Here is a 278,433-nt window from a genome sequence, read left to right as displayed (position 1 = left end):
CCGGCAGCTGCAGGGAGCCTGACATGGAAAGTCTCAATTTTCTAGTTACATTTGGAATTTATTGGTTGTATACAAGACAGAGAGGACTTGATTGATGTAAACATGCTTACTAAGCAGATTGTAACTGATTAACAAGAGACATTTAAATTACTTACTACATAATGAATGAATAACCTCTTGATCAAGGATGCTAACATAGCAACTTGTGTTAAACAACAAGATGCCGAGCAACAACAGAATGCAGAGCCTTATAGATGATAGCCTTGAAATGATAGAAATAATATATACTGTTTAGAAAGACTGTCATGCAGATGCCTCCAAACAGGTGTACTGCATTATACAATTAAGCAATTAACATGCTCTGTGGCATGTATAAAAATGCTGAGCAGGCCCAGTTGACCTTGATTTTGGATCAAGATGGCAGGAGGAAAGGATTTAAGTGACTTTGGAAAAGGGGGGTTATTATTGGGGCACGAATGGCAGGAGCTTCAGTCACAAAAACGCTCAACTGGCTAGTGTTTAAATAGGAACAGTGACTAAAGTTACATCTGCATTTAGATCTATGGGAAAGACATCAGTAAATATGGTTGGAAATTGTGATCGAAAGTGGGTAAAGGTGTTATATAACAAACCCAAATGTAATATTATTAATAATAGACACTTTTCAGAACATTTTTATTTAGATAGAGGAATAAATCATGTGTAGCATTAAGAGGGGGGGGGTGTATTGTCATAAGAGCATTCTAACCCTGAGCTGGAGCTCTGATCTGAAGAAGACTTCTCCCCCAAAGTTACCAGAATTCCTGAGCTCATTGACCCATGAACTGTTCTACGTCAAAGTGACAATTTTGGGAGTCGGCTCACCTAGAACAGGCCAAATGGCTTGGAATCCCTGCTGTGAAAATGTCTGGGGAATAGGGCGTGGAGGTAATAAAACCCTTTGAAGCGGGCGAGACCGGCATTTCCAAAAGATGGTATGGATTGGCATCATGGCATGAATCGAGCCTCCCCCAATAGGATACTGAGGGCTGGCACAAATCCAATCTTGCAAACTCAAGAACCAATCACCTATTATCTATCAGGCATAAAAAGTAGCACACAGCACTTTCTCTTTCTCTCTCATCTGATCAATAACTCGCTGCCTCAATTCAACTTAGCTCTGTTGCCAGAACCGGAACCGGAAACCAACCAAGTCTTTGCCGGCAACAGAAGAGTTTAACTGGGAGAAGGAGATTGAGCCGTATGAAGAATTCTTTAAAGAACTTTATTAAGTAAAGAACTTTAGAACCTGCGCCTGCCCGCTTGTACCCATCTGATCAGTGGAGTTCATACAGCTGGACAATTGACTAAGTTGACTGTAATACAGAAGTGTTCAGTCATTTAAATAGCTATTGAGTCTTAAGAACTTGACCCTTGGAAACTAACAGGGCCCTGCTTTCCTCAAAGACTTTGTCTTCAAGTAACTACAGTGGAAATCCCTGCTTGCCAAGAAGACATCCTGTGCACACCCTTGGAGCCTTCAAACCATTGGAAAATCTGTTTGGAAAAGACTCAAAACCCCAACTATTGAACAGTTAGTTATTGGACAAAGCCGAACCGAACTGCCTTTGTTCCAAACCACACAGACCTCATCCCACCCCATGGAACTTCGTGCCGTGTGCTTTTATTTGAGCCCGAAGGCAGAGAGGCCTCTCTGTGACGAAGTTTAGATAAGTTTAACAGTTTGGAGTTTATTATTCATGACATTTGAGAAATCAATTAGAAATATTATTCTGTGAGGCATAAACTTTAGAATGTGTAATATCATTTCGTATTTTCTTAAATATAAATGAGTGCTGCATTAAACTGTTTTGTTGATAATTTTAGAAAGAAAACCTGTCAACGCCGAGAAATATCTTCTCATTCCAGTTTAACTGTTTAGTCTGAAACTGACACACGTTAATAGATACTAGATTATAGGTGGCCCTGCCTATCCTTAATCATTGAACAGTAATCAATTAGGGAGAATTGTGGTAACAAGAAATGATAGGATCTTTCTCGGCACCCAAATGTAACTGAGACTGATATATATATAACGAGAAGTTATTTGACATAAATACTAACCTGCATAGTTATTTAATGTCCGAATAACAATACTAATGAGAGACTCACCTTTGTCTTACTAACCGGTATTGTAGTCAATGTGTTTGTAATTTTGTGTAACGTTTTGTGTTATCATATGCGATTCCATATTCTTTGATTTGGTCACGGAAGTGATTTGTCTTTGATTTGTTGATCTTGAGTGAATTTTAATTAGTTTTCCCTTTTTGTATAACTAGTGAAGTGCTATATTTTATCTTTGTTTTTAATACGTTTGAGAATTTATATCTTTGGAATTGGTGTCTGTGTCCAATTAATTGCAGAAATTGAGTTCTACAAGATTCTAGGATTCTTGATAAGGTGAAACTTAAATTCACTTCTTTAGCTGAAATTTATAAGTGTACCTTATGCTACACAAGGTTGTCCTCTCTCCCCATATTTATGTATTATAGCTATTGAAATGTTGGCAGTTAAGATTAGATCGAACAATAATATCAAAGGATTAAATATCTATGGTTTAACAGCTAAAGTTTCAATGTATGCAGATGTCTGCAGTTTCTTTCTGCACCCTGGTGAAAATTCCTTGAATGATCTAATTCAAGATCTTGATCAATTCTCCTGCCTTTCTGGACTAAAGCCCAGTTATGATAAATGCAGTATATTACCTATAGGGTCACTTACAGATACAAACTTTACATGACCTTGTAGTTTGCCAATAAAATGGACTGATGGCCCAGTGGACATACTAGGAATTCATATAGATTCATATATAAGGCATTAATAACAGTGAATTACAATTAGAAAACTGAACTCAATAAGATTTTGCAGCCATAGTAAGATTCAAATGTTACTGCCTATGGAAAAGTTACTATTATAAATTGACTTATTGTATCACGATTTACATATTTATTTATGTCATTACCTTCGATGGTAGAATCAGTCTTAGAAGAATATGAATATGAATACTGTTTTTATGGAATGGAAAACTAGATAAAACTAATTGTGCCGTTTTCAGTAAGTACGAACTTAGTGGATTACAGTTATTTTAAAAGCATTTAATATTTCTCTTAAAGCTACATTAATAAAATAAAAAAAGTATTATAACCCCAACTGGTTCTTGAGTAATGTTTTGAGAGAAGCAGATCCCATGTTCAAAAGTAGTCTTTCCTTTTATACAAATGAAAACCAAACACTACAGTCTCATAGACAATGGATCACTATTCAATCATCTCCCATCCTAAATCAGGCTATTCAGAGTTGGTTACAAGTTTAATTTTATCCTCCAGAAGATAGAGAAGAAAGGCATCAACAGATTATGGGTAATTGCATGTCATCTGAACAATTAACATGTGTCTATGGTAAGGTATGTCCCATTCAAACATAACCAAATAATGGCAGCTTTACCAAACAAATGGAAGCAAAATATTTCTAAAAGTATAGATACAGAATTAGTCTGTATCCCACATATAAGAAACATGAAATGGCTTTAATAATAATAATAATAATAATAATAATAATAATAATAATAATAATAATAATAATAATAAAGACATATACTCATAGTATTTAATAGCTTCAATACCATATGGAGTTCAAAATAGTTGGTAGGAGATATTTAATATCCCCATTCCTTGGAATCAGGCCTTTAACCTAATGTACAAAGTAATATTAGGCTCTTCATTATTTCAATACAAATGACTACACAGTATTCTAGCAACACAAAAAGCACTTACTATATGGGGCCTTCCACAATCACCAGAGTGTAGACTATGCAGGGAGGAGGACGAATCAATAGAGCATTTATGTTGGTACTGTCATAAAGTGGATAGTTTTGGGGGTCAGATTCAGGAGTGGTTTGTAGAGAATGACATCAACATTTTATTTACATGGCAAAATGTTCTGTTAGTGTCACGGGAGGTGCCTTATATGTACACTAATTATATTCCTTATATTGATTTGTTTCTTTGTTTTGGTTTTGATTGCACTATTGTGTTGATTATTCACTTATTTTCTTGATTTGTTTAAGTTACTTTCTTGTTCCTCATTTCACTGATTTATTTAATATTCATGGGTGCTTTAGTTGAACATTTTCACAAGTTTTCTTTAGCACCTAACGAGACGCAGCTGCTTTGACTTTAACGGCATCCAGCTGCCTACCTGAAGCGCTATTTCACCTGCTCTCACTCAGATTGATTAGAGCTCCCAGACTGTGAGAACCTTGGCTGTGTGGTGAAGGGAGTGACAGGAAGGCAGCAGACATTGGGAGACAGAGACAGAGACAGAGACAGAGACAAAGAGAGAGACTGCCGACTGCAAACTGCACGGGACAAGGAAGCAGAGCGGCCAGATTGGAACTGCGAGTGCTGGCGGTCCAGTGTTGGTGAGACAAGGTTTACCCGACTGTGGTCTGGAGCCTGGAGCTGGTCAGCCTGAGGGGGGAGACACACTTTAACAATTGTGAGAAAAGGGACGTACAAATGAAGAGCTCAGAGTACAGTACCAGGTCACTGAACAACTCGGTAGCAGAGATTGAGTTTCAATTACACCAGCACTAGAACTGGAAAAGTATAGTAAATTAAAGACAGTGTTTCATAACCGCATGGGTGAAGAGATTCATTTACAACATGCACACAAGGGAGAAAAAAATGGAGAGAGCTATCTACAGAAGAACTGTTAGAAGCTGAAAGATATTGGGTTCAGGTAACCCAACACCAGGGTGTCAGCAGAGAGCTAAAGCTTCTGAAAGCAGGGCAGTCTGTGAACAAGGACTCCAAGATCAGAGAGTTGAGGCCATTCGTGGATGAACACAGACTACTGAGTGTGGGAGGACGACTGCAGAAGTCAGATTTCAGTGCCAGACAACAACACCCCTGGCTATTATCCCACAGATTTTCAGAAATTTTAGTGCAACACCAACATGAAAGAGTAATGCATTCCGGCCTGCGAGACACTATAGTGCAGCTGAGAGAGAGATTCTGGGTCATAAGAGCAAGACAGCTGACTAAGTCCATCATCTCCAAATGCTTGATCTACAGAAGACTCAGTGTAAAAGCTGGACAGCAGGAGACAGCTACCTTACCAAGGGACAGAGTCACAGAAGCTCCACCCTTTGAGGTTACAGGCGTGGACTTTGCTGGGCCGCTTTATGTTAAGGTGAATGCAAGCACAAGAAAGTCATGCATTGCTTTATTCACCTGTGCTGTGACTAGGGCCATACATCTGGAGCTTGTGTCTGACCAGACAAGTGACAATGTCCTGTTAGCCTTGAGAAGATTTATAGCTAGACGGGGACACTGTAAGACGATATATTCTGACAACGCAAAGACCTTTAAGAGAGCTAATCTAGATCTGAAACAGCTATGGAAATCAATGAAGGAATTTCATTTCTGAGGGCAGTGCTTGGAAATTCATTGTGGAGCGTGCAGCATGGTGGGGTGGATTCTGGGAGAGACGAGTCAGATCAGTCAAGACGTGTCTGAAGAAGATTCTGGGGAAGGCCTCCCTGAACTTCGAAGAGCTGAGCACAATTCTGAATTCCAGACCATTGACCTTTTTCACAATGAGGTTGACGAACCACAACGACTCCTGCACATTTCCTCACTGGGCAGCGACTCACCTCATTACCATCTCAGAGTCTCCCAGCAGCCAATCAACTACCCAACCCCAACAGGGAAGAGATGTGGCGGAGATGGAAAGTACCGACACAGACTTGTGAACAGCTTCTGGACCCGCTGGAGATAGGAGTATTTTCTGGATCTAAAGTCAGCGCGCAGTAGCAGCACAGCAAAACCTAGCATACTGAATGTGGGAGATGTACCTCTCATCACTGAGGACAAACTGCCGAGGCAGATGTGGAAAACTGGAAGAGTCGTGGACCTGTTTCATGGACGCGATGGCCAAGTCAGATCCAGCTCCCTTCGTTTACCCTCGGGTACCTTGTCCCGATTCAGCTTTTGTACTGTCTGGAAATTAACTAGGGATGAACTAAGTTCATCAGGCTGGAGCTTGTTGTAACTTTATTTTAGTACTGCAAGACTACAGTTCTCAGGAGTCTTTGTTGTAACAGAAAGGAGATATGAGAGACTGGAAGAACAATAGAAATAATAAGAAAGAAATCAACGAGACACGTGTTTACTGATCCAGCTCTGATTTCAATTACCAAATTTCATTTCTTTGTTTTCCCTTAAATGTATTACAGTTTGTAATAAAATCTAAGTTTTTCATGTTTTGTTCAGAACTTAAAAGTTGCGATCGACTATTTTTGGTCTGTAGCTACGCTACACCCACAATAACACAAACAGCCCCACAGCGTCCACACTGACACTCAGGAACACACACTGAAACTCAGTAAAACACACTGACCCACAGTGTCCACCCTGACACACAGTAACACACACTGACACACACTGACCCACTGCATCCACAATGACCCACAGTAACACACACTGACACACAGCGTCCACACTGACACTCAGGAACACACACTGACCCACTATGTCCACAATGACACAGTAATTCGAACTGACTCACAGTACCACACACTGACCCACAGTAACACATACTGACCCAGAGCATCCACACTGACCCACAGTAACACACACTGACACACAGTAACACTCAGTGCAACACAGTGTTCCACTGTAAGACACTGACAGGAGTGAGGAGTACAATCCCCCAATAATACGTTTATTTATTAAAATCTGATGTTTCGGCACTTGCGTGTTTTCATCAGGAATATGGAAACACAACACATGCTTTAAAGATATACAAATGAGTTACAGATGGAAAGCAATCATGTGAGAATGTATCTTTAACACCAATTAGACAATTGCAATACATTGAGAATGTTTGAGCTTCATTCATATTCATTTGTGATAGTAATTCCTAAAAACAAACACTAAATGACATGGTTGTGATTACAATAAAATTACAATTGCACAGAGGTATAGAGTTCAGACAAAAGACATCTGTTCAATTACAAAACACACTTCAGTGAAACACACTAACAGGTTGCTAATTGTATATTTATATTCACCTCTGACATCATCTCTACTCGCTGTGTCAGTGTTTTCATTGGTCAGTAATAACTCCTCTGGGAGGACACTGCAGCTGCGCAGGTGACTGTTACAACACAGTGTCACTCACTGTACTGAGGAGCGCAGAGGACAGACAGGCTGCAGACAGAGGCTCTTACAGGACACAGCAGCTACTCCAGCTGACACAGGGACACACTGGAGCCAGAGTCATAAACCCCAAACCCTGGATAGAGGGGCTCCGTGAATGTGCTGTGGAAGGTGTGCAGGAGGGTCAGTGTGTCAGAGGAGACGCTGTAAAATGACAGAGTGCCGGCTGGCCAGTCCAGATACACTCCTACTCTGGGGGGGGCGGGGGCAAGTATGGCAATGCGATTGTTATTGTGCCGGGCTGAGCAACTGGAACCCCTGCAGCACAAACTCCAGGACTTGTCACTGTGTCCAAGGCGACAGTCAGCACTGCCTCCTTTCCTGCTGATTCCTTTATATGTGATGCCTATATAACCCTACTCCCCACTCCACTCAGCCTCCCAGTAACAGCGACCAGTCAGACCCTCTCTGCACAGCACTTGGATATAGTAGTCAAATCTCTCTGGGTGATCAGGGTGTGGCTGCACTGTCCCCCGTGTGGCCTTTCTGTTCCCCTCAGACAGAGACAGGCGACTGTGCGCTGTGTTGGGGTCCAGTGTGAGTCGACAGGCATCTGCAGACAAGAGGGAGGAGAGAAGAGAGAACATCAGCACTGGAATCAACTGGAGCACAACTGGAGTCCAGTAACAATGATAATAATAATAATAATAATAATAATAATAATAATAATAATAATTAAAAAAGAAGATGGAGAATAGGAACTGAGTGAGGATAGAGGAAATGGAGTGGGGGGTGAAGAAGGGAAAGGTAGGGGGAGAACACGAAAGGTGAGGTGAAGGTGGTGAAGATAGGAAAAGCAGGAGCAAAACATGAGAGGAAGGAGAAGTGATAAGGGAAAATGCAAGGAAGAGAGGAGAGGCAGGGAGGAGGAGAGATCAAGTGAGGAGGTAGACGGAGATGATGCAGGCCGGCAGGGTGGGTAGAGAGAGAGGCAGGGGAGGGAAGTGGAGAGGAAAGGCAGGGTGAAGAGAGAGATGGAGAGATTCAGGAAAAGGAGGGGAAGTGAGATGGAGGGATGAAAGATAGGACAGGATGGATGGGGAAAAGGTTAAGGTAGATGTAGGGGGTGAGGAAGAGAGGGAGAGAAGGTAGATGGGGAGGAGGAAGGGAGAGAAGGTTGATAGGTGAGAAGGGGAGGTAGATGGAGAGGAAGGAGGGATAGAGGAGAGGTTGATGGAGGGGTGAGGCTTGTGAAGACTCTGGAAAATGAGTGTAACATTAATAAAGGAAACTATGAGCTAAAGAAATGTTGAATAACGTCTCTCTCCAGCTCTATTGCCGACAGACACACGGACACAGGATCGATCCTGGACATTCACCCTCCTGTAACGTGGGCTTTGCAAGCAGATGGACAGTTCAATGTGCTGACAGTGAGGAGAACACGTGCAGAAGGATGCTGTTCTGTGGAGGATGTGGACAGTGCTGACTCAGGGGGAGGATTGAGGGAGGACAGTGGTGGGTAATAGCATTTGGGAGAAATATGAACATACGATATGTTCCATGAAGCCTGTACAGTATATTAGATGCAGCTTCACTCTGTGGAGTCAGTGTGCTTGTGACTCAGAGCTCTGTGTGGAATAAACCAGCTCAACTGAAGACCTCCGGCCTCTTGACATTTCCGAGCCTGTATTCTGATTAGTGTTTTGACTAATAGTGTTTACTGACCCTTGCCTGTTTTTTGAGACCACATTTTCCAGATTCCCTTTGTTATTCCTTCTGCCTGATCGACTAACCCTATGCCTGATATAACGACAACCCTTTGTTGTTTTGCCTTCATTGCCCTGTTCACCAGTGGTCAACCCACACCTGTTATTGACCTGCCTTTTGCCCGCACCTGAGTCCTCCAGTCCCCCGGCTGTTCCTGTGACCCGAGTCATTACAGTTAGAAACAAGAAAACAGAGAGTTGAGAATAATTTGAGTCTGAGAGGAGAGGGATAATGGGGAATAATTACAATTTTTTATCTTAAAAATTAAACATATGTAAAACACCTGTCAAACACTGGTGAAGAGAAGAACAGGAGAGACAGAAAGGACAAAGGGAGAGAGGATAGGAAGGGACAGAAGAAAAAAATAGTGGGTTTGGGAGGAGGGAAAGAAGAGCACAGATGTAGGGAGAGGGAAAGCGAGGAAAGAGGGAGAATGAGGCAGAGAGGGTAATATTAATAAAACTAATAATAATGTCAGTGTGACAGATGGCTCCTGTCAGGGCTGGGAGTCTGTGGTTGGATTGTATATACAGACCAGTGACAAATTAAAGGAAAAACCTGAATAAATGAGTGGAGGAACATAATGAATGCAGATGCCTCCAAACAGGTGTACTGCATGATACAATTAAGCAATTAACATCATATCATGCTCTGTGGCATGTATAAAATGCTGAGGAGGCCCAGTTGACCTCGATTGTGGATCAAGACGGCAAGAGGAAAGAATCTACTTTCATTATTGGGGCACGAATGGCAGGTGATTCAGTCACACAAACGCTCAACTGGCTAGTGTTCTCGACAAGTGGGCGAGTGCATGTGTGGTGACACCAAGAAAACGGTACAGACTGTGATGCTGTGGGGGGGCATTTTCCTGGCATGGTTTGGGTCCACTTGTCCCCTTAGAGGAAAGGGTCACTGCAAATCATTACAAAGTCATTCTGAGTGATCACCTTTATCCTATGGTGAAATATTTCTATCCTGATGGGAGTGGTCTCTTCCAGGATGACAATGCCCCCATCCACAGGGCACAAAGGGCCACTGAATGGTTTGATGAGTTTGAAAATGATGTGAATCATATGCTATGGCCTTCACAGAGTCACCAGATCTCAACCCAATTTGGGAAGAACGGGGAAATGTTTCAAATATGCATGTATGTATTTCTTTATTTGATGCTGTAGTTGCCGGTTTAAATGATTTTAACAAAAGGAGCGCTTGTTATCTTAATTACTGGGTGCATACAAGCATTAAAATAACATTGATAGCTGCTAAGGGTTAAAACAAAAAGGTTTGAAAACGTACTTTGTGTAACAAAGCCTGGACACGCAGTCAGCCAGCTGATGCAGCTGTTTGCAGTGGGAAAATGCACACATAGTAACCAGCATTAAAGGGCCAGCAGGGAGGGCGCATGACCAAGCCAACAGAGGAGTCAACCTATATTATATATTTGAATATATATGTTTGCTTGAAAGGATATTGTGTTGCCCAGAAACGTTTTATATGTATTTTACTATATTTGAATGCAGTATAAGGGGGTGTAATTGTTATTACTTATTAATTTATTTGTTTAGCTATGACATGTAGTAATGGTAGAGCTCATGGGAGGGGCTACAGAACCTAAAATGGATATAAACTCGGCACAGAGCTCATTCAAGGAGAGAGTGGGGAAACGACAAGATCCTTAAATTAATTTGCAAAAATAGTGGATTATGTAGTTTAAAAGAATTGTTTATTGATTGTTTTTGTTTTGTTAATTTCTTTTTTTTGTCATCACCACCTGTTGTTTGAGTTACTTTTACACTGACCACCTGGACATCCTTGCACAGAAGTAAGACACTTCTCTAATTACTGGTCTTGCACAGAAGGCATCTACAAGAGCTGGAGTTCAGACAGGAGTCTGAATTACAGACCTACATCATTAGTCAAACACTCTGCTGTGGTTAATATTGTTAATATCAATCAGTTAGAATACAGTATCTGACAAACAACAATGCAGTGACACAGTCCTAGTACATGGTTCCTGCCGGTTAAGGATGTGGAAAAATAATGACTTTTAATTACTTTTCATAGTCATAATTACTGACTTTATGACCTGGATCAAAGTGTTCTAGGATTATAATAGTTACATTGACAAAGTCCATATATGCACAATTGGTGGAATTCTGCAGATCTGCGCATATCTGCAGAAATCTGTGCTACAAGAATGTGACCAATGGCTTCCTCACAGAGAAGTTCTACATGGAAATACTTTGACAAAGTAAATGAAAACACTGTTAAGTGTATAATATATGCAGTGCAATTAAACTACCACAAATCTACAGCTGTATATTAACCCACCTGAAAGCCAAACACCCTTCTGCGACACTAGCAATGACAGAAAAGAGGAGTGCAACAGGTTAAGGTTATCAATGGTTTGGTCCCTGCATGTTTGTATACTTTGGTGATAAAGAATAGCAACACATATCATTTACAGTCTAGTGATACTGATAGTCTGGTTGTCCTGAGGTTGCGTACATGCAAGGGAGAACTGTCTTTTGCACATCGGCTATCAAAGATTTCTCAAAGGAATTATTTTCCCAACACTCTGAAGAGAGAATCTGATGGACTATCCTTATCTGGTTTTAAACATGTCATCAAGCAATTACTTAACACGACATTCTTCTGCATTGTAAAAAGGGCAAGTTAACTGATTTAATGATAATTTTATTGTTTTATTATTTGGACTGTTGTACCACACATTCATTAATGTGTTGACTGTTTGTTTGTATCCCAGGACCCCCTTGTAAATGCGGCCTTGGTCTCAATGTGTACATTTCCTGAAATAAAATAAATAAATAAATAAATAAAACAAACACATTAATATTAGGCTACACACACAGCCAGCTATTGCTATTTATTTTGTATTCACTGAAACTTGAACACACAGGTATGTTTCTGAACGCAGACCAGCAGTCAGTATGTTGAGTGTGGTTTGGAAATGTGGAAAAGTAAATCATTTAGTTAAGTAGATTGTATAAATTAGCTAGATAGATGGGTCTAATACATTTTGTATACCGGAAAACATTGCCACAAAGATGCAAATATTAAGGCATTCTAGTTCACATTGCTAAGCTATTATTGAATTAAAATGTAATTAATACAAATTAAAAAAGAAAAAACACATTGGTCAGTCAGTTACAGCTGTAATTGATAAATATTCCTTTATAAACAAATAGTCCTTTATAGTTAATTTGAAGATGTGACAATATCGGGAAACAATAATAATGTGAGAGTTCGTGAGAGTTGACAGGTCTGCTTATTGCTGCTGTTATTATGTCATTTCCATACATCTTCTAATAGGAAGGTATTTTTACATCGACTAATGTTTATTTAACAAAGTTGTTGTGTTAGATAAGGAATAATCAATTACACACTATTAATTTATGGAGAAATGATTTGTGATAGAGACATGCTCTGTTTTAGCTGCATAGCTGAGATTCTGCTGAAAAGAACCGTGTGCGCTTTGTTTACATTGCGTAGAACATAGGCATGGTATTGACCATTGGAAAGGACATTACTGTGGTCTGTGATCAACCTTAGAGATATTTTGTTACCCAATCACAGACCATGACTCTATCACTTTCTAGCCAATCCAAATGACCTCTGTCAGTTCTGGGACTCTGAGCTGATAAGACTTTTACATTGTAACTTATAAACAATTACTTTTAATGACAACAGCATTAATTTTAATGACTTTTAAGGCCTTTAAAAAATAATTTGAAATGTAATGATGTTTAATTGTGTGCGGGAACCCAGTGGTAAACACCATAGTGGACTGTATGTGTTCAGCCATGGAGACAGAGATGAAGGAGAGGAATGGTAGTGGAGACAAGGAGCTGAGAGAGGAGGACAGAGGGAGAGACAGGGAAGAGAAGAGGGCAGATGGTGAGAGAGAAAGTTCAAAGTTACCCACTCTTTTCCCATCCTCTCTGCCCTTTTCTCATTCTCTCTCTCTTTCTGTTAGTCAATTTTTCCCTTCTGAATGAGTATTTTAGGATGAATTTGATTCCTGAATCCAAACAGACTTACATTTCTGAGGCCCTGGTTTGATCCTGTTCTCTCCACTGTGATCGATGCTGTAAGAAACCAAAATGTTTAATATGATTACATTACATTTTCTGGTCGTTTTTAATCCAGCATCATAAACTGAGCACAGAGAACCCTGACGTGATGAAACACAGGACAAAGGAATGAATTACAGACTATGATGCACACTTTCCATTTCTACAGTGTGACAGTTTTCATTTTGCCAGTATGATAGATTTATCAAGACTAAACCACAGAGCAGCTCTGGGACTCCCACTTCCAGTCTGTCTGTTAAGAGACAGTAGATGATATTACACAAGCACAGAGCTGTGACAGACAATAGGTGTGAGGAGGACTAATGAGAGGAGAGGGAGAGACAGGGTGAGAGCAGGGGAGAGGAGCATAGCTGAGAAACCACAGTCAGAGGATGACTATTCACACAATCACACAGCCTCTACTTACAGCAGTTTCTCTAGTTTACAGTTGGGATCCTCCAGTCCAGCAGAGAGCAGCATCACTCCTGAATCCCCTGGGTGATTGTAGCTCAGATCCAGCTCTCTCAGAGTTGAGGGGTTTGAGCGCAGAGCTGAGGCCACGGCTGCACAGCCTTCCTCTGAGACTTGACAACCTGACAGCCTGTGGGGAGAAGGAGACACTCTCTCAGCTCTGCAGTCACCACACATCACTCAGACAGGAAAGACTGTTATGGAGATTTATCTCTGATCATGAGATTATTTTGAACATGTTTACTGACTATTTACTGATGACTCTTCTGGTCTCTGTCTTCACTCTCAGCCTGGTTTGTTTGGATTGTGTCTTTGCTGGCCTGCGGTATTGACCAATGGATAGGACGTTACTGTCTGTCATCATCCCTATAGATTATATTTTTTATCCAGTCCAAAGGACCTCTCTCTGGCACTCTCAACTGATAAAACTGGTGTTCAGGTTGTGTGCTGCTGTGAGAGCAGTGGTCAGAGTGCAGATGAGAGAGAGAAATAGACTTTTACATTGTAGCTTATAAACAATAACTTTTAATGATAAAATGAATTTTAATGACTTTTAAGGGCCTTAAGAAGACTTCGAAATGTAATGACTTTTAATGACTGTGCGGAAACCCAGAGAAGGGAGTAGCAGTGAAGAGGAAGAGGAGTATGAAGAGCGACAGTGTGTGACCATATAACATCCCTTCTCATGTGTTAGTTTAGTGTGTTTATACAGATCCCCATTAGCTGCCATGTTATTTCATATGTGATTGATTAATTTAAAAAAGATGCTCCTGTACAGTCTCTACTAGCAAATGTTATAAATCAATAGAATGCAGTGTTTTGGTCAAAGACCTCATAACACTTGCAAGTAGAAACAGTGTGTGGGAGCATGTTTTTTCTATCCAGATCCCTTTCCCTCATACACACCTGTCTAAGAGTCTATACAGGTGTGGGATTAGCTTTTGTTATTGTGATTGATTAATTACCTGAATAAATGTCATGTTCACCACACATTTATACACCCCGTGTATTTCTGGTGATGTTTGCCTTTGGCTGGTAAAAATACCAAGTAGCTGGTAAGTTTTTTCCTTCTACCAGACACAGTGGCTAGTTGCCAAGAAAGTTAATTTTATCCCCTGCTCCCAACCCTGTTTGTATTTGTATTTATTTTTCTCTTACTGTATGTATGATTTTGAATGTCCTTTTCTCCTTATTTCCCTTATATGAGGTAATGGTTTGGTCTAAGGCAGGGGCCATTGAAGGAAAGGGTATATAAGGAAGATGAATGTGGTCAATAGAACAGAGTTGTTGAGGGAGCTGGCTGTCATGACTACTGGTGCCCCAGCGTTGATCCTGTTTCAGGGTTTTTTAGTTCCATTAATGATTATAATACTTAACACCTAACACATGGTCTACCACAGCTAGTAACACAACTACCACAATACTTCATCAATGCCATGTAGATCCCATCCAACTTTCAATAACTTTGCCTTCAACAATAAAAGTGACATGATTCAGACAAACCTACAGTCGTTCCGATAAACGTCAAGAATGGAGTGTATTTATGTGGGGGAAAATATAGAAATCCTATCCTGCCTTTGTCCTTGGTGTGCTGTCCTAACTTGGTTATCAGCAGCTCACATTCCTTTCTTGCAACGTATTATCTGCAAATTACCTTCCAATGGAACTGGCAATTCAGAGGTTAATGATTATTATTCATGAGTGTTGATTATAATATTGATGATATGGGAAGGCTTAGTTTAGGATGCCAATGAAATCACTGCTAGTTATTAGAAATGACCATTCAGACACTGATTATAATATGTTAAGGCCCCTTGGGCGTATGTCCCAGAGGGGGTATTAAAGCTTTGTTCTATCTTAAAACTTTTGGGGAACAGTGTCATGCTAGCCTAAAATCCTTTGAGTTCTGTGTTGCGCTGTTCCTCCCGTGCACGTAATAAATTCTGATTAGAACTCCCGACTCCAAAACTTTTTCCCACCACAATTAATAACATCCAACATTATTACAGGTTCAGGGCCCCTGATCAGTTGAGCCAAGGTTGATCCAAAAATATATTCAATATTGCACCTTACACTTTCCTATAATGAGTCTGTTACATCACTTTCTGTGGAAACTCAAAGTAATTTCTTCAGTGTAGAGAGACACCCAGGGCAGAACGTATTGTCTGACCTCATATATAATACTTAATTGAAGGGTAATTGATAACATTTCAAAAGGTGTTTTAGATGAATGACTAAATATGAATAGAAATGAATTCCATGTAAATATGAATAGTCTTGAGGACATATTGGTCATTTCAGCTGTCTAGCGGTGTCTGTAGGAGAGTACAGCACAACAGAGAGGTCTGGATTGAACATATGTTCAACATGTGTCTGTTTCCAAGGCAGAAATGTACACAGACTCAAGATTATATTATACTGAAGAAAATAAAAACTGCACCGAGTGGTCTCTATGAATGACATATTGAGTTTCTTTACTTGCTCCTCAGTGCACAGCGCAGTGTTCCTCACCCCAGTCTCTGTAGTTTACAGTTGGGATCCTGCAGCCCAGCAGAGAGCAGCTTCACTCCTGAATCCCCCAGGTCGTTGTCTCTCAGCTCCAGCTCTCTCAGCTGGGAGTGGTCTGCCCTGAGAGCTGAGGCCAGAGCTGCACACGATCGCTCTGTGAGATTACAGCTGCCCAGTCTGTGGAGAGAGAGAACATAGGGACATCTGCTTACGAAAACTATATTGGTCATTTAAAATGCAGTAAATTACATGAAGAACATGTTTGTTCTCCTATGTGTAATGATTCTTAAAATTAATTAGAATTCAGATTTAGATCAGTTAGGGTCTGTGGAAACAAAAATGAATGCTGACCCAGAATACAGTATAAAATGATTGTAAGGAATGAGATGATCTCAGTTCCTCCTCCACCTCTATCTGAATGCTCCTCTGTCTCTTCTCTGCCTCTGACTCCACAGCCAGTAAGAGCACTGCGCTGAGTGCCAGCTGTGTCCAATAGGCTGGATGAGCCGATGCCTTTGTCAGCTGTTACCGGGAGCCCTCGGGGGAGAGGGGCGAGCAGTCAGCTGTGGAGAAATTGTGTCTCTGGACACAAGCGACTGTGGCAGCTCAGGTGCTGCAGGTTCAGGGTGTGAGCTGCTCTATCTGGATTAAATCCTCCTATTAGTGTGACAGAGACACTGTGGGGAGTCTGGGCTGGCTGTGCTAAACAGTGTGTCTTTGGCAGCATATGTAGGATTTATCTATTGTCCCTTTGTCCCTCCTGAAGGAACACAGAGGGCAATGCAGTGATCTGGGCCCGTATGCATAAAACATCTCAGTATTACTCCTAGGAATCACGCTAAAAGTTAGTTTAGGAGTAAAATTAGAAGTGAGTCATAAAGTCTCTTACACCTACTTTTAGCTGGGAGTAGGATCCAAAATCATAGGAAAAACTTCAGTTTTATTTGTTATTCATTTCACACAAAATAATAATTGTTTCCCCCTCATTCCTTCATTACGAGGACGTAATGGACTTAAAATGCTAGATTTATTTCACATTCATAATCAAAATCATAAAAAAAATCATAAAACATCTTAAATTGAACACTATTTATCCTTGAGTTCCTTCCTTACATAGGAAATTGTCCACAGGTGGAAACACTGGGGTATATTCATGAAGAGATTTACACTTTCACAATTTCAAAAGTTCTAGAACACCTACATTTTTCCAGAGTTTAATGTCTCAATGTACTCTATCTACAATGGAAATCAATTATTGTTCAGAAAGTTCTTCCCAACACTGTTGCAGAAGTTCCCACAAATGTGTTGCACTTGTAGGTTACTTTTTCTTTCACCCTTCTGTCCAGTTCATCCCATGTTTTGGGTCATTATCTTGCTGTAGGATGAACCCCTGACCAACTAGGCATATACCAGAGGGTATTGCGTGGCGCTGCAAAATGCTGTGGTAGCCGTTTTGGTTCAGAGTGCCACTCACTCTGCGCAAGTTGCCGACTCTGGATCCAGCAAAAGAGCCCCAGACCATCACGCTTCCTCCTCCATGTTTGACAGTTGGTGTCACACACTGAGGAACCATCCTATCGCCTACTCGATGACGTACAAAAACCCTGTGTGATGAACCAAAGATTTCAAATTTTGATTAAGTGGTCCATAAGACCTTCTTCCAGTCTTCAGTAGTCCACTGGTTGTGTTTCATGACCCAGGCAAGCCTCTTTTTCTTATTTGGCCATCTTAGCAATGGCATTCTTACTACCACTTGAACTGTCAAACTTGCAGCTCGAAGTCTTCTCTTCACAGTTGAAACTGATATTGCTTACTTTGACCAGTGTTAAGCTGTACTTGAAGCTGTTGTCCTGTGAGCCGCCTATCACGCAAGCTGTTGAATCTCAGAAATGTGTCTTCTGATTCTGTTGTGGCTTTGGGTCTGCCAGACCTTCCTCCAGATTCCAAGCGCTTATTGATGGTGTAGGAAACTGTACTTAAAAACAGTGTTTAAATTTCAATAAAAACTTGAAAAATGAGGGTGTTCTAAAACTTTTGACCGGTAGTGTATATCGCCGCAATAACTCATCATCAGCACACCGCTGTATGCCGTCTTCTCATTGCTGCCGTCTCCCAACTTTGAACTAGTTAGTGGACCTCATGAGGTCTCCTAAATATTAGTTAGGAGTACTTTTAATTCCAAAGAATCTTTATGAATACCTCTTACTCTTAAGAGTAAAAGTAGGATCAAATTGACGTCACTCTCAGATATTCCAGGCACTTTGGACTGATTTCTCACTCTCAGATGCTTTATGAATACGAGCACAGAGTTCAGTAATTTGTCAAGCCCAAGTTGGGATGTAAGAAGGAGAAAAAGAAGAAATGTAATTGAGCATTTCCTCTAGGTCTCTCTTCTGGGTAGTTCAGCTTCATCCATCATTGTGCTCATCAGCAGCCTGACCCTGACTGTGTAACACAATTAGTCTGGAGATTGTCAGTTATTCTAAGGTACAGCATATTTCTCTACTATGGAGTATTCTCTCTAGGGGTGTAACAATTCACTGATTCAAATCAATGCGCCGGTCCAGCTGCTTGAGATACGACAGCACCGATTCAAATTCCCCAATCCGGTCCATATTTATTAGCAAACCGGTCAAATATCGATCCGCTCGTCACAAACTGGCCAACAAACCGATACAGCAATTGCACATCAGATCATAATGTGTATTATTTTATCGCTCACAAGTCCTTGGCTTCTCCTATAATGATACTTTGGACCCGGCAGCAATACTGTGTGGGGGTGGATTAAGCCATTTGATTTGTGCAGATCAAAGATCAGAGACACCTGTCTGTCTTGCATTGCATGTGTACGATTGGCTGGTGAACAAGTACAAGGTGGGTTTACAAAGAAATGGGATGGTGTTGCTGAAAACTAATCCATACTAGTCTATGGATCTTCATACGGATGTATTGAGGAATAAATAACGAATTACAACATAGAGCAACTTTACCAATTTGCATTTAGTAAGTTTATATCTATGCAAAATAACAATCTGAGACATCTCCATTTTAATTGTAAAATGTTGGTAACTGGGAATAAAACACACAAAAATCCCATATAAATCACACGCACAGAATGGCTGCTCGGCTCTGTGCTGTGAGTCCCCGGCTCACGCTGCGTCTCTGCACTGGAATCACTGGAAACAGACTGACTGACAACTCGGGCAAAAAGACTGGGAAATGGACAGGCGCGTCTCCTATTATCACGCTTATAGCAAAAATACCACAGTGATTTTGCGATCATTCCTATCTGTTTTGCTTTGATTTCAACTTTGTTTTTTAAAACCGTCTACTATTCACCCCAAAAAATTAAAATATATCCCTACAGCCCTTACACACACACACAATCACACATGCACACACTTACCTCAATTGAATGTACAGTTTGATACACTGCGGTTTTATTTAAAACACAATTGTGTTCAATACAATAATAATCGAAAAAAATACTAATACCGATCTGAGAAGAAACAAAGACAATTCATTCAGATTAAGCCAAAACGTTGATTGCAACGTCAATTAAAAATGAAATCTTCAGGGTTGAAATCTTCTAGTCCTACAGCTATTCAATCTTTTTCTCCCTTTGAGAAGCTCAAAATGTACTTTTGTAGAGTCGTACTTTGCTATCTGTTAAATTGGCTGCCATGATGATTCCATGAGAATTAGACAGTTTGTATGTTTCTATCCCTTAGTTGGATGATGTGAATTTAATTATTTAAAATTAATTTCTAAATCCAACCATATTGAACCAAATTGCATTGTATCGAAACGAAACCTAGTGTATTGAATCAAATTGACCCAAAGCTAAATCGAATCGTATCAAATCATTCATTTGTCTAAACGTATCTTTCCTGTATCGTAAAGATACAGTGTATCTAAGTGCACTAGATGCGTATCGAATCGTCAGAGAGGAAATGTAACACACCCCTAATTCTCTCCATGGGAGCCTATCACCCCCAACAGCCTGTAGTTGAACCATCACACAATCACACAGCCTCTACTTACAGCAGTTTCTCTAGTTTCCAGTTGGGATCCCTCAGTCCGGCAGAGAGCTTTGTCACTCCTGAGTCCCCTGGGCGATTGGAGCTCAGATCCAGCTCTCTCAGAGTTGAGGGGTTTGAACAGAGAGCTGAGGTCAGGGCTGCACAGCCTTGCTCTGTGATCCCACAGCCTGACAGCCTGGAGAGGAAAGGAGACACGTTGTTTATGTGGTATTTTTCCTAGACCTTTAGAAACATTCATGGAGTTTGTTTGTACTAACAGAACTGGAGGCTCCAACAGAAGAGCAGCAGCTGAGCGTCACACTGTTTTCTTTTAATACACATGTTTTTTATTGTTTATAGAAACAGACATTAACAGTACAAACCATACTTTTTATTTAACCTCCCTCCCCAATGCCCCTCCCTCTCAGCGGTTTTAAAATCATTAAAATAAACTTCAGATAGCTGTGTAACACTGTCAACAGCAGAGTCCCATGCAGCCAAAGTCCCTGCAGAGGCTGAGTGTAGTCAAGCTGTGGATCTTTCTAAAATAATAATATCACAAAAGCAATCAAGCCATATAGAAGAGAATGAAATAGACGGTTCACCCATCCCTTCAGAATAGTTTTCTTGGCCGGCGTCATCCCTGTCAAGGGCAGCTTTCTAGAATGTGATGTTAAGACTAATTTGGAATCATCAGCCAGTAGGAGGACTTCAGCAGAGAGAGGCACCTCCACACCCACTCCCAGAACAAATGGAAATAAGTAACCTGTCACTGCCAGACACAAGCCTGGCTTAGAGGGTCTGCACTCATTTTCATCTGAAACTTCCTCAGAGGAGTAGCTTTGAATTTGTGAGCCAATTTGAAGTGAATGAGCTGATGAGCCACATTCTTGGATGAAGTAAAGATATTTTCCCAAATAGTGCTCCAGTCAGGCATAACAGCAATCGTACTTAACTCCCTGTCCCAAATGGACATATTTGGAAGGGTCTTAATATTGTAGACTAACAATTTGTAAAATATGTGAGAGACAAGCCCTGATCCAGGAGAGCTACAAAATAAATCTGCCAAAGGATGAGAACGCAAAGGAGCATCCCAGGGAAGCCCATGTGCCCACAGGGATGAGCGAAGCCTGAAGTACAAAAAGAAAGAGAAGCCTGGAGGAGAGTTGTACTCTTTTAAGTCCTGAGAGGAGCGGAGGCCATTATCAGCAAAGATATCCCCCAATATATGATAATTGCATGTAGACCAAGGAGAATAGACAAAAGGTTGTAATCCAGTTAGCAGAGAGACATTCTGCCAAATAGGAGACAGTGTATGCAGACCAGTGGGTGTGTGACAAAATCAATCAACTTTATTCCAAATTTGTAATGTATTGCTAATAATAGTGCCCATGCGCAGACAGACATATTAGTGCATTAGACCAGTGAAAGGGAGATCCTGTAAAGGACAGGGTTTGACTAAAGTCTCTTCAATGGAACACCAAGAGGCTGGTGTTTCTGGATGCAACCACATCATCCCAGCCCTGAGCTGGAAAGCCCAATAATGAAGTTGAAAAGTTGGTAACGCAAGACCCCCAGCGGATTTAGGGCGTTGCAAAGTCGCTAGACGAATTCTAGGTTTTTTATTGTTCCAGATACATTTGGAAAACACTGAATTAACCTCAGCAATACATTTGGGGGAGGGGGGATCATGCTGACAAATCAAATGCTGATAGTGTTGCATTTCTGACAGTGGCGGAAGAAACTGCATTGCTGACTCGTTCAGTAACAAACAATATCAATTTCTGTTCAGTCTATATCGCCGCAATAACTCTTCATCATCACACCGCTATAACATGTCTCTCTCCTTTCACGGAAGCTGCGCTGATGCCGTCTTCTCATTGCTGCCGTCTCCCAACTTTGAACTAGTTAGTGGACCTCATGAGGTCTCCTAAATATCAGTTGAGTTAGGAGTACTTTTAATTATAACGAATCTTTATGAATAGCTCTTACTCCTAAGAGTAAAAGTAGGATCACATTGACGTCACTCTCAGATATTCCAGGCACTTTGGACTGATTTCTCACTCTCAGATGCTTTATGAATACGAGCACAGAGTTCAGTAATTTGTCAAGCCCAAGTTGGGATGTAAGAAGGAGAAAAAGAAGAAATGTAATTGAGCATTTCCTCTAGGTCTCTCCTCTGGGTAGTTCAGCTTCATCCATCATTGTGCTCATCAGCAGCCTGACCCTGACTGTGTAACACAATTAGTCTGGAGATTGTCAGTTATTCTAAGGTACAGCATATTTCTCTACTATGGAGTATTCTCTCTAGGGGTGTAACGATTCACTGATTCAAATCAATGCGCCGGTCCAGCTGCTTGAGATACGACAGCACCGATTCAAATTCCCCAATCCGGTCCATATTTATTATCAAACCGGTCAAATATCGATCCGCTCGTCACAAACTGGCCAACAAACCGATACAGCAATTGCACATCAGATCATAATGTGTATTATTTTATCGCTCACAAGTCCTTGGCTTCTCCTATAATGATACTTTGGACCCGGCAGCAATACAGTGTGGGGGTGGAATAAGCCATTTGATTTGTGCAGATCAAAGATCAGAGACACCTGTCTGTCTTGCATTGCATGTGTACGATTGGCCGGTGAACAAGTACAAGGTGGGTTTACAAAGAAATGGGATGGTGTTGCTGAAAACTAATCCATACTAGTCTATGGATCTTCATACGGATGTATTGAGGAATAAATAACGAATTACAACATAGAGCAACTTTACCAATTTGCATTTAGTAAGTTTATATCTATGCAAAATAACAATCTGAGACATCTCCATTTTAATTGTAAAATGTTGGTAACTGGGAATAAAACACACAAAAATCCCATATAAATCACACGCACAGAATGGCTGCTCGGCTCTGTGCTGTGAGTCCCCGGCTCACGCTGCGTCTCTGCACTGGAATCACTGGAAACAGACTGACTGACAACTCGGGCAAAAAGACTGGGAAATGGACAGGCGCGTCTCCTATTATCACGCTTATAGCAAAAATACCACAGTGATTTTGCGTTCATTCCTATCTGTTTTGCTTTGATTTCAACTTTGTTTTTTAAAACCGTCTACTATTCACCCCAAAAAATTAAAATATATCCCTACAGCCCTTACACACACACACAATCACACATGCACACACTTACCTCAATTAAATGTACAGTTTGATACACTGCGGTTTTATTTAAAACACAATTGTGTTCAATACAATAATAATCGAAAAAAATACTAATACCGATCTGAGAAGAAACAAAGACAATTCATTCAGATTAAGCCAAAACGTTGATTGCAACGTCAATTAAAAATGAAATCTTCAGGGTTGAAATCTTCTAGTCCTACAGCTATTCAATCTTTTCCTCCCTTTGAGAAGCTCAAAATGTACTTTTGTAGAGTCGTACTTTGCTATCTGTTAAATTGGCTGCCATGATGATTGCATGGGAATTAGCCAGTTTGTACGTTTCTATCCCTTAGTTGGATAATGTGACTTTTAATTTTAAATGTATATCTAAATCCAACCATTTTGAACCAAATCGCATTGTATTGAAACGAAACCTACTGTATCGCATCAAACTGACCCAAAGCTGAATCGAATCGTATCAAATCATTCATTTGTCTAAACGTATCTTTCCTGTATCGTAAAGATACAGTCTATCTAGATGCACTAGATGCTTATCGATTCGTCAGAGAGGAAATGTAACACACCCCTAATTCTCTCCATGGGAGCCTATCACCCCCAACAGCCTGTAGTTGAACCATCACACAATCACACAGCCTCTACTTACAGCAGTTTCTCTAGTTTCCAGTTGGGATCCCTCAGTCCGGCAGAGAGCATTGTCACTCCTGAGTCCCCTGGGCGATTGGAGCTCAGATCCAGCTCTCTCAGAGTTGAGGGGTTTGAACAGAGAGCTGAGGTCAGGGCTGCACAGCCTCGCTCTGCGATCCCACAGCCTGACAGCCTGGAGAGGAAAGGAGACACGTTGTTTATGTGGTATTTTTCCTAGACCTTTAGAAACATTCATGGAGTTTGTTTGTACTAACAGAACTGGAGGCTCCAACAGAAGAGCAGCAGCTGAGCGTAACACTGTTTTCTTTTAATACACATGTTTTTTATTGTTGATAGAAACAAACATTAACAATACAAACAATACTTTTTATTTAACCTCCCTCCCCAATGCCCCTCCCTCTCAGAGGTTTTAAAATCATTAAAATAAACTTCAAATAGCTGTGTAACACTGTCAACAGCAGAGTCCCATGCAGCCACAGTCCATGCAGAGGCTGAGTGTAGTCAAGCTGTGGATCTTTCTAAAATAATAATATCACAAAAGGAATCAAGCCATATAGAAGAGAATGAAATAGACGGTTCACCCATCCCTTCAGAATAGTTTTCTTAGCCGGCGTCATCCCTGTCAAGGGCAGCTTTCTAGAATGTGATGTTAAGACTAATTTGGAATCATCAGCCAGTAGGAGGACTTCAGCAGAGAGAGGCACCTCCACACCCACTCCCAGAACAAATGGAAATAAGTAACCTGTCACTGCCAGACACAAGCCTGGCTTAGAGGGTCTGCACTCATTTTCATCTGAAACTTCCTCAGAGGAGTAGCTTTGAATTTGTGAGCCAATTTGAAGTGAATGAGCTGATGAGCCACATTCTTGGATGAAGTAAAGATATTTTCCCAAATAGTGCTCCAGTCAGGCATAACAGCAATCGTACTTAACTCCCTGTCCCAAATGGACATAATTGGAAGGGTCTTAATATTGTAGACTAACAATTTGTAAAATATATGAGAGACAAGCTCTGATCCAGGAGAGCTACAAAATAAATCTGCCAAAGGATGAGAACGCAAAGGAGCATCCCAGGGAAGCCCATGCACCCACAGGGATGAGCGAAGCCTGAAGTACAAAAAGAAAGAGAAGCCTGGAGGAGAGTAGTACTCTTTTAAGTCCTGAGAGGAGCGGAGGCCATTATCAGCAAAGATATCCCCCAATATATGATAATTGCATGTAGACCAAGGAGAATAGACAAAAGGTTGTGATCCAGTTAGCAGAGAGACATTCTGCCAAATAGGAGACAGTGTATGCAGACCAGTGGGTGTGTGACAAAATCAATCAACTTTATTCCAAATTTGTAATGTATTGCTAATAATAGTGCCCATGCGCAGACAGACATATTAGTGCATTAGACCAGTGAAAGGGAGATCCTGTAAAGGACAGGGTTTGACTAAAGTCTCTTCAATGGAACGCCAAGAGGCTGGTGTTTCTGGATGCAACCACATCATCCCAGCCCTGAGCTGGAAAGCCCAATAATGAAGTTGAAAAGTTGGTAACGCAAGACCCCCAGCGGATTTAGGGCGTTGCAAAGTCGCTAGACGAATTCTAGGTTTTTTATTGTTCCAGATACATTTGGAAAACACTGAATTAACCTCAGCAATACATTTGGGGGAGGGGGGATCATGCTGACAGTGTTGCATTTCTGACAGTGGCGGAAGAAACTGCATTGCTGACTCGTTCAGTAACAAACAATATCAATTTCTGTTCAGTCTATATCGCCGCAATAACTCTTCATCATCACACCGCTATAACATGTCTCTCTCCTTTCACGGAAGCTGCGCTGATGCCGTCTTCTCATTGCTGCCGTCTCCCAACTTTGAACTAGTTAGTGGACCTCATGAGGTCTCCTAAATATCAGTTGAGTTAGGAGTACTTTTAATTCTAACGAATCTTTATGAATAGCTCTTACTCCTAAGAGTAAAAGTAGGATCACATTGACGTCACTCTCAGATATTCCAGGCACTTTGGACTGATTTCTCACTCTCAGATGCTTTATGAATACGAGCACAGAGTTCAGTAATTTGTCAAGCCCAAGTTGGGATGTAAGAAGGAGAAAAAGAAGAAATGTAATTGAGCATTTCCTCTAGGTCTCTCCTCTGGGTAGTTCAGCTTCATCATCATTGTGCTCATCAGCAGCCTGACCCTGACTGTGTAACACAATTAGTCTGGAGATTGTCAGTTATTCTAAGGTACAGCATATTTCTCTACTATGGAGTATGTAACTGCCTCTCAGCTTTAGTTAAGTTTGTGACTATTTTTTTGGTTCCTACCTAAAATTAATAGGATATCGTAGAGGCGGAACTAATTAGCGCCATCCTTGTGTTCCGCACGTAATTAAAGGGGGCACAACATCTGAAGTGTAGAGCTAAAACATAGCATCGCAAGAGCTCTCCGAGCTAAGTAAATATTAAGAATATAAAGATATCTAAATGTATATTATCCGAGTAAAAGAAGACAAGGAAGAAGGCTTTTGAGATTTAGCCCCTCCTAAGTAGGAAGCAGCCTACGAGGTATGTTTCTTTTGTATCCAGTTGTCTGTGATATATTTCATGTGCATAGCTTGTGTTAACTAGTGTGTAACTATAACGGCACAAACTGTATTCAAGACATACATACATGCATTGTATTTATAATTTCCTTTTATTTTTTTTCTCTCTTTCAACCCAGTTCTCACGGGTTGACATGATATGTTGTTGAAATAAAACCCCGTTTTTTAACCAAGACCTCGTGCTTCGTGTTGACTACTGGAGGGAGCTACAGTGAGAACTCGACTGCTCCGCATGAGTAGGCGAGGAAGACGGCAACGGAGAGCGCGAATCGTGGTCGGGCCAAGACATCTGCACATGACAGCGCGTGCGCGCCTTCATTCCAGCGCGAGAAGAGGCAGTGCCCACGGAAGAATCAGGTTTCATAACGCAAATTAAGCTGTAATTCAGAGACATTAAGCGTTCTGGGCAAGAGAATGAGACATTTCTTTGCATTTCCCATTAGTTAATGTTTTGTTTACTTACCTTTTCTCAAATTGAAGTGGATTGATATTGCTACTGTGTTGATATTGTGTCTACTGATGAGTAGGATGTGAATATTAAGAACTATTAGTACCGAGAGTAAGGCAGAATTGGTCATATTTAGACTTAAAAGTGAATGGTTATTACTTAATGTGGTATATGTACAAGTTTAACTAAGAGTTAATATTTTTGGTTTGTTTAATTTCATTTGTGGTAATTTAAGATTTAAATAAGGCCATATATAACTATAACAAGTTATCAGGCAAGAAGACCATAGCTCCATAGATCACAAAGTGAGTGTTACTAGTCTTTGAGTACAGTTAGTACAGTTTTTATTTTGGAAAAAGCAAGTTAATTTAGCTGCAGAGAGTAATTTTTCTCCAAAGTAGTGTCAGTAGCTGCAAGTAATTAAAGGCTGACTATTCACATATCAGAGATTAAAAACAACTACTCAATTGAGCTTAAGCTAAGTTAAACATAACTTAGATTATTGTGAACAAGGTAATTTACTCAACTAAAAAACAAGTTTAGATTTAAACCAAACTAAAGCAAAATGTCAGAGTTTGAGCTTTTCTTTGAGAGTGACAAAGAGGGTGCAGGTGAAGACGCGCAGCAGCACTGCGCAGACATGCAACCACAAGCTGCTGAAGGCACAGGAGATAACCACACTTCCTCACAAGAGCCACATAGAAGCCAAAGGGTCCGCAGGTTTACGGAAAAGGGCCAAGAACTGCACGATCAGCAAGTAAGAAGATTTGCACACCGTTTCAGTGTGAGCTACGAGAAGTGGAAAGCTATCGCTAAGGATGCCAAACAAGCGCTGAGTGGACAATGCTCAAACAACCTGCTGCGTGACCACATCACTAAGATAAGCAATGCCTCAGATAATCTGAACGTTGTTTATGAAGATTTAAGGCACATTGACATTCCCGACCAAGACACACGTCGCAGAGCAGACACCTGCGAAGCAGTAAAAAGAAACAAACAGTACTACAAAGACTACAAGACCTTCATGGATGAGATCATAACACGTGGAGATGCAGAAAGGGTCCCAGAAGAAGACCTCAATAAAGCTCCAGCATGGTACATCCCACACCATGGGGTGTATCATCCCCAAAAGCCTGGGAAGATACGTGTTGTCTTCGATTGTTCGGCGAGATTTCAAGAGACATCCTTAAACGACCATCTCCTGACCGGTCCAGAGCTGACAAACACCTTGGTGGGAGTTCTGTGTCGTTTCCGGAAAGGTCCAGTGGCAATCATGTGTGACATTGAACGCATGTTCCACCAGTTCCACGTTAAAGCAGAAGACCAAGATTACCTAAGATTCCTGTGGTGGGAGAATGGAAATCTTGAAGCCAAACCATCCATCTACCGGATGAAGGTCCACTTGTTTGGCGCTGCTTCATCACCTGGCTGCGCTAACTATGGACTCAAGCACCTCGCAGCCGAAGGACACGGACACTTCAGTGAAGCCACCATCAAGTTCATTCAGAAGAACTTTTACGTTGATGACGGCTTGTCAAGCTTAGCGTCTGAAAGCCAAGCTATTCAGTTAGTGAAGGAGGCAAGAGAGCTCTGCAACAAAGGCAAACTCAGGCTGCACAAGTTCATTTCCAACAGCAAGAAAGTCCTAGCCTCAATCCCCAAAGAAGAATGTGCAAAAGCCGCCCAAGACCTGGACATGGCCCTGGGAGAGCTACACGTGGAAAGAGCACTTGGCATACAGTGGTGCGTGGCTTCTGACGAGTTCCAGTTCAGAGTGATTGTGAAAGAAAATCCACTTACCCGAAGAGGAGTTTTATCCACTGTCGCTTCAGTATACGATCCACTCGGATTTGTGGCACCGTTCATCCTGGTGGGAAAACAGATTCTGCAGCAGATGTGTCATAACAAGCTCAGTTGGGATGACATCTTACCTGATGATCTTCGACCCCTGTGGGAGTTTTGGCTCCAAGACCTGCAAAACCTGGCTGGTGTAAAGATTCAGAGATGCTACATTCCATTAAACTTTAAGGTTCAGAGCTACGAGCTCCATCATTTCTCTGATGCCAGCGTGTCAGGTTATGGCGAGTGTTCGTACCTCAGAGCAGTCAGTGCATCAGGTGAAGTCCACTGCTCTTTGGTAATGGGGAAGTCAAGAGTAGCCCCTGCTAAGGTTACCACCATACCAAGACTTGAGCTGTCAGCAGCAGTCGTAGCCGTCCGCACCAGTGACATGCTCAAAAGGGAACTGGAGATAGATTGCCTACAAGAATTCTTCTGGACCGATTCAAAGGTTGTCCTCGGATACATCAGTAACGAGGCCAGGAGATTTCATGTGTTCGTGGCAAACCGTGTGGAACGCATCAAGCAAAGTACGGAGTCTGCGCAATGGAGGTATGTGGCTTCCGAAGAGAATCCAGCAGATCATGCCTCAAGAGGTCTTGCAGCAAAACAACTTGTAGCTTCCAACTGGTTCACGGGTCCAAGCTTTCTTTGGCAGAAAGAGCTGACCAGCGAAGTAGTCAAGGTGGGAGAGATTGCAAGTAGTGATCCAGAGATCAAGAAGGCCCAGGCTCATGACACCCTGGCAAAGGAAATAAGGTCACTGTTAGATTGTCTACGAAAGTTCTCTGACTGGTCAAGAATGGTGAAAGCTATAGCCAGACTAAAGCGGCGTGCAAGGGAAGCGAAAGGCCTCAGGCCAAGGTCCTGGGAAAGCACCAGTTTAGAGGAAAGGAGAGATGCAGAGCTCAGCATAATCAAGATGGTCCAACAAGCAACCCTCTCTCAAGAAATACAGGGCATCCAGTGTCATAAGAACTCACAAATCAAAGACAAGGCCAACAAGTTACACAAGTTGGGTCCATTCCTGGATGACCAAGGTATCCTCAGAGTCGGAGGCCGCTTAACTCATGCTGCTCTTCATCCACATGTGAAGCATCCAGCTGTTCTCCCTAGAGACAGTCACGTGTCGGCATTACTCGTCAAGCACTATCACGAGAGAGTGCACCATCAGGGACGGGGAATGACCATAAATGAGATCCGATCCAATGGTATATGGATCCTGGGATGCAGCAGGGCAGTGTCATCCCATATTTACAAATGCACAACGTGCAGGAAGTTCAGAAGATGCACAGAACAACAAAGGATGGCAAATCTCCCGGAAGATCGAATGGAAACAACCCCTCCATTTACTTACTGCGGGATGGACTGCTTCGGGCCATTCCACATCAAGGAAGGAAGAAAAGAGTTAAAGCGTTATGGACTCTTACTTACCTGCATGTGTTCCAGAGCAGTGCATATTGAAATGCTCGACGACTTGACCACAGATGCCTTCATTAACGCTCTGCGTTCATGCATCGCTATTCGTGGAACAGTACGGCAAATAAGGTGTGATCAAGGGACAAACTTTGTTGGTGCCAGGCGTGAGTTCATTCAAGCATTAAAGGAGATGGATCAAGAGGAACTCAAAGAACTGAGATGTGAGTTCATCATGAACACCCCAGCTTCAAGTCATATGGGTGGCGTCTGGGAAAGACAAATTCGCACTATCAGAAGTGTCTTGACGTCCATTCTAGAACAGTCAGCCAGACAACTTGACTGCTCCTCACTACGAACGTTCCTATATGAAGTTATGGCGGTTGTAAATAGCAGACCTCTGACCACTGATCATCTGAACGATCCATCCTGTCCAGAGCCCTTGACACCAAATCACATCCTGACCATGAAATCCACGATCATCTCTCCACCTCCTGGAAAGTTCATCAGGGAAGATCTGTACCTCCGTAAAAGATGGCGCAGAGTTCAACTCTTAGCCAACAACTTTTGGACACGGTGGAAAAAGGAATACCTCCTCAATCTCCAACAGAGACAGAAGTGGACCAAAGACCGCAGAAACGCTAAGGTCAATGATATTGTCATTTTGCAAGATGATGCTACACCACGAAACCAGTGGAAGTTAGCAAAGGTTATTGAAGTGTACCCAGGAAAGGACGGAAGAGTGAGAAGGCTCAAGTTGCTTATCGGCGATTCAACTCTGGATGGAAGAGGAAAGCGCATCTCTAAACCTGTTCATTTGGAGAGGCCCATCCATAAGACAGTTACATTGTTGGAAGCAGACTGAAGACTCCAGCATCCTCCAGTCACTCTTTCAACTAGTTCTTAAGTTAAGATAATAAGTAAATAGTTAGAACTTAGAAATTAATATTATGTGCAGTTTATATGCAGTATGTGTGTCTCCAAGCTGTTCTGAGAAATCACTTGTGATTTGGTGGGAGTGTAACTGCCTCTCAGCTTTAGTTAAGTTTGTGACTATTTTTTTGGTTCCTACCTAAAATTAATAGGATATCGTAGAGGCGGAACTAATTAGCGCCATCCTTGTGTTCCGCACGTAATTAAAGGGGGCACAACATCTGAAGTGTAGAGCTAAAACATAGCATCGCAAGAGCTCTCCGAGCTAAGTAAATATTAAGAATATAAAGATATCTAAATGTATATTATCCGAGTAAAAGAAGACAAGGAAGAAGGCTTTTGAGATTTAGCCCCTCCTAAGTAGGAAGCAGCCTACGAGGTATGTTTCTTTTGTATCCAGTTGTCTGTGATATATTTCATGTGCATAGCTTGTGTTAACTAGTGTGTAACTATAACGGCACAAACTGTATTCAAGACATACATACATGCATTGTATTTATAATTTCCTTTTATTTTTTTTCTCTCTTTCAACCCAGTTCTCACGGGTTGACATGATATGTTGTTGAAATAAAACCCCGTTTTTTAACCAAGACCTCGTGCTTCGTGTTGACTACTGGAGGGAGCTACAGAGTATTCTCTCTAGGGGTGTAACAATTCACTGATTCAAATCAATGCGCCGGTCCAGCTGCTTGAGATACGACAGCACCGATTCAAATTCCCCAATCCGGTCCATATTTATTAGCAAACCGGTCAAATATCGATCCGCTCGTCACAAACTGGCCAACAAACCGATACAGCAATTGCACATCAGATCATAATGTGTATTATTTTATCGCTCACAAGTCCTTGGCTTCTCCTATAATGATACTTTGGACCCGGCAGCAATACAGTGTGGGGGTGGATTAAGCCATTTGATTTGTGCAGATCAAAGATCAGAGACACCTGTCTGTCTTGCATTGCATGTGTACGATTGGCCGGTGAACAAGTACAAGGTGGGTTTACAAAGAAATGGGATGGTGTTGCTGAAAACTAATCCATACTAGTCTATGGATCTTCATACGGATGTATTGAGGAATAAATAACGAATTACAACATAGAGCAACTTTACCAATTTGCATTTAGTAAGTTTATATCTATGCAAAATAACAATCTGAGACATCTCCATTTTAATTGTAAAATGTTGGTAACTGGGAATAAAACACACAAAAATCCCATATAAATCACACGCACAGAATGGCTGCTCGGCTCTGTGCTGTGAGTCCCCGGCTCACGCTGCGTCTCTGCACTGGAATCACTGGAAACAGACTGACTGACAACTCGGGCAAAAAGACTGGGAAATGGACAGGCGCGTCTCCTATTATCACGCTTATAGCAAAAATACCACAGTGATTTTGCGTTCATTCCTATCTGTTTTGCTTTGATTTCAACTTTGTTTTTTAAAACCGTCTACTATTCACCCCAAAACATTAAAATATATCCCTACAGCCCTTACACACACACACAATCACACATGCACACACTTACCTCAATTAAATGTACAGTTTGATACACTGCGGTTTTATTTAAAACACAATTGTGTTCAATACAATAATAATCGAAAAAAATACTAATACCGATCTGAGAAGAAACAAAGACAATTCATTCAGATTAAGCCAAAACGTTGATTGCAATGTCAATTAAAAATGAAATCTTCAGGGTTGAAATCTTCTAGTCCTACAGCTATTCAATCTTTTCCTCCCTTTGAGAAGCGCAAAATGTACTTTTGTAGAGTCATACTTTGCTATCTGTTAAATTGGCTGCCATGATGATTGCATGGGAATTAGCCAGTTTGTACGTTTCTATCCCTTAGTTGGATAATGTGACTTTTAATTTTAAATGTATATCTAAATCCAACCATTTTGAACCAAATCGCATTGTATTGAAACGAAACCTACTGTATCGCATCAAACTGACCCAAAGCTGAATCGAATCGTATCAAATCATTCATTTGTCTAAACGTATCTTTCCTGTATCGTAAAGATACAGTCTATCTAGATGCACTAGATGCTTATCGATTCGTCAGAGAGGAAATGTAACACACCCCTAATTCTCTCCATGGGAGCCTATCACCCCCAACAGCCTGTAGTTGAACCATCACACAATCACACAGCCTCTACTTACAGCAGTTTCTCTAGTTTACAGTTGGGATCCCTCAGTCCAGCAGAGAGCTTTGTAACTCCTGAGTCCCCTGGGCGATTGGAGCTCAGATCCAGCTCTCTCAGAGTTGAGGGGTTTGAACAGAGAGCTGAGGTCAGGGCTGCACAGCCTTGCTCTGCGATCCCACAGCCTGACAGCCTGGAGAGGAAAGGAGACATGTTGGTTATCTTGTATTTTTCCTAGACCTTTAGAAACATTCATGGAGTTTGTTTGTACTAACAGAACTGGAGGCTCCAACAGAAGAGCAGCAGCTGAGCGTAACACTGTTTTCTTTTTATACACATGTTTTTTATTGTTGATAGAAACAAACATTAACAATACAAACAATACTTTTTATTTAACCTCCCTCCCCAATGCCCCTCCCTCTCAGCGGTTTTAAAATCATTAAAATAAACTTCAAATAGCTGTGTAACACTGTCAACAGCAGAGTCCCATGCAGCCAAAGTCCCTGCAGAGGCTGAGTGTAGTCAAGCTGTGTCTCTTTCTAAAATAATAATATCACAAAAGCAATCAAGCCATATAGAAGAGAATGAAACAGACGGTTCACCCATCCGTTCAGAATAGTTTTCTTGGCCACCGTCATCCCAATAGGTACCTGTCTCTCCCAGACATAAGCCCGGCTTAGAGGGTCTGCACTCATTTTCATGTGAAACTTCATGAGAGGAGTAGCTTTGAATTTGTGAGCCAATTTGAAGTGAATGAGCTGATGAGCCACATTCTTGGATGAAGTAAAGATATTTTCCCAAATAGTGCTCCAGTCAGGCATAACAGCAATCGTACTTAACTCCCTGTCCCAAATGGACATAATTGGAAGGGTCTTAATATTGTAGACTAACAATTTGTAAAATATGTGAGAGACAAGCTCTGATCCAGGAGAGCTACAAAATAAATCTGCCAAAGGATGAGAACGCAAAGGAGCATCCCAGAGAAGCCCATGTGCCCACAGGGATGAGCGAAGCCTGAAGTACAAAAAGAAAGAGAAGCCTGGAGGAGAGTAGTACTCTTTTAAGTCCTGAGAGGAGCGGAGGCCAATATCAGCAAAGATATCCCCCAATATATGATAATTGCATGTAGACCAAGGAGAATAGACAAAAGGTTGTGATCCAGTTAGCAGAGAGACATTCTGCCAAATAGGAGACAGTGTATGCAGACCAGTGGGTGTGTGACAAAATCAATCAACTTTATTCCAAATTTGTAATGTATTGCTAATAATAGTGCCCATGCGCAGACAGACATATTAGTGCATTAGACCAGTGAAAGGGAGATCCTGTAAAGGACAGGGTTTGACTAAAGTCTCTTCAATGGAACGCCAAGAGGCTGGTGTTTCTGGATGCAACCACATCATCCCAGCCCTGAGCTGGAAAGCCCAATAATGAAGTTGAAAAGTTGGTAACGCAAGACCCCCAGCGGATTTAGGGCGTTGCAAAGTCGCTAGACGAATTCTAGGTTTTTTATTGTTCCAGATACATTTGGAAAACACTGAATTAACCTCAGCAATACATTTGGGGGAGGGGGGATCATGCTGACAAATCAAATGCTGACAGTGTTGCATTTCTGACAGTGGCGGAAGAAACTGCATTGCTGACTCGTTCAGTAACAAACAATATCAATTTCTGTTCAGTCTATATCGCTGCAATAACTCTTCATCATCACACCGCTATAACATGTCTCTCTCCTTTCACGGAAGCTGCGCTGATGCCGTCTTCTCATTGCTGCCGTCTCCCAACTTTGAACTAGTTAGTGGACCTCATGAGGTCTCCTAAATATCAGTTGAGTTAGGAGTACTTTTAATTCTAACGAATCTTTATGAATAGCTCTTACTCCTAAGAGTAAAAGTAGGATCACATTGACGTCACTCTCAGATATTCCAGGCACTTTGGACTGATTTCTCACTCTCAGATGCTTTATGAATACGAGCACAGAGTTCAGTAATTTGTCAAGCCCAAGTTGTGATGTAAGAAGGAGAAAAAGAAGAAATGTAATTGAGCATTTCCTCTAGGTCTCTCCTCTGGGTAGTTCAGCTTCATCATCATTGTGCTCATCAGCAGCCTGACCCTGACTGTGTAACACAATTAGTCTGGAGATTGTCAGTTATTCTAAGGTACAGCATATTTCTCTACTATGGAGTATTCTCTCTAGGGGTGTAACAATTCACTGATTCAAATCAATGCGCCGGTCCAGCTGCTTGAGATACGACAGCACCGATTCAAATTCCCCAATCCGGTCCATATTTATTAGCAAACCGGTCAAATATCGATCCGCTCGTCACAAACTGGCCAACAAACCGATACAGCAATTGCACATCAGATCATAATGTGTATTATTTTATCGCTCACAAGTCCTTGGCTTCTCCTATAATGATACTTTGGACCCGGCAGCAATACAGTGTGGGGGTGGATTAAGCCATTTGATTTGTGCAGATCAAAGATCAGAGACACCTGTCTGTCTTGCATTGCATGTGTATGATTGGCCGGTGAACAAGTACAAGGTGGGTTTACAAAGAAATGGGATGGTGTTGCTGAAAACTAATCCATACTAGTCTATGGATCTTCATACGGATGTATTGAGGAATAAATAACGAATTACAACATAGAGCAACTTTACCAATTTGCATTTAGTAAGTTTATATCTATGCAAAATAACAATCTGAGACATCTCCATTTTAATTGTAAAATGTTGGTAACTGGGAATAAAACACACAAAAATCCCATATAAATCACACGCACAGAATGGCTGCTCAGCTCTGTGCTGTGAGTCCCCGGCTCACGCTGCGTCTCTGCACTGGAATCACTGGAAACAGACTGACTGACAACTCGGGCAAAAAGACTGGGAAATGGACAGGCGCGTCTCCTATTATCACGCTTATAGCAAAAATACCACAGTGATTTGCGTTCATTCCTATCTGTTTTGCTTTGATTTCAACTTTGTTTTTTAAAACCGTCTACTATTCACCCCAAAACATTAAAATATATCCCTACAGCCCTTACACACACACACAATCACACATGCACACACTTACCTCAATTAAATGTACAGTTTGATACACTGCGGTTTTATTTAAAACACAATTGTGTTCAATACAATAATAATCGAAAAAAATACTAATACCGATCTGAGAAGAAACAAAGACAATTCATTCAGATTAAGCCAAAACGTTGATTGCAACGTCAATTAAAAATGAAATCTTCAGGGTTGAAATCTTCTAGTCCTACAGCTATTCAATCTTTTCCTCCCTTTGAGAAGCTCAAAATGTACTTTTGTAGAGTCGTACTTTGCTATCTGTTAAATTGGCTGCCATGATGATTGCATAGGAATTAGCCAGTTTGTACGTTTCTATCCCTTAGTTGGATAATGTGACTTTTAATTTTAAATGTATATCTAAATCCAACCATTTTGAACCAAATCACATTGTATTGAAACGAAACCTACTGTATCGCATCAAACTGACCCAAAGCTGAATCGAATCGTATCAAATCATTCATTTGTCTAAACGTATCTTTCCTGTATCGTAAAGATACAGTCTATCTAGATGCACTAGATGCTTATCGATTCGTCAGAGAGGAAATGTAACACACCCCTAATTCTCTCCATGGGAGCCTATCACCCCCAACAGTCTGTAGTTGAACCATCACACAATCACACAGCCTCTACTTACAGCAGTTTCTCTAGTTTACAGTTGGGATCCCTCAGTCCAGCAGAGAGCTCTGTCACTCCTGAGTCCCCTGGGCGATTGTAGCTCAGATCCAGCTCTCTCAGAGTTGAGGGGTTTGAACAGAGAGCTGAGGTCAGGGCTGCACAGCCTTCCTCTGCGATCCCACAGCCTGACAGCCTGGAGAGGAAAGGAGACACGTTGGTTATCTTGTATTTTTCCTAGACCTTTAGAAACATTCATGGAGTTTGTTTGTACTAACAGAACTGGAGGCTCCAACAGAAGAGCAGCAGCTGAGCGTAACACTGTTTTCTTTTTATACACATGTTTTTTATTGTTGATAGAAACAAACATTAACAATACAAACAATACTTTTTATTTAACCTCCCTCCCCAATGCCCCTCCCTCTCAGCGGTTTTAAAATCATTAAAATAAACTTCAAATAGCTGTGTAACACTGTCAACAGCAGAGTCCCATGCAGCCAAAGTCCCTGCAGAGGCTGAGTGTAGTCAAGCTGTGTCTCTTTCTAAAATAATAATATCACAAAAGCAATCAAGCCATATAGAAGAGAATGAAACAGACGGTTCACCCATCCGTTCAGAATAGTTTTCTTGGCCACCGTCATCCCAATAGGTACCTGTCTCTCCCAGACATAAGCCCGGCTTAGAGGGTCTGCACTCATTTTCATGTGAAACTTCATGAGAGGAGTAGCTTTGAATTTGTGAGCCAATTTGAAGTGAATGAGTTGATGAGCCACATTCTTGGATGAAGTAAAGATATTTTCCCAAATAGTGCTCCAGTCAGGCATAACAGCAATCGTACTTAACTCCCTGTCCCAAATGGACATAATTGGAAGGGTCTTAATATTGTAGACTAACAATTTGTAAAATATGTGAGAGACAAGCCCTGATCCAGGAGAGCTACAAAATAAATCTGCCAAAGGATGAGAACGCAAAGGAGCATCCCAGGGAAGCCCATGTGCCCACAGGGATGAGCGAAGCCTGAAGTACAAAAAGAAAGAGAAGCCTGGAGGAGAGTAGTACTCTTTTAAGTCCTGAGAGGAGCGGAGGCCATTATCAGCAAAGATATCCCCCAATATATGATAATTGCATGTAGACCAAGGAGAATAGACAAAAGGTTGTAATCCAGTTAGCAGAGAGACATTCTGCCAAATAGGAGACAGTGTATGCAGACCAGTGGGTGTGTGACAAAATCAATCAACTTTATTCCAAATTTGTAATGTATTGCTAATAATAGTGCCCATGCGCAGACAGACATATTAGTGCATTAGACCAGTGAAAGGGAGATCCTGTAAAGGACAGGGTTTGACTAAAGTCTCTTCAATGGAACGCCAAGAGGCTGGTGTTTCTGGATGCAACCACATCATCCCAGCCCTGAGCTGGAAAGCCCAATAATGAAGTTGAAAAGTTGGTAACGCAAGACCCCCAGCGGATTTAGGGCGTTGCAAAGTCGCTAGACGAATTCTAGGTTTTTTATTGTTCCAGATACATTTGGAAAACACTGAATTAACCTCAGCAATACATTTGGGGGAGGGGGGATCATGCTGACAGTGTTGCATTTCTGACAGTGGCGGAAGAAACTGCATTGCTGACTCGTTCAGTAACAAACAATATCAATTTCTGTTCAGTCTATATCGCCGCAATAACTCTTCATCATCACACCGCTATAACATGTCTCTCTCCTTTCACGGAAGCTGCGCTGATGCCGTCTTCTCATTGTTGCCGTCTCCCAACTTTGAACTAGTTAGTGGACCTCATGAGGTCTCCTAAATATCAGTTGAGTTAGGAGTACTTTTAATTCTAACGAATCTTTATGAATAGCTCTTACTCCTAAGAGTAAAAGTAGGATCACATTGACGTCACTCTCAGATATTCCAGGCACTTTGGACTGATTTCTCACTCTCAGATGCTTTATGAATACGAGCACAGAGTTCAGTACTTTGTCAAGCCCAAGTTGGGGTGTAAGAAGGAGAAGAAGAAGAAATGTAATTGAGCATTTCCTCTAGGTCTCTCCTCTGGGTAGTTCAGCTTCATCATCATTGTGCTCATCAGCAGCCTGACCCTGACTGTGTAACACAATTAGTCTGGAGATTGTCAGTTATTCTAAGGTACAGCATATTTCTCTACTATGGAGTATTCTCTCTAGGGGTGTAACGATTCACTGATTCAAATCAATGCGCCGGTCCAGCTGCTTGAGATACGACAGCACCGATTCAAATTCCCCAATCCGGTCCATATTTATTAGCAAACCGGTCAAATATCGATCCGCTCGTCACAAACTGGCCAACAAACCGATACAGCAATTGCACATCAGATCATAATGTGTATTATTTTATCGCTCACAAGTCCTTGGCTTCTCCTATAATGATACTTTGGACCCGGCAGCAATACAGTGTGGGGGTGGATTAAGCCATGTGATTTGTGCAGATCAAAGATCAGAGACACCTGTCTGTCTTGCATTGCATGTGTACGATTGGCCGGTGAACAAGTACAAGGTGGGTTTACAAAGAAATGGGATGGTGTTGCTGAAAACTAATCCATACTAGTCTATGGATCTTCATACGGATGTATTGAGGAATAAATAACGAATTACAACATAGAGCAACTTTACCAATTTGCATTTAGTAAGTTTATATCTATGCAAAATAACAATCTGAGACATCTCCATTTTAATTGTAAAATGTTGGTAACTGGGAATAAAACACACAAAAATCCCATATAAATCACACGCACAGAATGGCTGCTCGGCTCTGTGCTGTGAGTCCCCGGCTCACGCTGCGTCTCTGCACTGGAATCACTGGAAACAGACTGACTGACAACTCGGGCAAAAAGACTGGGAAATGGACAGGCGCGTCTCCTATTATCACGCTTATAGCAAAAATACCACAGTGATTTTGCGTTCATTCCTATCTGTTTTGCTTTGATTTCAACTTTGTTTTTTAAAACCGTCTACTATTCACCCCAAAACATTAAAATATATCCCTACAGCCCTTACACACACACACACAATCACACATGCACACACTTACCTCAATTAAATGTACAGTTTGATACACTGCGGTTTTATTTAAAACACAATTGTGTTCAATACAATAATAATCGAAAAAAATACTAATACCGATCTGAGAAGAAACAAAGACAATTCATTCAGATTAAGCCAAAACGTTGATTGCAACGTCAATTAAAAATGAAATCTTCAGGGTTGAAATCTTCTAGTCCTACAGCTATTCAATCTTTTCCTCCCTTTGAGAACCTCAAAATGTACTTTTGTAGAGTCGTACTTTGCTATCTGTTAAATTGGCTGCCATGATGATTGCATGGGAATTAGCCAGTTTGTACGTTTCTATCCCTTAGTTGGATAATGTGACTTTTAATTTTAAATGTATATCTAAATCCAACCATTTTGAACCAAATCGCATTGTATTGAAACGAAACCTACTGTATCGCATCAAACTGACCCAAAGATGAATTGAATCGTATCAAATCATTCATTTGTCTAAACGTATCATTCCTGTATCGTAAAGATACAGTCTATCTAGATGCACTAGATGCTTATCGATTCGTCAGAGAGGAAATGTAACACACCCCTAATTCTCTCCATGGGAGCCTATCACCCCCAACAGCCTGTAGTTGAACCATCACACAATCACACAGCCTCTACTTACAGCAGTTTCTCTAGTTTACAGTTGGGATCCCTCAGTCCAGCAGAGAGCTTTGTCACTCCTGAGTCCCCTGGGCGATTGTAGCTCAGATCCAGCTCTCTCAGAGTTGAGGGGTTTGAACAGAGAGCTGAGGTCAGGGCTGCACAGCCTTCCTCTGTGATCCCACAGCCTGACAGCCTGGAGAGGAAAGGAGACACGTTGGTTATCTTGTATTTTTCCTAGACCTTTAGAAACATTCATGGAGTTTGTTTGTACTAACAGAACTGGAGGCTCCAACAGAAGAGCAGCAGCTGAGCGTAACACTGTTTTCTTTTTATACACATGTTTTTTATTGTTGATAGAAACAAACATTAACAATACAAACAATACTTTTTATTTAACCTCCCTCCCCAATGCCCCTCCCTCTCAGCGGTTTTAAAATCATTAAAATAAACTTCAAATAGCTGTGTAACACTGTCAACAGCAGAGTCCCATGCAGCCAAAGTCCCTGCAGAGGCTGAGTGTAGTCAAGCTGTGTCTCTTTCTAAAATAATAATATCACAAAAGCAATCAAGCCATATAGAAGAGAATGAAACAGACGGTTCACCCATCCGTTCAGAATAGTTTTCTTGGCCACCGTCATCCCAATAGGTACCTGTCTCTCCCAGACATAAGCCCGGCTTAGAGGGTCTGCACTCATTTTCATGTGAAACTTCATGAGAGGAGTAGCTTTGAATTTGTGAGCCAATTTGAAGTGAATGAGCTGATGAGCCACATTCTTGGATGAAGTAAAGATATTTTCCCAAATAGTGCTCCAGTCAGGCATAACAGCAATCGTACTTAACTCCCTGTCCCAAATGGACATAATTGGAAGGGTCTTAATATTGTAGACTAACAATTTGTTAAATATATGAGAGACAAGCCCTGATCCAGGAGAGCTACAAAATAAATCTGCCAAAGGATGAGAACGCAAAGGAGCATCCCAGGGAAGCCCATGTGCCCACAGGGATGAGCGAAGCCTGAAGTACAAAAAGAAAGAGAAGCCTGGAGGAGAGTAGTACTCTTTTAAGTCCTGAGAGGAGCGGAGGCCATTATCAGCAAAGATATCCCCCAATATATGATAATTACATGTAGACCAAGGAGAATAGACAAAAGGTTGTAATCCAGTTAGCAGAGAGACATTCTGCCAAATAGGAGACAGTGTATGCAGACCAGTGGGTGTGTGACAAAATCAATCAACTTTATTCCAAATTTGTAATGTATTGCTAATAATAGTGCCCATGCGCAGACAGACATATTAGTGCATTAGACCAGTGAAAGGGAGATCCTGTAAAGGACAGGGTTTGACTAAAGTCTCTTCAATGGAACGCCAAGAGGCTGGTGTTTCTGGATGCAACCACATCATCCCAGCCCTGAGCTGGAAAGCCCAATAATGAAGTTGAAAAGTTGGTAACGCAAGACCCCCAGCGGATTTAGGGCGTTGCAAAGTCGCTAGACGAATTCTAGGTTTTTTATTGTTCCAGATACATTTGGAAAACACTGAATTAACCTCAGCAATACATTTGGGGGAGGGGGGATCATGCTGACAAATCAAATGCTGACAGTGTTGCATTTCTGACAGTGGCGGAAGAAACTGCATTGCTGACTCGTTCAGTAACAAACAATATCAATTTCTGTTCAGTCTATATCGCCGCAATAACTCTTCATCATCACACCGCTATGACATGTCTCTCTCCTTTCACGGAAGCTGCGCTGATGCCGTCTTCTCATTGCTGCCGTCTCCCAACTTTGAACTAGTTAGTGGACCTCATGAGGTCTCCTAAATATCAGTTGAGTTAGGAGTACTTTTAATTCTAACGAATCTTTATGAATAGCTCTTACTCCTAAGAGTAAAAGTAGGATCACATTGACGTCACTCTCAGATATTCCAGGCACTTTGGACTGATTTCTCACTCTCAGATGCTTTATGAATACGAGCACAGAGTTCAGTAATTTGTCAAGCCCAAGTTGTGATGTAAGAAGGAGAAAAAGAAGAAATGTAATTGAGTATTTCCTCTAGGTCTCTCCTCTGGGTAGTTCAGCTTCATCATCATTGTGCTCATCAGCAGCCTGACCCTGACTGTGTAACACAATTAGTCTGGAGATTGTCAGTTATTCTAAGGTACAGCATATTTCTCTACTATGGAGTATTCTCTCTAGGGGTGTAACGATTCACTGATTCAAATCAATGCGCCGGTCCAGCTGCTTGAGATACGACAGCACCGATTCAAATTCCCCAATCCGGTCCATATTTATTAGCGAACCGGTCAAATATCGATCCGCTCGTCACAAACTGGCCAACAAGCCAATACAGCAATTGCAGATCAGATCATAATGTGTATTATTTTATCGCTCACAAGTCCTTGGCTTCTCCTATAATGATACTTTGTACCCGGCAGCAATACTGTGTTGGGGTGGGTTAAGCCATTTGATTTGTGCAGATCAAAGATCTGAGCGGAGGCTGTTATCGTCATATATATATCCCCAAAATGTGATAATTGCATGTAGACATCAGAGGAGCCCTTAGACTGCATTTCCCACAATTGCATAATCATGTTCCATTTACACACGTATTATTATTCATTTCCATATACTAGTACGCAGGATACAGTGCTATAACAGGTCAAAGATGGACTGAAGCAGCTATAGAATAAAATCTAAGAGATGGAAAAAGACCAAGAGGGACTCATAGAATATGGGAAGATGAAATCAGAAGTTTTGCAGGCCTGCATGCCCAGACCAAAGGAGATAGGAACAGGGGCCGCAGTGCAAAGCTCTACTGAATGAAATTGACAAAAGAAGGGGGGCAGGAGCGACAGGGACCTGCACAGCCCCACACATACAGCGGGTCACTCTCTACTGGAACACAGTTACTTGGGGGGCAGGGGCCAACAGGTGCCTGCACAGCATCAATCAAATCCAACAGGAGCAGTGACTTTGTTTACTTGTATGAGAACACCTGAGGTGGGAGATGGCTATTTTTTTGTTGTTGTCTAGGCTGAGAGACAGGACAGTGTATGGGAAAGCCACTGCAGATCCTCTGGGGTTTTGTGAGTAGGTTGCGGTTGTGAGCAGCTGCTGTGCACTAGGATTACCGCTTGGTGATTCATGTTTTGTTAAGACTGAAATACAATGTCGATGAGCTGTTGCTTCAATCATTACTTCAACTTCAGTCGCTCTCCCATCTCAGGTGCTTTCCTTATGTGTAAATATGCAAGTGCATTTGCTTATCTGTTTCTAAATCAAATGTAGCCCAAGTATAGAATGGTTTCTTACAATTTGATTCTTAGGCCATAAACTGTAATTCAGAATGTGCCTTGAAATATGGTTCCATTCCACCAACATGGGGACTACTTTCTCTCAATGGTTTCTTGATCTCATATTATTTCAGTAATACAACATCAAACGTCGTACTTTTGGTTAAAATATATACACTCACCTAAAGGATTATTAGGAACACCTGTTCAATTTCTCATTAATGCAATTATTAATGCAATGGGCCGACTGATTCAAGCTGATAGAAGAGCAACTTTGACTGAAATAACCACTCGTTACAACCGAGGTATGCAGCAATGCATTTGTGAAGCCACAACACGTACAACCTTGAGGCGGATGGGCTACAACAGCAGAAGACCCCACCGGGTACCACTCATCTCCACTACAAATAGGAAAAAGAGGCTAAAATTTGCACAAGTTCACCAAAATTGGACAGTTGAAGACCGGAAAAATGTTGCCTGGTCTGATGAGTCTCGATTTCTGTTGAGACATTCAGATGTTAGAGTCAGAATTTGGCGTAAACAGAATGAGAACATGGATCCATCATGTCTTGTTACCACTGTACAGGCTGGTGGTGGTGGTGTAATGGTGTGGGGGATGTTTTCTTGGCACACTTTAGGCCCCTTAGTGCCAATTGGGCATCGTTTAAATGCCACGGCCTACCTGAGCATTGTTTCTGACCATGTCCATCCCTTTATGACCACCATGTACCCATCCTCTGATGGCTACTTCCAGCAGGATAATGCACCATGTCACAAAGGTCGAATTATTTCAAATTGGTTTCTTGAACATGACAATGAGTTCACTGTACTAAACTGGCCCCCACAGTCACCAGATCTCAACCCAATAGAGCATCTTTGGGATGTGGTGGAACGGGAGCTTCGTGCCCTGGATGTGCATCCCACAAATCTCCATCAACTGCAAGATGCTATCCTATCAATATGGGCCAACATTTCTAAAGAAGGCTTTCAACACCTTGTTGAATCAATGCCACGTAGAATTAAGGCAGTTCTGAAGGCGAAAGGGGGTCAAACACAGTATTAGTATGGTGTTCCTAATAATCCTTTAGGTGAGTGTATATATAAATTTAACCGCTTTTCATGAACCCATAACTTTACTATCTCTTCAGTTCACAAGATGATTTTTGAAGGTCCTATAGACCTTAGTATTTTCTATCAAATGCCAAAATGCCAGGGAGGCTTATCTTTTACTTACAATATAAACCAAACGTAAAAGTACACTTTGTGTAATATCTCAAAGGCAGAATTGAAACTTCATCATACTTTGCCGTCTTCTACCTATATTTGTTTAAAGCTTTAAATAAACTGCCTGCTAATCTATTAATCATTCTAACTATCTTTATAAATCCACACTATCAATTATCTTAATCATGAGTTCAATACAATTCAGATTTAGACTTCCAATCCACATATTGACAAAGTGGAGAGCATGAAACCTTTGCCTTTGGGCATGAACACCTCCCCTCCTGGCATTATTTGTATTGCAGTACTTGTGGTCTTTAAAAAGTAAAAGATGCATTTCAAATTTAGAGTTTAATAAAACATAATGTATAAACTGTTTTATGTTGTAAAATATAACATGTCAATAATTGTGCTATAGCCCTATTTTAAACACACCCCCTGCTCCCCATCTCTCTCTGAAACACTTTGTTCCCTACCTGTAAACAGTTTTCCTTCACACTGACTGCGGACAGTCTGAGCCTTCATCGAATAAATGGTCATATTCTGTGCAGAATGAGGATAGTCTGTGCGAGGTAACGCAACCCATGTACACAAGCTGACAAGAGTGATGCACTAGTGACTAGTCTTTACATTCCACTTCAGCTAATGTCCGGTCAACTCCATCCAATTCTATCCATGTCAGTGTGCTTTTGAGTACTTTACTCCACCGTACTGCTGTAAGAGGCTGTACTCCTTCATTAACCACTCTGTTGACATGTATGATACACGTATAATCAAAGTGTTTCTTGTGTTCCGGGTTGTCAGATGCTACTCTGAAATTCCCCCCAGTGGGGAGCCAATTTCCCCTATTTCCAAAAATGTCCCCCCTAATACCCTTATTAGAGAGGAATTGCCTATACAGTATTGCCATACTAATGTATATGGGCCATAAATGCCCCATTCATGAATATTAACTTGATATAATACTGCAAATCTTAACTAATGTAACTGTAATAAAAGGCTGTCTTAACGATTCAGGTTTCTGTCCCAGGAAATGTAACAATAACAGGCTGCTGACCAGGTGAATTTAATAGTCTTTTTATGTCATCTTGAGAAGGTATGCATTTAAGTATGAATTTAAATTGACATGCAGTATGAAAGGTTGTTAAGTCATGATGCTTAAAGCCAAAGGTGGATTGCACATACAGTGAGGGAAAAAAGTATTTGATCCCCTGCTGATTTTGTACGTTTGCCCACTGGAAAAGAAATGATCAGTCTATAATTTTAATGGTAGGTGTATTTTAACAGTGAGAGACAGAATAACAACAAAAAAATCCAGAAAAACGCATTTCAAAAAAGTGATACATTGATTTGCATGTTAATGAGGGAAATAAGTATTTGACCCCCTATCAATCAGCAAGATTTCTGGCTCCCAGGTGTCTTTTATACAGGTAACGAGCTGAGATTAGGAGCACTCTCTTAAAGGGAGTGCTCCTAATCTCAGCTCGCTACCTGTATAAAAGACACCTGTCCACAGAAGCAATCAATCAATCAGATTCCAAACTCTCCACCATGGCCAAGACCAAAGAGCTGTCCAAGGATGTCAGGGACAAGATTGTAGACCTACACAAGGCTGGAATGGGCTACAAGACCATCGCCAAACAGCTTGGTGAGAAGGTGACAACAGTTGGTGCGATTATTCACAAATGGATGAAACACAAAATAACTGTCAGTCTCCCTCGGTCTGGGGCTCCATGCAAGATCTCATCTCATGGAGTTTCAATGATCATGAGAACAGTGAGGAATCAGCCCAGAACTACACGGGAGGATCTTGTTAATGATCTCAAGGCAGCTGGGACCATAGTCACCAAGAAAACAATTGGTAACACACTACGCCGTGAAGGACTGAAATCCTGCAGCGCCCGCAAGGTCCCCCTGCTCAAGAAAGCACATGTACAGGCCTGTCTGAAGTTTGCCAACATCTGAATGATTCAGAGGAGAACTGGGGAAAGTGTTGTGGTCAGATGAGACCAAAATCGAGCTCTTTAGCATCAACTCAACTTGCCGTCTTTGGAGGAGGAGGAATGACCCCAAGAACACCATCCCCACCGTCAAACATGGAGTTGGAAACATTATGTTTTGGGGGTGTTTTTCTGCTAAGGGGACAGGACAACTGCAACGCATCAAAGGGACGATGGACAGGGCCATGTACCGTCAAATCGTGGGTGAGAACCTCCTTCATTCAGCCAGGTCATTGAAAATGGGTCGTGGATGGGTATTCCAGCATGACAATGACCCAAAACACACAGCCAAGGCAACAAAGGAGTGGCTCAAGAAGAAGCACATTAGGTCCTGGAGTGGCCTAGCCAGTCTCCAGACCTTAATCCCATAGAAAATCTGTGGAGGGAGCTGAAGGTTCGAGTTGCCAAACATCAGCCTCGAAACCTTAATGACTTGGAGCGGATCTCCAAAGATGAGTGGGACAAAATACGTCTGACCTCTGTGATTGCCAACAAGGATTTTGCCACCAAGTACTAAGTCGAAGGGGTCAAATACTTATTTCCCTCATTAACATGCAAATCAATTTATAACTTTTTTGAAATGCGTTTTTCTGGATTTTTTTGTTGTTATTCTGTCTCTCACTGTTAAAATACACCTACCATTAAAATTATAGACTGATAATTTATTTGTCAGTGGGCAAACGTACAAAATCAGCAGGGGATCAAATACTTTTTTCCCTCACTGTATATTGTATTTTAAAGTGTGTGCATTTATCCTGTTCAAATTTTATTTTGAAAGTAGAAGATTGATTCAACAGGTGTTTTATTTAATACAGCCACTTGCTGAGAAAAAATTGAAACAGTAAAATGTATGAAGAAAAACAAAACTTGAATATAATAAGTTCACTTGAGTGAATACAATTATTTTTTTTGTAATTACTGTTTTATTATTTAAATGTCTGTTTGCCCTATAAATGTATATTTTTTTAATGTATGGTGATTACTATTAAATATACATATAGTGGAAGAATGATTTGGTGAATCAAGAGACAAATTCTGCAAATAGCATCTACTGTATGTGATACAGTAAAGTTGTGTTTATTTGTGGATGTAGGCAAATACTATTTGTTATGGTTAAATAACTGACTTATACAGTGTTTTATAATGCAAACTCAGGAATTGTTTTATTTTGCTGTTTAGTGTATACTACAACAAAGCGTAACTGTTGAAATACACACAAATTCGTTGCCTAGCAACTTGCACAACACACAACTGAAGAGAACGCAGTCAGGCTGTTGCTTAACTACAGAACCCAATATAATTGGCAAGTGGAGCAGTCCATCATCACTGTTTGATGGCAGGCTTAATATTTTAAAATGTCATGAGCGCACTGTGGGAAAATTTTAATGAGCAAAAGAACCCTCCAGTTTTTTACTTTTTGCCCCTTTTGATATCATTTTCCCCCATGGCTTTGGTTTCCACGCATAAATGTGGGGAATCCCCCCAATCTGGCAACCCTGCTAGTGTTTTCCTTGTTGTTTAGGAGAGTCACGCTCTCCCATGCAGGCAGCCATCTTTGCTCTGATGCCGCCCCTATACGCGAAAATTTGATCAATACAGCTCTCTGATTGGCTAGTGTGCAGGCACAGTGATTCTACCCATATGTTTTGAGTGTGATGAGTCAATAAATATAGTTAAACATTGTAGTCGGAATTTAAAAACAAACTGGCATAAATCATGCAGAGAACTTTGAGATTCTCTATTAAATAGTATGATTAGAATATTTTACAAGAGTTAGTTTTTGGACCCTAGGTTACAGGAACGAACCTAACGATACAGCTTAAAGCCAATGGACTATCTGTAATGTCCACTGATTCTGGCACTATTTTAAATCAAGTTAGGCTGTGAATCAGTGTTTATTGCCTCTTGAACTCTTTTTAGTTACTTTGAATGGAAATTATTGAATATGTTCTGAATAGTCATAAAGGAATATTGCTTTTGTTTCCTTATTTATTTATTTACATCAGCCTGACATTTTGAATGTGAACAAATGTTTACAAGCTTTATTATCTTTTATTTGTTTGTAAAGAGCTAATGTAAGTAAATTTTCACTATTTATGTTTGTCTAATTTAGTTCTGTACCTTAATTGTACAGAATAAGAAAATTTCTGTTTATGAAGTATATGATTCAGCTGAATCAAAGCACTCTGTGAGATAACGACAGGTTAACACCAACACTTACATAGCTCTTCTAGATCTCCTGATGACTGGCAGCAGCTTCAGACAGCCTTCTTCTGTTCTACTGAACTTCTTTAAGTCAAACTCATCTAACGACTCTTCTGACGTCAGCAGCACAAACACCAGTGCTGACCACTGTTCAGATGAGAGCTTTCTTCCTGAATCACTTCCTGAGCTCAGGAAGCTCTTGATTTCTTCCACTAGAGAATTATCATTCAGTTCATTTAAACAGTGGAATAGATTGATGCATCTCTCTGGAGATGGATTCTTCTTAATCATCTTCTTAATGTAATCAGCTGTGTCCTGGATGCTCTGGGAAACACTCTCTGGCTCTGTCAATGATCTTCTCCTCCAGCTTCTGATTGTCCTTGACAGCCGTCCTCCTCTTGTGGTGCTGTGTGTCAGGAGGCCTTGTAAGAGAGTCTGATTGGAGTCCATTGAGATGCCGAGAAGGAAACGGAGGAAAACATCCAGGTGTCCATTCTTACTCTGTAAAGCCTGACCCACTGCACTCTTGTACATGTCTGACAATTTCACTCTTTTTAAATATTTATGCATTTTGTTAAGTACATTTCGATTTTCATTTTTATGTGCAAAAAAGACATGTACAGCAGCAAGATATTCCTGAATGCTCAGATGCACAAAGCAATACACCTTTTGTGTGAATATTGCTGATTCCTCTTTAAATATCTCTGTGCAAACCCCCGAGTACACTGAAGCTTCACTTACATCAATGTCACACTCTCTTAAGTCTTCTTTATAAAAAATCAGGTTGCCATTTTGAAGGTGTTTAAAGGCCAACTTGCACAGTTTCAGGAAATTGTCCTTCTCTGACTCTAACAGGATCTGTGTGCTTTCCTCATTTCCACAAAGATACTTCTTATTCTTGATACTGATCAGAAGGAGCAGGAAGTGTGTGTACATTCCAGTCAGAGTAGTTGGGATGACTCCACCGTTCGCCTCTCCCAACATTCGCTCCAGAACAGTGGCTGAGATCCAGCAGAAGACTGGTATGTGGCACATGATGTGGAGGCTCCTTGATGACTTGATGTGTGTGATAATGGCCCTGGCCAGGTTCTGATCACTGACTCTCTTCCTAAAGTACTCCTCTTTCTGCTCATCATTGAACCCTCGTACCTCCGTCACCTGGTGGATGCACTCGGCAGGGATCCGACTGGCCGCTGCTGGCCGGGAGGTGATCCAGAGGAGAGCAGAGGGAAGCAGATTTCCCCTGATGAGGTTTGTCAGCAACACATCCACAGACATTGACTGAGTCACATCATGGCACATCTGATTGTTCTGGAAATCCAAGGAAAGACGGCTCTCATCCAGGCCATCAAAGATGATCAAAACTGTGTATTTACCAGACTCGAGATCTCCAGCCTCTCTCAGTTCAGGGTGGTAGTAGCAAAGAAGTTCCATCAGATTATATCTTTCTTTCCTCATCAAATTCAGGCCACGAAAAGGCAGAAAGATTATGAAGTGAATATCCTGATTAGCTTCTCCATTTGCCCAGTCAAGGATGAACTTTTGCACAGACACTGTTTTTCCAATGCCAGCAATCCCCTTCGTCAGCACAGTTCTGACAGATGTGTTCTGGTCAGGTAAGGGTTTAAAAATGTCATTGCATTTGATTGGAGTCTCCTGTGTATGTTTCTTCTTGGTTGCCATCTCAATCTGCCTCACCTCGTGTTCATTATTGACCTCTCCATTGTCGCCCTCTGTGATGTAGAGCTCTGTGTAAATACTATTGAGGAGGGTGCGCTTCCCTGGCTCAGCTACACCTTCAAAGATGCATTCAAACCTCTTCTTCAGGATGGATTTATGCTTCACTTGTACTGTTTTCAGTGATCCATCTGTAAAACAACAAGGAAAGAATATACATTACACTCAAACTATGTGATTGTTTTAATACATTGAATTATAAATTTGTTATAGCTTTCAGTAATTTAATAGCATTTATTTTAAATAAAAAGTCTAATTAAAACTGAAAAACAGAATAATTGAGAGTTTAAATGCACATTGTCGGTGTTCTGTACAGAAACACATACACAATCAATGAACAATCATATAGACACTGGATATTCACTGAGCATAGGATACTTTTTTCTATGTTTTAAGGTCTGAAATAATAAACAGTCTGAATGTGTAAGAGATGACAACAGATATGAAGCACCAAATAACCAATGTTGAATTAAAGCCGATAAGCCTCAGATGTTTCTTGTCAAGATAAGTACAGCAGACGGGTAGGAGAGGGGTTGACAGATGAGTGATACAGTTTAGGGGAAACATATCTGCCTAATTGCACAGTGCCAGTAAACATGTCCTTCAGCCTGCAGCTGTAAGCTTCCATTGTCTTCTGCAACAATAAAGGAATGTCTTTGAATTGTGTTTGTGTGAGTGACTGTCTGTATAAACTCTGTCAGACTGCCTTCTGATTTCTCTCCCTGCAATTGCTGGAATAATAAAGTGTTTTGGTTAACTCCGAACCCAAATTTCAACAGGAGTCTTTATTCTGTGACACCAAATACCTAAAAATACTTGGATACTATAGTCCACATGAACAGAACATCTGTCTGTATTGTTTAGAAAAATAATAATCAGTAATACCTGCATAATCCAATTTCTCTGTGCATACATACACCAATCATGCTTTTGGCAGTGGACAGGGGTCAGCATGGGCACCCTGACTGGTCTGTGGCTACGCAGCCCCATACGCAACAAACTGCGATGCACTGTGTGTTCTGACACCTTTCTATCAGAACCAGCATGAACTTTTTCAGCAATTTGAGCTACAGTAGCTCGTCTGTTGGATCGGACCACACGGGCCAGCCTTCGCTCCCCACGTGCATCAATGAGCCTTGGCCACCCATGACCCTGTTGCGGGTTCACCGCTTTTCCTTCCTTGGACCACTTTTGATAGGTACTGACCACTGCAGACCGGGAACACCCCACAAGAGCTGCAGTTTTGGAGATGCTCTGACCCAGTCGTCTAGCCATCACAATTTGACCCTTGTCAAAGTTGCTCAGATCCTTACGCTTGCCCTTTTTTTCTGCTTCTAACACATCAACTTTGAGGACAAAATGTTCACTTGCTGCCTAATATATCCCACCCACTGACAGGTGCCATGATAGCGAGATTATCAGTGTTATTCACTGTCAGCGGGCATAATGGCTGATTGGTGTATGTATCTTGTTTCAAACTAATGTATCCTATTGTATTGATATTTATAAGATAAGATGATAACAGCTGATGAGGACGATGTGTATGCTGATGTCGTCACAGAAGCCGACAAGTAATTTGGTGACACTGATGATGAACATTCAGAGTTTGAAGGATTTTAAAGTTAACTTTTTATTGCCTTCAGAATCTTGTCATCTGGATCAATAAAACATGTTTTTGTAATGATCCAAATTCTAGTAATCAGTCAGTATTTCAGCAGCTTCACTGAAGGCTTAAACAGTTTCTTTATCATGATGTCTGTGTTTGGTATGCATTCATTCATTCCTCAACTTTATTACATTTGGTGGATTCTAAATGTAGCACTTTCAAACCACTGTTTCAGATGCACCAGTCCCTTAACATACATCGCAATCAGACAGAGCTCAGAACAGAATCCTTGCATATTTTTCAGCAATTTCTGGAGCACCATCGTATTTTAGTGAAATGTCCTTTTCCACAAGCCCTGGGACAAAAGTGATCAATCTGGAATGGTACTCGTCAGCAGAATGTCCCCTCATTTTGTACGTGACACTTTAACCATTTGTGGTATTTCAATCATTAAACTATGTTGTTAGCTGGTTATTAGCTGCTCACTTAACACAACTAGTGAAACTGACTGATATTTTACCTCCAAGCGTGTTCCGAAAGCTTGAGGTATTAATGAACATATTGGTTTAAAGAAAAAAGAAAACAAAAACATTAAACAGAAAAATAAATAGATAAAGACAGAATTACAGCTATTAAGTCTACTGAACCAGACCACACACCTGCATGACCTGAATCAGTTAATTCAGTTCACTACAGGAACAAAGCTGTATGATCTCTGAGACGCTCACCTGTTCTGGGCGTCTCTGTGTTCAGGAATCCTGCTGGGTGGAAATCCTCAGGATGATCTGACAGCACAGTCACAGCTTTCCTCACAGCCTGGACAGAGACAGCAGAGACAGGGTCTACTATTAATGATTCAAGAGGACTAACAGCAAAACAGTACAACAGTGGTACTTAAGTAAAATTACACAGTTCATATTTATAATCTCATTAAACTCCTGCATTAAATAAACTGGGTAGTATCTTTATTGATTATATCACTGATAAACTTATGTGAGCATAGTTTATGCTCATGTCTGTAGTTCATCTAATAAACTGACAGCTTGGGTGGGGGGGTCTTTATACCATCTCAAATCACATGATTTATAAAAAATCTCTTTAGAGTAAGGTGTCACATCTGTCACAGTAAGACAGACTTGGGAAGGATAGGACCCAAGTGCGGGGAAAAGGCAAAAACCGAAGTCGGGCAGCTTGGGTTTCTGGGGAGAAACCTGGGGCGCTTGCCCAGCCAGTCCACTCTGAATTTTGCCTTCGCCTCTGGTTTCTGCCTGAATTCGCATTAAAGAGCCTTGAAAATAGGTGCGTTTACACTACCATTTCTGATCTGGATCAAATGCATCAGTAGCATTTGATCCTGCTCAGAAATGGCAGTGTAAACGCTCAGCAATCGGATAAAATGTACCTCTCGGGGAGATGGTAAAGATCCGGATCAAATGCATTGCTAGGATTTGATCCTGGCAGTGTGGACGCTCAAATGTCAAATCTGTCTCGCGTTGTCATGATCAAGAGAATGAAGTCAGTCTAGTAATTTCTCAGAATCAGTGAGAGTTTTTTTTCAGGCGCTTATCTGTTCTCCGCGTATTATTATTAATATTTCAGACATTAAGTGTTTAGCATTTCTACAAGCATATACATGTAAAATATAATAACTGTGCTTATATGTATTTAAATGATCACTATTTTATTTTTACAAATATTTATCCATTTATTAATTGATTGACAATTAAATTACTAGTGAAGAGCCGTTATTAAAGTTTTATATAAACTGTATTATGTTTTATATTAATAATAATATGCAGACCAAGCAAAGTAAATGTATTAAGCTAGCAACAACCATTTTGCAAGTTGTTCAGGGCATACCCTCTGGACATTCCTGTCAATAATAGAAAAGATCAAACTGCAGAGAGAGCGGGCCCACAGTTGTTTGTTAAAAGTCTGTGGACTTAATCTTTTCTCCAGATAGGCAGGAAATGTTTTTGTTAATGAGCGATTGACAGTTGTTAAATAAGATCCGTGGGATCGGACCTTTCCTAGTATATCAAAGGAAGACATCTGTTCTTTGGATGCCACACCTCTTCCCATGAACATTACAAGGGTCAGAAATCTGACCTCAAGATAACACTCTGGCAAACCCCCAGTTACAGACCCTGGTCACAGAACCACATGTCCTGCAATTTATATAAGGCTGTCCACTTGTGCTGTTCAATAAGTCTCTGCTGAGGTAGAGTGCTTCCATGTCGGGCCCCTCCCAGGCCTGGCATGTTAAATAAATACATTTACCATCTATGCATCCAGACTGGGTTCTTCACTAGAAAGACAGATTGATAGAATAAGCTTTTTCAGACTCACACAGCAATGAACATACCAGCAGAACAACCACAAACAAGAGACTGATTCCTTCGTAGGGGCCGAGTTTAATTCAGCACAAAGCAAAACAAAAGCACGAACCAAAAAACAAAAACAAATACACAGAGGCTCTGAAATCTAATCTTCATCTAACCCCAACAAAACAAAACAAATAATCTGTCCATTACAAAGTATTTACAAAATGTAATTTGGGTTGGGCAGGGGGCAAAAGGAGTGACAGTTTTCAGTGATGCTGCAGTGTGTGGAATTCCTTCAAGCATGGAATTTAAAAATTATTTATTTTTCACTCAATACTTTCTGCCGGTATGTGGACATGCTGAAGGTTGTGATTCATATTCATTTATTATAATGTGTAATTCCTTGAAATAATGATGCTGCTGTTCTGTAACATATTACCGGCTTGCCAGAAAATTTGAAATGGGGTGGGAGGGGTCCAGTAGTTATTCTGGGGGTGGCACAGTGTTGACAAAGTGCTCAAGGGGGGGTGGGGGGTGGGATTGGTGCTGACGAGATACCGACGCAGAGTTTGCCAGGTGTGCTGCTTATTCAGCTGCTTGACAGTGAAGCTAGTCCGTCCCCTAAAGCGTCATAATTTAGCTGCAAAAATATATTGTTGTGGCCCGCCCCCCCTGCCTTGGTCCTGCCCTGGTCCTGCCCTTGGTGCGACAAATCATCTGCTGGTGCAACCAACTGAAAATGTTAACAGCACCATCACCTTAATAAACCCTGCAATGGCAGTCAGAGAGAAGCTCCAAACCAGCAGAATTACAATGTCAGTCACACAGAAACACTACATATATAGAGGAGTTCTGATGTCCTATTGCAGGTGAGTGACTGGAGCTGCCTACCTGATCCACATCAATATTATGGCTCCTGTGCTCCTGCACTGCACACAGGCTGCAGATCCAGCTCTGGTCAGTGAGACAGAACACCTCCAGAGCTCTGCGGTGCTGCTGGCACAGTCTGGGCTCCAGGTCTGCAGTCGTGTCCTCCAGTCTGTGTGTCTGCAGGGCTGGCGCTGTGTAGTGCTGCCGCACGTGTGTCTCACAGTAGGAGGCAGTGCAGGTCAGACAGGATTTCACAGCTCTGCTCTTCCTCTCAGTGCACAGATCACAGGTCACGTGTCCAGGCCTGGCATAGCTGTGAGCCGGCGTTTCCACATCACTGCTCTCCAGCCACCGTTGTGTAAATGCGCTGAGTGAATTGAAGAGATCAGGTCAGTCAGTCATTTGTCAGTAATAGAACTGTATTATTCCCATGCAAGTTCATCTGTCTGCATGGAATTATTTGTGATGACAGTTCTGCATTTTACTACATGATGATTTGTATTTCGTTTCTACTTCACATAACCAGGTGTTAGATAAATCCTCTCCAAGTTATTAATTTAGTATATAATTTAATACAGAAATCAGAATTTGTTTTTAATATCCAGTTCTGATCAATAATAAAATAAATCCATAGAGTTTATAAAACATACTACTATACTATATTTGGTATTCTTTTTCTTTATCTATCTATTTATTAATTAGCAGAAGCTCTTACCCAGGGAAACTAACAGATTTCACAAAGTGTTTTTTAAAGTGTTACGAAAACCTCGTAAAGGTCATATACCATGAATCTATATGTACATTGTCAGTGTCTTACAATAAAATTGAAATTGAAATTGGATTTGTTACTAATATACCTTTGTATCTTACATGCAGGCTTGAAATTCCAATGGGTTGTCAAATAAAGTTGTCAAACCAAACCTGGTTGCTTCGAGCCACACACCACAGGCGCCACTCCGAGAACTCTACAGCGGCTCCACCCAGCAGAGTGTTAAATCCGCTACACCAAAAACCCAGGTCTCCCACTGATTTTTCGGAGGAGTAAAGCCACTTTTTAACGTGTTCTTATACATAATGAGCCCTGTTACATGTGCCCATGCTCATTTGCAGGAGGAGGCATGGCTGGGGGCAGGCATGGGGAGGAGGGGGGCTTGGTAAATTGACAGCATGCCCACTACTTCATACTAGACTACACCACTGCACATACTATTCAATACATCAGTCTCATTGTTTCCCCTACCATTATGTTGGCGGGGTGAGCCGCCCCACTAAGGTAACCTACCGCCCCGCCAAGGGAAATGGAAAAAATGAAAAAAAACGAGTTCACCTTAAGTTTTCAACATCTGTCCTTGCGCCGCGTATGGCGACAGAATCAATGGGCGAGTTCAATGAGCAGATTCTGTGCAGAATATGTGATCTGTACGTCATCACACATCAGGTGGTAGGGAATTATTTGTACATTACTCGAAATGCTCTGAATTGACACAGCACCTTGACAGAAGAGCTCACCCATTCTTCATGAGTATTGGGGATTCTCAACTTGTGAGCAGAGGTAACTTTAACGAGAGCTAAATCATGAAAGATCCATTTTTTCCAGAGCCTCTCTATTCAACCTGTACAGAAGCAACCAAAATGTTCCTTAATTTATGAAAAACAACAACAACAACTATGTAGTTTCTTGTGCACTGAAGAGGGCCATGCAAATGACAACAGAAAGACAAAATGCAAAAAATGTCTAAAAGATATTCAGGCAAAACAAGGCAATACATCCAATTTGTTTAAACATTTATCAGATCGACTTTTGGACCTGGTTGCAGAAGTCAAACTGCAGGATTGTAAAATTATGAAGCTTTTTCCTTTATGTACATAACAATAAGAACTAAAACATGATTTCCATTGATTTTATTTGTATAGATGATGCTAGTGAATTATATTGTTTTGTTATTTATATTACATACAGTACCACTAGCAGGATCTGTGAATAACACAGAATTTCATGAAGCAAACTGCCCGATTATTATTGAAAGAACAGTGGCAACAGCGAGGGCAAGATTGCACATTAAAACAGTAACTACTGCACTAGTTTTCTGTAGTTCAATTCTGAGCACATTATTAAATCAGCTACTAAAGAGCATGGAGTTCAGTTATACAGCACTGTAGCAGTTGCAGGACAGAAATACTAAAGAAACAGTGTTTAGGTTGAGTATACCTGAAAATTATGCAGTTGGAAAGTAAAGGAAAGGATTTAAATCCACCAAAACGACAATAAAGAAAACATCTCAAAATCTCACACACAGCTAGCTTTAACAAACAAACACAAATGTGGACATTGTGTTTCTTTCAATAAACATAACAAAAAACTACCAATAGTGAAACAACTAGAGCCTATTTGATAACTTTTGATTGATAAAAGTATTTCAAAGTTACGAGGAACTCAATTTGTTTTATTTCTGTTTTGTTTGTAATCTTTTCTGGTGGTATCCTGGCAGTGTCGTGATACTAAAATTAGTATTGGTATCTTCAAACAAATATTGGTATCACTCTGGCTCAAGGAATTCGATAATTTGCTTGAAACCTTCACAGCTGACAATGATGATTGGTCTCATGTCAAGTGCAATAATATCTGCTATTTTGTCTGTAATATCTCTCTTTCTTATCTCGGTTAAAGAGGGTCTCATAACTAATGTTTTATGAGTCAATGCCGGCTTTAAATATGAAGTTGAGGCTGACTTGTCATCTCCACAGTATAGTGAATGCGCCTATAGACAGAAATGCATATTAAGTTAAACATGCAGTAAGCGAGGTACTAATTTAACTTCCCCACAAACACTTGGATAAGCCTAATAGTGCGTATTTATCTAGGTTATCTAAAGTTAGAATGAGAGACCATTCAAAGTAGCTACTTACATGTTTCAAATGATAAGCCATGTTTGAGGTCGATGAATGATAGGCGAACGTTTGCATGCAGAGTTTGCATGTCACCTTATTGGAGTCATCCTTTACCCTCTCAAAATAATCCCAAACTTTGGAATTCCTGCCTGACATAATTAATTACTGCATGGACCAGATGTGTCACATGTCTGTCACTGCCCGCTTGACTTCGCCACTTCCTTTGGAGTTTATTTTTCTGCAACCAACCAATCAAAACTTGGACGACCAAGACTTTCCTGATCGACTAACGTTTGATCAACTATTAGGGGGCAGCCCTGTTAAATATGCCATAAATGTGATACATTATTAGAAAAGAACAATGTAGTGTTGGAGAGTTGAATATCGGCCCAATGTTCAATCTTCAAAGGGGATATGGTCAGATCATCATGATGGCCACTCTTTCAGAAAGTGCCACAGGATCATCAGTGACAACACTGTTATTCTGAGTCTTTTACACAGATCCTGAAGCCACATACACAGTACCCACTGATATGTTCATGTCTAAACAATGAGCAACAGTGCACCACGGGGCGCCCAGAACACTCTCCCATTGCTCAGTACTGGAAGATACAGATGTACAATATAAACTCAAACCTCACCTTGCGTCAGGGGGGCAGGGGTCTTGACTGAATCTAACCGGACGATTCATTGAGTTCTCACTCTTCAAGGACATACAGCTGGGCACCGGTGAGTCTGCTCTCTCCAGTGGGAAACTGTGAACACACATGGACACAGGCCTTAATGTAACCTCCCTCTACACAGCTGGTCAATCGGGTCAAATTAGACGATAACAATGCAGTGCCTCAATAATACAGCAAGCCCACCGTGATGACAATGTGAAGGACTGCTGCTGTAAACCCGCCTGACCGTTTCAATCTGTCACTTAAAGCACAACATTTGGCACTGCTGAAACTCTCATACCAACACAGACAGACAGGATCACTTGCATTAATGTTATTGCTAAAAACACAAACCCTGAACAACAGGTTAGCTAGAAATACACTCACATTTACCTAAATACACAGCAAATTAAAACAGTTTCAAAAGTATTTTTTTCTAACCATATGAAAGAAAATCAGACTCACATGTTTAGCATTCTGGTATGTTTTTGAAATTGAAAAGATGTGTTATTGCACACGCACATGTGACAGGGCTCACAGTACAGACATGACATCCTTCCTAGGCCTCATAAGGGCATTCACCCCCCCATAGCATAGGACCAGTACTTTGGCACAGCAGATCTGTAGCTCTGTTTGGGACTGTGTGGATGAGACACTCAGCGCTGTCCCGGGACTCTGGTTTCAGTCCAAGCGAGAGTCTGACTGCACACACTATACGCATTACATTTTAATTGCTCTGTTTCAATCCCATGTTTCTGCCATCCTCCTCTACTGAAATCCAGCACTAGTATGAAGATGACACACAGACATAACCACACACCCGTAGGTCAAACAGTGTCATGTCTACATTGATTCGATGTGTTAAGGATCCCGGACAATTGTAGAGTCCCTAAATACCGGGACTGAAAACATGAAATGCCAGAGATCACGGGACTGGTTAATGAAAAATGTGACGGCACAGTAATTCTTGGACTCCGTCTTGAAAGCTATTTATAAAAAAAGAGAAGTACATAAATTAATACAGAGGCTCCTCATCTGCTCAAAATTTGAAGCTGAAGTAAAACCACCCGCAGATTGCAGCCCAAGTTCAGCTGATCAGCAGCAGAAGGACGGCGCTACTGAGAGGCATCGCTGCCTCTAACTTTAAAGGAGCAGCTAAAGTTGGCTGGAGTGCATGAGCGACGCAGCAGCAGCTCCTACAGCAGCAGCATCGTCACATTTGATGAACTGCATCAAAACAGAATTGATCCTCTTTGAAAGCGGTGGGGGACGGGCACTGTACCTGCAATTAATATATAACTTTCTGATGTCCACTCCACCAAACCAACGCGGAGTCCGAAAGCACATTTTAGCTACAGGCGTTCTGTGCACAAAGCCACGCACTCATCTAAAACACGAGACAATTGACTCCTTGACCTCTCTTCGTTTTTCTTCTTCTTTTCCCCTAATTGCTATATTAAGAAACAAATAATAAACAAAGCAAAACAACACAGGCCTGTTGTACATAATGTTTAACTGCTCAGTGTGTTTTAGTGTAGTAGTATTAGTAGTAGTGTAGTGCTTGTGGCTGTATTGAATACAAATACGCATTTGTCTAAACTGATGCCTTAAACTTTATTTTTTTCTTGATTGTTACATAAAAAGCATGTCATATTCCAGTACATATGTTTTATGGCTCAATATATATATATTATAGGGTAGGTTATAGCCTACATTATACTTAGTATAATAATTTGTTCCTCTTTAATAAAAACGTTAATGTATTCAAGAAAACAGTAGGCTAATACTTTTGATCTTTTCATTGTTGCTATTGGTCGTCTTATAATTATGACTAAACTAACACACAACATTGTAGTAACGTAATACTATGTGTGTGTTAGCTGTGGAGCTCTTTTAATCCCGGGTTCCCGAGACCCCGGGATTAAGAAAACAACAACGCCAAAATCCTGGGACAAAAAAACATCCAGGGTAGGATTCCCTAGACCTGCAGTACTGTGGTTTTAGTTCCTATATTGAGCCTATGCCTTCCAAAATCTATGAAGCTGAGTGGACACCATTCTACACATTGTGGATCCTACATTTTTGAGCAACTTAGTTCCTTGCAACATTATAAAACTACTTTTGATGTTGTAGAAGCAAATCTACGTATTATAATTATATTATCAATCCTAGTTGGTAAACATCTGACAAGGTGAATTGTTGCGGAATTAGTTTAGTTTAATATGTAATTGGTAATAATATCATTGTCTAATGTCTACCCATAAACATTCGATCTACACTCTCTAAAAAATGTCAAATTCTGTCCTCTGAAAGCAGAAGCAAAAATGTACAGTAGAAGCAACACGTTTCATTCCACGTTTTCTAGCAAATTGTACACTGGTGTGCCCTCGGCTTAAGATGCAGAGCAGATTTTCATTGAACTTTACTCACTTTTTCAGTTTAGTTAAATGAATCTGATGATCTAATTGCATTTACAGGGGACCTTATTCAATTCATTTATATGAAGCAAAACATGACTAGATTGTTGGAATTGTTTTTAAAACAAGATTGGATTTAAGTATTTCCTTGGGATTATTTTACACCCATTCTGTATGAAGTGAAAGTTTTGTCATTTTAACATGCGATTAAATATGCCATAAATCGTGATTCAGTATTGAAACATTTTGATTAATTACAATTAAAATAATTAATCGTTTGACAGCCCTAATTTTTAATTATATCACCAGTCAAGACAAGAACAATGTAGTGTTGGAGAGTTGAATATCGGCCCACTGTTCAATCTTCAAAGGGGATATGGTCAGATCATCATGATGGCCACTCTTTCAGAAAGTGCCACAGGATCATCAGTGACAACACTGTTATTCTGAGTCTTTTACACAGATCCTGAAGCCACATACACAGTACCCACTGATATGTTCATGTCTAAACAATGAGCAACAGTGCACCACGGGGCGCCTAGAACACTCTCCCATTGCTCAGTACTGGAAGATACAGATGTACAATATAAACTCAAAACTCACCTTGCGTCAGGGGGGCAGGGGTCTTGACTGAATCTAACCGGACGATTCATTGAGTTCTCACTCTTCAAGGACATACAGCTGGGCACCGGTGAGTCTGCTCTCTCCAGTGGGAAACTGTGAACACACATGGACACAGGCCTTAATGTAACCTCCCTCTACACAGCTGGTCAATCGGGTCAAATTAGACGATAACAATGCAGTGCCTCAATAATACAGCAAGCCCACCGTGATGACAATGTGAAGGACTGCTGCTGTAAACCCGCCTGACCGTTTCAATCTGTCACTTAAAGCACAACATTTGGCACTGCTGAAACTCTCATACCAACACAGACAGACAGGATCACTTGCATTAATGTTATTGCTAAAAACACAAACCCTGAACAACAGGTTAGCTAGAAATACACTCACATTTACCTAAATACACAGCAAATTAAAACAGTTTCAAAAGTATTTTTTTCTAACCATATGAAAGAAAATCAGACTCACATGTTTAGCATTCTGGTATGTTTTTGAAATTGAAAAGATGTGTTATTGCACACGCACATGTGACAGGGCTCACAGTACAGACATGACATCCTTCCTAGGCCTCATAAGGGCATTCACCCCCCCATAGCATAGGACCAGTACTTTGGCACAGCAGATCTGTAGCTCTGTTTGGGACTGTGTGGATGAGACACTCAGCGCTGTCCCGGGACTCTGGTTTCAGTCCAAGCGAGAGTCTGACTGCACACACTATACGCATTACATTTTAATTGCTCTGTTTCAATCCCATGTTTCTGCCATCCTCCTCTACTGAAATCCAGCACTAGTATGAAGATGACACACAGATATAACCACACACCCGTAGGTCAAACAGTGTCATGTCTACATTGATTCGATGTGTTAAGGATCCCGGACAATTGTAGAGTCCCTAAATACCGGGATTGAAAACATGAAATGCCAGAGATCACGGGACTGGTTAATGAAAAATGTGACGGCACAGTAATTCTTGGACTCCGTCTTGAAAGCTATTTATAAAAAAAGAGAAGTACATAAATTAATACAGAGGCTCCTCATCTGCTCAAAATTTGAAGCTGAAGTAAAACCACCCGCAGATTGCAGCCCAAGTTCAGCTGATCAGCAGCAGAAGGACGGCGCTACTGAGAGGCATCGCTGCCTCTAACTTTAAAGGAGCAGCTAAAGTTGGCTGGAGTGCATGAGCGACGCAGCAGCAGCTCCTACAGCAGCAGCATCGTCACATTTGATGAACTGCATCAAAACAGAATTGATCCTGTTTGAAAGCGGTGGGGGACGGGCACTGTACCTGCAATTAATATATAACTTTCTGATGTCCACTCCACCAAACCAACGCGGAGTCCGAAAGCACATTTTAGCTACAGGCGTTCTGTGCACAAAGCCACGCACTCATCTAAAACACGAGACAATTGACTCCTTGACCTCTCTTCGTTTTTCTTCTTCTTTTCCCCTAATTGCTATATTAAGAAACAAATAATAAACAAAGCAAAACAACACAGGCCTGTTGTACATAATGTTTAACTGCTCAGTGTGTTTTAGTGTAGTAGTATTAGTAGTAGTGTAGTGCTTGTGGCTGTATTGAATACAAATATGCATTTGTCTAAACTGATGCCTTAAACTTTATTTTTTTCTTGATTGTTACATAAAAAGCATGTCATATTCCAGTACATATGTTTTATGGCTCAATATATATATTATAGGGTAGGTTATAGCCTACATTATACTTAGTATAATAATTTGTTCCTCTTTAATAAAAACGTTAATGTATTCAAGAAAACAGTAGGCTAATACTTTTGATCTTTTCATTGTTGCTATTGGTCGTCTTATAATTATGACTAAACTAACACACAACATTGTAGTAACGTAATACTATGTGTGTGTTAGCTGTGGAGCTCTTTTAATCCCGGGTTCCCGAGACCCCGGGATTAAGAAAACAACAACGCCAAAATCCTGGGACAAAAAAACATCCAGGGTAGGATTCCCTAGACCTGCAGTACTGTGGTTTTAGTTCCTATATTGAGCCTATGCCTTCCAAAATCTATGAAGCTGAGTGGACACCATTCTACACATTGTGGATCCTACATTTTTGAGCAACTTAGTTCCTTGCAACATTATAAAACTACTTTTGATGTTGTAGAAGCAAATCTACGTATTATAATTATATTATCAATCCTAGTTGGTAAACATCTGACAAGGTGAATTGTTGCGGAATTAGTTTAGTTTAATATGTAATTGGTAATAATATCATTGTCTAATGTCTACCCATAAACATTCGATCTACACTCTCTAAAAAATGTCAAATTCTGTCCTCTGAAAGCAGAAGCAAAAATGTACAGTAGAAGCAACACGTTTCATTCCACGTTTTCTAGCAAATTGTACACTGGTGTGCCCTCGGCTTAAGATGCAGAGCAGATTTTCATTGAACTTTACTCACTTTTTCAGTTTAGTTAAATGAATCTGATGATCTAATTGCATTTACAGGGGACCTTATTCAATTCATTTATATGAAGCAAAACATGACTAGATTGTTGGAATTGTTTTTAAAACAAGATTGGATTTAAGTATTTCCTTGGGATTATTTTACACCCATTCTGTATGAAGTGAAAGTTTTGTCATTTTAACATGCGATTAAATATGCCATAAATCGTGATTCAGTATTGAAACATTTTGATTAATTACAATTAAAATAATTAATCGTTTGACAGCCCTAATTTTTAATTATATCACCAGTCAAGACAAGAACAATGTAGTGTTGGAGAGTTGAATATCGGCCCACTGTTCAATCTTCAAAGGGGATATGGTCAGATCATCATGATGGCCACTCTTTCAGAAAGTGCCACAGGATCATCAGTGACAACACTGTTATTCTGAGTCTTTTACACAGATCCTGAAGCCACATACACAGTACCCACTGATATGTTCATGTCTAAACAATGAGCAACAGTGCACCACGGGGCGCCCAGAACACTCTCCCATTGCTCAGTACTGGAAGATACAGATTTACAATATAAACTCAAACCTCACCTTGCGTCAGGGGGGCAGGGGTCTTGACTGAATCTAACCGGACGATTCATTGAGTTCTCACTCTTCAAGGACATACAGCTGGGCACCGGTGAGTCTGCTCTCTCCAGTGGGAAACTGTGAACACACATGGACACAGGCCTTAATGTAACCTCCCTCTACACAGCTGGTCAATCGGGTCAAATTAGACGATAACAATGCAGTGCCTCAATAATACAGCAAGCCCACCGTGATGACAATGTGAAGGACTGCTGCTGTAAACCCGCCTGACCGTTTCAATCTGTCACTTAAAGCACAACATTTGGCACTGCTGAAACTCTCATACCAACACAGACAGACAGGATCACTTGCATTAATGTTATTGCTAAAAACACAAACCCTGAACAACAGGTTAGCTAGAAATACACTCACATTTACCTAAATACACAGCAAATTAAAACAGTTTCAAAAGTATTTTTTTCTAACCATATGAAAGAAAATCAGACTCACATGTTTAGCATTCTGGTATGTTTTTGAAATTGAAAAGATGTGTTATTGCACACGCACATGTGACAGGGCTCACAGTACAGACATGACATCCTTCCTAGGCCTCATAAGGGCATTCACCCCCCCATAGCATAGGACCAGTACTTTGGCACAGCAGATCTGTAGCTCTGTTTGGGACTGTGTGGATGAGACACTCAGCGCTGTCCCGGGACTCTGGTTTCAGTCCAAGCGAGAGTCTGACTGCACACACTATACGCATTACATTTTAATTGCTTTGTTTCAATCCCATGTTTCTGCCATCCTCCTCTACTGAAATCCAGCACTAGTATGAAGATGACACACAGACATAACCACACACCCGTAGGTCAAACAGTGTCATGTCTACATTGATTCGATGTGTTAAGGATCCCGGACAATTGTAGAGTCCCTAAATACCGGGATTGAAAACATGAAATGCCAGAGATCACGGGACTGGTTAATGAAAAATGTGACGGCACAGTAATTCTTGGACTCCGTCTTGAAAGCTATTTATAAAAAAAGAGAAGTACATAAATTAATACAGAGGCTCCTCATCTGCTCAAAATTTGAAGCTGAAGTAAAACCACCCGCAGATTGCAGCCCAAGTTCAGCTGATCAGCAGCAGAAGGACGGCGCTACTGAGAGGCATCGCTGCCTCTAACTTTAAAGGAGCAGCTAAAGTTGGCTGGAGTGCATGAGCGACGCAGCAGCAGCTCCTACAGCAGCAGCATCGTCACATTTGATGAACTGCATCAAAACAGAATTGATCCTCTTTGAAAGCGGTGGGGGACGGGCACTGTACCTGCAATTAATATATAACTTTCTGATGTCCACTCCACCAAACCAACGCGGAGTCCGAAAGCACATTTTAGCTACAGGCGTTCTGTGCACAAAGCCACGCACTCATCTAAAACACGAGACAATTGACTCCTTGACCTCTCTTCGTTTTTCTTCTTCTTTTCCCCTAATTGCTATATTACGAAACAAATAATAAACAAAGCAAAACAACACAGGCCTGTTGTACATAATGTTTAACTGCTCAGTGTGTTTTAGTGTAGTAGTATTAGTAGTAGTGTAGTGCTTGTGGCTGTATTGAATACAAATACGCATTTGTCTAAACTGATGCCTTAAACTTTATTTTTTTCTTGATTGTTACATAAAAAGCATGTCATATTCCAGTACATATGTTTTATGGCTCAATATATATATATTATAGGGTAGGTTATAGCCTACATTATACTTAGTATAATAATTTGTTCCTCTTTAATAAAAACGTTAATGTATTCAAGAAAACAGTAGGCTAATACTTTTGATCTTTTCATTGTTGCTATTGGTCGTCTTATAATTATGACTAAACTAACACACAACATTGTAGTAACGTAATACTATGTGTGTGTTAGCTGTGGAGCTCTTTTAATCCCGGGTTCCCGAGACCCCGGGATTAAGAAAACAACAACGCCAAAATCCTGGGACAAAAAAACATCCAGGGTAGGATTCCCTAGACCTGCAGTACTGTGGTTTTAGTTCCTATATTGAGCCTATGCCTTCCAAAATCTATGAAGCTGAGTGGACACCATTCTACACATTGTGGATCCTACATTTTTGAGCAACTTAGTTCCTTGCAACATTATAAAACTACTTTTGATGTTGTAGAAGCAAATCTACGTATTATAATTATATTATCAATCCTAGTTGGTAAACATCTGACAAGGTGAATTGTTGCGGAATTAGTTTAGTTTAATATGTAATTGGTAATGATATCATTGTCTAATGTCTACCCATAAACATTCGATCTACACTCTCTAAAAAATGTCAAATTCTGTCCTCTGAAAGCAGAAGCAAAAATGTACAGTAGAAGCAACACGTTTCATTCCACGTTTTCTAGCAAATTGTACACTGGTGTGCCCTCGGCTTAAGATGCAGAGCAGATTTTCATTGAACTTTACTCACTTTTTCAGTTTAGTTAAATGAATCTGATGATCTAATTGCATTTACAGGGGACCTTATTCAATTCATTTATATGAAGCAAAACATGACTAGATTGTTGGAATTGTTTTTAAAACAAGATTGGATTTAAGTATTTCCTTGGGATTATTTTACACCCATTCTGTATGAAGTGAAAGTTTTGTCATTTTAACATGCGATTAAATATGCCATAAATCGTGATTCAGTATTGAAACATTTTGATTAATTACAATTAAAATAATTAATCGTTTGACAGCCCTAATTTTTAATTATATCACCAGTCAAGACAAGAACAATGTAGTGTTGGAGAGTTGAATATCGGCCCACTGTTCAATCTTCAAAGGGGATATGGTCAGATCATCATGATGGCCACTCTTTCAGAAAGTGCCACAGGATCATCAGTGACAACACTGTTATTCTGAGTCTTTTACACAGATCCTGAAGCCACATACACAGTACCCACTGATATGTTCATGTCTAAACAATGAGCAACAGTGCACCACGGGGCGCCCAGTACACTCTCCCATTGCTCAGTACTGGAAGATACAGATTTACAATATAAACTCAAACCTCACCTTGTGTCAGGGGGGCAGGGGTCTTGACTGAATCTAACAGGGCGACTCATTGACTTCTCACTCTTCAAGGACATACAGCTGGGCACCGGTGAGTCTGCTCTCTCCAGTGGGAAACTGTGAACACACATGGACACAGGCCTTAATGTAACCTCCCTCTACACAGCTGGTCAATCGGGTCAAATTAGAGGATAACAATGCAGTGCCTCAATAATACAGCAAGCCCACCGTGATGACAATGTGAAGGACTGCTGCTGTAAACCCGCCTGACCGTTTCAATCTGTCACTTAAAGCACAACATTTGGCACTGCTGAAACTCTCATACCAACACAGACAGACAGGATCACTTGCATTACTGTTATTGCTAAAAAACAAAAGCTGTACAACAGGTTAGCTAGAAATACACTCACATTAAACTAAATACACAGCAAATGAAAGCAGTTTTAAAACAATGTTTAATCTATCTACATAAAAGAAACTCAGACTCACATGTTAAGCAATCTGGTGTGTTTTTGAATTAGAAGAGTTGTGTTATTGCACACGCACATGTGACAGGGCTCACAGTACAGAAACAAGTCTGATACAGACATGACATCCTCTTTAGGCCTCATAAGGGCATTCACCCCCCATGGCATAGGACCAGTCCTTTGACACAGCAGATCTGTAGCTCTGTTTGGGACTGTGTGGATGAGACACTCAGCGCTGTCCTGGGATTCTGGTTTCAATCCAAGCGAGAGTCTGACTGCACACACTATACACATTACATTTTAATTTCTCTGTTTAAATCCCATGTTTCTGCCATCCTCCTCTACTGAAATCCAGCACTAGTAGTATGTAGCTGACACACACACATAACCACACACTCGTAGGTCAAATAGTGTCATGTAAGTTTTAAGGGGCTTTCACACCGGACGCTTCCTATAGTGTCACACCGTGGTCATCACAGACCAATTTCAGGATAACTTGGTATAAACTCTGGATTTTCCGTTCTCCTAAGCAAGATCAAAGTTCAGCCAGCTCTGTTAACAGGGCATCATGTACAGCATCTTAAACCTGCTCCCAGACAGGTTAACTTGAAGTTAGCTGGTTTAGAGTCTGAATATATTTAATCTGCCAATGACATGACAGCGGACATGCCCCCAACAATGACGGCGCTGTTCACAGCAGACCTAGTAGGGGTGGGAGCGATCTTAATAAGTCAAGCTTTTTGGCGAGAATGAATTAATAGAAATTAACAATTCTTTAAATCAAACAGATGATTATTAATTTGAGCGTTACAGGTTCTGTTGGCAAGGGTTGATTAATTAGGACTGCACATCAGTTATGCATTGACAGACAGTGCACCGCAGACCCTCTGTGTGGCTCTGCTACTGAGCCAGGTGTATGTTCCTCAAACATTTTGTTTACAAAATACAAAACAACACTGGTTTTGATTATTGCAGTTATAGCATTTATTCAGCAGCACCCACCTACCCCCTGCCCTTTTTCCCTTCATTTAGTTGAATTGAATCCCCTTTGAGTTTTTGATAATATGTGTTACTGTGGAAATAGCATTAAAACATTGTGGGGGGGATATTTTCCTTTCATAAATAAGTTTATTGCACCAAAGGCATCAGGGATCAGCCTGTGAATTGAAATTAATAATCAGATCCAGTTTAACAATATATGCTTGAAAACCAGAGGTGGAAAGAGTACTGAAAAATCCTACTCAAAGAAGTACTCTTACTTTGATGAAATTTTACTGAAATAGAAGTAAAAGTACTGGTATAAAAAGAGGAGAGCGCTGTCTAACACGTCGGTCCAAAATCTCCCATAGGTGTTCAATTGGGTTGAGATATGGTGACTGAGAAGCCAATAGCATATGAGTCACATCATTTTCATCCTCATCAAACCATTCAGTGAGCCCTCGTACCCTGTGGATGGGGGCATTGTCATCCTGGAAGAGACCACTACCACTAGGATAGAAATGTTTCACCATAGGATAAAGGTGAATACTCAGAATAGCTTCGTAATGATTTGCAGTGGCCCTTCCCTCTAAGGGGACAAGTGGACCCAAACCATGCCACAAAAATGCCCCCCACAGACTGGCACCTGGTAGAGAAAATGCCCATCGTCAACAATCAGCAGAGACATCAGTGGCCCAACGTGAATTAACCCGTTAATCTCATTGCTAAATATGCAATAAAGAAATGTGTGCCATAGGAAGTTGCGCGAATAAGAAGCCGCGAATAAGAAGCCAACTTCAGTCTCGTCTTTTACGGAAGGTTTCGAACTTTGTTATATCCAACAACTTTTATTTAAGTCAGGGGTTTTCAAACCGGTCCTGGAGTACCCCCTGCCCATTCTGGTTTTTGTTCCAACCTAGGTCTTAATTACTTAATTGAATGGTATATTGCTATGTTAGGTCAATTAAGGCAAGCCAAATTATCATTTAGAGATATCTCTAAATGCATTTAAAGATATCTTCAAATATTTAAAGATATCTCTAAATTATTTAAAGATATCTATAAATGATTTAGAGATATCTGCAAACGATGTAGAGATATCTAAATAAGGTGCTTTTTAAAGATATCTCTAAATGATTTGCAGATATCTCTAAATCATTTAAAGATATCTGCAAATCATTTAGATATATCTACAAATCATTTAAAGATATCATCTTTAAATCATTTAGCGATATCTTCAAATAACATCCTGTTCATTTAGAGATATCTGCAAATCATTTAGCGATATCGTCAAATGACTTCCTGCATTTTGGCTGAGATTATCACTTCCTGTTTCCTTATTCAGTTACATAGAAATGAATGAACAAGTTAACAGGAAGTGATCATCTTGGGCTACATACAGGAAGTCATTTGCAGATATCGCTAAATGATTTGCAGATATCTCTAAATGATTTAAATGAGATATGTTTAAATGATTTGCATATATTTAATCGCCCTGTATTATTTTTAACTTTATTTTACGTATTTAAATGAACGAAAACGACCCGTTTATGAATCAGGTCTCCCCAGTGTTACACATACATAAACATGCATTGTCTTATTATAAATATATTATAATAATTATTATATATAAATTAATATACTGTTGTTACCATAATGCAATGTCAATTCTGCATTAAATCATTCGCCAGCGTGAAGTAACTTTCACAAAACAAAATCTGAATATCCATATTTGCTATAGTCTTCAGATGTGTCCAGCAAATGTATAAGTCGAAGTTAAAACTTGAATAGTTCACTTTTATATTCGCGTTCACTCTCATGCATTACAACAGATCTTGAGAGATATGGCATCAAAGTCGCATGTTCCGTCACTATATGAAAATATAGCTTTACCCCTCACATTAGCAATCTCGGGTGCACAAAATGTAATAATGTATGTTTAATCCTAATTGTAAACTACTGAAAATACATTAATAAACGTATCCAGTTTGGGGGGATCAACCCTTGAAATGATCCAAATTCCAATCAAAGGAGGTTCATATAAATACAACACGTATAGCCAAATGTGTTTATTCAATAATGAAAACTTTATCATATTAAACGTGATTCTGATCATATTGACCAGTGTAGATCCAAACAAGTTATAATCATCCAAATTCAAGGTAAGTTGCAGACAAGCTAAAATAAAAACAAAATGAGTCGACACTTATTTTAATTAAAGATTACTTAAAGAATACCAGTTGTGAAAACGAAAATCCCTATCATGTTATATTGTTACTGTTTCGTCTTAATTATGTACATATTTAAATTTCATTCTTAATAAACTGTAAACCTGATATAACATTACGATTGTTTAATACAATGATTCAGTTCGATAAAAAAAAAAATCACCATTACTTTAATTTCATAGTAGTTAAATGACTTAGTCCGATTATCACTTATCATGATTATGGTACTTTTGTCTTAGCATTGGTCACAGATTTAGACGCGCTTTTTCTTTTGAAGCGCTATAACTGAATGCACTCAGGGCAGGACTGGGCTACCAAGTATGTCACGTGACGGGTTCGCTTTATTGCAGCCAACCACGCTTTTATTCTTCACAATAGTCTACTGATTGCACGGACATCTTGATTTTATTATTTTAGAAACGTGCAGGCAATAACTAGAAAAGACCCTACTGCAAAAAGCCAAACTGAACAGAAGGAAAGTGCCAGCTGTACTGTTTGCGGTTTTGTGATCTGTACAACTATATGAAGAATCAATTTAGTCTTGTTACTTTATAAAACTGTAAGGGCTTTTAAATCTAGACTATTCACTTTACCGGTCCAGCTCACGGATCACCAGTTTGAGAAGCCCTGCTCTATGTATCAGACTGACAGGTACCCTATACACTCAGAGACCCTCTGCCCCCCCCTCGCATCTCCTCTCACCTCTTGGTCTCGGGGCCCATGGCTCCATCCTGAGCCTCAGGCTCCCCAGAGAGACTCATCTCAGAGGCAGCTCCCCTCCTCAGCAGCTGACAGAGGAGTCCAGATGCGGATCAGTGGACCTGGACACACACAGCACAGACACAGTGAGACACACACTGATCACACAGCAACAAGCAGCATACACCGATCACTGTGGTTCACTGTGTTTTATTAGATTAAGCCAATGCATCCATAATTATGAACATTATTGTCACACTATTTTAATGGGTGGGAATAGCAGAGAAAAGAATGCAATGGAGCAGCTAATATGATACATTGAATATCGTTACTAATGTTAGACACTCGTGAAATAATGAAGATTATAATGTGACGCAGTAATGTGGCTCCAGTTGCGGAAATGGTGTCTGTCATGGTGAACTTCACTCGAGATCTGATGTTGTTTATTAAACCATTGTTACATACTTGAAACCTTCAACTTACAAAATAAAAATCACATTTATGATATAGGCAGACAATGTGGTTTAATCGGTCAATTTAGTCGTTCGATTTCTAATTTTAAGTTTTATGCCGGACATTTTCAAAACAAAATGTCTTTAAAAATAAAAGTAAGCAACTTTCTATTGTTGATTTAAACCTACATATTGTATTTAAAATTAAGTGTCTTACGTTGAGCAGGCACCTAACTCCATCAACATTTATCGTACTTAAATAAATTAAAAAAATGGCGACTATACACATATTTCTAATTTCATTTTTACTTTCGGTTTTACTCAGAAAACAGGACGTCTGTATTTGTTCAGTTCGTGTCTGTTTGGGGTCGGGAGGTGCTGTGGAGTCAAGGGTTTAAATAAACAGTGAGACATTACACGGCTTTTATAGTAAGTATTTAACTCAAACATTGTAAAACGTTATATATTGAACACATAAAAATAATGGAATTGCAGTATATTATTTCTCATGTGGTTAATTTAATCAAAACTATATGCATTTCACCCAAATTATAGACCTACGATACTGCAGTTTACTGTATTATTATATAGTATATTATTAAGTATCTGTAAATTGTATAATACTGTAACCTGGCCAGATTTACAGAAGACAACTAAGTATTAAATAAGTAATTAATATGATCAATATTTAATGATAATGAAATCTGGGGACATTATCATACTGCCAAATTGGTAGTGCCAATATCTCAAAATAGTCCAATTATGTATAAGTACATTTTTGGTTTTGGAATATTTACTGTAGGTTTATTGAAATATGATCCTCAGTGTATGCACAAAATTACATTAACAGCAATGTTTGATCATCAATTTCTATTTTTTTTTTCTAAAAATGTTTAGGAAAACTGGCAGATGTTGAAGAAACAACTAATATAACAATGAAGCATATCTACTGTACTGTGCAAAATCACATTGAGAAATTATGAAAGCATCAATGTTTGATGAATTTCTCAATCTAAATCTAATCTCAATCTGCGGAATTTTTAACATTATGCCTCAAAGTCAGCAAAAGTGGCAAAATGACATTGATGACACCAGGAATACAAACATTACATAATCAATATCTCAAAATACTGTATGTGAAAACTAAAATCATACAAGTATTCTGACTGCATGCTTTGCGCTCTGGGACAGTAATCAAAACTACAGGGAAGGTAGTAATCATCATCTTTGCAATATGATTGGTTCAACGTTTCCGAGGATGTTTAGTGAGCTGCAGACATCAACAGGGTATAGAGCGAACCCGTTACATGCACTGATGACATTGTTGTACAGTGTCCATATTAGGACATACTCACTCCTCAGCGTCAGTTGTCATGCATCACTTAGTTTTGCGATCAGGCCTCAGTAAGTTTAGTGTTCAGCCCTCAGTTATCACTCATATTTGATATCACCCATCGGCTGTCAGTCTTATTTGGCATCAAGCTTCATGCTTATTTTATGTCAGTTCTCATGCATCATTCCAATTTAATGTCAGGTGTCACTCGAATTTAATATCAGGAGTCACTCGAATTTAATATCAGGTATCAGGAGTCACTCGGTTCTTGTATCAGGTGATCACTCGATATCGGGTTCAGGTATCAGAGTGTGTTTTTTCTGGGACTTTATAGCCAATCAAATGGTTAAACTGTCTTTACTCTTATTTCATTGGTTACAGGGAATGTGACTTTCATGAAAAGGCAGCGTTTTCATGTTTATAAAACTGTTCTTCCTATCATTACTTTTACGCACTTCTTCAGGGTTCGAAAGACAGATGTGTGCACCCCAGTGGTTGTGCGCATTGCTGTGTATAGAGGGCACATCGGGGATGGATTCATAGAGGCATCTGCTCTGGCCTGTGCTGTTACTGAGTGCTCATACATGGCACCAGCCGTCCGCAGGACTGACATCAGGCAGGGTGGAGTACGAGGAACTCTCTTTGTGCCACCAGGTAATGAATAATAATTACAATAATTAATCTGCTATTGGCATGTTTATTTTATTATTTGAACATTTGGTCACAGAGTGATAGAAATGTCCTGGCAGGTCCTGGCCCGTTTCCTGTGGTTCTGGACTTGTGGGGTGGCGGAGGGCTGGTTGAGTACCACTCTGCTCTCCTTGCATCTCATGGCTACATGTCTCTGGCTTTGGACTATTATTCTACGTAAAGTCATAGCAAAATCTCCTGACAACGACCCCTCTCTTGAATATGAGTATTTTGAGGTAAATATTTTTTTAAGATATAAAATGGCAATTGTTCTGTAAGGACAGGGACCACTCTGTCCCATGTTGAGCTTGGGTTCTCCATGAGGAGGGCAGGATTTCTTCGAACACAGCAAAGCTAATTGAGCATCATGGTACAAAGACCCAGTGATTGATAAGTGATGTCACATACAAGGGAATTGGAGTACATTTATTTTTCAGGGATCAAAGTTTATGATAATTATGTGATATATTGTAACTGTTTCACTTGTTTTTGCATCAGACAGCCTTCACCATCCTTCAGGACCATCCACAGGTAGCCAGTGATCGAGTGGCTTTGCTAGGTACATCTTTCGGGACATCAGTTGCTCTACGGGTGGCTGTATATTCAGCTGTAATACATGTAAGATGACAGCAAATCTTTCTAAAGAATCATTACAATCCAGTAGGGGTGAATCATGTGTGTGTGTACAGTGGAAGTGGTCTTTTATTCATGTTGACCACTCTGACTTGAGATGACTTAATCATTTTACACATGTCAGTGTTATTACAGTACATAATATGTATTAATGTGATTTTGCTTCACTGAATCTCTGCTCTCCCTCAGCCCAGATGTGTGGTGTGCATCAGTGCCAGCCATGTTCAACCTGTAAAGAAATCAATTTCCAATATCTATGTAGAGATGAAGAAGTAAGTCACTTTATAGCTTAGTTGTAGTACTTTGGTTTTGATTGTTTAGTGTCTAGTCAATCATGTTGACTGAAGCTCGTAATAACATGATATTTAAAAAACAAAACCATAAAGCTTTTCGTTGAATATTTCAGTATACAAATAGGTAATTATTCCTCACTTTCTTTCTTCACCCAAAAACAAATGCCAGTAGATTTTGAATTGTGTACAATAAGTTCTTGCTTTATTAATCAGTATTTGTGTAAACTGAAATTAGACTAATTAAACTGAAGTAAAGTTAATAATTTAAGGAAAACATGTTATGGCTGCTGAAATTAATCAGCTCAACCTGCATTCAATATGTATGGAATTCTAATAGTAAAATGTCACTTAGGCCTAGACCAGTCAAACAAATCAAATCGCAAGTTCTAAGCCTGTGTCATGTGCCATTTTAATGTATATGTAGTAGTGGCTTCTATTATATATGCAGAATTAGTTTATTTGTACTTTGCGGTCAAGATTTTGATATTGTCTAGTCTAGAACTTAGTTTCTTTAAGTTTCATACATACATGTAGTGTACAAATTACACATTTCATGAGTACTGTATATCTCACACCTTATTTTTCAGAAATCACCATAGGGTACACTATGATGAGAATAATTATGATTAGAATCTTCTTTTGCCAATCCCTACAGATCCAAACAAAAAAGTGGATTTAAGTAAAATATTTCTGACCCCCTGCATGCTTGTTATATGTAAAGTCGAGAATAACAGCCAAAGGGATCTATGGGTAAATAATGCTTACATTGGATTTTATGAAAGCCTCATATCAAAGCTGCTGATAGGCCCCTCAGTGCTGTCACTCAGGTAAGCCCTCCCCCTTGCCTGCTTTAGCTCACACAGCAGTCAAACAGTTGTTTTCCTCCTGGATTTCAAATCAATATCCGTGTCTTACCATCAGCATCTCTCAATCTGGTGTGTCTGTGTTAGTTATATAACACTTTTTCACAGAATTATAACAATAATACTAAATATTCAGAATATGTAAAATAAATTAGTAGCACAATAAAATATAGGTTGATAAAAGCCTTAATAAATAATTTGACAACAGTGTGGAGGAAAATACTGTTTAGTTTGTATTTCTCTTTCCTCCACACCTTCACTCCTAGTCATTTAATGTGTAGGTGGGGAGGATAAAATGTCTTCTGTTACTGATTGTTGGAGAATGAGACTGTCATGGTTCCTAGTCTATACCCTCTATCACCTCTAGAGGCCACTGTTTCCCTGTCTTTCTTTACCTCTCACTGTTCTCTAATATCTAGCATTCCATTCACATTCTTCTCACTCATGTGCACGCTTGTTTCTTACCTCTGCTTCCTTTGGCCCTGCACCTGCCTTCCCAGTTCTTGCTTCCCTTTATAATCCCCTCAGTTCCCTCAGTCGGGGTGAAGTTTTGTCAGTTCCAACTGCAATCCCTAGCCTTGTCCCAGTGCCTCTTCTAGTCTTGTTCCCTCAAGGCCTTTACCTGCCTTGTTCCCTTGACTTCCTGCCTGTTTTCCTGACCACGACTCCGTCTGTTACTCGATTGTCTGTTTGCCGTTTTCCAGTCTGATGATCCCACGACCAGCACTGCACTTGGGACCCCTGTTCCCGGGCTCCCAGAGGGTAATCGTGACAGAAAACTTTGCCACCTTCAACATGGACCCAGAAGTTCTCCTCTTCAACATATGCCAGGGAAACCGGTCTATAGAGGAAGTAAACTTCGATGATGTCGCTCTTGAGGACCTTTTTCGTTGCGGACTGGACGAGACCATATCACTCTTGCTACCTAGTGGCAAATGTGACTGGACCCTGGAAACTTTTATTAATTTTGGTCTCATGTTGAGTGGCTCGGCTTTCATTGTGGGAACAGATGAAGCTGTCCAGATGCCGGCCGCGCCCACCGCCGAACCAGAGGTCCAGATCCCGGCCATGCCCGCATATTTCGTTAATATAATTCACATTTCGTGAACATAATTCACATTTTATCCCACAAAATGCACACGTATTTCATGCTCAGCAATTTTGGACGAAAGGTAAAATGTACTTTGCTTTCTGTGGATGGAATGAACAATTAGCATTAATGATCAAGCAGGTAACTGATCATGGCATTTATCCAGAGATGTGATCCTGCCACCGGGCCTGGAATGAGATTAGCTACAGTCTCCTGAATTTGGTTCATGTCTCTGACCTTAACAGTTTCATGAAATTAGTAAGAATCGCATCCTTCTAAAGCACTTGTCCTGCGTCAGAAATTATTATAAAGTCTGTTGGTGCTTCACACTGGATGAGCGGAAATGGTAGCACTGCCTGTATTTCAATGGGAGCCTCCACACTGCTTTAAAGAAAATTAGCATCGCTCAGATTTAAATGGTTTACTTTCTTGATTATTTTGCTGCGACTGGAAAGAATCTGACCAATCAGAAGTGATGTAAACCCATGTGGAAACTCGCACAGTATACGCATGTGCCCCATAACAAACAGCGCGAGGAGAAGTTCATTTATGAGGCACAGCAATATCCAATACTGTATCATTGTAAATTAAAAGACAAATAAATACATTAAAAAGACAATGCGTGGGTGAACCTCACAGCAGTTTTGAATTAATATGCGTAATTAAATGTGATTTTATTTTACATATTAACTTTATTATTCACTTTATGATATAAATAATTGTATATTCAAAAAGGTCCCGAAATCATGTCCATGGTGATGTTTACACTTTATATAAAACACAAGTTTTTAAGATGGCGTGCGTAAGGACAACATCACATTTTATAATTATGTAATGAAAAAATGATTTTGTAGCCACACTCTCACTTATTAGGTATTTATAGCCCAGATGAAGATACAGTAGTATATATATTTTGCTTTATTTGTGCCAGCACCTCATGGGAGTGAAGACGCTGCAGTACACGGATGCTTTTAAGATACTCCGATCAGCCATAACAACATGCCTAATATTGTGTAGGTCCCCCTTTTTGCTGCCAAAACAGCCCTGACCCGTTGAGGCATGGACTCCACTAGACCTCTGAAGGTGTGCTGTGGTATCTGGCACAAAGACGTTAGCAGCAGATCCTTTAAGTCCTGTAAGTTGCGAGGTGGGGCCTCCATGGATCGGACTTGTTTGTCCAGCACATCCCACAGATGGTGGATTGGATTGAGATCTGGGGACAACACCTTGAACTCGTGATTCATCAGACCAGGCCACCTTCTTCCATTGCTCCGTGGTCCAGTTCTGATACTCACATGCCCATTGTAGGCGCTTTCAGCAGTGGACAGGGCATGGGCACCCTGTCTGGTGTGCGTCTACGCAGCCCCATACGCAACAAACTGCGATGCACTGTGTGTTCTGACACATTTCTATCAGAACTAGCATGAACTTCAGCAATTTGAGCTACAGTAGCTCGTCTGTTGAATCGGACCACACGGGCCAGCCTTCGCTTCCCACGTGCATCAATGAGCCTTGGCCGCCCATGACCCTGTCGCCGGTTCACCGCTTTTCCTTCCTTGGACCACTTCTGATGGGTACTGACCACTGCAGAACGGGGGAACACCCCACAAGAGCTGCAGTTTTGGCGATGCTCTGACCCAGTCATCTGGCCATCACAATTTGGCCCTTGTCAAAGTCACTCAGATCCTTATGCTTGCCCATTTTCCCTGCTTATAACACATCAACTTTCAGGACAAAATGTTCACTTGCTGCCTAATATATCCCACCCACTGACAGGTGCCATGATAACGAGATTATCAGTGTTATTCACTTCACCTGTCAGTGGTCATAATGTTATGGCTGATCAGTGTATATATAATATTTAAACAAACCAAATAGTGCAGGAAATAATAATCAATCCACTCAAAATAGATAAATAAGCATTAGCAAGTGATTGTACAATAATACAAATGAAGCCGTGCAAAATTCGTGATAAAGATCATTTATGAGTTGGAAATTATCCAGATAATAAGTCTTAATATTAAGAAAATTACATCTTATACAGATAACATTTAGAATTTTGTTTGTCAATATCTCCGCAGACTGCAGTTAAAAAAGGGAAACTCACCATGCCATGGTAAGATACTATACAATTCTAAAATTTAAACCTACATTCTTTACAACCGACTATATCTGCTGGGGTGTGATGTCAGTGGTGTTCAACTGAGATAAATAGGAGTTGATAGGAGGGGTTTTGCACACCCTGATTTTGCTGTGTAGCAGTTGTTCCTGGAACAAATAACCTGGACCTAGCCTTAACCTTGGTCTAGGCCTAACAGCAAAATCTTTATGCTGTGGGTTTCAATGTTTAAAACTTTGTAAAGCAGGAATAACCACTAGAGAAAACCTGGAAAGACAGAATGTGATCCTACATGAAATTTGCTTTAAAAAAGTTGCTTTATTGATGTTTGAATACTGCAGCTTTCAGGCCATCCAAAGCATCTTGCTTCCCATGGAAATCCCATCAGATGCATTCTGGTTGCATAATTCATACAGGTACACCAATACAGCACTGTTGTGGATGCCAGCAAGTGATTTATGCCTTAATTCATGTTAGATTTGATTTTATGTACAAGGATGATTTTTAAATGAATGCAGAAAAAAATATATGTTTTGTATATTTACAGTATAAAAATCAAATGCCAAAACTTACATGCAGATTTAGTGAAGGCATTTAATGCAATGAGATGTATATGACATTGATGTCAATGACTGCATGTTCATGTCACGTTTAAACGGTGTGAAACTGATTTACAAACATTGATACATAGACCTCTGTCTGGCAAAGGAGCAGAGATCAAATTTATTGGACTTTGAGTTTTCAAAAATACTTTTACACTGAAGATGAATAGTTCTGTCCACAAGGCAGTTTTTTGGTTTACCTCCCAAAATTGTTTCAGTATACTTTTTATTTACTCAAATTGACAAGCTTCTTTTCAGTGAACAAAGTTAAGTCTTCATAACCATTCAACAATGGCTTATCTGAATCATCTTTTATGTAACAAACAGAACAATTATAGTTGTTCTAATACTCAATGAATGTCATACAATTCAGCTAATAACATAACAAGCATATAAAAGAGCTCAATAAAAGTTAATTTAGGTATCAATGATTACTATAATACTGATGCATATTTATTTCTTTGCCTATCAGCTACTGATTTAAAATGATTATATTAATTTTTCTGAATCCCCTCTAATAAATATAACACATTTGTAATAATCTTAATCATAATCCTATAATGTGAATGAAATAATGAGATTAAATAATTTCAATAATCTATTCCCAAATTTCCCATTCCCTCTCAACTCTCATTTTACACTCAGCTCTCATAATTTCAAGTCAATTTCTCCTTCAGTATTGTGGGTGTATGGCAACTTTGAGAAGCAATTAATTATCCTTTTTAAGTATTTTTTGAATTTTAAACAATCTGGAACTACAAAATATGTTGTCTCTGAAATTAAATCCTCCTTGATACTATTATAAATGTTTGTGTCTATGTATTGGGTGCACATTTCATGTCTTTTTTCACAGATTTAACTTAAATTTGTTTTTCCAGATTTAGTAAATAATAATAATAATAATAATAATAATAATAATAATAATAATAATAATAATAAGCTTTTTTCTCCACGTTTAGTAAAATAAAAACTTAAATGCTAAATCTTTCTTTGAAAATTAATATTAATAGTTTCTGTTAGAATAAATATTTATCTAAATCCTAAATATGGGCTTTGCAAACAAAACATTTAAATTTTAAATAAATACTTCACTTCAATCTTAAATTTCTGAATTATTTTAATTATATATAGTGATTGGTTACATAACAATTTTGTATTGTTTGATATACAGTCAATAAATGTTGACATTGCCCCTGAGCTTTATTAGGAGACATGCAGTTAGGTCCATAAATATTTGGACAGTGACACAATTGTCATCATTTTGGCTCTGTATGGCACCACAATGGATTTGAAAGGAAACAAGATGTGCTTTAACTGTAGACTTTCATCTTTAATTTGAAGGTAGTTACATTCAAATTGGGTGAACGATGTAGGAATTACATATATGTGGTCCCCCCAAGTTTAGGGGCTCAAAAGTAATTGGACCCTAATTGGCTGCTCAGCTGTGTCAGCTGTTCCATGGCCAGGTGTGTGTTACTCCCTCATTAGCTCAATTACAGGTAAGCAGATAAAAGGTCTAGATTTGATTTGAAGTGTGGCTTTTGCATTTGGAATCTGTTGCTGTTAATCCTCAATATGAAATCCAAAGAGCTGCCACTGCGAGTGAAACAAGCCATCAAGAAATCTGAGAAATCAAAACAAACCAATCAGAGACATGGCAAAACTCACAATTTAATTCATGATTATGTTAGTTTGTCCAAATACTTTTGAGCCCCTAATATTGGGGGGACCACATATAAAAATGGGTGTAATTCCTACACCATTAACCCAATTTGGATGTAAAGTCTGCACTTAAAGGACATCTTGTTTCCTTTCAAATCCATTGTGGTGGTGTACAGAGCCAAAATGATGACAATTGTGTCACTGTCCAAATATTTATGGACCTAACTGCATGTCTCCTAATAAAGCTCAGGGGCAATGTCAACATTCATGAATTTCTAAGTCCCGGATAATAGTAGCCTTTTATTGGAGGTCTGCTGAAAGCAAAATTATATTTTATTGATTTTACTTCTAGTTTTCCAGAGTTAATAACATTAAAGGGTTATATACATACATACATACATACATACATACATACATACATACATCAAATCAATATTCTGAATTTATATTCAGTTAAAAATAATCCATAGCCTGCCACAATTTATGTGACCTGTTTATTTTGCAATTTAGCATTTTTAATAATTTGGTAAAGTCTGTTCTGAAATTGTACTCTGTTTAGTCTGAGCCCTCATGTGGTGCTGTGCAGCCATTACAACTTTTCTTCTATAATTCATTTTCAGAATCTTTCTGACACTTTGTGCAGAACTTCTTTGGTTGTACAAACCCACAGTTTCATCAGCTGTCCAGGACTGGCCTGGTAACACATGGTCTGTGGTTGTGAGGCCTGTTGGCCAAATTATCTAGAACTATGTTGTAGGCGGCTTATGATTAACATTAAATTATCTGTCAACAGCTCAGGTGGATGTTCTTGCAGTCAGCATTGCTCCCTCAAAACTTGAGACATTTGTTGCATTGTGTTGTGTGACATTTCAGAGTGGCCTTTTATTGTCCCCAGCACAATTTGCACCTGTGCAATGATCATGCTGTTTTATCAGCTTCTTGATCTGCCACACCGGTCAGGTTAATGGATTATCTTGGCAAAGAAGAAATGCTCACTGACAGGGATGTAAACAAATTTGTGTACAAAATTGAAGAGAAATAAACTTTTTGTGTGAATGGAAAATTTCTGGGATCTTTCATTTCAGCTCTTGAAACATGGCACCAACACTTTCCATTTTGCATTTATATTTTTGTTCAGTGTGTGTGTGTGTGTGTATATATATTTTATTTTCAAACACTGAAAGACAAAATCAATTATTGTAAGGTGACATTGGTTTTATGTTGGGAAATATTCGTAAGAAAATTTTAAAACTGAAATATGGTGAACTGAAAAATGAAATCAACCCATGCTGTGGAAGCTCCCAGATTACACAGATGAAAGAAATTTCCCTAATGAGGACACAATTACCTCACCGTTGGCCTCCACCTGTTAACCATTACAATTTCTTTCACATTTTCTGAATAAAACCCCCACTTTTGAAGGATCACTGGTGCGAATGTGAATCTGAAGGAAAATAAAGATGAATGACCATTCTACAGGTGTTTAAGATAAAGTAATAGAAATGCATAGATTAGAAAAAGGGTACAAAATAATATCCAATTGATTGGATATCCCAGTGAGCACAGTTGGATCAATAATCACGAAGTGGAAGCTACATCTCACCACCCAGGCACTGCCAAGAAAAGACCGTCCCTCAAAACTCAGAGCTCAAACAAGGAGACTTGAGAGAGGAGCCACAAAGAGGCCAACAATCACTATGAAGGAGCTGGAGTTCAGTGGCCAGGAGTGGAGTAATGGTGCACTTGTCAGCTATATCAAGAAAGAAGCCATCCATCCATTTTCGAAACCGCTTATCCTGGTGAGGGTCGCGGGAAGCCAGAGCCGAACCCGGCAAGCATAGGGCGCAAGGCAGGAATACACCCAGGATGGGTTGCCAGGAAGAAGAAGCCGTTACTCAAAAAGTACCATCTGAAGCATGTCAGGAGTATGCCAGGAAGCATGGGAGTGACGTGGTAGATGAAAAGGTGCTTGAAGAAGTCAAAGGTTATGTCTACCTTGGACCATAAATCAACAAACATGGAGATCTTCTGGAAGAAATTAAATGAGCGAAAATGGGATGGAGTACACTTAGAAGAAACTGCATGCTATTGAAAGGAAAATCAACCCATTTGCCTGAGAAAAGTAATCAATCAATGCATACTACCAATGCTCACTTATGGCTCTGAAACTGAATGTAAAAACCACACGAAGTATGGACAGATCCATGCTTGGACTAACAAGAAGAGATAAAATGAAATGAAGGGATTTGAGATTAAACTAAAATATGTGATATCATCGAAAACGTGAACATGTTAAAATGGCAATGGACTGGACACATTGCAGGAAGGACAGAACAAAGATGGACAAAGGAAGCTATACAATGGCGCCCAACAAATGACAATTGACCTAGAAGATGAACAGATAACAGATGGGAAGATTAAATAAGAAACTGTCAAAATGTTTCACAATTTATTTTCCCCATGATAAAATGGAGTCACATTGAAGAGTTTAAGGAGAACGCAGTGGTGCTTTGTTCTAATAAGTCTGTCGAGTTCTAGACATTAGTATTGGCACCCCATGTTTTACAATAATAAGTAAATTAACAAACAGATTACAGGATTAATAAGTAAACTTTATTTGACTAAATATATTTACATGTAGTTAAACTGTTTAATTTAAACAAATATTAAATATAATGGTCTAATGTGCTGGATGTGCATACTTCCGTCTGTACATTTGCAGATTTTTTATTCCTTAATGTACTGTACAGTACAATACAAAATTATTCTACCCCAGCATCCTGTCTTTGGTCTGGCACAGGCCAGAGAATCTCATCAACATCACAGGGTATATTGGCCCTAGCCAGGCAGCAGGGGAAAAATCCTCGTTTGCCTGATCCACGCCTGGCACACATCAACTGAAATGTCTAGGCAGGCTTCCCCCATGGCCTGGAGGAGGTGAACACTTGATGCGAGGTTCTCAGTCATACACTTTCCACCGCCATGCCAAAAAAAACTCCTCCATCAGGTTTAGAATGGGAGAGTATGCAGGCAGAAAGATGTTGTAAAACCTTGGGTTATTGGTAAACCAGTCACAAACCAGAGCAGAGCGATGGAAACGGACGTTATCCCAAACAACAACGTAGCGAGGCTGCTCTGGTTCTGCTGGCTCCCTCTGGTCAAGCTGGAATACACACTCTTAGACCATCAAGGAAACCAAGGAGGAGCATAGTGTTATAGGGTCCAAGAATGGCATGGCGGTGGAGTACCCCTCGCTGGCTGATGGCCGTGCACATAGTGATGTTCCCTCCTCGCTGGCCAGGGACATTCACAACAATTATGGCCAATTATGTTCCTTCTCCTTCTTTTGGTAAAGTTATAAGGTCCAGCCTCATCAACAAAATCTCATGGGGAACAGGCTGGCCTTCTCAAAGATTCTCTGCAAAACACATGAAACAGTAGAGTAAATGACTACCCTGAAACACAGTTCAAGAGGGCACAAATGGCAGACCACCATATGTACTTTGTGCTACAGTATAAACTGCTGTACTGCTATACTGCGATGGTACAAAACACTTCATACAATATAAAAACTCATACCTGAACATATTCCAGACGTTGGTCTTTCACTTGGACAGTTTCGTTTGAAAGGGACGCGGAAGGCCCGTTTCATCCGGATCCTGTGCTTTCGGATGATTCAATCAATTGTGGAGACGCTGATGGCATTTATCCCTCGAAATTGGGGATTGTCTTCAATCACACTCCTTTGAATCTCTCGCAGGTGGATTACATTGTTGGCAATGACCATATTTACCAGCTCCCTCTCTTGCTCCTCTGACAAAAGCCTTAGCCTGCCTCCACCAGGTGGTCGTCTCTGTGTCCTACAAAAATTGAAGTACTGATTACTGTATCTGTATGGGAGGCAATTTGATGCATTTCTTTTTATTAGTATAGCGCAAAAGCTACAGTACATGTGTTGTAATGGCACAGCACTCAAAAGGTACAGTAGAGAGCAGTCTGAAGTACACCTACCCGTTTTCCTCCCTGAAGGTTCTTATGATCGAGGCAATGGTGAAGCGACTCAAGTTTGGCTCGTTGCCCAGCCTCCCTCATAGTCATACCATGGACAAGGACATGGTCAACTAGAGTGGCACGAATTTCATTCAAGACTGCTTGTCTCCTTGCCCTTCCCCTTCCTCTTCCTCTTGCTTGTCGTCGTTGTCCTCCTCCTCCACCTCATACTCTTCCTTCACCTCTTCTTCCACTCCCTAATGCTCTTCTTCTTCCCTGCTGCCTCCTCCTCCTCCTCCTCCTCCTTCTTCTCCTCCTCCTCCTCATACTCTTCCTTCACCTCTTCCTCCACTCCCTAATGTTGTTCTTCCGCCGCCGCCGCCGTGTCCTCGACCTCTTCCTTCACGTCTCTCTGGATCCAATGTTCCAAAACTGAATGAACTGGCTTGGGCCCTTTTATCTATCTATTGAAGGTTCTGATTGGTGTGTGATCAATTTTGATTACTTGTTTCCACCTAAGTAATTGTGTGCTAATTGTGTTCAAGCTGTGCTGACTTATTGAATGCTGAATGCTAGTGCTTTCTAAATGACCACATGGTATTGGCAATGAGAAATGAAGGGATTGTGTGTAGTGTTTTGCAGTGACAGTTCAACAAATCTGACTCATGTGTCAAAACAGGGGAATAGTGTTTATAGTTTAGGGATATGGGTGGGCTTTTTGATAAATGACATTCTTGTTTTGAAATTTTAGTTCAAAAGCCTGGTTATAATGTTCAAACAATCAAGAAAAACTGTTAAAAGAAGAACAACTACTAAACACCAAGCACAACATGGAGCACACTCAAACCTCGTGCAGCAGATCAATTATCAAAATTGTGTGTCTTCACATTGATACAGCCATGGCCCTATGTTTACATTCACATTAATATTCTCTCATAGAGCATGAGAAACACATTACAGAGACGTACACATTTGAGAACTGAGGTGAATGTTTGGGTGTCAGTTCCTTGGAGGGAATAGTTATTGTGTGACCATCACTGTTGTTTAAGACTGTGCGAAGCGGAGGGAGAGAGAGACAGCAAGTACTAATAAATAAACACATCATAAAATTAATGAATATATACATACATTAATAAATAACCAATGTCTTCTTTTGAACTCTGACAGACAGGTTCATTAAGTACATTAGCACGTGTTAGAGCAACATGTCACTGCTTATGGCACACCACCCTGAAACAGCCTGATCTTGGAAGCTCATCCTAGTCAGTACTTGGTTGGGAGGCGTCTGGGAATACCAGGTGCTGTTCACGGTTTTTCTGCTGTGCTGACGGCAGGGGGCGCCAGTTATCCAAATATTGCTGTGTATCCTGTGTCTGCAGCTGCTTGATGAGCCTGCAGCCAAAACAGTGAATACACTGGAGCTCGACTTTATAAATAAAGAGTTCAAATTATAGTTAGTCACAGATTAGTTTATAGTATATAAGGTGTATTATATTTCATCCAATTGGCTTAGTTCTATTTATATATCTCCCAATAGTCCAATTACTCATCCCTTCCCATTCCCTCACACATCAATGTATTGCCCATTAAGATGTTTGCTTTGACTTTGTTTCACATTATTGGAGCAATGAAATGCAAGTCATTTAAAATGCCATCTACTTTAGACATCTTCACTGAAAATATGCAGGACTTCTTTTGTTGTCATGTTCTTTATTTTTTATATTGTCTCAACACTTTCTACCTGGTTAGAATTTATGATGAAGAGAAAATCAAAAATCATTCAAATATTAACAAGATTTAATATTCTAAATTGACTGCTAGCTTTGAACATTTGAACATTATTTCTGACATATGGTTTAAGTTTTCCTCAATGTCAGACTCTTTTTGCAACATCCTTTTTAAAACTTTTGTTTAAAGGTTAGTTGTATTTTGCTGGCCAATTCCCTGATTTTATGACTTAGTCACTTCAGTATTTTTGTTTAGCTTTTTCACTTTAGTGAGTTAGTAAAGTTGTGCAATTTTCTTCTTGAACAGGAGTCAGGATTTTGCCTGACAGACTAATGTGGAACTTGTAAGAAACTCACCATTCCTTCAGAGATTACAATTGAATGATTCTGGAAACCCTGCACTCCAGTCTGGGCAGTTTTCATGATCAATGGTCACACAGAGCAAAGCATGTATATGTATATAAGCAGGTCTGCAGTGCAGATATAAGATCTTCAGGCTGTACGGTGTGCTGGTCTGTCTAGAAGTTCTGCTGACCCACAGTGCATATTAATGTGTGATGTGTCCACAAAGGGCTCGGCTGGTAGATCAATACTTTGATTGTGAAGATATGACAGTTTGTGGCCAGCAAGATCAGAACATGCTCAAGATTTTCCACAGAGCCATCAGCCACCTCCAAGACCCTACCAGTCCAAGTTGCATTTCAGAATTATGTCATGCTCATAGTTTCCTGAAGAAAAAAATAAAAACAATCGGAAATGTGTGTGTGTGTGTGCATAAATAACAGAAGACAAATAGTTTTTTTATTCCTTACATTCACATTACATTTCACACCAGTGTGCAAGTGCATTTATATTATTCAGACAAGATAACGATCTGCCAAAGAACAAAACTGGTTTTATGAAGTTCTTAGAAGAAATTGAGAATTGGATGAAAGGAGTTGCTATTTGGTGAATGGCAGGGTTTTTAATACAGTTTAATATGAAGGAATCCTCTGCATTAACCAGTGTATGCAGATAGGGTCAAATCTCAATACACTGCTTCTCAGAGCACACCCCCCCATACTTAAAAATATGAGCACAAACTTTCCATGAAAATAAAGGAATAAAACCAGGTTCCAAGATAAATATAGGCTTCATGAAAAGAACTTGAAATGATCCAGTTTTCAGGAAATAAGACCACTGATCCAGACAATTCCCAGGTTACAATAATTTATTTCTTCTTACTATACATCACTATTACATCGTAGTCCATTTCAGGATTGTTTTATTATTTTTGACTCCACAAGGACAATAATACTGTTGTGGAAGACCAAAAGGAGGGGAGGGGGAGGAAAGCTGCTGTTAGATTGTATTTACAACTGCAAGAGCTCTATCAGTCTGTAAACACCCGTCTACACACTAACAAAGTCACAGGACTAGACGCAAAACATTAAGAGGAAAAGATGATGCCCTGTATTTTTCTTCAACATTCAGCATTTTATTTATTTATTTTCTGAGTGTTTTATTTTTGGAATACAGAACATTACATTTGCCCTTTTTATACCATAGCAGCAAGCTTTCTATAAACAGTTAACATCTGTATGAACTAACCAAAGAAAAGAACTGTACAGCTACTTTTAATTATGCCTAAGAACCTGGCCTTCTGCTTTTAAACTTCTAGATTAAAGTGCTATTAGCAAATCACCAATCCACACTTCATATATATATATATATATATATATATATATATATATATATATATATATATAGGAACAAATCTACTATTTTAACATTAATTTACAGGGTAATATACATTATATATTTGTAACAGCTGAAATATCAGCACAAATAAAGGTCACTGTCACACGTAGAACAGCAATATATATATATATATATATATATATATATATATGTATTCTTGTAAAACAATCCTCAACTCTGGCTTTTCTATTCATACCTAGAACAAACTTTTGCATTTCACATCACTCCTCTGCAGCTCTCTCTCGTCAGCGTGCCTGTCGGTTTGGATTTCTGAGGTCACCTGACAGTAATTTGCATATTCACAAATCTACTGCAAACACACTACTCTTGTGTAGAGTTGGTGTTTGCTGAACTCACACATACACCCACTTGACAGAACATCACACATATGGGTATCCAGATACTAGCTATGTGTTTGGAGATGGTGTGCTATGACAGTGAACGCAGGAGGACTATTATACAGTATTCTATACTTCTTCCCAGTTGAATTGTGGTATGGAAACTTCACTCAAGGGTCGGGTACTTCATGGTAATGGGTCACAGTCCTTCTTGACAAGTGCAGTTGATTCCTCAGGAAATCAGTTCATCCTTCCAGACTGCCTTTGAGGCCAGAAGTGGATTTGATCGGAGATTATCTGTACACACAGATTCTCTGTCCTGAATTGTATCTTTTGACATCTGGAGCAGTCCAGTTCCCTGGCCTAACAAGGTCACCCATTTCAGTCCCAAACCTGAACTATCAAAACCACCTACACTAGTGTTCTTCATTCTTAATCCAACCAGACCCAAATCAGCAAATTACATGTTATTTACCATTTCACATGTTTATAAGCAGGGTAAAACAAAAAGTGTTTCATTTATTTTTTTGGACAACGTAGCTTGTAGCAATGGAGGCATTAGGTATCAATTAAAAGCACAGAGATATGCTTTAATATCTGGCTTCCTAGGAGCTGAGGTGATGCATAGTCAGGTTTGGGACACCACTGCTTTAGGGATGACCGATTTCTTCATTAGAATCTAGTTTGGTTATTCAAAACACCAGATTTCAATGTCTTGTACGTAGAAGTCTTCCTTCTTGGAAAGCGTATGGTTGCCAAAGGTTTTGCACGAGTGACTTCTTCCATGATACAGATCTCCATCTAACCATAATCCAAATTCTCCCCTAAACACAGGAACACAAAAGAGACATTTAGCACAGTCCTCTGCACATGCATCCACAGAACACATGTCCAGGCACATACAAGCTTGGTCACCTACAGACAACCCTGACACATCTGCTACCAAAACAGAAACTTGAACAGTCACTTTTATTATCACTGTACCACTTCAATGAGTTTATTAACTTAGGTCTAGCGGAAATCATAGCAGAAGGGTTATATAGTTATGAATCACACATGGACTCTGAACTCCACATAAACTCACTAATGCAATGCCTTGTGGTATTTTGTATTTGACACATATGTACTAACAAAACAAACAGACAAAACAAAAGCCATGAAACATTCATATTTAGGGTGGGTCTGGGATTCATTACCCACTATATACATTTGAAGAAACAATCACATGCTAATAAATTACTCTAGATTACCACACAGGTGCAATAATACCAGAACAAATATAAATCCAATGAAAAGGAAACCTCTCAAATACATCAGTAACTTACCCTCCTCCACCAAAAGCTAAAGAGTCCATATCTCCTTTTATAAAGAACATGTTGTCTCCTGTCCATTTAAATACCTGGAAAAACAAAACCTCTCCTTTCATAATATGAACAGTGATAGAAAGGCATCATCCTGGAGTTTCTCCAGCTTGTTTTGGGTCACACACACACTTTGTTTGCCTGTTGAAATTTATTGCAATAATAGCTTTGACAAATTCCTAGTTGGTTGTAACACGAGTCAAACAGAGTTAAAAAATAACATGTTCTAAATCAGGGGTTCCCAAAGTGCAGCCCGGGGGCCAAATGCGGCCCTCTAGAATGTTTGGTGCGGCCCCCCAAAGCCAACCTTCAACCCCCCCTTTACTGAAGATTTACTATATTTATACACTTCATGAACATTTTCTGTTACAAACTGCACATGTAACTTGCGTGAAAATAATAAAACAAAGTTAATAAATGTTCCCTAACAGAAATGTATAGGAAATAAAATCGGTGGTTCATTTTGTACTGCGGCCCCCCCATCTCCTGCAACCTTGGGAAATTGGCCCTCCATCACAAAACATTGGGAACCCATGTTCTAAATGAAAACCTATATGATTCAAAATGATTGATTTAAGAAATGGAATCAACAAATTAACATTTTGCTCCTTTGTTTCAGCCAGAGAACATCTCGGTATAGTCACCTCAAATTCCGGACAGAAAGTGAAAAGAAATGTTTCTCCGGTGCCATAGAATCCATCACTAACTTTGAAAGGATCTGATGCTAATGCACCAAAGATCTGCGGAAATAACAGAAAACAAAAACTAATAAACACGCAACAGCACTGAGTAAATGACAAATGCATTTATTGTTTCCTCTCGTTTACCGATTTATATTAATTTCAAAAGTGCATGACGGGTGGCTCCCCTCTACTACCTTTACAGAACTTAGTAAAAAGCACTTGAAGCCATTAAAATATCAATACCCCCCAGTACATTAAGCCATTTGAAAATCTAGCTAGGTTTCAATGGGTAAGATTTGCTTGTGTTTGTCTTAGTAGTTGTGCATACTTGTTTTCTGTCTATCCATACATGCATCTCAGATTATCCCTGGATCATTCACTTAACTCTCTGGGAATGATATCCTTACCTGCCCATCACTATCTTTTATGACCATCAATACAGGCGTGTCTTGGCCTGCCATTGCTCTATATAGTGACTTTATGCTCATGCCATGTTTGGCAGTGCTGAAAGCCAGTGTCCACGGATATCCAATAGTTCTGGGTGGAAGATGCTTAGCCAGCTGTGTAGGAAAGAAAAAAGATTGTAATAAATAAGGCCTGATAACAGACATCCCCTTGTACATGTGCCTTCACAAACCAATCCAAGCTTTGAGATTCCTGTACAAAACATCAACAGTTGCTTTGAAGTAATTATGCCCTGTACTTATTTCACAGAGCGCATCCCTGGGATCACACAAAACTGAATTCATCCACAGCAAAAAATGATCTTCAGACGGTCTAATTTTGTAAAGGTTTTCAAATAGACAGAACCCAAATAGAAGATGCAGACTAAGTAGCTTAATTATGTCATTCATTTATTCCCATGGTTGAATGATATTAAATCAAATAAAATGTAACACAAGCTACCTAGTTGCACATCTAAAGGAGTTCAAATGTATCAAGGTATTAGTCGACCAACACATTTGCACAGTCCTCGTAGTGCTTGGTTTATAGCTGCTGTCTAGCCATATTCAGGTAAACATCCCTTTTCGTTTAAGTATAGTGGGATATTTTGGTTTTTAGCAAAAATGTATTGAGACTTCCCAAGTGAAAAAAGAGATACATCAGAATAACCCAGGCATATAATAAACATCCCAAACAGACTACTTTGGGCTCAAATGTTAATGTAATAATATGGGTGTGTGTATATGTACACACACAGCCATTATACACACACACCCATCATACACACACAAAAAGCAGGGAAGTACAATTCTGGTAAACCCTCTAAGTTGCCTTATATACAAACAGCAGCCAAATACAGACATTTTAATAATAATGACCTACGCAAATATATATTTATCCTCACATTGTCACCAGGTAATCTGAATAAGTTTCATCATGTTTTTCATCATTGAATAACATTTTGTCCACAAAGACGATTGAGCACAAAAATGCTCTGCCAAAATACACAAGAAACAACCACAACACAGTTAGATGTGAAAAGCGTTCTTGATACATGCCTTCATCACATTTTGTAAACCATTATCTTTGTTGCATTGAAATAAACAGAAATGTTACTTTATTTACATGTTTGTGAAAAGAAATTGAAGTCTTTTTAACAGCAACCTAGATTTTAAGGTGTGCAGAAACAAGATGCTCTTCTGTTAATGGTTGATTGACCAACTTTTTGTAGTTTTTTCTGTTGATTTGAAATCATTTAACCATACATTTGATTTATTAAGCTGTACACCATCATTCTTTTCACTGTAATAATGAAATTGTCCTCAACTAAACATTTTAACAGCAACTGCTATTTGTTCAAAAAAACAAATCAAAAACTTTAAAGCCAGCTGTTTATTTATCTCAGCCCATCACTTATTTCTTATGTCTTGATTTTCAGAATAAACAAATGTGAAAATGGCACCAGTCAAATACACAATACAGTCAAATTATTTTTCTCACACATAATGTGTCTGACTTGAGTTTGTCTAATGCAGCACTTCCATTACAGAACAGTAATTAAGTGCCAGATTGTGTATGGAACAGCATAATCATTCATCAAATACTTTTCCCAACCTGGTATTTACTATAGAATAGGAAACAATAGCCAACCTCCATTTCCTGCCTAGAACATAATCCTTTGAAAACCAACCCTGATAATCACAATCAGAGATGTATTATACGCTGGACAAAATAATCAGTAAGTGCTTGGAAACTACAAGTCAAACTGCTGTGTGAAATAGGTAACTGATTGCTACTTGATGTCAAAATGTTACAGCACAGAATTTTTTTTATTTATTTACAAAAGCCTAAACTTCAAAAGCATCTGTAACTGGAATTTGGACAATTACATTTATTTTGATAATCAGTTTAAAAGAATTAAATACAACTGAATAAAACCATAACATAAATGTCCTGAAATGTAGATATAGCAGCCCTAATGCATTGATGTACAATTCGAGTGAACCTGGGTTTTGTCTCATTTCCCCTCCCCCACTGTGCTGAAATACACAAAACGGCACAGAGAAAGGGAACATGGTGTAGGGGGTGAGAAAAAGGTTACCTTTTCGATCTGTTCTGGTTGAAGGAGGTCACTGGACTCACTGAGATTCGGTCTAAATGTGTCCGGTTCCAAATCAGTCTTCATAGAAGTACCATGTTTGGAATTGACTTCCTCCTTTGTAGTGATCTAGTAAGATAAAGTGCAGCATTAGTACATCATTGCAAAGGTAGGAGAATGGGCAAAAGGGCAGGACTGAAACACACAAAGTTAGCTTGCTTGAAAATGGACAGAAATTAAAGGTGATTCCTTACGTTTAAGCAATGTGTTCTAAACATCACTTTAATCTTCAGAACTAATGAGATCTGGGGTGAGCAATGTCCCCAACTTTTAACTTTGTAGCTCACAACGTAATCCCGATGAATGCCATGACTTCAATACAAGGGTTTTCATACACAGAGCAGGATGGTGCTACCAGGGACACTAAATCATGGGCCCAGGATTGGTCTACACTCAGCATCAATTAACTAGAAAACCGCTAATATATAACAGCTCTACACCATTGGAAGCACTCAGATTTGTTTAACTAAACCAGGGAAGGTGAAATGGTTCTGAAAACAAAACCAAATATCCAAGATGTTTGTATTTGATTTGAAAATATTAAGTCATTCAAATGAACCAAGACTGCTAATATTTCTAACACAAACAAATCCAAATTAGTTTATTTCTTCACATCTTTTAAAATACCTAGTTTTATTAGTCAGACTTGGATATTTGCATTACTTCCATGGTTAAATCCTTTTGTCTACAATTAGCCTACAGTAATCAAGAGCATTCTGGAAATTCACACTGTTAGTAGGAAGAGGATATTAGCTGAAGAAAAAGCAGAAATGTGATTGAATCCATTCTGTTCTTTTGTAATTTGGTCTATTAAGAAATCAGCAACCATTTGTGACACCGTAAAGTGTGGCCTAAATAAAATGCATTTGTGTGGTAGGCATGATAGCCTTAATGCACTCGAGTTACTTCATCCTTGTCGAATTACCTGCATTGTCTTCAGCAAACAATCCCACAACAGGTCAAAACAAAACACTTCCACTTCCCCCCTCCCACTTCCAAAATGAACAGGAAATGTGAAAGGCGCTCCTCATCACGACAGAAGCTGGTGTAATGTGAGCACAGTTTGTGGGGCGTCACTAAGATGACTAACAGAAAATTCCTCATTTGTGGTTTGATGCGAGACATTAAGAAAAAGAAAAATCACCCAGGTACACCCAGATTTTCGATTTTAACCCTACCAGTGCCAGTAGATTGGATTCAATATCAAGGGGTCCAAAATTAAAAACCTGATCAAGTAGAGTGAACTAACTGACTGGAGATCCCTAAAAATAATGTGTTGTGTATTGTGCATTGCTAGGGTTAAATGTTTTCCGAACATTGCAGGGGGGAAAAACAAAAACAGCAAAATCACAGCAAGTTCACCACCTCTTCAGAAAATGATGGAATTTTCTGCAAAATGTTTTTTTTCTTCTTTTTTTTTTTGTGTGTGTAATGAGGCACCTATAGACAAGCCCACTGGGTGTGGGACTTGCCCCAGACAGAAACACTACAGTGTACTGGAAGCGAACATCAGTCTCGGGTGAATGGGTTTTAACTACTGAAGGGGGCACCTTGAGACGTCTGCAGAGAGAGCGCAGATCTTCAGTGTTAAGAGCATCGATCCTGCGGTGATACTCAGCCACTGACACTACCTGAATACAGAGACAGGAAGAGAATAATGCTGCTTGATCACGGAGGAAAGCGAGGGTAGTACAGCAGTGGAGAAACAGGATGAAGAGCAGGGGATGGGAAGAGCACAGTGCAGAGGGAGGGAGGGAGTGATGTGTCTGACTCACTGACACTCAGTTCTGCAGCTCCTATTAGGAAATAGGATTTCTTCAATGAAAACTAAAAGATGAGATCTCATTTACAAACCGATAACTAATTTAATGTAGATTCCAGTGCTAGCATTCCCCCTTCGGTCACAGCATGTATAATTTGTGTAGAGCACTGTCAACATCGATTCGGAGAGGATACTGTATGGTAAGTCGTCTGCCATGCGTAAGAGCTGAAAACTGCCAACTGATCTTAACAGCCAGGACTGGGGTCAAACAAAGGTATGATGTGTTAAGCTTGGTTCTTCATTCAAAGACCAGGGGCATCGATTTGTATCAATTACCATAATCATAAGGTTCTCTCAGTTTTCAATTAATTTTGTAATCACGTGAAAATTGTTACATTAGTGGAAAATCGCTTTGAGTTTCTGGATGGACATAAGCTCAGGCATCCATGCCACTGCTGGAACACGTTGCCTCCATTTAATTGAACAACATGCAGGCGACTATTTGAAAATGTCCTGATTAACTCTTCTTTATCAGTCCGAGAGACCTGTAGAAAACAGGTCATGCAGTGAGCTGTCCAGATGCCTTGCAGGAATGTGATGCAACAACTGGACTTTATAAGTAGCCATATAATGCGATGTAAGTGACATAGGTTTAGTGTAAAAAGAACTGTGTCAAATTCACAACACTCTCAATATAAGCTAGCACACTTGAGGCAAGCCCACCATGGCAGGACAAAAGAAACAAAGATATTGCTCCCATGTAACCCACTGTAATAAATCACAAATCCAATACAATCTTAGTTACCACAGAACAAATTTGTTTTTGGATTTCCTGTAGCTGGCATACAAACGCAACATTGCAAGAATTATGATTGTGCTTTCATTAGCAAGTACATTCATAATATGCAAATGCAACGGACACAGTAACTATCTATTTTACAAGTAATGCATAAGCAAGGTAAACTTTGCATGATTCAGCATAGGCTGAGAACATTTGTGAAGGATGGTAAGTTTATTGCATATCTTGTATTCAGTAAACAATGTTCTCTAAATTTGCATCTCCAAGACTAGGGGAAGAAACCAATTACTTGCTGCCCTTGTCCAAATCCTTTTTGGACACATACTTAATGGTATTGATTTGGCTTGTTCAAATATTAGACCTATGTGTACAGCAGATAACTAAGCCAAACCAAGTGTTAAATAAGTAAGATACATGTATTAAATATGCAGAGGTTAACATGAAGGTAAAAGTGAACAGTTTCTATGTTGACAACTTATGAGCATTTGTGGGCAGCTTAATTGAACAAGATTGAGGACATTACATGTTTGTCATTCTTGATTGACGGTGTGTCAAATGTTGCAAACCCCCCATTATTTTATCATTATGAATTCACAAACTAAAATGTGTACCAAAATGTATGCACATTGTTGAAACTGACCAACTGATGAACCAAACCTCACAATAAAGAACAGCTCCCCCACTCGAAGACCTCGGATACCACAAAAAACAGAAACTGCCATCTTAAGACTGACAAATCATGGATCTTGATTAACAGCCTATCATAACTCATTCATTTCCCAACTTTTTTCCATATAATTTGATCTGCGCAAGTAAATGTTTTGAATGGTTTGCCATGGCTGACTTCAGCATGCTGTCCTCATAAACAGCTTTTCTATTGTCCAGACTGACTCACAGTTAGGACCAAGTGCTAGGCAAACAAAAACTGTACTGACTATAGGAAATCATCTGAATCAAGACTACTGTAGCCTATATCGTTACATTTAAGTAGTGGTCAATATTATTAGCTAGTTGGAGTAGACAGGCTATATGTCTGTGACCCTCAAATAAAATAGTAACTGCTGACATACAAGTAAAAAGAAGGCAGCATAGGGCAAACAATGCACTTTCAACAATGTGTAAGTCTGATTTTAATCACAAGGACATCATGGTGTATGAAGTGTATTTAAACAGATAAACAACTGTATTGTACATTACTTATTTGACCACGTATGCTTTACATTTTTGGTGGTACAGCATAACTGATGCTAAAAGCAATCAAAAGCGGTGGGATTATAGATTTTTGGCTATAGACTTTGAAAGGGCGATTATTGTGGGTTTTATTAGACATCCAGCATGTGGTGATGTCTTGAGCAGCAAAGCCTGAGCCGGCAGATGAGACGTGCATTAAAGACCCATTTAAACTGCAGAAACTGATGCACAAATGCAAGACCAAATCGACAGACACTGGATCAACGCAGGTGTAGGTATTAATACAGTTTATCATCAGTAACACCTGGGCTACAACTTTGAGGTATAATTGACTTACATTATACTGCACTGATGTACATCTGATCGTCAGTTGTGTCTTGAAAACAGATGAACTATTGGCATTGTGGAAGAATACGGTGTTTGTCCTTATTCATCTGTAAAGAGCTTGCTATACATTTAAATACATACTCTGTGTTTACGGAAATATGGAATTGAGCTCAATCTTATTTTAAGGATAAAGATGTTATTTTTAATTGAACTGATCCATCATACATTCATTATTATAAACCCAATAACTTGTCAATGTTTGTGCTACCCTAGGCTTTTATATGTAGGCTACATTTCATCTACATTTTCTGCCTGTGCATCTTGAATGATAGATCTTGTATTTGTGGTACCTTGAGAACAATAAGCACTATTCATACATGTAGGCTATATAACTGTGTTTAACAAGTTGGAAGATTAATTGGTTTACGTTTTTGTGGTTTTTATATTTTACAGCAAAAAAAAAAAAAGGGAATTGGAAAAAAATAAAAACGAACAAAAACGAAAAAGAAAGGGATTCATTCTGCTTCCTCTTGGAGGTATTTAGGTGTTGCAGGCACCTAGATTGTCTAAACCAGACGAACCGGACTGCTATATTGCAGGGAACATTACACCCAGCATCAGGCAGCGCCAGCTGACTTCAGTGCTGCCACACAAACTGTGAATGGAGCCAATATTGACACAGCGCCGCGGCGACAAGGCAAACTTTCCCAAACTGGAACCCTTCCGTCAGCACGCAACACCGCAGCTACTGGAACTAGCCAAGCAAATGCACATTACCACAGCATAGGTGTATTTAGCCGTCAGCTGCTTTCCTTCCTTCATGCCTCTGGAAAAAAACATGTCTCATTCGGGTTCAAATGTATCCGTGACAGTTACATTTCAGCTTCGCCAGGTCCGTCCACACACACCGACACACGAAGACAAAAACACCCGCACCGGCCACCCCAAATAACAAGCTCTCTCAGGTTTCCAGCAAATCATTCTACGACACGGCAAGCGGCCAATCGGAAGGCGCAGTGTGAATGATCTCTATTCTGATTGGTCTACCATGTTCCTTAAGGCGGGACATCCTCTTATCAAGAGCGACCAGGACGGAGATGTCTGGGATTTAAAGAGACAGTGTCTGTTATTGTTCCTCTTACCAAGCTTTAGCGTGTAACTTCTTTAGTATCATAATCGCGTGAATCGCAAGCAAATTTACGATAATAATCTTCAATGTCACTACATTACATATTATGTAACATTAATTTGAAATATTTAAAAGAACGAGTTAAACACTAGCCACATCAATACTGTGTTGAAGGTTAAGGATGTCACTCCCGAAGCATCGCAATCAATAGCGTGAAAATTGCACCCGGCCAGGTCTCAATCTGTTGGTCTGCATTCCGCCGCAATTAAGGGAAAAAACCCTCTGCGTTTTGTGGTAGATTTTAATTAATTAAAACTGAAGATAAAATCAAAGTGTTTATAAATAGGAATATTATATCTATATATGTATATATTCCATAATGTATTTAAAATAAATGTACACTACAAATTAAGTTTTTTAATTCTGTATCTCATCTTCACATCTCATGTGAAGCAAAACAAATGTATTATTCGAGACATGCAGCTACAATTGTATTCAAATATTAACCCTATAGTATATCCCATGATTAATTAATTAAGTAAGTAAACAAATAACTAAATAGCTGTTATTTTAAAATAACTATTAATACTTTCTTTAGAACATCTAATGGGGAAAACAGGTCCAAACACGTTTGACCTCCTAAAACACATACATATTCTGACTGTTTACAATACCAGACAGTAAAACACATTCAGTACAGCCTTCACTCCATGAATATGTTACACATTCCTCTATATATACCCTAATGGCCTGTATAACAGGATGACATTATAATTAGATAAGGATAAATACAGGATTCCCTATTCACTTCAATATGACACTTAAGTATTTTTTTCTTAGGGGGAAAAAAATCTCAAAGCATCACATTGTTAATTTAAAATGAAGTGTTGTTTAAAAGTCATGTTTACTCCTAGGACCATGGGATATCGAACAGCAGCTTTACTTATTCAAATCACAAGATCATGTGGCTTTTCCAGGTCTGTGAGCCCTATGAGAACAAATCAGTCCACTTTGTTTCCTACATCATTTATTTGCATTAATATTTAAATTCAAGCCACAGCTCACATATCAAATCCTTCATGTCCTGTATCAATTTCATACCCCTGGTCCTGAGAGAGTCTCTAATGTCCAGCTATTTGCTGCCTTTCAGTCTATCATGGCTACAGATGCACTCTGTTATCCCTATTAAATACACAACTCACAAGCTGTTCCCAGATGGGTAAGACTGTTTTGGTACTTTCACTGGATCTGAGAAGAGTACATTGTAGGGGGATACAAATGATGATTTGGCTCAAATTTCAGTAAAAACTTGGTATACAGAACCCTGTAGTATTAAAACGACCAGCTTCACTTAGAGACACAACACCAAGCACAAAACAAAACAGACAAAAACACGGCAGTACCTGCCAGGCTTAATATTTATACTGAAGGCTGCTGAGAACCTTGCAAGGACTGTGGGGGCATTAATGGGGTAAACTGGAACATTCTGGTATTTTTGGGTTTGCTGATTTGAAAACGTATGATTTTAATAAGATACATATCGTATTATGTCTGGAAATATACAAATCCTACTATTTAATACAATTTATGTGGACCAAATATTTAAGACAACACATTTTTCTTGCTCGTGTTCAAAGTTTTAAGCAGTTCTGTATTTTAGCACGTCTTGAGTTTTCACTGCTCAAAATGGCAGATTTTCAATCTTACATGGGAAAAGAATGTGATATTGGAAAACAAAGTATTATAAAGATTGTAAAATAAAGATTACAGATCACCAACACAAACAGCTTAATCCAGGGTTGCCAAAACCACAGCCTGGGGATACAAATGTTCCCTCTTATGGTGCAAATGTGACCTCAAGACCTCTTTATTAATCAGTTCCAAATAAAATCCACAACTGCACTGTAGGTCAAAAGTTTGGAAGCAAAAAATTATGTGGCGGAGAGTAAAGAATTGTTTGTTTTTCTTGATCCCTGGATTACCAATATCTTATTTTCCCCAAACTTAGAGATACCTTGTAAGGGTTGGAATGCTTTTTTTTTTTTCCTTCTTCTTTCATGACATAATTTGTCAGACATTTATTTATTGTAGTAAAAAGAAGGCAGAGTGTATAGTATTTTGTGGTAAAACTATTCAGTATGCTGTTACATCAGGGGGATAAACTGTTAATTAAAAAATAGTTTAAATAATAAATTGCAAGCGACATATGTCGATTTTCCAGCATGAGTGGAAGTGGAATTCTGAGACAGATGATTTAGCAGTGTGGCTAGTGTATTTTTAAAAAGGTTATGTGTTCAGGAACAAAAAGATTTTGGTAAAGCAGGGAATTGAGACATTAAGAACCTGTTGAAGTCCCCCCGGGAAAAATATTAGTTCTGGCAGTCCTGTTTTAAACTGATCTTTAGTACTTGCCTCATATGAATGAAATCTTCACATTCCACATACCTTTTAAGAGCATACCATATAGACTGGTAAGTAACAGGACTTTATTACATACCGTTTAGTGAATCCTTGCATTTGATATAATGCCCTTATGGATTTAGGAAACAAAAAACACTTAAACAAGAGATTTAATGAACACTGACAAACATAAAAAGCGTTCATGCATGCCACAAAATATATCTATTTAGAGCAAAAGAAGATATATACATGTATACAGATATAATGCTTTCTTTATGTAACAGAAAACAGTTGAGATACATGCAAAAATATACTAGCTCTTGTATTAGTGAAAGCACTGACAAAGTTGAATCTGACAAAGAAAGCATTTGCTACATAGAAACGACAATTTACTTTATCTTCCTGCATGCAAAAAGTTATAGTTCGAAGGTAGAGTAAAATAAATAAAACATTTAAAAGACAGAATTACACGCACACACTCATACATTTGCGACAAAGACACCGATCTGTCACTCACAGCCTTATAAAACTGACAAAAAAACACTTTAAACTCACAGTGGAAGACTCTTTTTACTGACACAGGACAGAGGCTGACGAATCAATATCATACTGTTAAATACGTATGATACCTTAACTACACCAATAAGTGACATTAAATATCAAAACAGGAGGAGAAAAAGTGAATGTTAAAATGAAAATCTCAATCTCCCAGCACCTACCTCCCATTCTTTAGCTGTTGCTTCATTTGCTAGTGCTTCCTCTCCTGCTTCCGATTCCTCATTCTTTTTAACAACCATGAACCCCGGCTCTCTGCCCAAGCCTCCAGCTCCTTCCCCATACATATCTGGGCTCCACTGTATGAAGAACACATACAAATGGTCCGTCCTAGGGGAAAAGAGACAAAAAAGCAGACAAAATGGTCACAGAGCAGGGTATCAGTCATCGAACTGACCTTTATGCAAAATGCAAGAGTGGCAGCACAGAGAACGTGTCAAACTTGGCCTTCTAGAAAGTCTTTTGATTCATTGCTTTGCTACCGATTTTTGTTTCTTTTTTTATTTTCAGGAAATTCAACTTGTCAGGGGACTGAGTCACTTGGCAGTTACACATAAAAACATATATACTAATATGAATACAATAATATAACAAAAGCTGAATTAAAAAAAAGCCTGATACTGTGTTTGATATTGACATTTTTGTTGGTGGGTTTAGATTTGGTCAGGGCCTTTATTCTGACAAAATCAAAATGCTTTCCCTTCTATAAACATTACATTTCAGGTCATCAACCTCTCAGTTATAAACAATGTCAAACACAGGTGCATGTACCTGCACGGTGATATTTTCATCACAGTACATTCAATATCTTTGCAAACATTACATTTAAATCTCTGTGACAAAACTACATGTTAAGGCCAGATCTCTGCTGAAAGGTAATGTTACATTGGTTTAAACTACAATTAAGTAAATGTTTTATACTGGTGTGTATGGTCAAATGAAACAACACACACAAAGATACACATTGTACTATGTCATTAACTTAAACATTAAATTAACCACAAAATACATACCAGTTTTATTGTTATCTTTTTCTTGAAGTATTTATTATTTAGTATATATATATATTAGTGTAGTGTAGACATACACTCACCTAAAGGATTATTAGGAACACCATACTAATACTGTGTTTGACCCCCTTTCGCCTTCAGAACTGCCTTAATTCTACGTGGCATTGATTCAACAAGGTGCTGAAAGCATTCTTTAGAAATGTTGGCCCATATTGATAGGATAGCATCTTGCAGTTGATGGAGATTTGTGGGATGCACATCCAGGGCACAAAGCTCCCGTTCCACCACATCCCAAAGATGCTCTATTGGGTTGAGATCTGGTGACTGTGGGGGCCAGTTTAGTACAGTGAACTCATTGTCATGTTCAAGAAACCAATTTGAAATGATTCGACCTTTGTGACATGGTGCATTATCCTGCTGGAAGTAGCCATCAGAGGATGGGTACATGGTGGTCATAAAGGGATGGACATGGTCAGAAACAATGCTCAGGTAGGCTGTGGCATTTAAACGATGCCCAATTGGCACTAAGGGGCCTAAAGTGTGCCAAGAAAACATCCCCCACACCATTACACCACCACCACCAGCCTGTACAGTGGTAACAAGGCATGATGGATCCATGTTCTCATTCTGTTTACGCCAAATTCTGACTCTACCATCTGAATGTCTCAACAGAAATCGAGACTCATCAGACCAGGCAACATTTTTCCAGTCTTCAACTGTCCAATTTTGGTGAGCTTGTGCAAATTGTAGCCTCTTTTTCCTATTTGTAGCGGAGATGAGTGGTACCCGGTGGGGTCTTCTGCTGTTGTAGCCCATCCGCCTCAAGGTTGTACGTGTTGTGGCTTCACAAATGCTTTGCTGCATACCTCGGTTGTAACGAGTGGTTATGTCAGTCAAAGTTGCTCTTCTATCAGCTTGAATCAGTCGGCCCATTCTCCTCTGACCTCTAGCATCAACAAGGCATTTTCGCCCACAGGACTGCCGCATACTGGATGTTTTTCCCTTTTCACACCATTCTTTGTAAACCCTAGAAATGGTTGTGCGTGAAAATCCCAGTAACTGAGCAGATTGTGAAATACTCAGACCGGCCCGTCTGGCACCAACAACCATGCCACGCTCAAAATTGCTTAAATCACCTTTCTTTCCCATTCTGACATTCAGTTTGGAGTTCAGGAGATTGTCTTGACCAGGACCACACCCCTAAATGCATTGAAGCAACTGCCATGTGATTGGTTGGTTAGATAATTGCATTAATGACAAATTGAACAGGTGTTCCTAATAATCCTTTAGGTGAGTGTATAATTAAAGGTACGTTTAACCAAAAAAAAATAATAATAATAAATACCCCATATAATCTACATGAGAAACTATTTTATAAACGCCACATAATAAAACAGACCATGTGAGAGCAGTGGGGTTCTGTCTGAAAGCCAATCTGTGACTTCAGTTTCATGTCTGTTGCACTACAGATTCACTAAAACATCTTTTTCCTTTTACTAGTCCAACCCCTCCCTCCCGCACACTCACTATTGTGTAGAAATTTCATGCACATCTTCTAGGTCATCAGTCAACTCGGGCATACAGCAGAAAGCATTCGCCATGAGTTCCTATACACATCAAGGAAAGAGAGACCGCCCGCAGCGCCTCTAATTCCCATTCTTAAATAAAAGCTCCCTGCGCTGCCCAGGATGCCACTACTCTGTAAGATGATGGGGCAGTGTACAAAAACCAGCCTGACAGGGAAGGGGAGCTTTTAAGGTGAATGCCCACACCAGGGACACCATTTTTCATTTGAATTTGTTTCTGGTTTCCTGTAAACAAAATAAAAAGTATGTATTCAAGAGCCTCAGGTAGCTAATGACCCAGAATATAAATTGTAAAAATAAATGAATATGAAAACACAAGCAGGAAAATGTGTTATTTTTGTTATCATTAGGCCACACAGGACATGGCTTTATGTATGAGGTCTTACAATTGTGGGTACACTACTCATTTGTAAATCTCTCTGATTACTGTATTAATGGATTCTGTATAGGACAGAAAACAAGCTGTAATGAAGAAGTGTATTTTCCCAGGACAACACCAATAGCAGGAAAGGCCACAGAACATAGGAAGTTGGGGAATTAATACGATTTAAACTACTTCAAAATATTCAAATATTTTTAAGCAAATAAGGGACATTCGTGAGCTTTTCGTTTTCTGGTTTCGCTTTCAATTTAAAGCAACAATAGCAGCACTGTGTGCAGAACAGACCATAGTTACAATGTCATGTTCATTTACTCGGATTTCGGTAAATAAAATTAAGAAAATAATTAAATAAAACAACGATGTGGGCCGAATCCTAATTTGATAAAGTTGTTTGAACAAGGTAGACTAAACTGCTGGGATAGAATTTCAATAGATTTTCTAAATGTGATTTTATTTCCTGGTAACATCTTTCTGAATAAGCTGATTGATACAAACCTCATTTGAAAACAGACCTACTCACAACAAGCAAAACACCACTTACAAGACAAACCAATGTGACATTCATCATTTCATGTATGCTATATTCAGTTACATAATCACTGCATCTTCCAGTTGTGTTGTGCTATACTGTAATTAAACACTTCAAACCCAACTAATAGTTTTGACATTGAGCCTGAAGAGTCAGGATTAAATAAAACCAAAACTAGAAATGGAACATGGACCAGAGATGGCTTCTTCATTGTACTGTTTCATATGCATTCGTATTGCTATATATATATATATATATATATATATATATATATATATTCAATATATCATTAACCTAAAGGCATATTAAATAACACTGGTGGTCACGCTATTATAGAAATAAGACACCCTTCGTTACCTTCTATTAAAAAGTAAAAATAATGTATTTACATTTCGGCCATAGGTAATACATTCATTGTTTTAATCCAGGGCAAAAACAGTCAAATACACTAATTTATTACAAATGTAGTCAACATGTATATCATTGGGCTGATGGCACAGACCCAGATTGGCATTCGTCTTGGACTATTTCAGGTAGGGCAGGGTTGTTCAGGATTAGTTTATGAAACCAACAAAAATAAAAATGGGTACTGGTACTGGATACTGTAGTATTACTTGTTGTCTGCAGTCATCCATAACAATCATTTATCATCACTTTAAAATCCAGAAGGAATGAATCATATTGTTTAAAAGAACGCACTTGTGGTGGTTTATGGGAATAACCTATTGAGGAGTAAGAGCTGTTTTTATGACACAGTTCAGCCGTACCTTTCCTGAGGGACTGCAAACCAGTACTCGTGCTTCCTGTCCCTCTGTGCATACTGCTGCATGGTCGCGCTTGCATGGGAGACGAAGGTTTTCCGCATGGGTCTCCCGACCCGCAGACACAGGAACTTGTGAGATCTATGCCTCCTCTTCTCTTTGCAGACAATGGAACCTAAGGTAGGCAGGAAACATTACCATTGACTTCATGAATACCAGATTAGAATGACTTTCCCGCACCTAGCTGTCAAGTCCTATCAAAATCATTACTTGCCGTTCACTTGAATGTATGTCTGGCATAAGAACAAGACATTCGGCAGTAGCATGAGCGTGAACTTCACTGTCATTTAGAAATACTAGAAAATTGCCCAATTACCCGCCACCACCTGTGTGTAATTGCATTACTTGGTATAGTAATGCTGAGAGGTAAATGTAAGGATATCTTTAAAGAAATTTTATGAAGGAAATAATATAGACAGCAGAGTCAGAAACAACAGTTTCATTTGGTAGTTTATAGAATACATAGCAGCAGTGTGGAGTGGTCAGGGCTCTGTACTCCTGAGTGGAGGGTCGTGGGTTCAATCCCAGGTGGGGGACACTGCTGTTGAAACCTTGAGCAAGGGAGTGTACCTAGATTGCTGCAGTATAAATGGGTAATTACATGTAAAAATAATGTGATATATTGTGCCCTGAGTAAGAAAAAATATATAATAATATACTGAGGCCTGCATTAAACGCACATTTGTTGACAGAAAATGTAAAAGCAGACAATCAAACGTAGTCAAAACCAAGGTGATTTGTTATTTCACATATATAAATACTGTGACAGTTAGTGCCTTCACAAATAACATTTCAATAAAAATCCCATTCAGTTTTGTAATACTTGGTAAATTGAATCCCTAGTGTGAAGGGAATTGTTCTGAAATGCCAGGTCTCATTGTTTCTATTAACTTAAAGGGGAACTCTACCAAAAATCCATAATTTCTTAGGTTGTTCTATATTAGAATGAATAGATTGTGGATTATGGATTTTCGGTGGAGTTCCCCTTTAATTAATACAAATCTTTGAAACAAGCAATGACTTGGAAAACAAGAAGGTGTGCTTCTTGTTTTCTATGTTGTAAGCTAAATTGTCAGTACACCAAAGACACCCCCTTGCACAGATAATCCTCACTGCTGGTTTCAGTTAAAGATTAGTGCAGTGGTATATATATGCACTTCTGCCTACACCCTGTTTAAGAGAAAGCTCATTTAATTGTGTAAAATGGAGTTAAAAAAAAAAGAAAAAACATATCTCCAGTCAGGCAGGTTTGAAGCCAAATTCTAAAAACTGTTCTCTGATGGGAAAGACAACAGTCCCGCAGGCCACAGTGCTTCATTTTCATTGTTACAAGGGAAGCAGTTGAAGGAGCTGTCAAATAATGATAAGGGTGACTAACTTGGCCCAAAGCCATTGTGATTTCCATATAGATGGTCCCAGAATTGCTTGGTACGTGGTCACAATGAGTCACGGCCCTAAGTCTGAAAACTGAGCTGAAACCACTACAGCATTTTGTTTAGGGTCATTGTCTTTTGGGAAGGCGCAGTGGCACTGAAGTATTTCTTCGGCAGCTGTTTAGCATGATTTCTCTTGGGGGTGTGATCAATATGGGTGATATTCATGATGTCCGCTAATAAGCACATTTGGTCCATGTCCGGCACAGAAAACAAAACAAGAAAGCAATACAGAGGATATTATTAAGGTTTTTCCACATTTAATGATTTTGATTATTTCCAATGGAACCAATTCTTACCCCTGACGAAGGCTAAACAGCCACTGAGTATCATCTCCAACACAACCAATCTTGAATCATTCATCCACCTACAGAGCTGTAGCCCAGTGCAGAAATGGCTACCCCTGCATGCCTCTGCCCGTGAGAATTCAAATTGGATGTCGTCTGTGTTTTGCAATGCAACCACCCAACTTGTTTTGCACTTCTTCAGATCTCATTGGTGTTACCATCTGTCTTAATATCCCAGAATTCTTCATGGCTATTTCAATGCTTGTATGTCTGGTTCCAAAGTACATTGGTTCTCCAGTCCTGCAGATAGGATTTTGAATGGCTGTGTTTGAATCGCTTAGCTTTTTAGCTTTGGGACCCCCATTCTATACTAAGGAATCAGTTCTTGAAGACCATCCGTTACGCTATTTAAGAACAGTGTTGTCAGGGCTAACTCTTTGCCCCAAAAATTACAATAAGGATACATGAATGTTACTACATGAAGACTGAATTAAATAAGCCTCTGTTATCACATCCCGGCTGCCAGCGTTTACTGTGATTTTTGGATGTTTAGTGGACAGGAATAAGATTACTAAGATCACAATGACCTTGTTTGCTTAAAGTGTGGTGGAAATAGTACATTTTCAAACATGTTCAATAATAATGGAATTGAAATCTCATTCTCTCTGAAGAAACAACAACATAGGTTTTCTTTTGTACTGCAGATGTTTCACATGATTTATCTTATACCGGGAGGCAAAAGCAGAACAGGCCGATAGGAGATAGGCACGGGTCAAAGATCTCTCTTATAAGTCCGAAAGTATCCTCCCTTTGAAAAATAAAGTATTGTTTGTATTTTCTTTGTGATAATCTTCAGATAAAAAAATAAACGAATGCAACAAGAAACAAAATGAATACCGCAAGACAAAGGTTATCACTACTGTGTGACTTTCAAAGCTCCAACCTGTGCATCAAAAACCAAATAAAAACAAGCACAAGGTCTTTACACTCTTCACAGGATGAAAAAGGAGCTTATTTAAAAGAGGGTTGTTGATATGCTAAGGTTCTTCTCCTGAAATATAAGTAATCCTTTTATAAAAAGAGCTTCTGGATAACAATTTAAAAATATTGTACAAAGACTGTAAACTGAACGAATTCACTGGCATTTTATTTTTCTGCAAAGAGAAGAGAAAGGGGACCTGCCTGACCTGTTTAAGGGAATGTGAGAGTCATTCAATAGAAACCAAAGCTTTTAAGGCAATCAGGTCAGCTGGGTTATTGCTCTGGGTTATCGGTTTGAGGAGCAACACTTCAAAAATATACAAATGAGAAAACAAATAATTGGGGAGAGGATTAAAAGAAATCCAGAAAACAAAATCTCCAGTAGACACTTTTGACACACCTTTAAATTCATACTACAGCTTCTGTTACCAATCAATATACAGACGGGTGACAAATTAAAGGAAAAACAACATAAAGTGTCTCAGTAAGGTATTGGGCTGAGCCGCCAGAACAGCTTCAATGCGCCTTGGCACAGATTCTACGAGTCTCTGGACTCTACTGGAACTCTCCGGACATCACTGTAGGGGTCCAGCAGTCAGGCCTGTACCGCTCTCTTGGTGTCTACACACATGCACTCGATCACTTGTCAAGAATACTAGCCAGTTCAGCAAGTCTTTGTGACTGAAGCTCCTGCCATTCACACCCCAATAATGACCCCTCTTTCAAAGTCATGTAGATTATTTCCTCTTGCCGTCCTGATCCAAAATCAAGGTCAACTGGGTCTTCTCAGCATTTTTATACATGCCACAGAGCATGATAGGATGTTAATTGCTTAATTGTATCATGCAGTACACCTGTTTGGAGGCATCTGCATTTGTTATGTTCCTCCACTTATTTACGCATCATATTGATTATTCATTTATTTCATTTGTCACCCATCTCTATGTTCATAGTGAAAACTAAAACATTCAAAAAGGGATATTTGATGATCTGCGAGTGGATGTCCCCTGAAATTCACAGACTTGTGAAACTACAATCTGGTACTTTAACTTTATGACAGTTATTTCATTATGTTGCAGTTTCAGTTCAATCTTGCATTAAACACACTTCTAACATTTGTATATATATATATAGAGATTTTTTCCTTTCACATGCAAAATGCAAAACAGTACACAATACACTGTGGGCACAGACCACTCCAAGTTCAGAAATCAATGTTAAGTGGTCTCTTAATTTTTTCCAGAGCTGTATATGAACATACAGGGAGTATGAAATATTGGACTATCTCTGAATTGATGGAAATGGTGTGACATGTTTATAACATGTTTACATGATTACACTCCCCTTCTTAACTGAGTTGAATCACCTGGAATCTATACAGCCTTCACTCGGCTATATCAGTTCTCAACAAACATATCGCAGATAAATAAGTACAGTGCATTTGCTAGGATCTGGATCTTGCTTATGTTGGCATTTACCATTGTTACAGGAACGTACTGTAATTAATTTATTGGTAAATTGGCTGTGCAGAATTATGTGAATGATGATCTGATAGCCAAGACACCCTGTTGCCACTGTTTGCGTTTATATCCTTAAAAGTTGAACCAAGGGGGTGAAAAGTAAAATTTGAATATGGTAGTGTGCAATTATTGGACTGCATTACATATTTTTTTTTTATTCTCAAGCCTTGGCTTTTTACTAAAAATGACTGACAAAGTAACAGAGTAAAGAAACGCCTACATCTCAGTTAAGCATCTGTGCTGTGACTACAGCATATTGTTAGCTTTTCCTACAAAGCTCTAACGAAATTGCTTAAAAGGAGAAGAAAAAAAAATTAAAAAGAAAAAAACTATTCCCCCAAATTACTTCATAATGACAAAACTTGAAAATGGATGCCAGCACATGCATTTTGAGGGTGGAAAATGGCAGTTAAACAAAGTGGCTGAGTCAAAAACAAGAAAAATAATAAAGTATAAATGGTTTGCCTGAACACTGAGTTTAAAAATGTTAATCATCATTGTTTCTATTTTAATTCTACATGAAATCTCTCCGTATCAAAGGAAAGGGGAATGGAACCGAAATGAGAAAAAGGCCATAGACAAATGAAATCATGGTAAAAAGTATGTGAGAAGAAAACTAGCTGATCGTTTGTCAAAATGTTGTATAGTGCATACAGCACAATACGGAGGCAGTAACGTTAAGGTTTGGGATTGTTTTGGTGGTGCTGAGAGAAAGGCACTAAAATGATTCAGTTCCTCAGCATCATTCAATACCCTCAGTCACTTGTGTGTGAATGGTTTGTTTTCTCAATAAGACATTGAGCCAACCACAGACAGATTATATTTAAGAATGAAAAATAGCAAGAAGGGAAAAGAGTTGTTCAAATTGGTGCACTGGTCTCCCTAGTCACCTGACTTCACCTGAAAACCTCTGTTGTGTTTCCTTTTGTAAAGATGAATATATTTTAATCGAATTTGAATTAACTTTTTTATGTATAATGCAATTCACTGCCTTTACTTAGAATATGTTTATTGCAATAGCAATGTACAAATAGCGTGTATAGCACAAAGAAGAATGTCTGTTTTTACATTTTACGCAAATGAGAATAGCTCAAACTGGTAGAATGTCTAAGATATTATTTTTCTTGCAAATCAGGAGCAATGAGACAAATATCAAACTAACTCATTATTAGCTCAGTATAAACTATGGCCATTTTTAACAAAAAAATATACTTATTTTTAAATCATTAGAAGTTCCAAGGAGGACAGTACAGAACTTGAGTCCTCTTGACAGTGGACTTGTCTTTTAGGGACAGAAGCATACTGAGATGAGTCTCTGTAGTGCAAGGTGTTCAATATACAGCTCCCACAATGAATTTGAAATCTGAGTGAAACATTTGAGTGACAGGCATGCTCCACCCCATTTGACTCCTTTAGCTTCCCAAGCAAAACCAGGGCCACTTTCTCTAACCAGGAAGATATTAAGATAATGAAAGCTGAATATTTCCAGATGAAGTACAATAGTCTGAGCGCTGTAGCATGCATCTGAGGGCATATAGCAAGAAGAAAGATATGCATCTTGGAAAAGCTTTTCATCACACAGAGAGAGGGGTGTAAGGAAGAGCCAGAGAGGAGATGATTTCCGGCTGGGTCCTCTGATAATTAACGCTGGGGAGATCTACCTCTGACAGAAATTCTGCTAAAGGGGTAACTCTCCACTGGGAATTGCGGCTTTGATCAGGAGAGTTCGGGAAACTCCTGATGTCAGATCCTAAGATTTATTTCCTGAGGTTCAAGGGAAAGGCAGGGGAGTCTTTGCAGGGCTTACAAAGGACTTACAAAGCACATAATCATTACTACTGTGCTGCTGTGTGCGGTTGTGCACTTCAGCAATTCTTGCTCTCCTTGGGGAGCAAAACAAGGAATCAGTCTGTGCTTCTTCTTATACTTTCAGTTAAGGTAGTGGTACTTTTTATTTTATTATAATAAAATATAGCAAGTGGGACACCATAAGACCTTTGTGTATGCATAGTATTAATTTCATTTGAACCTTTATCTATATTTCTTTATTCACAGTGGTCTTAAAAGAACTGGTGGGTCTTTGGTCAAGAGTTTGTTGCTTTCCTATTGCAGTTCAGATAAACAAGTGACTATCTAAGGGAAAACACAATTTGTTCACTGTACACTTGTAATGTGCAGCGTTCATGCCATTTCTGAGCATGCGATGAAGAGAGCAGGTATGAAACTTCTCTCAAGGGAAGTGTTCTATTAAGAGTACCACAAGACAAAACATGTGCATACCTTCAGCTGGCACCTGTCCTTCTAGGTCTTTCCCTGGCTTCTGCTTGATATCTTTGTGTGTCTGCTGTACATTCTCCCGCTGCTCCTTGGCTTGTTGCATAGTATGACTCTTCCACAGCTTCCGCAGCTCCTCCACCTCGGTCTCCGAGTCACGGGGTCGCTCCTGGACAACACTGCCCTTCTCAGGTTCCTCTTTGTTAGATGGGTCCCCAGCAGCCGTCTCTAAACACTGAGAGTCTGATGCGTTACGCGACTTGGCCGCGTCATTCTCACATGCCGAATCCTGCTCTTTGCTGGGTGGTGTGCTTGGTTCCTTATCCATGCTGTGTTGTTTGGAACCCAGGGGAGACTGTTCCTTCTTTTGGCTCTGAGGAGGGTTTTCCTCAGGCTTGGTTTCCGATTCGGATCTCTTGACTTGGGCTGCGTGGCTTGGAGATCCGCTGTCTTTGACGGACACATCTTCTGTTTGAGTTTTGGTAGGTTCTCCACTCTCGGACGTGAGGCAGCATTCTGCCCCAGACTGGTTGATGGTTTGAACGGATTCTGAAGATGCCCCTGAAGACTTGTCTTGCCGGAGCTCGTCTGAAGACACCAGCTCCTCCCGGATTGGCGAGAGCTCGGATTCTGTAAACACGTCCTCAGAGAGGGACTCCTCTGTGCTCCGCGGCGCTGTACTGGTGCTGTCGTTCCCTGTATCCCGAAGTCTCAGCTCCGTCTCGTCCGTATTGCTCCGGGGTATTCTTTTCATGTGGCAGAGGTCTCTCCCTGAAGCCAGGTGCTCCAGATCTCTGTGAAGAAACCAACATATGAAAATACAGGTTTCAGATGAGAGTCAATCAAGCTTCTTCCTAATTGCCCATCTTCCATACACACAGGATGTTTTGGAGGAGCCTCCTGTTCACAGCTCTGAATTTGGTCAACTTAATGTCTTTACAGTTATGTCAAGTTAAGACAGTTATGGTTTAAATGGAATTGGAAGAGGCCCCTAGGCTGGCTTTGTCAGTACATTCAAATTTTAAACTCCCTAATCATATCTCTCCCAAGACTTTCTGTTGCACGCTACAAAAAAAGATTATAACAATTTGAATCTATCCCTGTATAGAATATGTTTATATTATATGCTTTTGTAACGTGGTGATCAAGGCCAAGCAAAAGTATTCTGCATGAGGTTTTTAATGCATTCTATAGATTAAGCTTGAGCTCCCCTGATTTGAATTAACCAAAATTCCCAATAGATTAAATAGTTCTGCTGACCATTTTCATCTCTTTTATTTAACAATTTATATTTAGAGATACTAATATTAATGACTAATTAATTAATAATAATATCTAATTTGATGTTTCATCCCAGTTTGCGGTTCTGTCCAAATCATTTTGCATCTCCTTACTTGCCAAAATAGTGTTAGCTATTTAAATCCATTTCTATCATCTGATTACTTATTGATTCATACTGAGCCATGTATTCATTCCATCCTTCCCTGCCTTGCCTTGCCGGTCTGTACAATAACTGTCATTGTACCCACAATGTGTATACAACTTTGTATTCATACTGCCTGAAGCTTATGAATCAATATTTTGATAAGGTGTGGTAACATGTCAAAACCTTTCAGTATATTTGGGTATTTGATCATATGCCTCATTGTTACCCTGCTTTAACTTCAAATATGTCTAGCTGGTTGGTAAGAAAGACCATCCTTCTTAATCCTTCTTTCCATTCTTTTTTAATACACTGTTAGCTTTGAAAACTGCAGATTGCCTGTATCGATTTTAATCGAACACCCTACATTATTTTAATAAAACACCATCAGACTCATGTAATTAATTTATTGAAAGCGCCTCATGCCCCACTAATCCTTCACTTTCACTGAAATCACCAATAATAGTGCTGGAAACACCTTTAACGTGGCTCTTATTATCAGCATCCTTTTCCTATAAACATCTTTATTAAGTAAAAGTAAATTAAATGAGCCGTTTCTTCAGATTAGGGATACAAATGCTGATTTGTTTTACCCATAGGAGTCTGCACTGTAAAATGTTCATCACAGCAGCAATAACGTTTTGAAGTGAATACACATTCTTAATACATTATAACAAAACTACTGAATATAAATAGGTTCTTTATATTTGGAAATCAAAATCTTCCAGATATAGATTTAAACAACAACTACATAATTAATATTCAATGTGTATTCCACAAATTTCTGTCCATTATGGTTGCTGTTGTCATCTGATCATTTGATAAGATTTTGTAGCAGCCTGTTATTCAAAACAACAACAGGTTTAAAAAGTTACTTTTATCCAGAAAATAAACTACCTTGTAATAATGCATATTGCTGGAAATATTCTCGTTCATTACCTGGGTGTGTCCAAAATATGTTTGGGTTTTATGGCTCTAGCTCCTGTATTTTTACATGGTCTCAAATTAGCATTACAGACAAAAAAAGCTTCATTTTATCACACTTCTACCATCTGTCACAACTGCTTCACAGTTTCTTATTCTTAGTGTATGTATGGGTGTGCAGCCTGGGAAAAATAAAAAGTCTGCACAATATTGGTTTCTGCACAATATTGTTGGTAAAAAAAAAACACAAATACAAATAAAATATGCAAAACTTAGACCTGAAACTAAATCAACTCAGAAAGTAAGTACATTGCATTGTTTTAATTAAAATAATGAGACAAGCGTAGATTTTCCACTCTTATTTTTCTCGTCATGGTTTGCATGCTTGGTCAGTCTTATATTAATAATGTTTTGCTATAAGAGTATTCCAAATGTTTCTCTGTAGTCCCAGTGGAATATAAACAGTCTGCGTCAGAAGTCTACCCCCCCAAATGCTGTCTCATGGTCAGCATTTGTCTGACTGGCTAAACTGGACTGAAAGAACTGCTCCGTTTCCAGCTCTGTAACCTTAATCTGTTAATTAAGACCAGTACTCAGGAGCTCTGTTGAGGCTTTATCGTTTGTTTGATATTTGAACCTGCACTCACGTTTTTGTCGTTACAAATTATGTAAATACTCACATGTAGTATTGGGCTGGGTTACATATATGGAGCACTAACGTGTAAGAATAATATCTCGGAATTGGGATGTGTCTAACAGTAAGAGAGGAAACTCCTTAACCTACCCTTTATATCAGTTTAGAAATCTGTAATGGTTTTTGTTTTTCATTATACTGATTTTGAGCCCTGTACCACAGATTGTCTTGCAGTGTGGTTGGGTGAACAGATTGCATGCATAACAGCTCACAAAACAGCTGGCCAGGGAAGGGACAATGGCAGTCATTCGGGAATATTATTTCTTTATGACAGACGAAGAGCACACAAAATGAAAGAAAAGTGGAAGTGGTATACACCGGTGAACAAGAGGTGCGGGATGTTCATTTAGCTAATCTGCTGTGCTTTTTCTCAAGAGGAACCAAAGGTATTCAAGTCCTTCTCCAGAAAGACTACCAAAATGTAGCTACCCTTGATTTAATTTATGTTTTGCTCTCAGAGGAACCTAGCTTGGCAACTCCCACCTGCGCTCTGTGAAGGTGCAAAAAGCAGAAGCTCTTACGGGGGCAGGGACTCTTTGATTTTGCTGTCCACAATCTCCTTATACATGGTGGCTGACATGACCTCCTCCAGGGGGCACATGATCCCGTACTCCTCACAGCCGTGTTCCTGGACAAGGGGGTCTGTCTTGTGTGGGTCGAACATGATGTTGTTGGGCGTCACCAGCAGCACCCCGCTGACCGCCCCCTGAGAAAACATCACAATCAGATTCTGACTTTGCTGCTACTGTGAGGGGACAGGGCTGAACATCTGAAATCACACAGTCGGCAACTCCAGGATTTGGCAGTTGATGTAGGGATCTCTCTCGAATATCTGGATGTAGCTTTGAAGCAGTTTAAAACACTTAAGGACCCCCCAAACATACATTAAAGAAACAAGTGTAGTCCAAACTGTATGATTTAGAGAGCTTAACTTGTTTCTACAACATAGCACAGTGAAACTGATGCAGCTCACAGCAGCAATCTGCCCTGGGGCGGCTGTGTTGGCTGTGATTGATGGTTAAAAAATGGTTCGAGTGTCCCCTGTAGTCCCCGTTTGTGTACAATACTTGCAAATTAGACCGAGAAAAAGCAACAACAGGAGGAGCACCTTGCCATCCGTGATGTACTTGCAGTTAATTTTGAGAAACTTCTCCGTCAGGGCTTCTTCCTCCTCGGAGGTGGATGACACCACTCTGGCAGGTCGGGGGCAGGCGTGTGCTGGGGAGGCAGTGGCCTCTTTCCTAGGGGCCCCATCAGAGTCCTGCACAGAAAACACATAGACAGACTGAATACAGCAGAAAATAAAAACCTCTACTAACAATTAGCTTACAGATCGCTGAATATTGACACACCATTGTACCACAAGTAATAAATTAAGTACATTGCTTATAATAAAGTGTAGATTTACTTATACGTATAAATATTCATAAGTAACCTGCAAGAGCTTGAACAAAAAATGCATAGCCCATCTTCTACATCTACAAGAGCGCTGATAACAAACAATTCATTATAATTACGAACAAAGGGAGAGTGAGGCTGGGAGATTTAATTTAATTGAATTTCACCTAATTGCAATTGACCTTAACCCCTTTAACTTTCCATTGCATTAAAAACAGACCAGAGAGTAGTATAAGGACAATACGCTGGGCTAAACACCAATGAGGGGGAGCTTTAATGTCTGCTTGAATTATCCATAGAATAACTTAAAGTGGCCTCTCACATATCTCTCATATGCTGTATATATAGGTACTTGTAGACAGTTACAATTAAATGTGAAGCTGTCACTGACCTTCCAAAGGCTCCGACACTACTACACTCAAAGGATGCATTTTCAGCAGGATTATTATTGACAGTGAACACGAAAACCTTCAAGTCCCCAGAGAAAGCGGGGAGTGCAGGTCAAAAATGTAAAAACAATGGTAATGGCTGCTGAAGGTTTTAGACAAGAGATCTGCTGTGAGGTTTCTTCCTTGACCTTGACATGGGATCACAAAACCACCACTGACTACTGGTACCCATTAGAGTTTATGACAAATAACATATCCTGCTATATCTCACATGAGGATTTCGTTTTTGTCTCATGGAACGTCATTTCATCCATAGTTAATAGCCTATGATATTTGATTCATTTGTTGTTGTTATTTCCCATGTAAGGAACTGCTTAGTGTTACATAAGGCTCTGCACTGATTTATAACGCTTCCTGACCTGAAGCCCACTCACTCAACTATATCCTACCTCACTGACTTTAATTCACCATTAATTATCTCAGTCCAAAAGGGAATAATCATCTAAGAAGAAACAACAACAAAGAATCCCTACAGGCACTCAGTGTAGCAGAGAACTCACTAAAGTTGATAAAATGAAAACTTCTATTTAAAGTCCCGGCAAATGTAACCCCCCACAAAACAGTATTCTCCAGGCTAATGGACAGTGTAAAGAGTATTTGCTTTTGATGCACTTTTATTCTGCTCTCTTTGACAAATATTTTGTTGTGTGCATAGCATTAAAGGCTTCATTCTTCACATGTATGATATTTTCATTAAGGCCCAGCAAAATTTGAAAAGGCAACTATGTCCCTGTTGTTTCAGATTAAATAAAACAGCACTAAAGTGGGGTGGGGGGGGGGATGTATTAAACCAAACCTCTCTGGATTTTCTTCACTCAGCATTACCTGCTGTGAGGCATTGCAAGACTGCTCCTTCCATAGCAAAATAAGCCTGAAACATTAACTTAAACATAGAAACACGATAATAACCCCACTAGTCCAGTTAACAATTGCAAGAGCATTCAATTTGCTGCTATAAATGACATTTAAAGTAGATTAATGGAAGTAGTATATGCATACACAGATTGATATGAATACCATCATTGTCACATTTGACCTAATTGGTGGCTAAAGGACACTAGGACAGATCAATGCTTTAATAAGTGGTTTAACAATGTATTAAGCCCAAACATATAAAAATAAGAATGACAGTTTTCTAACATAGCTCCCACAACAGTGATACCCTTCTTTAGAACTGTCTGCTGCATAAAAGTAACAAAACATCGATTTATTTTTCTGCTGCATATTGTACTCAGGGTCTATTTGTAGTTATATTATCTCTACATCAAGGCTGCTCCTTTTAATAGGGCACCTTTTAGGATGTACTTCTCATTTAAATCCTGCATTTAACATCAACAGTGACAGAATTGGAAAGCTGTATTGATTGGGTCTCTTTTCCATTAGCAAGCTAAGCTTATGTGTTTCATTCAAAATCAGAAAAGGTCCTGGCCTTGTTGCTTTTAATAGATTAATAAATGAACAGGGGGCAGATACTTAATTACACATTGAAATGATCATGACAGCTCTTACATTTGAGTGAGATATTAACAAAACTGCAACGTCATACAACAAAATTTAATATCAGACAAACTGCTTAATATAAATATCCTGTCCACAATAATTGTGTCTGACTGACCACTAGGCAGCTGCCACAAAGATGTAGATATGTAAATATATGTCTGTTCTCCCAGGAGAAGTAGGAGCAATCTGATTTCAACCCAAAACTTCAGAAAGACAAATGATTACCCTAACGTAACTGTGGGATGCAAACAGATGTGCTGATGTTTGAGTTTTTGTTGTAGTGTTTGCTTTATGTGATATGGAATACTATCGATCCCACAAATAAGTATTTTTCCCCCTCCATGGTTGGTTAAATAACAACAAAATGTGAACTGCTTTTTTATGAGTGTGTAAGTAGGCATCATATAAGAGGGTATGGGAAGTGTGCTCAAGCATAGACTGAAGGAGCAAAGCCATCCACATTCTCTGGAGTCCAAGAAACCAAGTGTACAGGCACACAGCTGGTGTATATTCATAGTTGGTCATTAGCTACTAATGGTCCTTCTTCTGACAACCCACGAATCTCAAAGACTGGTGGGTGGTTCCACCATGAAAAACATGTCAACAGCTGGAATAGGCCAGAGCGTCCCACTTCTCAAGACAAGCTGTAGAAACCTGCCACTTAACTGGGGCATTAAATGCATTCCTTTCAATTAACCGATTTACTAACTATAGACAGAAAACTCACCGGTGTTTCAAAAAGTGTGTGAAAGTCAGTCTGTTCTGCCATTTGACACAACTCACTCTGTAGGACCACTAAAACACATCACAAAACTTTACATCCACAGCTGAACTTCCCCAAATGCTGTGAGAAGGGCCACACATGTAATTCATCAGAAGAGATTTATGTGACTACATAAGAAAAGCTGAATTTATCAAACTCTGGTTTGCCCCTAATAATAAAGATGTCATTGGTTTTCCTTAAAAAACTGCCTTTCACTACAATTTGCCATTTTAGCACACATTTTAACTATTAAATGGAGTATGGAATGTACTATTTTTTTTATTATTACAAGAAGTACTTCTGACTAATGTTTTGTCATAATTTTTGCATTACAGTGTATTCATATTCGTGCCACCCAGAGTGAAGCACATACTAGTGTCTGCTGACAGTCACATGGGCTTCATATAATCCTGCAGCTTCTCTCTCTCGTGCTCTCTCTCTTGAAAACAAACATGCCAATATTTTTAGCCAAATAATTTAGAAGTCAAAGCTTCCTTTAGACATCAACAGTAATTATTGCATTAGGCCTCCTACACTTGCTTGACTTGCGCTTCACAAACTCCAATTAAACCTGACATCGCATTCTGTACTTGAGCAGTAATGCTAAACAAATTAAATGGGGAAAGAGAAACAAGGGCTGGATTCTCCAGAATAATAACATTTGATACGGTGATCATAACTTGACTGGGAATCAAGGATTGCTGTCTAAACATTACCACAGTGAGTTATGCTTAATAAAATAATAAGGGTCTTAAGTAGTTTCTTATTTTGAGTTATTGCAAATGCCTGCATGATATTATTTCAGTGTCTGGCCCAAATCGAGTTATCTAATCTGCAAGATGTGTGCAGTCCTTAAAGGCTCAATCTCAATTTTCACTGTGGTTTGAGACCTGATAACAAGATAGGCCTACAAGGACAACAGTTAAAAAATGCCCCTGCATTATTTTTTGGGGGGTATGTAGGGCCAGTGCTAGTTAGGATTGCATATGGAAATGATAAATGGAAAGTGAATCTTAAAACTTATGTTAATCACTGTCAAAAATATTTGTATGCATGCAAAATACATCTGTATGTGTCATAAGACTACAACTCCAAAAAAGAATGTTTCGTAAGACATTATAATCATACAATAACACGCACTCATAAAAACTCACTTGTAAACTGAAGCATATCAACACGAACCGTTGAAGTGGTTTTACGATGACTGTGACTTGCAAAGACTGTGAAATTACTGTCAGAAATATGGCACAGAGGTCACAGGCATTAGCTGCAGGATGGAAGGGAAATCGAATGCCGCTCTTTCATGGGGTTTCACACAAAGAAAATGAGTGAGAATTAGATTGAATACACAAACTTTCCAGAGAGGTTGGTTAGCAGTGTTTAACACTCAAAGGTACTCAGAGTGGGGTACAAGCACGTTACACCAACCAAACATAGGACATGTCGTTATTAGATGAACAGATATATAAACAAATTTAGTGAGATTGTATTTATTTATTTATTTGACAATACACACACATGCACTGAATGCAGCCAGAATATATATATATATATATATACACACACTCAGCAAAAAAAAAAAACGTCCCTTTTCCAGGACACTGTATTTTGAAGATAATTTTGCAAAAATCCAAATAACTTTACAGATCTTTATTGTAAAGGGTTTAACCCTGCTGTGATACCATGGGGTCTCTGTGACCCCACCCCAATGGTACTGTCAATGTAACTTTTTTCATGGTACCAGAGCAGGGTTAAACAATGTTTTCCATGCTTGTTCAATGAACCATAAACAAATAATAAATATGCACCTGTGGAACGGCCGTTAAGACACTAACAGTTTACAGACGGTAGGCAATTAAGGTCACAATTATAAAAACTTAGGACACTAAAGAGACTTTTCTACTGACTCTGAAAAACACCAAAAGAAAGATGCCCAGGGTCCCTGCTCATCTGCGTGAACGTGCCTTAGGCATGCTGCAAGGAGGCATGAGGACTGCAGGGCAATAAATTGCAATGTCCGTACTGTGAGATGCCTAAGACGCTACAGGGAGACGGGAAGGACAGCTGATCGTCCTCACAGTGGCAGACAACGTGTAACACCTGCACAGGATCGGGACATCACACATGTGGGACAGGTACAGGATGGCAACAACAACTGCCTGAGTTATACCAGGAACGCACAGTCCCTCCATCAGTGTCCGCAATTGGCTGAGAGAGGCTGGACTGAGGGCTTGTAGGCCTCCTGTAAGGCAGGTCCTGACCAGACATCACCGGCAACAATGTCGCCTATGGGCACAAACCCACATTTGCTGGACGTGATTTCCTGCAAAACAGGAATGTCAGTGTTCTGCCATGGCCAGCAATGAGCCCGGATCTCAATCCCAAATGTCTGGGAACTTGCAAGTGCCTTGATGGAAGAGTGGGGTAACATCTCACAGCAAGAATTGGCCAATCTGGTGCAGTCCATGAGGAGGAGATGCGCTGCAGTACTTAATGCAGCTGATGGCCACACCAGATACTGACTGTTACTTATGATTTTGATCCCCCTTTGTTCAGGGACACATTATTCCATTTCTGTTAGTCACGTCTGTGAAACTTTCAGTTTATGTCTTAGTTGTTGAATCTTTTTGTGTTTATACAAAAATGTACACGTTAAGTTTGCTGAAAATAAAAGCAGTTGAAAGTGAGAGGACGTTTCTTTTTTTGCTGAGTATAGGACTCCTTTTTGTCCAGTTACTTTTAAAGCAGAAGTCTTGCTTATTGAAAGTGTATTTACTGCCAACCACTATTCAGTCATAAATAAGTATTTTCAGTATCTGCAACCGTCTGTAACAGTGTGAGAATCAAGGAGGCAGCAGCTATAACTGCAAGCCACAGATGAGCGGTGCTTGCAAAATGACATGTTGTAAAGTAACAATAAAATAAAACATTATTACACTGTAAAACATATTTAATAATAATACTCCCCCAAAAATATCACCACACACTGCAACTGGCACAGAAAATGAACTACAGCCTAGATCATACTATACTCAAATTGTCATGCCTGTGAAAAGTTGCCCCTATGTAAAAACACCAACAACACTACATTAGTGTATGATTTACTGAACTGCAAATATGAGCTTAAAAAAAAAAGAGAGAAGACTAATAATATATAAAAAACCAAGGTCACCTCAACAGTTAATATTATAGCTGCTCAGACTAGGTCAGTGTTAACTTATTAATTGTAAGGTATACCAACCAAGTGCCATAATTGGTCCAAGTGTGTATTTTAACCTTGATAACAGTTCCTTTATAGCTTTGATGATTAATCCTGAGTATCCTGACTTCACATGCTTTATCAGTCCCACTGTGCTCCATAACACATCCATTGCAAAATCTATAGCACCACATTGTGGAGCAAAACAAGTACTACAGTCCTGAATCTCTTTCCCAAAAGCATCTCGTTCCAAAACAGTTTCCACTTCTTCATGAGACTAAACTAATAGCAAATATGACGTTAAGCATTAGACACTTAAATACTTGATGATTACTGATCGATATATATTTATATAAAGCTAGATATCTTAAAAACGACTTTCTCTACTAAAGTAACTCACCTGTGACAAATATAAACAGCCCTCTCAGATTGCAGTTAGGTAGGCACGTTTTAATGAATCTCCTGCTATTTCAACCCTAGGCAGGGGATAACAACTGACTTCCTGTCTCAGTCGCCCGGTTCTAGTTCCTAATTTTAGAACGACACAGCAGGAAATCTGAGCACATGCAAATAAGGGGTCAGTGAATCAGCACAGACGTCAACGAGCACAGGAGGCGCACAGAACAGAATCGGGCTTGTTTTTCCGCGGAAACACCAGACATCCACAATGCTGCCAGATATTATAATGAGTGAACACATATCCTTCTGCAAGATGTCTGGATTCTTCAAGCCAGGGAACAAGAAGTTTCATTGACGAGTGACATTTGAGCGAGGCAGATCTTTAAACTACAACCTCCTTTTGGGAAAGAACTGAGCTTTTTTCTCATTTGCATAAATCTATGGACAACTTCTCAAGACTAAAGAGGATATTGTCATCTGCTGCATGTTAAAGGCCTTGACTCAAAAGACTGCATATACTAAGATTACAGAAATCAGGAACAAGTGAACTCCACAGCTGGATATTGTATTAATTAAATCAAATGCTAAATTTTGCTGCGGTTAAAAAAGATAACTGGACCAAGAATGTGCATCTCTCTCTTTCAAAATGAAGACCTCTGATTAAAACGATACATTTTAAAAGAGTATATCCACTAGTCTGGGTTATTAAATGTAATACAACTAATACAGTTGCAGACTATGTAGAAACACAAAGCACCACATAGCTGGCAATTTGCAGGCTAATGGAAGTACAATGCTGATCTGGCTACAAAATAATTAGTCTCCCGCCTGCGATATTTTGCAAACCTCTCTCCTCAGAGTCTTATGTAAGTCATGATGAACACTTTTACGGCTATTAGACCAGGGCTTTGAGGTTCATTACAACACATTCAGGCATCCCCCATTTTTAAACGGAAAATTCAACTTTAAGGACTGTATAGCTTAGGAATTTCAGAAGCATTTGTTCAAAGATTCTCTTCAGCGTAAGAGACAATAGATGCGTGTGTGTGTGTGTCTTTGCATGCATCTGTAAAAATATAATAATTTTATCCTTCTAGAATCAGAAAATAGAAATAATGTGTCTGCAAATATGTATGAATGTGTATGTGGTGCATTGCAAAGTAGTAATTTAATCACAAACCCCTTTGTCAATAGTCTCCGTGAATGTGAGTCACCCTGGAGAAAATAAATAGTTACAAAATTAACCATTTGATGGAGGTTTTGTTATATTTCCGACTGACTGACAGACCAACGCACTATTCAATCAAAGTCCTTTATTTATATTTGTTTTAAGAAGACAACAATGACTCAACATCTAGGATGCCATTAAGGACAAATAATTTTGCTGACTAGATCTGACTTTCCATACTGTCAGTGTCAGAGTTGCTCCTTGGCCCTTGGTAACCTGGCGTGGAAATCGATAGCATAGCTAAACAAAACTAAACACTGTATGCAGTGGAGTGCCACCCTGAGGACTGCGAGAGCAAAGGCAAACATCCCCTACGCACACAGACACAGCTATGGGGAGAGGCTTACCGTCACTTTCTCTAGCTCTGCTTCAGACGAGGTTGGCGACAGAGGGCTGATGGGACTGAGAGAGGGAGAGCTCTCCACACTAGAGATATACTCTGGGTCAGGGACGTACAGGACCTGCAGAGACAGGATGGAGGCTTTTCTTAGTAAAGAATTGATATCAGCGAAGCAAAACATACATGCAAAACATTTTCTTTGTTCTTTTTAAATTCACATTAAACATTTTTACTTGATACCCTTATCCATTTAAAATCTTTCCATTATTATTAAGGCCATTCTAAGACACTGAACTTTCAATCAACTGAGACCTAACACTGCTGCCTATAATCTTATCTGGAAAACGAAATCATAAAAAACTGAATCAGAAAGGCCATGGAGATAGTGAGAACAATTATGTTACAGTGAGAAGGTTATTTGCCAGGCAGATACAGATAAATCTCCTCCACTCCTGTGCTGAGGCAGTTTTTGACGAATGCCAATATATTTCATCTGGGGTCGAGATTGCTCAGATGTGGTCCTTTGCAGTAAGAAACAAAGTTTACAAACGAGAGGAGGCCATTGGACCCATCGTGCTTGTTTGGTGTCCATTAATATATAAGTGGTCCAAGGATAATGTACAGACAATATAAGAAACAAAATAAAGTTTACAAAATACAATTTAAAACTCCCATGAGCAAGTAATACTAAAAACCTGAGCCTTATATGAAATTGTGACAGGGCCCAATTTAAACAATATTTAATTAAACCAACAGTTTGATTCATTTTCCATTTAATTGCAACAGGGATCAAATTCATATCCACTCTGGAAGAAGTAGTCTTTCGATGTGATTGCTGTAGAGCATAATAATCATCAAATGACTAATCAGGCACTAGCCCTGAAATGTGCATTTGCTACACTCCTGTTGTGGCTGGAGGGCTCTGTAGGACCCCAGGAGCAGCCCACCAGTCCCACTTCAGACGTCGAGTGGAGGTTCAAGCGCAGGGGGCAGTGGCAGTGCAGTCTATCTCAGCTATGCTAATGAAGACATATAAAAAAAATAAAAATCCAGCCATGTCAAGTGCACTTTAGATGTAGAATGTGGCTCCTTATTTCTTAAGTGTGGCATTATTAACACAGAGCATTACGGGACTCACTGCCCCACAGCAGTCGCACTTGAAATCATGGAAAGTAACAAAACTGCAATTCAGGCCTAGCTGAAAAATAATCATCATTGGAAACACGGTTGGGTACTTCCTAGAAGAGGCAGCAGTGTGGAGTAGTGGTTAGCGCTCTGGACTCTGGAGTGGAGGGTCATGGGCTCAATCCCAAGTGTACCCTTGAGCCAGGTACTGTACCTAGATTACTCCAGTAAAAACCCAGCTGTAGAGATGGGTAATTGTATGTAAAAATAAGGTGGTATTTTGTAACAATTTTGAGTTGCTCTGGATGAGGGTGTCTGCTAAGAAACATAATGATACTACTTCTAATAATAGAACCTTAACCTGATTATTTATTTTGCTAGGGTGTTTTTTGGTTCATTCTTTCTTGCATTTTAAATTTGTATCGATGGCTGTATTGTTTTGCAAATAGAAAATAAGGAATGAGCAGTCAACATTTCTCACACTACACAACACAGAAATAATGAACAATTCCATACCTGGCCAGGAACAACAGCACGGGAGAAAAGTTTGTTCAGCTGAACGAGCTCATTGGGAGTGGTGTCAAACTTCAGAGAAATGCTATTCAATGTGTCTCTGGATTCCACCTGTGCAAGAAAAAATAAAAACTTAATTCAGTGGTCTGTTGCTTTTTATGAAGAAACGACAAACAAAACAAAATTTAAAGGCCATGGACTTTTATATTCCCCTGCTAAAACTTACTACGAGTCTACCTACTCGTCTAAAGGGGGGAAAAAGTTAAATCATGTGGAAAAAGCATACAAAAAAGATTAAGTGTGGTAGGTGAGAATTTAGTGATCATTTGTTGTATTTCAGTCAGTCTCTCTAAAGTCAACTAATATGCCATGTACGCATTTTGTTTATGATGAATTCACTTTCTGATCAAAATTTGCCACCAAAATCAACATAGAAAACAGAACTCCAAATATCTGTGCAGGAAAACTCCAAACTGACTCTAAACTACAACATCTGAGAGTCTATAAATGCCACAATATATTTATGGACTTGAAGGATGCTACATGGATGAATTAAAATCAAGCAAATAGTTAAACTAACACTGACTATCAACTATTGTTCTCAGTAACTGAATCAAAATAAATAAATACTTTGACTAGAAGTTAATAAATAAAACTTTCCTTATCTCAATTGCTTTTGACTAAAGTACTGCCTTTTCAGCACTGATTCATACCTAATTTCACCACATTAATTAAATTAGTCTTTCAAACTACACAATATTTTACACATCATTATCTTTGGACTATTAAAAAAGACTTGACTTGAAAGCTGTACACTTTCTAATGGATGACACTGAAGTTTCCTTTTTCCTCTTGTGAAACAGAAATACACACTCAGTTGCCTTTCTGAGGAGCTTTATCCCTGGAAGAAACATCTCAGCAAATTAAAGCACTGACAAGCCTTCTGGGTTTTAGAAAGCCATACTACCCAAGATTAATAATCTGTCAGACTTGGGCAAAAATGAATAGAGCAATACTGCCACACTCATTTAGATTAATTGCAACACATATATTACAATTTTCCTAACCAATCAAATGCTTTAGAGTGGATTCATAAACACTGTATGTTACACAATGCAGCAGCCTATCCTAAGCCATTAATGATTAAAGCAATAACTTAATGTCTCACGTACAATGTGTAATTTAGAAACCTGTTCCGGGCAGTTAATTACCGTTTTTAAAGAGTTTACTTGATGCTTCTCTTCTTATGAAATTATTTTAGTATGATAGGTCAAATGGATTTGGCATTTACTTCATCCCAGTTAGGTGCTGCGAGATCAACTGTAGTTTACATAAAGATGTTTTTGCAATCACCAAAATCATTGGGGATGAAAGGGCGACAAAATATAGCCCATCTATTCCCCAAACGACTTTAACTCCGCTCTTAAAGAGTCTCCGGACACTGCGGGGGTCCCTTGTGGAACAGCTTGCTGAGGCGCCATGTCTAATTGTGGCTAAGGTGAGCCGGGCCCTGGAGACATTGATGCCAGCCACAAGGGCAGCGCTAATCTGAGCTGGGGACTCAAGGGGAGCATCACACTGGCGTGGACTATCCCAGAGGAATAGAAGAGGAAGGCAGAGCGGAAACGATTCACTGCATCGGTCTGCGGCAGAAACACTTAATTACGCTAATGGGCAAAGTGTATTTACCTTGTAAGCTTTAGGAATCTGTGAGACTGCTCTTCACATCGGCATAAGGTAGCTCACTCCCCAGTGTATCGTACAAAGCCTCGGCATCGTGGTTCACCAGGTTGGTTATCATGGTGAATGGTGCCAAAAACAACGTTTCTCCTGTTCGTTTGTCTAAGGTCCAATCAAGATGCCAAAGCTGAACACCATTCTGCTATAATCAATTGCTCTTGGCCATGGAGCATCCTAATTACCGATGACTTCATGGACTGGGGACTGGAAAAAGTGCAAGTCTCCAGCGCCACTCATGTTTTCAAATTCAGAATCTAGAATGTTTTTTTTATGAATCAATCAATAAATCAATTAAGAATTGCATTTAGAACAGGAACATTGATTAATGCTTGCAAATAACTTTTGGACAGGCCTGCATTTAATTTCAGGCACAAACCAACATGGTCTTTGAATGTTTTTAATGTTTACATAATTCCATTAAAGCCATTAGCACTCATGTATACCTCCAACTGGCACAGAAACCCAGTGACACTGAAGAGGAATTTTCCATCTCTAACCCCCCCCACCCCCCTGCCCAAAAATATTTCCAGAGGGGACAGGATTCAAATATGACAGAGATCTATAACGGTAATATTCTGAATAAAAAAGAAACCAAATGTTACATTTAAACTGCAACATTACTGTATTGAGTAAGTTTAAATTTAGGTTTTCATATACACTCACCTAAAGGATTATTAGGAACACCATACTAATACTGTGTTTGACCCCCTTTCGCCTTCAGAACTGCCTTAATTCTATGTGGCATTGATTCAACAAGGTGCTGAAAGCATTCTTTAGAAATGTTGGCCCATATTGATAGGATAGCATCTTGCAGTTGATGGAGATTTGTGGGATGCACATCCAGGGCACGAAGCTCCCGTTCCACCACATCCCAAAGATGCTCTATTGGGTTGAGATCTGGTGACTGTGGGGGCCAGTTTAGTACAGTGAACTCATTGTCATGTTCAAGAAACCAATTTGAAATGATTCGACCTTTGTGACATGGTGCATTATCCTGCTGGAAGTAGCCATCAGAGGATGGGTACATGGTGGTCATAAAGGGATGGACATAGTCAGAAACAATGCTCAGGTAGGCCGTGGCATTTAAACGATGCCCAATTGGCACGAAGGGGCCTAAAGTGTGCCAAGAAAACATCCCCCACACCATTACACCACCACCACCAGCCTGCACAGTGGTAACAAGGCATGATGGATCCATGTTCTCATTCTGTTTACGCCAAATTCTGACTCTACCATCTGAATGTCTCAACAGAAATCGAGACTCATCAGACCAGGCAACATTTTTCCAGTCTTCAACTGTCCAATTTTGGTGAGCTTGTGCAAATTGTAGCCTCTTTTTCCTATTTGTAGTGGAGATGAGTGGTACCCGGTGAGGTCTTCTGCTGTTGTAGCCCATCCGCCTCAAGGTTGTACGTGTTGTGGCTTCACAAATGCTTTGCTGCATACCTCGGTTGTAATGAGTGGTTATTTCAGTCAAAGTTGCTCTTCTATCAGCTTGAAGCAGTCGGCCCATTCTCCTCTGACCTCTAGCATCAACAAGGCATTTTCGCCCACAGGACTGCCGCATACTGGATGTTTTTCCCTTTTCACACCATTCTTTGTAAACCCTAGAAATGGTTGTGCGTGAAAATCCCAGTAACTGAGCAGATTGTGAAATACTCAAACCGGCCCGTCTGACACCAACAACCATGCCACGCTCAAAATTGCTTAAATCACCTTTCTTTCCCATTCAGACATTCAGTTTGGAGTTCAGGAGATTGTCTTGACCAGGACCACACCCCTAAATGCATTGAAGCAACTGCCATGTGATTGGTTGGTTAGATAATTGCATTAATGAGAAATTGAACAGGTGTTCCTAATAATCCTTTAGGTGAGTGTATATGGCCCTATTTATATATATGGTAAATTATACACCTGCAACCCATCATTTAATATCCGTTATTAAATGTTCCTGACCTAGTTTGTCTTAGCTTATAATATTAAAAAAGAAGTTTGAAGTCCAGGAAGTAAAATTAATTCCCATATTGTTCAGGTCAGCAAGATACAATAAGGTTTTAGGTCCAATTTGAAACAATCCATAAGGGTCCCACAGGAGAACAGCAAGAGGCAGGTATTGGCTTCCTATTACTCAGACACAGCATGTCACCCAAGCCTGCAGGTACTGCCTTATAATCACCTCGATGGTTGCTCCTGCTGCTTAATTAAATCCAGCTATTAAGCACTTATTAGTTTGTGTCTGCAAGGACCTGCTGGCTTGTTCTACCTGCAAAGTGCTGACACTGGGTTTATAATGGGCAGTGATTAACTTCAGTGCATGTAAGCTCGCCTCCAATAAGCCCAGAAACAGCATTTCCCCTTACGGACTAATTGATTTATAGGAAACGAGATAGCTGGCATTTGGAGAAATGAAAAGAAACTGGAGCTGGGTATTGATTCATTTTGCTTTAGATGTAAGGACGCAAACTACACGACACCAGGAGAAACAGTACTGTATGCTGCGGATGAGAATAACGACAAAAAGAGATGTCCCAAAAGCACTGGAATAAATACATTAACAATAGCCACGAGGATGGCTCATGTAACAGAAAGAACAACTAAAACAATATTAAAAGAAAGGAAAGATCCGTTTACAGCAGATATCTGAAATAAACAGCAGAGATCACCCGAGGATTCCTACTTCAATCTTCCCACTCCCACCATCCTAGCATTTCCAGCTTACTGATCAATAACAGGCAGCCCACCTTGCCGAGTAAAAACCTCCCTATCTCCTGAAACAGCACACACGGGGAAAAAAAACCCGATTAGAGAGACAGCTGTTTGAAGTTTTCACTGACAGGTAAAGGGATTGGTGCCAGAGATATGAAGCGGTTCATTTCAGATTCACCACACTGATGAGCTCTTGTGATCTCACTCATCCATGTAAGTGAAGTTTCCTCACAATGTTTACAGCTGGCAGATAATATTAATCACAAATTTTATCGGGAAAGGTCATAGAAAGCTATACTATGTTGTGTTCAAGGTGGTGCAGACATTAACTGGACATGGTGGGGATGGTGTCTGGAAGAAACCATGATCATAGGCAAAAAGATGTTGTCCCCAAGTGTCTTGGTTTGAATTGGTTCTGATTCTTTAATTGAGCATTTTAATTATGCAATACTCTGTGGCTGTCAGTTGAAATCCTGAATTAAAATATTCCAGGTATTCCAGCCAGTTCAGAAACGGTAACTGTGAGACTATATTACCAGTGCACAATAGTCTGCAACCTATTGGTTAAGCACTATGGACTGAAGCATGTTTGACATTGATGCATTTCCTATTTCACTGCCAAGCATTTGGCCTTGAGGGATATTTCCTCAGTGAATATTTTCTGCTGGATGATGCTATAGCTTTGAAAGTAACTATTAATGAAAAAAAAACCTAGAATACACAAAATGGAATATAATGCATCCATCCATCTAGTATCAAATAACTGCTTTATTCAGTACAGGGTCGCAATGGGCTGGAGCCTAATCCGGGGGACACAGGGAGAAAGGTGAGGTACACGGTGGACGGGATGCCATGCCATCACAGGGTAACACTAAGGGCATTCAACCTTAGTAGTGTCTCTTTGGGATGTGGGAGGAAACACCCAAAGTAAAGCCAGTGCCAACCACTACACCGTCATGCCACCCACCATGGGATATAATATAAAAATATTACACCAGCTGTGTCTTTAATTGCCTGCTGTAAACAACACAAGTGGTTGAACTTGACAGGAGGGTAGAACTGAACCTACACGACCTCTATCTGACCTCACGATGTGGATTGAAGATGGAGCAAGAAAGAAAAAACAAGCCCCCCACCAATGCAGGAATGGAAAACCCTACTACAGCATTCATTTAGTTTGGTCTTGTACTGCATTGTTGAAATCCCAAGGAAGAAATGGATAAAGCTGGATATCTTTGTGTGAAAATTTTTATTACAATGTCATTACACAGTAACTAAACTATAGCCAAAGTTAGTGTTTTAATATTACCAGGGTATCGTAGTTAAAACTGTCACTTAAACACTTCTTTTTTTTTCTTCTTTGCTTTAATATTATTCAGACCCTATACTACTTCGATGAAAGTTGTAACAAGAAAAAGAATGCCTCGATTAAACCGAGCACTCAAAAACATTGTCTTACACAATCAATAATATCCATTATTTACTGGACCCCAGTACTGTAATATTAATGTGTTTGGATCATTAATAATTGGTGGCCATCCTCTCTTACTGGAAAAACATAACATAACATGAAAAACGACCATATTTTATCAGCGTGGATGGATTTTATGCAAAGTATTGCATCTGTACCAAAATGACCACCATCATTTTACATAATTATACTGTTTATGAATGTTATAATTTAACAATCTTCCATGTTGTTTAGCTATGGACGCCAGATTCTTGCAGCTGGTGTCGAATCGTAGTAGGTAGGAAGAGTAGGAGAGAGTGTGTTAAATGATGAGACCAGTTTCTTGAAATCAATCAATAACCTTTTAACTGTGACACTTGGACACATCTCATTCTCCCTGTGATGGCTAATCTACACCCTCCTAAAAACAGCAGCAAGCAAATGACCCACAAAACCAAGTTCCAGAGGTTTTTACTTATTTTACCAAATAAGGGATGTAGGGTTAAATTGGCTTTGATATCATTAAAACTAATAATAAAACAAAGCCCACCACTTAAAATAATTCACGTGCAAATAGCTTCATCATATTGAAATGTCAAAATTGACAACACTGACACGGTTCACAAACACAACTTACACCGATTACTCTTGTGTGTCAGTTGCTATAGCAATTTGACTGTTACCTCCCAGACGATGAATGGTAGGGAAACCAGTCAGGGCTATTCATCCACACTGGGCTATTGGAAAGTGGTATTTGGTTACCATGACAGCATCTTGAAATAAGTAATTTGGAAGAGCCATTTCTGATAATGGTGACATTTCAGTTATGTCTTTTTGTAAAGTAACAGCTCCGATATCCCCTTAGGAATTGTGTCATATAAAAATGTTTTACCTGTTCATTCAGTCTGTTCTGGATTACTTCGAATGACTCTCGGTCTACTTTGGTGTGAAGCCAAATGACTCTTAATTCAGAAATTAACTTCTGCAACACGAATCTAATGTCTCAGATTATTTGACCACAAAATGTACATGTCAATTTGAGTAAGGTTATTGAAAGTGGATATAAAATTGGTCTTTCACAACCACCAGGTTTTAAAGAAAACAAATTGATAGCAATTCAGGCATATAACAAATAAGGATCAATTTCTTTATCATTAAAATAAGTCATACAGCCACATTTCCAATAAGAGTAGCAGTACTCTCAAGTGTATACTATATTTTATATTACACCTCATGGCATGGATAGTCATGGGCTGAAAAGTTTGGGGTGGGATTTCTATCACAGTTACATTGCTATATTCCAGGTCTTGGCAGAACAGCCAAATAAAGTCAGGTGTATTTCTCTTATACAAAGCGAGAACATCGCGGTTGTCTTTCCAACTGCAGTTATTTCACCAGTTTTTGTATATTGTAATTTGTACATGGCAACTGAAAGACCTGTGGTGATAGTACTAACTCTTAGCAAAGCTTTAACTGCAATATATTAGTGAGGACATTTATACAAGAAAACCTTTAAATGGATAAAGCAGAAAACACCACCGGTAAACAACAGAAGCAAATGAGGAATTGTCAGGTGTGGAGTTAGATTACAGTCCCCCGTGCAGCATCTGTTTTCATTATTCTTAATACCGAAGCACTCGGCACACAATTGAAAAGTAAGCAATTGAACATGTTGACAATGTGATATGTGTTTAGCTAATTTGAAACGATGACCTTTTGGCTGCGATCTGAAATTGTTGCAATGTTTTTATTGGGATTTACTGCATGGCAGCAATAACCCTACATGATTCAATTCATTCCCTTCAATTACCCTTAATATTAATGAAAACTGTTATCAAAGGATACCTAAATATGAACCTGACTATTAAGAAACAGTCCTTTTTGCTCTTTATATAACTATGCTGTGTTAACAGGGGCATGGTGTCCCACGTTTGGTGTTTATTCCAGTTTATTAACTGCTTAACAGGTTAAATAATGGGACTTAATTAGTCAAAATGACCATGCGTTCAAGACTGATTGAGGAGAGGTCTATATAACCTACAGGATTAAATCTACTCATCTGCGGGTAGCAGTTGTGGAAAAGCAGAGTAATATCTGCCGTGTAATCTGTTCCACCAAGAACAGACTTTAAAAAGACTTATTAAAGCCACCGAGTGGAAAGTTAGCCTGGGATAAAATTGTCACAGATCGCAGTGCAGCCCACCGGCCAATCATTGCACTCAAAACACTGGAAGACTACACTACAGTTTTCTCATATTAGGTCAGAATTGCAATTAGCAGGAAACTCTACTGGGGAGAACAAAAAATCCACCTGAAAATGTTAAACAAAGCTATCAAAAGAAAAAGCAGTCGATACAAACAACCTCAAGTAAAACCGAGCATAACAATACTTGGCAGACCAAACTTTTCCCAGCCCCCAGAGATTTGGTTCATTTCAGGGACCTCGGTCAGAAATTCATTAAACTAATTTCTAAATCCCTTCTGTTTTTTTTTTTTTTTTTTTTTTTTTACCATTGTCATCTTTCATTCTCTCCTCTCTCGGAGTTCAAACGCTTTTTAATTAGCTGCAGGTCATTGAATAGGAGGACCTCATTGAGCTTTATCAGTGCCAAAGCAGATGGTGTTTCTAGCAGTTTTTTGAAAGAAGATTCTCTTGATAAAAAGGCTTTCCTGTTCTCTGGGCTGCTTGAGATTAGAAACTTATCTGGCCAAAAAGAAATACGTGAAAAAATAGAGTAAAACAAATTATAAGTTTAGGGATTACCAAAGACGGGTGGGGATAACAACGTAATCACCATAATGACTTTTGAATTTTAGTATAAATATGCGACAAAGGACTAAAATCATACCCATGTCAGTCACAGTGCCTTAAACACACCCTGGGGGGCATCGTTGCTGCATGTCAACCAACTTTACACATTCTGTGGCACCACATCTCCAATCTATCACTACATCTCCAGTTTTTTGACAGCACAACAACTATCCTGGCAAAGTCATGGGCAACACCACGTATAATGGATGAGTGAGAAATGAGAATCTTCACAAGAGATCTAATGGCGATCTATCTTTCCTGCATCTGACAGACGCCACTTCACCCGTGAATATCCCGTCTTGCTATCAAGCCCTTTTAATGGTCTGCTGATGAAAACAATTGTGTCGTCGATCTCCTACAACACTGTCAGCGACACGCTTTGCAGGAGAGTCATTTATCAACACCTGCTCAGCCGCAAACGTGTCTCCGGACTCTGAATGCACAGGGCTGCTGCACAAAAATAAACGCTCAGCGTGTTCAAATGATATAATTACATCTGTAGAGCAAAGAACAGAACCAGCTGCTGAAATGTGCTATTAAGTCGAGCAGAAATCAATTCGCTTCTCAAATAATACGTCTGGACACTTGCTATTTTCAACACAATGCTCCCTGCTTGTGACTATTCTCCAATAACAATTCAGCCTCCCATTCGGCTGCCTGTCGTTTCTAGGGAGTGTAAGAACCTGACTGCAGCTGGATTTGAGGGTCATTTGAAGAACATACAACAGACAGAGCCAGGCTCCATTTTCAGTGAATGCCTGGGAATAGGAGCTTCTCTCTCCAGGCACCAAATCAATGGAAATGATAACACAGTTGGAAGGTCATTTGGAAACAGTGCTGGAATGCACGCTGATAACAAGCTCACAGAAAAGAATAGGGGAAAAAAAGGACCGAGACGCTTTTCATTGCCAAAAGATTTTAAAGAGTTTTGCTATACACAGGTATTAATTCTTATCTTTATTCCAATCCTAAGCTGCACTTATCGTTAATCATTTTGATTAGCTACACTTTAGAAATGAAATGCCTACTGTTTTGATACAAATTCAAGTCAATACAGTTGAACAGTTGTCTCTGACTTCACTTAATGTTAATGAGAATGATCAAGGTGTTTGTGTGTGTGTTTTTAATTACTTGAATTCCTTTTGGATAAACAGAACAACAAACATACTACTCATGCAAACAGGCAGACAGGAATGAAGAAAAGGAAAAGCTACACAGCTTCTGAAAACATGTATGATGGTTACAGTTTCCAAAACCCAGCACTGAAAGAAAGGCATCTGTTGAAGCTAAAACAGGAAAGCATCCTAGGTGCTAACATGCTCCTTGTGCAGAAAAGAAAAGAAAAGTACCTTTGACTAAATGAGCATTTACTTACGGAATATTCAATGGTCCCTTTAGGCTTTTGGAAAGACATCCGACGCCCATCTTTCTTTTCTGGAGTCTTCTTCTGGCCGGTATCTGAAAGCAAACGAGGCAAGGTGCGCATTACATTCATGTTCCTCTCTCCCCAGCTTGTCACAAGCTGCTGATTCCAGCCCTGTGGGCAGACAGCTCATTCGTCAGCTAAAAACAGTTTGCGCTGCGAGAGACTCTACCCCTTTGCTTCTCTAAGCCAGGCAGCCAACTGACAGGCACAGATTTCTCTTCACCTCGCTGTTCTCAAGCTTCATCTTCCAGACAGACAAAGACCACCATGACCTCTATGAGGCTGGGAACAACAGCAATACCTGCTAGCTTTCAGTGGGGTCATTAGTATGGGGAAGGCTGAGCAGCTGACTTCTCACAACAGGCAAGGTTACCCCCTATTATACACGCACTGTTTAAAGCTAACAGGCTTTACTTATGTTGCTATGACAGAGAAGCATGGTTACACATGAGTCACTGTTAGCAAAATAGCTATTTGTGGGACATCACATTAAGAAGAAGGGAAAAAAAATCTGTCAAACAAAAGATAAGCAAGTAAGTGCACTCTCTCAAGGTAAAACCCATCTTAGAACACATAACATGCACTCATACTAAGGCAGTTAATGTAATCTATTTAAGGTGTTAAACTACAATAAATGTTTACTTTGTAATAGTGCAAATGGTTTACTGAGGAATTCACTGCACTGTTGTCAGACCCATTGCTACTGTCTATCTTATGCATGCATTGTCATGTTGTTGATTTGTAATTTGGATGTACTCTTTTTTTATCCATTCTTGTTTTTTTCTAAACTGAAACTGGAGTTGATTAAAATGTAAAATGTAATACATTGCATTTCCCCCATTTTACAGCACAAATACACAAACTGAATATTGTAAGGTGAAATGCCAGGACTAAAGAAAAGTACATGTTCTGTTTCCTCTGGTACCCAAAGGTATGAAAACACACACACACACACTAAATCAAATGAATCATTGAATTAATATGACTCATTGGTTAACATGAGATTATATATATATATTTTTTAAACCATCCAAAAATTCTCTAGTTGTTTTATAGGTTCTGTAAAATTATATGAACCAAACACAAAATGCCAGTTTGACAGGAAGAGGAAATATACACAAGAAGGTCCCACTTGAAAAGATATTGCCAAACAGTCCCATGACAAGTCGATTTTGCCAGACGTGGAACTTAATCTTGCCCCTGATAAACACCTCTTCCTTCTTTCTTAAAGGCAAGCTAATGACATTGTAAAAATAAAATATTAAAAGTACATGGCAAAATGGTGATTCGATAATCAGCACAACTGTAATGATTTCCTTAGTTCTTCCCCAAGAGAGACAAAAATGAAGTAAAAATGTTCCAGTACTGTAGAAAAATTATAAATGTTAATTAGAAAGAGTGTGAGCAAGACACAATCTAGAATCTAAATCTAATCTAAAATGATATTACGGAGATAAGATTGAGGCTTTTCTTAAATAACATTGTACAGACTGAAATGAGCTACAGGGGTCTTGCTGTCATATATGGAGAACAATCATCAATTATGTGAAACTTCACGTCTCTGAGACAAAAGACAGAAATGACAATGAGGAACTAAAAAAAAAAAAAAAAGGTATCTGCAACCACGAAGACTGCAGCCTGGAGAAGTCACAGAATTGCTGCACAGAAGGGGGGGGTGCAACTTTCTAAAATTAAACCGTTGTCCACAGTGCCAAAAAACAGGGTAGCTCTTCAGCAGCACAATATATTTCCAGACACAGACCCAGATCAGTACAGAAATGAGATCCTGTAACCTCAAACTACAGCATGAAAATACGGAAGCTCTCCCCAACTCTGTCCTTATTGTGGTCAGAGAAATGTAGGGCAGTGAACCTTCTATGCACATTATTGTCATCCTTCCATTTTCTGCCTTCAAGTCGATCAAGGAAATATAAACAGCAATTTAAAATCGGCAGTTTCCAAAGGACATTTGCATGCAATCCGGCGATACTTCAGTTAATAAAATGCATCCAGTGAAAGCGTTCATTTACAGTGCATGGCAAATGCTGTTGGTAAATACAGCTGAAGCACTCCTTTCACATAAACCTCCTGGTATAATAAAATTGAATCAATACATGGAACAAAAACAACAACATTACTCACACAGTCCCTAATGTTCTCCACAATTATCCTTACTTAACCCACCAGAACATCTGACCCAGAGATAAAGCAAGACTACTGTGGTGCACACCTGTAGGTGTATTTTGGCATAGAATATAATCTGCAATTCTGACATCCAGTGCATTTGTGATGTGCACTGAGTTGGTGATACAAGAATATATCTGCAGCACTTGAAAAAAGATCTTAAGAGCTTGAATAAAATATATTACTTTTATTCCCCTGAAGAGACAAAGGCTAGCAGTTAAAAATAGTAGGAAGGAAACTGTTGCCAATACAAACCCTATTGCTTAATAACTCTCATTTCTCACTTGATTCCCTTTTTCAGTATTACTTAATCAGACCTCACTCTCGTAAATCATTCAACAGATATTAGAAGTTTGTTTTAAAGTTCTGTCCATCAGAGTTATTTAACTCTAAAGCAAGCATGACTGTTTTTTTTTTTTAACCCTTCTGAATTGGTGCTCTGTTGTGACAATACAATAGAAATATTTCACAATGTGTCTGGAAAACAGAATACATGGTTTTGAATTGTTTTGGTATAGGAATAAAACAATGCATGTCTTAAGTTGAATCCTCCTTCACAGTTTAGCCAGGTTAGACTACAACCGATAATGCTTTTGTTGACTTAGTTACAAGCCTTCTTTATTAATCAGCTTGGGTTTTGTTTTCCATCACAAATATTCAGGTTTATGGAAGCTCCTGTGGAACTGTATGCTATTCTATCAAAGAATAACCTTATGGCAATATGTTACACATTTATATAGCTGGCTTGATTGGAGGGATAAAACATGAGCCACCACAATTGTGACTTCAATCAATGGCTAGAAAGTGCGACATTGTATTTGATCTAATTTACACGAGGCCCATATCAAATAATTTTAGTCCTAACCACAACCCCACACTACGTTATTTCGTCATATTACTAAACAAATTTGGAATGCTAATTGTAAATCAAATTGTGGAAGTTATTTTTAGACCTCCTTGCTTCCAACAGTGAGTGGAGCAATGCAGTAAAGCTGTATTTGGCGAGTTTGTTAAAGACATGGGAAATGCGGTTTTGCAGAGATTGTCACACAGGTAAAGTGTGGTTATTTCTTTAAGATACCACAAAGACTGCATTTCACACAACGCACAACACAGTTCACAGTCTATGTCACACTTTTTTGTGAAATAGAAAGCGTCTACTAAGACCACTCACATTGCAGCTTAGAAAGCACAGGTATTTATTCATATCTCCTGAGATGGAAATCGACATCAAGATTTACAGTCACAGTCATGTGTGTTTTTCTTTATTATCACACAGCAGAAAAGAGGCAGGAAAAGCTTCCATGTTGCTGGTTAACTATAACTACAGACACATCTATTAGACAGTGTGAAACCAGCCTTAACCACTGAGCATCATATGGACCGCTGGGTGCAGTACTGAGAATCTCAACACCTGGGACACCTGCAGGTGAGATATTCTTATCTTAATTTCATGAATAAACCAGATTCACAAGTGTACTTGTCCAATTGTGCTTTTCAACCATGTTTTTTCATCTCTCCAACCTTGCACCTGCTTTTCTGTGGTTACCCATATTTAAGTTTTAGGTTTCTGTTTCTGATCATGTGATGTTCCTCTAATGCTCTTCATAGCTAATTCGCTATCTTATTTAAACCTGGGAAAAGCTGGTAATAACCAAACCCAGATGCTTTGTTTTACATAGGTTCACAGCTGCTGTCTGCTTTTCACCTTTTTAGTCATTCAAACGTAGCAGTTACCCCGGTGTCATGAATCGGCTGTTTTAACTGGCATTGCCTTCTAGCGCATTGTGAGTTAGCTTCCGACGTGTCATTTTTCTCAGTGTGTTTTCAAATTAAAGAGAATTGTTTCAAAACTGGGGTGCAGATGCGTCTTAACCACAAGGCAAGGAGTAATAATAGAATTTAAAATAAACAATTCAATCTCTACCCACACAGCATGTTGCACAACTTTAGGTTTATGCTGTATCCTGCAGTTTGTTAAATACCTTTACCTAAATTACGTAATTTTTACAGGAACCTGTGAGTGAGGAACCAAAATACACCTACAGGAGCCAAATTTATGAATAGGTAAATAATAATAATAAAACCTCAAAACCTATGTGTCCTTTAGTGCAGACATTGTACTGACAACTCCGCCCTTAGAGCGCTGTGACTAATTGACCAAGATTAATTGCTACATTAGCAGATAAGCAGAGTTAAACAGCAGCAATGCAGTCATAATATCCAGTATAAAATCACATTAAGACCTGACAGGAAACACAATATGGTTCATGCATCATTGTAATATTAATGCTCCATAAAGTGACCTTTTTTGGAAAGGCAGCATTTAATTTTTTATTTTTACAAAACAATGATGTAACATAGTTGAGGAAATGATTGCTGGCTCCAAATCACAAACGCATGTAATCTAATGAAAATCACAGTTTTGAGCATCACAAGAATCTGCCTCCAGAGCCTTTGGGATTGTTAAATAAGCAAATCTTGGCATCACACAGGGCTTGTATTTTGCAATAGTCTGACATTTTATGACATTTTAACCTTAGTCTTATGAGTGGCCAGTGCTTGTTAGACCTTGTTGTTTTGTGCCCCTCACCCTGAAGGTGTTTTTTTTTGCAGAAACCGTGGTTTCTCATGTAAAAACCATGAACCTAAAAGAGGAATGTATTCAGCCTCAAGTTAAATCTCAATTTCAGCTTTTACCCAAAATGACATCACCCCCACCCCCTATGAACTATTTTAACACAGACAAACAAAAATATAGTTCTGCTACTAAGAAACTAAAACTCTATTTAATTATATGCCTTTGGGGGTGTTGTCAAATGATTATTCTAATTAATACATAATGTACTAATACTGAAAAACAAATAAAAAACAAGCAAACAGTAGCTCACTGTGCAGAGCTGAGCCAAATCCAAATCAACCAGCATATTACTTTATTTTGCATATAATGAACGAACAATACTTGTGCGTAACTAAAATGACTACAAAACGTTTCCTTCGGTTTCAATTGTAAGCTTTATTTACATAAACTTAAAAAATAAAAATCATAAGGATAGAGCTGAAGCATTTTTATACAACTTAATACAGGTGTCTTTAGTGATACCTTTATTAGGATGATGATCAAGATTGTTATTCATAATATTTGCAGCAGAAAAGTACTTCAACAGGCAAAAACAATAATTAACAAGTATAGTGTTAAGATCATTCTCTTGCGATTTCATTTGGGAAGTGGTTCTGCATTTACTTGTTACTTGAATTAAAAAAGGAGGAACAGGAGAAAACAGATGTTGAATTATTATTCTGACGACTGGGATGCCAAATGTTTTTTGAAAAGCAATGAAATCAGGACAACGGCAGTCTGAAAAGCCTCCATTCCAGACGAACCCGCAATCCTCGCTGTCGCTGTCGGCCTGGGCGGTTCAGAAGACCCAGGATGTCCACTTAATGACAGCAGCAGTTTCCTTGATGTGTCAGGGGAGCAATTTGGCTCTGGAGCTTCTTCTGATTAAGGGGTGAAGAATCAGTAGGTGCTGATTAATCAAACTGTGGCACAGCAATCATGCCTGTGCGCACCACTAAGGGTCCTGGCTTCTGAAGCCAGCTGGAGTGTGGGACTCAAGCATCTTATTGCTACTTAGGATCATTAATTCAAGTCTAGATTTAAATATCTTCACAAACACTCATATATATACTCATACTTCCCTATTTGGATTTTGTCATAACTGGGAGCTATAAAAACTGTACCATGGGTGATTTATTCATCTTAAATGTAATAATAAAGAAGACCTAGCACTTCCCAGTTCTTGAGACTGAACTGAAGTTTAAAGGGAAAGCCACAATTATTTTCATGCTTGATTACATTTAGATACATGCAGATTTTCTATATCACCACTATCCATGTCTCGATATTGTTTAAGTCTAGGAACTGACAAACACATTTTTCATCTCCGATTGCATTTACTGAATATAAAACATGCTTTTTACTTCCAGCCTTTACCGGCATCTGTAAAAAACATTCTACCTTCTATCAAATCTGTATCTAAAACAAATTCTATACCTGCCAAGTGATTCTGAAAATGTATCCCAGTACTGTAAAAGTTTAATTGTGCTATAAACAAATTTGAAAGGAAGGCCCACTGGGATCCTTCAGAAAATGATGGGATCAAATGTTAGGATTGATCAAGCAAAGAGGAAAATGATCCAAAAGGAATGGTTGCTTTTGTAACATTTTCATTCATCCCAAAAAGATCTAATCCCTTCTCCCAACTTTCTATTCACTCCTGGTAATGTGGGACACATCTTTGTTTCAGGTTTTCATTTCATGGTTGACCTTCCAACAGGTTCCAAAAGTAAACTGAAAACTTTGTTTATGTTACTGGGAAAAAAGGTTATATTTAAAGTGAAAGGGGTTTGTTAATTATTTTCTGATCTATATTTTCTATCTATAAGACCCACATTTAGCACACACTTTTTATGTCCTGTAAGCCTGTATGCCTATGCATAACCCTAAGCCTTTGTAGTGAATGTAGGTTAATGTACATTTAAATTGTACTAATAACATACAGCCCTTTTCTTTTCCTTTTCTTGTTATAGTTTCTTTGTTCTCTTTTTCACAGTTGTAATTCAAAATGTAACAACTCAAAGAGGAACTTAAGTACAGCTTATCTTGTGTAGATTAATGTTACAGATACCCCTGAAATACGATCCAAGTTAAATGGAGTCATGATTTTAAAATGGGTTCCTACAAAAAGGACCTTTCTGATGCAACTAGAGCCCAAATTTGCATCCTTGGTTAAGAAAGGGTGACAGTTCCCATTGCTGTTTTCAAGGCTGCAGAACTAAAGACGTTTGGAAGCAGGAGACATTCTGATTGGAAAATTACTGAAAGAACTTGTGAGAAATCAAATCGCTCTGAAGGATGTCAAGAATCTGTCAAGTTACATGTGCAGCAAATCACAATGTCCCACAAAAACAAAACTAATATGAGAAAACCACAGGGATCAAATTACAATTTTAAGCTGTAGCGAGTTTTAAATCCTACATTGTTTTAATACATTTCATTGTTACATTGTCTTCTACAAAATGAAATAAACAATAACCCTCCTTTGCTCAGCATTTTATCATTAAGGTTCGGCAGGCAGAAGAACATTTCTGCTGTCACTACACTCACCCACAATCGATTGTGGCACAAAACAATGATCATTTTCATTCAAGTGGGTGGTCTACACTGCTACAATAACTACTACAGGTACCCAACCCAGTACAGGGACCTGGATGATATATTTCTACAATGGATTCTACTAAACCTTGGTGATCGACACAAAAAACTTTGACCCCACATTTATATACTTTATAACCATTGTATTTGTTTTAGAGATCACCTGCCTTCTCTTGGACCCAGTTATTTGCATACAGCAAATTGAGGCATCATTCCCAATTCCCACACCTATCGCTTCCCTGACCTGAAACATAAAAAACCCTAATTAAAGGTTCAATATTAGCTGTTCCCAAGCTCATTTATCATGCTTTGAACTTCTGTGCCTAACAGGATTAAACCTCTCCCAAGGCCTCACTTACTTTTCTGCGAACATGGGGGTATTTTAAAGACACTGTTGTCTGTGACACAACATGACTGGCTGTCTATGACAGTGCCCGACTACAAATATAATTAGTTTTGAGGAGCGCTGTTCTATGTGCAACACATTAGTCATTCCCCTGGAAAAAAAACACACACTGCATTAATCTACAGCAATATAGTTGTTGGAATTAATAAGGATGATCACGAAAACTCAAATCTTTCCTTTGTGGTGAAGGGTGTTTTTTTTCTCCTTTTCTTACTCAAACACATTGCCCAAGCTTCTGCTGCAAGGCAACTTTGGAACAGGATACAGGTTCCTATTTTGTGGTTGCAAATAAATGATATGCAGAATTATTATTTTTCTAATCATTGTTTCTTGGGAGACGCCTTCACTTTATACAGTCCACCCATGTATTGTCATGATAGCTTACTTAAGTGAATAAAATTACTTTCCACACTTTGCGTGGCAAGAACAGAAGCACCACTAGCGAAGAAATGACAAGGCCTTTCTTCCCAATTTAGACACGGCATGCTTTTGTGCAGCAAACAACAGGCTGACCCAGGTCAAACGGAGCAGTCTGCAACACACTTCATGTGGGCAGACATCTTTCAGGCTGGGTGGAGACCAGCGAAATATGCCAACAACATTCCACACATAACAACAATATGCAAGTTCGCTCAGTTTGATTTCCAAAATTTTACAAGTCATTTACCTACGTGAACTGGGCATCTAGAAGTATGCTTGTATGAACTTGAAGACTCCAAAATGAAAGAAACCTTCTGTTTATTGCTCAAGCTGTATATGTTTCCCAAAAAAGAAGAGGACACGTCTGTACAGGAGTTGAAACTTTGATTTACTTGGCCCTCTGCATGAATTACATTCAATACACATACCAGGCGTAGGGTGGTGGTTTTACTGGTTTAACCCCCCCTCAAGGAAATTGTTTCTGATTTAATGATAATTTAGCTTGCATACAGGTGTACATATGTTTTAAAGTCATTATAATGCTAAACTGACTCATGCAATCAGATTGTTTTTACGCTGTTGAAAGACATGCTTTGCTGTAATGTTTTGTGCAATCAGAGGTGTTCCAGATTAAGATGAAGGCATTTCTTAAACATAACTAAGAATTAAACGATTATTTGATATTAATATATATTTAGACATATTGGTTTTGCTTTTCAGTATATTGTGTGCGAAATACACATAATTAGAGACTTGTTTGCTTGTTCCCATTTAAAAAATGTTACCCCCCCCCCCCAAAAAAAAAAAAAAAAAAAAAAACGAAACCTGGCTATGCAATTGCTGGCTTGTACAATATACACTTTTATATTATATTCTAAATATGTCAACATCAATTCAAACAGTGTAGTTGATAAGACATTATTATTATTCTATTAATAAATATGAATGGAAATTTACACACTTTAAAATCTTTGGAGAAAGTCATTTTCTTTTCTGTTTTTTACAATTAAAGTTTTCTTCTGACCCTTTAATCATTAAACCACTATAAATAAAGTTATTTAAGAATGCAACATTGTGTGATTAGTGGTCTGGCCTATTTTCAAACTGCAGAGTGGGTCAGTGAAACTCAAAAATATGAGCACCCTGCTGACAGATACAGAAAAACCTGTAAAATCTTGCTTTTAAATTTTAGATATCACAATTAATTTCAAATGAAAACTGCACAATAAATCAATGTTCTTTTCTTGGAAAAAGGAAAAGTGTGGCATTATGCACTTTACCCACCTTTCGTCCCCCCAATATATCTGACATTTGTATGTATTTTGCATGAAATATAGTGATTTTTGAAATTATCCATAACCAGATGCTTGACTTTATGGAATGTCTTCCCACAGTACCTAGCAACTCGCACCCACCCACCCAACACACACAACTGCAGTAATGACTCTGACATGGACAGGGCTTGTTGTTGACACACCATGTAGGCACCTTAACAGTGACAGTGAGAAAATCAAATTTTCCAGGGTGTCAATATTTAAAATTTAGCCTGTCAATATTTAAAAAAGAGGAGCAGCAGTTTACTGTAGAACTTGGTTCAACACAAGACAGTGTAATGCAGATCATCGGCATAAGTTACCAGAACAAGGGCGTTTCAGACAGAGCTTGTTCTTCTGAGACTAAAGCCAAGTTAAAGTATGCCCAAGATGTCAGAAATAGTTATGGCACAATTGCCAGACTTGTGTTTACTTCAGTGTAGAAGGCCTGTAATCATAGTTGCATAGTTATACACAGTAGCTGATCCTGTACTGTGATATCACAAAGACACAGGGAGGCAAGACTGGATTGTTGTCAGGCCATAGGCGCTGGACATCTGGGTTAATAAGGAAAAAGGCAGGGTTTTTCAATCTGCAATGCATGATGCATATAATGCCACAACTGTATTGACTGCAATACCAAATAATAGAGCTATTTACCATAATCTGTTTTGAACTGGCACAAATCCCTTTCAGCCCAGTTCAGTTATTTTAATTTGCATATGAGACATGTGTTTATTTTGTTAATTTTACACAACAACTCACCTCCAGACACAGTTATAAAGTCTATGCGGTCAGAGAGCCCTCATATTTCGAGCCATTGTGATCTGTGTCCAGCCATTCTCTAACCTGGCTATAGCATACGAACTAGTAGCATTCATCACGTCTGGATGTATGCCAGCCTGCTAGTGCTGCTCTCAGTATCAGAAAAGGTCATTCTTCGCTTTAAAAGACTGGTGCCACAGCGAAGTAGTTGCAAAGTCCACAAGTGAAAAGCAAACAAAGCAGATGCCAGCTTGCCTTCATATACAGAGGCTGCTTTGCACCGGTAAGAAACGGGCCAAAATAAATAAATAAAGATGTGCATGGGGGTCTGATATGGCTCACAGAGGGGTCGTGTTTTCTGCGGCTCGTACAGCCAGAGCCAGACAAACTATATAAATCATGCCACACACGGAGCCCCCTCCCCTCATCCCCAAATTGCAGTCCTGCTGTAAAACTCAAGTCAGCATTAGTCTGAAGGCTGTCTGCTCCACCCAGAACTGAAGCAAACAGTAACCGAGACGTGTATTTTGTAAACAGCACTTTCTGCTTTCACTATTTACCCAATGCACTCATGTTTCTATTGAAAGCAATGCAATGTAACGCATGCAGCTCAGCAGAACAGCGCGCTGCGTATCCCCAGAAACTGAAAGCAATTTCCAAAGTGCAGGAGGCTAAACGTGAAGTTTGCAGAAGCTGAGAAAGTTGCGATCGGGGCAGACGTGGATAGAGCCGTTCAAACCTGTTTGTTTCTGCGCAGGGCTGCTTTTCACCGCGTCTGCGAAGTGATCCGCAAAGGCATCTTTAAACTGGACCTCACGACCGATCAGCCCGGAGACCGAGTCCCTCACAGAGCGCGCCGTTCTGCCCGTAATCGTCAATATATAATCCATGGCAAAGTCGTCACACGCATCCTTCTTACAAAACTTTCATTCTCGCCAGCAGTTCAATCAGTCGCCATATTTAATATTCACGGCAGCAGGAGCGTCCAGTACTGTCATGCAACAAGTTCAAACAGGAACTGAAGTGAAACGGGCTACCGCAGAAAACTTTTTTTTTTTTTTTTGGTGTCAGGCAGGAGGGAAAGCGCCTGTGCTGCTTGGCATGCTTTCAAATGTTATGACAAACAAAACGCAATGTAAATAGGCCAGCAGATTCATCTACAGCTTTCTGGGACGTCTGTGGAGGTATCTATTTCTGTACAATTTCCCAAAATAAAGTATAAGCAGCTGTTAATGGACGTGTGTTCACTACCTTAATAGCAATGTGATGAATACATATATGTAGTAGAAGTAAAGCAAACCTTCATGGCATCAAATAGTTTCTCATTCTTTCGCAATAATTATAATAATATACATCTGCATGTGTTTTCCCCTTCAGGTGATCTCTTCAATAGATGAGTGATGGGATATGATGTACAATATTGAAAGAAAGTAACATTATTAGCCTTTGCTTTGGGATGCTTTATTTCCTGCTCAACCTGCCAAAAGCAGAACAGGCCCACCCATCAGAATTAAAATAACTAATCCTAAATCAATAATTAAAGGCTGTCCAGGCAAAGCAATCAAGTATTAATAGGCATCTAATTAAACACCTCTGTTTTACCAGAAGCACAGCTGATAACATCTTGTAACTCTTCCTTCACTTTAGAACTTGCAGTACCCAGCAAATACAGCAGTCTTCGGATTCAACTGGACACAATACATGTTGGTTCGGTTAAGTATTCATGATGCAAAATGAATAACGTTTGAATGGAAAAAAACAAAAACGCATAATGAGTCAACCACATGGAAAAAATAAACTAACCTTCAGAATTGCAGCAGGATGAGGTTTCAGAATAATCTGGCAAATCAATAGTTGTTGGAAACGGTATTATAATGAGTCATCTAATGCACAGATACTGAGGCACAATTTTCACACTCTGATTGCTTTATGTATATATAGCTTGTTAGTTCATTCAAGGTGTGGTGTAATGATTTATTGCTAAAGACAAGCTTTTAGCTCAAATTCACAATTCATGCTTCTTAATCATATTAAATGGTTATATACAAGATGTTATCAAACAATACGTAGCCATGGAAAATAATATATTGCATATGAGTTTGGTCTCAAAATTTGACTTTTACAATGGTACAAACAACATAGCTCATAGTCTGATGATGTAGTCTGAGATGAGTATAGGCAATGAAATGACTCGGGAATAAAGTTAAGCAATTTCTGGCATGGATTTGAGGTGAATACTGAATAGAAAATTTGATGTAAGAGTTTGTGTCACAGATACAAAATGCTTAATTATATTATTTCATGTAGGCCAAGGTATGGTAGAAGTAATAAGGCTGTACAGCAATTTTTACACTTTCAAAATAGCAACAATTAATGAAATGTATGTTAAAAAAAGTCTGAACTTCTCTGTGTTTGTTCCACCTGATTCATAATGTAATGCTCATGTTAAATTTAGACTGAAACTCAAAGAATAACCCACACTAGTTGCAAACAACTGTTCTTGTTCTGTATTGGTAAATGTGGATTTGACAGAAAAGATAATATTCAAACAAGTGCTCAAATTTTATAGATAGGATAGAACGGAAATGGAGAACATTTTTTGCGGAACTAGAAAAACAAAAACAAAAAAATACAATAAAAAACAATGGCCAAAACTCTAATAATTGACTGTGACATGGTTATTTTTAATATTGACTATTTACAGGGCTTTTTACTTAATTTTAAATGGTGTTAATGTCATCTCACAGTTTTAACACCAGAGTCATAAGAAAGCCTGACACTTTATTTAACAGGTAAATTAAAATGGACTATTTGGGTACATACATTTCGAAATGCTCCCTGCTTGCCTGAAGACAACTGGCTGTCTTTCTCTGCTTCTTGCATCCAGGGTGGGTTGGAATCATTCACTTTCATCTGAGCATGTTGCCTCTGTCACTCTTGTACCATTTCCTCCTATGGCCATGTGCATATGGCCTCCAATGGGCATATAGGATCAATATTCTGAAGTAGAGATTTGTTTGTTGTTTGTTTTTACTGAAAAAAACATTCACTTTTAAACACATGCAGTCACACGGTCCTGTGGTTCACCCCAACACCTAAGAAGATGCTCTTGGTGGAAGTGGATAGGATATGTCAGTACAGGCTTTGCCATAATAGCGTTAAAACTCAACACAGTTTGTACATTTGTACCTCACATCCTTTTCAACTTTCTGACAGGACCATTTAGAACAATCCTCCATCCCGATGGCTGCGAGCATTAGAGGATCTTCTCCCGGACTTAATTTGGGGAGTTGTCTGCATTTCGACAATGAGTCATAAATGTCAAACAACACGGAGGACGTTTCATTTGAGCAGATGGTACGAAGGCAAAGAAATCAGAAAAAGCGACTGGGATTGTGCCAGCATCTACATAACTGGGAAACAGATAAAATCCAGTAGACCAGAACAGCATTTAATAATCGGGAAGCACAATAAGGTACTGAACTGGAAAGAGATCATGCATAATTCAGAAGGTGTGACCAGGCTATGGTTTGGTATTCGGTCCTGCAATATTCTTAGAGGAAGATAAAATGATTGGGGGGATAATATATACACTCACCTAAAGGATTATTAGGAACACCATACTAATACTGTGTTTGACCCCCTTTTGCCTTCAGAACTGCCTTAATTCTACGTGGCATTGATTCAACAAGGTGCTGAAAGCATTCTTTAGAAATGTTGGCCCATATTGATAGGATAGCATCTTGCAGTTGATGGAGATTTGTGGGATGCACATCCAGGGCACGAAGCTCCCGTTCCACCACATCCCAAAGATGCTCTATTGGGTTGAGATCTGGTGACTGTGGGGGCCAGTTTAGTACAGTGAACTCATTGTCATGTTCAAGAAACCAATTTGAAATGATTCGACCTTTGTGACATGGTGCATTATCCTGCTGGAAGTAGCCATCAGAGGATGGGCACATGGTGGTCATAAAGGGATGGACATGGTCAGAAACAATGCTCAGGTAGGCCGTGGCATTTAAACGATGCCCAATTGGCACTAAGGGGCCTAAAGTGTGCCAAGAAAACATCCCCCACACCATTACACCACCACCACCAGCCTGCACAGTGGTAACAAGGCATGATGGATCCATGTTCTCATTCTGTTTACGCCAAATTCTGACTCTACCATCTGAATGTCTCAACAGAAATCGAGACTCATCAGACCAGGCAACATTTTGAACAGGTGTTCCTAATAATCCTTTAGGTGAGTGTATATACATATATATATACGCATATATATATACATATATATATATATATATATATATATATATATATATATATATATATATATATATATGAAGCCCATATGTAGAATAAACAACTCTAAAATACATGTATATCTCCTCTGATAATACATCTAATACATAAATGTACTTAATTGGCAGTTTATTAAGAAGGCAGATCACAATTAATTCATCAGAGGTTTGCAGAACTTTTAAATATACACAGTTGCTTTAATTGTTATAGAGAGGTGTATTTGATGGACCTTAATCAGTTTCCCCAAGCAAATTACAGCAAAAAGACACAACTTCATTGAGCCAATAATTAATACGACGGACAATACATTTGCTTTTCCTTCAGTCCATTTTGATGCTGAGATTAGCACTAAGCTGCATGCTAATGTCAAACCTTACATTGCCCTCGACTGCAAGGCTGACAAACTGTGGAAATAACATGTCTCTGAGGAACCCATATTTATATAAATATATATATGCTCTCCCGCACACAGGTTCTGCAGCAAAGCAAAGCTCGGGTATTTGAAATGTTAATAGCTCACAGACACTATTTACTGTCAAGTCTCCCACGATGGACTGGTCAGGACACTCCGGTGACTCTCATGCCAGTTTCCTTCCTTAAAGCACATGCCCGCGCCCCCTGCTGCTGGCCTGTAGTAATGCTTTACTCAGTCTTTGCCTGCAACCATTTGTAGCCATGGATATACAAGATCTGGGGGAGCTCAGGATCCCATAATGGGACCCACCTCCGGGGACGGTTAGTTCCCCCTGCTGGAGCCCGAGTCCAAGATCTTTTAAAGATTTTACGGCTGATTGTTTTTAAAAAGATTTTAAAAAAACGAATCTTAATTGTTTTTAAAGATTTAGTTGTTTTTAAATCACATTGTTCAGGGTTTTTTTGGTATAGTTTTGTTATATTTTGTTGTCAAATACATTGACCGTTTTGGGTTTAATTTAAAATGCATTAGACCTTTTTTGTTTGTTTTTTATTTTTTCCTTTTAATTGTTTCTTTATTTTGTTTAATGCATTTTCAGTTATTTTCAATGTATTTGACCCTTTTGTTGGTGTGCAGTTTTTGCTTTTATCACGTTTGTTTTGTTGATTTGAGCACGTTTATTTTAAAGTTAATTGTTTTAGTTTTTGTTAAAATCACAGATTTTAAATTTTTTTAAGTGATTTTAAGGATTGATATTTTAATGTTTTTAATCACAAGTATTAAAAATTGAATTGTTTTTATTGATGAAAAGAAAATACTAAATTCAATAAAATAGTATTTGTAGCCATGGACAACAGCACAGACACACAATGTTATTTGTATTGAACCCTACACGTAACCATGTCTATGTATACACTATAATATGTACAGATTTTTTACAATCCTTAATCATAAATACCTAAGTTAAAGTGTTACAGTACTGAACTGATAGAATGCTTGTAAAATGAATGTTATCACTTTTCTATATATCTAAATTGTTACTCTGCAAAACAGTTAGCTGGCTTGCTTCTCTCTAGTGACATCAAAAACAATTTAAATGATCACTTTTTGCTTCTATGAGTCCAAAAGCCGTTGGAATGAGTTTTTAGTTCCATTATGAAAGAGGCCGTTTTTGCCTCTCATTTATGCACGAGGAAAGATTTATAAAATGCAATTGCAGGTGGGGTTTGTATGTAATGTAAAGCAGGTAAACAATCTAGCTGTTCATTCCATGTAAAATGGTGGTGTTTTTTACTGAAATCACTCTTTCAGCATTCAGCATTTAGAATATCTTATATACACTCACCTAAAGGATTATTAGGAACACCATACTAATACTGTGTTTGACCCCCTTTTGCCTTCAGAACTGCCTTAATTCTACGTGGCATTGATTCAACAAGGTGCTGAAAGCATTCTTTAGAAATGTTGGCCCATATTGATAGGATAGCATCTTGCAGTTGATGGAGATTTGTGGGATGCACATCCAGGGCACGAAGCTCCCATTCCACCACATCCCAAAGATGCTCTATTGGGTTGAGATCTGGTGACTGTGGGGGCCAGTTTAGTACAGTGAACTCTTGTCATGTTCAAGAAACCAATTTGAAATGATTCAACCTTTGTGACATGGTGCATTATCCTGCTGGAAGTAGCCATCAGAGGATGGGTACATGGTGGTCATAAAGGGATGGACATGGTCAGAAACAATGCTCAGGTAGGCCGTGGCATTTAAACGATGCCCAATTGGAACTAAGGGGCCTAAAGTGTGCCAAGAAAACATCCCCCACACCATTACACCACCACCACCAGCCTGCACAGTGGTAACAAGGCATGATGGATCCATGTTCTCATTCTGTTTACGCCAAATTCTGACTCTACCATCTGAATGTCTCAACAGACATCGAGACTCATCAGACCAGGCAACATTTTTCCAGTCTTCAACTGTCCAATTTTGGTGAGCTTGTGCAAATTGTAGCCTCTTTTTCCTATTTGTAGTGGAGATGAGTGGTACCCGGTGGGGTCTTCTGCTGTTGTAGCCCATCCGCCTCAAGGTTGTACGTGTTGTGGCTTCACAAATGCTTTGCTGCATACCTCGGTTGTAACGAGTGGTTATTTCAGTCAAAGTTGCTCTTCTATCAGCTTGAATCAGTCGGCCCATTCTCCTCTGACCTCTAGCATCAACAAGGCATTTTCGCCCACAGGACTGCCGCATACTGGATGTTTTTCCCTTTTCACACCATTCTTTGTAAACCCTAGAAATGGTTGTGCGTGAAAATCCCAGTAACTGAGCAGATTGTGAAATACTCAGACCGGCCCGTCTGGCACCAACAACCATGCCACGCTCAAAATTGCTTAAATCACCTTTCTTTCCCATTCAGACATTCAGTTTGGAGTTCAGGAGATTGTCTTGACCAGGACCACACCCCTAAATGCATTGAAGCAACTGCCATGTGATTGGTTGGTTAGATAATTGCATTAATGAGAAATTGAACAGGTGTTCCTAATAATCCTTTAGGTGAGTGTATATATATAGGTGCATTTCAGAATATTGATCCGCTGTGAATGTTGCTAGGAGAAAGACAGTAATCTTAAGGGAATCGGACAAAATCTTCAGTGTGACACCAGACTTAGCAGAACAATAATTTGCAACCCAGGTACTGGAAGAAAGATTTGGTTTTAGTTTCCAGACAAGCTCTGAATAACTGAATAAGACCTGGTCTTCAATTAATTAGCACCATATAACATGCTTTTCATCTCTGTTCATTGATAATTTAAAGCTACCTATAAAGCCAGCAAGGCCATCTCTCCAGGGTTGAAGACTTCTGATATAGGAATGTTCTCGCTGCCACATAGAACTGCCGGTATTTTAATGTGTTTTAGATGGGTATGAAGCTGCCACCTGAGGCTCATTCTACTGTTAATCTATTGTAAGGTGTAAAAATGCAACCCATTGCTGTCACCAAATCATTAATTAAATGCTTAACAGGAGCTTCCATTTATCCAGGCTCAGATTGAACTATGATTTTCCTGTGTTCAAAAACACAGCCTGCCCAAAATGATTCAGGTTCAGGTGCAAGCACTGAAGTAATGTGGCTTCACATGAGACAGACTGAGTGCCTGTTTCTATATTAGCAGATTTTGCTGAGTCAATGCCCACATTTCAGCCGTCAGCCTCCCCAACAAGAGTCAGAATAAAAATCCAAATCTAGAGATGACTTTTCATGATTTCTTGCAATTCTTCTGGATCAAGATGTACTCCTCAGCTCGAGTGTTGTGGTAAATTACCCACGAGTCCAATATTAAGGTGCTTAAAGAAAAATGTTTTGTTTGCTTGGTACCCAGCAGGCTCAAAAGCATATTGATGCCAGGTATTGACTAGGGACCCTGCAACCCTGTGCACATCAAACATTTGAAGGTTCAACATGCAAAAACAAACAAAACTATAAACACCTAATACAGAAACATGAAATTGAAATAACTTTTTATTTCGTTCATGCTGTGTAATGCTTCTCAACTAGACTGCTTCCTCTGATCAGATGTCTTTCATATAACATGATACAAACAGAATCCGTATCATATTCAAGAAGTTAAACAAACACAATGGTGTAAGGATAACACAGAGAGAGGAAAAAAACAAATTGATTATTTGATTCTATTTTTAGATTACAATTCAAGAGATTTAGTAATCCACTGAAAGTGAAATTGGTAAGAAATGCTCATACCCTCTTTCCACAAGAATTTTCTCTCAGTTTCCAGTAAGGGTAGATGTGTAATCTCCAAAATGGAAGAGGGCTTGCCAAAATCTGTGTGCATCCGTTACAAAGCAAGCACATTTACATGACTTGGAAGGGCGAAAGAAACAAAGCATCTGCAAATGTCTCCCGACAATCTTGTATTGACGGTTGAAACGAGTCTAAAATAAACGCTGAAAAAGCTTCACTCGGGCAGCACTTATATAGCTAATGGCTAAAGCAGTCAAGCATTTCATCGTGTAATAATTTCTTGTTTCGTTGCATTCAGCCTTAGCATCAATTAATTGCAAGAATTGAATTGGAAGTATTTTCAGAGTCAAAAAAAACTATCTAAAGCACATACAGAAAATCTGCGGCGTGCCGGAATGTGAAAAGGGAAGCATTCCAGAACTTTAGGCCTGTCACAACGCTCCGATATTTGTAGTAACTAGACGTCTCTGTTAAATGACCATATTCATATAATGAGGTGATTAAATTCTTCATGAATGAATATCCACTTTGCCTAGGCATATGAGCTAACCTCACACAAAAAAAAAAAAACATCTCCCTGTTTGAAGTGGCAATGCAGTGTAATACTGTATTGTCAAGCAACAAATATAATATTTTAAAAAGCACTATTGACTATTTTCTTATTAGATGTATGGAGGAAAGCAATTTTAACACTATTTAATTGGCAGAGACAAGAAAACCTGTATTTCCGTGAGAAATATCTTTCGATGGTTATGTAACACACACATTTTAATTTAATGTTTTGTACACTGTAAAAATGCAACCAATTTCTGTAGCCAAATCAACAATTATAATTAATTAAATAGTTAACAAGAGTTTCAATGTAAATATTTCTGAGATTTATTGTCTTTATAATATATCATAAATGCCAATATGGTTAACCATTTACACCACATATGGCACAGTGTATGCATATTAAAGCCAAAAAAAAAGTTACATATTTCAGGGTAAATTAAACCAAAATATGCTTGACATTACCAGGAAAAAATATCATATTTGCTAAATAATTCATAATTATCTGTACTGTTTTATATGCAATATTCATGCAGTCACACAAAACGACTGGGTCTCAACGGATGCTGACTAAGGTGGTATGACTACCGAAATGCACTAATGAAAGAAAAATGACCCTATTTGCATGGAAAAACATAAGTCGACACATGGTATGAATTCAAATCTATGTGCATGTTCTCATGGGAAAGTTTTGCTGTGCAAGAGTATGGTGGCTATTATATGTAGTCCATGGGACAGACGACATTTTAAATGAGTCATAAAGTGCCCTGTAATTTCCTTATTAATAATTTAACAATAATTGTCTGGTCTAACATCTGGTCTGAGGATGCCTCTGATGATCCTTTTCATTTAGTGACTTAATGTTCTATTAAAAATATGCTGAGAACTTTCTCTGCTACTACTACAACTGCATTGGGATTGCATTTTTGGGATCATTTTAAAAAAAAAAGTTTTGAATTAAAAACATAGAAACTTAAAAGGTATCTTACTGTATTGTTGGCAGACCTGGTGTTGCATGCTGGGATTTTTGTTGTTGCTTATAATAGCTTATATTTCAGAATTACCTTTTGTTTCTTAGATTTGTTTCAAAAGCAAAACAATACAATGCCTGAAAACCTTGCCACTGCCATATTGAATATTAGAGCCAATCAGATGTGACCGTAGTCTTTCCTGATTGGTTGATCCAGGCCTTCAGTATTTGAGCAAGGCCAGGTATTCCAGCCCACAACACCAGCACCAATATTCAAATCTACAATTTGTTTGGGGCCCGACTGTGGGCCCCCCAACAGACTCCAGGCCCTGGTTGTGATTGCCACACTTTCAACCCCTCCAGATTGTGGCTATAGTGATACCCCTCAGGGATTTCACTTTAAGACCTGTTAATACGGTGTTAAACAGAAAAATACACCAATATGAGCAGAGGGAGGAGGTAGCTGTAACAAGTGTATACACTCTTGTCAGAGTCTGTGACATCTCTGGCAGCTTCAGTGGAAAAACAAACCTTTCACTTTCGGCAATTTCGGCATCAGTTATTAAATATTTTCATAAAGCCAGGAGTGCACAAAAAAAGAAATCCTTTCATTATTAAAATAAATATGTGTAAAGAAGCATAAAGCATGCACATCCCTTGCCAGAGTGAGACAATACATAGCTGAATCATCTAGTCATCTGAATTAATTTAATTCTATACTTATTCTTGATTTCGAAGGCAGTTGTTCCATCATCACTATATTTCAAAGTCAATTTAACTATATTTATGGTTATCAATGTACTCCAAGTAGCCAATTCATATGCAGATGTTTAGGTTAGAGAATAGAATCTGTGTGTGGTTTATCGGTGTCTAGTCTGTAGCTGCTACTAAAGTCACTCAGCCACATTTTCACTCCCAAATCTGAGGGAACTTATTATTAGGCTTTAGCCATTATCAGCATCTTGAGTGTCAACCACAAATACTCCATAGTCTCGTCGAGACACAATTATGAATATGGTTACTGGGGGAAAGGTGCATCTTTTTCCACAGATTGTTATAGTCTTGAAACCGTTCAACTTTACACAGCTCGTACAATAGAGCAGGTGCAAGATGACATGTCCCACTGATGAGCTTTGCTTTTTGCTTGGCAGTAGGTTCATAACTTGTCCAAGAAGGACACCTATACAATACATTCACATGTGAACTGTGCCTGCTTTTAATTTAAGCCTCCAGGGCAGAAAGGGTTGAGAGATTGATTGTCCTCTCACATCACCTGACCGTGAAAAACAAATTGCCACTTATTTTCTTAAAGCAGGGTTCCAGAAAGAATTTCTCTGTATACGTTCTAGTTATGTATTCTCAGTAGATGTTGTTCAAGTAAAACACTGGCCTGAAAAGATTGGTTCTTCTAGCTAGCCAGCATTTTATTTCCTCTTCTGTGGCACTTAATATTAAGATGGGAAACTAAGAGATCTGGCTATGTGTTTTCCCCCTTGTTTTGCAGTATCAAATGTCTGTTCGCAGACGGCTCTTTATAATCCAAGGGCAAGATGTAAGTGGCGGGAAACAAATGGGCGCAAGAATACAGAGGTTTGTTTTAAAATGGATGCAGAAACGGATCAAGCATGTGTTGTTGTGCTTGATATCGGAAAAGTATTAAAAGCAAAGCGTGGCCCCGCCATGAAGGTTGGGTTTAGATCTCTGAGATGTAGCTGACATGAAAGAACGGAGAAGAAAACGAGCAGCAACGGCTTGGTTTATGAATGCAAATGAGGTAAGCTCCTGAACTGAAGCTGTGGCAAGGCATCCAGCATGAAAACTAGCAGTCAAAACTACAGGCTCACCGCATGAAAGAATGCAAACATTTACTATCTATTGGAAAGAAAACAGGATGGGATACATTTAATTTGTAACCGTACCTCAGATATTCTTAGAAACTATTACCGTTCCCATTTAAAACTGATACGAGAGACACTGCAATAGATGTCAATGTTAATGTATGTTAAATAATATGTCAAGTACAGTAAAATAGGTATGTTTTCACCCTCAAGGGTCACTTCAATGCAGTTTCAAAAACTACGATATAATCCCTAATCATTGCACACCTACACGCACATACTTTGAGTTTTTCCAATACCTTACAGTCTAAAGCCATGTGTCTTCTCACAAACACGACAGCTTGATACATCTCACAAAAAGTTTTTCTTTGCCTCTCGTGGAGAACTCTGATCAGCGAAACATTTATTTTAGATTTGTTTTTCATTGCAGAAACACACAATGGCCTTCAATGAAAATTATTGCAGTCACCGTGCTTCCAATGATGAAAACTGCCCTGGAGAACAGCAAAATACATGAAAACAAAAGCGTTCAGTAAAGCATAGTTCACCCCAAGGTACTACTTAGAACCATAATGCTAGTGTCTAACTAAAATGGCTCATGATAAATAAAATAAAATAAAACACAGCTGGTTGGCTGCCTGTGGACAGGGACACTTTCTCCAGTGCTTGCAGAGCATTTACAAACATTTATCATTGGTGTTTTAATCTGATAATGTGTTTCTGCCTTTTGACATGGTTACAAAAGTCTACCTTGCTATAAATTGACCCAAGTTACTGTATTGTATGAAATGGGGTACTAGGACAAACGGAAAAAAAGAAGCACCTCTTGAGGAGTCAGATCAGGTTCCAGGTTGTGGGTGGAGGTGGAAGACACATAGTGAGAGGAAATCATGACCTGAGCAGTCAACAACTTTGAATAAGTGTCTCATCAAAAACCTGAGGCCTTCGGCACGAATGCTGCAATCAGTCTTGTTGAATGTCTCCAAGAGGTCAAGGAACCGCAAGAGCAAAGAGAGAGCCAAGAAGGCGGCACAAGACCGTATTGAACTCCGCGATAAACCGTGGAGTGCTTATCAATCATCTTCCAGCAAACCTAGCCCTTCAGTGCGTTTTACAACCAAGATTCAGACCAATCGAGAATTGCTTGCCAAGTGGACAACACAGTAGCCAGTTTACAGAGAACACGAAAGAACCGCTGCCGGGACAGAGATATTGGAGCTGACGTGATTTGTAACGCACCGGAATGATGTGGGAAATGTAATGTGAAATGGGAAATGTGGAAAATGTTGATCATTCTTATAGTTTTTGTGACGTGTATAGGGGTTGACCTTAAATCTCTCTAAAATAGTAAAAACACATTGGCATGTGGTGGTGTGGTCCTTCCATAGACTTAGATAAATTATATGGTTTACAAAGTTCAAACACAAGGCGTATTCTTGACTGACAAATATTTCCATCTCACACAGAATAATTTGTTCTGTCTATCATCCAACTGCAGAAATGCCTCATAGTGCTGAAATCACAGATTCATTCTGGAATTTTCCATTATATTCAACGAGATTTATTTTAGTTTTGTGCCAAACATGGATGTATATGGTACTTTGAGAACCACATTCACTCATAATGTAATCCCTGCTTTCTAAGGCTAACACCTACTGACATTTGCTAAAGGCATCATTCATACTTTGGCATTATTGAGGTGGGTTTATATTCATTTCATGCCTGTGGGATTTACAGCGCTTCTACTTCAATCATCAAACTTGACCTCATTCTAATCAATCCAAACAAATGTCAACAGTAAGAAAATATGCTTCGTGCCATGTTGTTTACATGCATCAAATTGTATTTGCAGATCTTTATGCAAGGTTTTCAATTTTTTTTATAACTCAATGCCTCAGAAAGTACTTCAAAAATCACCAAGTTAATCTACAAATATATTTACACAAAACTCACATTCTCCTACAGTGGAGAGAAAATGAAAATACCCAAGAGAGAGAACTTGTTCAATACAAATGATTATTCTATATTAACCATGGTGAATGTTTCTTTGGAGGGTAATTTGACTGGGCTATTTTGTATAATGGAATACAACACAACACAGATCTGTATATCTTGTGTATTTCTATATTGCATTTTTTAGAACTCAGTAGCTCTAATTTCCAATGCAATGCAATGTAAAATCTGCACTTTAGCTTGAGGTATTTTTGTACAAATCCTTTTAAAAACAAAAACAACATTATCTCTAGTAAAATGGGATACATGCATCAGAGTGTATCTCTAGTAAAATGGGATACATGCATCAGAGTGTGGGACCCAGTAGGTCTGAGATTGACAGCTGTAAATGGGTATTAGCAGTAACTTATTCTTTTGATTTGACTAATGCAGGTTGCAGTAATTGTTAATTGCAGTAACTGGTTAATGTAACTAAACATCACTTTACACGTTTATACAGCAGACAAACACTGTGTTAGGTCTCCAATGGCACATTTTCAGATCTACTTGACATGTATGTTTTTTTGAAGGATTCAATATAAAATCTTGCCATATAAACAACATTACCAACATAATAAACGATACATTAAAATGCAAATTTTACTGTAATCAATGGTATATAGTCTGGAACCATGCTAAGATCTAGAGCAAAAACAACAACAACAACAAAAATTGCAATAAAAATGGGTGTAATTGAACACAGACTTATTTGTTGCATATCGTAAATGTGCGTCTCTGACAACTCTTTTGTATCCTCCCCCCTCCAATGAGACCTGTGCATTAGGCCCCTGGACACTGGAGGTAAAAGCAATACCTGTGTGTCAGAAAAGCCTTGATGGACCACTGCTTGCCCATGGGGCTAGTAGTCATTAACAACTAAAGCTAAAGCCTGGAACTACCTAACCGTCTTTGATTTTCTTCAGCTGTTGTCTTAACATACACTGTTGCCTTTCCTTGCATGGTTCCCGCAAAGACAGGAAGCCTTACATTCTTCTATTCCTACTCTAACAGCAGACTTGGGATTTAGTAATAATAATAAACAGCCCACTTTAATCACTTATAGCCTTGAAATCTTAAACAGTTTCATCAGAACCGTTTTGTGGAAAAAAGCCATGTGAAATAAATCCTGTTAAAGGTCTTGTATTGGTCTTTGTGGGGGTAATTAAGAGAGCTTTCTCAGACAAATCGTTTTTTATTGCTGTAAAAGTCATAATGTTCTGCATCCCTTCATAGTTAATAATACAGATTTACCTCCCTGCTGCCACCAACAACCAGGTTTCCCTCCTTTTGTAATATAGAACACCAAATAAAGACATATCCCCTGGAAAACAAAACATTTGAAGAGTCATATTCATAAAACTATTCGCAGTGCTCTAATTTCACACTGGTTTTCCCTGAAGAAGAAAAAAAAAAGCACAAGGAAGTAGGTAAGTGTTACTAAAAACTTTCAGAGTACTAATTTCAGTTAACAAAAGTAAAGTAAATGTATTGATTTTAGAATTGGTTCCAAGGAGTATTTGGTTAACACCTTTTTAAAAAGGTAAATATAATAAGACATTAAAGTTTTATGAATGTAGGCTGAAAGAGCCAGACATTTTAACATTGGATTTAAAAGGAAAAAGTACAAGGTTTTTCTCATGAACTCTTAAGAAACTGAATCTTAACCCCCCCCCTCTATTTTAATTAAGTTGCAATGGAGCAACAAAATTACATATATTGATCATAAACTTAAATCAATATCAATAGTGATGAAAAGAGGCAGATCTTAATTTCTCATGTTGTAAAAATGAATCAATATTGCTTGCCTAGCCATCATGCAAAACTGCTTACTCTTCAAACCTTATATAGTCAATTCATAGCACTTAATGGCTATAGGGCTTTTATAAATGTAGGTCCAGATTAAATCAAAACTTTGACCCACCCGCCAAAACAAATTACACACCCAGCAGTAGATCACAGATATTTGTTTGTCAGAGAATTCTTGCTTCAAGGCTCCCTACTTCTACCCAATGGAAACCCACCCATCGTGTAAAGGGATTGGAATTGGTGGGTGAGCTGAAGTTTGGATATCGCTTGAATTTAGGCAGGGAAATATGTGGATTATTCCTCCAGCTGTATTTACTGTATTAGCTGTATTAACTGTGGATCTCCTTTGTTAACGTGGTGGTGTCACCTGACAGTTTAATCTGGGACATGGACTAATTTCGAATTGCTACAGAAGATAGATACCCTTCAGAAATGTACCATCAAGTTCTCCACAGAGATTTGACTATATTTGCTGTAGAATGAGGAAGTAAAAAAAAAAAAGTGGATGAATACAATTCAAAGACAGTTAGTGCACAGTTTAACAATCCAGCTGTTCAAGGGTGATGTCCTACAAAAGATGCATATAATTACAATGTCAAACACTAATAGTAATATTATCCTGTAATTATTTTTGTACGATATAATAATACAAATCAAAGAAAACATCACAATTTTCTTAAAATCGACGTGCTTTACAATTACACTTTTTACATTTTGGATTTTTGTGAGAGAATGAGTGTCTCTCCTGTGAATGGTTTGGAAGTGTAGTAGCCACATTTTCAGTGACATGAAAGGAATACTTTATTTTGACTTCTGCATGACAACCTTGAATACCAGCCACCTTTCCTTGCACGATACTGTTAGATAAAGATGGAGTACAGGGTGAATGTATATTTGACACTGATCTCAAAGAAATCATGAAGACAAAATAAAACACACATTATGAAGACATTGATGATACAGTGTGGCATTTTGGAGCTCATGTGATTAGGGAGCAGATAGAAGTTGAAAATAGTCATCTACTCAGAATCATCCACAAATTAAGGTAATTGATCAGCAAAGTTATTTAAGAGTGTTTATCAATTTATCATGTCTTTGGGTTTATGTGCCCTTTTTAACGATCAATAAATCAAGTGTCTAACCAGATTCACATGCAGAAGCCTTCTATGTGCAAACTTTGAAATGCTCTTTTAATCTATGCATACTTTATATCACTCAATCTATGTCTGACTGAGACGATTAGAATCCCCCCCACACAAGGAAGGGTGGCTAGCTTTAACCTTATTACGTCTCTGGCAGCACAAGCGACTCAATTCAAGGGTTCCATCCCCTTAAAGGGGTAGATATCTGAATTTGAGGTGTTCCCCCTGATTTGTTTGATTGCTATCTGCCACCCCATCAAACTACTCCACCAGGAATTAGCCGAGGCCAAAGCTACCCTTTACTTTATTAATGCACACAGACTTCACCAAACTGACTTCATAATTAGCTAAATATGCATCTCCATCTCATAACACATCGTTGAGTCATATTTTCAGAAATGTATTTATTCTGGAGTCATTATGTAGTCTGGAGAGTGGAAATTAAGCATATATAACTACAGAGGAGTGGCACAAAAGACAAGCAGTACAAAAACAATAAACAGGAAATTTAATAAGAGGAAAATTAAAGATCAAGTTAAATGGGGTAATTTGCATTAAATAAAAAAGTGATACATATTCAGATTAAAGTAAACAGAAGAACACCACTGTTCTGGATAACTAAACAATAAAATAAAATTGTGCACAGCCAGCCTATACACACACCTTTGTGTAGAGAAGTGGAGTTCTGGTACATATTTAATGATTTTCAGTTTGGGATTCAAACTCCATGTTATAATGGATCAACACAATAATCAAAGCTGGAGGAATGACAGCACCTTACAGGTATAATAGATAACGTTTGCTTGTATACTAGTAACTATTTAACTTTTCATTCACATTGTACTTCTAATAAGTTATACTTCGTTTCTGTACGGTAGTAAGATTTTTTACAAATATTTGGGTCATATAGCCGTCTGTTATATACCCCCTATGTATTATTGCTCCTGCTTGCACCCTGCAAAATTAATATTTGTAATATCCATTAAATGTTAACAACAGATATCCTCAATTACTGATGATGTATAATTACATGGTAAACCAAAGGAACGTATTATGTATGAACACTATTGCATAAATAGTAGGATTAATAGCAAGCTTTCAGCCAAAGTCAAAAGATGAATATGCATATTCACTACATTTAAAGTGATCACAAGCTTACACATTAATAAATACGATGTTATCTGAAAACTTGCATCTGTCACTTGCAGAAATGAATTTCACTGAAACACATACGCCTGATTTAATGGAATTCCAAAAATATTGTTTTTCTTTTTTCTTTCTAGAACTGACACAGAACCGGCGGATAATTTTTGCATCCAGACTAGCCTACAATATCAACAATCACTTGTTTCTATAGGGACATCTTGACAGAGTTTTGAATGTTGTTCTCACCAAGACATCTGACAGTTGAAAGTCCTGTATTTTATAATATCAATATAGCCGGGTTGGAGAGGCTTTGACTCCTGACGTTTAAAGATCAGGGTCATATATTCCTGGTATTAATCCTAGTTTTCCATTAAGGTGGCACATTGTGCTCCTTTACAAAAGTAAAGTGTAGAACTGACCCCTGAGAAATCAAACTAAAATACTGATATTGATACTAAAATAGGTGGCTCGGCAGATACAATCTCGGCAGCACAGGCTATTCAAAGGGACTTAGATAGTATTCAGTTGTGGGCGACACCTGGCAGATGAAATTCAATGTGGACAAGTGCAAGGTATTACATGCAGGTAACAAAAATGTCCACTATGGGAGGAATAGAACTAGAGGAAGTAACGCATGAGAAAGACCTAGGAGTCTATGTGGACTCGTCACTTTCTCTATCCAAACAATGTGGGGAAGCAATAAAAAAGGCAAAACGTTAGGGTATATTGTGAAAAGTGTAGAATTGAGAACAAGGGCAGTAATGTTCAGACTGTACAATGCACTAGTTAGAGCTCATCTGGATACTGTGTACAGTTCTGGGCTCCACACTTCAAGAGAGATATCACTGCTCTAGAGGCAGTTCAGAGGAGAGCAACCAGACTTATTCCAGGTCTGAAAGGAAAGTCCTACTGAGAGAATGAGGAACTGAACCTTTTCACCCTGTAACAGAGGAGACTATGTGGGGACTTGATCCAAGTCTTCAAACCACATCAAACCAGAGGAGCTTTTCCAGATCAGCAGGGACACACGCACCCGGGGACACAAATGGAAATTGGGTTTCAAGGCATTCAAGAGGGAAAACAGGAGACGCTTCTTTACACAGAGAGTCGTCACAATCTGGAACAAACTCCCCAGCAATGTGGTAGAAGCTGAAAATTTGGGAACATTCAAAAATAGACTTGATAGTATCCTTGGATCACTTAGTAATCAATGGACACTAAACGAGCACGATGGGTCAAATGGCCTCCTCTTGTTTGTAAACTTTCTTATGTTCTTATGTTCTTATAGGAATGGGTTTAATCATAATGCTGTGGGTATGTCTGTATATGAAAAATAGGTACACAAATAAGTAAAAATAATCAAATCTACCCCCTGTCACTGACACACTGTGTTCCTCTCCTGCTGAGCTCCATAATCAAAATGGAGAAATACTCAGAAGGATGACTGCAGGGTGAGACAGGAAACAGAAGAGGAGGAGAGGACAGATGCTAATCAGGAACCCAACATGGTTTGTCAAAATCCAGATTAACTCCTAGTTCTGTTTAAGGAAGGGCACAATCTTCAGTTTGTTGTTCATATTATAGTCTATAGGGCTATGGCTACTTTACTGAGATTTTCTAGTTGGCACTGGCTTTGGGAGATAGTTTCTTTGCCTGATACAGGTGAGCAAGAGATACTGCAAAGCAAATTGATGTACCATTCAAAACCCCTCGAAGTTGACAAGCCTCCCTCGTTGCTTTATTCCCCACTGCTTATTAAAGCACCCTCAACCATCAGACAGATGTTCTGGCATCTGCTGTGACGGGCGTCCTCGATCACGGCAAGTCCTGCGCAGGCGGAGGATGCTGCGGCTTCACAGTGCTGTGCAGCAGGGAAAGGAATTCTCAGATTGTATGTCACAACAAACGGACATTATTTTAGATTCGAACAGAACAGGCCACAATCAGCGCCAGTGTTTTCCAAAAGCATTGCTAAGTCTCAACCAGTTTTCTCCTTGTTGTTTTCATTTCAGTGAGGTGAAAGATTTACCATAGACAAACTCAAATCAGAGGTAGGTGAAATACTTAATGTATGCAGTAAAGCTGTGAAAATTTGGACGGAAGTGTCAGTGAGGATATAGTTGAAGTATAACGTCTGTTTGTAGTGTATGTCTCTGCAACTGGGCGCCTATAAATACATGAGACAGGCTATTACATGGGAGATCCATATACTGTGAATTACAGCCACACGTTGGGTACCGATTTGTTTTGCAGTGAATGGGCAACTTTTACTGTACGCTCTGTCCAAGCCAGAGGATTTTCATAAGAAAATCAAAATAAGCCCTTATTTTAAAGAGAGAAAATCTTCACCTGATCCTTTATGGGTTTTTTTGTCCGTTTGTGTCACATTAAACACTTTGATTATACACATATTGCTGTACTGTACTGCTCCAGTTATACATCAGCACTCAAACATTACATTTTAACACCTGGTTCATTTTATGTCAGTAAAGAAAATTAGTCAAATTAACTTCATCCAGTATATAGTTCATGCAAGACCAACTGAATTAATAATGTCAGCAGTTAAAAAAAACATACTTCCTGAAATCTGCTTTATTCTCTTGACAACTCCCTCCTTTAATTTTAGCCTGCTTTAATGGAGAAAATCCTAATTAGCCCCCAGATCATCTGCACCATTATTAGGCAATGACACGACGTATCTGGGCTTCCAAATCTAGACTCCAGCACTAAAAATAATCAGAGGCACTGGTGCTGGAGAAACGATTAAGAGGCAAAGTAATGGACATGTTTTGCCAGGAGCACCAGCAATAACAGTCATCTAGTGTTATGTTTAGATCCCCATCCACCAGGATTCACAGATGAGACTTTAAAAGGAAAGAGGGGAAAAAACAACATGGTTTTGCTCCAGCACAATATATGCACTTCCTGTGAAGAAACCAATAGCATTTTAGGTCTGAACTGACAATTGCTCAATCTATTGAACTGCTGCTAATTTAAACTCAGCCAGCCAGCAACCTCTGTGGAAGAATCCATGTAACAAACAAGCAGGCTTCTGTAACCCCCCTCCAAACTTGAAAGCTGTAAATCGTGGGCAGACAAGACCATAAGGACTATGAAGCTCATTACCAGCACATAGAAATATTTTTGATCCTATCCTTTTTTTTCTGGACAAATAGTTGATGAATAATAATTAAACTACTATATGAATCTATAAGATTAGTAGCAGTACAATCTGCTATTGTAGTTTTACCTGTTAAACATATCAATAAAATAAACATTTCCTCTGTAATAGCTGAAAAATTACTACATGGAATTACAACACAGGAAAAAAAAACTGACATATAAGAGGAGTTCAGACCATTTCGGTCAACTGGTTCTTAGTACAGTAACTTTAATGTTTATTCAACAGATTGTGAAATGTCACATGCACAGAACATTATTCCTAAAATGATGCATCTTTTCAAACATATGGTACAAATCTGAATCAATATAATGTGGATTAACCTTGAAAAATTTCAATCGTCCGAACTTCACACCCAAAAGGTATTACAATTACATCAATGTCCTTAACACTGAATGAGGCGATATAGCCTGAAAAACAGCCCGTAACAGGCATCCTATGGTATATATCACAACCCTATCAAATTTGACATCTTGCCACGTTTTGCTGCCATGGCTTTCAAACATAGTTGACCGATGACCACACTTTGCTCAATAGGTGTTGTTTTGAATCCCATAAAAACTCTTTTGCAAGGCACTATATGTGAATATGATTGCAAGAATGTCTGAACTGAAGGGACGAGAGAGAGACAGAAAAGTGTGGCAAAGAACCCGTCCTTTATGGTATCTTAATTGTACAGCCTGAACATAAAACAAAGTAGAACCTGGGCAACCATTCAAACCATATTTGTATGAGCAAACCGTAGACACCCCCAACGTGAACCAGACACAAACAAACCCACTCACAGTGCTGATAATAACCTCCATCAGGGAAACACTGGCTTAGAATTTCTTCTTCTAATGAGTTCTTAACTACCTTCGCCTTCTGCATTCAACAATTAATTATACCACCAGTCGATTCTTTGGCAGTTGAGGCATCCTACGGTGGTTGTTTATGTTTTATAAGCCTGCAGAAGATCTGACTGCTCCAAAGTCTGTGCTCCAACACAGTGGCAAAGAAATCCATATAGTGTATTTTTATTGGCATACTGAAGTAAAACATTACCCATACAACACTTAAGAGTATGACCCAGTATGCCTTCACACGCATGTGCTTTACTTAACCTTGGAAGAGATATTTATCTTTGTGAAGGAGCTTTATGAAGATCAATAATAAAATAATCAGGTCTCATTTATCTAGATTGCTGAACAGCAATTCAACTTGAAGTACTCCGTCTTTCTTTAAAGACTAGGGGAAATACATACATTCATTAAAAAAAGATGAGAGGCCAATTGTCATGTATATAAATGCTTCAAAATCCCAATTATAAAGCAGGTCTAGCAAGCATTCATTTTCAGCTTGGTTGTAAAGTATAGAATTTCACCAGAAACGTTTTATAGGCAACAGAAAAGAAAAATCATTCTATGGGCCCAAATCAAAAGGTACATGCAGGTATGCGAACACTGCCTCATTTCAAAACATGCTGTTATGACTCTAATCTGATTCCATTTATTTATATTGTCTTAATTGTATTATGTCTGTATGAATGCAGTTCTGTCCAGATGATTGATTTGATCTATTTGTTTTCCTTGCATATACAAACGTCTTGTGACTATAGGCATACATAATCATATTTATATTCAACTTATTCTGTTTGTACAAGGACTGTTTAATCACAGTATACCAATATTGACACATTTATCCCTAGTTATTGTTTATCTATTTCATTATTGTACAGTACAGGCCTTTGGTGTGTGTGGGGGTATCTTGCCTTGTGCCCTGTGTCCGCAATGTGACCCTGTACTGCATGAAACCGTTATTTAAAATAGATGGATGGGTATATAAACACATTTATTTTAAATTTTGTGACGCTTATTGACAGAGTTTTGGTGGTATGGTATTAAATATATAAGTATATACACGCCTTTCTGTTAAATATTTGCATACTTTTTGGCTATGTATTATGTCTATATACACTAATTGCTGTTCAAATGCCTTTTTTAATGTATATTATCATGCTTCATGTCACAGTGCTGGATAAAAGTACAACTGAAATGGCATTGTTTACCCTTTCATTTTCATATTGATGTTCCTCTTAATTATGCAGCCAAAGTAACGGCTACTGGCGGTTCTAGTTACGCCTATAACCTTGACAGTTCTAGCGCTGGAAATGTAAGTAAATGTGACACTGCCTGGAATTTCAAGGAGATTTCTCCTTAACAGCACCATGACTTGTATTTGGCACTCTGCATGCCTAATTTAAAATGAATTAAGTTCCATTGCCTTTATTGTCATGATGTTATGACAATAAATGGGTGTCCCCATGGGGTAAACACTCTTGCCATGGAAACACAACAGTGCCCAAAGTAATTTTTGTATTTGACCACTGACTGGCACAAGCAAACTAACCCAACATTTCCTGGAATTACAGCAGCGTTATGAAAACTGGGGTCTCATATGACTTGCAGAAATGTCTCGGGAAAAACAAGTGACATATTATCGATACTAGGGCTGTAACGATACGCAAACCGCAACCGAAATCGCGATACAAACATCCACGATCCCGTGTCGCGGTTCGAGAACTTTTTATATATATATGTTTCACATATAATGCTCTATAGAATTGCATAGCTTGAACCGTGACACACGCCCCTTTCCAACCCCAGCAGCCTGCCATCAGTTACAGATGCAGCCCCTTGAGCTCTTTACACACACTACAATAAAATTCCACTACAACAAAATTCATTTTCTCATTTCACAGTACACATTACATGTAAATCATTAAATTATTATTCTATTTAGTTAGTAAGTTAAGGCAAGTATGACTTTACACTTGTTTTAGCATCTTCCAAATACGTGTCATGTGACCACTTATCCAATCACGTGTCCACGCCTGCAAAGTTGAGCTATTCAGTTATCTCAAAATGGCTAATAACCCTGAAATTGCAGACCCTCCCGGCACATACAACTCAGTAGTATGGGAATATTTTGGTTATCCAGTGACAGGCAACACATCAAATATGCACACGCATATCAGAAGACATCATCCTGACATTGATCTAAGTGGAACACAGAAGAAACCTCAACATCAGCAGGTTACTCTTCCTAATGCCTTTCAAATTAAGTTACCAACCAACTCCGACCGTGCTCAAAATATTACCAACACAATCGGCGCTTTCATGGTCCTTAATATGTGCCCCTTTTTAGTGGTTGAAAACAACGGATTCAAAAATTTGCTCCGCGTGCTGGAACCCAGATATGTAGTGCCAAGCTGACCGCATTTCACCCAAAATGTGTTGCCTAAACTTTATGATGAAGTAAATAAGAAAAAAAGTTTCGTTATTAAATCACCAATAGGTTCAATAATTATTCACCGCCCCCCCAAAAAAGTAAAAAAACATATCGAGGTATGAACCGAACTGTGGCTCAAAAATCGAGGTGTGAACCGAACCGTGGATTTTGTGTATCATTACAGCCCTAATCGATACCTATAAAATAAATATAATGTAGTGCTTCGCAGTAATCAGGAACAGTTCAGACATTCCTTCTACAGGTTGTGGCCTTCACCTTTCGTCCTCTGATTTATCTGGACAGTCCCAGAATGCCTCACACTGTAGCCTCAGGAAATAAATATTCACAGAGAGAATGTCTCCACCATTTACCTCCTCAGACAGCATCAATCTGCAAGGGTGAAATCCTTGAAGAGATATTCGATCTGCAAGAATAAATGTCCTGGATTCTTATGGGGCCATAACTTGAGATGGACATTCAAGTTCCAGTCAGTGCTGCTCACATTCACCAGCATAAACACTGACCTGTGTGTGCTGCCCCCCCCCCCCCCATGTGATATCCCATCGAGCATCTAATTGAGAAATGTAAATGAGGTACATAAGACCTGGAGAAAACAATGGGATACTCCACCTCTAAAATGTGGTTCTTTGTTCTTCAATGGCTAAATACACTATGCCCCTTTTGGAATCTTTCCTAATATTCAGAAATCTTGATCTATTGACGCAGCTTCCTCCAAAGGGAAGTAACAGACACAAGCCTTACCTCACACAGACTGCCCATGGACATTTAGAAAAGGTCAAATGACATGTGATCCATGGAGGAATCTACCAGATTTTGCAGAACAGGCAGAATGTTTTATTTAAAAACATAATGAAGCTTCGAAAAGCAGTCCTGCATTAAACCAAAAGTTCATATTCCAATTTCAACAGACACAAGATCGTGAATGAAGGAATGATTGAGTGAATTGTCCAAAACATGATCAACAATACACATTTCTATTTTAAATCTCCCCAGTTTGAAAATAATAACTATTATTCACAGAAGAGATAACCTAGCACAGTGTAGTTTTAAAAAGGTAGTGTTATGCCTCAGTTCCACTGGCTTAAGCGTCGGTGTCGTGCCATGCCGTGCCGGAGTCCCAGAGTCCCAGAGTCCCAGAGTCCCAGAGCTGTTTCTGTAAAACCAGGCCGCTGTGAATCCGTCCCTCTGATGGAGGAGCAGCGACTGTGGGTTTGGTTTGTGAGACAGAGATCAACACTACGAGCGATACAGCCTGACGTGGAAAGGACTTGTGTGTCTGTTTTATTATTTGTGTTTTACATGATTGTTAACAGCGTAATACATACACGTTTCTGTTCAGAGATATTAGGAAGAGCTAAACTTGTAGAGACAACATCATATTCAGACAAGCATGTTCACATAAGAATACGGTTCCATGTGCAACAATAATACTTAATAGCGAATATGTATTGGTATTATTATCATCATCATTTGTGCTAGTATATATGTATTTTAAACAGCACAGTGTGACTCCCTTAAATTATTACTCTGACCACAGATTTGCTGCAAACAATACTTTTTGCCGTATTATTTATAATGTACTTATCAGACGTCCTTAACCCGGGCAAGTTACAGTTGAAACAAAATACACACGTTTCACGATTAATCATACAGATACAATATAGCAGGTTATAATTTAACTAAAGTGTGCACGTTTCAGTCATGGCGTTTATGGACGCATTTATTAAACCAGTCCTTAATGTTTTAGAGGGAACCCCACATCTGCTGTATTAATTTATTCATTAATTTAACTTGTAAATGGACACATTAACTAAATTGTGTTCGCCTTCACACTGACTGTCTCTGTGGATTGTCCTGCACACCATTCACACAACACAGCCTGAACACCGGCCAGTTATTCATACAATATTAATAACATCAGCTGCTACCATCCGGTTATTATCCTTCAGTTTATTGTAACTAGTCAGGCACTGCACCGGTGCTGTTAAATCCAAGTATTTAATGCACTCGGCTATTAAGTGTAAGCAGTCATTGTTTCTGTACATGGATTTCACTCCATGCTGCTAATAAAACTGCAATTTCTTTGTGATCGCACATGGCACTTACAATGCATCTGATCTCTTCCCTGTGTCTCAAGTCAAGTACACACCTCCAATTCTGAAAGTGAATCATGTCCTCAGTGGGGACGGACGCTTACAGACACGTCTAGCACAAGCAAGTTTACCGTCCACAAAACATGGACACGTAAAGACGCTTAGCCAGTGGAAACACCCGTTTAAGCGTCCGGGGCCGGACTTGTCCGCCAGTGGAAACGTGGCATTAGTGTGAAAGCAAGAAACAAGCTAAAAAATTGGTCCAGAAAGGGAAATGTATCCCTGTATTAGTAGTTAATTTAAAACTCTGAGGTGCTAAGGAGAAGCTTCCTGGTAAAACTACCCGATTAAATGTAAAAGAATAACTTGCCCAGAACTGGCATGTTTGATGCTTCCAGATTCTAACATTTAATAAATAAATATGATGGATGGCTAGCTCAGTCTATATTTCCATGCTGGAGGTTATATGGGGTAAGATATTTAATATGATCTTCACTCAGGAGTTGATGCAGTTGTCCGATAGGTCAATTTGGTCTAGGTGTTGACATTGCCAACACAAGGGAAGCACTAGTCAAAGAACCACACTAAGACAAGATGTTTATAATATAGTATATCCTTGATTTACTGTATCTGTATCTTTTATCAAGGGGAATTTTCTCAAATACTATTTAATATATTCTATCAGCATTATTGCACAACTTAAGGGAGGTACTGGACTGGAAGCCTTAATCAAAAATAAAAATAAATTGCATAAAGTGAAAGACAGCAGTTTTAATGAATGTCCAGAGATGGTCAGACCTTGTTTTTACTATACAGATCTTCAAAAAAAGAAACACAAATTAACTGTCAGTCTCCCTTGGTCTGGGGCTCCATGCAAGATCTCACCTCGTGGAGTTTCAATGATCATGAGAACGGTGAGGAATCAGCCCAGAACTACACGGGAGGATCTTGTTAATGATCTCAAGGCAGCTGGGACCATAGTCACCAAGAAAACAATTGGTAACACACTATGCCATGAAGGACTGAAATCCTGCAGCGCCCGCAAGGCCCCCCTGCTCAAGAAAGCACATGTACAGGCCCGTCTGAAGTTTGCTAATGAACATCTGAATGATTCAGAGGAGAACTGGGTGAAAGTGTTGTGGTCAGATGAGATCAAAATCGAGCTCTTTGGCATCAACTCAACTCGCCATGTTTGGAGGAGGAGGAATGACCCCAAGAACACCATCCCCACCATCAAACATGGAGGTGGAAACATTATGCTTTGGGGGTGTTTTTCTGCTAAGGGGACAGGACAACTGCACAGTATCAAAGGGACGATGGACGGGGCCATGTACCGTCAAATCTTGGGTGAGAACCTCCTTCCCTCAGCCAGGGCATTGAAAATGGGTCGTGGATGGGTATTCCAGCATGACAATGACCCAAAACACACAGCCAAGGCAACAAAGGAGTGGCTCAAGAAGAAGCACATTAAGGTCCTGGAGTGGCCTAGCCAGTCTCCAGACCTTAATCCCATAGAAAATCTGTGGAGGGAGCTGAAGGTACAAGTTGCCAAACGTCAGCCTCAAAACCTTAATGACTTGGAGAGGATCTGCAAAGAGGAGTGGGACAAAATCCCTCCCGAGACGTGTGCAAACCTTGTGGTGAACTACAAGAAACGTCTGACCTCTGTGATTGCCAACAAGGGTTTTGCCACCAAGTACTAAGTCGAAGGGGTCAAATACTTATTTCCCTCATTAACATGCAAATCAATTTATAACTTTTTTGAAATGCGTTTTTCTGGATTTGTTTGTTGTTATTCTGTCTCTCACTGTTAAAATACACCTACCATTAAAATTATAGACTGATCATTTCTTTGTCAGTGGGCAAACGTACAAAATCAGCAGGGGATCAAATACTTTTTTCCCCCACTGTATATAGATACCTTCTTGGCCTCTCTGGACTGTAGATTAGAAACAGTAGCTGCAGCTCAGCTCATACAGGTCAGCTTCACATGATATTACCTATGTAGTCAAAAGGACAGACACTTTCACTTTGACATTTCTGTCCTCAAAAGACCTGCATTTACTGATTACTCAACCGTCTCCGCTGGGCTTATGGAGGCAGATCGGGGCAAGGCAGTGCTGTAGTAACATTAAAACAGCTTCAGTTTGCACTCGTTCTGTGCCGAAGATCTCAAGTAAAATCCAGTCCTACAATCAAGTGAATGTAAGCCTGCAGAAAACATGATTACATTTAAATGGCGAAACACCCAAAACCACGAAGTCTAGGTTTCTTCCCAGCTAACACACAACATTGTGACTATGTTGTCCAACGTTGTGGCAATGTTAGGTGTTAGCAGGGTTTGCAGGAATTGTTTATCATTAACCAGGAAGTGTTTGGTTTGTGTTTTGAGTTTTCACATTCAGTAGCTTGTCTTTGAACACAATTTCCAAATGAGCCTCTCCTTTAGAACATGCAAAACAAAGAGCTTTTAACTCTTACTTCTGCCCGCCTTGTCATGATTACAATATAGCAACAGAAAAGACTCTACCTACCAACCAACCTGCTCTTTAACTATTGGGTGGATCCAAAACATAAAACTGAAGAGCTGGCTGTAGAAAATATCTGAAATGGAATTTGGCTGACTAAACCTGCATTAGTACATGCAAGCAACTTTTCATCAGCAAGGAACAAAATCAGCCAAATCTGCAGAATTCCTGCTCTTTTTGACTGATTGATGGGTCAATACAGTTAAAATCCTAGAAATACAATTTATACCTATACAGTGTCAGTAACCAGTGTTTATAAAGGTTCATTTTCACAAACAAACCATAAGTGTGCAGTAAAATTTAAGACACTACGTATAACAGTAAGGTCTGGGTGGGGATTCTTTGCAGCATTTTAGTTTTTACCTAATATAGATAGCTTCCTTCATGCAGTACAAGAAAAACAAATTGTTTGAAGTTACCTTTCCCCTAAAAACATTTACTGACTCGGTTTAAAAATCAATAAAAAGGGCAATTAAAATGCTGATTTGATATTTCAGCCACATTTATATACAAAAGCACCAATATTGTACATCACAGAATGGAGAATGACAATAAAACAGAAGCAGTTTCTGTTCTCATTGCCATCTATTGTCATTTCAAGATATCACCATAGCCATTAATCTTTCCATCAATAACAGCTTGTACACAGTCAAATGAGTAATTAGTTGCATGAGGCAGAATATTATTATCCCAAAACACTATTTTGTTTATAAATGATAAATCATAGCTTAGAAAGGTTTATTGCTAATTTAGAAATGGAATTATTAATGGTTCCTAACTGTTTTATAAACAATTTACCAATCATGTATTTATTAATGACATTTTAAAGTGTTATCATATTTAATTTTTCTTTTTTGCAAGACAACACTCTACCACTAACACTTTGTATTGGAACTTACTCTCAAGAACAATATTTCAGCAATGTCAATACTGAAACCCAAGGCAGACTACTCCGAGTACAATATCTGACTGTTCTTACTTCTCAATACCAGGCTACCTCTCTTCATCTTATAGCTGTAAGACGGGGGTGGCCAACCTTATTCTTGGAGGAAATCCTAGAGGTTTTACAGGTATCTTTGATCTATCAATCCCTAGTACCTGGAACATATCCCTGGTAGATGCAGTTGATGGGATCCAGAATTCTTTGAATGTCACAGAACAAGTTTAGCACAGGCAGATAATAGTGAGGAAACGGAAACTGACAAAAGCATATAGCCACAGTGAATCTTAGTGATGGAACGTAAAATTAATCTTGAATGACTTACAAAGTATAGGTAGACACACAAAATACACACAGACACACACACACCTACACAAAAAGTGAATGATGTCTTTTATGTAATGGAAAAACAAAATGTATCCCCACAAGAGGATAGAAAGAAAGGTTATTAGGAGTCAACTTAGTGCTTTCCCATTTCCTTATCAATTAATTTACCTATGGTATAATATCTCTTGAGCTCACTGCGTCGGGTGTTGCGTCTTTGGGAATTGGTTGCATTGTTTTCCTCTTCTTCAGAAGTGGTTGTCTTGGCAACAGGTGGTGCTGACTTGTTGATCTGTGATGTGTGAGCATCTGCGACCATTGAACTAGAGTAGCCTGGCGCACTAATATCCACTGACTGGGACTTTTTCTTCAACCTAAATGTAAAAATAAAACATGAAAGGAAAAAGAAAAGTGAATTAGACCATGATAGGAACAATTTGTATTAAGTTCAGCCATTCTGGAAAAAAATTATGAACATAATACACCTTGATATTGCAAAGATCAAATACATATTGCAGAAATACATTTGAGGTGTTCAGGGTTCCTCAAAAAAATACTTGATTTGTTATTGAGTCTAATTTAATTATATGCATCCATTTTAAAATGCAGTTGAAATAAGTTAAATGAATATTTAAATAAATGACTGCATAAATCAAATTCACTCCTGGACTTTTAAATAGTTTTGGTGCTACGCATTTGTGTCTCGCTCCAGTTCAGTTCAGGTGAAGCAGAGTTGTTCTGCTATGTTGATTTTCAGCATTATTATGCATCTGTGCCATGTTGATATAGGCCTAACAAGTATGCAAACTACAGAGGATGTTTTTTCCATTTCGAAAATGAATTAATTAAAATATATATCCACAGGCAATCAATAAAGCTCACAAAGCCTTAATCATGGTAGCTTTCAAAAATTGTAGAATTGTAAAATTGTATTTGCAAATCTGAATAGGACAATGGCTGCACAAGTCATTTAAAATGTTCATCAACACTGATATTTGAAAACAAAGTCCACTTTACACCTCAGAAATATTTTTACAAGGTATTCTGAATTTCATTATTGAAGTTTTGGTTACGCTTTAGATTGTGGCCCAATTTAATATGAAACAGATATTTGATTGATGATCTATTAACAAAAGTATTTATACAAACTGACAATCATGAATGAAATTGTGAGTTTCAATACTTGGTTGCAAATCCTTTGCAGTCAATGACTGTCTGAAGTCTGGAACCCATAGACATCACCAGATGCTGGGTTTCTTCCCTGGTGATGCTCTGCCAGGCCTGCACTGCAGCTGTCTTCAGTTCCTGCTTGTTCTTGGGGTGTTCTTCAGTTATGCCTTCAGCAAGTGAAATGCATTCCTTTCAAATCCAATGTACAGACCCAAAATGATGACAATTGTTTCACTGTCCAAATATGTATGGACCTAACTGTAAGCCAAGTGGGGGCAAACGTAGATATCTCCACTTTAGATGGCTGAGCCATTGTTTTGTCCACGTCCACAACATTTTTGGTATAGAGAGATATTACCTTCACATTCTATTGAACTTTAATTATCAAGTAGTTGAATGTTAATAGATTTTCAAATTGAATATCTATTTAATATTAAATTTGGCCACGCAATCTAAAGTGTTACCCAACTTGTTAAGGAGGGTTAATGACAATCTACATTAGGTTATACATTTCAAACATGCTATTCAATGTCACTGATTTGATTGGAGGAACTCTGTAGCTCCAGTGGCTTAGATTAGAATGCATTAAAGATGGAGAAGGCTGATCGATATTTTTCACTCAGAATATATTCTGCATATATATATATATATATATATAGAGAGAGAGAGAGAGAGAGAGAGAGAGAGAGGCACTGCTGCAAGATAGTACGGGCCGAATGCACAGATTTAGAAGGATCTGGAAACTCACAGTTTGCTAGAGGGTGTGCATGCACAAACCAGTCCCATTAGCCTGTGACCACTAGAGACATTGATCATAGGTATAGAATCTGCCTACATGGACCATACATAGCGATTTTCTCTTTCAAAGGAGATCTTGCCTAACATGGAATGAATGTTTGTGATGAAACATTGTAATATATTAGTGATCTCTAACCCTGGTCCCTGAGAGCATCTATCTGTCAAAAGTTATAGGCATCTTCAGTCAGTGACAAAAGGTCAAGTAAATCTTAACTAATTAAAAACAATAATGAGTTAAATTAGGCTATCAAGAAGTGAGCTGGAATTAAAAAGCACTCTCCAGGATTAGGCTTAGAGAGATGGCTGGTCTAGGGTTTATAATGAAGAAAATCCTTTTGGGAAAACAACTTTCTGGACAATCTAATATTTTTGTTTAGAAACTGGGTTGTTTCATTTTCTGAGCTGGGTGCCGGGATTGGAGTGCCACAAGAGCAAGACTCAAGCTGTGCCATTAACAATATCATAAATTACATCTGTCCAATTAAGTAATGGAATTGGTCCCTTATGATTCACAACCAGCTGAACTTTACTTTCACTAAACATTTACCTCATGTTTAATGTACTGGCCATAAAATACAAGGCAATTGTGTCAATCACAGATATTAGTCTTTTCAATTTTAATCAGGGCTTTACCAGAAATATATATATAATGAATTAACCATTTCATTTTTTATTTTTAATAGTGTGACAACTAGTACTGATCATTCATAGCCTACTAACTTATCAAATGGGATCTGCTTTTAGCCAAACTGAAACATCAGTCAATGTTCAATGCAATTCCACTAATAATCTGCCATAAAGACTACAGAAAACAATAGCATTTCAACAGCTCACTATACCAAAGATGGGTTCCACAGAATAAAGCACTTAAAAGTAGTAGTAGTAATGTATTTGTTAATGTCTACTAATAAAATAATAGTAATTATACAAACATAAAACTAAATATACACATAAAAACACACAAACATAGAGCATATAAGTTAGGTGGGCATAAACCAGGCGCACCTACAATAATAGACAGGAGGATCTTATTAGATTCACCTTATGGAAATGTTTGCTGCAAGGAGTCTGCCATGGAGACAACTCTCAGAATACAGCAGCAAATTCCCTCATCGGGAGTCAAATGAATTGCCTTTTGAACAACTGCATTTATTAGCAATTTCAGTCATTGCGACATGTTCTTTGACAAAGACTGACTCCCAATGCATTGAAATCCGAGGCATGGAGTCCTTTCCTGCTTTACTCTGACTGTATACACAACAGTGATTTCTGAAGAATGAATGACCCAAGAAACAATAAACTGTTGGTAGTTAAAATATTATGCTATATAATATCCCAAGCTTGGTATGTACAGCTTTCTCATAAATTATGAAGGTATGGAGTTTCATTGAAGCACACAGATGGAACATGAAGCTTGGAAGCTTGCATGTGGTGGGAAGTTATTTTAAACTTGCTAAAGATATCAGCAGCAATCAAGGGAAAAGGTTTTGTTTTCTTGTTATTCCATTATTCTATTATATGTCTCCTGTGTAGTTCCCTTTTTGTTGTTTCTGCTTTGATGGTTAATTGGAACAATGACTAAGTTAATGACCAATTTAAAAATAAAAAATACTTGTTGCACTGCAAATCACTGGCAGAAGCATTAGCGGCATTATTGCAAATGGATCTCTGCTAAACTTTCGTGGATTCAAATCTAAAATTATTTGTGGTACGAAACTACCTTCTCTCAGATCTTGTTTCATGCAGAAATGGCGTGGGAGTGGTCACAGTCTAGCAGGTATTAAATCAAGAAAATACCTACAAGAAAACCTCTCACAGCTAGTCTTGCTGTAGATGACTTTGCAGTGGTCTAAAAACCGCTCATGGTTATGCCAACTTGTATACAAAGCAAGTGTTCCACAGGCATTTATGCACATTCCTCCTTGTGTTTACAGTGAAAATATGGCTTGCTTACAGTAACTGAAGTAAAGGTTTCCCATATGTGTTACAAATGAGACATGGCTAATATAGTTTAAATAAAAAAGATGTGATTGGCTTGCAGTGGCTTTTGAAAGCCACACCGGCAAAGCTGGTCTCCTCCCTGTTCGCAGAGCTATAAAGCCAGAAGTGGCACTGCGATACTCAGAGCTGTGACTCTCCCAAAACGTCTCACGTTAGGGGGATGTGAACATTTGTTATTTAAGGGGGTTCTAAATGTTCCAGAAAATTTAAGATTTCTAAAACTGTACTTTAAAAAAGCTCTACTGATGCTGTGTAGATTAAGCAAATTGAGTTATTTAAAAGAATCCAAAGCTCATTGGTGAGTACTCATATTTACAAGACAATATCACTAATACACTTCCTTTTTGTGATGTCCTCTTGTTCAGATCTTAAAAGTGTTTTTAGACTCAACAATATGGAAAAACAATTAAATAACCCAAAGGAAATAAGTGAATAACATTGAATACAAAAACAAGATAATGTGGAACATACACTAAAGGATTATTAGGAACACCATACTAATACTGTGTTTGACCCCCTTTCGCCTTCAGAACTGCCTTAATTCTACGTGGCATTGATTCAACAAGGTGCTGAAAGCATTCTTTAGAAATGTTGGCCCATATTGATAGGATAGCATCTTGCAGTTGATGGAGATTTGTGGGATGCACATCCAGGGCACGAAGCTCCCGTTCCACCACATCCCAAAGATGCTCTATTGGGTTGAGATCTGGTGACTGTGGGGGCCAGTTTAGTACAGTGAACTCATTGTCATGTTCAAGAAACCAATTTGAAATGATTCGACCTTTGTGACATGGTGCATTATCCTGCTGGAAGTAGCCATCAGAGGATGGGTACATGGTGGTCATAAAGGGATGAACATGGTCAGAAACAATGCTCAGGTAGGCCGTAGCATTTAAACGATGCCCAATTGGCACTAAGGGGCCTAAAGTGTGCCAAGAAAACATCCCCCACACCATTACACCACCACCACCAGCCTGCACAGTGGTAACAAGGCATGATGGATCCATGTTCTCATTCTGTTTACGCCAAATTCTGACTCTACCATCTGAATGTCTCAACAGAAATCGAGGCTCATCAGACCAGGCAACATTTTTCCAGTCTTCAACTGTCCAATTTTGGTGAGCTTGTGCAAATTGTAGCCTCTTTTTCCTATTTGTAGTGGAGATGAGTGGTACCCGGTGGGGTCTTCTGCTGTTGTAGCCCATCCGCCTCAAGGTTGTACGTGTTGTGGCTTCATAAATGCTTTGCTGCATACCTCGGTTGTAACGAGTGGTTATTTCAGTCAAAGTTGCTCTTCTATCAGCTTGAATCAGTCGGCCCATTCTCCTCTGACCTCTAGCATCAACAAGGAAAAGGAAAGTTTTGAGTGCAAAAAAGAAGGGTTCAATTCAGGCTTTAGTGTCGGGTTGCTTCCATCCTTAAAATTTCAAAGATGGTGGTTCATAAGAACAAGGTCAAGCAGCAGACACTGGGGACAACAAAGCTACAGGCCAGCAGAGGGTGAAAACAACTCTCCACTGACCGGGATGACCGCCAACTCATTCGAATGTCACTCAACAACTGTAGGATGACATCAAGTGACCTACAGAAAGAATGGCAAATGGCAGCTGGGGTGAAGTGCACGGCGAGGAAGGTTTGAAACAGGCTCCTAGGGGCAGGACTGAAGTCATGCAAAGCTAGAAAAAAGCCCTTCATCAATGAGAAGCAAAGAAGAGGCAGGCTAAGGTTTGCAAAAGACCATAAGGATTGGACCATAGAGGACTGGAGTAAGGTCATCTTCTCTGATGAGTTCAATTTTCAGCTTTGCCCAACACCTGGTTGTCTAATGGTTAGACGGAGACCTGGAGAGGCCTACAAGCCACAGTGTCTCGCACCCACTGTGAAATTTTGTGGAGGATCGTGATGATCTGGGGGTTCTTCAGCAAGGCTGGAATCAGGCAATTTGTCTTTGTGAAGGACGCATGAATCAAGCCATGTACAAGGTTGTCCTGGAAGAAAACTTGCTTCCTTCTGCTCTGACAAGGTTCCCCAACTCTGAGGATTGGTTTTCCCAGCAGGACAATGCTCCATACCACACAGCCAGGTGTATCAAGTTGTGGATGGAGGACCACCAGATCAAGACCCTGTCATGGCCAGCCCAATCTCCAGACCTGAACCCCACTGAAAACCTCTGGAATGTGATCAAGAGGAAGATGGATGGTCAACATGCCATCAAACAAAGCCGAGCTGCTTGAATTATTTCGCCTGCAGTGACAAAGTCACCCAACATCAATGTGAAAGACTGGTGGAGAGCACGCCAAGACGCATGAAAGCTGTGATTTGAAAATCAGGGTTATTCCACCAAATATTGATTTCTGAACTCTTCCTAAGTTAAAACATTAGTATTGTGTTGTTTAAAAATTAATATGAACTTATTTTCTTTGCATTATTTGAGGTCTGACAACACTGCATCTTTTTTGTTATTTTGACCAGTTGACATTTTCTGCAAATGAATGCTCTAAATGACAATATTTGTATTTGGAATTTGGGAGAAATGTTGTCAGTAGTTTATAGAATAAAACAAAAATGTTCATTTTACCCTATTTTTTTTCAGAGCTTAAACACAATCTGCAGATCATTTTAAATGCAGACAACAGAGATGATTCACAGCATGATTCACAGCAGCTTTCACTAATCAACCTTAAAATTCCTCAGTGATTTTCATTTATATTTTCTGTTCAAGAACTCAGAAGCTTTGTGGAATTCATTTAATAGCAGAGTTCCCTGTACTGATCTGAAGCCATAAGCTACCAATACTTTTTCCAGTGCTCAGCTCCACTCCTATGGCTGTTTTTTTCCCCCTATTAAAACACACACACAAAAAAGCCCTGACAAGAAAATGCACGGAACAGAAGATAAAGAATCACACCATTTAATTTAATTTCCAGTTTTTCAAGAAAATGCTGATAGATGCAGGTTTTTAAAAAACTGCATCAAACTACAGAATTGAAGACCTTAAATAGGCCACATGAAATTAGGCGGAAATAATACTTTAGAGCAGGATCAACAATAAATCAACTCTTATGTCCAGACACACATTTACATCCATTTCATCCTCAAAACAGAACTATTCATATGACAAAATAAAGATAAAGGCTATGCATACTGATATCTATGGTACCAGGTTCCATGTTTCTTCAGGAGTATGTATCACACATTACAATCTGTCCGGGAACAAGTGATTGGTGACATTAGTCCGGTAAACAATGGTTCCTCGGTGTTGTGTCAGTACTTCCAAAAAAATTTTAACAACAAAAAAGTTAGTTAGTTTGTTTTAATTTCTTTCAGATGAACAAAACTAGTTACATTGGAAACAAAATGTGTGAATGACAGATCCACAATCTGAGATAAAACAGAGTTCAGTCATCTGAAGTGACCACATCAGACACAGACATACTATCTATCAGTTTCTCAGTCTGTCTGTCCCACTATGGAAATGGCTTATTGGTTTCTATAAAAAAAAATATATATATATATATGTATGTATGTATGTATGTATATATGTTTATATTAATATTTAAGTTCCAAATACTCGTTGAATAATCCTATAACTACTAAATGTTGTATGTTCAAAACTAACATACTAAGATGTGAGCTTGTGTGTGAACTACGCAGCCATCCCATAATAATAATAAAAAAAAAATCATAATGTTCCTGGATACTGCTTGCACACGGTACGACACAATTTCATACGTGTTTCTACATGAAACAGGAGTGTGTTGAAATAGGTAAGTGTTGATTATCATATTTGGTTTTGCACGGTGCAAGCTCTAACATTCGTGGCAACGCAGACACTGTGTTGGGATAGCACATGATGCTCAAACCAAAACACATTTAATTAAATACAGCACCAAAACTTGTTAAAATGGAAATAAAATCTTACACGTCCACAGAAACCAATTGTGACATAATTATTAGAGATGATTCAAAATCAAACCGTAAATAGGCTACATGTAAGCTACAGTATGTGCGTTTGTCAGTATGTGGCCCAAATAAGTCAGATATAATTTATGCTAAACAGCACAATATCTCCTACAAATAAAGGATGAAGCAGTAATTATATTATATGTATATGCACATCCATTTTGTAAATAAATAAAAAATCGTATGCATGTACAGTGAGGGAAAAAAGTATTTGATCCCCTGCTGATTTTGTATGTTTGCCCACTGACAAAGAAATGATCAGTCTATAATTTTAATGGTAGGTGTATTTTAACAGTGAGAGACAGAATAACAACAAAAAATCCAGAAAAACGCATTTCAAAAAAGTTATAAATTGATTTGCATGTTAATGAGGGAAATAAATATTTGACCCCTTCGACTTAGTACTTGGTGGCAAAACCCTTGTTGGCAATCACAGAGGTCAGACGTTTCTTGTAGTTGGCCACCAGGTTTGCACACATCTCAGGAGGGATTTTGTCCCACTCCTCTTTGCAGATCCTCTCCAAGTCATTAAGGTTTCGAGGCTGACGTTTGGCAACTCGAACCTTCAGCTCCCTCCACAGATTTTCTATGGGTTTAAGGTCTGGAGACTGGCTAGGCCACTCCAGGACCTTAATGTGCTTCTTCTTGAGCCACTCCTTTGTTGCCTTGGCTGTGTATTTTGGGTCATTGTCATGCTGGAATACCCATCCACAACCCATTTTCAATGCCCTGGCTGAGGGAAGGAGGTTCTCACCCAAGATTTGACGGTACATGGCCCCGTCCATCGTCCCTTTGATGCGGTGCAGTTGTCCTGTCCCCTTAGCAGAAAAATACCCCCAAAGCATAATGTTTCCACCTCCATGTTTGACGGTGGGGATAGTGTTCTTGGGGTCATTCCTCCTCCTCCAAACACGGCGAGTTGAGTTGATGCCAAAGAGCTCGATTTTGGTCTCATCTGACCACAACACTTTCACCCAGTTCTCCTCTGAATCATTCAGATGTTCATTGGCAAACTTCAGACGGGCCTGTACATGTGCTTTCTTGAGCAGGGGGACCTTGCGGGCGCTGCAGGATTTCAGTCCTTAACGGCGTAGTGTGTTACCAATTGTTTTCTTGGTGACTATGGTCCCAGCTGCCATGAGATCATTAACAAGATCCTCCCGTGTAGTTCTGGGCTGATTCCTCACCGTTCTCATGATCATTGAAACTCCACGAGGTGAGATCTTGCATGGAGCCCCAGACCGAGGGAGACTGACAGTTATTTTGTGTTTCTTCCATTTGCGAATAATCGCACCAACTGTTGTCACCTTCTCACCAAGCTGCTTGGCGATGGTCTTGTAGCCCATTCCAGCCTTGTGTAGGTCTACAATCTTGTCCCTGACATCCTTGGACAGCTCTTTGGTCTTGGCCATGGTGGAGAGTTTGGAATCTGATTGATTGATTGCTTCTGTGGACAGGTGTCTTTTAACGAGCTCAGCTCGTTACCTGTATTAAAGACACCTGGGAGCCAGAAATCTTGCTGATTGATAGGGGATCAAATACTTATTTCTCTCATTAACATGCAAATCAATTTATAACTTTTTTGAAATGCATTTTTCTGGATTTTTTTGTTGTTATTCTGTCTCTCACTGTTAAAATACACCTACCATTAAAATTATAGACTGATCATTTCTTTGTCAATGGACAAACGTACAAAATCAGCAGGGGATCAAATACTTTTTTCCCCCACTGTATACACTGTGTTGGCATTGAGGACATGGCTTTTTAATGAAAAAAGGCAGAGGCACAAACAGCAGGAGACCCCAAATTCAGGATTCACTTTCCAAAATACATAAAGGGATGGTCTTCTGTGAAGAAGCTATTACAAGAGCCAACATTTCATAAGCTATCTTATTTACCCACTACTGGATGTATGTGGTAAATGGGTGAATTCATATTTGAAAACTGAAAACATGAATGTGGCATTCTCAATTCAAATAGTCAATGCTGTTTGCTTGACAATAAATAAATATCCTAAAAGATAACGTGGAGGATCTCCTCGAAGAGCCCAAGCACCAGAGTTTCCCTCTGTGCCAGCTCCCCACTGTTCCTCTTTCATAAAGCCAGGGAAAGCTTGTACAGTTGAACAACATGTTATGAAGTTTGGCTTAAATATCATATCAGACAGGCGATGATGACCCCTGACCCCACAATCACCGCATTTGAAATGAGATTATTAAGGGTTGTTATGATGAGCGACAAATATTACAGCTGTGTCAGGCCAAGCTTCAGCATGTAGCATATTAAGATGTACCTCTGGGAATGTTTTTTTTTTAATATAACAAAATTACAATAACTACCTAATTTAAAAGAACCCCACATGCATAATTGAGCCTTCTCCTACAGCAATAATTATTAACGGTTATGAAATCACAAATACACAAGCACTGTGATCCTAACTAGTAGCATTCAATATCCAGCTCCTTGCTGCTATTTTGGCATGAAAATATGACATTAATATGACATTCAATCATGTTACCCAATGAGGATACAAAATTTGTAATATAAAAGTAATACAAAAAGTAAAGACATAAGGAGGGAAAGAGTCACCCTTGAGGTGTATCTAACAGAAAGTAGCACAAGGTTTCATAACAAATGTAGGGTTGAAAATATTGTCAACTCTTATGATGTCTATAAGTGCAACCCCCTCCCTGTGTGTTCAGTGTAATCATTCTTCCCCAGAGGTTACTTTACTTATAAAAAGTTATATTTTTTCACTAAGGAATAATTTGGGAGCATGACTCATGAGGTGAAGGGAAGTCATATATAAATATGCAACTTTTATGGCACAACAGACAGCCTATTTCCAGTAAAACGAATACAGATTCATTGGCAGTAAATCTGAGAAAAGGTCAGCACAGTCAGAGAGGCTCTGTCCATCCCTGCCATCAAGTTCAAGCACTTGGTATGACACTGAAAATGTAGAAAGAATTGATTCTTTATTGAAGCATATGCAATTCAAAACCCCAAACCTGACATTCCCTATCAATTACAGCACAGCACTGTAGAAAGGGCGAGTTCTTCCTTTCCTTCCCCCTCCCTGCCAAATGCTACAGGAATGAATCTTTTAAATAATGATCTGGAAAGATCTGTATGCAAGGAAGTAGGCCAACTGATTGTTTAGAAAAGGTATTGGCACACAAAGTATACAAAGCAATTAAACACCTTGATGTGCCTAAGGTTACACAAACAGAGACTGATAACAATTTGATATAAATGTGCAGTCACTCAGAAACAAAACAATGATGGCTGCTATCCGAGTGGTTTCTCAAGCTCGCAGTCGACCCCAGGTGCACTATGACACGCACCCAAACACCAGCAGTGTCTTGCTTTGCTTGAATAGAGGGCTCAGGCTGGGACCAACTGGTAATAAAAGATGATTAAATAACCCTGCCATAAAACTCAAGGATTCACAATTTCCTCCTGAAGTTTGTCCAAAAAAGGGCAGACAAATCTCACTGCAACACCAAGGTTGGTCTAATTCAATTTCAGAACAGATGTGGGCTTCTAAAGTTGAAGAGATGCTTAGTTAGCCATGGCCACTTTATAATTACCAATGCCTGTCTCTCCTGGTAACAATGCATAGAGGTAGCATTTGTTCTCTGTTGCTAGGGACTTATTTACATGTAGACTACGCACTCAAAAATACCACACTGGTCCGCTTGGAAGCTGTTGACCTCGTTGTAGGAGTGATCTTTTAAATCCAGTGATGTAGCATTGTGCAGATCCATGAAGTGTTTTGACCTTGCTCATTCTGTGCAGCTTCCATCTCTTGCACTGAGCATTGAAGCACAACACAATGGTTTTCAATTTTAAGGCAATGTCCTCTATGAAATCCATTGGGAGAAAATGAAGACAAGATAGATGGTAAAATGGGGGGGGAAGCAGGAGCAGATTGAAGGAAGATAGCAAAGACAGATGTTCTGGGATCTTTATCATATTTTACTCCATATATACATGAACATTGAAGGTAACCTGTTCTTGCAAATGGATATGTTCATTTTAGTTGTTTCATTGTCACATCGCCAAGAATGTGGCATCCTTGGAAACCATATTACTATCTAACCTGAGCCTGGAAAGAAATCGGAAAGACTATGGCAGGTTCCTGTAAACAAGTTCCAAAGAGCCACATCTGCAGTATAACACTTACCCTAAGACGTACACAAAACCTAAGATTTTAAGAGGAACTCGGCCTTTCATATTTGCAGCACAACTGTGGTTTATAGGTTGTTGTTTTGGAATCATTTATCATAGCTTTTCAAAGCCAACAGAATATGGTCAAAATGGCTATGCTTTCGAAGCATGATGTGCTAAGGAGGACTACAGGGAAAAAAAGCTTGTCAGCACAGCAGACAGCTTTGACAGATATAGATTTGATCCACAAGCAAACATTTAAAAAATGAAATGAAAAGTCAGATTTTCATTCTCCCCAGTTCTGTTTTTGTGCCTACAAGGGAGCAGAGCAGTGCCAAAGTGGCATAGCGAAGATTAAACAGCTCAACAGGGATTCATTTGGCTTGGCATACAAAGCATAAACAAAGGCAATTTGGGATGAGTCACAACATGCTTATCATTCTCAGTAAGATGGATTAGACTTGTGGAAAAAGGGGCCCACTGCAGCACCACAATTCTTCCTTCAAACATCTTTTGGGTTATTTATAGACACCAATACAAGTTCACCGAGCTTGATGTCATGATGGATAAAGGCTTTCATACACTTCACTTCTTCAAACCAACTGCAATTACAAAGGATAATGGCTTTTCATAATTCCATTGCTATGACCAAAAATATATCAATGGGGAACTGAGGTTAAAAAAGAAAAAGAAAGGTACAAAAGACAGGGCTTATATATACTTATCTTTATTTAAATAATACAAAAATAAAATAATGAAGCGATTATGCAAATTATTATTTGGAATTGTGCAGTGAAACTGTGGCACTTCTCCTTTTAAATACCGAGTTGCAAACAGAAAACATTTTGCATCGCTGATCGGGTATTCGTAAGTCCTCCAACACTATGGGTTCTTTCTTTATATATATTTGAGAAATCATCCAATATGAACAACCGAATAGGGTCATGGAGAGCCAGAGCCCAACCTAGCATGGTACACCCTTGATGGTTTGCCTACTAGCCAGTCAACCTAAGCAGCATGTCTTTGACAAGTGGGAGGAAACCAGAGCACCCAGAAAAAAATTCACATGGACATGAGGACATGCAGAACGTGCCACCTCCACACAGACCCATGGTGGGGAAGGGACCCAGGTGACCACAGCACAAACCACAGCACCAGCATGCTGCCGGGAACAATACAGACTGGAAAATAACAAACTGATCTACAGTATCTCCCCATTGGTATAACTGCAGTTGAAATGTCTGTCACTGTAACCTTGTGGGGCATTCATTTTCAGATCTCTCTTTTCAAACCAAACCATTGAGAAATAGAAGAAAAAACAAATATTAAATGTGAAGACTTGAAGAAGTGAATACCAAAGATAGTGTTTAAATAAGGTATGACACAGACGTGAATTAAGGTTTATACTCAACAGCCTTGAACTGTGCAACTTCAGAACTGCCTACAGTGCTACTGCTGAGCTTTATTACATAAGCTAATATACAGGTGCTTGCAGTCAGAGATGGAATTGACAGCTGCCAGATAAGATTTACATCTACAGCTGAGGTTTAAATCACTGAAAGGGAATGTCAAGGTTTACCTTAATTAATGGGTAAGTCACCTTCCTCCAAGAGCAGTGCTTTCACAGAAGCGCTCAGAAATGCACGTCATTCGATAACCTTCCCACACAGATGCACATTTTTCTGCCGCATCTTATGTTTGGTTCTATTTTTGTCAAGCCAATGGCAACGTACATCAATTAGATGCAAAAACCTCATCTTCATTTAAGAGCTGATGTTGTTTACTGATGAAAACACTGTTGCCTAGTGCTCTGAAGTGCATTTCTACGTGCCCATAGACATCACGTTCCCAATAGGTGTGGGTTTACAGACTGATATGCCAACATCGGGACTGTGTACAATTCCCGTTCCATCACTGCTGAGACAATCAGTCGATTAGCCTGCGGGAGATCCATCCTCAGTCAGGGCCATTCTGTTTGAAATTCAGTCCAGGTCACACCTCTAATTTTTGACGCATATCATTAACCACCCCCGACACTTCTTGGTTTGCATTTTATTAACGTAGTATATTCTGAGAGAGTCTGCCTTCAATCCTTCTTTGTTTCCCCTATCAATGATTGTCATTCCTTTCCTGCTAAAGTTGAAATTCAAATCATGCAGTTTTTCCCTCGGTCCTCCCTTTCGCAGGCTGTAGAGAGCCAAAGACAGCAAAATAAAAATCTGACCATGGAGGGAGTAGGATTTTCAAAATATCCAGGAAGTAAACAAGGTCCTCCTGTCTCTTCCATTGAGCTTACAAACCACTAATATGTTACAATTTTTCATCATACGGTGCCTCTTCAATCGTATCTCAACCTCCATTACTCCAGGGTGGCTGTGACATTTACAAAAGGTCTTGGAGTAATAATTAACGCTATCCAGCACTGCCATAAAAACCATTAACATCTGCTTCAAATTGTTGATTGTAGGTTCTTTTTTTGGGCCTGATGTCACTGACTGTCTCTGCTTAAAAGTGGAATTAAGCCACAATTATGTTTCTTAAAAAAAAAAATCAGTTTTAAAAATATACGAATGACAAGGTGGTGCCCAGGAAGGTTAAAGGTGATGTTTTTGAAGACTATTGAGGCAAAAATTAAGGTTAATCTTTTGATGACTCCTGCATACCAAATGATGAAGGTAAATAATTGGACTGCCATTAAAGCCATGCATAATAGAGCAATCGACCTAGAAAACAAGGATAAAAATAGCCCTGCTCCTTAATGTGAAAGCCATAACCTGATCTAGCAATGCATCTTAATGAAGCTTCCCCCTGCATACAGTAAAATAAACCATTGCAGCAGGTCTCTGTCACAAACAACTCTGCATAATTATGTACATAAATGGAGACACCTGCTTACATCTGTTCTCTCGAAACCCTGAATGCGAGATTTCCGGTGTCAAATGACCCTGAGAGATTCTGCCCAGTGAACCATCGATAGCAATGGATTTGATATCAAAGATCGGGAATGAACCGAGTTCTTGCTCAATTAAAAATAAAGCAAGTGGCAATGTCAATCACACACGGATTCACCTCTCATTAACCAGTAACACTGATGATTAATTGGAGCAACGGAGGAATCTAATATCGTTGCGTAAGACTGTACAATTGAGGAAGGAGGAAATGTTATGGTTGGTACATACCATGATGTATTTTTTTGTGAAATATGGAAACTGACTTAAGCAGAGAATTAAAGAGCAGCCCAGATTAACGCTAAAGGAGACACTGAATGCCACTGAATAATTGAATGCTAGTGGTGGTCTTGAAATGGCATTGATTTGACCTTCCGTCCCTGCCACTGAATCGCACATTACCAGCAGGCAAGCTCAGTACTGTTCTGTATCGTTGCCCAGTCCAACTCTGCAGAAAACAGACATGGTACAGAGGGCAGGGCTCCACACCAGATAGTAGCGTACATGCAGATGAAGGAAAGGGGCAAATTCACTGACATCACCATACCCTCGGCATCAGATATCACAACACACATGACATGAGACAACTCCATCTACAACAGATATACCAATACCAAGGCACTGCTAGGCTCTAGGCTCAGCACGTCATTTAGCTAAGCCTGAACAAATCTGTGATACAAGCAGTCCAATTCCTTCCTTCCTCCCAGCACTGCAGACAAATGAAATAGATACCTGCAGAATCAATGTGACTAGTGAATTTTTTGGTCAGATGTTCCTTTAATAAGGATCCAATTTAAAATAAAAATGAAAGCAAATGATACTCAACCTGACCTGCAGTTGAAACCACGCACACTAAAGCGCTCTGAGTGTATGGCGCGGTTGCCCAGCGTTAACATTTTAGAAAGTGGGTTAGCCTCTGTGCTTTGGCTTCCTGTCTGCATTCAGATTGATTTTAAAGTATTTGTTTCAACGGTTTCAACTGACCCACACATGTGCAACATATTAATATCTTTACTGTATAACGCCTTATTCTTATATCCCTCTGATTTCATTTTCTTGTACTTTTCAGTCTGGTTGGTTTAGGAAAACAACTAAATGTGTGGGGGGAAGCAATGGAAAAAAAAAAAACACATAAAAAACGAATGACTAATAAGCATGTAAACGGCCAGACTCCCCTTTTAATTTAAATGATCTTTAAGGCCCATTAGTATGTAGCCGTGTGCTTAGAATGCCAGGATCATTTGTATTCCAAGGATTGAGGAAACGACAGGTGGTACAGCATGCCAATGTAGGGCCTCCAAGATACAGAACAATCTGCTTCGAGTTGGTAGGGGAGCACCCCCTGCTGCTGTTTTTTTTTCAAACAACGTTACAAATATATTAATCTTATACACAAATCCTTCATAATGTTCTTCATTGAAAGATGCTCTGTTGTGGACTTTTAAGAGTTTACCGTTTAAAGGTCCTGTTTTCATCTGTGGGTTGTTTAAGTGTTTTAAAATTATTTATCTCGATAGGCGCCACATACAAAATAAAAATACAATCAATAAGACAATATCGACTGATGGTTTCCACACACCCTAAGCTTTAGAGACAAGTTGAGACCGGCCATAGCTCTGACTAATACGAGCCGCTGCTGCCAGTGCCCAGCCAACAGCAGTGAATGCTGACTAAACCATCCTCAGCAGGGGAATGAATCACTTATTCAAAGCTAAGGTGTTCTGTTCCAACTGTAAAAAAAAAAATCAAAAAATGAAAAAGAGAACAAACTTTGAGGATTGCTGTATAGGCTCGGGCTGACAATACAAATCTATGTGCACTCTATCTTCACCAAAACGAAGAGACAGGACGTCAGATGTATTGGGATCTATTGCTGTGTTGGCTTAGCAGATTGTGTCGTGCAATAGCCTGGGCTGGATTCACTGCTGGCAAGGGCATGATCTGACTGCTTCACAATCTCCACTATTCGATGCGTACTCTTAACTGACTTAGGATCTAATCTTATCACGTTAAATGTACCGAGGAACTCAAGACGCTTCGCAAAAAGGGCTTTGTGTTACATCATAGGAGCGGCTTGGCGTACTCTATCAGAATAACCTGGTCTTCTACAAACAACTGAAGTCATTTATACGGTCCAACATTAATACTGCAGAAAGAATGAATATCAGTACCCAAAATATGGACCTAAATTTAAACTGACACTATCAGTAACACATTTGATCTCTCTCTCTGCCCCACCTCTCTCTATCCCTTCCCTCCCCCCCCTCTCCCTTTCCCTCTCCCCCTCCCCCTCTCCCTTTTCCTCTCCCCCTCCCCCTCTCTCTTTCCCTTTCCCTTTCCCACTCCCCCTTTCCCTCTCCCTTTCCCTCTCCCCCATCTCTCTCTCTCTCTCCCCCATCTCTGTCTCCATCTCTCCCCCCCTCTCTCTCTCCCTCTTCCTCTCCCCATCTATTTCTCTCTCCCTCTCTCCCCCATCTCTCTCTCTCTCCCCCATCTCTCTCTCTCTCTCTCTCTCTCTCTCTCTCTCTCCCCCATCTCTCTCTCTCAAGCCACTGTGATTTTAGTAAATGCTGAATTTACATCTGATTATTATTTATTTTCCGAACAGCTCTGGTCTGACATTTCTTGATCCTCTAAGAAAATCACCGGAAGAGATCAGCAAGCTATGTGTTTAATTCCCTAGTTTCCTTGGATGAAATTCCTATAGCTTCCCACAGTTCATAGCTGGTATTTGTAGAAATACTCTCCTGTAAGTCCTTCAATTAATCTCTACTTTGCACACTCTCACCTGCCATCACTGTGCAACTCGTCGCAAACAAATGCAAAATCACAATCAAAATAAAAAATAAGATAATTGCAAAGAAGATACAATTCTGAAAGAAACTGAAAATACAGCAGATAACATTAGCTAGGGACTGCCACATAATTACAAAAGTACTAGAAGAATTAATCAGAGCTGAGAGTTTAGGTAGGACTTAGGTTGAACTCTATTAAAGCCACCAGCTATGAAGTAGAAAATAAAAATATTTGTATTATTATTACTTAAATAAACCTTTACAAACCTCTCAATACAACATGCAATTCCTTGGCTTGCTTGTCAGGAGAATTTGAATCGATAGTTTTTCCAGAAATATATATCCAGTTTTAAATTATTCATGAATTGAAACACGTGCCTGTCATTTTAGAGGCTATCAAAACCTTATTTTCTTGAAAGCACCAAAAGCATCTTATACTAAATGCTGCAATATGGTTTTCTTCAATTAATTAATACCTCAAGGCTCTTTCTTCTGTATAGATTAACATCGTAAAACATAAATAATTGGGCACAAGTTTACAACGATTTACCTACAAAAGACTTTTACTGCAGTTATGCCATCAATTTCATGGAACACAACAACAAAAAACCTGTTCAATTCATTATCTGACAGTTTTTCTTGCTTTGTGGCTTGTTTGCCTTCATCTAGGATTGTTGTGCATTTTTCAAATGTCCACATAAACTAAGATGTTATTAATTGTGAATTTTCTTCCCTTTCATCTTATATAATATGTGATACAATCTTCTAAATATAAAAAATAATGAGAACAAAAACAAAAACCTTTGGTGCTAGGCCACCTCACAAACGGGGAAAAAAACAACCATATCTTCTTAATGACTAAACCTTAAAGGACCTATGCAAAACTTAACTGTAAACAGTGGTTTAATTGCTAGTCCTTATTAATCGTGAATATTTGTTCATTCAGCTCACCTCTGCCAACACCACATTCATTTAATGACAGTAAATGGGAAAATCTGCCTAGTTATGTAAGACACAAGCCCAAGATCATTGGCCCTTTTATAATGCTCATTCTTAAATTAACCTTAAGATCTACAGCTTTCTTTAATGTACCTCTAGCATGCCCCTCTGTGTAGGAACTGCACACCAGTGTAACGCCCTCGAATTGCTAATCCTAAACTCTTCTTCAGACGAGCCCAGTGTTTCCTCTCTCAGTGCATGCTAAATATTTCACAGCCTCTTCCACTGCAGTTTCTCAAATTCTTGCTGTCCTTGCAGGGCATCTGTTCAGTCGGGGAGATGCTCAAAAACAGGCCATGTCCAAATCTGTCAGCATTCACATCACTGACAAGAGACTGGACCTGGCCTGGCCTATGCTTCCATGTTGTGAAACATTTGAGATAACCTTTCCGAAGCCAAAGGCCGAAACATATAACTTACAGCCACCGCCGACCCTTCTTCCAAATAGATGCTAGTTTACAGTTGCAAGGTGGGAATGACATTTTAAGCTGCAAACTTTTTTCCCCTTTGTATTATTCTTTGCCTGATGTAAGACTGTATAATGCGTTTCCTGGCATGACCTGTATTCCTCAAGTTTCTGCTTTCCCCTGCAGCGCTGGCAGCCAGATTGGCCAAGGCACATCAAGTCTGACATCGCAGCAGCAGCCTCTTTTGGCATTATTTAGTGCAATCTGCAGCAAAGCAAAATGGGACATCTTCCTCTCCAAGTGCAAGTGAAGGCAGAAAGAAGAAGCTGACTGCAATAAGTTTGCCTTTTTTGAGAAACTAAATATAGACTGACAGGGTGGCTAAAAAACTGCTTTGGAAGTAGAATATTATAAATACATTTCTTCTTCTATAGTCAGTCATTGGAATACTAATATAAAAGTCTCAGTCTTGAAGCTTTTTGATCCATGGTCATACTTATTAATCTGCCGTCAAGGATCTGCTTACCCTTTCAACTTCACCGAATGTGCAATCTATAGTATTAGTCCTCAAAGACATTCCAGGAGGGCATAAACATGGTATATACACGTCGAATTACCTGTAGAGCAAAGTATGACAGGTATTACAGAACCGACTACATTGCACAGTTACACATCTACCGTGCCAGTCCTGTGATATTGTTATGCCGAGCATCACATCAGAACTCAAAAATCAAACAAGACATCTGTTTGCCTGTGCTCTCTAGAATGGAGATTTGACAAGTTCATCCCCAACATAAGACACCATTGAGAGAGATTAGGTGTGAACTGCAAGGTTTGTTCACCATACTAATTAGTTACACAAACATTCCTGCCAAAATGGAAGAAAGAGCAAACTTTTTATACTTTAAAAAACCATGGATCACAAAATGGTTTGATATCCCTTGAGGAAAGCACAAAGGTGTCTTTAAATATCCTCAGCTTGCAGAGTACTTTAAAATGTCCTTCCTCAATACAGTGAGGGAAAAAAGTATTTAATCCCCTGCTGATTTTGGACGTTTGCCCACTGACAATGAAATGATCAGTCTATAATTTTAATGGTAGGTGTATTTTAACAGTGAGAGACAGAATAACAACAAAACAATCCAGAAAAACGCATTTCAAAAAAGTTATACATTGATTTGCATGTTAATGAGGGAAATAAGTATTTGATCCCCTATCAATCAGCAAGATTTCTGGCTCCCAGGTGTCTTTTATACAGGTAACGAGCTGAGATTAGGAGCACTCTCTTAAAGGGAGTGCTCCTAATCTCAGCTCATTACCTGTATAAAAGACACCTGTCCACAGAAGCAATCAATCAATCAGATTCCAAACTCTCCACCATGGCCAAGACCAAAGAGCTGTCCAAGGATGTCAGGGACAAGATTGTAGACCTACACAAGGCTGGAATGGGCTACAAGACCATCGCCAAGCAGCTTGATGAGAAGGTGACAACAGTTGGTGCGATTATTCGCAAATGGGAGAAACACAAAATAACTGTCAGTCTCCCTCAGTCTGGGGCTCCATGCAAGATCTCACCTTGTGGAGTTTCAATGATCATGAGAACAGTGAGGAATCAGCACAGAACTACACGGGAGGATCTTGTTAATGATCTCAAGGCAGCTGGGACCATAGTCACCAAGAAAACAATTGGTAACACACTATGCCGTGAAGGACTGAAATCCTGCAGCGCCCGCAAGGTCCCCCTGCTCAAGAAAGCACATGTACAGGCCCGTCTGAAGTTTGCCAATGAACATCTGAATGATTCAGAGGAGAACTGGGTGAAAGTGTTGTGGTCAGATGAGACCAAAATCGAGCAGTTTGGCATCAACTCAACTCGCCGTGTTTGGAGGAGGAGGAATGACCCCAAGAACACCATCCCCACCGTCAAACATGGAGATGGAAACATTATGCTTTGGGGGTGTTTTTCTGCTAAGGGGACAGGACAACTGCACCGCATCAAAATGACGATGGACGGGGCCATGTACCGTCAAATCTTGGGTGAGAACCTCCTTCCCTCAGCCAGGGCATTGAAAATGGGTCGTGGATGGGTATTCCAGCATGACAATGACCCAAAACACACAGCCAAGGCAACAAAGGAGTGGCTCAAGAAGAAGCACATTAAGGTCCTGGAGTGGCCTAGCCAGTCTCCAGACCTTAATCCCATAGAAAATCAGTGGAGGGAGCTGAAGGTTCGAGTTGCCAATCGTCAGCCTCGAAATCTTAATGACTTGGGAGAGGATCTGCAAAGAGGAGTGGGACAAAATCCCTCCTGAGACGTGTGCAAACCTGGTGGCCAACTACAAGAAACGTCTGACCTCTGTGATTGTCAACAAGGGTTTTGCCACCAAGTACTAAGTCGAAGGGGTCAAATACTTACTTCCCTCATTAACATGCAAATCAATTTATAACTTTTTTGAAATGCGTTTTTCTGGATTTTTTTGTTGTTATTCTGTCTCTCACTGTTAAAATACACCTACCATTAAAGTTATAGACTGATCATTTCTTTGTCAGTGGGCAAACGTACAAAATCAGCAGGGGATCAAATACTTTTTTCCCTCACTGTATTAATCACCAAACCCTCTCCCCACAGTAACAAGCAACCTTAGACGCCACCCATTCAAGCACAAAACCAAGCTTGATGATACAGTACATTCTTACTTCTAACTGGCATAATTTTACCTGAGCAGTAAATCTGCTTTTATTTTTCTTTAGCATTAAAATCATAAGGTTGCTGTAAGAAGAGAGACTGTATCAGTACTCTTATTGCTCATAAGTGAATCAATAGCCTGGCTTGAGATGATTATCAACCAAACACTACAGGCCTGTCATAGCCAGTTACAGTTAAGACAATGAAGAGATGGGACTTGACTTGTGACAAGAAGGATATTGTGCTAGTGTTAACACTCTTATTTTATCTGAACATCGAAAGTGCCCATCACTGGCTGGACGCACAACAATGATTTAAAATTCCTGGAAATGGCAAAACTAGCACACAATTAGTTGTTTTAAACAATCTTGACAGGTTATCTGACTGAAAGGCTCTACAAGTTCCAAAATTCTGAAACATATATAGTCCGTGTTGGAAATATGCAGATGCTAATGACAGATGTGTTGTTCTTGAACAATAAGAGATCTTCTCTGGAACTGTGGCGATAAAATGATATATTCGAGTCACCAGTCTGATGCTATCTGAAACCACCATGCCCTGGTAAACAAAAAATGTTACATTATAAATTATAATTTAGTGCAACATGTGACATGATGGATCTTTATTTTCCAGAAAATGTTTTGAGCTTATAGCATTTAGGTAAGGAATGAACCAGAATATATGTCTAAAGCCAACATGAAAATAGTTAGTATGAACTGAAGGAAAACAAACTGCAAATGCAATATACATGTCAGATCTAGAAATTGTCATTACTATTTCATAAGTCATCATCATCAACATCAAAAACAGTAATAATATTTTGATCACTTATACTAGACATGAAACAGGCGTTTTTACATGAAAACACTGAAGATGAAAAAAAAACCTAAACTTTTGAAAATGTTCCCAATGAAAACTTTGGGTTTTACAACTAGGGAAGTGAACCCAACTAAGCTATTCATATCACCACCTCATCTTCTCCATCTGCACACAGCAGATGGTGCCAAACTACGCAAGAAGAAGCTGTAATAAAAGGCTGTTCTGCAAATGATATTTCTGCAGTACAACTATAAATGCCCTAGACTGGGATTGCTTTGAGATGAACAATTAACCTGACCTAATTACGTTTCACACCATGCTCAATAACTCCACAAACTAGAGTGAACGATGAACAACAGCCTCTTTCCAAGTGTAGGGGTGCTTGTCATGTGGGGTAGGGTGTATATTTCTTCCCTCCTTTTAACCATTTGAGAAAAACAAAGCTTGGCGAAATGCATTCTGGGTAGATCAGTTGTTTACATCCCACAGTGCATGTGCTTGTGCCGAGAGTGCGGGATATTAATCTTGGCCCTGATTGGAGTGCTTTAAGAAACTCTAGAGGGAAGACTGTTGAGTGCATACCGCTGGATCTTTTTAGTTTTTTTCCCCCTTGACCATATCAAGTTAACGGGCTATGAGTTATCACCCCGAGTGGGAATGCACAGTCTGAGTCTCCTTGAGAAGAGAAAGCATGCAGAGCAATGACAATGAGCAAAAGATCACCCACTCATCAGCATTACTTCGTTCTCAAGTAACACAAAAAGCACACAGTACAGACAAACTTGCTAATATCGTCTGCACAGGCCAGAGAAATTAATCTGGAGAGGGGATGTAAAGCGGGGTTAAATTGCAAAGGAACGGAGCCTCAGTAATGAGGTCAACCGAATAGTCCTTCTTGAAAAATATTATTATAAGCAAACGCCCTCTCTTTCTTTTTTAATATGAACATTCTGTCGTGCTTTTTGGCTTGAACACATTGCGTTTTATATTTTTTAAAGATTAATGAATACAAACGTATCAGCAGAGGAAGGCTGCTGCTATGACCTGCCTCTCTCACTGTCAGGATGCTGTTCACATGAGGACATGCTGCATAGTCTCAAGTCAAATAAGTCAAAGGCATACATATATCTGGAAGAGTGGTATGCATCTTATTTATACACTCTAACAACATATTAAGACTCATAACACTGTGACTTTGAAAAATTAAACCATTTCAAAGCAAGAATGTTTAAAAGGTTTAAAAGAGTTGCTGCCTGAGGTGGAAATGAGAAATCACCTGACTAAAACACCAACACCCTTGGCAAGTCGTTGAATGTCTCCCTCCCCCTAAATTGCCTGCATTTATATAAGGAGAATCAATTCTGGCAACCCAGCTTGAGCTACTGGAGCTGAAGCTAGTCAGGCAGATGCAATTTTTTCCACCAAGACCAGTGGGTCTTCAGAGCCTTTCCCTATGCTGTCACACACACACACACACCCTACTTGAGGCATTTCTGCATCAGTGACCTGTCTTAACGAATTTATCAGAAAGCCTTTTCTGACAAAAACTAAAGAAAAAATAATAACAGCAATAATGATTATATGCTCCCAAAAAGTCAGCTCAGCCACGTGAATTGCTTTCCACGATCTACCATGCGATATAAATGTGCTTGACCATGATCACTTGGCTTGAGACCAGATGGACATTAATCCCCAATTATAATGCATATTATGATGATTATTATTAATATAATTCATCATGGGATAAATCAAAATAATTAAACTGTCTGAACACTTTCCAATTCCTCTAATGCTGTCTGTACATTTATGCCTATTTGAACATCTGTACTTTCCCTTTATTTAATCCTGTGACAACAATGCAAATGATTGTTTGCTTGTGCTAAGCCATAAGAGAATCTATTTGTCCTGGGCAGTGATGGGATTTAAAAAAGACTCCACAGCCAAAGCCTTTTCATCAAGAGGGTGGCAGGCAGCAAGTACAGTTGACTCCTTATAATTGCATACTCTGTTTTATTGCATAGCAAACGGCTGATCCCATTTTAATATGCATAATTTTAAATGGAAACGTGTTGGATAAATGCATATAGATTAAATGCATAATTCGGATTAGTGCATAAAGTTGTGTGGTCCCGTTCACAATTTCACAATGCATTTTACACCTGATAACTGCATAGTGTTGTCCATTGCACTAAAGTTCATACTTTTTTCATACTTAGTAGAAGAAAACAAAATTATAATTCATTATTAACATATATATTTTTCTTTGAAGATAGAAAAAATCATCAGTGCATTGGAGGACATATGATATATATATATATATATATATATATATATATATATATATATATATATATCGTGTAAGCTATTTTTGCTGCCTGTATTTCATTTTGCATTGCAGAGAAGCAGTGTATCATTTGAAACAGTATCTATTGTGTACTATATCCCAGGTTGATTTGAGTTGTTGCTTGCTTTATATGCAATAAAATAATTTTCCTACTTATTTCTATCCATGTGTGTGCTTCTGGTACCATAAACAAAAGGGCCTACAGTTACTGATTTATAATTTTAGAATTTGGTTGCAACCAATTAGCTGAAGCCCGCTGTTGATGAATTATTTATTTGAGTCATATATGCACATGTGCATATAGACTATGTGTATGTATTTTAATAACTTGCTCCAGATGGATACCTACCCCAGTTAAGTGCATAAAATACGATGGTCCCAAGCCTATGCAATTTTACGGAGTCAACTGTAAATAGGAAACCCATCACAACGCAAGGCCTTGTGTATTACATCATCACCGTCCATCCAATCAGATTTGAAGACAACTAAATTGAGGCGTGTAATTCATGCTGGACTTGATTGTGGCCTTTCATTATAATTGCACCGAGGGTAACCGAAGCATATATCCTTTGAAAGTGCATCTCGGCATCCACAATGTTCACTGTGAGAAAAGGTTACAAATTAAATGAGGCTGTTCATCTCATGTAGCAGTTATAGTTGCTAATTCATGACCTCATTCTACCCTTTCCAAGAGAGTCAGCTTCAACTGAAGGGGTATTGTCTTTCAAGCCACACATGACTCCACAATCCCCCAAAATCTTCAGCTCTAAATGCATCTGGTCTGTAAAGTCAAGCTTGCAATCCGTCAGGTGGAAGTTGTCAATCCCTTATGCAATTCTTAATACTTGAATTAAATCCTCTGTTCATGAACACACAGATGATGCATCTTTAATGTGTCTCTTTATGATATTGAGACCATAAAGAATTCTGGTTGGTCTTCCTTTAACAATTTAATTTTGAGTTACACAAATATTTCAAAGCAGTTCATCACCTGCAAAGTTCTCTCTATTTGTCAGTGTTAGATTTGATTTTCAATGGTATCTGAAAAGTACAGAACAGTCCTTTGTTTGTTTTACCTACAGAGTTTTCTACTTGCTGTATTTTTGTACAACCTGTAAGTTTTACAAGTTTTGGAAAAAGGCCACAGTCTACATTAATTTGGAACAGCAGTGAAACCCGAGAGGCAATATACAGATCCCTGTGGTATTTCACTAACTACCTCACCCCCAGTTTGTGGTTTCATCAGTTTTCAGTACAGTTCCCTGTTAATAACATCTACAACTGCATTTTTCCAAAAGCCAGACAGATCAGCAAATGTAGTACTGAGGAAATTAGGGTGACTTTCTTTAGAACCAATCTCCTTGGGGTGTTGCTATGTAACTTTTCTTCAATTCTGCAACGGACAATCAATGATATCCTGAGAGAGCACAAGGGGTTTACCAAGCTACATGTCTCAATTAAAATTATATTCAGACATGACAGGGCTCAAAACAGACTTGAAAAGGGTCCCATCACCAGTGAAAAAGAATAGGAAATACAAACCATGGTGTGCGAGGGGAAGAGTAAGATACTATTAATGAAACCCGGTCTCTACATCAGTCTATCTGTCTAACATACTTTATTAAAGGAAGACGATAATGTCACACACTGTGTTTGAGACTGACCTTTTCATTTCCACTTACAGACGATTGACACTTTACTCCTGGCTGGCATGTACATGTAGCTTTGTCAGTTTTTATGATACCAGTCATAAAAAAAAAAATAAAAAAAAAAACAATGAAGAAAAAAAAAAACAATTACACCACAAAAAAAAAAAATCCAGCACTTACTTCACAATTGCGTAAAAATCCTCTTCTACAGTTTACAGAATACCGAGATACAATCTAGACATGAAGGCATCTGTAATATATACCCGTCATATATTTAGATGTAAATTTTTCCAGATATATAGTGTATATACTATATATACTAAAAATAAACCAGCAGGATAAATGAAATGACCTGGTCTCATTTCAAACCTTTTTCTGTTGCATTAGTTGAAAGGTAACCCCTTAATTGCATTCATTCACAAAATGCAATGCATTAATACTAACAGTAAACAAGTTGAGTTGAGGTTGAACCCATATAGAGTATTAAGTAAAAATAAAAATAAAAATTAATATGGAAATGTAGAAAATTAGGAAATAGGACAATAAATGTAACCTGTACTGGATGAAGTGGTTAATAAAAAAAATGGATGGATAGATAGATGATCAATATCAATAAAATGTACTTGACAGGATCATATATACTTTTCAAACAAAAAAAATTAAAGGAATAAAAAACAGACAATCATAAAATAAAATAAAAGACAGCAAACTATGAATTGGTTTCGGAAAGTTATTTATAGTTTCAATTGCTTTTGTTGTTGTGCCTGGGGACGTTAATCTCAAGTAATCAAATCACTGCTGCTTTTCAAACTTCATATTAGGAGTATATTTCCCAACTAATTCCTTCAGCTGCTGTTATCGGATTTCATGAAACTACTATGTGCAAAGCATTTATTGATCTGTAAATACAAGTCTGTATTGAAACTGACCTGCTTAAATGATCTTTATGAATGAAATTTGCAGCTAAATAAATACTTTACAAATACGATTATGCAAAAATGGCAGTATAGAACAATACAATACTGCTTTTCTAATATATGTGAACAATTCTGAGGTTATGTATGGTACTTCAGCCTAAAGTCCATCTAAGAAAGCTTCTCTAGGCTTAGCTAAGGAGCTGTCCATGGTGTTGATCAATGAAAATTAAGAAGACAGAGAATTATATTCAATGTTTTAATAGAACACCCAATACAGTTTTGTCTGAGCTATCCTAAATTAGCCCAAACTATTGTTCAGAAAGATAACTGATTTTAACTCATTAAGTTCACTTTAAGATAGACTTTCAAGGACATTCATATAAACCTGAATAGACACAGCACAAACTGTACCACCTTGGAGAGCTAGTAACCCAATATACATTTGGTAACAAACTGTGAGGGAAGAATTCGCTCAAAGTTCCTGGCAACCAATATGCCCCTGCTGTGTGTCCAAATTTGACACTTTCTCCCCTGCCAAGGTGTTCTCCGAGAGAAAAGCAGCAGCTATTATGCCCGCCTTAATCAAGACTTGCTACTGGCCAGGCACTCTAGGCATCAGGCAGCTATTGTGAGCACAGAGGAAGCTCAGAGAATAAGAATGAACAGTTCAATACAGGATTGTACATTTACAATAGACACAATGTCGCAAAGTGGCAAGTCTACACTTGCAACCAGTTACATTACTTTTCCAGACTTCTATTAGCTCTAGCTTAAATATAGATATAAAAGATATCCATATAATAATACATCACACAGTAAAAACAAAACCAAAAAAACATAGCCTGGATTTGACACCAGCTCTTCCAGTCTATTGGACACACTCTAGACAAAGCACTTATACCAGCTGCGCCACTCCAGAGGTCCAGTTTATTACAAAACCCCAGGACTGCTACCAACTGGGTATTTCCAAAACACGTCAATATATCATACGCGCCTGACATGGTTGCCTATGCTACTCTAGGAGCCCTGCATCTGTCTTTTGTTTCTTCTTGTGAAATGCGCACCTGTTACAGTAATTTACAACACCAATGATATTCTATTATTATAAGATATTCTAAAATGTATCCAAACTGGAGAATATATAAGGTCTGGTGTCCAGCCTACAGCTAATAATGTGTGTGAGATTGCTTCCCCAGTGCACTTCTTCACAGTGTGAGAGGTGTGAGCAAAAGAGGTGGCAAATGCATACAATCAGAGGAAAGAGGACAAAAACAAGTACATTTTAAGGATCAAACCTGTTGCTATTGTATCAATCCTCGGGAGGTAATGCCAACACAATGCCGCTGACCTTGCCTGTGGCCATTAATTTTCCATCATCATAAACAAAGAGGTTGAGTACTTAGTGCTAATCTCACAGTTTTAATGTAAAGACTGAGGACCTGCTGCATATACTACTTAGGCCTACAATTACATCTTTCAGACCATCAGGAGATACTAATGTCTTACTGTATTACCCACTAATGCAGCAGTTTGATGTCAGATCATCGGCGGCATTCATAATATTTTCACTGTAACTCATGATGATGTCACAGTGTAATACATTATAATCCTTTGAATAGTTGTTAATGTGATCAAAATGTAAATTAAAAGTAATGGAATGTAAAAAATGTCATTCAGTATATAACAACAACGCAAAAAGAACATGCATTGATCTTTTGCAACAGACAAAGTGGGTGCTTCGATGTTTCCAGAAAACCACATTCGAGATTGTTAATAATTTTCTCCTGAAGCCACGGTTTTGACTGAACCAACTGGACTGGAGGGGGGAAGGACTCCCATGACTTAGAGTACAGAACAGGTAAAAACTGCCCCCTTCTGAGTATTTGGGACACAGAGCCAACTTTGTAACACCAAATCCACTTTTTTCCGATCAAGGGGGATTACCTCGGCACAGATTAGAAGCTTGTCCCGGAGTGGTCATTTCAGGATCGTCTCATGGCAGGCCTATTTACACAAATACCAGGGCTTTGCAGAAAGACTTATACTAAAATAGTGGAGAGTCGATCAAAATGATAAGGCTATCAAGTGGATGGCGCTGTGCAGCTTAGGCCATGACTTACTTTGCACACTGAGAGGAAATTCAGCAGCAGCTCTCTTCGTTCAGAAAATAATACTGTGTCTGACTCAGAACATTGCAACACCCATCATGGACAGTGAGACAAGCTGTGTCCCCATATTCTTATTTGTTTATTAGTTTATTCAACATGTAGAGTGCCAATAATAATAATGTAATGCAATGATTCACATTCATACCATCAGTCTTACTCAACCACAGACTCAACGGGAGCTGGACCTAGTTTCGAGTTGTTAAGTAACCATTCAGTTCTGACTAGCAATACTACTAACAAGGTGCCTATTTGTTTGTTTCAGAAGTGCAATAAATGTACGGAAAATGCAAATTAGAACTGTCTGGGAGTGATGCCCTCAGCCTCATTTGTATGCACTGCAAATACATTCCTGGTTTTGAAATGCGACAACAACAATACAAGTATTAAAAATGATGCATTAACAATTATAAGTCATTGAATCAGGAAGTTAAATTAATCGTGTATTTGAATGTACACTGACCCACCAATTGGTTATATGAGCAGTTCAGTGAGAATCCACCTGTAAGCTTCCTTTTTTTAATATCATATGTTTGTCTTTTCAAACATAAGACATTGACCACTTTAAGGAAAACAAGATCAGTGCTTTCCTGGAGTAACTTGGGAAAGAAATAGTGCAGATTGGAAGTGAGTATATACAATGTAGTGCACCAATTTGTGCAACTCGGCGTTGTCCATTTAAGCCCACAAGATCTCTGTATTTTTTTTTTTTTAAGCATCATTGGTACAGTGTCAGGTGTCTTGATACATCTCAGACAGACAATACTGCACAGACTCTGTAGTTTCAGAATATGACTCATCTCATAGACCGTAAAGTACTTAGAGATCCCTGGGGCTCCAGTGAACCTCCATCAGGACTGCAACACGAGTCTTAGAGGATAGAGATCAAGGTTTTGAAAGCAGGCAGTCCCATTCCCCGATTGCTGTAGAGGGGTACTCCATTTCTCAGAATCCTTCAGGACTGGGTGCAGGAGGGTCGTTGGGGAGCTCTGAAGAGGCCCAGTAGATGCAGATTGGCTGGACTCAACAGGAGCTATCTCAGCCCTCCAGACAACACTTTGGCTCACTACGTTTCAGAGAAACGCAAAAGTGCAAAAGAAAATGATGTCTAGTGGCTTTCTTGATGAGGACTTCTGTGCCTATGGCTTTCCTACACCACTATGGGATATCAAGGGCAAGTTGGACAGAGAGGCTGTTTGGGATTTTGATATGAAATTGCTCAAATCTCTGCTCCACATTAGTACAATAAACATGTTAAGTAACTGTGGATTTCAAGATGGAGGAAGTATATTCGATATGTCAGAAACTGGCTCTACAGAGCGAGAAAATGCCAGAGGCAATGTACAATGCTTAGTACGACCAGCAGTGTTTTGCATGAATAATAACATCATGCTTGTTATATTGCCTCCAACTCAGATTCGCCAAATTAACATTTCTGATTTTCTGTAGGGTCTGATGACCTGCGACAAGTGTTGTGCCCTGACCTAATCTGCATACTGGGGCCATTTCATACATTTTCAAATGCAGGCCTGACCTTTCTTCACAAAATAACTCCTCTCGCTTTGAAAACAAGCTGTTATCTGAACATGGTGACCCAATGGAAATATGCCACAATAATTCAAACGAAACTCTATATTTCAAGACCCGTTCAATTAAGATATTTCCATTTAATACTTAATATTTGCATGTTTTCATTTATTTCAACGCTATTACCATATTGTGATTGTAACCTGTACAAACAAGAGCAAGAAGTGTAAACAAATCAGCAGGAGCAAGCGCACTACAGTGACAGATTGTTCAGCTTTCTCTTCAGGTTACTTTTTATATATACAGCTCTGGAAAAAATTAAGAGACCACTCCAAATTCAGAAATCAATGTTAAGTGGTTAATTTTTTCCAGACCTGTATATATTTTTGAAATGGCATTATCACTTATCACCAGGATTTGGTGCCAACAACACAAGCAGCTGAGTAAGGTCTAGTCTGATTGGTTCAAATAAAACAAATTAAAAAAAAAGTCGGCCCCCATTACAAACCGTAGTTTGATTACATCTTTCAGATCTGCAATTTAAAATTAAAAATGCATTTAGTTCATAAATCAAGTCCATTTTGGATAGGAACAGATTCAGTACAAGGACGATCCTTTCCTTAAAATAGTTCTTCAGTATTAGACATCTCACTTCACGCCAGCTGTTGGTGGCACTGTCCTCATACCCCATGCCAGCCAGTAATGCCCACTACAATGCAACAAGGTCACAGAGTATAATCCCAGCTGGTAAATCCTATACTCCTCCCTTGAATTTCCTTGGTCCATATTAGTTTAAATTAAAACTTTTGCTAAGGGTAATTCTCTTTCTTGTAAGAAGAAGTGGTGTATAACAATCTCCACCAAGATTTATTTTCAGAAGCATTAGTGCTACAATACAATAATTCCCAGTACACGTATTTCAAATTAAACCAGAAACTTGGTGCTGTGAATATGGCACATTCTGACCAATCAGTCTTATATCTGAATGGTTGATCAGTGTTTTTTTTCTTTTTAGCATGCTCCATATCTACTGTACAAAAACAAGTGTTAAGCAACAAGCAATGCATATCAAGTGCCCATTTGGTATGGTAATCTACAGCATTATGAAGGCTTTCCAGTTAATCGCTTAGCTCTCGCAGGCTTTCAGCAGGTAATGGTTTGCAATTATACTATTTGTTCGACTGTACATTGTGTCAGGGAAGTGCACATTTGGAATTGCTCAATTGCACAGGAAATGAATTAACATATCTAATTTATGCTTCATAATGTCAAGCCACTCTTGCCTTTACATGCACATATATTTATTCTGATACTCATGTACAGCATGTTCTGCCACCCACATGATGGAAGTGTTAATTTGTGCAAATGTAAACAATGACAAGCAGTTGCACAAAAGTCTAAATATATTAATGCACAGTATTTGTATTCTACCAAACACAATTTATTTTATATAGATACCAGCAATTTGTAATTAAGGTGGGGCATTAAAAACAAATTAATTCTGCTTTCGCTTGCTTGCAAGTCTGCTTTTATTTTCGGTGTTTTCATTTGAAGGGTTTTAGAGTTTAACTAAATAAAGCATTTTGCCAGCATTGGGTTTAGCATATTTACAGTACATTTAATCAAAAGTTAAAGCAGAAAAGTAGAGATGGTAAATGGATTTCACAAGCTATTCATTTACATAATATAAACGGCACAAATTCCCGAAAAATAACTCCAGGTGGTGCCCATATCGAACGCATTGTGATGTTAGGCTAGAAGCCCCAAGGCGCTGCTGTCGGACAGTGACTGAGTACACCGTTGTAAAACTGCACCAAAGTAGGTTAATCCTCCCATGTAACCGCCAGTCTAGTCCGAGATCCAAATCACATGGCACGGTTATTTTTGTACCGTAGTGTAGAACATGTGACAGGGGAAAATAAATGGTAAACAAAGTCAAATAGTGGTGCACAATATGCATGTTTTTTTTAAGTAGTGCACCTGCTTTATTGATTACTACTGTTGTCCTATTTGTTAGGTCTCATTTTCTTAAGGGGAAGACAATTGTAGTTGTCAAAAATATGTGCCTTTACTTAATCCATCTATACTCTTGTTCTACACCTACATCTACAATACACATTTTATTACAATTCTCATATGTCAGGCTTCTGGAGTACTTTATCATGATGTCTTCTACTACGCAGAGAAAGTAGTACAGATCAGATAGAAGCAGCTGTATGAGGACAATGAGGCCAACGTTTTTAAGAAGGTCGGCAGATTAAAAGAAAGCCGCGGAGAAGACGTATCTTCACTTGAGCAAACGGAGGCAGGGCCCTTTCAAACCCAGACTGGCAGAGTTCAACATAGCCGAAGGAGCCTTTTCCAAATCTTGTTTGAAACGGTGTTATAAGCCAGTCAGAACCAGATCTGAGACTGCAGATAGGCAAGACAAATGACTGCACAAACATAACTACATCAATAAATAAATCACACTTTCTTCAACAACACCCAAGATGTCTGAAATGTTATTCTCAGGAAAATAAAATTCAACAGTGGGCAATAAGTCATGTTAAAAAAAAAAATATCATAAACATTTCATGTATATTTCACCTGCTTTGCTGGTCTTTAGAATTGATTGTAGTGAATTAAAACTGTGTGACTGATGTGCACTTTCCAGGGAGAGCAATTCACAGAGAAGAGAAGATATTAAAAGAATTACAATAAATCCAGAACAATGCAATCACAATGCAATTCTCAATCCAGTTGCCACAGCAGACAATTGATATGTTATGTAACAGTATAAAAGTTGAAGGTAACGCTTTTTACATCGCAATACATTCTTGGTAGGTTGCCGGAAACTATTTTAGCACGTCGATAACAAGGAAACTTTTTGTTTGTTGTTTGTTGTTTGTTTGTTACAATGCAGCCTCATATGACAAGTAGAAAGAATATGGTACACAGCAGTCCCAACACGTGGAGTAAACGTTTGCTTGTCAGCAAACTGTCAGTATCATAGAACACTCGTAGGACTTGAGCAGTGAATCGGAAGGCAATAATAATGGAGAACATTGGAAATACAGCAATTTATACAGTATCCACAGCTTTAACCATGAACATTGTCCACACAGCATTAGCATTCAGTGCACCGTGACTGGCAGAAATATCATAATGGGTACTCACAATGCTGCTGACTTCACAGAAAGCTGGTATTGTTCCTAGAATCTATGTGCATGTGAGTTTGCATTCTTATCTTGAACTCTTGATAACTGGATTGCCACAGCTATACTTTATTCATGGTAACACAGCAGTTTGAAAAGTATCCAGCACAGACTGTTACAAGCAGATACACAGAAATTAGTCTTTCATTTACTTATATATCTGTAAGCATGACTGTGATACTGATGCATGGGAAATTACACATTTAATTATTGTATAGGCTACTATTTAGATACTATATTCCACTATGGAGGAAATAAACAAAAAATGAAATACGTCAATAGAAAACGGTTATTTGCCCCTTTATCCTAATGTTGTGTGCAATAAGTTTAATTTAAATTTGGTTTTGGGTGTCGTAAGGCATTAAGATCTTGACAATATCTATAGACGGGTGACAGATTAAAGGAAAAACCTGAATAAATGAGTGGAGGAACATAACGAATGCAGATGCCTCCAAACAGGTGTACTGCATGATACAATTAAGCAATTAACATCCTATCATGCTCTGTGGCATGTATAAAAATGCTGAGCAGGCCCAGTTGACCTCGATTTTGGATCAAGATGGCAAGAGGAAATAATCTACATGACTTTGAAAGAGGGGTTATTATTAGGGCATGAATGGCAGGAGCTTCAGTCACAAAGACACTCAACTGGCTAGTGTTCTCGACAAGTGGGCGAGTGCATGTGTGGCGACACCAAGAGAACAGTACAGGACTGACTGCTGGACCCCTACAGTGAGGGGATCCGGAGGCTCTATTATGCTGTGGGGGAAACATTTCTATCCTGATGGGAGTGGTCTCTTCCAGGATGACAATGCCCCCATCCACAGGGCACGAGGGCTCACTGAATGGTTTGATGAGTATGAAGATGATGTGAATCATATGCTATGGCCTTCGCAGTCACCAGATCTCAACCCAATTGAACACCTATGGGAGATTTTGGACCGACATGTTAGACAGCGCTCTCTACTACCAAGGAATATCTTTTGGAAGAATGGTGTTCATCCCTCCAGTAGAGTCCAGAGACTCGTAGAATCTGTGCCAAGAGCATTGAAGCTGTTCTGGCGGCTCATGGTGCCCAGCACCTTACTGAGACACTTTATGTTGGTTTTTCCTTAAATGTGTCACCCGTCTGTATGTGATATGTACAATCATTAACATGACCAAGAAGTGTGGTTTTAAAGGTTGCTATTCCCCAGTCATGTTTTATTATTCCATGTGTGGTTCTAGGGCAAGGGGATTTCAGCTTTCTGTAGCTGCCTAAATGTTGTTAAGACCATTTCTGTGCCATTTCTTCTGAAGTGGCAACCATTCCTTTGAAGATCCTAGTGCCAGCTGATTACATTTCCTCAGAAGACAGATTTTTCACGCCTCATATGAAACTTTTGAGCAATACAATGTGCCTGACAGTTCTCATTCAAAACAGGATTTATGGTGAGGTTTGTATTGTCACTCAGACCCAGAACACCTTGCACAGTGGAACATTTTAATTTGCATACCAAGGACACAGCCAAAAGGGGAAAATGCATACTAAATGTCCACAAAAAATAAAAGCTGAATGAAGACTAATAAACATTTCAGAATCAAAGTGTACTGTCAACTTAGATTTTCCAGTTAAATGATGTTCATGGATTAACATGAGACAGCCATCTGAACATATGCTTAACCAGAACCCACATCTGCAAAGAAAACCTTTGATTGCAGAAGTCTGTTTTAGTGGTGATTATGTCTCCTGTGCTTTATAAACAAAACCATCTTTTTTTTGGTTAATTGATTAACAAATGTAAGATTGCAAATGTAAAAAAAGAGGATACATCAGGCTATTATTTCCTTATCATATGAAACTATCAGGAAAACATACATAGGCTGACTGAAGTATTCCTTATATGTATGTGACTTTTTCACATAGTGTTGTTCTATATGTGTGCATTCAAAGTGGTTGACATGATTTCAGATTAAATACACCTCTCTGTAAGGTCCCACAGTTGGGTAGTGCATTCAAAGCAAAGATGCACAGTTCAGTGGAGGGGTATACAAATATTTAAAAGGCACTGAATATCCCTTGGAGCACAGATCATTAAGAAGTGGAAGGTATACAGCACCATCCAGGATCTGCTTAGAGCAGGATGTCCTCCCATACTGAGGGACTGGGTAAGAAGGGCATTGGTCAGAGAAGCTACCAAGAGACCAATGACAAGTCTGCATTGCTACAGCGTTCCATGGGATGGATTTAAGACTGGGACAGAGATTCACCATTCAACAGGACAATGACCCCAAGCACAAAGCCAGAGCAACACTGGAGTGGCTTGAAAACATGAAAGTGAATGACCTGGAGTGGCCCAGTCAAAGCCCGGACTTGAATCTGATTAAGAATCCCCAATCTACTTGACAAAGCTTGAACAATTTGGCCACGAAGAATGGGTGAATATTATAATCCAGGTGTGCAAACCAGGTAGAGACTTACCACAAACCATGATTCTGCAAAGTATCAAAGGGAGGAAAAAAAATCAATTTAAATGCATCAGAATGTCAGGTTGTAACACAAACAATTTGAAAAAGTCCAGGGGAGGTGAATACATCCTATAGCCACTGTATATATTTGACAAATGTTTGGAAATTGTTCACTAGGAAAATTAATTTCTGTACATGACCACATGAACATGTATGTAGGAAAAAAACAACAGATAACTCAATGCATGGGATGACATTGATACTGAAGAAGCTAGAGGAATTTTTGGAAATGCTGCTAAGTGATTGGCTGATTTCCCATAGGCGATTTATAATTACATTACTAGCATCTCTCACATTGAAACATCCAAGCGCCTGAGTCTGCAAGTTCAAAATTCAGACCAAAGGAAATCGATTTTCCTCCACAGCTCTGTTTGCCGATCTCTTTATGTGCTGAAGTGAACGCTGTGTATTCTGCTAGATTAAATGATCTTTCATTATATTTACAGCCCGGTGTCCTAAGGCTTTCGGGGCCCAGGAATAGCTATTATGTAACACTGATGACTGCACTGTACGTTACATTTAAATGTCAAACATGTCAGTGGATAACAAGCATGGATGAATAGTGGTCATTTGGCTCAAGCTTTTATGCAAACAGTATTATGCAAATTGCCTTCATCTTGTGCTGTTAATTTTGCTTAGTAACAAAACTGATAAGGAGGCCTGTTTTCTTTCCCCAGTCTGTATAGATGTTAATTGCAATAGCAATTCAGTCTTAGGATAGGAGCAATTCTGAACACTGTGTAGCCTGTCGACATCTCCATAATTTTGACAAACTGCATATTGAACTTGACATCTTAGAATTGATTTCCATGGCATGCACTTAAGCTGTTGCTCAAATATTATATCTATCTGTCTATCTATCTATTTATCTACAGCTCTGGACCACTCCAAGTGCAGAAATCAATGTTAAGTGGTCTACATTTTTTTCCAGAGCTGTATATACCATTTTATTGTGCATTGAAAGTATGTCTTACCATACTTTAAAAGTATCCTCAATGTTAACAGATACAGTATGCTGGACTTCAAAACTGGTTGACAGATCATTATTCATGTTTTCATTATTAAAATTGTACTTATGGGTTCAGTTTGTAACAACACACTAATAAGGAGCCAATACGTGAAAAATTATGCTGTCTCCGGCCCAGTCGTCATCTCTGCGTTGCCACCTCTGCCTTGTCAAATTCCTATTACTGAGAGCGACCCACACATCTTGTACACAAATCAATCATTGTGTTCCTCGAGCAAACATTTTTGTTACAGTGAAAGATTGTTTTTCAGGGCATCTCAAGTAATTGTATGCACAACATTCATTTGTGCAGAGTGGGCCTGTTGTTCCATTTGCAGTGTCGGAGGAACTATTTTTGCTTTTACTCTTCATTCCTTCACCTGCCCTAGATACAATTCCAAGGGGAGCTCTTCCTGTAGGTGTTCACTTTGTCTAGACAAGCTTTTTCATTTATTTTTTTTCCGTTTCTTATTCCAACAGAGTACTGGCATCTTACATCCACCTTGCTGCAAGAAAATGAAGACCCAAAGTATAGCAATCCTACACCAGGCATTCATGGTCTAATAAACATCTTGTGACTTTTAAAACAGCTGTATCAAACCATTCAAGGTGAAATGTACAGCCTCTATACACTGATCAGCCATAACATTATGACCACTGACAGGTGAAGTGAATAACACTGATAATGTCGTTATCATGGCACCTGTCAGTGGGTGGGATATATTAGGCAGCAAGTGAACATTTTGTCCTCAAAGTTGATGTGTTAGAAGCAGGAAAAATGGGCAAGTGTAAGGATCTGACCTATCAAAAGTGGTCCAAGGAAGGAAAAGCGGTGAACCGGCGACAGGGTCATGGGTGGTTGATGCACATGGGGAGCAAAGTCTGGCCCGTGTGGTCTGATCCAACAGACGGGCTACTATAGCTCAAATTGCTGAAAAAGTTAATGCTGGTTCTGATAGAAAGGTGTCAGAACACACAGTGCATCGCAGTTTGTTGCGTATGGGGCTGCGTAGCCGCAGACCAGTCAGGGTGTCCATGCTGACCCTTTTCCACTGCCAAAAGCACCTACAATGGGCACATGAGTATCAGAACTGGACCACGGAGCAATGGAAGAAGGTGGCCTGGTCTGATGAATCATGAGTTCAAGGTGTTGACTTGGCCTCCAAATTACCCAGATCTCAATCCAATCGAGCATCTGTGGGATGTGCTGGACAAACAAGTCCAATCCATGGAGGCCCCACCTCGCAACTTACAGGACTTAAAGGATCTGCTGCTAACGTCTTTGTGCCAGATACTACAGCACACCTTCAGAGGTCTAGTGGAGTCCATGCCTCGACGGGTCAGGGCTGTTTTGGCGGCAAAAGGGGGACCTACACAATATTAGGCAGGTGGTCATAATGTTATGGCTGATCGGTGTATGTCTCTATTTAGATGATTCATATAATGCACTAGTTTACAATTTGCACAGATGAAAAAAATACTTTTGACCACATAAGGCCAAGTGAGAAAACTGTGATAATTGTGTGTGTGTCACGATAAGTGATCACACAGGCCTTAAACTAATACCAAAATATTTACTGATATTATCCAGTGATTCCATCTTCTCATGATTGTAGATTTGATTTCATAAAGACATTCTGATGCGAGATATATACGATGCACGTCTTTTTTTTTCGTTCCCAAAGTGAATTCTAGTCAATGAAATGCAGTTAAGGAACAACAATTTCTAGATAGGTTTTAGATTGCAAACTATAGACATTTCCTGGATACAAGACAGTTTATTGGGTACAAAAAAGCACTGTTGCCAGCAGGCAATGTTCGAAACCAGATTAAGGCACTGTCACATCACAGAAAGCCAGCTGTGCCCATAGTTGTCACATGTCACCTTCAATAGAGCCTTACTATCATCGAAAGTTCTTCTAGACTGACTCGAGCCGCTCTAGGCTTTACCATCTTTCACACTTCTAGGTTCACTGATTTTACAGTATTGCTCGTGGCTTCAGCTCGGCACTGAGCTGTGGCTAAAACAACACACTATTTATCAAACCTTGTTTACGCCACTCTGATATTCTGTCAGCAACTACAATCAAAAGATATTAATGTCATTGTACATATATTAATAATAATCAGAACAACAACAACAATGTGTTTGGATCAGTTTATTTGTAACATGGTCATGCTTTTTCTTTTTCCCCCCATGCATTGTTTGAGGTCTCTGAACTGTGCTTGTAAACACTTTATTTTGTGTTAATTAAAAACACAACCAACTTCAACAACCAGCCAGTGGAATCAGTCAAGTGGTCGTGCTATAGAACCCAACTGTGAACAATACAGGGAGAGGGGCCAAACACTGGAGACATGAAAGAAACAGTGAGGGTGAAAGGAATTTGCACCATGAATAAAAGCCACCATGATACACTTGTAATAAAAGAGTAGAAAGAGTTTCTGCTCCAAATTCATAGTGAATTAAGCTTCCAAACCATCTCTTCCTAATTAATATGTGCTTTGAAACAATCATTTATAAGTATCACTTATTTCAGGGTTTAGTTCAAAGGAGTTTTTGTTTTAAACCCTAAATACACTTTTCTCAGACATGTTTCCTTAGAAACCCCAATCGTCTAACCTGATCAGTTCTCTGTCGATGCCAGAGACCTCCCTCCACGCAATACCATGGAGAATAAGAGTGTATGGAAGTGATAGGTAATATATCTCTAATAACTCCCCTAATTTCAAATTAGTAAATGTTTATATGGTTTGCAAGTGTATGTATAATGTTATAACATCTTAAATGCCAAATAGACATTTGTTCTTTAGTTGTTTAGAACATAAACTGTAATCATGCTAAATATGTTACATATACTTAAAAATAAAAAACACAACAACATGCATTCGGTATGGTGCACTGCAAGAGATTTTGCATATTACAGATACCATTATACTTATTCAAATAAGTGTGAACAGTAATTCAAATATCAAGAACAAGTACAGTGCAGTTAAATATAATGATTTCTTTGAAGTCTCCTCTCCTCTCTCAAAAAAAGAACAGTTTGTCTTTCAGGCTCTCTCTATGACCCTTGGATTCCTCTTGAAATAGATTTGAATGTTATCAAACACACAATGGAGAAGAGAAACAAAGTTTTTGTGGGACAAGTACATATCTGTCATGTTGCAGCCCATCCCCCAAAAAACTGTTCCATTAGGAATTTGTCAGCAGTTTTGAGGGAATCAAAATTAAGAGCGTATTTTGATATTATTGTTGGCCTAAGAAGATTTAACTTCAAACCTAATGTAGAACTATCTCAGCTGTAATCTCTGCAGGCATAGCTCTGTACAGGGCAGGTACCGTTTTATTTCTATGGTCCTGTGAATTGAACTATAACCGGCAGAAGTGAAAAAACGAGTGTGGGAATTGCATTTTTTTAACAGCAATGCCTTTAAAACCATCTTAGAAAAATCACCATTTAGAAATGACTCGACTCCTTTGAAATGAAATTGCTTTAAAATCCAAACTCCTCAGAATGGTCGATCGTTCACAAAAAAAAAAAAAAATCTTCCCTTTGACTGCATGTTGGGTTTTCTCCTCTTTGGTAAAGGTTATATAACACTCAAGCTTACCGTTTGGTGTGGAGAGTTGTTTTTCCTTTCATTTCCTGTAATTGCTGTACATTTCTGCGTCACAGCTGCACAAAATGACCTTCACATTCATTCTATAACTCCATCTATCAGTCAGTAATAAAATATGAATCAGAAAGAACTGGGTGTTAATTTATACCTCTCAAGATGCATCTGCTGTAATATTGTTTTTACCTTTTTTCTTTTTTAGGGGCACTTTCTTTTAAAAAATAGAACCAATGTCTTTATTGTGAATTTCTAAAAGAAAAGCCATCACAAAGGCTAGTGTATACCCCTGTGTAAACATCAAAAAAATGTAAGAGGTTTAAAGTGAAAGAGGAGAGCCTAAATGATCAGTGAAAAGCAAAAAGCAAAGAAGCTGTGGATTGATAATACAACACACAGACCTCAGTAAGATGTTTTCAAAAGGAAAACCAGGTGTTCAGTAATTTCATTTAAGTGCATTTGATGGACAATGTCACGTTAGTCAGAGAAGTGATACAAAAAACATGTAATAAGAGAGAAGCATCCAGGAAATCAAGTCGAGACTGTAGGCTCTTTGAAGACCTTGGTCGTAACGCACAGCTTCTCTAATCTCCACTCTTAAAATAAATCAATTCAACCTGAGGATGGAGGGTCTTCAGGAATTTGTTTCTCTGCACTGCTGAATTAGCTGGAACTCTTTGAAGAAGTAAACTGCATCGCATGTGTGACAGATTGCTCCCCTAAGCAAAGAGAGTTTTTAATATCCCCAGATGACCTGTTCAAAATATTGCTTGGCCCTTGACTGCCATTTAAATTTGCCGATTAAAATGGAAAGGGGAACAAAATACAAATAACATTAAAAAAGCAAGTCTTATGAACATTGTCCCGTATAATGAGGCCTGTCGAATTTGGAAAAATATGTACTAAGTTAAGTAATAAATAACTAGGTTAGTTAGCTATTGAAGAATTAGACATTGTTCCCTTCACCTCAGTCAGTCATAGCGAAATTGTTGCTCAAATGTTATCACTGTCGTTGAAAACTTCCGTCTGCTTCTCCTCAGGTCAGTGACAGACTTGGGCCAAGACTTCCTGGGTACATAAGAACATAAGAAAATTTACAAACTAGAGGAGGCCATTCGACCCATTGTGCTCGTTTGGTGTCCATTAATATCTAAGTGATCCAAGGATCCTATCCAGTCTATTTTTAAATGTTCCCAAACTTTCAGCTTCTACTGGGTAGTTTATTCCAGATTGTGACTACTCTCTGTGTAAAGAAGCGTAGTCTCCTCTGTTCCAGGGTGAAAAGGTTCAGTTCCCTCAGTCTCTCAGTAGGACATTCCCTTCAGACCTGGAATAAGTCTTTTTGCTCTCCTCTGAACTGCCTCTAGAGCAGCGCTATCCTTTTTGAAGTGTGGAGCCCAGAACTGTACACAGTATCTAGATGAGCTCTAACTAGTGCATTGTACAGTCTGAACATCACTGCCCTTGTTTTAAATTCTACACTTTTGACAATATACCTTAACATTCTGTTTGCCTTTTTTATTGCTTCCCCACATTGTTTGGATGGAGAAAGTGAGGAGTCCACTTAGACTCCTAGGTCTTTCTCATGCGTTACTTCATCTAGATCTGTACCTCCTATAGAGTAATTATAGTGGACATTTTTGTTACCTGCATGCAATACCTTGCACTTGTCCTCATTGAATTTCATTTGCCGTGGACAAGTGCAAGGTAATACATGCAGGTAACAAAAATGTAGGCTATGGGTAGGCTATGCTCTGTGCCCTCCTGCTGGGCTATATCTTCTAGGCCCTGCCACCTGAGACTGCTGCTGGTGCTGGGGGCTATAGCCTTCAATGGATTCGACACTTGGGATGCCCTAAAGCAGATACTGCAGCTATTTATTTATTAAGTCCAATCTGCAAATACTACACAAGAGAGAAAGGAAATATCCCAAATATGAATCTATATTGTTGTGTTTTTCAATTAAATTCTCACTTTTGGGCAATCCCAATCGCCATGGTTTCCAAACCACTGATATTTAACCTCCAAAAAGTGCTAGAGAACAGCTGGTGTTGAAAATGATTAATCTAATAAAACATCAATTTGACTCATCCTAGATGTTTTCCTGAGGGCGATTGGTGCCGTAGGGCTGGTGTACAGCTTTTATACTTCTGGCATAAAGTCAATGAAGTGCATGCAGCGCCTGTGATTCTGCTGCTGGCACAATTTTCCTCTCCAGCCGGGCATTTCCCTCGCAACCACGCAGTACATTTGCCACTTTACTTTCAGCCTGCTGTGGAGCTCTGAGAGAAGTATTTTAGTCGAGATTTATAACCCTTACAATTATGAAGTAGACCAAAAAAAAAAAATCCCTGAACCAGAATTATTGCTTCAAAAATGTTTTAATCTTTACAGTTTGGAAGAGTAATTGTTTTGAAACGGTAACGTATGCATGCAACGTTAAAAATGATCTTGTGAGGCATAAATAACACCTGTCTCCACAAGGGCAACCCTGCCATCACGCTGAATGCCAGCACCACTAAAGCCACTAAAAACCTTTTAGCACAGCAGAGAAGTGCAGAAACATCAAGCACAGAACTGTGCAATTCTGGAAAAACCACGGGCACCAGCTGAAGCCCCTCTTTGAAGTCAGAATTGAGACTTATCGAATAATCCTCTTTAATGGAAGTCCTAAATACAGACGCATCAAATGCTCATCAGCTGTTGGTCATGGTCACAGACTCTGCTTCAATTTTGTATATATTTGGAGGGAAGATATATATTAACCCTCTCCAAAATGAATGGAATATTGACAAGTTAAAGGGCTGTTTACTTGCTCACATATCCCCTGCCTAGCAACAAAAACACCTTCTTGTTCTCATTTCATTTTTCTTTCCAATATAAATTTGTTTTGTGCATATTCCACCTCTCCAGTCACTGATTAAACTAGCTGGTAACCTTTCCTTATGAATTCAGATGTAATAAACAATGCTCGAGCCACTCTTTTAACAGTAAGCAACAGCACCCATGAATCAAAGTGAGAAATAAAGTGGATATTTTTAATCAAAGTCCCGTTATTACAGATTGCTAGAGGGCACCGGGGAAAATTCTGCTTCCCGATTGTCCCTGGGATTCAGTGTGCGTCTGCAGGCTGTGGCTGGGTACATCCGTCAGCTCCGGTGACAGCTGTGTGCGTTTAGACAGCTTATGTAATATCTGAAAGATATTACTTAAGACCTACAGGGTGGGCACAAAAAACAGAGTTGGCATGCCACTGACTTGCTTTATTGTGTAGGCGATGGCAAGGATTCCTGATGGCACTGGAAGAATACAGCTGTTTGACCTTGTGTTCAAGGTTATAGAATAGATATGGGGCAGATTTAGATCACATTCCCTTCATCTAGCACATTACAGTACTCAGATATAACAGTTTCTTTCCCATGGGGATTGCTAGATCTCATCCACACTTGTGGGGAAAATGCAGAAGCAGTCATCAACCCAGACAATCCTGTAACATAGGGAACAATGCTTGAAATAGATGGGCAGACCAAAAAAACAACATGGACTCTCACTGTCATTTTTCATCTTTGACCTTCGATTATTTGTAAACATCTTTCCTACGCTGCCAACATTTTAAACGTCTTATAGCTACCAGCTTCACTAAATTAAAAATAAATGATCAATGTGCTATTTTGCTTGTTTAAAGAAGTCAGTTGAAGCAAAGATCACATCTGTGTTAGTATTCATCTAATGTTTGCAGGCTGTGAGGTCACACACTGTGGGCATTTGTGTGTTGTTGGCCAAAGTGTGTTCAAATTAGAGTTTGCACATAGAAGCAAATTAAGCAGATATAAGAAATTATATTCCATTTTGTCCACTAAAAGATTTGAGACCATCAAGTACTCTTTCCTTTTATTTATTTATTTTAATAATAATTTGTTATTATTATTATTTTAATTCCCTCCCTGGGGAATTCAAGAGATTTCAACTGGACTAAATGTGATGTTTTCATTGTTTTGGTTTAATTTAAATCAGTGAACAAATATGCACTTGTTTAGTTACCAAATGTATACATGTACGGAGGAGAGAGTGAGACTCAAGCCCCATGTGAACAGCAATGGTAGTTTAAATAGTGCTGCACAAGGTATTACCCATGATGATGGAATATTATAGGTGAGCTAATTAAAACTCCTAGTGCTGCAGGCCTGAAAATGATTGTTTGACTGTTTTAGAACGGTCAACATCAAGTTGGTCCCTCAATTTCTTGGAGATTGCTTAAACCCAAAAACCTCTTCTATGTCCTAACCATTGGCAATGGTTTACTGAATGTAAAGGAAATGCTTTGTGATATCAAGCAGCATAACTGCTACAAACATTAACTCCAATGGCCAATCTACTCATTTGCGGGAATCCTATTATATCCTTAGCTCTAAATGGCTTATATGGGTTCTGATCTGAGCTGAACACCCACATCAATTTTGATCTGGTCTACAAAACAAAACACACACAGAGTATATAAGACTCGTTACTTTCCAGCTCTTTGAAATATGCACATTGAAGCAATAGTAGCTGGAGATATTCCTCATTCTGTGTCTCTTGTTAGCAGTTTATAATGAAGTGGCCTGAAATGAAAACCCAGTCTGATAGTCTCATTTGACCACAGCGTAACTTTTTTTTTTTTTTTTTTTTTTTTTTTTTTTTAATTCCATGGAATAAATGTTGCGGCTATGGAAAATTTGAACGAAATAGGTGATTTCTATATTCTTTATTTTTTAAGTCCTCGATACTACTACAGTCCATAGCCATAACCTTTATGGGTCTTTTTGGTAGAATTCTCCTCTGTGCCTTTGCCCATTCTTAGGCCTTGAACATTCTGCTTAAAAACAGAGAAGTAGATTTGATGTCAGTATACAAAAGACAATTCTGTCCCCTTGTCAACCTGTACAATATACAAAGGACGGGGCTTGGGTGCTCGATTCACTGTGTCTCTTGATGACCTCAACTTATAGCTCCATCCACATCACATATCTCCCCAGTTCTGTTGAGCTACTCAATTCTCTATTTCTTGGCATGTGACCTACTGACTCATCTACTTTTAGAACTGCAGCTCCCATTCCACATTCTACTAAAGACCACATACACTGTCAGGAGCTCAGGAAGGTTTACAACAGACATCTTCAAAAGTTGACATACATGTCACTTCCTGTCCTTTGTCCAACGGTTTCTGTCATGCACAGGCACTGCTTGCCGGGACCTTGGTTTCAGGCCAGGATTCATATATGTACTAATAGTATCATGAATGGGAATATGATACTTATTTTCCTATCCTGCCATCCGCTGAGGGGAAGGATTAGCCAAGGGTTTATAGCATATCATCAATGGTTTTAGAGCAAATAATCAATGTAGACCAAAGAAAAACATTAAACAAAACTCAGTGGTGTGCAAAAGGCAAAACACAATCTTAAGAAATAACTGCTGACCAGTATTGAATGGCTTACTGCCTTAACCATACCATTAAACAAAATCTTAAAATATACTTGAGAAGCAAAGAATAACAGAATATCAGATACTACTTGCATTTTGAAGATGATGGATTGGTAACCTGACATTTAAGGTTTACTGTGATATGTTTACATATTTATTTAATAGATTTGTTATTAATGAAACCAGGGGAAAATATTTAATTGCCCTTCATTTGTAAATGCAGATTGCTTTGCGGGTTAGACTTCAAAAAGAGAAAATGTCAATTTGTTTATTCTTCTGATCAGTCAGACCTGATTGGTCTCTCCTTTCAAAAAGAGTCTCTCTTGCCTGCAGAATTACTCTAATCAAGCATAATACACTAGATGCTAGTTGACAAGGTTTAGTTTTCCAATTTAATATGACCATTGCTTTGAATGTAAATCAGAATAAAAGGTATCATTTTAATGAGGTGAACAGTATGTGTGCAGGCTAACATCGGTAGCCCCTAAGATGAAGACATAGTTTTTCCATTCAAGCAAAGACGTTTTCACATTTGATCTACACTATCCGTTATTTCAGATTCAGTCCCATCTGTGTGGATAAAAGGGCATTGTTTTAATCACTGGTGTACAGAATGACCTTTAAGTAATTTATTTTAAGCCATTTTCAAGTTATTTTAAATCAATGACAAAAACTGCGGTGGAAGTAACACTATAATCCCTGACATTCTCCGACTTTTCCTTATACGATATATCGATTTACTTTCCAGATATGAATTGATTAATGTAGCAATTTGAAACTAAAATGTTTAAAAAGCAATGTAACTTCAAAAGAAAATGTCAGGTAACGTAGGTCATCCTTTAAGAGCCAATACTGAACATGACATCACTCGTTCAATAGGTTAAAGCTTTATTCACTTTCCTATGACCTCGGAATGGAAACTATGTGGAAAGAAAAATACTTGATGAGCAAGGTTAGCAACTTTTATTAATGAATGATACTTCAATGGGGGGGAGGTGAAATCTAGAAACTACAATTATACTGACTTCAAACATTATTATCAGGCAATAAGCTGAAAGTAAATTTCATTGTATGCAAACCCCCATTAATATGCTGCATTTATCTGATATGGAAGTATAACCCAGAAATAATAAAGAAACATTTCAAAATGGTTGACGTAATCGTATTTTATCCAACACCACCCAACTGGCATACTTGCAGCCTGGAGGTTAATTGTATTCCCACTTGGTAGGGTCTTCATCCACAGCTTCATCCTTCATCCACATCAGATAAAAAACAATCTTATTGGACGGAGAATGATAAGGAGTAAAGTAGAATGTAGAATATCCATTGTGCCAATTTACCATTCATTTTGACAATCTGCTAGAAAAAAAAAAAAAAAGACAATATCCTTTACCTCAAGACAAGATAAACCTTTCAGACATAATGAGTTAGGCTCATCTGAGTAGTAAAAGGAATTAGTGCGTATCTGGTGGGCTACAGCCCCGATGAGAATGGTGGTATAGCTTGCTGTCAATTCCCTTTAATTACATGTTCGCATGTAGCTTTTCCACAAAGCCATGGACTACATTTTCAAATATCCTTTTAGAAATATCAAATATAAATATTTTATTGTCCCTTTAACACAACATATAATTTTGCAGAGTTCTCAAAAACAAAAAACAACATACAATGTCTATTCTTATCCAGCAAAAAAGTTAATACAGGCCTGCCATATGAATGCCAACAGCTTCCAAAATGATTATAATGTAATAAACCTAATATTTATATTGCACATATTATACATCTTTTTAGATAGTCTTGTGTGATCAAATCTAGCTGAAAACTTTACAAACTGGAATCTCAAATTAAATGCTATTCAATATAGCATTTCTGTTCACACTATTTTTGGGTCTTGGAGTTTTTTCAACGGAAGAACAACTGAACTTTGCATAAACAGTGATCGTTATAAAAGACAGTGTAAAAATCTCTAAATATAAAGCTACTGCCTCCCAGGAATGATTTTGACACTTTTATAATAACACAGGTCAGAACCCCCCGAGCACTTGTCTCTTCTATCCACACTTTCCAAAGGATCCAGTTATTATCTTTCTAAATTTAGGCATTATGATGTAACCCAGCATGATTCATTAAATTACATAGCCCTTTAGAGATTCAAGTAAGTGACTTTCATGCTGTACAGCACTTGTGAAAATACGTAAATGTATGCACTTTTTATTCACCGACTAGCTCTACAACAGTTCATTAAACTCCCCAGTCATGCAATGGGGGATTTTATCTTGATTTTCTTTAACAAAATGCTTCAATTCCATAGGCTGGGACTAATAAAAGGCTTGGGACAGGAACCGGGTATTAAAGATTTCCAAGCTGAGAGACTGACGGTGTTAATTTAGTTCAAACGAAAGCACCCAACTGGTCTGCATGTTTGTTTCACATTGTCTTTGGCTTAAAGAAAAAATGCTTCTGCTGCACTATACATCACCGCTTGTTCGCTTAATCCTGTGCCTCTGTCACTTTTTGATCGATCAAATCCTGATTAGTTTTTTTTATACTTACACATTTGAAGTAGAACACATTCACTTCTGAGATGATATCTTCGTAATAAAGGCAAAGGATTTAGCCCCATGGCTGTTGTATGTCTCTCATTCACAAATACTCAAGACCTGCTTTTCTCCAAACTGGGATATGACTGACTTGGTGGTTGTTGGGGTTTCTCCAGCAACGAGAGAATCCAGACTGCATTCTTGGGCAATCCAATACAAGCTGACATCTTCAAAGTAATGGCATCGGCTTTATAGCTCAGGTTCAAACACTTGTGAGAATGTGAAAAATGAAATTAAGAGCCATCATCATACCCTTCAGTCAAATCTGAGACAGCAGTTTCAAGCACAGGGAGGTCTAGTGTGCAATAGCATACATTTTACACAAAATCTAATACCCAAGACAAAAAGCCTCAGCAAACATGCATGTAGGGATGTGCATGTGATACCAAACAAAAAGTAAGACTGTTTATGTATGAAGTCACTGCAATGTACAAATCATATTTACTAAAAGGAGCCATGACCCTGCTTAGCCATGCTTAGACCCTGTCTATTCTCTCCATTACAAGAAAGTCAGCATATAGAGACAAACTGCGATCAATGAATATCACAGTTTCGTCTAATTTTAATTATCTAAATTGGACATCTTTCAAAGCCACTTGTGTGGATTGTGTGCGGTCCAAAAGGGAGCTGTGCTCGGGATTGGAGAAATAATTAGAGGCCTCATCCTGGCTGTCAGAAAGCCCCGCAGAGAGAGTTTAGGCTCAACGTAGTTGGTCTGCCAAAAACAGCCAAGGTCACACAATGGAATGTATTTAAAAGAGCAGGATTATTAGGTGCTGTTCCACAGAGCTCTAAAGACAGTGATACAATGCATGTGTGTGATCATATAGTCAGGTCATCAGCACAGAAAACATATTTGAATCAAATCAAATATTGTAGGTATTTTATGAAACGGCAAAAAGATAAAGACAAATAACAAAACAAAATCTTCATTAGTAAATCCAGGTTTTTTGTCCTGAAACAAAGAATCACAAATTGTAAACTGAAAACAACTGCCAAACAGCTCTGCCATTCTGGGTGCTGCAAAAAGGCATACCATGACAAAATCACAAAAAACCTTGACAAAGCAAAAAGCAAACCCAAGGAGCAAATATAAATGGGGTGAACTTTCAAAGGGCAGTCCGCATCCAAACAAGGAAGTTTTAAGATTGGACAGAAAGTTAAGGTCAAGTTCAGCTAACAAATGCCCAGCGGGTGTAATGTCCGTATTATGTACACCACAGCCACAAATATTTCAGACATACAACATAGGCCATTTCTTTGAGGATGCGTGTATGAGCTCGGAAAGTTGAGCAACATGCCCTCAGGATGATTGCTTTACAACATTGTGCCATTTTGTGATATCAACAACAGGCAAGGTTCATTAGAGAGATGATTTTGCACAGTGGAGCCCAAACACAAATACCTAACATCGCAAGGAAAATTAAACCCTTTTTTTCTCTCTCTCACCCGAATAGGATTTATAGCTACACCTAAAGTTGTAATGGGTTCTAAAATTGTAATGAACCTAAATAAATTATCCTTCTCATTAAAGATTCATCTCATGGTATTCTTATATTATTTTATTTGATTAAAATGCAGATGTAAATTAAAATGGTTCACCAAAGATTTGCTCCGTCATGTTGTCTACCTCAGCAACAGTGATTTAAATGCCACCTTACCCATATCAGTGTCACTCTGTAGCCTTTGATAGATCCCATGCCACCCTTAATATATATTTGTATAACGTTGGCATCGGTTTGGAAAATAATACCAATACCATCAATGGTTAAGTAATATTCCTCTGCTGTTGCACTGATTCATTTTAATGAAAGACTTTTAATTAAAGTCTTGGTGTGTATGCAGAGTTTCAATGCATGGGCTCCTGGGGAAAGCAGAGAAAACCAATATTACATTCAACAGATGCAATATGGCCTTGATAGATAAACAGATTCCGACGCTCCTCAATGACTTACAGAATAGTTTTGTTAAGTTCTCAGAGTAATACAAACTCCTTGAGCTACATACAGTGAGGGAAAAAAAGTATTTAATCCCCTGCTGATTTTGTACGTTTGCCCACTGACAAAGAAATGATCAGTCTATAATTTTAATGGTAGGTGTATTTTAACAGTGAGAGACAGAATAACAACAAACAAATCCAGAAAAACGCATTTCAAAAAAGTTATACATTGATTTGCATGTTAATGAGGGAAATAAGTATTTGACCCCTTCGACTTGGTACTTGGTGGCAAAACCCTTGTTGGCAATCACAGAGGTCATACGTTTCTTGTAGTTGGCCACCAGGTTTGCACACATCTCAGGAGGGATTTTGTCCCACTCCTCTTTGCAGATCCTCTCCAAGTCATTAAGGTTTCGAGGCTGACGTTTGGCAACTCGAACCTTCAGCTCCCTCCACAGATTTTCTATGGGATTAAGGTCTGGAGACTGGCTAGGCCACTCCAGGACCTTAATGTGCTCTTCTTGAGCCACTCTTTTGTTGCCTTGGCTGTGTGTTTTGGGTCATTGTCATGCTGGAATACCCATCCACAACCTTGAGGGTAGGAGGTTCTCACCCAAGATTTGACGGTGCATGGCCCCGTCCATCGTCCTTTTGATGCGGTGCAGTTGTCCTGTCCCCTTAGCAGAAAAACACCCCCAAACCATAATGTTTCCACCTCCATGTTTGACGGTGGGGATGGTGTTCTTGGGGTCACTCCCCCTCCTCCAAACACGGCGAGTTGAGTTGATGCCAAAGAGCTCGATTTTGGTCTCATCTGACCACAACACTTTCACCCAGTTCTCCTCTGAATCATTCAGATGTTCATTGGCAAACTTCAGACGGGCCTGTACATGTGCTTTCTTGAGCAGGGGGACCTTGCGGGCGCTGCAGGATTTCAGTCCTTCACGGTGCAGTGTGTTACCAATTGTTCTCTTGGTGACTATGGTCCCAGCTGCCTTGAGATCATTAACAAGATCCTCCCGTGTAGTTCTGGGCTGATTCCTCACCATTCTCATGATCATTGAAACTCCATGAGGTGAGATCTTGCATGGAGCCCCAGACCGAGGGAGACTGACAGTTATTTTGTGTTTCTTCCATTTGCGAATAATCGCACCAACTGTTGTCACCTTCTCACCAAGCTGCTTGGCGATGGTCTTGTAGCCCATTCCAGCCTTTTGTAGGTCTACAATCTTGTCCCTGACATCCTTGGACAGCTCTTTGGTCTTGGCCATGGTGGAGAGTTTGGAATCTGATTGATTGATTGCTTCTGTGGACAGGTGTCTTTTATACAGGTAATGAGCTGAGATTAGGAGCACTCCCTTTAAGAGAGTGCTCCTAATCTCAGCTCGTTACCTGTATAAAAGACACCTGGGAGCCAGAAATCTTGCTGATTGATAGGGGATCAAATACTTATTTCCCTCATTAACATGCAAATCAATGTATAACTTTTTTGAAATGCTTCCGAGACAAAAAGACAACTGCACTGCTAGCATATGGTTATATTTATATTCAGTTGTGAAGTACGGTGAACACCTGGATTGGAGTAGATACAGCGAAAAGAGATTATTCTAATTTTATCAGGTTTTTACATTACCATGGAGACAAACATACTGCTAAACTAGAAGCTATAATTATATAACATGCTTCAACTTTCCATAGATACATTATAAAATTAAAATAAATGATAATATTCATCAGCCACATGTCATCACAGCATGGTAGCAGGATTAACAGCATGCACATCTATCATGCCTACATACGGAATCATTTTTGCTTCTGAATATTAAATCATTGTCGGTGTTGAAAAGAATCATATGCTGGTACATTTAAATGTTCAGATCCCCATACCCTATGCAAACAATCACAAAATCCCCAAAATATAAATATAAGCAAGTACAGGCTACATAGCCCTGCCAGCAGTACAAACAGGGATACAATTGCTTGTGATGTATCAGCAATGGTGAGAAAATCACTCCCAAATAAAGTAAAAACTAAAATAAATGTGAATTTGCTGTTAATGAAATGACAAGACTCCTGTTTATTTTATCAAGAAAATAATGTCATGGTTTGTAATTTGATTATGAACGCTCAGCAGCAGCAGGTCTGATAATTCATTCTCCCATTTTATTGACCATAAAACAAATCTCTTACTTTCCCAAATCACCCTGCTTAGAACCAAACGGCCATAAAAAAAAGATTAAAATAGAAAAGGCTTCAGTTACAATGAAAACACTTCCTAATTTAATCAAACCATTTGTAAAATCATACTCGTAAAAAAATAAAAAAAATAAAAATAGGAAAAATGCTGTGAAGGACAAGCCAATATTTATTTTCATACCGACTGTGATCCGCATTAAGTTTTTAAGCAAACAATGTTACTGGGCTGTCATCCAAAGAATCTAACTGGCTCTTATTTGAAACGACTGAACATGGTCATGTGTTGTAATCAGAAAATAGATAGCATTTCATAATGGGAACACTGATATACGGCACAATTTGATGGCGGGTGGCGTATTCACACTGGTAGTAGCACAAGGTGAAAGTTGCTGTGGTGTGATGTTATTTAGAGATGGGTCTTATTGGAGAGGTCTCATGTGGAAAGAATTCCCATAGTTCTGAGATTTGAGACAAAATATATAAGATCATTCCGTAAAAATAACAACACAAATCTGTTCTGTGAACTTTTTTCTTCTTTGTCCTAGAAACCTCCTAAACCGATTGCAAATTAGTGAATGTTTGCTTAAGAAAACCCTTTTTCAGCTTCTGGGGTTTTATTCCATCACTGCACACGTCCCATGGGGAATACAGTAAATGTATGATGTGTAGCTTGAACTTTCAATTTCATTAATTAATTCAACAGAATGTAAAGGAGAGGCAGATATAGATTGTTGGACAGAAGCCAAAGCCGGGACTCACTATAACAAGTTGCATATACATTTTGCTTCCATTGCAAACAGATTTTCCTTGGTTTAAGACTAATGGTAACTGCAGGCTAGTTTGAAATCTACTCTTCGATAAATCATGAGTTGCAAAGCTGTGGCAAGCCTTTCCCCCATGGAACAATTAACAAACAAAATGTCTCCATTTAGGAGATAAAAGCCTCTAGGGCAAACAATTGAGTTGGTTTGAGATGTTAAGTCATCAACTAATAATATATAAAGCGGTTCAACTTAATGCAATGATTGAAGCCATGGTTATTTAAAGCAGTATAACAAATTATATACACCATCCTCACTATCAGTTCAAGATGTTTGCACTTCGATCTACAGCTTCTCTTTTCCACGTCACGCCTGCAAAGTTTATGATTTCATCTGCCCATCTTTTATGTAGTTGTCTTCTAGGTCTTTCTTCATCTCTTAGAATCCATTTGATAGCTTCTATTGTCCATCTCTGATCTACTCTTCTTGCAATCTGTATGGCCCATTGCATTTTAATATTTTCAATCTTTCAATGATGTCACATTTTTATTTGCCCTCAGATCCATACCCATCCATCTATCTTTCCATTCGCACACACGCACGCACGCATGCACGCACGCACGCACGCACGCACGCACACGCACGCACGCACGCACGCACGCACGCACACACTTGCATCAGCACTTCTTCTTCTAGTCTTAAAATCTTGTTGGGTTGAACATTCATTGTTCGATTAAATCACTAGAAATGCTTACACGTTTATTTTTGGCCAATTCGGATGACGCCACACTGTAGAATGCTCTCAATTGTAATATGAGCTATTTCAATCCATTCATCTTTGGTTACCAAGTGTTCAACATTACACAGATCATTCTGCTCGTGTTTCAACACCGTTCTGAATCACATAGGAAAGACAGAACAGAAACAACAGCTACCTACAACCATGCCTTAAGGCAGATGTACACAAGAGACTATAGCCAGAACCCTTAGATTTTATTTTTAGTTAGTCATCAGAAAACTGGCCATACAAAAGAACAAATGTTCATACTCTGCACATAGAGCATTTATTTATTTAGTAGTTTAATCCTAAAAACTATTCAAAGGAGCAGATTTTGTTTTTATCTATCAAAGTAGTAGTAAATTACATCTGTGGCAATCCTGCTGCTAATAATCTTCCCTCTTTGAGACTCCCACTTTTCCCCAACTCATACAATCTAAATGACCACCAGATGGTCACCTGCCAAGGTGCAGATCAAATCAAAACCTCAATTAATTCACCATTCGCAAATTAAGAACACAGCACTTCATGAAAGGTTTGCAGAAGAATCCTTGGACAACAACCAAAATGCCACCATCAAGTAAAGGAACTGCAATTGCCAATCCACGTCTGGGTAAAAGGTTTGATTCGATCTGGTTCCTAGTCTAGGGAAGTACCATAACAGAGTCACAAAGCATTTGGTTTGGTAACAATTCCTGTAGCAAAATAACTGACCTTTTCCTGGAGAGGAAATGAAATGTTCGGTTATGTCTGTTATTTGCATATCAGAAAACATTGTTTATCTCTCAGAGTAACCACTACCATTATGATTTCTTTATTAAGTCTCTTGCTTATGGATGTATGGATACCTCTAGAGAATGGTCTTTTGTTTTTAACTATTTTTTTAGAATAGAATAGTTTGGAAAGCTATTGACACTCTGATGGTTAACTTGTAGATCTCTATACAAATGCAGCGATCAAATATCCACAGGATACTATATAAAAAGGTAGAATTAAGTGCATTTAAACATCCAAAAGCAGAGACAAATAGTCTTAAGGCTGCAGGAGATGTCGTTAAGATGAATCCATTCCAGACAGCACCACTTAGGCTGCTTTAGCTGACAGCCAATTTGAGACATTGTACATTAGAAGATGATGCATTAAACAAAAGGGGAAAAAATGTTGCAAAGAGGTGCTCTGGTATGTTACAGCAAAGCCTAAATTGAATTTAAAGCAATGGTGTACGGATACAATCAGAATATAGATACAGTTAATGTTTACAAATGACAAGTAAAACAGACAAGTCTTCATGCATCCTGACTGAAGAAATTAGTCCAGGATAAAGTAGAAACCTCTAACTAGCAGAATCTGTTGATCCTCATTAGAAGGATGAAGGGAGGGGCAGTGTAAAAACTGAAATGCGATATTGGAACAAACAAAATGTGCAAATGAAAACCCATGAAATCATGAGATTCCCTAAGTGAATAGGCCCCTCTTTATCAAAAGCAATACAAATGGCACAGAACAATTAGCAGTGTAGTTAAAAGCCAAGAACAGAGTACACAGACCAGAAAAGCCATTTATCAAAGTGGAACGAGGACACGTACAGAAACTAAAAGCATCCTAGTCACAAAATCTTTCACATCTTCACACTACACACATGGCTGAGTGACGCACGGTAAAGTCGAGGAAGAAAAAACACTGACCTTTTGGTGCTAAACATCTTGGCAATGTCTTCCTTCTCCCGTTTCAGCGATTCTTGAGGACAAGGTAAGACAGTGTGCCTTCAGGGGTTAGACCTGTGTGCACAGAGGAATCAAACACACAGTGAGGCTGACAACATGTTCCCCGTGTCATTCGGATAATGTCTAGGTGATGAGCCCCAACACAGACCCTAACAACCTCAATTAACTCAGTGTCAGGGTTTGAGCATGCTGTGGTGTACCTGGGGACCAGCAGGATAAAGCTCTGAAGGCTAACTACACACACTGGTGGTCAAAATTGTGGGGTCAACTGAGAATCCAACTAAGACAATAAGAATTTAAATATCTTATATGGTCTATATAAATAATTCAATTTAATACTGATGCAGAGGTTAACCTGGTATTATTACTGCAACCATTTAGAATATAAAATTGCATAATATTTGATTTAGATCAAGATCAGGTTGCCAGGGAGGCTAGTCAGTGCATACATTTCAACATCTGTTGGTCTTTTTCTGCAGATTTAAACTGGCTGTGTGTTAAGGGTCATTGTCAGACTTAAAACCACCTCCTGCACCCATATTAAAACGACTTCAAAGAGTGGAATAATTGGATGCCTTTATTAAATCTCCTCTGTTCACACACTGCACTGTTTCCAATTAGAGCCAAGTTAAATCACCCTGTGATCTGGGAAGGGATAATACGTTCATGGGAGTAACTCTGTTATAATTCCTTTAAAATTAATCCACATTTCCATTTTCTTTTCATTGGATGTTAAACATTCTCTCCTAAGTCAATAACTGAAGGGGGATAAAAAAACATTTACAGAGAATTACCAGAGATCACCGCTTTTGCAGGTACTTTTTGTCTCAAACAGCAGAGTTTTTAGATTGCTTTTTGATTTATCTTTGCAGGTACACCACAACAGATAATGAAAATACATCAATAAATACACACACACACATATATATATATATATATATATATATATATATATATATATATATATATAGCATATATATCAATAAATAAATAAATAAAACAAATACTTTAATATTAATTATCATTAAATGTTGACTTCAGAGAGCATTTCTAACTTATTTGCCTCAGATTTTAAATTTCCTTTTTTCATAGTTCACTGGCATCACAAATGCAATGACAGCATGGTGCCCATAGTTTATCTGTATGGCGAGCAATGATTTATACACTTCCTGTACCTACAGGCCTGGGAAATCGATCTACCAACCCAGCACTTGTAAATCAAGACACACTACAGAAGTTCCCCATTAGCAGGGCTTCAGCCAGTGTCTGTACACATGGGCAGACATGCCATAGACTTTTTTTGGTCATTGGGGGTATTGGGTACAGGTGAAGTAGAATTTAAATACACAGGAAAGTATTACACATATTATTAACATAAAGCACAAAACACACAGTAGATAACACTTTTAAAATGCGCTTAATCATGATCTGGATCTAAGGAGAAACTAAACGGGCACAACACAAAAAAAACAGTCCGTATTGTGTACTTCAGCAGAGGGCAGTATTTCTTCTGTGCCACTGTTACTGTTGCAGCATTCAAATGCATGATGATATTTGCAGATTACATTTGTCATTTCAGTCGCGATTTAGATTAGATTCAGCTGTAAAAATGCAGGCTGTTGAATCTTGGTGTTCTGATTTAATCTCACTGATAGGTCAGAACTCAATATCCCGACGTGTTATTTAATGGAAGGACTCAGCAGATTCACATTTTCGTAACACATGTAAACATAAACAAATGGGAATGCTTAGCTGTGCTAAAATTATGTAATTATATAAATATAAACGCTGCCGTTTAATATATTAGAAACCAAAAAAATAAATGTCTGACCAACTCAAAGTGCTGCACACCACTGAAAAAGAAAAAGTGAAAATGTGATTTTGAAAAAAACTCAACAAAAGCTTTCTCTTGTAGTTCAGCCAAAAAAAAATAACAAAAATGGGTTTGCTAAAAAAATATGTAAAAAGGCACAGAGTCTGATCCATTATTCAGTGTTGAAAACCAGAATCTTGCATTTATAATGGCGAGTGACTAATTACTTGATGATTTAAGAATTAGGATTTCACATTGCTTGTTCACACAAATTACTAAAACAATCCAAGAAGCCAAAGCATTGCAGCTTCTGAAACTTTCAGTAAATGTCCAAGAAACCACGTCACAAAAAACAGTATAATTTCTTAAGCACTATGCTTTATCTTTTGAAGTGCCACTCCTGTCCATTCAAATAAAGGAAACATGCACATGTCTATAGGCTATAAAAGAAAACAAATAGGGATTTTATATAAAGAGGTACATGTATGGCCTATTCATGAGCACTCAGGTATAAGATGGAGAAATTAAAAGTACAAATAACTGATGTTGAACTAGCCGCTCTGTCATAAAAAGGTCATCATGATTGAGGAACCCATTCAATAACTGAAGTTACAGGCCTGGTTCACAGTTATAAATGTATAATTAAGCTTTTATTAAAACGAACTAGCTTTTTGCTTTCTAGCAGAAGGCAGAATGTTTCCCAGCTTCCTTCACTGCAGGAACATGTGGCGCATTTCCGTTTCGAATTATGCAACAGCAGTAACTGTACGACCGACAACAATTAAAAAACAAAACATATTTCCAGTCATCTGCACTCACCTGCAGTAATCTAAACAATAAAAAAGGAAGGCGTTTAATTGCATTAGCTGCTTACTCAACCAAAGACCATTAATAATGTATGTCTCTTCCAAGGAGATTCACATAGACCTGAAAGTGGTTATGTTGTATTTATTCACTTACTGATACCATTTCTAAATACCACAACAGGAATCAACAGTACAAGAAATTATCGTTCTGAAAGATCCTTTTACCATTCATGGTTAACTATCATTATGTAAGTTTCAATGGTAAACTTCAATAAAATGTGAAACAAGTTTACCCAACTGGATTCAAGCGATGTCCAATATGATTATTTGAATACCACCTCAGTCATCTTGGATGCCAGTATCCATTGGATACGCGTTTATTAAGCTAATTATCTTAAGCACGATGGTAATGTGGAAGAAACTCAGTCTTCAATCAGGTTGGAACGTTCGTTGTAATGCCTTTATTACACGCAGCGTGGAGAGGAACAGTGAATCAAGGAGATTCCAAAGCTGCTCTAACTCCATGATAAAAGTCAGAGCCTTTTATACACGCAGAAGTCAAAGATCTGGTTATCATTAACAAGTCATTACTATGTTATCTTAAAAGCTAGCTAAGCACAATATATATCATTATAGGCAATATTTTATAGGTCAATACACGGATTAGGGAGCAGACACTTAAAACATATGGTTTGACATCGTCTCCAAGATGCTCATTGTAAATAACAAACAGGTCAAACTACCTTCTGGCCTGATCTTCTAGCTTGAACTTATCTTTCTTAAGTGTACATGAAGTAAAACATTTGCGAGAATGGAAGTAAAGTTAGAAATTCCTGACTGCTAATAATCTCCGTATAGTCACAGAAAGATCTCCAACTGTATGTCGCCATCTCTGGGTTTAACTTGACAATAGAACTTATGAGGCAGAAGATAAAACTGAACTTCTGTGAGATAAATGTTTTTCCCCAATTAAAACATCCAATGATTTCAGTCAATTGGCCTAAAACACAGGCCAATAAATGAATCATGGCCATGCATGCCCACAGAAGATCACACTAAGACTTTATTATTTAGATAATGAGCTGGTATGAACCACATTATACTCTAATAGGCTTGGAGTCTGTTCAACAAATGCACAACAGCTGGTTGCTGGGTTCTTATGGCATCCAGGTCTGTTGGCGACATGGTGATGCACTGGGCTGGTGTGCAGGCGACTGATTTGATCCCAATCCCACTCGCTTTGGAGTCAGATAAAGTTTGACAGCTAAACTTAGCTGGCACATATAGAGAACATATATGTTTGAGTATTTAAGTGCATTATATCCATCCAACCTTCATACAGGCAAGTTAGAGCAGCCAATCAACTCCAGCAGCATGTCATTGGGATTTGGGAGGAAAGTGGAGCACCTGGAGAAAACCCACACACAGCCACAAGGAGAGCATCCGAACTCCAAACAGGAAAACCCCCATGGCTGGAATCGAATCTGCCTGACAGGTAGGGAATGTGACTTTATAAAAACTCAAGGGAGATTGGCATGTGTGCACTGTGATAATCCCTCAACCAGGAAGCCCTTTTGACAAGACAGATTTCTCCTAATAAAGTCTTCCAGTTCATTGTCAGTGAAGCAATAATTGACTGACAGACAAGGCATTCCCTGGCTGTGAATGTGTAATGAACCCATATACAGGGTGCCGTGTATAGCAATGTACATGTCTTTCTATAAGCGCTTATATTAGTAGAACTGTGACACCCTGTTTTGTCTTGCCTGACACTTTTCTGTATGTAACTATTACCATAATCTGTATTATAGTTAGAGGAATTGGAGGTAACATGGCGGAGAGTGGCGTCTTTAAGAAGTATAGCCATTGCTCACTTCTGTTCTCACATTTGCCATTTATGTATTATAGTATGTAGGCCAAGTCTGTTGTAATGCACTTGAAAGACGAAAAGCGATGAAACTGCGTAACCTTGGATTCCTGACGAATAATAAACCCAGCTCGATTGCCGCTACGCAAGTTGTATTGTTTTCACTTCTCTCCTCTGCTTATGGACCACACACTGTATGAATGTTAAATGCAACAAAGAAAAAAAAAAAAAAAACTATAAATAAATCAGGAATCAAGTAACAAGGACACAGATACAGTTAGGTCCATAAATATTTGGACAGTGACACAGTGGTCATCTTTTTGGCTCTTTACACCACCACAATGGATTTGAAAGGGAACAATTAAGATGTGCTTTAAGTGTAGACTTTCATCTTTAATTTGAGGGTAGTTACATCCAAATTGGGTGAACGGTGTAGGAATTACACCCATTTTTATATGTGGTCCCCCAATTTTAGGAGCTCAAAAGTAAATGGACAATTGGCTGCTCAGCTGTCTCAGCTGTTCCATGTGTGTGTTATTCCCTCATTAGCTCAATTACAGGTAAGCAGATAAAAGGTCTAGATTTGATTTCAAGTGTGGCTTTTGCATTTGGAATCTGTTGCTGTTAACCCTCAATATGAAGTCCAAAGAGCTGCCACTGCGAGTGAAACAAGCCATCATTAGGCAGAGAAATCAAAACAAACCAATCAGAGAGATGGCAAAAACATTAGGTGTGGCCAAATCAACTGCTGTGAACAGGAAACAGGAAGACCAGATTAGAGTTTGCCAAAAAACATCTAAAGAATCCTGTACAGTTCTGGAACAACATCCTATGGACACATGAGACAAAAATCAACTTGTACCAGAATGATGGGAGTATGGAGTATGGAGAAGGGAAGGAACTGCTAATGATCCGAAACATACCACCTCATCTGTGAAGCATGTTATGGGGTGGGCATGTATGGCTGCCAAGGGAACTGGTTCCCGTGTATTTATTGATGATGTGACTGCTGACAAAAGCAGCAGGATGAATTCTGAAGTGATTAGGGCTATATTATCTGCTCAGATACAGCCAAATGCTTCAAAACTCATTGGATGGCGCTTCACAAGACTTTTTGAAGTGGAATGTTCTGCAATGGCCAAGTCAATCACCTGACCTGAATCCAATTGAGCATGCATTTCACTTGCTGAAGGCAAAACTGAAGGCAAAACAGACCAATAACGAGCAGGAACTGAAGACAGCTGCAGTACAGGACTGGCAGAGCATCACCAGGGAAGAAACCCAGCATCTGGTGATGTCTATGGGTTCCAGACTTCAGGCAGTAATTGACTGTAAAGGATTTGCAACCAAGTATTTAAATTCACAATTTAATTAATGATTATGTCTGTATAAATACTTTTGAGCCCCTAAAATTGGGGGGACCACATATACAAATGGGTGTAATTCCTACACCGTTCACCCAATTTGGATGTAACTACCATCAAATTAAATATTTATGGACCTAAGTGTATTAATTAATAATTAATAAAGTCATATGAGAGGTAGTAACTATCCTATCTCAAACATTAATATTAAGCTCCAGAATATGACAATAAATACATGGAAGAGGATACAGTTGGAATCTTAATACCGCTTGACATTGACAGAAGATCAAACAAGTTCATGACTTATTGAAAACTTCTAAAAATGCATTTAAAAACAATCAGAAAACTGGCTGAATTAGATGGAAATGTCACCTCTAAACGAATTGCCTACCCATGCCTTATTAATGCAATGTATGATCAAAACTGACAAAAGATGACCTTTCAGCTTCCGATTCACCCAAGCTTAAGGGTCCCGATAAGGAAATGAGAAGTGTAACCAAGCATATGTGTGCGTAAACACTCTCACTCTGCCGACACTCCCTGACCTGGAAATAACTTGGAAAGTGTATGCTCTGAAAGGAGCCCACAATCAACCAAAACAGTGCTTTGCAAAAGGAGACTTCGCTAAATAAGCAAATGCCAACCCTCTGCACTTTTGCCGCATTAACAGGCTGCTCCTGATGTAACCAACGAAAAAACATTGCAGGGAAGTTATAAATTGAACAAAATGATCGTCGTTCTGCGCTCTGTTTAAATTAGAATAGGACAACTCAGAGCCTTTAGACTACAGCCGCCATTCACTTTTGCACACGTATACGCTTTCATATCATACTCTCAGCGTCTCACAATGCATCACGACCATTGCTTAATCTTTGTATGGTTTGCTGTACTTTTTACCGTGTGCATATCATGTTTATAAATCAGTTGATGGGGAAAAAAAACGATCTACCCAAGAGCAAAATTACTCCATGTAGCTTAAACCACATAGGCCTACAACTTTTGTCACATTTTCTTTAGCATGTATTGAGCAGCCTTCATCTATTAACAACGAACCAGGCAGCTTTCAGTTCCATTCCTGAAGCGCAATCATCCTCAGAGAATAATATTTGCCCATTTCAAACTCGTGCAACTATAAAAAATATATATATATACCCTAGAATCCTGAATGTAATGTACTGTAGGGGAAATATACAAGGGGACAAAAAAAACTAATCTCTGTGACCCACTTAACTAATGGCGCTTTAAAAATAATTCACGGCCAAGAAGATTTCTTAAGCTCCAGTTTTTGCTTCAGCTCAAACCTGGCTTCCTTCCCCTTTTTGTTTGGATGTCACATTATCCAACACATTTGCATGACCAAATTTAAGAGACGATGATTGTAATAATTAAATCCCCATTTCCTGTCCTTGCTTTGCACATTAGCATTATCCCAAATAAATAAATAAATAAAGGAGCAAATTAGAGACAACTTTGAAAATAACCCTGAGTGATTTAAAAACGCCTTGTGCGTATTATTTTACCACAAAAAGAGCCATGAAACATTACAATTTCTGAATAATTTACATTGTGCTCTAAGAGCACTGCCGTTTCAGGCTCACTTTTGAGTTTTGAAAGAGTATGTGTCATGCAGGAGAAAAGGGAGTAATCAAGCACACACCGCAAAACTTAATTATAACTCCATCGCACCCTGCTGTTAAGAATCTGTGCTTTTTAATGGAGCAGGTGCTTTCACAATGGTGTGACGCACTGAAATGTGAGCATAGATAATTATATGCATTAGATGAGGTTATGCTTATTGTTTTTTCCTAGTAGTTTAACACTTTCTTTATGCGCGGCTGTGTTTTGTCAATAGCATGGCATTGAAAACACTGAAACACACAGCAGTTATTAAAAACAGCAATAGTAAAGCGTAAACAACAGCTACATAAACATTTAGCATACGTAAGCAAAGAAAAGGCATGGTAAGCCACTGGAAGGCCCTGGAAGAACTCGGATCAATAAACCACATAGATACAGTTACATTGACTATTCAGGATATTCCATGGAGCAATTTCCAGACACTGTCATTGATGTTTACAGGAGTACAAATCTTACTGCTGCACTACAGGTTTCCCACAGTTCTATAATCTGCTTATAAGTGTTTCAATCCCCCCTTTAACAGAACACTTCTAGTCTAATCCTCACAGTATATTGTATTAAGATAGGACCAAGTCGCAGCGTGACTGGCAATACACACAGACGGGTGACAAATTAAAGGAAAAAACAACAAAGTGTCTCAGTAAGGTGTTGGGCCCCCACGAGCCGCCAGAACAGCTTCAATGCTCTTGGCACAGATTCTACGAGTCTCTGGACTCTACTGGAGGGATGAACACCATTCTTCCAAAAGATATTCCCTCATTTGGTGTTTTGATGATGATGGTGGAGAGCGCTGTCTAAGACGTCGGTTCTCAATCTCCCATAGGTGTCCAATTGTGTTTAGATCTGGTGACTGTGAAGGCCATAACATATGATTCACATCATTTTCATCCTCATCAAACCTTTCAGTGAGCCCTCGTGCCCTGTGGATGGTGCATTGTCATCCTGGAACACACCACTCCCATCAGGATAGAACTGTTTCACCATAGGATAAAGGTGATCACTCAGAATTACTTTGTAATGATTTGCAGTGACCCTTCCCTCTAAGGGGACAAGTGGACCCAAACCATGCCAGGAAAATGCCCCCCACAGCATAGCAGAGCCTCCGGACCCCCTCACTGTAGGGGTCAAGCAGTCAGGCCTGTACCGTTCTCTTGGTGTCGCCACACATGCACTCGCCCACTTGTGGAGAACACTAGCCAGTTGAGCATCTGTGTGACTGAAGCTCCTGCCATTCGTGCCCCAATAATGACCCCTCTTTCAGAGTCACTTTCGTTTCCTCTTGCCATCTTGATCCAAAATCGAGGTCAACTGGGCATATGCATTCATTATGTTCCTCCACTCATTTAGGTTTTCCCTTTAATTTGTCACCTGTCTGTAGCTACCATATAGTGCATGCATTGTTCATATGCTGTAGTTGAATTATTTTCAAATTATGTGTCTTATTAACTGAGCAATTTGTGATTGACTTGCTTCTTAGAGAGGAAATAGCAAACAGAAGTGCCAGAAGAGATACAAAAGCAAAACACTAGCTCTGTTAAATTATCCTGCAGTATAGTCCAGATCAAGATCACACCCCATCACAAACAATTGAATGTTGTCCAGATGGATCTTCTAAAATGATCCATCTCTATAAATGAGGTCCAGCAGTTTTAAGTCACTGATAAACTTGGTACACCGTGACTCCTGATCCATTTATCCCAAGAGGCTTTAAGCAGGGCGATGGAGGAACTTCATGTGGGTTTTCCTCACCGAGATTTATCTTGCTTTGTGTTTCAGTTTAATTGTCCCTGCACAGATTCATGACAAACATGATTAGCAATCAGGCATATAATAGATTGAAGTGAAGCCCTCGGCAACATTTGTGGATCGCTTGAGTGCAGACAGCAAGTATTATTGCAGGTTAACGGTCTTGATGAAAGCTGGTAAAGCTAACAATAGCACAGTCATTAAATAGGTAAACGGGTGTGCTGCCACCCAATCCAACAATACTATCATATCTGGCCAATATGGCAAATGTAGCAATACTCCGAAATCTGTTATGTCATTATCATCCCAATTCCAGTCTTAGATTAGAAACAGAGAAAGGCATAAAACAGAGAAGGAAAACAAAATGAGAAAATCTGTATGCATTAGTCCAGAACTACTACTACTAAAAACTACAATACAAAATGGCTGCCTTGCAAACTATCCGCAGAATGAAAAAAGATCAGTTAATTAATGAATACTTAATGTGTTTGGACAATGTTAAAGATAAACAACATGAGTCTGAGAGCGTGTTATGTAATACTTCCGCAACATGAAATGTGATGCAAATAATACATCATTATCAGATCCTGCAGTCATTCTACTTTTCTTGGGATACCAAATCAATTGCTTAAGCTACAGTGTAAGCCAAGTTCATTGCAAACAAATTGAAAACAAATACATATGTGCGCACACGCACACACACATGCACACACAGATAGACGACTTACATTTAAATTGTCTCTTTAATGCAGAAAATCCAAGGGTATGTGTATTGTACTGGAACCTTGCCTAACTGACTGGAAATATGTATAAGGCTGATGTAATTTTATTTACTTTGCAATGAACTTGAAATTACACTGTAATGCACATTACATTCGCTGCATGAGAGCAGTGCTACACTAAATAAATGACAATGTGTTGGTTTCATTTAAAGGTGTAGGCGATCAAAGTTATGTAAAAATGCTTTTGCCTTTGTTCAGTGTAATCTTAGAAAAGAATACCAGTAATCGTTTGCTGCAACTGTTCAAGACATAACATCATTCTGAATTTTGCAAAGTGGCCATATTTGTATTAGACTGTATGGCCTCTAACCATAGTATGGGTTTTTGCTATGTTTGCACTGCACTTTGCTTTTTTAAAGTATTCATATTAAACCAAAAACTCCTTTTACTTTTTGTTTCCATAATTAACACTCTTTAAGGCAGTAATGTCTTGTGATAAAATGTCATGATTTGCTTCTTAAAAACATGATAGAATAAATTGCTTGTTGTGATTAGGCACTTTGGTAGACTTTGATTACTTCTTTATGTGAACAAGAAAAAGAATAAACATTATGAATTCAAACTAAATTTCCTCCATCTAGATTATGAAAATGGATTATAGCAATTTACATTTAAACAACGCTTTAGAGACTCTTCAAGAGAAAAGAGTAAAAAAGACATCAACTCCAGGCATGTCAAAACCCTCATTAACAAACTTATACAATGAAATGACATGCCAGCATTGTGTTAATAAAAAGCACGTTAACAAAAGTGCAAGATGTACTATATATCTCTCAGTATTCATTATGGTAGAATACAGTGGAGCTGGACATGGTGCAACCTTGGTGATATCATCTCTAGGATAACAATGATTGAATGCATGCTTTTATAGTTTTAATTTAATGTAAGAAAAAATAATCTGTATTACTGTGATTCAATGATTAACCCTTTTGAAGGTGGCAGAACAGTCCATCTAAATACATACCAAGAATGCATCAGAAGCACATTGACTCTCAATTCAATGGTTTCCACAATGCATTTATGTAGTCAGGGTTTATTATAGTGCATATAATATACACCAGTTATGAATTAACATAGACCAAAGGCCAAAATAATTGTATAAACAAAGTGAACAAAACATACAATTGTACTGGCAAGTGTTTCATTTTTGTTGTTACAAATGTCGGCCAAAACCCCCCATAAGCTCTTTTCCAAACAGGAAAATAAAAACGGATAAGCACTCAAAAAAAGGGCACTGAAGAAAGGCCACCTAATCTCTAAACAAGAAACATGAGATCTTTGAATCATTGCAAGCTAACTTTGCTCGCCAAGTCTGCAAGTCACTTAGATTTCTAATCTGGATTTTGGCCAGGTTCTACCAAAGGTAATGTCAGCAACTGTTCTCCATTATTCCCCCCCCCATCCACTGTTATTAATTAATTCATACATACATACATACATAGTTATGATCTCCATTCACTAATTAACCTGCAAAACAGAACACAGCATTGTATTTCTAAACAAACTATCAGCATTGCATTGCATTTTAATTACACTTGGATAAATTAAATATGTATTTATTATTGGACAATAAGCATCCAAGTTAGGCCATGTTTAATTAAATCAGTCTCCAGTTGCATATATAACATTAATAGATTGATAATTAATGTGTTAGGTCACACCTTGTCTTAAGTTATGGCAGTACATTGCACTACACGGTTTCCCTGCATATTTTTATATTAATCTATTACTTTGTTCACTAGAGCCCAATCAATCTCAGGTTTTAGTTATAATTAAAAAGCGAGGGAAAAACAGACACTTTTCCTTTTCTAAGCACTTGAATGAATGGTTCAATGGTAATGACATGTCAAGAAAACCAAAAGATGTACGACTGAGCAGCTCCAAGGAATATTGCCCAAACAAAATTTAAACGGGAGTTTTTTTTTTTTTTTTTAACTGAAGCAAATGCACAGAGGCTGCAGCCAAGGCCTGATAATGACATTCTCCACTGTTGTCAGTTTACTAAATAGTGTTCCATTATGCACAGAAAATGAATTGAAGAATTCAATTTGCAAGCTGCATACTACACCTTGTATTACACCTGGTATATACATATTACATAGCATCATTCTCTTCTAATGGGCACAGAAAACACACTGGTAGATGGGGAATCACCCTTAATTCTAAATAAAATGTATTTCAGAAGACTATCTTCTTAGCGGACTAAATGTGTTTGTGGTGCTTATCCTGTTTTTCTATCCTGACTGCTTGGAAGACATTCAAACATTATTATTCTGGAAGGATCTCACCTCAACATACAGTCAACCGGAGTGACTTACTGACTGCCTGACTGACTGACTGACTTCCCATGGTTCCTTACATTTAACCAGGATCCGACCGTATGTTTCAGTGATAATATAGGCTACAACTACTTAAAACGTCTTTAATTATTGGAAAAAAATCATGTTTAAACTGTGTAATAAATTGATTTTCAGATCTTGCACTTTGAAGCAATTCACCAAAATACCTAACCGCAAACCAATTTCCGGTATTGTACATCACACGATCAGAAAAAGGAGACCTTCCACTCTAACTGTAATCCAATTGTATTTTGCAGTCATGTCTCGAGTAGTGGTTTTAATGAGACCTACAATGACATGTTTCAGTAATACAGATGAAAATGATATGCTATTCACACATATATATTTAAAGAAAAAAAAAATTATATATATATATACAGTGCCTAAAGAAAGTCTACACCCCCTTCAACTTTTTGTTGTGTCAGTGTTGGGATAGGTCTCTACTTTGCACACCTAGAATTGGCAATATTTTACAAAACTGTTCAAGCTCTGTCAAGTTCCTTAAGGAGTGTTGATGGACAGCAATCTTCAAGTCCTGCCACACATTTTCAATTGGATTTAGGTCAGGGCTCTGACTGAGCCACTCAAGCACATTTTCATTCCTTAGCCTCTCCAGTGTAGTTTTGGCTGTGTGCTTCTGGTCATTGATATGCTGAAAGATTTCAACTTTCTTGCAAAGGGCAGCAGGTTTTCATTAAGGACTTTTCTATATAGTACTTTCCTGTACCACTCTCTTCTGACAAATGCCCCAATCCCTGCCAATGAGAAACATGGAGCTGCCACCACCATGCTTCACAAAAGGGATGGTGTTCTTTGGGTAATCAGTCTCCTTCTTGCTCAGTAATCCAGTTTGGAGGGACGGCCTGATCCAGCAGGGTCTTGTGGGGGGGCATACACCTTCTACATCTTAATAAATAATCACCTTGACTATACTCCAAAAGATATTTTCTTATACCCAAAAACGTTGTCCCACAGTTCTTCAGAAAGCTCCTTGGTGCTCATGGTTGCGTCTTTGCTTTGAAATGCACAACCCAGCACAGGGAACAAACAGGAACTGCTGAATGTATCCTGAAATCATGCAGATCATTGCAAATTAACACAGACTGAAGCCATTTAACTTGTGGTGTGATTTTGAATGCAAAAATATTTGGGTCACAGGTCACGCCCCCTACAAAGATGAATATACTTTAAAACTTGTTTTCATTTCAATTTTCACAATTTTATTTGTCCATTTAATTTGAAATCTCTCTATGCATGAACCTAGTCTTACTCCATCTAAAACAGATGAGCCTGACAGAAGATACAGTAACGCTCTCTTTCCATTTTATACAATTTTACTAGTTATGAAAGAAAAAAAAAAAATTATATATATATAGGATGAGACAGAATATTCAAAAATTCAAACTATTCATTAAAGATGGCCACTATTGACAAGTGACTAACATTCGATAGTTAAAATAATAATAATAATAATAATAATAATAATAATAATAATAATAATATTGATTATTTTAAAGCCTGTACGGCTGATTGGCTCTCTATGTAGCTGTAATGAATATTGACGGGAGGGTGGGATTTGTTATTTCTTGTCTGTGATTGGCTGACAATGACAGATCTCCGCGACTCCGCCAATGGGATCGGTGTAATTCTGCAGATCTGCGGCACTACAAGAACACGACCAATGGCTTCCTCTCAGAGAGTTTCTGCATGGAAATACTTTGACAAAGTAAATTAAAACACTGTTAAGTGTATAATATGTGCAGTGCAATTAATATACCACAAATCTACAGCTGGTATGTTAACCCACCAAAAAGCCAAACACCCTTCTGCGACACTATGACAGAAAAGGAAAGAGAAGCAACAAACAAACTAATATTATTAAAACACACAGCCAGCTATTGCTATATATTTTGTTTTCACTGGAACTTGAACGCACAGGTATGTTTCCGAATTTATTTAATAAAGTTGTTGTGTTAGATGAGTATTTTAAAATAAAGTTCAGAACTTCTTGCAATTGCAAAAATTGTGAAAATTTTTGCAATTGCAAGAAGTTCTGAACTTTATTTTGCATTATTGCATTATTTTGCATTTAACGTGTTTTTTGTTAATGCGTTTCCAAAATATTGCAGCAGAGAGTCCTGGTGAGCTTGTTTCCCACTCGATGACATTTATTTATTTATTTATTTATTTTACCGTAATTATCACCTGGTATAAACTGCTTTGTATTTTGATGTGAAACTACCAATCAGCAGTTTCACAGACACTGCTGCCTGACAATCCTCTATTCTGATTGGCCAGGACTGGATATGGAAGAATCCAATAACCGAGACCCAGTTTCCACTCTTGTGAGTCGCAACAGTACAGTGTTTTTAATGTGTGTAAGTGTAGAAAAAGAGATCAGTTTATCCAATGCAATTTCAGCGGGGCGGCAATGAACAGTTTTCAGATCCCCTCGGGGATTTCTTGTGTCTCATCTTGACTTTTTACCTGTTCAGCTCTTTCCCCGTGCCCCCCCAAAAATTTGGGAACCCTGGACTAGCGTATAGGGATGTTACGTTTATGGAGGCCCTGCCTCCAAGCCCGAGGCCCTAGGCAACTGCCTACTCTGCCTATAGGTAGCGCCGGCCCTGGGTACCCCTTAGAAAAGATAATCAATAATTGGATTATAGTGATATTCTAAAGTAATTCATTTATTTAATTAGTATCCCACGTATCCAACCTTGTAATCAGTCATTCAGCCTATTTAAATAGAGGAAAGTAGTCACTGTGCCATTTGGTATCATTGTGTGCACCACACTGAACATGGACCAGAGAAAGCAAAGGAGAGAGTTGTCTACAAGGCTACAAGACCAATGAGTAAGTTCAAGGTCCATGGAACTGTAGCCAACCTCCCTGGGCTCGACCACAAGAGGAAAAATCGACCCCAGATTGAACAGAAGGATAGTGCGAATGGCATAAAATGAACCAAGGATAACTGCCAAAGAGATACAAGCTGAACTCCTAGGTGAAGGTACGTCAGTTTTTGATCGCACCATCCATCGCTTTTTGAGCAAAAAAGGAAGAAGACCCAGGAGGACTCCACTTTTGAAAGAGAAACATAAAAAAGCCAGACTGGAATTTGCTAAAATGCATACTGACAAGCCACAATCCTTCTGGGAGAATGTCCTTTGGACAAATGAGTCAAAACTGGAGCTTTTTGGCAAGTCATATCAGATCTATATTCGCAGACAAAAAAATTAAGGTTTCAAAGCAAAGAACCACACCTACAGTGAAACATGGGAGGAGGCTCGGTTATGTTTTGGGGCTGCTTTGCTGTGCCTGGCACAGGGTGCCTTGAATCTGTGCAGGGCACAATGAAATCTCAAGACTATCAAGCCTTTCTGGAGCGAAACATACTGCCCAGTGTCAGAAAGCTCCGTCTCAGTAGCAGGCCATGGGTCCTCCAACAGGATAATGACCCAAAACACACAGCTAAAAGCACCCAAGAATGGATAAGAACAAAACATTGGCCTTCTATGAGTCCTGATCTGAATCCTATTGAACATCTATGGAAAGAGCTGAAACTTGCAGTCTGGAGAAGGCACCCATCCAAACCTGAGACAGCTGGAGCAGTTTGCTCAGGAAGAGTGGGCCAAACTACCTGTTAACAGGTGCAAAAGTCTCATTGAGAGCTACAGAAAAGTTTGATTGCAGTGATTGGCTCTAAAGGTTGTGCAACAAAATACTAGGTTGAGGGTCCCATCATTTTTGTCCATGCCATTTTCATTTGTTTTATTATTTACAATATTATGTTGAAAAACAAAATCAAAAGCAAAGTCTGATTTATATTAAATATGGAATAAATGGTGGATGCCAATTACTTTTGTCAGTTTCAAGTTATTTCAGAGGCAATTGTACACTCTTCTTTTTGTAGAGGGGTACCAACAAATTTGAGCATGTCTGTATTTAAGTATTGGAATGTATCAATTGCAAAGAGTGGATCCTGAGGAGAAGGTAATGAAAATGTACTTAAATTCAGGCTTATAGGCAATGCAGGCTGGCACAGATGTTTATAATGCATTAATTCAGTCCTCTGCAAGTAAAAGCATCTTTACAGTGACCTTTTCATTTCTGCAGAGTTCAGATTTAAATCTCGACCAACAACACAAGCTTTTTGGGGTGCGGCGAATTGTCAGTAGCTCCATTCCTCAGAAGTCCCCTCTGATCTGTGGGCGGCAAACATCAAACAGCCGGCAAAGGGAATAAAAAATAAAAAAAATGAAAGAAAATCATAAATATGGAAGCTTATAGCCATGATGATTATGTGAAATCCATATTTCCCTGTGTTAAGTCAACTCTGGGGAGTTCATTATTACAAAAGCAGCATAAAAGAAGGTCTTCTTTCCCCCCTCAGCAAATGAAAACAGGGTCACCAGAAAATGTGTGTTTGCGCAACTTAACCTCGCACCTCTTAACTCCTCTTGTTATTTTCACATCTCTTGGTTACAGCAAGTTTGTTTTGTGATGAACTGTATGGGTTAAAGGCCCGATCAGCAGTAATATTAACAGAAATGTGCCGACAAGATAAGACGTAGTGCTAATGGATTCCATAGATTTCATATTTGGAATTTACATGGAAAGAAAAATGTGTCCTCTGCCTGAACTTGGTCTTCAACTGCTTTTCACTTTTGATTTGTCTGCCATGCCTTGCTTGAAACTGAAAGCTAAATTCACAGACAGCCTTAGCTAAGTGGCTGACTGAAAATGCTTTTTTCTTGATTGTTAGTAGTGGCTTCTGACCATCCCAAAGGGTTTACAAAGTATGCTTCTGGATTCTGGAAGACAGTTAAAAAATGCTTCAACCTCCGGGTTACATAAACAGTTGTAGCTGCTCAATTTGTCTCATCCTTTTTGGTTGACTTTCAGATTCAAATTCAGATTTGAACATTGAGATGATTGGAGGAGAATATCCACCCCATGCAAAGACCATTATCTACCAAAAAGCAAGTTATCTTCATACTCCATAAAAGATCATTGCAACAACCCATAAAAGTGAGTTTGGATTGGACGTTTGAAGTCACAGCATTGCCCTTTAGCTTCAGAACTCTTAAGGAATCCTGTTGAGGTAGCTCCCTAACGAATCAAGATAATTGTAACAACCTGTACATCTCTAGGTAGACCAAGGAGAATGATTACAAAACCCAGCATTGGGAAAGAAATTGGCTTTGGTAGGGATTACTTGTGGAGGTGAATTACTGAAGGTCATTTATATCAGTTGTGGTCCCTTGAGGTATTTGCAGCTTGATAGTCTGTTCCATCTGGCAGTGTACAACATGTCTACATTTCTCCATTGCTTGAGTTATCACAGATTCTAAACAGCTGACTGGAGGGAATGCACTAATCAGCAAGAATGCTATAACCTAATACCATTTGGGACATCTCCAATGAACATTTCAGGAAAGAATACCACTTTTGTATGTCTGCTTCTAGGTTTCTACTTTGAATATGAGTGAAAGGCTTTTGAAAGTTATTGTGGGTAATTTACTAAACAAATGCACAGGATTCGGACAGAGACTACTGCTCAAAAGAACACCTTTCAATCTAATACTTTGTTCCCACCCAGAAGGGTATGGTTTCTGTGATTTCGATTTCCTCAAGCAATGACAGCTCATTTGCCATTCAGGAAACGGGACTAATTTCACAGCAAATGCCTTCCAAGACTCTACAATATGTTCTTAGAATAATTGGAAATTAATATTGGTAAGAGAAATAGATAAGTAAAGGGAATAAGTGACTTTCACTTGCTTGAGATGTATTGTTGTATCAGGATGGCACCATTCTGCCAATCAAATCGCGAGGCCAGGAGGGAGATGATTATCTACTGTATAATAATATTCTTACATAGATTGGATGGATGTCTCACTTACCCATCTGACATCACTATTATGATGATCTTACTACAATCAACACTAACAACTTGAAATGTAAACAATTTCCCCAGTTCTGCTTGAAATAAATCATTCAAAAGGGTTTGGGGAAAAGGGACTAATGACAAGCGTTTAAAGATGCTGTTCTTTTGATTCAGTTGTCTGTAGTACATATTATTAGATAATTCATTAAACTAAAGCCAGATCAGTAAACGTAGCTGTGAACTCACTGAAAATAGATCAAGAAACATAATTTAATCTATTGTATACCATTACCTCAGTACTGCGGATTTAAACTAGGGATGTACATGAATTGTTTTGAATATTTTGACTAACAATTTCACAGCTGTTATCAACGACTATTCGAATATTTTCCTCGCCCCCCCTTCTTCAAAATGAGAAAAAATGAGAAAAATGTGAAAAAAAATGCGAATGTGACAACTTAAAAAACTTGGTTAAATTAACATTAATATACATTAGGCTATGTATAAAAAAAAAAAACACCTGCCTACTAGGAGACATACAGAGATGAACATTATCTGTCAACTGTAATGCATCTCATGTCAGTCACATGTTTTGCAAGTGTTTTTTGCCCATATTGTTGTCACAACCTTCTCTGTTAATTACAGTTTCAAATGATTTAAGGCCTATAGTTGGGACAATTAAAAAAAAAAAAAAAGTACTGCTTGCCATTAAAACATGGGCATCGCCAGAAAATTACGACATAAGTACTGAATATTTTGCAATTACAGTTGGAACCTGACCGACAAAGCATTTTATGAAATTATTAATTTAAATGTAATAAAAGTTCAGAAATGTAAGCTGCGATGCAAATACCTTAACAGTAGCGTCCTTGTGGCAATATTTTCTGGTCATAACAGCGAAATAAGTCTAATACATTATCTAGTTTTATACAATGCACTTAAACTATTTAGGTGACCTCTTCCACGTTTTCAAACCACACTCAACTAGACTACCAGCCTACGGTAATTCAAATCAGAAACATACCTGCGAGTTCGAGTTCCAGTGAATTAAAAAAATACCTATAGGCAATAGTTGGCTATGTATGGAGCTATTCATTTGTTTGTTGCAGTCCTCTTTACACAGAAACAGAACAAGGATTTATTTATAAGTACTTGTTATGAGAAATGGGGTAAGATGGTGCAAGGGTTGACAAAGGCCAACCTGCAAGGGATGAGGTCACGACAAAGTGGTTTTGGGAGTTGGATGGTCCGTTTACGCAGGATACTCTAACTCTTCTTACGCATAGGCTAGATTTTCATTTATTTTTACTTCTGTAAAATACACAGACAGTTATTCCTATGCATATTTGTATGGAATCAAAACTCCTACTGCAGCAAATGTATTACTTAGGATATCAAAAGTTTGGAAGAAGACCCAGGAGGACTCCACTTTTGAAAGAAAAACATAAAAAAGCCAGGCTGGAATTTGCTAAAATGCATATTGACAAGCCACAATCCTTCCGGGAGAATGTCCTTTGGACAGATGAGTCAAAACTGAAGTTTTCTGGCAAGTCACATCAGCTCTATATTCGCAAACGAAAAAAATGAAGCTTTCAAAGAAAAGAACACCATACCTACTGTGCAACATGGAGGAGGCTCGGTTATGTTTTGGGTCTGCTTTGCTGCGCCTGGCACAGTACCCAAGAATGGAAAATAACAAAACATTGGACTGTTCTGAAGTGGCCTTATGAGTCCTGATCTGAATCCTATCAAACATCTATGGAAAGAGCTGACACTTGCAGTCTGGAGAAGGCACCCATCCAAACCTGAGACAGCTGAGAACAGTTTGCTCAGGAAGAGTGGGCCAAACTACCTGTGTTATTGTATCATATTATTGGAAAGTATCAATTGCAAAGAGTGGACCCCGAGGTAATGGTAATGAAAAAGGTAATGAAAATGTACTTAGATTCAGGCTTATAGGCAATGCAGGCTGGCCCAGTTTATAATGCAGGTGAAACTTAATTTTAAGTAATGCAGTCAGATTAATTTAATTATTATTTATTGAACAGCCATATTAATACATAATGGTTATCTTTCCATGACAATCCTTAAAAGCTGCTTTTTCAGGCCATAGATTTTGGTACTTGACCGAGAGCCTTGGCAAAGTAAAATCATGTAATTTGCATTTTAATTATATAATCGCATGCTAGAGGTTTCCTCTTGCATGAAAATAACAGTGCAGCTTTTGGATTTAGCCATTAGACATGAAAGCTTCATCTGCACAACTTGCAGATTTTGAGGAGCATATTCAATATGTGGGATTTCATTGTGATATTGATTGAAAGCTCTAACTTAAATGGTTAGTAAAGAATAGACACGATAGCTCAGAATTCAAGTAATTATCTGAGGTGGATTGTATTCACATGTAGTTATTCACTATGAAACACCTTGTCGTTTCATCCAAATGTCATTGCAAGATGTTCCAGAAAAAAATCACTCAAAAATCATTGATATATTCATTTTTTTATTTGAATGCACAGCGGCACTGCACAAATTAATATGTAGGCCTAATAGATAAATATAAAACATATGCAGTAATAACTAATACAGTACCTGGACCAGCCGTTGGTAATGCTGCTTTAATGCTGCATGGTGGATTCAAGAAAGTATTTTATAAAATGAAAATGTTTTATATTAAGTAAAGGTAATACAAAAAACACATGATTTCCTCATCTTGATCATAGTACAATATTACTGGTCATACCATAAAATACATGCACATAATAGTCATTGCTTTTTTCATTTTAAAATTAACAATTTTAATATGATGACCATTTTGCACTTCTAGATGTTGATATATTCCAGCTCCTTTTTAGGTCATTTGGTATGAATGACAATCAGGAAACGTAGGGCACTTGATCGCAATGCTAACACCAGGGAAAACAAGGAGTTCACCTCTTGAAGATTTCTTTAAAGAAGCAAAACCAATAGATACAAGCAGAACCTACGCTCTGGTTCGAATGCTATGATATGGGATGGTGCATCCGACACATGCAATTCCACACGTTGAGAAATGTATTGAATCCATGGGTGAATCTGGAGACTGATTATACTGCATTCGCTCGTATCCTATTTCTTATTCGAACTCTTGACATTGCGCATTTCCAGTCATTGAAATGTATCCCTGTTGACAGTTCTTCACAGAGACTCTTGAAAATAATAGGTTCACCTGTTTAATATATCTTGCTGGGCTTAGAAAATGTTCAGTGTCAAATGATGTTAAGCAGCTGGATTGTTTTTCTGTTCTGTTTAGACAGTGATCATGTCGATTTGTTTATCTCGGATGAAGCCAAGTGGGACAGTTGACCACATTTGACAGTTTTGTTTATATTTATAGTATGATATAATACAAATAAACCATTTTAATCTGGGTGTGGGTTGTGTTCATTTGTTTTGACTGGCATTATTTTTGGCAGCATCTCATCTCTTAGATGCAACTATTAGACTGGATATCTAATTTTTCAGAAAGCTTTTGATAAGGTTCAACACGAAAGGTTAATTCTCAAATTGAAAGCTTATCCTATCCAACATAATGTGCTTACAGATTGAGAACTGGATAATGAGCAGAAAACAGGGAATACATAACAATAAGGGGAGAGAATTCATACTGTGCTGAAGTAATAAATGGAGGTCTATAGATATCTGGTCTAATGCTTTCTGATTTACAACAACCATCTGGTATCTGAAGTAGTTAGTAAACGTGTCCCATTTGGGTAAGGCAGGCAACTGAGGCAAGTCCTGTTGAAGCAGCAAAGACTTCAAATCAATCAAAATTAGACAGTTAAATTGAATATACATTTTTTTTACAAAGCATTACATAGCGAGAACATTCATTTATAATTTTAGATTACAGGCCCTTATCTTGACAAAGCTGCTTACGAAAAGGATTTAGGTGTTTACGTGGACTGAGCAGTGTCTAGACAATGTTGTGAAGCAATAAGTACAGGTAACAACATGTTAGTTAGAAGCGCAGAATTGTTAAGACTATACAATGAAGGGATTTCAATTTTGATATCATGTACATTTTTAGACACCACGTCCCAACGAAAGACACTGCTGTTCCAGAATCAGTTCAAATGATGAATGGTCTCACAGGGATCTCTTTAGACTTTATCTGAAGAGACCATGAAGAGATCGGATATAATTATTCTACATTCTGCAAAGCACTGAGAAAATCCACCCACAGGACTACTACGACTTTCCCAGCCACACTGTTAAAACAAATTCTCTTGATTCCATGTCTATGTAATAGCAGAAGAGAAACTCCACATTGGTCTTATTATTTTCCGTCTGCTAGCATCTGACAGTTTTGCAAGTCAATGCTTCATTTGCGTTTGCTTGAGTGTGCTGGTTTTCACAGTGGTCTTTTCAAGATGGTGTATTGGTGTAGCATCCGCAGTACTTACATACACAGATAATTTACTACACAATATGCACAGTAGCTGAAATCTCGGTTGACAAAGTCGCAGCTTCCTGAAGAATGTGACACTTCTCATTCTTCTCACCACTTTAAAGGAGCAATACACCAAACACATATTGGTCACAAAACGAAGAGGCTAGCTTACGGATTTGTTTCATTTTTAGTTTTGCCCTGGGACCACTAAGGGGCAATGAATAACAAAATGTGAAAGGGGAAAACACTACTTTTGAAATATTAGGCTCCTGTGGAGATTTAGAGCATATTTCAGGCTAAGCAAGTCAATAAGCAGTTTTATGGCTCTTGACTTCTTTTACACACACACACACACACAAACACACCACAAAATTACATGTTTAAATACAGATATACTAAGAAGCCTGATATTATATGACATAATAAGCCTACTTTCCAAATGAAGACATTACTAAAGCAGAAGAGATAACCAACTTCCACTGTTATTGAAGCAAAAGCAAATGAGAAAATAACCACTTCCCACAACCAGTGAGGAAATGACCCATGTTAACAATAAGGCACCTGCTACTAGAAGCTCTGTTTGACCCAAACAAATAAAAATCACTTGCAGGCACATACATACAGTGAGGGAAAAAAGTATTTGATCCCCTGCTGATTTTGTACGTTTGCCCACTGACAAAGAAATGATCAGTCTATAATTTTAATGGTAAGTGTATTTTAACAGTGAGACAGAATAACAACAAACAAATCCAGAAAAAAACGCATTTCAAAAAAGTTATTAATTGATTTACATGTTAATGAGTGAAATAAGTTTTTGACCCCTTCGACTTAGTACTTGGTGGCAAAACCCTTGTTGACAATCACAGAGGTCAGACGTTTCTTGTAGTTGGCCACCAGGTTTGCACACATCTCAGGAGGGATTTTGTCCCTCTCCTCTTTGCAGATCCTCTCCAAGTCATTAAGGTTTCGAGGCTGACGTTTGGCAACTCGAACCTTCAGCTCCCTCCACAGATTTTCTATGGGATTAAGGTCTGGAGACTGGCTAGGCCACTCCAGGACCTTAATGTGCTTCTTCTTGAGCCACTCCTTTGTTGCCTTGGCTGTGTGTTTTGGGTCATTGTCATGCTGGAATACCCATCCACGACCCATTTTCAATGCCCTGGCTGAGGGAAGGAGGTTCTCACCCAAGATTTGAGGGTACATGGCCCCGTCCATCGTCCCTTTGATGCGGTGCAGTTGTCCTGTCCCCTTAGCAGAAAAACACCCCCAAAGCATAATGTTTCCACCTCCATGTTTGACGGTGGGGATGGTGTTCTTGGGGTCATTCCTCCTTCTCCAAACATGGCGAGTTGAGTTGATGCCAAAGAGCTCAATTTTGGTCTCATCTGACCACAACACTTTCACCCAGTTCTCCTCTGAATCATTCAGATGTTCATTGGCAAACTTCAGACGGGCCTGTACATGTGCTTTCTTGAGCAGGGGGACCTTGCGGGCGCTGCAGGATTTCAGTCCTTCACAGCGTAGTGTGTTACCAATTGTTTTCTTGGTGACTATGGTCCCAGCTGCCTTGAGATCATTAACAAGATCCTCCCGTGTAGTTCTGGGCTGATTCCTCACTGTTCTCATGATCATTGCAACTCCACGAGGTGAGATCTTGCATGGAGCCCTAGACCAAGGGAGACTGACCGTTATTTTGTGTTTCTTCCATTTGCGAATAATCGCACCAACTGTTGTCACCTTCTCACCAAGCTGCTTGGCGATGGTCTTGTAACACATTCCAGCCTTGTGTAGGTCTACAATCTTGTCCCTGATATTCTTGGACAGCTCTTTGGTCTTGGCCATGGTGGAGAGTTTGGAATCTGATTGATTGATTGCTTCTGTGGACAGGTGTCTTTTATACAGGTAATGAGCTGAGATTAGGAGCACTCCCTTTAAGAGAGTGCTCCTAATCTCAGCTCGTTACCTGTATAAAAGACACCTGGGAGCCAGAAATCTTGCTGATTGATGGGGGATCAAATACTTATTTCCCTCATTAACATGCAAATCAATGTATAACTTTTTTGAAATGCTTCCGAGACAAAAAGACAACTGCACTGCACTGCCTGGGAATGAGGTATTTTTTGTCTGGCTTCTGGAAAATATATCTCCCACTTACTGGTGCCGTGTGGCAGAACTAAGACACCCTACCGCTGTGATTTCACAAGCAAGTCAAACAAGTCAACCTGAAGGAAAGAAAGTTGTTAGAGACTCTAATTTAAATCCATATAGGCCAACTATTCATCTTCCTCCAGTCTGCATTTCAAATACCTATTACTGTCCAGTTAGTTAATAAATAAGGCTGCTTCATCTTCAAGTTCGCAGTTTACTGTGAAGCCTTTGCCCTCCACCTCCACCTCACACATGCATAAAAACAGCCACATGACTCAATTCGGGAAGAGAGTGGCATGGCAACCTTCTCCTTTGACCTCTTAACAAAGACTGCAACTGGGGTGTTAAAAAAAAACGAAAACTAAAAAAACATAATGAGTTACAAATAAAACTAAACTACCCATAGAATGAAATGCTCTTATCAGCACCATAAAGCTATTTGGACAAAACAAGGAAATGGTTGTTTTTCTAGTTTCAAAAACATAGTTCACAATAGCCACAAACGGTATTATGAACACAGTAAGAAATCACACCTCCAAATAACCGATAATTTCTGTGGCACCTTAATAACCAACTACCCATCAGAACAGTACAGTAGGAACAACAGGTATGAGAAACAGTCACATGCGGTCTGCTTTCATATATTTTTGTCTCTATGCTCTTTGTACCGGCAGCAAGATCCAAACATGTTGTTTGCATCCCACTCCACACAGTGAAGAGTGAGAAACTTCAATCAAATAAGCAAAACCATCCACCCCACTTCATTCTAAACTAAACTAATCAGCAATGTCTGGACTTAGGTCATAATACTGAGTCACTGATGTCTCCTGTCAGACCAAATCAAGATGAGCAAAGACCATGTTTGCTTTAGTTAAGAGGGCACATTAAAAAACTAATTTTAAACATTTCATTGAAAATTCTCTGGCTGTGTTTACATGCTGGTAAACAGACATGATGGTAGAGGTGGTGGCATGATTTCTTTCAAGGTGGTCCCACTGGTTTAAATGTTGGAAAGGGTTTTGGTTAAAATGCAACAATATAATCATTCCTACTTCAGACCTTTACGTTTTGTTGTGTGGATTTTTGCTTAATTTGTGTTCAAACATAAGCCAAAGCTATTTAAAACTGTAACCATCCCAAACTGCCTTCAATAAGTCATGACTGTAACTTATTTACCTGCATGCAAACACGTTTCTTATGCATGTTTTCTACTGCAAGGCTACAGAATCTGGAAACTATCTTTCTCAGATGTGACACTTCTATATTTATAAGTACACAAGCAAACAGGTGGAAATGTGGAGAATAATCTATTCCGAAAACAATTATACTTTCAACTAACCCTTTTAATGATTTTAAACTGCATACACCTCTCTATTGAATAATTTATTAAGAAAATCCAAATTTGTATAAAAACACAGAGGTATTTCTTTATTATGTATTTATTAGCATATGCCTGTACCAAGGGTGACATTACATACTGGAACTACAATACACAGCAGGGTTCCTACTTAAAATAGACTAAATTCAGTACAAAATACAGTACCATAGTTACAATAATAGTGTGCAGTGGCGTCAAAATACTGATCGTACAAAAGCAGTTACCATAGAATGGGAAAGAAGTGCAGGAATAAGTACTTAAATAATAAGGAGCAATAGAGGCGAGTATATTATTAGTGCAAAACAGAAGCGTATTAAAGTAATAGTGGCATATTGTCAAGGAAAGGGGCATAGGTATTACAGCTATGGTCTAAACAGGTGTGTCCAAAGCAGAAAAAACATAAAACCATGCAAAACCATGTAGCATGCAGATTACATGGACAAAGCAAGTTTAGATTAATGATTTTAGTCAAACCAGCAGAACTGTTAAGGAAAAACTGTTCATGAATCTATTAACAACAGACATTATATCTGTTATTTCATGAAGGATGATCTGCAACACGAAACCCATATTTCACAGCTGTTTAATTACAGACTGGAAATTCCATTCTCATTATACTTGGGGACCACAACCAGTCACATGATCATGACAACTGGCCTATAGAGTCCGGACAGAGTACTACGGGAAGCCACTGTGCTGAAAAAGCAGGGTATGAGAGTAAACAAGGGTTCACAGTGAATACTAAAGTATTCGGATCGAATGAGGTCAGAATCCCTTTGATTTTCTCTAAACAGCTCCTTCATGAAAGGGATTGGAAAAATCTCTTCCTGTTGAAGTGCAGTCATAGGCTTGACTCTGAATGAGAGAGATGGCAGGAGACCAGAAAACTTCTCCTTATACCCCTCAAGCTATTTCCTGCAATTTTAAAGTGAAACAACAGTAAGAAGGTTTCACCGCTGATTATATGAAGAAAAAGTGTCCTTCTAAGTGTTGTCAAATAGCACAAATTTCCTTTTTTGCTGTCTTAGAAGAGCTAGAGAAAAGAGGGTAGAGACCGAAATCCTTAGTTGGTCTAGGTCAGGGTTCAGATCTAGCCTACTATATGAAACTCATTTCCTATGTTCTTATGGCATAATGAACAACCCCCCCAGTGCGCCTTCACACAGTAGATGCATTGGTTGGCTTTAGGAAGCATTGGTATTGAATAAACTCATACTGAACACACAAAGGGGGACATTTATAGATCACAACAGGGTTTTGGTTTCCGCCTGAATTTCTCATATTGAATAATCGAGGTAGACCTAAATGGCCAGCCAAATATTATTCAACAGCATCTCTCCTGGCTCTTAAAGTCTAAGTAAGCCCTGCAAAAAAAAAAAAAAAAGGTATATACTGTGCTGAAGCTCATGTGCGTTTGTTTGCTGTCATTGCACTTTCTGACCTTGTGAAAAACCGAGGGGACTGCTGGAATTTAATCTCTGATCTGTCTCATATTTTGTTGAGATGTTAACAATTCCCTGTATCACCTACACTTACATCTATGAGTCAGACATTTCAGGAGATTGAATGACATTGAGCTAGAATGTCATGAGGGCCATTCTTATTAAGGGCTAAGTTGAGACGTATCCAGCAGTGCCTTGAGAATGGCAGTGTTTAGGATAGGATCATCCGTTTTTATTGTGATTAAGCCCGCATGTTTATTTTCATTTGCAACATTAAAACACAATTAAATTATAATTATACATAGATCTCAATTTCTGACACATAACATACGTACACTATAATACACACATCACAAAAATGAAATAAAAGGGTAATTCCCTGCAAATACTATCATGCAATATTGCACAAGAAACACAGATATTGCTAAACGGGTGACATTGTATAGGGGACTCACTTTTACAAAACAATGACATTTAATAACACTGCAATATCAAAACGATCGCTGTAGATGAATGCGAAATATCAGCTTTTTTTTTTTTTAAAGAAGGTGCTAAATACCTAAATGCATTGAACTTTTTGCAGTTCACTGTCATTTTGTAGGCTGAACGTGAGTGCAAGGATAAAGATGGGTCAACGTGCCAGCCAAATACATCATTGAAATAAATACATCCAAGTCTGCACGCTTTTACCTCTTATGTCTGACATGACTGCAATCGAAATGGTTTGCGTCTATGCAATTCAACTATTCCTCAAAACTTAGTCCCGTTTCCACATACGTGTGCCCGGACCCTGCTATTGACTATCGGCTGCAAGAATAACTTTCTATTGAAATGCTTTCTGCTGTGAAACACTGACGTCGATGCACGCATCTCTACACCTGTCAGCAACTACAATTACACCCCTTGAAATGTTGAACCTATGTTGACTTCCACATCCCGTTTCCCTGGTCTAGAATGATAAAATAACATTTTAATTTTTGTGTAACACACAGTATCCAGCAGACAGAAGCATGCTATACGAGCCCCTTCAAACGAACATGAATTCAATGCAACTTACTGCTAGACTGAAGCTTATGTTACGCCATGTCCCAGTTCAGTCGTTATGGCATACGGAACCGCACTGCAAGCCCAGGGCCCTCGCATTTAGCTCATCAGCAAGTGCATCTCAGCTGTATGTAGAAGACATGCTCAGTAATTTGACCTTCTCATAATAGAAACTACCATCACTGACGGCAGAGGCAGGGGAGGATCGGATCAAACCAAGCAGGAGAGACCAGACAGCATCTGACTTTCCCCAGGGCCAGCGAATGGGAGCTCAGGCAGGCAATATGAGCAGAGACAAGAGAGAGGGGTGGTGGGGGGGAGAGAGAGTGGAGGAAAATACAAATGCATTAAAGAAATCAATGCATTTTAAAATGTATGTAATAGGGCATGCTATTTTGAGCCTAGCCTGAGTCTAATTATTGTTATCTACACAAAGACAATCATAATCATGTGTATTACCACTAAAACTGTCTGTGTTCAATAGTAATACTAATAATTGTTGTTGTTGTTGTTGTTGTTGTAAAGCAGCAGCTGTTAATACAAATCATTATTTGTCCGTGAATCATTAAGTAGAACACTGAAAATGAATTGAGGTAAATATCAATTTACAGAATATATAATGAAATACATCGAGCTATATAGCTACAAAAACTGCCTGTGCTCTCTCTGAAAATCAACACAACACAGGTGAGTTTAGATTATGCTATTGCCGAAATGCCAAAAAGCTGAAGGGTTGATGTTTTTATACTAGGTGCCTATTTAAAGGTTTCTGTGCATCGACACTCAGAAATGTGCACACAGTTATTTGGGGTTTTCTTTTGGTTGAATGCTTTAAAGTTATAGTAGCATTTGAGGCTTTTATGCTGCATAGCTTCTCCAGCACAAAACAAAAAAATGAGAGATCTGCCATCGACCCCGAAAAGCAGAACCCTTAACAATTGCCCTTAACAACAAAGCCCCATCAATGAACTGTACCACCTCCTAACACACAGAACCAACAGACTGGTACTGCAGTCCCCACATACACAGTCCCAGATCACTACAATATCACTGAATAAGTGTTAAATACATAGTTTAACAAACCATATTTTAACCAAATGAATCCCCAGATAAGTATTTCAGATGGGAATACTTTCAGCAATACCTGTATTAGTGTGAGTTTTTGTGTGTAGTTTGTACCAGCCTTGTTAACCAGAGCACTCTAATTATTTGCCACTTCACTAACAGAGACTCTAAACATACTGCATACCAAACACTGGGACACTATGCATATATTATGTACCTGACCTTGTTTAGAAGGACATTCCCTCACAATAATGGAAAAAACTCTTAATTTAATTTAATTCTTAATTTTAGGTGGTGACAAGTCACATCTTCATGTCCTTCTTCCTTCCCTCGATCAAGAGTCAACTGTTTGGCCTTCCCCCATGGTCCACAAATATACTCCTTTCTCTCTGTTGCTTTGGAAGGAAGGCAAGATGCACTCACCATGATCCAACAGGGCTCAAATTGTGTTAAATGAGGCTGTTAGACTGATGTCATTAATTGTAGTCATTAACCCCATGTGGAGAATGACTTGGCTTTTTGTGGAGCAGGTTTGCCACTTTGTTGGCTGAGATGGGCATTCAAATCCAAGCTGGGTTGAGACCGCTCATGCTACAGTGAATAAATGATCCCAGATCTTGGCCAACATGCTTGTAAACTCTTTCCTCCACGTGGGGCCTCAAGCCAGTACCCACAAAGCATGCATACATCCTGCCTATGACAGTCCACAGGTGCACACGTCATGGGGGGCCAATTCTGCAGCTTCCAGAAACTGGGCAAACTCCATCTAGTAATCACTCTCGTGTCGGTCCATTGAAGGTTGATGTGAAGTCCTGCCAAGGCTTCACAAGAGCAGGAGGACACAATGAGCCCGTCCAGCTGTATGTAGTCAACCATTTTTCAGTACCTTTCCAGATTCATTATAACCCATCCAGAACCTCCATAACAATATATTACAAGAGGATTAACTGTCCCACACTTTACACTCTGTGAGCTAATCCAGCTCTCAGTCTGAAACAGGGGGTATTGCAGCTTTGTTGCTTGTTTTCAAGGTTCAGGATTCTAATATAAATGGGACAGAAAATGTTGTAGTGCTGTGTTGTGTCACAGTGATGTCTATGTAGCACCTAATGTAAGAATTGTTATCCCTATAACGAACCAAACTTCTTAATATGATAAGTGTCGAGTGGAATTAAACAAATATGAATGGTAACATGCTGTTGACAGGATTAATCCAGGGTTTGCAATGGATCCTTCTGTAAAATATGGCTTTTATTAAATCACAGTCTTTGGTGGCCATTTGGCATCCCTGTGCTAAATGAAACAGGTTTTGAAACAACACTCTTAGATAAGAGGGGTTGTTTATAACATTGCTATCATTTGTATTGGTTTGCAGATGCACTTACCCAGGGATAATACAAATAAAAACATCTCAAAAGCTTTACATAATACGGTAAAATACAGTAAAAATACAGTAAGTGCCAAACACAATATACAAGAAGACGCAGCATGAATTCTACTTCATGTGAATTACAAAACATAGTACAAAGTTTCATCCCCAATGTGTACAGAGGATAAGAAGTCTAAAATCCATTCCTTAAGGGAATCCATAAAAAAGATTCAGCAAGTAAGCTGCTTTGATGGAAGTCAACAACGCAAGAGTAAGATTTTCAAGGCAAAAAAATACACACCAGGTCACCTTTGGATAATGTTACAGGTTTACTTTTCACACTTGATTATGTCATTATACTTGAATTAGATTTGGCCCTAGTTAATCATTGGTTAATTGCCATTGTATTACTCATTGTCATTTACAATTTGTCAGCACATGTGTAATTGCTTTCTTTGTATACACTGAGAATGAGCTTTCACTTCTTAATTTATTTAATTATCCCATCATCTTGCTTGCGCTGCTATTTAGAGTGGAGTTTGAGTCACCACAAAAGAGCAGAGAATTGTCTGGGGGAAGCAAATGTGTCTGCTGAAGTCATTCTCTAGTGACAATATATGAAATTAATCTAGAAAAACTAATTCAAAAGTGAATATTACATAAAAAAACGATACATTTATCAATCAAGAAGTCATCAAATAAATAATGACATAATGTGGTATCTATCAGTATTTTTAGTAGACAATAAAAACGTCTATTGCAATGTGCAGAACAGCAACAATAAAAAGTTATAGATAATTGCTGTATTTCGGGAAATCACAGCAACTTGGCTGTGTCTAGGCTGCTCTATTATGCTATAACCATTCATATAAAACTGCACAGTCCAGCACTGCAGCTAATAAAATATGTACAGTAGATGCATGAAATTACCATTCTGCTCAGTTTTTTTTTGTTAAACATATCTCCTTATGGTGGTTATTAGTTGGTACATTAGGGAAATACTTAAAAACCTTTGCCACTTTACATATTAATGAAAGTCCCTTGTGAATTCTCCGTTTTCTATATACGCAGAGGTGAGACGCCTGAACTAAATCATTTATTGCAAGAAATTCAAATCTTCACTTTTTTAGCTTCAGTTTCAGTATATATATTGTTAAGAAGGATGGAAAATAAATGAGCGAGAGAAGACATGGAAAGAGTGGAGGGCAACCGGAGTGGCGGAGTCCAATTTTCAGAAAAGGAGTCAGTCTTGTCCGAAACATGTTCCAGAGGGCACTAAAAAGAAGATAAGAGGTAGCGAGATCAGACTGGACAGCGGTTCAGGACTAGAGGGAGGGTGTATGAAAGAGAAAGAAGACAGTCGATAAGGGAAACCCAAATCGAGGCCCAGAGAGACATTGTCACAACCAATTCTTTCTGAGGCTCCAGCAAGATACCTCTCATTTGTTTGCCTGTATTTTGAGAGATAACGTGTTTCACTGTGTTTATTTAAGATGTTTAGAGGAATTAATGTACCACATCACACTCCATGAAGATCTCTCAGCTTGAAGTTTTAAATGTTCTGATGGATTTTGGAGGAACTGGGTGAATTTAAACAGATAGATAGTGGTATGGAGGAGCCAAGGAGCTTTTCACATTGAGTTTGGGAGAGGATGGTCAGTGCTCAGGCATTCCATCTTTCTGATAACTTTAGATCACAACCGTACATAAGACAACCTGCCTCCTGTTAGAGCTCAGATTCAATGTTCAGAGTTCTGTTGTTTTCCTTAGTTAAGCATTTTCATTCTAGTGAAGTCCTTTGTTTTGCTTCTTTGTACTTCCTTTTACTGTGCCATAATATGTGTTTTGTTACGTGTTTTTTTGATAATGCATCACTCTCTCTTTTTTAATGTGAGAAGAAACACAAGGCCAGAGGGAAGACAACACTGCCTCTTGCATTATCAAATATGACATCTTGAAATCTCAAGTCACCAGTGAGTGATTGGGGCCAGATTGACACAGACAGTATTCCACATGGAGGTTTTGGGGAGGAACTGGAGCTGTCCTGATCTATGTGAAAATGATGACTGAGAATGAAGAAAAGAAGTGGGCATTTTTAAATGACATGCATTTTCAATGAACTGCTTTTTAAATGATGTATCCATTTAGCACTCCTTTATCTAAGGCAACTTTAATGTTTCACACGAGTACAGTATAATCAATAGACAATAATATACAAAATAATGCTGTGATGCAATATGAGAGTGAGTGCAATGCAGAGATACATAGAATAGTAAATCACAGCTAGTACATTCTCTGTAAGCTTGACCCAGAGAAAATAACATCCTATATATAAATACAGGGTAATCCTGCTAATTAAGTTAAGAGTTTCTTCTGTACTGAGCCGTCATGTGATCAAATGCCACCCATGGGGGATGTTATGGTAAATCCCGTCCTTAGTAAAGGTAACAGCAGAAAGATCCAGGGATGCTGTCCTCTACTGACATAATACATCCAGAAGGGATGTTGTTTTTGTTGGGGGTGGGGTGGGGATTATACCTCCTGCAGCCATTTATTATTAAACATGTCAAACGGCTCCCTCCCCATTCAAATTTTGAGATCACAGCTCATCATATGGATCTATTAACTTATGACCACCCGTTTCTGAGATCAGATCCCCTGATCTCAAAGAACTTGACCAAAGCTTGTAAACAGAGTGAGAGCATTGCTAAGTGAATTAAACAGAGCAATGCATGAGAATGGCAAGCATATATGGTAAAAAACAACAACAAATTATTTATATATATACATATATATATATATATATATATATATCAAGATAACAAAATTGAAAATGTCAAATAATGAGTCCGACTTAATTGTTTTAGATTGACCATTTGCGTTTATGTATTTTCTTCTCTGTCGTACAGATGCACAAACTGTAATGGGATCATTCTTATTGTGTGCTCCAGAGTAAATGAAGATTAACTAAGGACATTCTGGCATGCTTTCAAAAACCTCAAGAATCAATAGCGAATACAGAAACCTAATCTGATTGTCATACTTTATGTAAATAAGATCCCTAACACTGACTATCCAAATGCAATCTGCAGGACTGTATTGCAGAGAGGATATATTAATCACCTCAGGTAAACAGTAGGTCAGTTTACAATCATCGTTTTGGTCACCCGGTCCGCTTGCTTAATCCATGCAGTGACTTTAACATAATATTCTAATGCCCTGCTTATGTAACATCTTTAAAAAATCACTCTCTAAACACGAAAAACAAACCAACAACCACAACCATGTTCTGTTAAAGAAACTGATGACAACGTAGGTAAGTAAACCAACAGGTGCTTTATCGTGTGTGTCACATCCTGCTAAAGTACACTCACATACTGCAACACCAGCAACCTATGTAGCAAGACACCAATACCCACACACACACATCCTGAACAATGTGTTATTTATGTATTTATTTTCTTTCTTTCCATTTCATAATTGATCTGATGATGATGTAGTAGATAGAGTATGGGACAAATGAAGCCTAACTACATTTTAAGGGAAGCATAAATGGTAACATTAATCAGAAGGTCCCACAGACAATCTATTAATGTAATGCCAACAAAAGAATGAAAAATGCTTGACTCACATTCACTGAACTGTGTTTAATTAAAGAGTTTCTTCTTGCAAAGGCGTTTCTACTCTTAAGCAAAAATAAACTTAATACTTTAAACTAGGCAACTGATTTATTAGTCAAATAAATAAGCCAATATTTCTTTATTGTGCATGGTTGTAGCTTTAGAAATGGCAAAGATTAACAGTATCATAAAAATACACACACAAAAATATATATATATAAGTTTTATAGCCCATTTAAACTGGAGAATTCCTTCATGCAATTCCCAGTGGGATAACAGTCTGTTGCATCAAATCCCCAGTGGGAGAGTGGTACTGGAGAGACCAAAGACTTTAAAGCCTCTCATTTGAAAGTATGCAAAGTGATGCAATTTAATCCAGCTGAAACAGGAGGAAGCACAAGAAAAAAGATGTACATGTAACTTACATTATTGTATATTAATTGAGGTAATAATAATATAATTAGTTGAGATCCTACTTTTGATGTTGGCATTAAATCCATTAATCTATCCGTGTTCAATACCCACTTCATCAATACCCACTGTATAGTGTCACAGTGAGAGAGAGCCTAACCTGGTGGACACAGGACAGGTTAAGGTAGGCAGGGTAATTTGGAGTGAAGGGGTGTGGGTTCAATCCCAGGTGGGGGACACTGCTGGTGTACCCTTGAGTAAGGTACAGTATCTTGATTGCTCCTGTAAAATCCCAGCTGTATACATGGGTAATTGTATGCAAAAATAATGTGATTTTAAATTTGATAAAGGCATGATATGCTTATAATTTATTACAGCATCATTGTGTTTTGTTTACTACTAATTACCTTTCTGTGAATTTTCCAAATTGAGGAAATGTTGATGCACTCGGACCTGGAAAAGTTTGAATGTGAAAAACAGAGCCTGAGGGCACTAGACTATGCAAATGACAAACTAGAAAAGCTTTCGTCTGCACACTCTTCTCACTCACACCTTGGAAAAGTTGCTTTCAGTAACAGATGTTGACAATTCATGCTGCTTCTTCATGCCAGAATTATGAAGAAGACAAAAAACGTACTAGCCCCAGGACAGAATCGTTCAGACAAGGCAGAATATAACAGCAATAAATGTAAGGCAAATAAATGCTGCATAGATAAACAAAGCTCAATTGCCATTGTAGAAATACTGCTGCCTGGTTTCTGCTTGAGTGGGGAATATTCTTTTTAAGTACGTGGATCTGATGTGTGATGGCAGCCATGCAGTTGTCTAAAACTTCACATGTTGTTCATCATATATTATTATAAAATGAAACAACTGGGCAGCAAAGTAGATATGTATAGACTTGCAGGTGTACATTGTATTGCTTTACAGGGAACAAGTTTAATGGCGATTTCAGTGTAAAGCTAGAACACTGAACATGGAATCTGAAGTAAAATTGGACTTGCGGCAACATGCTGACATTCTCTCAAGATTCAGGTAATAATTTAAATTATGTTGAGATTATTTATTCAGCACTTAGTCCTTGGTTCCACTTTCTCCAGACAAAACGACTTAACTGTGTTTAGGTGAAAAACGAAACGATACTTCTACTCTTGATAGATCTGCACTTTAATCTTTGCAATGACTTTCAGAAAATCAGGATTTCATGCTCTGGAGTAAACAGATGTACAAATCACAGAAAGTCTTGGGAAATGTTTATTTCTACTAATGTGGAGACAATGATCACAATTATGCCAAGATGAAATAATTGTGTAACCAGTGGATACAAGGCAGAAATCAATTGTCTGGTTATTGTTCCAACAAATCTCAGAATGACTCCACTGATTTAATTGAATGTACTGGACACATTTTAGACACCTCCCCGGGCCTACAAATGTATTCATTTACCAATACAAATGCAAAAGTGCACATAAAACATTACAGTATCACTAAATTATTTTATATCAGTTACTCAAAGTAACTATATCAAGAAGTTACTCACTACTGCTGAACCTTCCGGAAGCCAGATGGCCTTGAAACTGACCCACCTGAAATAACTGGAAACTAATTAAAGCTGTTTTGCTCTCACTGTCCTGTGTAATCTATTCACCAACAAGTGCATACCTAGGGGTCTGGAACAGCGCCAGGCATCTGCCCTTCTGAACGTCTATGAAAGAACCCTGTCAGCGCATGTCTTTAAGTGCTCTTTGACATGACGAGCGCTGAAGAGCTTCTTATCGAGTATCATTGTATGAAACTGTCAGAGTGGGTCAGCAAAAACATATTGCCTAACCCAGTATTTCTCAACCCAGGTCCTGGAGGAGCCCCTACCCTGCTGCTTTTTGTTCCAACTGAGCTCTCAATTACTTAATTGAACCCTTAATTGAAGTAATGATTTGCTTACATTTGACTTTTTAAATTGTGTAACTGATAAAAAGTTGGTTCATTAATGAGATAAGTTCCTTATACAATTTTATACTTAACTTAAACCCCCTACTGTTTCGAATAATTAAGGGTTCAATTAAGAAATTAAGAGCCCGGTAAGAACAAAAAACAGTAATAAATCCAGGATTGGGAACCACCGGTTTAACGGATTCCTAAAAAACCATAATTAAGCTTGTTTTTTTTTTTTTGGTTTGTTTCTTGGGGTGCAACCAGGGACAAAAACATGAAGATTACACTGATTTATTAAAAAAAAATGTACCAGGTAAATTGCACAGTCACAGTCAGACTGATAGACATTTGCAGAGAAATATTTTAAGCATGTTTCAATGGAATTATCCAGATTGGTGTGTAAACAGCAGCAGCAAATAATGGAATTTAAAAACTGGTAGCATTTTTTTAACACACAAGCTTGGTTTCCTGTGTTGATTTTGTGGAAGTATGATTTTCTCAAAACAGAAAATCCATGATTGTATTTCCCGAAACAAGAAAATAAAAATGTCCCTTTATGTGAAGGAGGATAATGAGTTAGGTGAGAGAGGGGCAAAGGAAGACTGGCATTGCTGCAAGAACGCCATTAATATGTTCAGTGACCTTTCTTGTGTATTTTCTTTTTCTTTGTATTATAATTCAGTACTATTTAGTTTCCCCAGATTTAATGGAATGCTAGGTAATGATCTCAAAAGTACACAGATAATAAAATAAGTGGTAGTATGTATGTATATTTAATCAAGTAAGTGCACTCACTGTCTGATACTGATTTCTTTGCTTCTAAATGCAAACCCATTTATTAAGGTTTTCTTTCAGAATCTGTCAAAATGCACCTCGTCAATTAGGGACAAATCTCTTTCTCTTGAACAGAAATGGGATGGGATGGATTCCTTTGAACAAACCCGACCCAACTAGTATAGATACAATATATTTCTGTGAACATAAATGTTATTTATTTGGCCTGATTTGACTCTTGGCCTGATTTATTTGTCTGTTTTTCTAGCCCATAGTGCCGCCGGTGTGCCATGGACATGCAATTGCACAACTGTCTTTGGAAATGTCCTGCACTGCATGACCAGTATCTGAGCACGACTGCCTTCTTGTCTTCCAGCAACAGCCTCCTCTGTGGGTCCAACGAGGCACCTCGTCCCCCACCATGGAAGTCTGATGAGGCACAACCCATCCCAGAAGCACCTCACCACGGAGGGTCAACGGGGCATCCACACCCAAGGTTTGACGAGCCATCGCAACCCAAAGCCTGTTGATGGTCCAAACCAAACCGAGAGGCCTCCTCCAGAGGGAAGAGCACAGCCAGCAGCACCGATAAAGAACTTTCTGATCTCCTTGCTGCTGTAATAACTATACTGCCTGGAGGGGAGGCAACCATTAGGCCTAGGCCCTAAGCCGTGGACCCCCAGAGATTCATTTTCTCCTACGTGCCATCCATAGGAGTTTTTTTGTTTTTCTCTCCTCCGTGCCTAAATGGTTTATTTACTTAAATGTTCACTCACTTTATTCTAGATCATGTAAAATGTTTACAGGTCTATATTTGATTTTATTGTATTTATGTTTTTTTATTTTGCTGTACATTTGTTGTATGTTTACCAGTCTGTAAAGCGCTCTGTGGCTTCCATGTGAAGGGCGCTATACAAATAAAAATTGATTGATTGATTGATTGACTTAACTGTCTTAATTAATAGTTAAAAAGCAAACGTATTTAATTATTCATTGTATTTATATATGAAGGAACAGTAGAAATATTTCATATTGATCACAAGACATAAGAGACAGTTGAAGGCTTCCTATTAGAAGTTTTTAACACGCTTAGTGCCCTTAGGGAGAAAGTTAAAATGAAAATAAATATAAATTGGCTTCAACATATCGATATTGACATTCCAGTCAACATGCCTCAGCCTCCACCAAAAGTGCTAAAATTTAAGTAATTGAATGAGTTCCTATCAAGAGCATGTTTTAATGCATAAAACATTTAAAATCCAGAAGTAAACAGTTTACATAAATGTTCCATACACACCAGTGAGTGTTTATTGAGTGAAAATTAGTTCTTTCTTAGAAGTGGTCTATATATATCTCACAAGATAAATATGCGCTAATGTAGTGCATTATTTATAATCGATTACCACATAACTAAAAGCATACTCAGACGATTATGCTCTTTAATGAATTGAGTACATCATCTAAAATTATTTTCCATGGGGAGTATTTTCTTTCAATCTACTGTAATAGCAAGAAACAAAACAGGGGGAAGAGGTTAAACTATTCCTCCAGCTGTATATTGGATTACATTTAAATACCCATTGAGTAGCGTGTAACAATATCAATTATTGAAAATGGATACGCAGCAGACTTCTATAAATCAAATGCAAATGACAAGCAAGGTTAGTGCCTCTTCTATTGTTTGTATTAGTGAATGAGTGTATTGCGCAGTATCACACTTTCTTTAGGATTTCAGGCTAGGAAAGACACAGTTCATTGTGAGCAAAACAGATGAGCACAATATTATACATTGTTTTTCATTCAAATCTTCGATTTATTAATATACTGAAAATACAACCATCTCCCCTTTCCCGAAGGTATTGAAGAGGTAGTTGGTACCGAAGAGACCCAATCTTTAGGGTAGGTTCAGGGGCGTGTACAGAACTTTTCAAGTGTGGTGGCCAGGATCGTACAAAGATTTCTTGAGGAGTGGCCACATTTTTTGGCTAGATCGGATAGTTCCCATGTGAAACTGACATCATGCATATCATACTCCATTTAAGAGTTGTGTGTCCTTGAAATTAGAAATGACTAATTATGTGGCCATTATGCAACATTAGACATTCATTTTAGTTAAAGGAAGGGGAAGCATTAGCAGAATATTAGGCTATGTCATATTCATTGTCAAGGAACGATCTGATCCAGCCATGACCATTGCCAATGATAATTGGCCATAATCAATTTGAATATAGACATAGATCATTCAAAATAAGTATCCTGTTAAACAGTAATTTTTCCTAGGTTCGGACATGTTCCTTCATCTAGGGCCCTCGCTTCATCAATCTAATAAAAGTTAAAACCACACAACTGAAATCACCTGCTCTCACTACACCATGAATAAGCTTGCAGTCTTAAAGCAGCCTTAATAAATAACACCTTAACTGACATGCACACTGATATACTCACCCTGACTGAAACCTGGTTAAGACCAGATGACACAATTCCATTAGTAGAAGCCTCCCCTGATGGCTTGACATTGCCAGGTATTTTGACTGTATCCACCACTGTTTCATCAGACTTTTTACTGACTAATTACAATCACTTGAACAGTCAAACAATACGTGGTAAACAAACATTACATGAAGAAAGCATAAAAGCATTTATTCCCATTAGAAATGGTTGTTTACAACATCCTTCAGACTTCTAAACAACATGCAGCCTTGCCGCCATAAAAAACACAGTTAGTGTCCCCTCAGCTTAACCATGTGTAAAATAACCATTAGCAGGTGTAAAATACAAATCTCAAAAGCAATAAAAATCCTACCAAACTCCACAACAAAACCACCTGACCTCTGTGGAGGCGCTATTCCTCCTATAGAAAATAACTAAAATCACAACAGCTCAGCTGAACTGCGGGTTCCTTGTACAAGTTTACAAATATAATTGTATTGATAAGTGATATTATTTATGTGCGACTGGTCTCCGCTCACAGAGCCCGATTACTGCGCATGTGTTTCCAGCTGCTGAGAGACGGACACTGCACCTTTACACCACGACTGCGACTTCAAACTGGAAAATGGCGGGGAAGCAAAACTCACTAGTTCATCACGGCGCTCCGATCAGGACACCAGCGGCCTCCCGTCCGGCCTCAGTGAGGGGCCTGGAGCTCCCGTTTCCGAGGAGGAGAGCCGAGCCGCTGCTGGAGCCCCGTGTCCGCCGAGAAACAGCGCTTTATCCTCGGGTGGCGGCAGGAGGTGAGCCTGGCTGCACTATCGCTGTAAAAATCGCAGTCTCGACGTTTTAACAGTGTCCGCATTTCAAACACAGCCCGATCACAAGAGCCCGCAATGACAAGGGCTTTGCGAGGAAATATATCCCATAGCAACTCATAGCCAAAGCACTCGCTATAACAGGATTCATTTTCAACTTGCGAATGAGCATATTTTCATGTCCAGTAGGTATATATTTTGACTCTTTCAGTCTCGCATGACATTTCTGTGGTTTTAATGACTGGTATTTTGCGGTTGTGCTGTGATTGACACTTCTTGATGCCCGCACTTCATTGCGGATCTTGCACTTATTGGTCTTGTAATTGCACATGAAAAGGGGTGATTTCAAGATACGATCAATTATGATCAGATACATCATAATAATGAATTGTTGGTACGATTACTATTCTGCCAAGCGCTTTCTCTTGGCAGATGTTAGGTAGTGGCTTATGACATCGGGGATCTTGTTCATTCAATATATTATTATTATTATTATTATTATTATTATTATTATTATTATTATTAATCATAATGATAGTCGTAGTAGTATACAGTCTTTTGCGCCCTGTAACGAATATAGAGAGGATGAGCAGCTGGTTGATAGGAAATGAACACATGTGCTTTATGTAACAGTACCTTAATTAAAATGAAAGTTTATAACATCCAGTAGCCTATATGTAGCCTATAGGGTAGATTCCCTGTAGGTTCGGTTTCTCTAGCTGTAAAACTGTGGCAAGATATAGTTTTATTCAGAACAAAAGAATAATATTCAAATATAAATAGTGTAATATGTATTATTATCGTCATCATAACGATGGGATTGACCCCCCCCCCCTCCTGTCAATTACGCAGGGTGACGTCATACACATAGACACATAGACGTCACAGTGGGCCCAGACCTTTAATACTGATGTAACACTAGGCAGGTTCATTCCTCAACAGCATTAGACTTTGGAAGAGTGATATTGTATCTCTGTCCCAAAAATACTGAAGAGAAGAGAGAATTTTGAAAAGAAAATGAAGAGAAGAGTGAAAGACAAAGTGAGTTACAACTGTTTATTTATTTATTTATTTATGTATTTAAATTGTTAATTTTCTCTTTATATATATAATGTAGAGATCAGTTTAAAACAATGAATGTGTGCAGGGCTGTCCAGGATGGTTCCAATTAGTGTTTAATAGGAATACATAGGATTCATTTTTAACTTGTCAAGTTTGAGAATTGTTAAATAAATGTATTGATTTACAAAATATGTTTCATAATACATCTTTCCTTCTGACCAGGAAAACACAGTGGCCCCTCCCTCTGTATCTGGGGACAGGGTTGGACAGGAGTCTGTAGAGTGCATCCTGCCCTACAGATTGCTGGAGCACGTCATCATCACAGTCCTGGTGAAGATCAACCCATTCTTTTTTGATGCGATCTA

At 38.9% G+C, this 278,433-nt stretch overlaps 2 protein-coding genes and 2 long non-coding RNA genes across 6 annotated transcripts; 2 read left to right on the top strand and 2 right to left on the bottom strand.

The window, feature by feature from the left end:
- Positions 1–6,758: 6,758 nt before the first annotated feature.
- On the bottom strand, positions 6,759–57,407 carry LOC136714077 (NLR family CARD domain-containing protein 3-like). Its single transcript, XM_066691389.1, is given in 14 exon segments — positions 6,759–7,815; positions 13,032–13,078; positions 13,491–13,664; positions 16,046–16,219; positions 20,087–20,260; positions 23,893–24,066; positions 33,283–33,456; positions 36,974–37,147; positions 40,653–40,826; positions 49,367–49,684; positions 49,739–51,218; positions 53,422–53,509; positions 55,909–56,254; positions 57,397–57,407. Coding segments are annotated over 14 exon segments (4,038 nt in total). The 3' UTR covers positions 6,759–7,285.
- Positions 26,163–26,659, top strand: LOC136714168 (uncharacterized). Its single transcript, XR_010805014.1, has 2 exons — positions 26,163–26,448; positions 26,606–26,659. It is a non-coding gene; the product is annotated as an uncharacterized LOC136714168 (long non-coding RNA).
- Positions 57,408–89,553: 32,146 nt separating the features above from the next.
- Positions 89,554–264,721, bottom strand: oxr1a (oxidation resistance 1a). Of its 3 annotated transcripts, XM_066691490.1 has the most exons (17): positions 264,601–264,721; positions 235,860–235,952; positions 178,916–179,118; positions 138,110–138,192; positions 128,030–128,137; positions 126,396–126,509; positions 118,221–118,373; positions 117,634–117,818; positions 114,078–114,865; positions 107,523–107,691; positions 103,413–103,578; positions 96,636–96,716; positions 95,029–95,154; positions 92,891–93,043; positions 92,445–92,540; positions 91,765–91,838; positions 89,554–91,263 (listed from the first exon to the last, which is right to left on the bottom strand). In XM_066691490.1, exons 2-17 carry the CDS (start codon positions 235,874–235,876, stop codon positions 91,128–91,130), a joined length of 2,652 nt encoding a protein of 883 aa, XP_066547587.1. In that variant the 5' UTR covers positions 235,877–235,952; positions 264,601–264,721; the 3' UTR covers positions 89,554–91,127. The 3 variants fall into 3 exon arrangements, with proteins under 3 accessions (XP_066547587.1, XP_066547589.1, XP_066547588.1); XM_066691492.1 differs by lacking the exon at positions 96,636–96,716; XM_066691491.1 differs by lacking the exons at positions 178,916–179,118; positions 235,860–235,952; positions 264,601–264,721 and adding an exon at positions 149,206–149,478.
- Positions 149,536–154,376, top strand: LOC136714167 (uncharacterized). Its single transcript, XR_010805013.1, has 3 exons — positions 149,536–149,650; positions 150,114–150,169; positions 151,683–154,376. It is a non-coding gene; the product is annotated as an uncharacterized LOC136714167 (long non-coding RNA).
- Positions 264,722–278,433: the final 13,712 nt, after the last annotated feature.

Source organism: Amia ocellicauda, chromosome 18 (genome assembly GCF_036373705.1).
Source record: "Amia ocellicauda isolate fAmiCal2 chromosome 18, fAmiCal2.hap1, whole genome shotgun sequence".
Classification (NCBI taxonomy): Eukaryota; Metazoa; Chordata; class Actinopteri; order Amiiformes; family Amiidae; genus Amia; species Amia ocellicauda.
Note: the sequence above shows the minus strand (reverse complement) of the source record. Positions and strands in the feature narration are given on the sequence as shown.

Coding starts and splice junctions, on each gene's coding strand:
- oxr1a (XM_066691490.1), bottom strand. Junction 117,819..118,220: donor AGTACATCACGGATGGCAAG/GTGCTCCTCCTG, acceptor ATGTTTTCTCAG/GGGGCGGTCAGCGGGGTGCT. Junction 96,717..103,412: donor CAACAGCTAAAGAATGGGAG/GTAGGTGCTGGG, acceptor CTCTGTATTCAG/GTAGTGTCAGTGGCTGAGTA.